Source organism: Falco punctatus, assembly GCF_963210335.1.
Source record: "Falco punctatus genome assembly, chromosome: 9".
In the NCBI taxonomy this organism is placed as follows: Eukaryota; Metazoa; Chordata; class Aves; order Falconiformes; family Falconidae; genus Falco; species Falco punctatus.
The window spans coordinates 30,965,768-31,247,828 of record NC_137589.1 but is presented as its reverse complement, the minus strand read 5'-3'; the positions used below and the strand labels follow the sequence as shown (position 1 = coordinate 31,247,828).

The 282,061-nt window shown below is 41.2% G+C and overlaps 7 protein-coding genes across 26 annotated transcripts; 4 read left to right on the top strand and 3 right to left on the bottom strand.

Moving 5' to 3' along the window:
- Positions 1–5,406: 5,406 nt before the first annotated feature.
- ITPRIP (inositol 1,4,5-trisphosphate receptor interacting protein) lies at positions 5,407–31,208 on the top strand. 7 transcript variants are annotated; one of them, XM_080401156.1, is made up of 3 exons: positions 5,407–5,856; positions 10,638–10,744; positions 25,050–31,208. In XM_080401156.1, exon 3 carries the CDS (start codon positions 25,063–25,065, stop codon positions 26,710–26,712), a length of 1,650 nt encoding a protein of 549 aa, XP_080257282.1. In that variant the 5' UTR covers positions 5,407–5,856; positions 10,638–10,744; positions 25,050–25,062; the 3' UTR covers positions 26,713–31,208. The 7 variants fall into 7 exon arrangements, with proteins under 7 accessions (XP_080257282.1, XP_080257279.1, XP_080257276.1 ...); XM_080401153.1 differs by having other exon boundaries at positions 5,407–5,906; XM_080401150.1 differs by lacking the exon at positions 5,407–5,856 and adding an exon at positions 5,925–6,123.
- Positions 31,209–41,127: 9,919 nt separating this feature from the next.
- On the bottom strand, positions 41,128–49,167 carry GSTO1 (glutathione S-transferase omega 1). Its single transcript, XM_080401157.1, has 6 exons — positions 49,017–49,167; positions 48,792–48,900; positions 46,924–47,146; positions 45,523–45,624; positions 43,306–43,412; positions 41,128–41,677 (listed from the first exon to the last, which is right to left on the bottom strand). The coding sequence occupies exons 1-6, from the start codon at positions 49,048–49,050 to the stop codon at positions 41,524–41,526; spliced, it is 729 nt and encodes a 242-aa protein (XP_080257283.1). The 5' UTR covers positions 49,051–49,167; the 3' UTR covers positions 41,128–41,523.
- A 66-nt stretch (positions 49,168–49,233) lies between these two features.
- CFAP43 (cilia and flagella associated protein 43) lies at positions 49,234–102,663 on the top strand. Of its 10 annotated transcripts, XM_080401140.1 has the most exons (39): positions 49,234–51,812; positions 54,912–55,165; positions 55,958–56,054; positions 58,829–58,996; positions 60,381–60,531; positions 65,127–65,277; positions 67,284–67,346; positions 68,461–68,540; positions 69,264–69,395; positions 70,514–70,630; positions 71,729–71,809; positions 72,610–72,758; positions 73,784–73,887; positions 74,908–75,048; positions 77,113–77,282; positions 78,033–78,185; positions 78,624–78,754; positions 79,382–79,547; positions 80,129–80,239; positions 81,868–81,945; positions 83,338–83,463; positions 83,887–83,991; positions 84,679–84,795; positions 85,591–85,800; positions 87,520–87,726; positions 89,128–89,217; positions 89,992–90,069; positions 90,896–91,021; positions 91,547–91,666; positions 91,748–91,855; positions 93,438–93,524; positions 93,829–93,917; positions 94,312–94,519; positions 95,288–95,400; positions 96,239–96,395; positions 97,214–97,378; positions 99,349–99,429; positions 100,427–100,580; positions 101,227–102,663. In XM_080401140.1, the coding sequence occupies exons 1-39, from the start codon at positions 51,667–51,669 to the stop codon at positions 101,382–101,384; spliced, it is 5,142 nt and encodes a 1,713-aa protein (XP_080257266.1). In that variant the 5' UTR covers positions 49,234–51,666; the 3' UTR covers positions 101,385–102,663. The 10 variants fall into 10 exon arrangements, with proteins under 10 accessions (XP_080257266.1, XP_080257264.1, XP_080257269.1 ...); XM_080401138.1 differs by having other exon boundaries at positions 91,547–91,855; XM_080401143.1 differs by lacking the exon at positions 78,033–78,185 and having other exon boundaries at positions 91,547–91,855.
- A 144-nt stretch (positions 102,664–102,807) lies between these two features.
- SFR1 (SWI5 dependent homologous recombination repair protein 1) lies at positions 102,808–108,232 on the bottom strand. 3 transcript variants are annotated; one of them, XM_080401160.1, is made up of 5 exons: positions 107,888–108,232; positions 107,590–107,745; positions 105,755–105,869; positions 104,151–104,537; positions 102,808–103,942 (listed from the first exon to the last, which is right to left on the bottom strand). In XM_080401160.1, the coding sequence occupies exons 3-5, from the start codon at positions 105,848–105,850 to the stop codon at positions 103,751–103,753; spliced, it is 675 nt and encodes a 224-aa protein (XP_080257286.1). In that variant the 5' UTR covers positions 105,851–105,869; positions 107,590–107,745; positions 107,888–108,232; the 3' UTR covers positions 102,808–103,750. The 3 variants fall into 3 exon arrangements, with proteins under 3 accessions (XP_080257286.1, XP_080257285.1, XP_080257284.1); XM_080401159.1 differs by having other exon boundaries at positions 107,629–107,745; positions 107,888–108,225; XM_080401158.1 differs by having other exon boundaries at positions 107,590–108,232.
- A 22,388-nt stretch (positions 108,233–130,620) lies between these two features.
- Positions 130,621–177,948, top strand: COL17A1 (collagen type XVII alpha 1 chain). Its single transcript, XM_080402567.1, has 56 exons — positions 130,621–136,272; positions 136,996–137,040; positions 137,836–137,934; positions 139,797–139,934; positions 140,291–140,338; positions 141,270–141,305; positions 142,920–142,967; positions 143,347–143,490; positions 144,468–144,611; positions 145,361–145,432; positions 146,394–146,465; positions 146,831–146,896; positions 148,197–148,361; positions 148,747–148,836; positions 148,976–149,020; positions 149,640–149,789; positions 150,230–150,445; positions 151,036–151,074; positions 152,036–152,062; positions 152,538–152,564; positions 153,045–153,107; positions 153,274–153,378; positions 153,876–153,938; positions 154,576–154,611; positions 154,754–154,807; positions 155,180–155,215; positions 155,415–155,450; positions 155,861–155,923; positions 156,296–156,331; positions 156,704–156,775; positions 157,133–157,159; positions 157,863–157,898; positions 158,426–158,461; positions 158,674–158,754; positions 159,531–159,566; positions 160,294–160,374; positions 161,567–161,620; positions 162,260–162,301; positions 163,103–163,159; positions 163,318–163,377; positions 163,894–163,920; positions 164,005–164,046; positions 164,209–164,274; positions 164,655–164,702; positions 165,710–165,823; positions 166,094–166,231; positions 166,822–166,905; positions 167,925–168,056; positions 169,203–169,292; positions 169,782–169,895; positions 170,154–170,306; positions 171,054–171,470; positions 171,652–171,792; positions 172,393–172,455; positions 172,655–172,726; positions 172,924–177,948. The coding sequence occupies exons 1-56, from the start codon at positions 136,221–136,223 to the stop codon at positions 172,971–172,973; spliced, it is 4,548 nt and encodes a 1,515-aa protein (XP_080258693.1). The 5' UTR covers positions 130,621–136,220; the 3' UTR covers positions 172,974–177,948.
- Positions 175,351–227,449, bottom strand: SLK (STE20 like kinase). Of its 3 annotated transcripts, none has more exons than XM_080402554.1 (19): positions 226,567–227,449; positions 205,848–206,012; positions 203,438–203,486; positions 202,544–202,693; positions 199,835–199,907; positions 199,423–199,617; positions 198,647–198,728; positions 197,541–197,669; positions 194,097–195,515; positions 192,093–192,223; positions 191,695–191,818; positions 191,248–191,427; positions 189,134–189,226; positions 185,771–185,900; positions 185,397–185,521; positions 184,227–184,415; positions 182,954–183,079; positions 181,235–181,348; positions 175,351–180,639 (listed from the first exon to the last, which is right to left on the bottom strand). In XM_080402554.1, exons 1-19 carry the CDS (start codon positions 226,714–226,716, stop codon positions 180,493–180,495), a joined length of 3,771 nt encoding a protein of 1,256 aa, XP_080258680.1. In that variant the 5' UTR covers positions 226,717–227,449; the 3' UTR covers positions 175,351–180,492. The 3 variants fall into 3 exon arrangements, with proteins under 3 accessions (XP_080258680.1, XP_080258679.1, XP_080258681.1); XM_080402553.1 differs by having other exon boundaries at positions 194,097–195,518; positions 226,567–227,448; XM_080402555.1 differs by lacking the exon at positions 189,134–189,226 and having other exon boundaries at positions 194,097–195,518; positions 226,567–227,443.
- A 153-nt stretch (positions 227,450–227,602) lies between these two features.
- STN1 (STN1 subunit of CST complex) lies at positions 227,603–281,668 on the top strand. Its single transcript, XM_080402566.1, has 12 exons — positions 227,603–227,700; positions 243,768–243,920; positions 248,513–248,608; positions 253,055–253,126; positions 254,915–255,076; positions 256,342–256,453; positions 256,810–256,972; positions 263,805–263,927; positions 264,492–264,564; positions 268,667–268,804; positions 280,666–280,792; positions 281,542–281,668. Exons 2-12 carry the CDS (start codon positions 243,788–243,790, stop codon positions 281,567–281,569), a joined length of 1,227 nt encoding a protein of 408 aa, XP_080258692.1. The 5' UTR covers positions 227,603–227,700; positions 243,768–243,787; the 3' UTR covers positions 281,570–281,668.
- Positions 281,669–282,061: the final 393 nt, after the last annotated feature.

The window sequence follows — 282,061 nt, the reverse complement described above, 5'->3', positions numbered from 1 at the left end:
CGTTTATTGAGGCATTCCCAGGAACTTTCTGATCCACTTCAAGATCCCCCCGTTCATTGCAGGGGGTGGGGTGAACTAGATGAGCTTTAAAGGTCCAACCCAGACAATTCTATGATTCTGTTCTACGTTTTTCAAACTTTTGGTGATTTGAGTCTTGTGAGACCCTCTAAGGATGACTGTATAGGCTGGTCTTCATAACAAGTGCCATTTGAGTGAAATTCATTCAAATTTGACAAGTTCACCATCACGGTAGCTGCACCACTAACTGCAGTGCAAGCATCGTAGGGTGACTGCATTAGGAGCCTGTGATAACTCATTCTGAGGTGTGTTCTTGATAAGCTAGCCACCATGCCTTAAAACGTCACAACTCATAGCATACACTTTTAAGTGCAACCACAACACACATCTGTGACAAGATTCAAACACTTACTTTGAAATAATTCTGCAACAAACCTACAGAATGCCTCAACAGGTTCGTGACCAAGGAGCCAGTGGCGCAACACTCAAGAGGACATCTGTGTTTCCGACCTTAGCAAGAATTTCCTGTAGCTTGGGACCACCCACTTAAAATTTCCTGTACTTTATATTCATTGGTAAAGCAGAAATAACCACATCTGCCATCCTGCAATAGTGTTGTGACTGTCATGGCTGTAAACGATGCACTCACATTACAGAGTGAACCTCTAGACAAGGTGGAGCTCTTGAAGTGGGATCACTTTATAATGCTCCCTTTTAAGCTGAGCCAATGTTTCCAGCTCTGGGAAAACCTTTCTGCTAGTAAGCGCAAAAATCTCCCACAGAAGAAGAAGAAAAAAATCACCTTAAATAAAAATAAATAAATCCAGGACAAACAGACCCAGAAAGTTTCAGTTCATTGAAGATTGTTATTTATTTCGCTGAATATCTGACTTTGTTCAGGAGACACCTGTACTATATGGTAAATAAGCAGAATCACCTGTTTCACCAGCTGCATGAAAGAGAGTTTTGCATCAGTGGGGTGTGTTTGTGTGGGTACAGAAAGGGTTACTAGGGAAGAAGTGCTTGCTCACTGATTTATTTGAGGTCACAACCCTCAGGCAGTTAATTTAATGCATGTTTTAAAGTGTAGTGGCATGAAAATGGTAAGCCATCGCTTCCTGAGTGTAAGGACTGGTGGGCTACCGCAGAGATACAAATAAATGGAATAAAATCTCATCCTGACATCAGCCAGGAGAACGTAAGCAATTTGGGGCAGGGACCATGACAGTACATGTCTATTGAAAAGTGTAAAATGAACCTGTAGACACTGGAAAGTAACGATAAAAATTGATAAAGCAGAGCCAAAGGGAGTAGGGGGGGGTGGGGGGGTGAAGTACGTTGCCAGCCCCAGCACGCTGCGCGGGGACGACCCTCGCTAGGTGGCACTGCGCCACCACAGCCGCTCGCTACACTGCCCCCCCACGCGCCAGCCACCTCCCACCCTGACAAGGTTTTCTGGCTTAGACGCGTGTTACAAATACTAATTAACACATGGAGACATAATGGCGGGGTGAACACGTGTTCATGGATGAGGTCCTGTATCTGCATACCATTTTGCTCAACTGACTGAGATATCATCATCAATGGGAGCTTACCACTAAGGAAAGCAAAACTTGTCTAACGATTTACTCATATTAAAATATTGTTTTATACATGTTACAAACACGTTACATAAATATTATTTATGTAACTGCAAGACTTGTAATTTCCCCAGCGATATGGAAATCCATCACAACCTCGTGTCCTCAAACACTAGTGACACTACAGACGCTGTCAGGGGGCTGACATCCTGGGATGTCATACCCTGGAAACCAGTTTGCCTTTCAGAGTTACATTAGGTTTGCACTATTAAAAGGAACAAGAGCTTACTAAAAAAACTTTCTTTACTCCGGTGACAAGGAAACGCTATGCGGTCCTCAATTGCTTAATTATCTAACTGATATTTTTACTATATTCCCTTTGAATGTCCTCTCCTTCTGTTATTTTCAAGCTAAATGATAGTCTTACAATGTGAACAGTTGTTCAGTTTAAATTGGATTGAGGTTTTCTACTTTGTTCATAAAGATCACGCAGCAGATCTCAAATAGCAGTAACCTTTGATCATGTTTGGCACTAGAGTTGAGCCAATGATCTCAAGAGGAGGAAACATAACCATTTTCATGAAAAGTTAAATCATGGAGATGTTTTGATTAATAGCAACACTCAAAAAAGGAGCTCATTTAGTTCTGAGACAGAAGCTAAAGCTGACAAGCAGTCTGGGTATAATGTACAATTACATGCTCTACATAAAAACTAAAATAGATTACAATTATGGAAAGCAATTAAAATTAAGTCAATAATCCCAGAACTAAGATGAACTTGCCATTCCCCAGCAAGGTTTGAAACTGCAAAACAGTCTTCTGTCTCAGTTTTTTCTCCCAGTTCTGCAACTAGGATTATGTTGGCCTGCCACGCTTTAGAAAGTTCCTCTCTTCTACCCTTCTCCGAGCCAGAAGGGGATTCTCCAAGATTGCTGGAGGAAAGCAATGCTTTGTGAATCCCCATCACTGCCCACTGCAGGCTCTGAGCACCACCAATATTACGGTTTATGCTACCAAACCAACCTACAGCTTTGGCGAGTGACATGGCAGGAACTCTTCCTCCTACGTATTTGGAGGAACAGTCTGGTAGAAGTGACCTCCTTCCATCCTGGCTGCCAAGCACCATCATCTCCAGAGAGGCTATGAAGAAAATCCTACAAGGTAACACAAACACACTTGGCCCTGCACAGCACTCAGGTTTCCATCACCTGCTTACCAGTTCTGACCCATGGCTTTTTTTAAAAAAAAAAATAAATAAAATTCAAGCATGAACCTTTGAGCGTATTTAAAAATTAGTTTCAAATACGTCCAGAGTTATCATGTGTTCATTAGCAGCAACAACTTCCCCCCATGCTTTCCAACAGCCTTTCAGTTCCAGCAGCAGAATCCAGGCCCTAATCTCTGATTCCTGCTCCCCTCATATTTTATTCTTCAGCCTTTTAATTCTCAACCACCAAATCTTTCCCTAGCTGAAAATCTGTCTGGCATTTTTCACTACTTGATGCTTGAGTCCTCTGGGAGGAAGAAGCTATTAAAAGACATCTTAAAACCCTGGGAAGGTCACAGAAATCACAGAGATTTAAGACGTTTATAATCAGGGGTAAGAGGGTAGATGAGGACACCATACGGTGAGCTGTGAGGAGGTGACCCCATCTCCCTGCGCATTTCCTTGCAGGGTAGCTAAAGGTGTGAAATATTCCTGGCTGGAACTGAGTCTGCCTTTTCCTTCTCCCGGTGGTCTGCTCCTGCTCCTGCTCTGCTGGGTCACATTGAGCTGTGCCTGTTCCAATACTGTCCTGCCGCAGTCTCCTTTAGGCTTACGCACACACTTGCAGTATGAAAGGCAGGGCACCAGCAAGGCCTGGCTGGAACAAGATTATCATTCCCGCTTTCTCTGAGTTAAGTGTTAACGTGATCCCTCTGTGTGCTCCAGCTTGGCAGCTCCCTCCTGAGTTCCTTGTGAAGGTGACAGCTGGAAGCTGTGTGCAAACCTGTTTCACTGCTGCATACCCATGGCTTCTCTATTGTATCCCTGTTCTCTCTTTGTAGATCTTGCAAGATGATGGGTTTTGGTTTGTTTTGTCTTGTTTTTCATTTACTGCTTGTAATAGTTGAAGAAAATACTGTTATTTTTGTAATGGATTAGAGATACTAGTGGAAAGAATAAAATAATTCCTCTGCCTCCTAACATGTCCAAAAGCAGCTGAGAAAGATACCTAGAATTTAACTCTCAGCACAAATCTTGCTCTTGCCCTGCTCCTGCTGCTGGGATCTCAAAAGTCCATTTTAGAAATAATATTATTATATGCAATTCCTGCTGCGGTAGCAGCCATGTCACAGAGCCACAGGTTCTGTCTCTGTGTGAGGAACTGTGGCATGGTTACTCCACTGATCACAGCTTCAGGTCCTGCCCAACATCTGAGTAAGGATAGCGGAGCGTGGCTCATTATCAAATAAATTACTACCTTTAGCAAGATAATGATCTTAAGCCATCTGCAGTGCAGTAATACTCAAACAATGAATCATGTGCCGGTGTTGTCAGGATACGTGCTTCTAATTTTCCCTCCTCCTCTTTCAAACTGCTGAAATGCATCAAAAACCCTTATACAAATCAAATAAATGTGTCTTGGTTTGACTTTTCCATTTACATGTATTGTATTGTTATCATAATTTTATACCATCTGAGTTAGCACAGAAAGTAGATCCTGAATGGGATAGTGGATATGTAATATAATCTGTTGGAATGGAAGCCTTCCTTTGGAAAATGTTCAGGCCTTTTCCCTGTATCCCAGGGAAAATTTGCAGATGAATGTAAATTATAGTCACTGTAACTTACAGTGATTTGTATTTTCCACCGTGTATATATACATATATATATATATACACACACACGGTCAGAATCAGTAATTACTACCTTGCCAGGCTTTATGCAGGTGATATTTAGTAGACATTTTCCTTTGGCTTAGGTGATGAATAGCTGTGATCTTGGAGAAGGAACTGTTTTCTCTCCTCCTGCTGCTGTGAAGTTCCCAAGGGAAATAAATAATGCAGCAAGACAGGCTGAGTCCTGCAGCGCAGAAGCGGGGAGATTCCAGTACTGCTCTTGCTAGAGATGATTTTCATAGATTATGGCATAATGAGAAAGGAATGCACTAACTACACCCAGGTTGCCAATAAACCTGAATAAACTCGATTCAGGCACCAGGGATATAATACCCATGCAGACGCATTTATGAACGCAAACCCTCTGAATAACATTAAAACTGCTAATTCAATAAGCATGACAGGAAATCCAAAGAACAGGCTGACTTAACAGTCCCAGTTACCACTGGGCCACTTCGGTGCAAAGCTGTGCCGCCACGTTTGCCTGGTCCCCTCTTGATATTGCAAAGCCTTAGCGCAGCATAACGTGCAAGTTGTCTCCCACCGCAGCACGTGTTCACCACCTGAGCTTAAAACAAAAAAAAAAAAATCAAAGCAGCAGTGGTGGAGAACATGCAACATGCCACACCAGTGGTAACGTAAGCCAGTTGTTGCAATGCTGTGGAAAGAGGAAGGGTGTAATAAAGGGATCTGTAGTTCCCCTAAATCAGAGGGTTGTTACTATCCTATTGCTCAGATCTGGTGCCCTTAAGCATCTTTGTGGAAGTGAGTTGTTGAGCAAACTTATTTCTTTGCTAGCTCTGTAAGATGCCCTTTGTAGAATGAGAGGAGCGCTGGAGAACACTTTTTTAAATCCCTTACTGTGGCCTTTATTATTGAGTTAACCCTGCAGTGCCTCGGCCTCCCTACCCCTACGAGGAAACCGGTGCCACTTCTCTGAGCTATAGCCCCCAGCACAGCAAAGCATGACTGTGGGCTGGGCACCCATGATCAATCCAGTGAATCTGACTGTTCATAAAGCATCATAGAAGTAAACAAAATCATCAAAACATCAGTCATCTCCCTGTTTTAAACTACTTTGCAGGGCAAGAAGATACCCAGTTTTCAGCCAGTGATGCTATTTCTGAGAAGATACTGTTCCTTCAGCCTCGCTGTTTGACAACCAATACTTTGCTGAAACTTTGGGCGCCAACTTACAGCAGTTTTCAATATATGTTGAATACTTCAGAGCATTCATGAAATTCACCAGTTTCTCCTTGTGCCAGCCCCGAGCAGGACAACGGATCAGCCTCCCCGGGACCTGCCCTGGTGAGAACTGCAGGGGAGGTGACGCGTTTCAGCTGCTTCCCTGACTCTCAGGCACGACCACCAGGAGGTCAGAATACATCCGAGGAGCAAAATGAGCGCATTTCCTCTGCGCCCTCGGTACAAAACCGTCGGGGAGGCTAACGGGGGAGCCGGGAGGGTGGCCCGGCTCCGAGGGCTGGCCCGGGAGCTTTGGAGGCGGAGGGAAACAAAGCGCAGGGGAGCCCGCTCCGGCCGGGCTGGGCGGACCGCCCGCACCCCGCCGAGCGCAGCCGCCGCCCCGACCCGCCGCCCCGCGCCGCCCTCCGGCGGGCAGCGGCGACCCCGGCCCGGCCCAGTAAGTCTCGTCCGGGGCGAGGGGGCCTGGGCGCACGGTGGGGGCGGCCCGCCGCCCCGGGGAGGCTCCGCCGCGGCGCTGTGGGAGCGGAGCCGCCGGGCCGGGTGCGGCGGAGCCGGTGTCTGCCCGCAACAGGTCGCGGCGGTGCGACTTCTGCCGGGCTTCCGTTACGGAGAACTCCGGCACCGCCGTGCGTAAGTGACTCGTCTCGGTGGGCCTGCGGGCGGCGGGCCGGACTGGGCCCTGAACCGAAGTTCCTGCGGGTCCCTCGGCTTTGCTCCGCCCGCAGCCGGGCCGGGGGCAGGGGGCAGCCGGCGCTCAGGGCCCGTCAGCTGCGGGGGGGCGGCCGCAGCCCCCATCGGTGGGGAACCCCGGCGGGACCGAGCCCTGCTGGGCGCAGAGCCCCTGGCCGCCCCTTCTGCGGGGGCGGTGATGGGCTGCGGCACGTACAGCTCCTGCGAAACAGCACCGAGCTTTGCTGCTTGTGCTCGGTGTGAAGGGGCTTGGGCTTAGCTTATTGCAAAAGTTCTTTGCCTTTCTTCTGAGAGACGGTATGTCTCTAATGGGTACAGAGAGGAGGAGTGATGACGTTTTTAGTAGAGCTGCTGTCCATGTCTGTGAGCATCTTTTTGAAGATGGCCGGTAGGTATTTGTATCTCAGACCGGAGTGATTCAGGATGGGGATGCTGGAAGTTCTGGGCTGTAAAACTGACACACGGAACTGGAGCCTGACCGGCCTTGGCATCTTCAACTTGGCCATTTGAAGCAGTTCTCTGGGGAACTGCCATGTAAAAAGCCTTCAGGAAAATAGGACATGTTGCTGTTGGTGGCTGTTATGTGGTCAGACAGGATGAGCGCCAGCAGCGTCTCTCAGAAAACTTTACTATTAACATGTTTTAATGAGTGCTATGGGTCTAAACCATGCCCAGCACATCTCCTTCAGGCGTGTTCGGTGTGAGCCGCCAGGCAAGCGGTGCATGGACAGGACAGCAGCAGCAGCGTAGTGTAGCTTCTTTTGTGAGGTTTTTGGGTTAGGTTTGGTGGTGGTGATAACGTTCTTCTGCAGCTCTGGCTACAGTGATTCTGTCTACCCTTAAAGGCAACTACTTTTTAAAACCAGTTTTTCCTTAACGTACATGAAAGGGGTTTCTTCAGTCTTTGAGGAAAATAGAACATGTAAGTTAGGAATGGAAACTGGAAGTCTTCTCTTCAATCTTCTTTTCAGCACAATAGATGCTTCACACTGCTCCCACATGGGAAATTCATGTACTAAATGTGATTGCCACAGATGCAGAGAGAGGTGAACTGGTTTGCCAAAAGTCGGAGCACCAGTGTCAGTACTGGGATCAGCCCTGAGGGCTTCTTGGCTCCCAGCTTGTAGATGACACTTTTTATTTATTTTTTTTTCGGGGGGGGGGGGGGGGGGGGGCGGGTGGTATGGCTTGGGTGTGGAGAACAGCGTGATCTGTATTTGCACCAGCAGCATCTGTAAGGAAGAAGTGACTTATGCAGGCCAAAGACATTGTACCTGTTTATCAAGACCTATGGTGGTGGCCCTCCCCACCTAACTGTCTTCCTGTTTTTGTTGCTTAGAGCATTACAGTACACTAAGAACAGCCTTTCTGGTTTTTCTTGTCGTCCCCCCCCCTCACTTTTTCTGCCCTTCCCTCCCCACCAGGTCAGACTAAATAGCCCTTACTGGGGGATCGGCTTTTCCTGAGTAACTGTTTTGCGCCTCTGACTGCTAGGGCCACGAAAGCTGCATGTCCTGCATGCCCCCCCGCCCCGTGTTTTGTGGGTGCTCTTCTGGCAGTAAAGGCTCCTGTGTGCCTCTGCTGCACCAAGGTCTCGGAGGGATGCCAGTGCTTGTGATCCTTCTTATGTGGCAGTGACTAACAGGGGAAGGGAATCTGAGCCACAGAAACCTAACACTGGTATTCCATGAGCTGATCTAACTAATCTCAGAGTTTGCTTTATAAGCAAAAAGTGTATGTTTTTTGAAAGCACAATTCTAGACTGGCTTTTGTGACTGTTTACCTGTTGACTGTTTCAGTATCTGGGAGCATGCCTGCAAATAAATTAACGCAGATAGTGTGGTATCAGGAGTCATGCTTAGTGGGTTGTATTCTGGTGTACTTTTTTTTTTTCTTCTTTTTTTTCCCAGTGGCTTAAATTAGTTCCCCGAGTGCAGTGGGTACACAGCTAAAAAGGCAGTTTATTTCTCTGGTTGTGGTGTTTTCTCTTAACGCATCTGCATCCCCTCTAAAACAACTGTCCTGGCAAAATTTAAGCGGAATTAGCCTCTGTCAAGGTGAACATTAAGAAGCAGTTGTGCTGTGGAGCACTGATAAAGTATGTGAACTCCATGAAGAGTCTGCACTAGTCTCCCTGCCGTCCGGTACTGTCCTGTCCTGCACGCTCCAGTCTGCGGAACTGCAGTCTATAGCAATGGTGCAATGGAATAGAGCACTCAGAAAAAGCTCCTGAGTTGTTCCCTTAGATCCCTTTTAAAATGGGCTGTTGGGTGGCCCAACTTTTTCTCTCCAAGTGTTATTACAATTCATTTATACTGGGGGGAAAAGCAGGTTTGGTGCCAGGCAGCATACTTTCCATCAGCACATGTAATTGCTGGGTGGTGGAGAGAGGTAGAGACTCTGGTTTTCAGGCTGGAGGGAGGGAGCATGGCCAGGGTGTGCACTGGGCGGCATCATCCTGTGCCTGACCGTGAATTCCAGATTTTGCAGGGATGTGGGCTCAGCTGTGTAGGCAAAACCTGCCCATTCACCCCTCAGTGTGGGCAATAGGAAGGGAGTTTGGTAGCCAAGCTTCAAGCAGCTTGAGGGACAGAGGGCTGGCTCAGGGGTGCAGCTGCCACAGGGCAGGGGGGGTTGTTGGTGTTTTTTTTTTAAGCTTCTTTCGATTTCCGTGCACACGTGGGCCATGCAAAGTTGGCTGAGACTGGCAGTTCAGCAAAATAAATGGGTTTTACTGTCGTGACCTGAAGGCCAGACTAGGTGCTGAGCTTCACTGGAGCAGGGGCGGGTTTGACTTCTGGCGCAGAGAGGAGGCTCTCACATAGGGCTGACCCCCAGCAAGCACCGTGCTGTGTTGCTCATGCTGCCTCCGAGGGAGGGAGGGGAGGTTTATGCCAGCATGTGAGGATGCAGGGCAGACATACCCACTGCTGAGAGGGACCTTCCCATAGTGACCTTAGACCGTCCCCTGAGGTTCAGTCAAGGTCTGTCCAGCCTCTATACACATGTAGCAGAGGGAGACTTTGACTTACATGCTGTCAGTCATTAAAATAATTTTTAAATCTCAGAAGAGAGAGTTTAAGTCCTGTACAGCAGTTCCTGCATGGCACATCATAGCTTCTCTCCTCCAGGCACCTGCTGTACCTGACTGGCCCTGAGCCATCATGGGTCCAGTACCGAGGGCTAACAAACATCCACTGGGATATTACAGTGTGGATCTAGCACTTTTAGGATTGGGGTGTCTTGCTCCTGTGCTCGTCAGTCTGTGCCGCTCTTGGTAGCATCATGGTGCTGGCTGAGCAGGGGCACGAGCAGCCCTGCTGGGAGGTCAGAGCAGAGCCCGTTTGGCCTCACAGTTGAAGACTGAAATGGAGAAGTGAAACGGTACACACTGTCTGGTCAGAGCAGGTACGTGGGAGGACAGAGGGCTGGCTGATCCATCTCCTCCCCAGCAGCTGCCAAAGTGAAGGGGTTCAGGAAAGCAATGATGCATCAGCCTGATGCTGAGCCTTAAAGGATCCAGCTCCAAAGCTCAGCTCAGCCCACGTTATTTGTAATTTTATCAGGCTTTGGACCAAGACAGTTGGAAGGTTTGAAGTGGTGATAGCAGCTGGTAAGGAGGGTGGTGGATTCCTGCTCCCCAGACCATTTGCATGCAGCTGGGTAACATCTCCCTTTGTGTGCCGGCAGCCAGCTTGTCGGGCCCACGCTCTCCTGGTTGGAAGACTTTGCTTTGTTTCCTGTTTCATCTTAAACTTCTTAACTTCTCTCTCCTAAAAGATGGTAGTTTATCTTTTTGCGGTTCAGTGTTTCACATCTTCCTGTGTGCTGGAGACTTACTTCCTGCCTCTTCTGTGTTTTCTGTTTCTCACATTAGCTCTCTAAACCCAGCTCCCCAAGCAAGTATTTCTACCTTGCAAGCTGCTTACAGCAGCTGGATGCCTTTTCTGAAAGAAACCAACCCCAGACAAAACTGTCACAGCCCTTGCATTTATGCAGCTGCTAATTTGACCCTAATCCATTTTAAAAGGAGAGGGCTGGTGGGTGAGGATGGAGTCAGAGCAGGGAGGTCCTCTCTTGCCGGCATGCCTACAGTGCATGATCCGCTTTCCCATGGGAGAATTTTAACTCTCCCCTGATGGCTTCAAAGCTGATTATTTCTGGTTAATCTCTCTTTTAATCAATCCCTAATTTAGATACCTGCATTATGTACCCGTCTTCTGCCTGAACTTCCTCATTTGTTCTCTTTGTGTTTTGCAGGCTTCCTGGTTGTGCTTCAGCGGTGGGTGACTGAACATCATCTTTGCTGCGTCACTGTGATAGCAGTAATGTGAAGTTTAATGAGCACTTGCAAAGTCGAATAGCAGGTAAGTGCTCCAGGGGTCATTCTTCTTTCCAGATTTGATGTGATTTAAAAAAGCTTCTTGATGGGCTTTCACTAGGAGATCTCAAGCCTTGCAGCAGAAATGCTGGAAGGAAGGTGGTGTGGCTCATATTTTAGTAAACATGCCCAGCAGCGAGAGTCAGACAGCACTTGTAAAGCGAAAGTAGCAGAAGGTTTAGTTTGGAAATGGCTTCGGTTTAGAAGATCAGCGTTAAAAGCCTCACTCCTGGTGTTCGGTATAAAATTGCTTTTACCTGACTGCTTGGTACTGTTGGGGTGTAGTCAGGGAGCGATGGCAGAAGGGAGCCAACAGGCTAAAGTTGCACTGACAGCAGCTACTGCTGCATTTGCTGCTATGCAGGAAAACTTGCCAGAGATACTTTACCCAGACTGGGAAAGCACTAGATCCTCACCCCTCTTCCAGGTGTTCGAGGAAGAGCAAAGGCCTGGAAGTGCCTGAACAGCCTCCTGATGATCAGGAGTGAACAGCAGAGGCGGCTGGATTGAAGGGAGATAGTGGCTTTTACAAGCCAGCGAAGTGTAGAGCCCTCATGTTTGTGTGAAACCCCCTGGAAAACCCGCTGAAAGCAGAACTGCCAGGTGAAACCCAGATGTCTGGCAGTGCTGCTCTGCGAGCGTGTGACAGGAGGCTCTGTGGGTAGCAATGGTGGGAAGAGAACTGGAGCTGATGGTGGCGGGAGCCACCGGGACAGCAGTCCTGGCTGCCACAACGTGATGCTACAACTCGCAGTACCTGTTACTTCATGCACTCCATGTGATTGTTTTTCTTCTTTAGTTTGGGTCTGTGTTGGCTGGTGTCTGTCCTCTTCTTCCCATCCCAGGCAGTTCAAACGGCTGCTCTGCTCTAGCAAAGCTCAGCTCACAGTTCCCCGGCGTGCTTCTCCAGCCAGCCCCATCAAAGCTGTTAGAGCTGGCCTGTTGCCATCCTCCTGTGTGTAAATGAAGCTTTCTCTTTTTCCTTTCTTCCCACCATCTTTGATTATTATCCCTCTTCCAGAGGCAGGTTTTTCTGGCTGATCTAGCATGTTATTTATATCAGTGACATTTGCCTCAAGGCAGAAACGCTTTTTCAGCATATATAGGGAAAACATCTGATGCACCCTATTGCCATGCATGTGGCTTGGAAAAACCAAGCATGGTATTGGCAAGCATGAGGACCATTGAGGCCAACTGCTGCAGAATCTAAGCCGTGTTAGGCACAGTCTCCGACTCATATGGTTATTTCAGTTGCTTGGCAAAGGGAAACATGCTGTTCTTTCACTTTCAACACCATGGGGAAGAGCACGTAGAGAAGGTTCTTGCGCCTGAGCAGAAAACTGACATTGGCTGTAAGGTGTCACCTAAGACACCTGTGTAACCAGCTCCATCTTTCTGTGGGTTGTCTCAAGGGGTGCCTTAGTTGAAAAGGTAAGAGTTTGTGGCCAAACCCAAATGAAAACAATGAAAATCTGCTTCAGAGTGCCTTGCTTTCAGTCCTTCCAAATTGTAGAGCATTTGGTGATGCCTGGGGAGCACCTGATGGCGTGGGAGCAAACAGTTCCCACCTGCCTGCCAGGAGGGAAGTAGTTCCCCAAGACAGGATGCTGCCTGCATGTGTCAGAATCCCAGGAGGGCTTACAGCTTGTTTTGGAGAAGGCCAATGCAGTGATAAGGAGACTTTCCTGCAGGTACAGGTAGTTAAGCAGCAGTCTAGACAGCCTTGGGAGGCAGAGCTGGAGATGTGCTGGAAGCTTTTCAGAACATAGTAGAGAAAGACTTGCCAGAAACTATCCAGGCGCAGTGTAGGCCATGTGTGTAGGCAGAAGGGGGAGACTGTATTGCTTTTTCAGACCTCTTTTTTGCCCTATTTTTTAAGCTGTTGTGGAATGTTAATACATATCAGAGATTGAGAACATCTCCTTGGCTCCAGCTTCAACTGTGACACTTGATGTTCACAGTATAGTGCTTCTCAGAGGGGCTTGTGTTTGTGTATCTGCACCCAAAATGGTTACATCCTAAGCTGTGCCTCCTGCATGGTCAGGTACCTGACTGCCACTGATTTCAGACGAGAGTTTGATTTCTAAAGGCTTCTGGAGACTTAGCAACTAAATACCTTGGGACTGCTGGAAGTGTGAGAGAAGACACTTGGATTTTCTGCGGCACAGCCACTTCTGCGCTACAGATTTCGATTATCATGAATGGGTTGCAGACTCTTACCGTTTTTTTTTCTAGGGTAGGAGAGGCAAGGATGAGATGGGTGTCTGTATTTTGGGTAGTTGGGATCCATTGGCTGACCCTCCCCTACTGTGATATAAATGATCTGGCATACTCGGTGCCTTAGGGACACAGAGCTGTACTGTGTTCCTACCTAGCAAGCTGGCTGTGCTCGGTCTAAGTATCATGACCATGCTCTTCTGCAGCCAAAGTCAAAATTCTGAAGGTGCTTGGCTGATTCTGAAGGTCCGTCCCGCCTCTCTGTTGAGCCTTAGCTGCTTCGTGCTCTTGGAACGACTGCAGGGTTGTGATCTCAAGCTCTGAAGGAGTTACAGGAAGAAATGTGGACTGCAAGGGACGTGCTTGCGCTGTAAGTCATCCGCAGCATGTGCTCTCAGCTCAGCCTTGCGTTTGCGGCTGGTCCTGGGCGCTTTCAGTCTCCCATGCGGAGCTGGAAGCTGTCTGTGCTCACTGCTAAGCTGGGCTCCTTACCTGCTGCAGCAGCGGGGATTTTTGTGCCTGTGAGCAGGGGCCCCACAGCTATGACTCACAGTTCCCATTACGTTGTAACTTAAGTCTTTTAAGTGTGCAGAGAGGCTGTCCCTTGGCTTTCAGACAAAGCCTGCCTTTGTTGTGCTTATGTTATAAAGGAAGCAAGTGTGTGTGTTCACCCCACACATCCCAAATGAAAACCACGTGTCTTCACAGCCTTAACATGTGTGTTTGGTGCTTTTGTTACAGCCGTGCATGTTACATTGATGTTAGCCCTTTGAGTCTTTTCAGCATTTTTCTTCCCAGCATTCAGTTTACAGACTCTTCAGGGAAAGAAAGAGCTTAAACATGTTTTCTTTTGTTGGTAAGCAGAGGGGACTGAGCAAAGAGCACATGAAGATTGTTAAATATGGGTGCATGTGGCAGTAGGCTGGTCTCTGAGTCATTCCCTTGGGTGGAAATGGCTCCGAGTTAGTTGGTGGCCACGGGTGCTGAAAGGATGAGCTTCATGGAAATATTGTACAGAAGGGGGGAAGTTTGTTTTCTTTTATGGCTTTTTTTTATTCAAACTAATTTTGAAAAGCAGGGCTAGCCAGCAGTATGCCGCAGCCAGCATACTTGTATGTGTACGTGTCTTGGCAGTTTTTAGGTTTATGACTAGTGAGCCAAGACTGGGCTTATTGCTTCCCAAGCATTTGTGGCGTTTCTCCTGCTCTTTTTCTAGAGCCACCAGGTAATGAATTAGGAAGGCCTGATTCTTCCCGCAGATGCTGGTATGCAATGCGGAGTGCCTGTACTTAGATCAAGGAGTCATCCTAGTGAGAGTCAAGGAAACGGGGCATTGCGGTTAAAGTGCTCTTTCTTGCTCTCTCCTTCCACACCCATCCCTGCAGGGGCTTTCACAATATTTTTGGGGGGTTGGTTGGGGTTTTTTGTTTGTTTTTTTTTTACTTTAGGAACTATATTGTGTGTTATAAAAAATCTGGGATTTCAGGCAATGGAATAAAGCATTGCTTTTCATTTCTGTGGTGACATTTTGCCTGTAGTAGCCAGCTTTTAAATACTGTTCCTGCCCAACTGTTTGAATACAACCAGCTGTAACTAGTTAGCCAAACAATAGTCCAATCATAAAAACCTCCAATCCCATCCAGTGTTTTTGAGTTCTGTTTAAGCAGATACATGGGTCTGCAGGTCTCCTGATACAGGTGTGTGTCTTTGTCACTGAGTCAAGACTGTGATGGAGCAGAAGATCTCAGATCAACCAAATTCCCAGCCTGCAATGACAATTTATTTTTGTTGTGTTATTGTTCTGCATCTCAGTGTGGAAGTGTCTGGCAACTACTGTGCTTTCTACTGTCTGTAATATATAAGTGCTCATTGTTACATGACTGAAACAGGACTTCATAGCTTCACATGTAAAACATAATCATGATCATACATTGTTGTTGACACTGTCAGGCTCCTGGCAAAGCAGCAGGGGGTTAGTGTCCATCTGTGCTGATGAAAGATTGTGCAAGGGAATGACCAGCTATTGCCCAAAACAATCTGCAAGCCACATCTGAGCTGTGCCAATATCCACATGTGCTCTTCTTTAGACGGGCTGGAGTAGTGTATCCTTGCTGGGAAATCAACTTTCTAATAATGTTTCCACCAGCCTTTTTAATGCCAAAGCATTCATTTCAATGAATGTACAATATACAGTGAAGTTGGATGTGTTGTGATGTAGGGCATAAGCTTACCTTAGGATGAGGAGGGTCAGAGTAACCACTGCCTGATTTAACAACACTGGTGTGATTTTCCCCACCTTGTTGAGAATTAAGTGGGGAAAAGGGGGGCAGATTTAAACAAACATTTTGGTAATTGAACCCTTGCTGTATTCTCACCACCTTCCCTGAGGTGACTGCCACATTGGATCAATGAGCCGTGGCTGCCTGCATGTGCAGAGAGGTTGTATGGCTGAGGGCGGTAGCCAGAGTGGGTCCCAGCGTGAGCACCAAGCGGAGGCCAGAGAGCGTCTGTGCACTGATGTTGCTTCATACGTTGTGGTTGACACTCTCAGGCTCCTGGCAAAGCAGCAGGGGGTTAGTGGACATCTGTGCTGATGAAATGTTGTGCAAGGGAATGACCAGCTATTGCCCAGGTTCCCATCACGTTGGATTTGTAGGGGAGGGAGCTGGTGAGGTTGGCAAGCCAACCTTTCAACTTTTCTTTTTTTTTCTTCCCTTGGTGTGTGTGTTTGTTTATTTTTTTTAAGGAGGAGAAAACACAACTCAAAAAAAAATATCCATCCCACAAAAGTTCGGTCTACCTCAATTGTTTTCTCACAATTAACAGACAAAATTTATTTGGCTTAAAAAGCAAAGCTGTTCCTGGCTGGGATCCTACCACAACAGCTCAGTACGTGGGTGGGAGCCACATGCACACTTCCTACCTTTCCCCTCACTGCCTCCCCTGCAGCCAGACACTGTATTCCAATTTGTGAAACCCCTTCTTGGCTGTAGCAGGGGGAACCCAAGGCACCACATAGGCTGCCCACGTGCTGCTGGCTGACAAGAGCAGAGCTGGCTTGCACAGTCAAAAAGCAAAAAAAACACATTCAGGCAGTGGGCAGGGTGCTGAGTAACGCACTGCTCCTACGGTTAGCATTGTCTCTTGGTCTCCATGGGTATGCTGTCTTGGGTCCATCCTTACAGTGAGTCCTTTGGGAGCGTGATGTGGTTCTGTGTTGATTTAGTAGTTATTATAGCTGCCTTTGGCGGTGGCTGCTGACTCCTAGGGCAGAAGAGGGGGCCAGAATCACCTTCTGGTTAATGGTGTGGTACCTGTATGCACTGAGAAATAGTGACTTAGAAATAACCAGGTAAATCCCCCACTTCCTGATGAAACTGACTATCAAACAGGTGCTGCGTCTCCTTTGGCTTTTGGAAAAGAGCCCTAGAAGGCAAATACCTAATTTTGAGCCAGAAAGAAGACTTTGTACTGTCTAGGCTTTGGGGGAACGGGGGCCGTGGGATTTTATGGCAACATCTTACAAATGCTTCTGTGTACCGTGAAAGGTGAGGCAGAAGGGCAGGGCCTCTGAACATCTTGAGTGCTACTGCAAGAAGAAAAAAAACAATCTGTCCTACTTTTACCCACGGTGGTCACTGGAAAGTTAGGGGTTCAAACTGCAGCAAGGGAGTTAGAAGCATGAGAAAAAGCTTCCTGATGGCAAAGACAGGGAATGACTGGAAGACGTGAGAGACACTCCCTGTCCTTCCCAGGACAAGTCAAGCAATCCTCTGCTTGGAGAGATGCGAAATCACTCCTTGCTTGGATCTGGGGCTGCACAGTAGCATCTGCCTCTGTCTGAGCGACGTCAGTGCTGCTCACATGCTTATCCACCCTGAATCTGCCTGTCTGTGGGAAGGGAGGGCTGCCTGGTCCTGTACACAGGATGAGCATCAGCATTTCCTTGGAAATACCTGATCTCGTGACCCCAGGAGGAAAATATTGCTTCCGACAGTCCGCAGCAGACCTGTTGGGCAGGATGTCCGACTCGGGCTGTGCGACTGACCCCGTTGGCACTGCAGCAGGCCTGGGACAGGATGTCCACGGATGTTACAAAAGGCTAGCATGTTCTCAGTCACACGGCAAAACAATAGTTATCAGGCGAGTGGCCTTGTCCAACTGCTGTCCTGTGGCCAAGCAGCTGATCTGGGGTGGAGCTTCCAGGCATGTTCTGAAAGGCGGTTGCCCTGCTGTACCTGTCTTTTGTAGTCCGAACAGGCCAGCTGGCTTGTTCTGGGTTTAAAGATGGTTGTGGTACCAGCCTCAACATCCAGACCTCTGCACCTGGTGTGTTGGTGCGTTTGCTCCTTTCCACTGGTGGCTTTGGTAGAGAGCCAGAGCCAAAGCCCGATCCCACCAGTCTGTGCTGAACCAACTGTGACTGTGCTGGCAACTGGAATTTGGTACTTTGTCTGTAGCCCTAATTTAATGCTCGAAAGACAAGTCAGAACATGAATTATAGCTGCTGTGGCTGGCACTGTTCTGCCCTAGTCAGTAGCTCATCACACCAGCATCCTGTAGGCAAGCTTATTTCATAGAGGGTGAAAGAACAGCACAAGTTGGTGCCGCTCAGGCTCTGTGCAGCGTTTTTGTGGCTGCTAATTTTCCTGGCTGGGCTGTGTGTGCTACAGCTGGCTCTGTGCTCAGGGGATGGGAGAGCAGGAGCCTCTCCTGGCTGCCCCATGCTGTGTGATCTCTAGGTGGGCTGTGCTGGATGCTGGCATAGCTGATGGTGGAGCAGAAAGTGGGAGTTTTTTGTGGCTCTGTACAGGTCTGGGGACATGTTCTCACTGCAGCAGTGGGGGCTTAGTCCTGGAAGGTAAAAAACAGCGGGGGATCCTCATCTGAGTGTCTGGGCTCTTGCTGCCTGTGCGAGGTGAAAGCTGGGCAGGGCCACATGCACGAACGCGTACGTAGTGGAGAGGGAAGGGTAGACTGGCACAATAAACCCTTAGTCACCCTGGGGTGTGTTTCGGTACGTGGGCCTGGAGCATTGACCTCGGCTGTACGGGCCCTCCAGCCCTGCCGAGGGTCCAGGGCCTCGCCAGCCCCACCTTGCAGACTCAGGTGAACATGGAAACTCATGCTTGGAGATGCAGTGCTTCAGCATGATGTCTCCTAGGAGCTGCCAGCATCCATCACACCAGGGTACTGGATAACCTGCAGGCTCCAACAAATGTGGTGCTGACCTGGGAGGAAAACTCACTTGTTTCTGGTCTGAAATTCTTCACCAAAACAGGACTTCTCCTCTGTGCCCACCCCAGAAATAATTCTTCAGTAAAAATGGTCTCAAGAACAAAACAGGTTTGAGTGAACCAGTTCCTCATGTCCTGTGAAAGCCCAGGTCAAACCTGAAGAGCAGAGAATTGACCTGAAAGCAGCCAAGCGATGAGGGCAGCAACCTCTGGGGCTGGGAAGGAGACCAAAGCTTACAGTACTGTTACTCCCTCCCAGATTCGGAGGAGAGCCTTCAACAGAAGTTTCTGTCATCCTAACTAAGAGATCAGACTGTAAAGGCATAGACGTGTGCTCTGTTTTTTAAATATGTGCATATAAAATTAAAACCTGAAGTTTTTATCATTCTTCTCCGTGCAAGAGGCAAAATTTAAACAACGAATCCCCAGCAACTAATGGCAGATACCAGTCTGATATCTTCACCAGGGTATTGCTCTCTGGTGAACATCCATCCAGCGTATGTCTACTCCTGAGACTTTAAATGTAGCACCTGGAAGGAAAACTGCCATCAACATCTGTCCTGAGCCAGAAAAGGTCTTTCGGCTGTTCTGTAATTGTTGCTGAGGATATGGTGGAAAAACAGCACCATGGTATGCAGTTGACTAAAGTGCATCTTTCCAAGTTTTTGGCAGGAACAATAATACTGACGGGCATCTCTGCAGTCCCCATTTCTCTTTCATTATGTCTGTTTCTTACAATTCAGGTCTTGTAGTCCCCATCAAGAGGTAACATAATTTCTTTCTGCTGCGGCCAGGCATACCTCTCAATACCTGCAGAGGTGGCAATGGTATTTGCGAATTGGAGAAGGACATAGTGCATTACAAAGGGCTTTCAGCAAACTTTTTGTCTTGCCTAGATCTTCATAAATTCAGCAGAAGCATTTTCAGACTATACACTCCAGGGCCCGTAGGCAGTTTGTTTTCTGTTACAGCAAGGGGACGCTCCCAGAAGCTCAGCCATGAGGGAGTACAGCTGGGCTGGGCCTGAAACCCCTGGGCTTGACACTCACAGCTTCCCAGTAAGAAAGTCCCAAGTGCAGGTTGGTGGCTCTTTTGGGCCATTAATCCCTCTGGTCAAAACACGCAGCAGAGTCCCTTCCAGACCTCCTTAGCAAAAAGTCTCAGAAGTCGTATATGTTCCTATGAAAATTCTAGTTTCAAAAACTTGGCAGCTTTCAATGAAAATAGCTCTCAGACAGCTGTAGTTTCTATCGTCTCTTCAGATTGCCTCTTTTCTTGCAGCCTACCAAAGCAAAACACAATGGGGCAGCCACCTATTCACTGCCTTCTGTATCAGCCAAATTGCAGGAAGCAATCGAGTGTGTTGTAAATGATGTCTTGGCGTGTTCCAGTGCATTACTGAACCACATTCAGTGACTTGACTTGGGGTTTTCTAATTTAAGAATCAAAGCTTCAGCTCACTTCTATCTGGTTTATTGCTGAACACCAGCCAGAGCATATTTTGCTTCCCACGATTCAAAATTTAAGGGAGTAAAAAGGTGGAAAAAATACAGCTGTATGAGGAACTCTTGAGGGAAGAAAGGGACCATTAATGAAAGGGAAATGTCTTCAAAGAAGATGGAGAGTTATCTGGGCTTAGAGCACATGAGCAGCCTACAGAGGCGAGTTGCAAGCTGCCATTTAAATCTCTTCCTCTTCCAGATTCAGCAGGAGACAAAAGGGTCTGAAGCTGCTGTGGAAAAGGGTGTGAGAGAGGCTTGGGGACATCAGAAGCTGAGCGCATTTTAGCTGGAAAGGATGGGACATTGTTTCGGCTCTGAGCATCATCAGCTCTATGAGGGACTTGGCTGCTTATGCACTGGTGGCTGGTAGGAAGCGGGAGGTCACACACCTGCCAAAGGGCAGCGGCTGTCGCAGGTCAGCTAGCATGAACACCACGTGGGCTCTGTGATGCTCCCAGGTGAGGCGGTCATCAAGGCAGAAGCTGAAGGTAGAGCCAAGCTCTATCCCCACGCCACATGAAGCATCACTAAGTAAATCTGCTTGCAGTAGCATGCACTGCATTCATCTTCACAGCTGACTATGTTCAGGAAACAGTACAACGGCTATTTTCATATTTTCTTGCAATTGTCTCTGCAAATTATTTACTTCAAGGCCACTTGTGCAGCAAAAAAGGTGGCACAGGTGACGTTGAGACAGTTACTGCAGAGATGCAGGCACAGCAAATGCTGGCTTGAAGAACTCAACACCAGTTTTATGGCTTAGGGGGCTGCCTTTGTGCTGGTGAGGAGCTGCAGCTCTGCCTTTGCACCAGTGCCAAGGGTCTGCGTATGGGTGATGGGTCAGGTCACACTTGATGGGCCATTTTCAGAGATCCAGCCCATTTCCTCTGCAGCCTTTGGCATGGCTGGCGCTGCCCAAATGTGGCAGAGGAGAAGAGTCTTTTCCAGCGGCAGTTCTGGGGCAAGCCTCTCTGGGCATACTCACCCCTTGATTTTTATGATGTCTATGCTGGGGGATTTCAGCCAGCTCTCAAAGTCCCCGTGCTTCCCCTTCCCTGCAACACTCTACCTGTAACCGTGCTCCAGGCAAGCAGGTGAATCCAACATTACTGAATTGTGCAGCAAAGAGATTTCACTTCAGCTAGTGTGACAGCTGGACTCCTCCTGCATGTGGCTTCGTGGCACCAACCTGAGCTGCGTGATAACAGTGTCATCTTTCCCCCTCACTTCTTGGGGCTCTCCACCTCATCCAGGACCTGCTGTGGGGCTGATCGGGACCCTTCAGGCTTGAAAGAATGACCTAACCCACCTGGGAACTGAGGGTGGAGGGCTGCAGATACTTTGAACAATACCAAGCCTTTGAACAATACCAAATGTTGCAGCATGAGCTGATTGTTGTTTCTGATCGGGCAGCAGAGCAATCGGCTGCTTTTATCTCTCGGAGCCCTTGTTCCCCAGCTGGAGAGTGGGATGGTGCCTGCCCCCTCACTTCCCAGGGTCGTTCAGAGTGGTTGTTAACCTTACAATCGGTGCAGCACACAGTCACCAAAGCAGTAAGCGCCACACAAGAGCCCAGAAGGAAACTAATTCTGGTGCCAGAGGCAGGTTTGAACAAGCAGCATCCCATGCTGGGCAGAGGCAGAGCTTTACATTGCAGTAGTGGGGCTCCATGTAGCGTCTGGCCCTGGCCCTCCTCCCTTCCCCAAGCAGCTTTCCTCAGTGTCACTGTTCCTTTCCCTCCTTTGTGCCCATGGGAGCACAAGAGGTGGGGTCTCTGCTGTCTCACCCGTGGAACAGGGAGGTGACCTGCCTGTGATGTGGTGAGGACCCCATTGGCATCCTCCCTCAGGGGGGCCTTTGGAGCCCTGGGACTGCTGCAAGAGGGTCTGCAGAAGGTGGTTAGGTGTAAGCCTGTTACCAAGTGTGGATGTTGTCTGTACTTCAAATGGCCAAAACTGGCAGGGCCATAAATTTTGAAAAGGTTGAAGACCTGCTGTTTAAAAACTCATGAATGCTTTTTTTCCCCCCATACTTGAAACGCTGCTAAATTTGATGTGTAGATGAAACAATGATGTTTCGCTTTGTCTGCAGCTTGGAAACATTTGGACTCTCTCCTTCTCCACACAAAAGCTGTCTCAGCTGGAGCAGGTGTAAATATTTTTATCAGGCTTAAGTTGCTTGGGCTGAAGTTAAAAGCAAGGGAAAAGAGCAGCCTTTGTTATGGAAAGCTGGACTGCTGTAGCAGGCAGTGCTGCTGGTTTCACCTGTATTATTTAGTCTTCCCATATTAGCCAGGGAGGTTGTGGCCGATGAGATGTGGGAACACTCAGCCTGTGTCACCCCTGCTCCTGTCAAGGCCAGGCTCCACTGACCTTGGTCACTGAGCACCATTAACCTTAATCCTTAACTGAGGTTAACGTTTGGCGTAATTTTCTGGTGTGAACAGCTACAGTAGCAAAAGGGCAGTTTTGACCAGGAGAACTTCCTCTTTTCAGGCTGAAAACAGACATGCATCTTGAGAATTGATGTGACCTGAAGATGCCACTTCCAGTTTTCATCCTGATTCTCCCAGAGGTTGATGCCTGTATGGTTTGCTGGGGGAAGAGGTTGTGTGCATGCTTCCTAACCTACTCCTGCAAAATCAGGGGCAGCCTAGACTGCCAGAGTGACCCGGAATGAATTCAGCTGAGCCACCCGGTGATGAACTTGGGGATGTCTGGCCTAACCCCTTCTGCTAGCAAAGCTTTGGGGCAGGTAACCTCTGGCCGTGGTGTGCCCATGGGCAGCTGGGCAAGAGAGTGTCTTGAAGGGTACAAGGAGATCCTAAGGAAGCTGACTTCTTTCAGCCTTATGCATCTAAGAAGTAATCTATTAACAGTAAAACATTTCGTCCACAGGGACAGAGGTCTAGCAGGGCAGAGCAGTGGTGTCGTCCTGGTCAAGACTGCAAGAGGAGGCACTTGGCCCCTGGCCATGTTATTTTTAAGCGTGGAAAGCACACGTGGTCTGCAAGAGCGTAGCACTAAGGAAAGGAACTTGCCGGTGCTTCCTGCCCTGCCCTGGCAAACTGATAAAGCCCTTTGCAATGCAGGGCGACCCCAGTTTATTTTTAAAATGTGGCCAGGCATGGACCTCACAGAATAACTGAGACACCCAGTTTTGGGCATTAATTCAGCTTTAATTCATTGCCTAATGAATTAAAGAGTTAATGTAAATGTGAAAAGGACAAGAAAGGCTCGCAAACCATCTCCAGAGCAATGTCTGTGGAAGGGCATTCATCAATGCATGTTCATGGGATCTAAAATGGGTAGCTGGTAAAAGTTACACAGGGAGGGGCATGTAGCATTATGCCGAGCCCTGTGCTGCTCGGACAGCACATCTCAATCCTGTTCCCTTCTCTTGTTATTCCAGTGCTAGCCCTCTAGTCAGCAGAATTAACTGCATGCCAAAGGATATAGTTCCCATGTACAGTAAGTGCTCACACTGAGGAAATCTAAGTTCTTGCAATTGAAAACCAGCAGTTCGTTGTGCAGTAATGATAACAAGGCCCACTGGGATGGATCTGTTTTTATTGCATGCCCTGTGGAGGCATAAATGAGATTGCCAGAGATGTCCTTCTTCTTGCCCAGATGCTGGGACAGCAGGATTGCCGTGGCACCAAAACACGCTGTGCTCAGGCCAGGAAGGAGCTGTTGCAGGGGAGGGAATTACAGCCCTCAGCTCCTGGTGCACACATGGTGCCTCACCATCTCTTGGCTTTCTGTAAAACAGTCTCATTCCCACAGCAGGATGAATTGGTTTGTTAGGAATGAGATTAGTATTCTGGTCTGACTGATTAGGTATTTTATTGATGGGCTTTATTCCTGTAACAGAAACCCTTCTTTCTGAAACACACTCTTGAGGCATTAAAGCGGCTGCATTGAAATGTCCCAGCTGGAAGAATACATACCCCTGCTTCTCCATCTTGTCCTTCTGGTCTCTCTGTCAGAGGACTGAGGGGCAAGTGGGGAAAGAGGGACTGGTGAGCTTGCTGTCACAGCAGTGGGTGACAACGTCATTGTCTTGCCCTGAGCAGGCGCTTGGGATCTTGATAGCAATGCCAGCCCCCCTGAAACAGAAATGCCACCTGGGAGGAAACATCCCAGGTTTTAGCCTGAGCTCCCTCTGGCCAAGCCCACTGGGAGGACTTGTGAAAGCCAAGCAGATGCCCCACTAATGGGACTGTGTCCTGGAAAGCTGGGAATTAAATTCTTTCATCATGAGCCCCATGGCATGGAAGGCTTCCTTATGTGCGAGGTCCGAGCAGCAGAGCAATAACCACAGGAAGCAACTCCAAAACACCATAGCAGTCTTGGTGATGCCACGGGCCTGTGCAAGGGGTGACATGTGGGACTCAAGCACCGTGACACCAAGGCCTGGGGTGTTTCTCAGCCACGTTGAGGTCACTTCAAATAGGAGTGAGCTGGCTGCAAGCACAGCTGCTGGAGGTGTTTGGGGCACGAGTTAGATCAAAGCTATAGTGTTTACTAATGTCTTCCACAGATTAATAGTGAAATAAGCACCAAAAATAAACAATCTGATGCTTTTAAAACCAGTGGGCGAAATGAAACCCTTTCCAGTTTAGCAATCTTCCTGTCTCTGCCCTTTTTCCAGGGATTGCAGTCATGAGGCATCCCAGAGGCCAGGAAGGTTTGCCACAGCCTGATCCTGATGGTGCTGAAAGGCAGGAAGAGCTTTGCCTGTAATGCCTGGTTAGAAGCAGAAAACCATGCAGGCTTGTTCCCACCTAGGTGCACATAACCAGCACTGCCAGTGAGGATCCAAGCAGGCTGTGTGGGTCCCCAGACATGCTTAACGTGGAAGGTGGCCAGGACAGCCCTGCCTATGCCATTGCCACATCTGCAACATTAGCCTTTACGTTGAGAGAAAGTAGTGCTCATTCCCAGTCCTACTTTTTTATGCCTGGGGAGGTCCTGCCTGCTTCTTTCCCTTTCTGTCCTGAGAACTTTAAAGGAGGGAGGAAGGATGTGCCCTCCCACACTGCCCCAACAGCATCACAGTGGGTTAACAGTAGCAAGTGCCTTCACGGTTCTGTTCTTCAAAGTTAATTTGCTAAGAGGACTCTTTTATCCTCACCATCTGCTGATAAAGTCTCTTTGGGAAGCTTGGTTGATAACTTGCAGAAACAGGCATGCGCTTAGAAGCTTCAAGTCTCAAGCAGTTTTTTCAGGGCTGGAAGGGATGCCAAAACTTTTATTCAAGTGGAGAGTTTCTTCATCTTCTTGAGGGAGTATGCTCTGAATCGTGGGTCATTCTACCTCTCTTTCTTTTCCAGGGAAGGAACTGCCATGCCCATGGGAATCTTCCGGGTGTGCCTAGTGGTGATTACAGCTATCGTCAACCACCCGCTCCTCTTCCCTAAAGAGAATGGCACCATCCCCGAGAATGCAGAAGAAATCATCCAGAAGATGAAGGAGCGGGAGGAGAGCCTTCGGCTGGAGAAGTTGCGCTTAGAGCGGGAAATTGCAGAGCAGGAAGCCACACATAAGGCTCTGGAAAAGGCTGAAGAGGTAGTAGAGGAAAGCAAAGAGGGAACAGTCCAATGGGATATGTGGACTGCCCTTTCCATGGTCATCTTCCTGCTGATTGAGCTCTGGAGGCAGGATTTCCAGGAAGGGAATTGGCAGGACACAGGAGGAGAAGAGGATGACATGGCTGTCCTGGGGAAAGCATTTAAAGGAGTGGCCTTCCCTGACAAGGCCATCTTGGCCAGCTTCTATGAGAAGCGCATCTTGGGTACCACTGGAGACATGGCCAGGATGCGGGAGATGGTGGAAGGCTTTGCAGATGACTTGCTGGAGGCCTTGAGGAGTGTTTGCAACCGAGATGCTGACATGGAAGTGGAGGACTGCATGGGTGTGGGGAGCATGTATGAAAATTGGAGGGTGCGTAAACCTTTTGTCTGTGATCTGATAGTGCCTTTTGCCCCGCCAGAGCCATACTGTTTTCGGTCCCAGACCTGGTGCTCTGGTGATTCTTTTCCCCCCGATGAGCAAGGTTATGGCACTATCAAGGTATGCAGGGCAGATGAGGATGTGACAGGTTGCATCTGTGACAAGACTAAACTAGGGGAAGATATGCTGTGCCTCCTCCATAGCCAAGCCAATACTACCAGGCTCAGCAGTGAGATGGAAGACCTCTTGTGTTTCAAAAATACACAATATCTGGATGCTGACCAAGTCATGAAGTGGTTCCAGATTGCAGTCACCAAGGCCTGGAACAGAATCTCCCACAAGTATGAATTTGACCTTTCTTTCAGCCTCCTGGACTCACCAGGAGCCCTGAAGATAAAATTTAGATCAGGGAAATCGATTGCCTTCAATCTCACCCCTGTGGTGCAGTATGAGAACTCTGATGTTTACTTCATCTCTCATTTCCCTCGAAGTGGCCTGGCAACAGACCTGTCCTCCAGCACTCACTGGTTTCTCACCTTCGCAGTGTATGAGAGGAGGTTCATCCAGCTGGTCTCCAAAACACTGCCTGTCAACGCCTGCCATGTCAGCTGCCTGCAGATCCTCTCCTTCCTCCATGGGAAGCAGTGCAGCCTCACAGGTCCAAGCGGGCTTACCAACTACCACCTGAAGACAGTGATGCTGCATCTCCTGCAGGCACGTCCCAGTCAGGACTGGGTCCCAGAGAAGCTGGAGGCCCGTCTACAGGACATGCTGAAATTCCTGGAGAAATGTTTGCATGAAAAGAAGCTCTATCACTTCTTCATTGGCAATGGGAAGGTACCAGCAGAGCTGGGCTTCCCCATCATATTCCAGAGGGCTGAGCCTCTCAACCTTTTCCGTCCCTTTGTGCTACACAGGGACATTTACAGGAAGACAGTGGACACGTTCCACGAGATGCTCAGGAACACGTCTGCACTGATAAATGAGTACACGATGCACATTCCCCTTGCACAAACCAATGGAATCCATAAGGAATCCCTTTAACCAAAGCCAGCAGGAAAACACTTGTTCCTCTAAGCACAAGTACAGACGGCAGCTTTCCAAAGCCTCCTGGAGAGAACTGACTTTGCCAGTACCAGCTTCTTGTCTGCAGCTGAACCAGCCGTGGGCCATGGTTTCTGCAGCAAAGGAGAGGGGATGTGGGGAAGATAGGGAAAAACTGGAAAACATGGTATAAAAGTTTCTGCCCCACTGGTGTGCTGCCTGGATTTTACACAGCTAAGAATATATTTTTCTATTGTGCATCAGTCATGCTACAGTGGTGGTAAGCAACAGATGTGAGTAATTCATTCAGCTGCCTGCAGTGTAAGTGGTGGTGGTAGCCAAATACTTCATTTCCTTTGGAAGGGGGAGATAAGAAAAGGGTGGAGGAATCGGAGACAGGATCCTGCGTGCTTGCAGACAGCAGGGGCTCTGCCACCAGTGGGAAGCGTGGCATAAGACTGGACGCTGATGTGAGGAGGAGGAGGGCCATGCGCAAGATCTGGACTAGATGGAGATCCTAAATCAACCACAGCTCTTTAATCAAAAGGGAACTGTGGTTATTTAAAAAAACCTTCTTAATAGGACTTGGAGCTTGTCCTGTCCTTCAGAACCACCCCTGCACATTTTTCCCTGGGGAGGATGTAGCAGAGCAGGCAGCAGCATCTCTGTCTTCAGACCATTTCATTTGAGTCTTCTGTTTTCTTCATGGTAACACGGCTAGCAGGTTATATTCCCGGCCATTTTCCATGGATAAATGGACAGGAAACTTTTTTTACCTTAGATAAAAGAGAGAAACACCATTATTCTGGCATTTTGGTTTATTTGTTTGTTTTCTTTACCTCAGGGCAGCAAGGCTGTGAACAGCCAAGAGAGAAAGAACTGCTGCAGGTTTTGCTTTCATAGAAGAAGCAGTTCTCCAAAATTATCCTGTAATAAATTCAATCTCAGCACTCTGGTAGCAGGAGGGAACAATCACCCTCCAAATGAGAGTGTGACTCTCCCAGCATGTTTTTAATGAGGCCAAGGCCAGCAGGATGGCTCTGAATTCAGGGGAGGGAATGAAAGTGGTGCACATGTAGCAGAGCTTGGCAGCACCGTCTCTGCAGCTGCCTTGTAGTTTGTGTCACATCCTTTCTGCCCCCAGATACCCAGGCAAAAGCTACCTGTTTGCCTCCATATAGGGTCTCCTCAATCCTTTTAAAGACTGCTGCTCTGATGAGGCTCTGATGCGCTGCTGCTAGCAGACTGTCATTTGCTGAGCCAGGAATGCCATGGGGAAATGACTGCTTCTGCAGGCTTTCAAGCCAGGGGAGAATCTCAAGGCACGTGCTAAAAAACCCGGTGCAGAAAGGGAGATGCCTGAACTCCCTCAGGAAGCAGCATGTCAGTGCTGTGCCAGTGGGCTGCCCAGCCCTGGCGAGGTGGCTTTGCTGGAGGAAAAGGCTCAGTAGCTCCTCACCCTCTTTCATGTGCTTCATGCAGGATCCAAACCAGGGCCTCAGTGCAGATCTGCTTTGTGCTGGTCCTGGAATCCTGGCTTTCAGTCCTAAGGGGCCTTAAGTCTTACCATTTTCTTACACTAGGGTTTCCTGCTGTGTTTTACACTAGGGCTTCTCTGAATTCTGTTTACAAGAGGGTAAACAGTTCTGGGTGGTAAGACCCATCAGGGATGTTACCATCACTCCACAGGTCCCTTTTTATCAGTCCTCTCTATCGCACGCATCAGAGAGAAGATTTAATTCTGTATCACTACTAGGGACACATAGAGCATGAGGCTTATTATCGAGCTTGTTTATAAGCAAACTTTCCACAGATGTGTCCTTTCCTCCCTTTTCCTGGTAAAAACCATTTCACTACCTCCTTGATGCCTGCTCTTGTCTGTCCCTTCACCAGTGAGGGACGTTCCATGCACAAAGGCAGAGAAAGCTGTAACTCCCGTTTCCACACATGTTCTGTAAGAAAGCAGAGGTGAGGACAGGGAACTCTCTGCTCAAATTGCTGTTCTCCTTGGCTTTTATTATCACTACTATGGGGTGGTTAAGTAGTATATCTGAGCAGAATGTAAGGGGTAGGAAGCAAAATGGGAGAGAAGAGGCTGGTGGGTAATGCCAGTAGCAACGACTCTCGGATCATCAGTGCTTGCTTCAGCACCCTTGGCGATGAGCCTCTGGGAGACTGCCAGGGCTGGCAGAACAACAGGGCAGGACTAATTGCTAACGCTAACAACACTAACCTGTAAGCCCTTGGCTTTCGTTAGTCCAACCAAGCCAGCCTTCCCCAGCAGGAAAGAACAGGAGCAATCTCAGGGGACACAACAAGCAGGTAGTGACAAGCAGAGGTACAGGGAGAGCGGGTGAATACTGGAGCCTGGAGGCTACATTGGAAGCTGTGGAAGCTGTTGGCAAACCCAAGCAATCTACCATTTTTACCTGCCCAGGTTCACTGTATGGTGCCTGTGGCAGATCCAGCTTTGCATGGGCTGGTGGCAGGCAGGTCATGCTGAAGCAGTTGTGGTTGGAGTTTCTTCTAAACGTGTTCCCAGCCCAGCCAGAAAGAAATAAAGATTTCTTTGCCATTTCCTGTCAGGAGTCTAAATTTAGACTGTCCAAAGAACAGAAACGAATTTGTGACCCAGGTCGCTCAGGAAATGACATTCAGGGTTGAAAAATAACTTCTATATAAGGTTGAACAGCGGGAGGATGAGAAGAAAGGGCTGTTGAGCAAAATAAGGTAACTCCCCTGTTAAAATGTCAGAACAAAGCTTTGTAACGCCAGTCCTACGGGCTTGTAAACATGCCTAAACTCGTCTTCACACAGCTCCAAGCACTGCTGCTCAGACTCAAAGGGAACCTAAACTGATAAGTGGATTAAATCTTTTTTTCTTCATTTTCTGTATCTGTGTGCCTGTTTTCTCTTAAGCCCAAACTGACCCTGAAGTGTTCCCATGGGGTTTAGTTGAACCCAAGTTGGAGCTGAACCAAGGAATTTATGGATTTGATTTCCCTGAAAGCAAATCACTTAGTTCAGTTTTCCTACATGCAATATGCTCATTTTGCCCTGAGCACCTTTTAAGAGGTCTGTTCTGTGCGTTTAGGCTGTGAGGGAACCCCCTCGTACCTGTCTCGGGGGGGAGAAGTGCTCTGTGATTGTAAGCTGTGCTCCAGTAAGCCTCAAGGCAGAGATCTTTGTAAGCCATATACCAGTATATATACCAGAGGTATATACGTGTCGCATCAGAGGAGATGTGGGTACACTGCGTTTCTCTGGATCAGACCTCCACAGTGGTACTAGGAGGCCATGATGCGAAGCACATCATTCCTTGGACTGTGTTGTCTCTCTGTATTGAATCTTTGCCCACCGAGTACTAGCCCTAGCAGTAAAAGGCCACACTCATATTTCATGAAAAAGGTTTATAATACAGTTCAGCTCCATCAGCTGTCAGCCAGTAAAAATGTCCTAAGACTTTCTAGTGCCACCCACTGTTAGTTGTGCCTTGATTGAAGTCTGGCTGGGCATTCACGGGAAGCAGCTTTAAAGCGTGGGGGTGGAAGTAGGATTTTGTGGTTCTTTTAATAGAATAATGTTCTTTTAAAACCAAACAGCATCTCTTTGGTAATGTCTGTATGTCCATGAGAGATCCTAGGGAAGAGTAAATAGCCTGTCCTGGACCTCTTTCTTGTGTCTCAGTGCTTTTTTTGCTATTTGCTAACTAACAGATGAACTCCTGTTGCCTTTTGCTGGTTTCCAACCACTCCCTCCACCTTCCATTTGTGGTTTTAATATTTTATTATAGGCTCTGTCACAGCAATAAAATTAGTGATGGCTTGATAGCAGCCACTGATCTACAGCATAGCCTCACGAGCCGTTTGCCTTTAGGAAAAGTCTTGATCTAAGCTTATTATTGCTGTTCAGGAGCTGAATGTCTTCTAAGGGGAGCTGTTGGGAGTTCACGCTTTAGTATGTGGCAGCCACAGAATATGGCTTCTTCCCCTCTGAGTTGCTCTGTATACAGGTCTTACGTGGATATAAAGATGTATTTTAGCAAAAGGATCCAAAACTTGTATCCAATATTCAAGCAGCAAGGTTTGGTGCTTGTTCACCAGATGTTTTTAATGCAAAGCCTTTGCAATTTTTTCTTTGTGGTGAAGAAATGAGACTTTACCCACCTGTAACAGCTTAGCTGCTGGTCATTGAGGGGTTAGCTCTCATAGGATCCTACATAGTAAATAGCTTTATTTATTACTTGTTATTTTTTAGGATTGGGGGTGTGTGTGTGTGTGGTGTGTTAGCTCAGTAGCAAAACTGTAGTATGAAGATCAATCTTGGCAATGAAGCTGAGATGGGCAGTAACACCAAAACCCTCCAGACGTAAGGTCTTCCTTGATTAACAATGCTGTACTAAAACCGCTGCTTTTATAGCAGGACACTGTTGAATTTATATAAATCTTCTCATGCTGTTTTATTTATAATAAAAGAAGCCTTGTACAAAATCTAAAGTAAGCGTGAAGTCTGTTTTGTTTCTAGTTCCCCCCAAGATGTTTCTGAGCAGAAGGATGTAGTGGGGGTACGCCCAGTGCAATCCTAGCGCAGCAAGCAAGAATCCCTAAGATTTCTGCCTGCCTGTAGAAATGGCTCCAGAATAAGACGCAAAGTGAACATAAAGTAGAATAGCTGTTCCAGAATAATGCCACGGATATAGGTCTTCCTGAGGATATGAATCCACAGGAATTCAAAGTAATTATTCTGGATACCTCTGCTCAATAAACGCCCTTTTGTGGCAAGCCCTAAATATTGCTGGTTGCCCTTATTGGCTGAACCAGAAATCTGAATGTCTAGTTCAGCTATTACCTGCTTGTTTTATAGGTATCCACAGTTCCAACCACCACCCACCACCACTTAACTTAACCCTTTTCCCTGGTTTGAGGGAGTGGCACCTCCTTGTTAATATTCTAATATGCCCTGGCTCTGGAAGGAAATCCAAAGCTAGTTATGAATTCATATAATAAAACCACCACTGTGGTGACATGTCTTCCAGCCCCACAGAATGCTCTGCACACCTTTAATTAATAACTCTGCCTTCCAGTGATCACTGGGGCTTGAATCAGTATTGAACAGGTCTGAGAAGCAGCTGGCTTAAGAGTTGCAGCACAAGTCTACCTAGCCAGGAGTTAGAATTTCCCCAGGATCAGCCACAGACTGTGGTAAAGCGAGTTCCATAGCCCAAGTTCATCAGCAGTTCTGGCTGCTTTAGTGCAACTTTGTTATTTAAAGCAAAACACACACACACACAAAAAAACCCCACCATGCTTTAAGGCTGTCTGGCAAGCTCAGCAACATTTTCCCCATAGAGCTGCTGATCTCCTGAAGCATTTTTTTTTTTTCTTTTCCTCATTTACTCCTTTTGTATTGCTATGTAACAGAAGGGGTATCGTCAATATAAAAGACTTTTTCAGAAGGGCAATTGGCAGGTTTTTGGTCCATGCTATGCCCATTACTACAGTATTATCTGGCACAGGGCAGACAGATGCAGAGAGAGGCCAACCCCAGCCACTAGAGATTGGGTTTGGCCTCCTCGTAGTAAAACAGTTTTCCTCTAGGCTCTGATCTAGATTCTTTCTTCAAAGATACAAATTTTTGTGTTTTCCTTGTTTTCAGGCCTTTTTAAAGCCCTGATTCCAATGTGCTAGCTTTCATCAAGCCTAGCAGCCTAGAGTTTTGGCATACAATTACGGCAACGCTGCAGTCCATAAATGTGCCTTCTGCACCTGTAGACAATATTCCTAGAGATGGACAAAAGCTCCTGAGGTAACAACCACTCTGCAGCTCAAACCTTCAATGTGCACTTTATGGCTGGAGATTTAGCTAGTGCACTTGGACACAGCTATCTGTTTATGCTTGGTTGGTGTGTAAAGTCACTGTCCTGGGAAGTCCTTCACTCCTCCAGCAAAGGGACAGATCACTCCAAGCTTGGCTAATGAGCATGTGAACTTGAACTGAAAGTAAACCTCTTGGTCTTGTCCTCTCAGTCTCATCAATATGCAATTACCTTTCACTTGCAGCTGTATTTATAAAAAGGAGCTGCCTTTTATTAACGACTGTACTCCACCAGCACAGTATAGGGTTTGCGGACTGAAAGCCCTCTGTTGTGGACCTGGAAACTGGATGCATACCAGCCATTCCCCTGCTGCTGCTGCATGATTAACTGCCCTACATCATATTCCAGGTCTCTCTCTCTTAAATACTTAATCCCTTCTAAAATCAAAACTCCCAGAAGAAACTTCACCAAAAAAAGATTTAGGAAGTAGCACTCTATTCCAGCTAGAGACATCTCTAATCTCAGTTTTTATTACCACTTTAAAATGATCCCTGAGAAGAGAGATGATTTGGTAGTGGTGTACTTTTGACATTTTTTCAGCATGTGGAGAATAAACAGCTGAATATGAGGAAGCTACACAAAGCAAATCAAGTCTATCACATGCCAGAAAAACTAGAGTAGCTCCTGGCTTCTGATGCTGTCAGGCCTATGTGGGAGGGTGAGCGCAAGATTAAAACAGCTAACACATAGCAGAGTGAGTATCTCTTCTGCCCTAGTTTAGTAGATAAACAAAAGACCTGGGCATTTTTGCTTCCAATACCCATATGTTGTTTAAATGTTTCAGATGGCAGAAGCTGACTCAACAATTATGGGGAGAGGTTTTAGGCATTTACAACTTCTCTTTTGGGGCAAGAATGCAAGTAACATTTACCTCCTACTCCCTTATTGTCCAATAAAACTCCTCGTCTGGTCATTAAAAGCTTCCTATAAAGTCTCCTTGTAACACTTTAAAATAAAGACTTTGCCGGTTTACATCTGTGTCTCTAAGCTATAAACTCGCAAGTCACAGTAACTGTCTATTATTCTGTGGCCCTGTAAAGTTGCTGTGACATTGGGCATCGGCTGCTGCTTCATCTGAAAACTTCAAACCAGCATTTCAAATGCTGGAAATTTGGAAATAGATCAAATAAAAGAACATGAGACTGGCAGGTTAACTGTGAAACTTTTTATTTTAATGAAGGTTTTCAAACACAGTTCAGAGTTTTTTCAGTTTCCAAAAATTCCTAAAACATCTGAGTTCACTGAAGGTCATCATTAACCCTCTCGAAACCCACTGAGGGGTAGAAAACTCTCTCAGATTAGTTCTTTCAGACTGGGGGTGTTTCAGCTGCTTGCTATCTACTAGGAGCTCTCTGGCAGACTGTCCGGCCAACAGGCCCAAGCTGAGTCATGTCAGCGTTTAGATGAATGTACTAGCACAGATCTCTGTAGCACATCTCTCCAGTGTGATGAGCTACTGTACTTGCTACAGCCTGGTCCTCCTCTTTCTACACAGGTTTCCCCATGGCATTTAAGATTTAAATGAAGTTACCTCTGTGTGATACCCGATTCTGGGAAAACTCAGAAAGGTCACGGAAAGCTCATGAATGCAGGTCGTCTGCATCCCTGGTCCCCCAGCATGGTAACAGACCTCAGTGGACAGGTAACGCTTGCAAATGCAATAAGCAGCCTTTTCCACAAGCATAAGAAAAAGACCTCCTTTTATGCGCTGACTGGATATGTAACTGATATATTGGGCAGGTCTTACAGATTTGATATGAAACACCTCTGTATCTCACACCCTTCATGGTAATCAGATACATAATTCTGATGTGTGGCTAATACTAAAGATCTGCAGACCTTCGAAAAAATTGTTCATTCCACACAGGAATGCATTTCTGTTTCCCAACTCAGCACAATGTTGTTTTGCTACTATGCAAATCAGGGTGATATTTGCGTTGATACAAATTAGCACTTTTCAAGCATTAAGTCATCCAGAGAGACAGGCAGGACAGTAAAGGCAGCAGAGTATCTGCAGCTAATAATTTATCTGATGACTTTATACCACTCAAGGAATATCCACCAGCAAGGGCAGAATCTCCTTTATTTCAAGTAGGCAGAAATGTCTGTTACCAACAAAGCAAGAGCAACCTCAGAGGACATGGTAACCTACAGGAATGCTAACATTAATTTGGTCAGGTACCGCTAGCAGTCAAGCTGGGAGCATGGGTCTCAATGTGATACTGCTCAGGATTTGCCCACTATCTGAGCAGGTTGCATTGTCTCTGCTCAACTGCGTTATGGTTCTTCACTTGCAGATCTAAAAGCTAACTCAAGTCTGTCACCAAGTGCCACTGGCACAGTATCAGATATGTGTCTTGTATTTATCTGGGATGTGTTTGTTTGGCAAGAGGATTCTCAAGGTATTGGTTCAGCAGCTCCAACCAAACATTTGAGCTGTTGTACCCCTTCCAGGTAAATTTTGAAGCAGTCCTGCCTTTTTCTAAAAGGCATTCACATCGCGGCAACAAACTAGGTTATTTTTAGCCAGCTTCCTATGCAGTCAGTATGTTCATGCATATGGGGGGGAGGAAGAGGACGGTCTATCTCTTCATCTCCTGCCAAGTAACTTTTGAATCCATACAACTTTAACTAAACAACTGTAACAACTCAGAGACACTCAGCTCCAACAAATTTTAGGCAAGCAGATGGATAAAGAGCAGAAACTCTAGTAACACTGAGAAAGCACACAGATCTTTTCAGATGTCCTCAGTGTAGTAAAAGGGAGTTGATACTTACGCATTCCTAGACCTGAAGAAATAAGCGGTGAGGAAACAGGATTATGTTATTTCTGCAACTCTCAAAATGATCCACACAACTTTGTAGAGGAGCCTTGAGAGAAGATGAAGGCAGCAAACAAACAGATATTCCTATCATATCTATTGGACAAGTCTTCTCCCAAACCAGAAATCTGAACAAGCCCACGCTGTGGATCAACTAATGTTACAGTGTTCTTTCAAAGAAACTTCACTTTCTAGTTACGTTATATTTAGGAGTGTCATCTTGGACTCCTCAGCTTCTAGAAGCAAAATCTCTGGCTGCAAAAGCTTGAGGGACTCTATAGAGCAAAGCTTTTCAGTCATTGTTTGCAGAGCTACTGCTTTTGAATAAAAGCATTGAGTTTTTAAGAGATTATGAATGTCTAGCTAAATCCAGAGCTTATCTGAAGTGTTAGAGAAGAAAAAAAAACAAAAACAAAGAGTCAGCAATTTCTGTCTTGAAGGTAGATCTTCAGCTTTACTGATTATTTATATAAAATCTCAGCTTTATTGATCTGCCCTGAGGTGGACATGCAGGAGGTGCTGAAGTGAAAATACAGCTTAACTGGTTAGGCATTTGAGCACTTCTAAATGTCTGACTGTGGCACCATTTTAAAAACTGTGCACAAAGAATGAAGATTAAAACCTCAATGAAGTTCTTAAGTGTCCTAGGTGCTTTGCAGGGAAACGAGCCAATTTCAGATGTGAAACCATCTTCAAACCCACCATCAGACTCACAGCCATTAATAGTCTCAACTTAGCAAAGATTTTACCATGTGTAAGGAGCCAAGATTAAATTTCTGTCTGTATTGTGCTGCTTTCCAGAAGTGCCACAACAGCATCACTGGAATCTCAGTTGGGCACCTTTCTGCAAACAATCTAACATTCAGGATCCAACACAGTATAATACAGGCCCAGCAGGCAGAGCTAGGCAGAACCAGGATCAGTAAACTACATTGTTCACAGCCTGACTCATCAGTTTCACCTCCCCAGGTGCTTCAAGGCAGAAATCCATTATATTGCTCCTAAACTTCAGTCTTGTTCTCTAGCCCTCTGCTGGGAATCAAACAGCACAGAGCGATTTCCCAAATCCACAGGGAGACAGTACATAACTTGCTAACATGTTCCAGGTCTCACGCCTGCCAGCTCACACCAGGCAGGGCAGAGCAGCCCTGGACGGTTCCCGTGACTGTAAGCACAAGTGATGCATGGTGGCTCTGCCTGGCCTCCATCACACAAGTGTTCCCATGGAACAGAGGTGTTCTGCGCTGTCAGCACGATATTCCTGCCAGTTCAGTTCACCTTCAGGGTTATGACATCATGTCAGTATTATGAATCTCCTGCACGCAAAACTAGAGAAAAGCAAGACTTGTCCACATACAGGTTTCTAACAATGGCCCCACAACAACTCTCTCCTGCCAGAGCCACACCTAGCATAGCTTTGGAGGTGAAAAGTTTGATCCAGAGCAGATACACCAGCACAACACAGCCCAGCTACATAAAGCATACGAACAGAAACTGAGGCACCAAGCCTGTGGGTTAAGAAATTGGTTATATCCAAGCTATCTTCCCACAAGGAGAAACAGCCTGTTTTCCCACAGGAGAATCACCATGCCTTAGCTATTACAAGTAAGAGGAGACAGACTCTGCTTCCAAGCCTAAACAAGCACAGAAGAGAGCTGTGTGATAAATGTAGAGGAGAAAAAAAAACCCCAAGAAACACAGCCACACTCCAACCTGTGGATTGGCCCAGAATGCATTCTTGTTTAGAGCTCCCTTCTGAGGATGGTTTTAGTGACAGGAGGAAAGGCACAACAAAACCATCCTTTGGGGAAATGGGAATGTATGCAGAGAGCTGTGGGAGGGGCAGCATCAAGCCATAACGTCTCACTGTTGGTCCTCATTTGATTCATCAGGAATGCTGAAGTTGACAGCTTTTTCCTCCCTTTCCCCCAGCCCTGCTATGCCTTTGTTGTGCAGCCACATAGGTGACTTGTGTAAACTGCAGCTTACAGGAAACACTGCCGCCCTGCTCAGCTTGTGGCTGTTCAGTGCCCTTTTTCTTAGCTCCATTTCCCCTGGAGAGATGGCTTTTTCCATCAGGTTTGCCAAGAGCAGTGGTTCCAAGATGCAAACCTGCAGCACATGCTCTAGTTCTCACAGAGTGCCTCCCATGCATCGGATGGCTGTGAAAAGCACGGAACAAGCTTGGTACATTGGTCCATTAACAGGAGCTGCATTCTACCTACCTCATGGACTCAGATACGCTGTGACTGCACACTGCTGAACAGCTGTCACCCTCCACCTTAGACACAGCTGCATCTCACAGATAAGTTTTAAAAGTCCTGTTTTAACAAATTTTAGGAGGGAAAAACCGTAACATCACATGGCATTCCTAATTTGCTCTGATACATCAGCAACTGCCATCCCTGTTGGCTTTGGACCAACAGTGGAAAAGACTGCTTCCGTTTTATAGAAATTGGGGACGATTTAGTAAAATTGCATTCAAACTCATGACCATAGAGAGACTATATTTTTTATCAACAATTCCCAAGTGAAATCAGTGTCCAAGGAACAGTGGTGAAATAATTGGGCTACTAGCAGAGAAAGGAGGGAGAACAAGAAACATCCAGTTCTTAAAACCTTGATAACGCAAGGGAACATTATAGATACCAGGACACTGAAAAAGTGGGGAGACTGGGGCCAGGAGATGTAACACTGTGCCAACAACACGTGCCTAGCACACGCAGTCACACACAGCCAGGCACCTCTGACAAGCAGGACAGACGGCTGTTAAATGAAGTATGGCAAGAAGCTGAGACTAATTGAAACACAGCAAGAAGCCAAGATTTCCTGTTCCTTTTTAATTGATTAGAAAAAGCAACAAAGCCACAGGCATCTGTATGGAGCTCACACAAGTGTTTCAGGTGTCCCTAGTATGTGACATTTGAGACTTTTTCAAACCAGTATCTCCAGTTACTACTATTTCCACCACAAGAACCACAGACCCTTCTAACACATCCCTGAACACTTCCCTCAATTTCTAAAGCAAGAACCTTCTATCATAGCCACAGTTTCACCCAAGTTCCCACTCAACTTATCCAAAACTCATTAAACCTCCCCAGATATGATAGCCTGGGATCCCCATCCCTCCTTCCATCTTGTCTCCCTTCTACCTTGCTCTTAAGTTTCAATATAAGGGGTCCTGTAATGACTATGAAGAACAAGAGGCTGGACCACATCTTGCATTATGGCACGTAACAACCATCTCAAGACATCAGTAGAAGTATAGGGCCATGCTACAAATGCAGGGCAGAAGGAGGCAGAATGCCTTCCTAATCTGAAGTATCTACCCATCATGTTCCTAAACTCACTATTTTTACAAGACATACTCTGTCCTTTTTTGCTTAACACTTTTTTTCTTTTTTAACCTATGCTGAGAGCAGTTATATTTCATGGTACAATGACAGGGCACAAAAAAAAATAATCAACATTGTTTGTAAAAGCAATTAGCACCACCAACAACTTTCAAGGGCAAAATATGGAGTAGAAGGTAAGTAAATACAGTACATGCTGTACAATCTGATCCACAGGTTTTAAGGAGAGCTCTGACCAAAGGGTTAAGCTTTTTATCTGCTTGATCTTTTTATTATTGACTTACATTTTTTCCTTTGTTGACCAAAACTGAAGATAGTCGTTTTCTTTTCTTGGCCTCCTTAATAGGATGTATCCTTCACAGGCATCCCTCCTGAAAGGAGAAAGCCACTCAATTCCACCTAACTTTTCCTTTCCTTTGAAGGCTGGGCCAAAGTGTTGCATATTCACTGCCACATTAAAAACACTTTGCCTGAGGCTTGCATTTCTTGGTGTGCTGTAATGAGTTCAGGACCCCAGCTGTCTGCCTTGCGATTTAGAACACTGATGTTTAATAGTAAATTATAAGGCAGAATATTGCATTTTACTTTTTTGCTGAAGTAGCATGTTTATAGTAGTACAGCCACTAAAGACAGGGAGAGCACATCTTTCTGTTCAGTCTCTGGGTTACCACGGCCTGGCCCTAACCAGTTCGGGTTTTGGATGCCAGCCTCTGCTCTTAACACATTATTGGATCTCCCTAATGTCACATCTTCCACTAGTGTCCAATAATACCTGATGCAAACTGCGACATATTCCCAGCATGTTTGTAGAAGCCAACTATACTAACATCTTTAACAAGCCCTACAGAAAGCAGAGCAGCTAATAAAACCAAAATGTTCTGCAGTTAATCCTTGGAAGTTTGCCACTGAGATCCCAGCAACACCATTTCAGGGACAGTAGTTTCATAAAGCTCAAACCCTGGTTTCGACTAATGAAACAGCCTAGATGCACATTCTGACAACACACCTCACAGCTTTATGCTTCCTCTGGGTTCTCTATGAAACATGTATAAGCATCACATTGGGATTGGAAAGATTTTTAAAGAACATCAGCATTCTGGAAGGAACAGCAAAGTAATTAGTATTTCTTTAAGTAGTGCCAGATGTGTTTAAAAGCCACAAAGATAAACAGGAGGGGAAAAGCTGCATAGTTTGAATTAAAACTAGTAAGAGCATAAACAATCCCTTCTAATAGCCACAAGCTGACAGACCAAGCTCCTGCTAATTCTTTTTCCTCGTCAAATCCGTCTTTCATACCTGCTTTCCTACTTGACGTTACACAAGCCTGCACCTCCTCAGAGTTAGCGTGCTGGGGTAGAACATGTTAAAAGTAGTAGTATTAGTCCAGTTTTCCTCCAGAACAGCTCCAAAACACTCGGTGCCTCAATTACCAGGAAAACCATGAACCACCACCTTCTTCTATACTACCTTACCTCACTGCAGTGGGAGACAGATAAGAACAGTCTTGTGCATCTCATGAAAACTGCCTCAGCACCACAGGAACCACAGTCCTGTCCCTGAACATGCTGCTTTGCCTTATTTCTTTCTGCATGCTTATTCCCTGGAATTATGGCTGGTTTGCGTTGTTAGTGGTCTGGGAGAGAAAGAAATATACAGCTAAGCAACATCAGAATGGGGCATAATTCTTTAGATCCTCTATGCGGAGAGAACAAAAAGAAAAAAAAAAAAAGAGAGGAAGAAGTCTCCTGTGTCTACTTTTAATTCAAATAATCTTGTCGCTACTCTGCTATATTAGCATAAGGATAGCTTCAAAAGATGTCCAACTGCAATGCTCTGATCCTGCCATTTACCTGCTGGAACAGAACATTTTCATTCCTTCACCAGCAGCAAGACACCACCAGTACATAATGCTCTGACTGAACTCCTCCTACTTCAGTTCTCCGATTTCACCTACATCTTGACATGTGTACCAATGCTTTGAGCTCTGGAGCAGAACAGAAAATAGATGTGCTTCTGCTGGGTTTACTCCCTAATCCATCTTAGGACCTAGAATAAACACAACCCTATTTCAGAAGGGCAGAGAAGGATTATAACCACACACTCCCCCTTAGCATATTTAGCTCAAACTGGACGCCATTACTAGATGGTCCCTACAAACATGACTTCAGCAGGGATAAGGGGGTAGGTTGCAAGTTCAGTGGTTTAGCAATAGCACTGTTTAAAGAGGAGGACAGTTTAGACTAGGTTACCACATCTTAATTTCAGAGACCACACTATCTGTTTTAGCCTTCACAATGCCTCACTCCTCTCTGCACAACCAGTCCAGCAACTAACAGCTGCCTGGAAAGACAAAGGAAAAACTACATTTAAAGACAACAGTGTCTGCTTTTTATTTATTTTCAGGACACCAGTATCACAATTTTTAAACCAAGTAACAGAGTTAGCTCAGGAAGTGCCCACCACAATACCTGCAAAAAGGCCAGAGATAACAGACCATCACCTCTGAGTAAAGCCAACATTTTTCCTTCATGCAATATACATGGCCAACAATGACTTTCTATCTCCTGCCTGAAGCCAGCACATCTTGCTCCTGACAGGAAGGAATGGAGTTCACAGGCAGCTTCTTAGCCTTTCCAGCACAGATTTATTCCCCGTTATGAAACGCAAACACAGAAGAACCCATACCAAATTACACTAGATCCCCACAGCTCACACTGAAAAGAAGCACTGGCACTTCAGCAAGCATGTGCCTACTGGCACCTCAGAGCCCATAATCACATGCCTCAGGGCTGTTCTTCAGATAGAGCTCGAGGTAATCCCTGAATATCTGTGGGTCAGTCATTGTAACCTTGACAGCAGGGTCCTCCTTCATGGCCTCCATCCAGCGTTGGAGCTTGGGGGTGTGACTCAAAGAGCTATGGGAAAAGGAAAGAGACTGAGTAATGCAAATGGGAAATGTGGAGGGCATCAAGGAAACAAACCCACTTGTGTGGTTCTATTTTACTGCTTGTTTTGCTTTCTCCCTCCCAGAATAATGCTCAGCTTAGAGCACGTGATGGAAATACGTATCAGATCACAGAAGACAGACTACCATTTGCAAAGTGAAAGAGTTCTTACAGAGCTTGTGCACTGCAAAGCTGAGTAAAAGCACAAACAAGCACTTACTGTGCCAGATACCAGCATGTTTTTACTTACATTACCCCAGCTGCAAGACACGGCTCTTAATTATCATCTGCTCTGAGTTGAGGCAGAGGCTTGTGCACCACTGCTTCCCTCCGGAATGCCTTGTTAATGGCGATTCTTGAAGCAAATGCTGTGTGCAGCGGTTGAGTTCTGCACAACCCACCAACTTCTCTCTCTTGCATACCAAGACAAGCTGTGCTGTTTGTCACTACCCTGCAACCCAGCAGCTGAAAATGCACACAGCCTATTGAGGAAACTGAGGATTTGACTAACAGACTAAATCCACAAACCCACACAGACACAATTGAAAAAAAAAACCACACCAAGACCACTGCGTGGCAAACAAAGTTTAAAAGTTTAAATTGTTATTTTCATTCTCTTCTAGCAGACTGACCAAAGTACTTTGCATTACAGTTTCCAACTCCCAAGTTGATGCATAGCTTGCCAGGTAACTCCTAACCCTTACCCAGAAAGCATCTTAACATACAATGGCTCAGATCCTCAGTCATTCAGATACCTTAATGACTCTGGACTTATGCTCCTATATTGCTTGGAATATTTCCCCTTCCAGGAGACAAAGTAGGTCAGCCATCCATCAGTATTGTTCTCATTTTACAGCATCCCAGAGTTTCAATGGTAAAAATTCCATGTGTCTTTCTTGTTCTTCAAGAATGGTTCAGGCACCAGGGTCATACTAACTGTTCTATACTCATCTTATGCTTTTATTACCCACTTCCTCATACAAGCTGACTCTTTAATCCAGTTCTAAGCCAGCTATAAAATAGTTCTCCTTTGATACCATTTCCCTACATATTAATGCAATACCATGGTAACTGGATCTGTTTAAGGATATAACAGACCAATAAATTTGTTTATATATTAAAAAAATGCTATTACAAGAGGGACAAATCTATTAGCTACAGCAAGATAGGGTAACAGTTCACCCATTTCAAAACAACATCACTCTCCTTTATCAACTAGGATTTCCAAAAAGAAGCAGAAGACTGCATTTCAACTCTTAAGTTTTGGACCAAGAACTTTGAATCTAGGCCTCCACAACTCCATCCCCTTCAAACAAAGATCATTTTCATTTATGATAGGAATGGGAAGTCCTGTACTTTGACCACTTCTTCCAGATCTGTCAAAACTATTTCACAGGAGAACAGGCCTGGTGAAAGAAAGTTTGTTTACAGAACAACTGAACAACTCATCTCTTTGAGAAGATGCTTCCCCCAAACTGTTACACAATACAAACTTTCTTCAGCAGCTCCCAAGAGTGGCCCACTGCTGCAAAGTGTATGCAAAGAATATTTATGTTGAGGCACTTCAGTACACACTAGAAGCTAGGCAAGGTACTCACTCCTTCAGCTGGAATGGTTCCAGACGTTCAAACCATGGCCAGATCATGTAGTCAAGCATGGAGATTGAGTCCCCACCGTAAAACACAGTGTTGCGTTTGGACAGAATCTGTGAGAGATGATAATTGCCCTCAGAAGGAAAATTACCACAACAGAACACTAACAAAAAGCTGTAATGGAATGCAGGCATACTGAAGGGATCAGACAGCAAATAATGGAGATACAGCACATTTCTCCTGTGCATGCAATATCTGGGGAGTCAGAGCTAGTCAGTAAACCAGCTGCAGTATCAACCTTAACTATTTCATACACTGTCAGTTCAGCTCTTCTCCAGAGGTTCAAAAACTGTCAAAAAATATTAATCACTAGCGAGGCTGCAGTCTTTGCACAAACAAAAAGGAATTTAGCTCTCACAATCTGTCAGTTCATGATTTCTTACCTGTCAAAAAGCATTAACAGCACAGACTAATCAAACATAACAATACACATGCATTTCTTGAGCAATAAATCTAGCTAAATTTAACATCCAGGTAAATTAGAACTCCATTTTAGCAGGGACTTTTCCCATAGCACTTGAGGCCAAGTGGTATCAGGAAAGCATTTCTAATGTTACAGCTAGAGCTGGCTTTGATTCCAGGAGCACAGGGAACAGAAAGCGAGAATAACACACACATACACCAAAATGAGTTCCCCACAGCTCAGCATAGAAAGCAGGGCCACAAAGAATGCAGCAAGTTCTCCTGTCACATTTATGTTTCTGATACATTTCAAGTGCCATGGTCATTCAAATTTAACATCCTTCAAGGATCCTCCAGAGCCTGGTCTCTTCTGTCATAAAACTAGCTCCTCTGTTTTCAGGCACTTTGGCATTTTAGAGGTAGAAGTTGAGAGACCTTACAAATCTGTCTTTTTGGACACACAACACTATACTCCTATGGCATTTACACCCTGTCCCCTAATCCCCACGATCTAGTAGAAATTTTAAAGCAGTCCTTCAGGAAGCATCAAGCTGTTTGAATTCCCAGGCCTCTGGCAGAATGTAACCCAGCAGTTGCACAGTTGCAGAGATGGGAACACAGCTCCCTCTGCCGTGTAGCAGCAAACTAAAACGGGTTTGAAAACACCTCCCTTCTTGAGTATCTCTTGCAGTAGGCTGAGTGAAGTTTGAACGGCTCTGTTCCTTCCTCCCATCCTCAGCTGACGCTGCAAAATCCTTCAGGGTATAGCAAAATAGACACTGACACTGAAGGAGCAGCAAGTACTTCACAGCATTAATAAAGCAGGAAGAAGGTTAATTCTTCCTTAATGTTTGTTAGATCTGTATTTCACTGATGTGAAACACACATAGCTTCCCCCAACAACTCATTTGTCATCTGCACTACTCTAGCATCAGCCTGATCAGACAGACAAGACTACCCTGAAAACAATTTTACTTTAGCAACTCGAGGGGTTGAGAAGGCAGAATGCACAGGGCTGTTGGGAGAACTAGGAAAAGTACTAAAAAGCTACTGGTAGCTTTGCACCAGAAAAGAAACACTCTGGAGGAATGCTTCTTGATCAAGACAGACAAGCATTAGTCATGGCTACTAAAGACACAGAAGAAATGGGTTCATGATAAAGGCAAGTCCAACAGCTGTTCAGACTAGCTGAGAACAACTGCTGACACAGATTGTTACTAGTATGGCATCAAAGCCACCCGACACTTTCTGGAGCTCTGCTAAAGTTGCATTACAGCACCAGCAGCAGAACATGGCCCAGGGCTGCATTTTTGCAAGTGACAGATTACATTCTGCTTCCCCCTACCCCAACAAAAACAAGCCCTGGAAGGAAAAAGATTTTATGTCATCACCAGGGTATCTGCACTCATTTCAGCAGAGCTACAGCACAGATGCTCTACAGCAGCTCCAACTCCTCAGCTCTTGCTCTTAGAACATGCTGCAAGGTCTCCTTACATTTAAAGCAGAATATCTAAAACAACAGTCAGCTAGAATTAAAAAGAACTTCACAAGTACACACAGCCTTCATCACAGATGAAGTTTAGTTTAGCTACTTGGAATTTATGCTAATGGTGCTGTTGTGTATCCTAGGCTGGGGGGTGTAAATTGAAAGATTGTTTATTGCTGTAATGAGAAAAGATGCAGTCCAAAGGACAAAGCACGAAAGAAAACAGGGATCATACAAAGACAGGCAACCTGCTCATTATCATGAAATACTCTTACCTCTTCAAGTTTGCCAAACTTTTCAGCAATCTCTGCTTTCAGTGCCGTGGCATCCTGACCATCTTTGACTGCCACAAAATACTTGAAAACTATGGGCGTTATCTATTCAAATGGAAGTATAAAGTTGTTAATGTTCCTATTACAGTAATACAAGCAATTCAGTCAGAGCTTAAAATGTTAAGTTAGATGTTAAGACATCAGATGCAAGTTAAATCTTAAAAAGCTTTAACTTTATAGAGTTAAAGAAAGTCTATTAATAAAAACCTTTTATACTTCAGAAAAGGTAAGAAAAGGCTTAAAGGAAGAATGAATGCAAATACTAATGGATTTTAGTCTTGTAGTAAAGAGAACAATGAAAAGAAGAACATGTTTCTCATTTGTACACGCTTACCAAAAAAGTAGCAAAAAAAGGTAGCAAGGCGCAGAGTGGTACTCTTTTCCCAGTTACACATTTCTGAAACCCAAATGCACTTTAACTATCAACACCTAAGGTACTTTTTTAAGAAAGAGACAGGCAGCCCAGGATATGCAGGCTTCTACAAACCTGTGCATTTTCTGATTTGGTAACTGCCAGAGAAATTATCATACAGCACCAGAAAGTTGTGCAATGGCCAAACTTAACACATGTTCACAGACAAACATTTTTCTAAGATGTCATTCATACAACCAACATTCAGTGCATGTTTGGGTTCTTTCAACGTGCTTCCCTGTAACCCTCTTCTCATCATGCTTATTCAGAAAGACCTATTGTAAATATATACTCCTTTCTACCCCCTTTCTTTGTCCACGTGTCTTTGCATCTTCCATTGCTTCCTTATATCTAAGCTGACCTCTTTCACTTCCTATACCCTTCAAAGCACATGCTTGTACAGAGGTTACTTCCGGTCAGCCACAGCTGCCCACCTCCAACCCCTCCGGAAGGCCAAAACCAGTCTTCTTATATACGTCCCATGTCTACAGCCACCTGACATCTCTCACCCATGGTTGTAGGCTCTCTCAGGCACTCTTCACATTCCACATTCACAATGCACTTCCTACAGAAAGACCTGGATTAAAATACAGCAGTTGTCACTACCTAGGTCTCAAGCAGTCAGCTGGTTTGGTCTACTAACCTTTGCCCTATTGTAGGATGCTCAAAATCCTGCCTCAGTCACATACTTTCACTAGTTTGGCTGTTCTCCTGCATCCATCCCCACACATAAACGCAGGGAGCAATTCAGACACACCATGGTTTGTAGGTGCTCACAGCAAGAGACCGCAAATAACCCCTCCAAGTTATCTGAATGCTTTTCCCAGACATAAGACCTGCCTTAAAGCATAAAAGCAGCGTTGGCAACAGAGCTGCAGTTCTTGATGCTATGGTAAGGTAAGAAACTGAATCCCACAATGATCATGCAGTACCTTTGAGAAATGTTCCAAGAGCATCTTCTGAAAGGCTCGCTCATACGGGTCCAAAGGCATCAGCTTCTTCCCTGGAAATGCTTCATCCAAATATTCGCAAGTGATTGGCGACTCATAAATCAGCTGGCCCTTGCTGGTCTCCAGAACAGGAACCAGCCCAAAGGGATTCTTCTCAAAGAACCAGTCAGGTTTGTTCTTCAGATTGATGTTGATTACTTCATAGCTAAAAAAGGAAAAGAAACAAGACCTAAACAGGCTCAGTCATTACACCTCAATAGCTACAATACTTGAGAGGCTGAATCCTTGCTCCCCTGCTCCCCCTTGTCTTCACTGAAGTCCTTTGCAGGACCAGCCATTTGAGAGGTAGAATTACTGCCGGGGGCACTTCTGTTTTCTGGAGAAAATCGGCACTGAGTTACAATAAGATGTTTGTTAAACTAATAAAAGACGTATGGACAGTCTGCAAGCACAAGAGAGGCAGCCTTTATAATCATGCTGAAAACAAAGGTAAAGCTCAGAATGCAGCACTTATCACATGCACATTCTTCTAAGAAAGAAGCATTTGACTGCAAATAAGCTACCCTCTAATTAAGAAATGCAGCTAAACTTTAACCTGACATTACACCACAGAGCAAATCAGGAGAGCATCCTACCTACCTATCTCCCCCACCTATGGCCTCACACAGAACAAGTGTTTAGGGAAAAGCAAATAGAGTTGATAAAAAAAATACATGGGACATATGCCTACGTTAAATTAACAAACCATAAGTTACATGCTGCGTTATATGCATGACCCCAGAAAATTCCTAGTAAGCCCAAAGGTCTCCTAAATACAGCTGAACCTTCAAAACAACTAAAAGTTACAAGAAAGTGACTGCCACATTTAGATAGCCATAAACCCCCTCCAAAATCACTATGCTAAAACAAATGTCCCAGCTCCAACAATCAGTTCAAAGACACTAAATAAAGACAGAATTAAACTGAGCTAGTCTCCATGCACCTACTCCTTTGAAAGAAGGCCCAAGAAGAAACAAAACAACACTCATCTTGCTGTCAGCAGAACTGAGTGGTAAGCATTCACTGCGCTAACATGAACTCACAGCCCTGTGCTGGTAAACAAACTGTTGGCAGGCCTGGGACTGGGTGGGAACCAGAAAAAGGTGGAAAAACCTGTTACTCTAAAGCTGTAAACTGAAGGAAGCATTAGTACCCATGGAAAAACACTGAAATGATATGGCTATCTTGAAAAAGAAACAGACACAAGTACTTAATGCCATTAACTTACTACAGCACAAGAATGAGAAAACATCACATTGTATAATATTATACATGTTATATATATACACAGTATGTTCCTCTTTTTAAGGTGCTGCTCGCTCACTGTTGTGTGCTAGTATGCAACAGTATAACAGAAACACTGCATATTCAAATCTCCCAGGATTTTCACTGCATCTTACATCAAAACTAACAACATCCATTAAAACACCAATCACATTTACCCAGGGCAAGGCCAAATGCCGTTATTGTAAACATTCCGGATGTCAGGTGAGAAAAAAAAAAACATCAGCTTGGAGTTTTTCCCTACAGATTTACATTGGGCCTTTACATAATGTTATTTCATACACAGCCTGCCCACTTCCCACTTCAGCAAGGCCCCTCTCCAAAAATAAAGTCTGAAGAAGATCGACCTTTACAGCAAACTCAACACAGACACCTCTTTTCTGCCAGCTCTTTCAGGGATGTTTCGTTAAAAACCATTTTGGAGGCCCAAGGAAGAAGGGAGGCTTGAGCCGCCCCCCCGGTCCCGTGGAGCCCCCAGGCCCTGAGGGGAGCAGGGGGCGCCGCGCCGGCCCGCCGGGAGGCCTCACCTGATGCCCTTGGCGCGGAGGACGAGACGCGCCCTCTGGGCGAAGGGGCAGAACCGCATGCTGTACAGCCGGATCACCCCCTCGGGCACCGGCCCCGGGGCCGCGCTACCTGAGGGGAGAGGAGACCGTTACAGCCCTTACTCGCCTGGCGCACAGCCCCGCGCCCCCTGCGCAGGCCGCCCGCCCCCGCTGAGGCGATGCAGCTGCCTGCCCGGCGGGGCTTACCCTTGCCCAGGCTGCGAGACTGCTCGCCCGCCATGGCGATACGCTACGGCGATACGCTACGGCGATGTGCCGCGCCGTGCCCCGCCGCACCCCCGCCGGCACCGCCCACAGGGCGGGACCCTCCGCCCCTCAGCGCAGCGCGGGCCGGGGAGCGCGGGCTGGCGGCGCTGTGCGGAGCCATGCCCGCCCCCCCGGTGGCGCTGCCGCCGGTGGGTGGCCCTCGGGGGGGGCGGGAAAGCTCGGGTTGCCCGGGAAGGAGCATGGTACACGCCGGTGGTTCCTCTCTGAGCTGCCCACCCTCCCCGGCGGACATGCTGGCCTGCTCGCTGGGGCAGGCACTGTTACGCTGCTCTGAATACTCTCCTTTATAACCTCAGCATAACCCACCCCAGCTGGCACTCCCATTTAAATAGGAAACCTATGGCAAAACACCCCATATGCCTGTTTTTTGTTTTTTTTTTCCAAGTGGTGCCTCCAGCAGCTGGTGAGGCACCAGGCCTGCCTCTGCTTCCCTTCCCACCTGGAAAGGGTCTTCTCCGGCTCCAGCAGCACTGCATCACCTGTTGCCCTTCAAAATCCAATCAGTCCTACCGTGAGGGTAACAGGGAGAGTTTCTCTTTCCTACAGCTATACTGTTTCACAATGAAAACCCAAAAGGAGGCAACAGATAACCTAACAGGCAAGGGGGCACACCAAAAGTTAGATTTAATTTAATTACTACCTTGCAGCCATGGAGGGATTCATGCTTGCTTCTGCAAACCTGACCTCTGTGAGCATCAGTATGTGCATAGAGGAAAAAAGCTGAAGCACAGACTGAAGTTCTCTCCATCCCTTTTGCTCCCTCTTCAGCAGAGATAAGAGCACCAGGGCCTTCCTTGTACCAGCTTTTCCCAGACTATAATAGCGGAAACTGAGGTGCTTTCCTTTTAATGCATTTATTTCACTATGTCCAAGTTGATCTATGGTCCCAGAATTAAAATGCTTCCCTTCATGGGCCTCCACATACTTCCACGCAGCCTCCAGGCCAAAGCTGTATGTTATTAGGAAACAGTACATTTGTAGGCATCAGAGGGCTGGGGCAGCGGAAGGGAAGGAAACTCCTGGCCTTCCTAGCAAAGGACACCTCTCTGCCAAACCCCCAAGGCTAATTAGAAGAACTGGAGCATCTCCAGTCTCATCACTGGATCTGTGCTTGTCCAGTGAGGAAATTTTGCCTGTTGCTGACTTTTGGTTTGGTTTTGTCACTGGAGCTGGGCCTCAGGCATTATGTCACAGACACCAGTGTTTTCTGTGGTGATCTCTCCTGCAGGCAAACACTGAGAAGGCTGCTAGTCAAGTGACCACGAACCTAACACCATTATCCATTTGAATGGAAGAATAACGTGATTTTTTGTTAAGTCATTGCTGTTTGATTATGTAATTAATAAGCAGCTCAAGCAGTGAAAGGGAGTGGTAATTGACTGCACAAGCCTGCCATGCCCCTGGGCAAACAGAAGCTATACATAAGATGTCCTTTGCCAACAAAATAAATTTCTCCTCCTATCAAAAAACAAATGTTAGAGGACTAGAGGACTTATTTCTCATTCCTCTGAGTGCCTGCCCTTAGGAAAGATTCAGCAACATTTTGGGTCATGAAAAAAAGAAAATTCATTTGAAGTTTCTTTCAGCAATTAAGAACAACACAGGCAACCTGCTAACTCACAGCCTAGAGACAGGCACGCAGGAGCCCAAAGCAGTATCACAAGATCTGCCTGCTGCAGTAGCTACTCAAAGGCACCATGGAAAAATAAGCCTATTTCCTCACCCCATCTTAGTTTTGCATGGCATACAGAACACCTGCAGAGACAAGAGATAAGGTACAGGGTTTGTCCTGCTGCCTCTGGACAGGAGTGCCACCCTCCATCATGCTGTATAGCACTGAGTGCACAGTAGTGTCACAACACTGCACACCATCACCACATAGATAAGTAATAATGAGCCAATGCAAGCAAAACGCTAAGTAACATTTCTCCCTTTGGGACAGGGAAAAGGAAGTGTTATTACTAATTCTGCTTTTAAAATACTTGGAGGTTCCTACTGTCCCTTCTTTCCAGTGGTCAGCTTCTCAGCTCTCCTTGAAGCTTCAGGAGCACCACCTTATGCACTGCAAGAGCAACTGCAGTACCTCATGCAAGGAAAACCACGGGAAGTGAGGGGAAAACAGGTGTAACTGCCTCACCAAACAAAAGGCTAAACACCACTGGAACCAGAGCAGCACATGCGTGGCCACAGCAAGGACCTGTGGGGTAGCTGAGGAACAGAACCCATGACTACTCCCCCAAGGCTGGCCCCTGTACCTGATAAAACCACTGCTTTCTAGACACAGCAATAATGATTACCCATGTTAAAGATTACAGATGTCTGTAACTTACAGGCAGAATTACCGCATTAAACATGGGTCGCTGCCTATGTGAGACAGTTGGGTATGCTACCGACTGCGCAACTCAACAAATGAGAGTGACCCATCCCACCCCCAAACAAACACCCTACTGCCCCTTCCTGTGGCTGCTGGCCCTTTAAATACCTTCCCGTGCTCGTTGGTTGGTTGGCGCACGGGGGCAGGCCAATCAGCTGTCTGCTTTAAGCCTGGCGGGAGGTGTTGTGTCAGCTAATGGTAGGAGCTGTTCTTGTTCCTAGGAGACGCGTGCAAACAGGCCGGCGGCGTGGGGCGATGGAGGCGGCTGATGAGGAGCCTTGCGCCGAGGCCCCGGGCGACCGATGCTGCTCCTCAGCCGAGGAGGCAGCGCTGGAAGTGAGGTGGGGGCCGGCCAGGACAGCCCGCGCCCTTTGGGCCTCTACATACACCTCTGACCTTCAGCCCGGCTGGGCTGCCCCCGGTACTCTGGGGGCCTCGCTCCGTTCTCCATGGTCAGCTGTAGGCAGCTGTCAGAGAGCAGGGCCGGCCTGACAGGGAGGGGAAGGGGGGCCGCTGTGCTGTGGCTCCGCGTCAGGGCGGCAGGTAGTTGCGGGGGTAAGAAAGAAAGAAGCTCTTGGACTGCAGCATATAGTGGGGACAGAGCCATTGGTGGATTTAGATGAAACTTAGGTTCTCTGCCCTTAGTATAAGGAGGCTCAGAAACAGGGAGTAAGCAACCCTGACTAGTTTCAAGCTGGAGCTTGGTGAGTTGTGTGGTACGAGTTGTTGCCTCTTCCTGTGTAGTGGTTCTGGCATCATGCAGTTCTGATGAACTCTTGGAGCATGCTTTTCTTCCAGTACCTGGTCTCATGAACCCAGGCAGTTCAGTTCTGTTTGTGTCCATGTTTTTCTTCTGTTTTACCCAGGCTACTTCAATCTCTAGGATTTCCGTGGCTGTTCTGTACCTCTTAAACCCCACTATCACAGTTTTCTGCTATTGCTTTTAACTTTCCTGATACTCTAAATCCTCACTCGTGTCTTTCTCTCTCAGCATCCTAATCTGCATGTCATACTTACAGATTTTCATTTTCCACAAACATGACCCACAGTACACATAGAAAAACACTTCTCTTCCAAAGCTCTTGGTAATCCAACAATTTGCTTTCTGGTTCTGAACAAATAGGAGCTGTAATGAGTTAAGCCCTTCCTGCTCCACCTTGATTGAGACTTTCACAACAATCTAGGATGTTCAGACATTTTTTTTCTGTGTAATGGGACATATGTCTTGACTTCCTTGCCCACTCTAAGTATTTCAGCAGTTTTATCAACGCTTATGGATAGTATGGGACATAGGTCCATAATTATAGGTGCAGCACTTCTTAGTGGAAAAAATTATTTGTTCCAGTAATGTGAGAAATATGGTTCAGCCTTAACCACTCTGATACTTGTGGAGTAAAAAAGGTAGTCTGAAGCATGTTGTTGCTATTCAGAGGGGGTCCCTTGTGCAAACTGGTGTTACTCGGAAGAGCTGTGATGCAGTTTTTCTTTGTGAAAACACCATTATGAAACGAAAATATTATGCAAAACAAAAAAAATGTAAGGCCTTTTGAATGTGAAACAAAACCTATTCCCATAAAATAGAAAAGTTTAAAGTTTGCCTTATAAATTAATATTAGTAGTAGTATGTATATTAGTTTTAGAAGAAAGTGACAATTATTTTGTAGTGGGCAACTGGAATGCATGTCTTCAGAAAACAGAACTTTAACAAAACTCATGGCTTCATAAAATCTGTTTTGTACAAACTAGCATTTTTCAGTGGAAAAATGCTTTGTAAGGAAATTTCTAAGCAACTCTTAATTACTTTGCTCGATCTACATTTCACCAACTGGCAAAGTTCATGACTGAAATATTTTGACACAGTGTTTATACAAAGCTGGAGACAGACACAGCATGGAAAATGTGAGCAAGCTATGGGTAATTACCTGACTGTGTATAGTACCACTCAAAGATGACATCAGATAACAGCCTGAATCCTTGTTCCCTTAAACCTTTACTGATTATATAAGGATGATAAATTTCACTGTCATCCCATTAATTTATCCCTGCATACATGCTTTCTAGATTTCATTTTATCCTTGCAAACAGAAGTTAAAATATACTTCATTCCCACTGATTCAGATCTAGTGTTGGGGAAAAGCATAGAGCTGCTCCTGTGAGCGTGTTCATAAAGGTCTGCTTATGTGCCATGGCATGCCATGCATCTAGTTCTTGCATAAAAGGTCCAGAAAACATTTGTCAGCTAAAATGTCTCCTCTTTGTTGCCATGGTATTCAGTTCATCTGCATGAGCACGTGGTCAGTGTGCTCCTGTTCTGGTCTGTAGCAAAAGAGGCCAAGAGCAGACACTACTCAAAAAAATGAGAAGTTATTGCTGGACCTAAATATCTCAAGACTAGTCATTTAAAGATGTTCCTAATTATGAGAGTGCTGAGGCTGTAATATAGTCTAGTAAGAGTAGAGGATCAGCAGCTGAGCTGATCTTACAACTGACTTAGGTTTGTGAAAGGAGCAAAAAACCACTGCTTGCAATTGCAGAGGACAAAATTTTTTTTTCAAGTCAAATGCTCTTGTTTGGAAGAAGAGAAGGAATGGAAAGTTTCTGAATAGAAATTAGAAGAGAAGGTGCTAACAGCAGTGTTGTACATGGAGGGTATCTGTTACACTGCTGAAACTTTTCTGCCATTGTACTCCCTGGCTACGCTGTGGCTCAGACAGACACCTTCACGAAGTGGTAAATGCAAATCCCTTTGATAAGAGGACCCTGGTGTTTATCCATGCACTTCCTGAAAGGTAAACACATCTGCAGGCAGTTATGTATTTGTCGATACGTTGTAAGTTCATAAGCTGACTCCCCTTCAGTAATTTATTTCAGTCCTTGTGTAACACACCTTGTTTATATACCAAAGTTTTACCATGTTAAAGTACTAGTATCTTTGAAGCAGAACAGTCCTCCTGGTTAGGTTCATATAAACGCAAGCTGTGCTTTGTAGTTTTTATTTTATGGGGATGAGATGAACTATGAAAGTGTAAAAAGGTTAAACAAACAATTGGGTCCCAAGTATGGATTGTACCTGTGTAATTCTTTCAGAATAAAGGTACACTCTATTACTATGATATGAGTACTAAACCAGAGCCTGTGGAGCGGCTAACTATTTCTAGTGAAAACTGAAAGAAATACAAGCATCTCTCCATGTTCTTATTACAGTCCTTTGTACTCTATCAGGATAAGATTGACCCTATGTTTTTGGATAACACTGAATGGATGATACATAACACTAGATCTTGAAGTAATTGTGGTTTTGCAACATTGGTATGAGGAGAAGTCTTAAATCCCAAGCATCAGTTCAGTGTAACTTAGGCTACAATATTCCCTTTATTACAGTATTTTGAGAAATGTGTGTCTTTGATTAATGTTTTAACATTCAGTTACTCTTTCTGCAGTTGGGTTCAGGGATTCTCAAACAAGAACTTTGGCTTTATCAACAATCAAACTGTCTGCTACCCTTGTGGCAATTACATCCTCTTCCTGGACATTGAAACAAAGACGACAACAGTACTGCACTGTCAGACTGGCCAGGTGGGAGCCTTTGCAGTGAATGGGAACAGGCAAGTGCTGGCCTTTTCAGACCGGAAGCTGAATCCCATCATATATATCTACACTTTTCCAGAACTGAGTAAACTGACGGAATTAAAAGGTAGTGATGTGATAACCCTCCCCTCACCATTTCATTAAAACAATAGTAGTGTCATGCATTTTCTGAAGGGTTTTTTTGATAAGACTTGAAAAACAGTGTTATAGGAAACTGTCTCATGACAAGATGCATGGAAAACAGTAGCAGGATTTTCCACTGCACTACTTTTAGTTAAGCTCAGGCTAAGGAGGAGTATGACAATACAAAATGGAGCTGTTTTAAAGGGAAAAGAAATGGAATGAAACGGAATTCCTTCTAGGAAAATATAGTCAGAATAACGAAAAATAACATACTGCAGTAGGCTTCCAGGCAGACTGCTGAAAGCCACACTGGGAAATCCGAGATGTGAGAAGAATGAGAGTTCTTGCAGTTAAACTCCGGAGTCTGGGATCTAATGGGTATTTTTGGCTGCCTCATAACATTTCTCTCCTTAGTTAAGTTGCTTACACTATCCATGTTTCAGTTGCCTTGCCATTTAAATAAGGATCATACTGCTTGCTTATTTCATGCATATGAGTAAAGTTATGACTGCAAAGGATTTCAGGGTACTTGGGGGAAAAAATACTGTACAAATTCAAGGTGTTATTGAAAAAAATTTGAAAAAATTCCAAGCAGTGAAACATAGGGAACATTTTTATGATCAAATCAAAACAATAATCTGGAGTGAGGCAAAGGAATCAGGGACTTAATGTCTCTGAAAAGTTAAAGTGGAACTGAGAAGAGTACCCTATCTGTGATAGCATACGGTAGAGTCCAGGGCAATTAAAGACCTTGTTCTTTATTTTTACATTTCAGGTAATGCTCAACTGGATTACACCTTACTTGCATTTAGTTTCACAGGCCCATATCTAGCCAGTTACTCTTCAATGCCAGAATTTGTTCTTTCAGTATGGTAAGAGTAAAAAAAATATCTTTAATACCATTTACGTGTTGTTCATACTTTGTGTGTGTACTGTTTTAGCATGAATTAAGTAAACAAATGTGGAAGACAGACTGGTTGCCTTCATCTCTTTTTTTTTTTTTTTATTGATCATTGTCTGCAAACTTTCTGTACCAAATTTGCTGTTTATTTTCTAGTATTAGTAGCCACTAGTCAGAATGACTGTTAACTTTGCTACAGCTGTCTTCTACCTTCTTCAAAATTTTGTGTTTTGGAGTACTTCTAAAGTCTTCAGCATCAGTTAATTATCTGTTCACCCTAGGAAGTTGAGAACCATGCTGTTTGTGAAAGAAAGTTGCCTGCTGAAAAGAGGAAAAGCGTTCTAAAGCCAATTTCTACTTTTCTGTTCACCTGGAATGTTCAGTGCTCCTCTTAATGTTGTGTTTGATCTTAGTTCTGTCATACAGTTTTGCTCAGTGATTACACTACCATGGGTCACTGGGTTAGATCATAATTTTCTGCTCATTGTCATGAAAAGAAATACTAGATAATACAGTGCAGATACAGAAAGTTGGAATATTTAATTTTTTTAATTTTCTGCAAAAATATAATCCTGCTCTTGCTTCCATTGCTTCCATTGACTGTGGGTTCTGAGCACTTCTTCAAAACAAATGGGGAGGGTGTAATAGGAGGAAGGCAAGAAAGGACACGTAAAGAATATTCTGTATACCCCCAATTTAATGATGACCTTTCCTTGTACAATTAGCGAAGAGGCAGAAACTCCTATAACTCCAGAATTTTAATAATGATAGTAGATACTATTACAGATGCCGCTTCTTTATCTCTTGTGAAGAAAAAGAATGTTTGCTCTGAACTCTGTACACAGTAGTTCAGGAAGGATGTCTGCGTGTGTAGCACACTAGAAACGAGCAAGACAGCCTCACTAGCCTGATGGGCTTACATGCTTGTAACTTACAGCAGAAATAGCACACCTGGGCTAATGTGTTCCTTGTGTGCACTTAAAACACCACCCTCTTGAAAGATTTCTCTAGATTATTCTTAAAAATGGAAATATCTAGAAATGTTTAAATGCTTTGAAGAAGCGGCAGTTTCCGAGGCCAAACAATTTAAATCTGTTTGAATCAGCATGAATATGACTATCAGCAGCTAATTGTCATGAAAGAACCATCGTAGATTCCAGTTAGAAAGAATTTAGTTACAAAATGGAACCAATTTACAATACTACACTCAGAATTTCTAATAACTTGAACGGAGGTGTGTGAATTTACTGTGAGATCAGGACCTTCATTTTTGCAATTGGATTATATTGTGCATTCCTTGTAGAAATGTGTGTGTATGGATGAAAGAAATCTCAATCCTTAGCATTCTTAATGTGTCATTATATGATGATTGCACAGTTTCTGTATTTTAAGCAGATAGTTTGAAATCAGAGGTATAAGAGATGTTTTGAAAGTTATGTCAGTCTCCAAATACAGAAAGCTTATGGATAACCAAAAGCTGCCTTTCATCTGAGATATTTTATCCTTAGATCTTTTATTATGTTCTGTTCAAAGGAGAGGCTTAATGCCAGATTCTTTCAGGTACATGTACTGTATAGTTTCAGATCTTAATAAATTATCTGCTCTAAAAGAGCGTTGGCACTATCTGTTAGGTATGAGGTGAGAACATGCTGACAGATATTTAGAGAGCGACATGCTGGTATCTTTTAAAGTCAGAATTGCAGCTTATAGCTTACTGTAATTTTAATGAGAGTTACTGTGTATGTGTGAATACTTCTCATTTTTTGCATATGCTATCAATATTAACCGTTGTCTTGCATTCTGATTTGTTTTTGTGAGTGAATTTATTACAGGCCAGAACAACAGGATTATACAAATCCATTTACAGCAGTGTATGCATTTCCTCTCAGCAGTAATGACAAATACTAAAGCTATAAATGTTATTTAGATTAGCAATCAGATATATTGTCCAAGAAATTAAGAAACAGTTTTAACCATTTTCTTCAAATGATGATAATCAGTTCTTGGACAGCACCTAAAAATGCAAATGCAGTCAAGAATTAATCTGGATAATGGAGAAATATGCAAAATAGATGTTGAGAATATAAAATAGGTTACAGTGGACTAAAGAAAAGTCAGTGGAAAGCAGATTCTCAGGCTTTTGTTAGCTATACATAACAGCCCCACACAAATTCTGCCCTGTTTTGTGCTCAAGTTAGTTAATGTAGCCATAGTTTGTATGTCTGCATTCACAACACAGTTACTGTATTACCTAAGTAATTCATCCATAGATAATCACGAGCTGACTGTGTTTTATTTCCTAATTATAATATCTTCCAAGTCTGCAATCCTTGAAATAATTGTTATGGACTGGAAAAGCAAGGCTGAGGTCTGGGGTGCTGAAGAGTTGTCTTGCTCCATTCAAGTAGTCACTGATGGAATGATAAAGAAAAAACCATGTGTCTTGACTCTGTTGGTCTTTTCACAAAAGGAGGTGTATGATAATGTTTCTAAAATTCCATATTTCAGAATTATTTTTTTATTCAATCTTTTTGTAACAGTAATAATTTTGTGTGGCTAATTAATCACCTCCTTTTCATTCTCAAGGGGACCTAACTATTTTGCAGCAGAAATTTTTGTGAGTGACAAAGTTTTTGTTTACTATACTTGATATTGAATGTTAGTCACAGTCACATCCAGATCTTTGGCTTGAATGTTTTTAACTTATTTAATGGATTTGATTTTCTTTCACTCTCCCTAATGAAGGAACTGGCAAGAAAGTATCCTCCTGTGCAGTGAGTCTCGCCCAGGGGTAACAGCTACATCTTTAAGTTTTAACCCTATGAATTGGCAACAACTGTGTGTTGTTGATGAGAGATCTGTTACTATCTGGTGTATTGAAAGGAATAATGATGAGCATCATCTTAAGCAAAAGTAAGTGGAACACCCTTCAGGTTAAGAGAAAAATCTAGAAGTATTTTTGCCAAGACTAGTAACCTATATCTGTTTGCAAAGAATTTAATCCAATTTAGTTCACCTAGCAACTGCAGTCAGTAATTGCTAAATCACAACCAGTGTGAATCTGTTTAGTCAATCAAGTGAATTGAATTTATGATTTCATTTCTTAGCACTCACATGTCCAAAATTATGCATCTCATGAAGGTAATACTAATCAGCTGCTTTGGCAGCCTCTATCAAAAGCTACATGACCAAACTCATGTAGCGCCTGGACTACCTTCCTGCAAGTGGCTATGTTGAGCCTTGCTTTTGTAGCTATGAAACCACTAAATTTGGGTCAGGTTGCTTCCTAGTAAGCATAGTTAAACAATATGTTGTTGTAATCACAAATTGTACCAAAAGCAGTATCAGTTTTCTCTGTAATTTCCAGCTTATGAGGCCAATTTACAGGTCCAGAGCAGGTGGCCCTGTCGATGCAGTTCACTGAGCACAGCAAACCTAGAATTTATGCTAAATTTTTTTTTGAGGCTGGTATAAAAGTAGTATGTATCATTCAGGTTGGAGTCCTTGAGGTGTAACACCTATGCTGTTTCAGTGGCAACTACTCCACAATTCCCAAGTGTGTTTAATCTTGTTAACTATGAGTATAACCAACATATTGCCACTGATGAGGTTATACTAGTGAAAGTACAGACAAGGCCTTAATCTGTGATCTGAAAACCATACCAAAGGTTTTTTTTGCTTTTTTTTTCATTATATACATATGAAAATACATATATACTCCTTTTTCCTCACTTTTCATTCCATTCAATTGAGGTTAAACCTCCACTGAGAACTGTTCATTTTACAGAATTTTTTTCAAAGTCATAAATCAACATAGTTTGTGGATATAGAATCCTCAAGCCAGTCATATGCTGATTGCCAGAGTGCAGCATGCAAATACTACTGCTAATCTTTCATGATCGTTAAACTTTCTCCAAATAAACATTAAGCATAAATCCTTGCAGCATATGAAAGTTAGGAGTGTGACTATTAATCCTGGTTAATAAGGAAACAGTAATGTAGAACAGTTGTTTATACAAGGCAACAAGAAAAGACACTGAGCTAGAACATGGCAATCCATTTTTGCCAGTTAGGAACGTTTTATTATTTTTTCTTGTAGTAGAATTACTATTACTTTTCAGTGAAATGGTATGTGGCATGTAGAATGATTGTCTACAACAATCCTCCATTACTGTTGCAGAAGTAAAGCCCATTGACTGAGTTGGTGTCTCAAAGTTTTGAAAATGTGCTCCTCAGTTTTATATCAGCATTTGCTGTTAATATTTCTTCTCAGACAGTATCTCTTGCTTTTTCACAGCCCTGTGAAACTCCCTGGTGGACAAGGGTCCATGAGTCCTCACAAGGATTGGTTTTTTCCAGTTTCTCATAGTGAAGATCCATACCATGGCCCTGATTTGCCAGTTTCAGCCATTGCTGGACTCGTAGGAGATGAAGCAGAAACATACATGGTAGTTAATGATTGTTTTCCTTTTTACTATTCAAAGTCATTATACTTTTATGCAAATAAATTAAAATTTCAATAAATTACATTAATTAATAATTTTAATGTCTGTTAAACAGATAAAACCCAGTAAATAGATCTGTTTTCTCAACAATATTTTTAAAATCTGTTTTGACAGGCATGCTGCTACTGCACAGTGCAGTACAATGTAGAGATTTCTGACACAGGCACTAGCATAGTAATGTATGTGTGCAGTGGGGGTACTAATCTGTGTCCCAGAAGCAGTATAAAGCATGTATTTAACCATATCCAAGCTATTATGACCTGCTGGAACCTTGAAAACCTATTCCCAGGTTACTTCCCTTTGCGATTTTTTTCTTTTTCACTCTGAAAATGTCTCAGGCTATGGAAACGTTGAAGGCTTTATTCCAGACAGCAACCCCTGCTTCTGAAATACCTTGCCATACCAATGTCAGTGTTGGGACCTGTCCATTTGTCTCACTTGTATTTGATCATTTACTTGTTAGACTCCCTTGAGATGCCTTTTTTGAGAGGCTTCAAAAATGTTTTCATTTTGTTTGGAATTTACTTTCATCTGACTACCAACTAGAAGCATCTGCCAATGTGAAAACATTTAACTTGCAAATCTAGGATTCTTTTCTAAGATTAAGACCATCAATTTAGATTTTGTGACTTAAGATATATATTACACACCAAAACCACCATGCATAAGAGTATACCACAGTTTTCTGCTATAAACTTTTCTTATAAAGCAGAATAAAAAATAAGAATAGGGAATGGTGCTTTGCTGACCTTATCCTCTTTTCATGGCTTCATGCATTCAGATTCACAGAGGTTTTTAACTGTGTAACTGCTGATGCCCTTGTTTTCCAGAATAATTGATAACTGCAAACAAACATCCTCTACTGATTCTGATTACACATCAACTGCTTATATTTCAGATCACTTAGAACATGGAAGATGAAGACAATAGATGCTTATTAGGGGCATTGAATTTTTCTTCTGCTTTACTGCCTCTTACATTATGTGCAGATGATGAACTGCAAAAAACATTTTGTTCTTTAGCCTGTGAAGTGAATTTAGAGAGTTATTGGAGGGGAAAAAAACAATTGTCATATTAGATCTGTGAGGCTTAATAGAATTTGTCTCTTCTTGAATGGATGCTATTCCAATCAGGAATGGTAAGTTCTTATGCTTGAACTTACAGAACCATGTTGTGAACTTTTCCACACAGAAAAGTTTGTACTTTCAACCATACTAGATACTACTATAGGGTCTTTGCATTCCCAGCTGCTTTCATAAAAACCTAGATTTCTTTTTAGGATCTTCAAGGTGCTAAATATGTTCTCCATATTTATATGTTCTCCATATACATAGAAATATTTCTGGAGTAAGAGTAGATTGTTCTACTAGTCTTTGACAAAGATTTCCTTTTCTTTCAAATCAAATTGTAAATATTTTGATAGTTTTTTGCAGTCCAAATTCCCTAGATGCATGCATTTTGGTTGTGAATATTGACAAGTTAATGAACATCAGGTAATTTAGAAATGAAAGTTTTTTTGCAGAAATACGAACTGGTTTTGAGGTGCTACACTACAGTTTAGCACCAGGAGGCACTGAATCAATTTCTGATGTATTTTCTTGCTCCAGAGTAGCTGAGTAATTTTCTTGAAGGACTTGCATTTATTGTGCCTTGCAGTGCTAATTCTCCCCTCTGTGCATGCCTGCCGCACATATGCTCCATCTCTAACCTAACAGAAAAACCGAGCCACTACTGGATCTTGTAACCTTGGGGGGGAATTGCATGCATATGCCTTTTCAGGTTAAGCACCCCCTTCCAGCACCCCAACTCGGAACATACATTTTTGGTAAAGCAATTCCTGCGTGAGTTGATCAGAATATAATTGATGGAAAAGATACTTCTTTAAAATATTGTTTCATCAAGACCCTTGTGATGAAAAGTGTCTAATGTAGCAACTGTGAGATTGAAATGACTGAACTTGCTGAGTTCCTCAGATACCCAGGTATCTTTGGATTACTTTTGCTGTAATGGACTAGAGTGTCCAAAATAGAGGTACTGTAACTACCATTCTTCAGTGGGTTTATAAATTGACAGGCTACTGCAGCAGATGTATCAATGGTTACTATCACTGATGATTTGTATGCCTTTACAAATGTTTGTGAGCAGATTGGCCTAAAATCTGTGCCTCAACATTAGTAAATACCTTGGAGTTACTTTCCTCTCTACTATCATCAATGCTTTTTCAATTAGTAAGAGACAACCTGCTTCTCTTGTGGTGGTTAATGAGGTGCATTCAGTTGAATCCGCTGGGAACAGTATCATGGCCTGATGAAGCTCTACCTGTCTCTGCAGAATTCAACAGAAGGATTTTTGTTCTTTATCACTAAATCCAAATCAGTTGAGATCAATGATTTTCACATTGATGTAAGCGTCCAAAGTGGAGAACCATTTATTTACAATTTAAAGGAATTGTCTTCCGCCTGTAGTCTTTAGGCCTTGAAGGCTGTAGCCTACTCCTAAAGAATGTGTGAGAGGCATGTAAGAAAAGCGAGACCATCCCCCAGTACACTTGTTCGCTGCTTTGAAATGTGTTAGGGTTCCATAGTCTGCAAGATACTGGGGCTGGGTATGTACGGAAGTGTAACCACAGCGGGGCAGCAGAGTGAAAGGAATGGAAATATCCTACAGCTCTCGGTACTTTTCTTTCTAGCATTAGATTGATTTAGTTTTGTTTCAATATTTCTTACAGCTGGGACCTGAGCTTTCTGAATATGCTTTACCATGACAAGCCCATTTGACTCCACTCTGTCCCCAATAACAATTTTATTCCATTGTCTTTTAATGAAAACTTTCATGACAAGGATTGATCCATCATGGATTTTTTTTCCCTAAAGAGACGCTACTCAAAAGGGAGAGAAGTTAAAAAAAAGATGTTATTATCATTATCGTTATGATGATGATTCAGCACTGTACCAATGCACAGTTCAAGAAGTGACCTGGTTTGGGATTTACATAATCTCATCCTAGGATTAACGGATTTATCTAGGTTATGTGTAAAGGCAGTCATGACAGCAGGTACAAAGGAACATTGCAGGAGCTGTCTTTACATAGGAAGCTTCTGATTCACAGCAGTTCAGTTACAACTGTCCCAAAGATTTGTGATATTCAAGTCTCATAGAATCAGTGAAAATGACTATATCAGATGTTTCTCTGAGTGCTATAAAGCCCCATTTGTTAAAAGATTTATTACTGTTAGTCCTAATTGATTTATAAAGTAAATGTTGGTATGTTTTATTTCTGTAGCAGCTTCCCCCTGAGAAATTAAAAATGCTTTGAAGGCATAAATAGAGAGTAAGTTACTTACCGAGAATCATACAGCAAGTCCTTGGCATATTTTAGTAATGAAATCTGGGTACTTATGAATCTCTGCCCTATGTTTTCATCACAAGTCCATCCGTATTTCCTCTTTTTATAGAACCATTACTGAGACAGCAAGTGTTTTATAGAATTATAGTCTTCTGTTTTTTTCCACCCATTGTATTATCAAGTGTTCCTCACCATTTCTGCTCACATGCTTGGTTCTTTGAATCTTCTCTTTTAAACATTCTCCCAAGATTTTCTTGTATTTTGTTCCCCTCTCCCCATCCCCAAATTCTCTTCAATCTAGTTCTACCATGTTATTTATGGGGTCTCTGTTACTGTTGTATCTGAACTGTTTCACTGTCTTTAATAATATTTGGTGGAGAATCTGTTCTTCCTGTTTTATGGATGATGGTTTTATGAGGTTTATTATAGCAAAATGAAATTCAAGGCACATGGGAAGTCTGTGGCAGGGATATTTCTAGAATTTACTTGCAGAAGATGCAAAGGTTGACAGAGCTCTTTTACAGAACAATTTGGATTATATGCGAAAATAAATCATTAAAAAACCATGTTTTAGTACTGCCAGGTATGCAAGACCACATGTGCAGGTTTTTTCTACAAAGTGAAAGACTGTTCTGAAAAGCATTTGTCAGAGTGAGGTTGTAGTGGGTAACCATTTCAATTTGGGCTTCCAGTACTATTCTGACTTTAAAAAAATCCCAAAAGTCTAGGGGCTCAATGTGTTGAATTTTATCTTAACTTTATCATTAAAAAAATTGGGAGATGACCTGGTTGTGGTGGGCCAATATCTTTGTAAGGGTAGGGAGGATAACAGAGGGATTTCCAAGTTAGAGGACAAAACTATAACAGATGCAAATGCTGGAGAATAAATCCAGATAAATTAAAATTTAAAAATATCTAATTTTTCAGTGAAAATATAATTAATCATTTAAACAGGTTCTATGGAGTGAAGTGAGTTCTGCACTGCTATCTCTAGACAGACTTTTCTGGAAAATCTTGTTGTTTCTTAAGTTACTAGCCTCAGTGAAGGAATGACTGAATAAAATAAAGCTGATGTTATACAAGTGGTCAGACTCAATGATGCAATGATATCTTTTTTTTTAAAATGCATGTAACTGCTTGTACAGTGTACACGTGTTTGTCAAGTGTTGACTGAAGTTATTTTTGTGCTGAAGCCTAGAAATTATATTAAGCCTTCAGTGCATCCTACTGCCCACTGCTGGACCGCAACCTCAGAAATTTACATGGGCTGTAAAGAAGGATGTATTTTGGCAATTGATGCTGAGACATGCAGTGTTTCTGTTCTTCAACAAAAACCTCTACCTGGTAAGAAATAGCTGCATTGTGTGTTTTATTCAAGTAGGGAGGAAAGTGGATAGGTGAAAGCTTTTTTTTGCTTTCTTCTGTTCTGCTATTCTGTACCTTACAGAAATTATAAAGCTATATTGTAGAACCATATTTCTTTTATTACTGTGATAAACATTTAAGAATGTCTTTTGAACTGTTGTGTGGGTTTCTTCAGCACCCAATAATGGGCTTTCATTTTTCTTTGGTAAAAAAAGGGAAAAAGCTCTAAATACATCAAAATTGATAAAATGAGCAATAGTTGCAGAAGCCCAGATCTTATTAACCAGCCCTATTAGACTGACATTAAGCTATTAATATACCTGCCATACAAAGTCTTTTTACTACTAGTTAAGCACCAATAATTTATTTTATTTTGCATGAAAGATTGAATTGTCCAGATTTGGTATGTTAGATAATGTTAGAACAGATCTTTGAAGACTTGTGATGAGTCTTCAAACAAGAAAACTGAATTTTAATGTAATGTTGCTTAATAGAATTCCTTGAGGTCAGCTCTTACATAAACAATTTTCTAATGAAAACAAGGCTGTAAAGACTATCAGGCTTTACTGCAGAAAGTGTGAAGCACACAGAGTGAACAGAAGGTGTCTTTGGCTTCAAGGAAGTCTGCTTTTAATTTATTCTAGAATGGGAGGACCTTGGATTGATTGCAACTTGCTGAGGCAATTTATCTGCCCTATATATATTCCCACCTGTCTTTTTTCATGGGGACCTTTGGCAAGCTGGTGACTGACTAAAGTTTTCTAGCAACAGCCACCCATTCCATACCTTTTGTTTTTTTCTGGGAATCACAAGGTCTCTCCTCTGCTGCCACCGCACCCTTCTGTGCCCATTCAGAGGACTCCCAAGATAAAGGACAGTGAGACACAGCCAGCATAAACTGTGCTGGCAATGACAACCTGTACTCTGTCATCCTTCGTAGGGATGGAAGTTGTCAGTCCGGCCATGCACATGAAGTTCACTGGTTCAGTCAGATCTAAAAGGAGTACTGGAATATGCTTCTCCCTAACACTAGTGCTGGGTAATATCCTGTGGTAGACCAGCATAGCACAGTTGCCGTAATAAGTACTGAATCAATGTTAATAGATGGGCTGGTGATAATCTTGCTTTCTTCTTCTGCTATGTAATACATTATTTTTTAAGCTGCAGCAAATATTTCTGACTTTCCCAAAGTACTGTATCTCTGTTCAATTTTGATAATTGACACACAGACGGGAGGTTGCTCTTAAGAAACCCCAACAAACCAGCATTATTTCTCTGCATTTGAAATTACCAGAGTTTTAAGTTTACCAAATCAAGAGTTGGAAATCATCAGTAAATAAAAAGCAGAGGTGTGACCGGAAATGTTTATGCCAGTTCAATAGAACACAACAAGAATATTTGCCATTCAGGCTTTTCCTTGGCCTGTATATTCTTCTTTGAGTCTTGTCCTAAAACTGTAACAGAATTGTGTGTATTCATATTGTACTGAAGCTTCTGCTTAATTTAAAACATATTGCAATCTGTATGTATTTAGCAGAATGCTTAAATGCATGTCCAACTTTAAGCACATACTAAATTCCTGTTATGGTGTTGCAAACAGAATCATAAGCAGCCACAACTTTTCACTTGGGCATGTTCTTTAGACTGACTAAAGTTTCCTTCATAACTACATCGAATGAAAAAAATCATAGTTAAAAATAACAATACCAGAACTTAACACTAGGAGAAAAATAAATCTGCATCTGTACCACTCTCCATGCCAGGTATTGCTGTCTCCCTTTTACAGCTGTAGGCTGAATCACAGAAAGATTGTACCTGCTGAGTTGCATAAATGACAGAAATTGTGGATATTGAGGAAGAATTCACATTTTTGATTCAGTATACTGGACCTGGCCTTTTGTTTAGTAGACTGGAATACAATGAGTTTTATTGCAATGTTGACATATAAACAAGGTTGATGTTATAAATTGTTTTCTTTTGTGCAGATTACATGCGTAAAATATCGGACGTGGTGTCATATGTTCGTAGAGAAGTACAGAAAAAGAAAGGTATTTCCATGTTCAAATCAAGCTAATAGATTTTAGGCAGCACCAGTGATGCCTGGGAGTAATAATGTATGAATAGAGCTGAAAGCCACCGGTTAGAAAAACTCAGCTCACACAGACCTCTGTAAGACACATTGATGGCAATCTTTTATATGCTTACATGACAAATGATTAATAACTTTTGTGCTAATAGACAGCCAAATTAATAGCCTCAGGAGAAACTGTGGCAGTGAAATAATTTCTGATCATTCTAATTTAAATTGGAATAAGTGATGCTGTAATATGTTCCCTACTGCTCAGTTTTAGTAACTTTTTTTAGAACTGCAATCATTTGTAATTTAGTTGAGTTAGGATTTAGGGATTGTTTTGAACACTTTGTTTTGGGCTCCACAGTACAAAAAAGATATTCACATAATGGATGAAGTTCAGCACAGGGCCACAAAGATTATTGCAGAGTCTAAGTACATGACATACAAAGATGGGCTAAGAGAACTGTGTTCAGCTTGGAGAAAAGGAAACAGGGGATTTTACTATTGCTTCAGCTACCTAATGAAAGGTTACGGAGAACATGGAACCAGACAGAAAAAGGACACAGTTTGCATCAACAGAAATTCTGTGTAGATATTAGGAAAAAAAAATACTTTCATGGTGAAGGTAGTCAGACACTGGGACAAGTTGCCCAGAGAAGTTTTGAAATGGCCATTCTTCGGTATGTTCAAACCTGGATATTACTCTGGACAACACGGCCTAACTTTGATATTGATTCTGAGTTTGAAGTTGGCTCTGTGTTGAGCTGGAGGTTGGATCAGAGGATTTCTAAGGTCCCTTCCCACCTAAATGGTTCAGATTCTATTACTGACAAACTTTAATGTGGCTATTTAGCAGCCTTTACAAAATCAAGTAACTTCTCATATTACTTTCTAGTTCATCAGACAACAGTAGTACTATCATTTCAAATTATATATCCCAACATTTTCCTTCATTATCACAGCAGAAAGTCCAAATAATATATAGCCCATGAAGCCCTTTTACTCACAAATCATCCCAGATTTAAAATTGAGACACATTGTTGCAATAAATTAAATTTTATATTTTTGTCCTGGTTTTGTTCTCTCAGGTGGCAAACCAAAGGACCTGCAAAAACCAGTTTTGTTTGCCATGACATTTTGTAATGAGGGACTGTACACAGCTGGAAGTGTAAGGCATCCTTTATGCTTTTAACTTACTCTTATTGTGTGAAATGGAGTATTCAAATGGAGTATATTTGCAGAATTCACTGCAAAGACAGGAGTTAGAAAAAAGGAGAAGGGCCACAGAAGTATAAAGGTTCTTTCTGGTGTTGTATATATTTTGTTTGTTAACACTTGAGATGAGAAATGGGAAGGGAGCAGGGTGGAAAGAGATTCCATTTTTGTAGTCAAAGAAGCAACAAAAGAGAGGAATTCTATTTTTCACAAAATACAAGGAATGTTCTAGAGGAACAGGAAAGAAGGATGGAAAAAAATAGGAAAGGAGAGAAAATGGCCAAGAGAACTGCCAAATTGTTTTGTGCAAAATGTAGCTCATTGTTTAACCCAAACTGACAATGCCATTGAACATTACTGCTTAAGAGTGGGACAAATTCTTATACTGTCTCAAAAAAAAAAAATAATTCTTAAGTATTAACTGATGAGAGAGTCTGTTGTTATCAAATATGAACTAAGACTTGTATGAAAGAACACTTTCATTTTTCAATAAATTTCTTATCCAGGGTGAGTCCTCTGGATTTAAACGTACTGGAGGCAAATGAGACCATTAGAGATGGGATACAGTTAAACACTGTTACTTTAGAGTTTTTCAGAAGTTCTTGCAGTTCATTTTGCCAGAGTGTGCTAGGATAAATGACTTAGACCTTATGTGGATTTGTACTTTTATGCACAGGAGGGCATTTTATTCTTCTATCACATCAGAGGTCTGCAGTATGAAATGAAAATCTGTGCTGATATCTTACAACCCATATCCAGCCTCATATTCTCTCCTGATTACACTGTACTTCTGCTTGTCACTGACCAGGTATAGCATTTGAGATAATAATATTACATGATTGGATGTTCCTGTGATTCTATATGTGTATGCTGATACTATTAGCATGGAATGTCTGTAATGTAATCACACAAGTCAACAGATTATATCAGAGGTGAATTTAGTCCCACTTGTGTGTGTAATGAAAGGCTGGAAAGACTTTTCATGAAGCACAGAACAATTATCTCCTACAGATGGTGGATTATAAAGTACCTAATGCTGAGATTTCCTAACAGAATACTTGTGTGTGTACAATGGAGTACATGTTCAGGGTCTCCAATGTGTCCAGGTCATGTGGGACCTACCGAGCCTGAGCTTTAGGCTTGATGTGTGCCTGCACAGTGAGAAAATTGTAGCTTGGGTACATCAGACCTGCTGTGGCTATGCAGTAGAGGTGTTCTGCATATGCACCTGAATTTTTATGGCAGCCCTGTTCAAGATCCTTCTTTGACCAGCCTGATGTCCATAAATCTTGCATAAAGGTCCCAAATCCTGAAATTCCACCTGTTTTTCCAGTCCTTTAGTCATTTAAATTGTCATTTTTAAGGCTCTTAAAATGTTTTTGGGGTATATGTGTTTGGATGTGAGTTGGGAGGTTCTGTGTTCAGGACAGAAGTGCAATGGTAACTTTGGTCACACTCTCTGATTTCTTTATCCTTTTGTAAAATGAGTAGAGAAGTTCTAAAATCTTTGTCAATATTAGTTAGGAATTGTTTCTAAGACACTTTGAGACTTTAGATAAAAACTTCTCTTAAAGCTTGATTTATGATTTCTATTTTATGTTGGTCTAGAATATTTATTGATTCCTGGAGTAAAATGAAATAGGGTGGTTTAAAATTATTTTATTAAAGCAATTTTGAGAAACAAAACTTCTTTAAAATGTGAGTAGCTGGATCACTCTAAAATGAACTAACCTGATCTTCAACTAGTGTAAATTAATATGATAGACTAAATTCAGCTGAATTCTACTGGGCACTTTTTACCTCAGTTTAGAGTCAATTACAAAACTTTAAAGAGTGGAGCTCAGAAAGATGGGTATTTTTTGAAGTCTTCAAAAGCTTTTAATGAAAAGTTTCATAGCCCAGTGATGGATTATTTGTCTTTGTCAGGGCACAGTCTATGCTTACAAACCTGCCCACAGTGGAGAAGCTGTCAAACTCTTAGATGCATGCAGCAGTTTTTTTCTGGCAGCTGATTTTCTTACTCCAGGGAACAAATACTGTGTGGTAAGAAATGGTATTCTTTATTATATGTAATAGTGGCTCTTTTCAGGTAACCAATATGTTGCTAAGGCACAAAATCAAAAGTCTTGTAGAGATTGGGACTATCCTGCTATTTGTTAGAGTTGTGTAACTTATCATTAAGGAAGTAAATAGCATTAATCCAGACACGTCCTATAAAATGGTCAGAACTTTTTCTAGAATGCAGGGTGGGTAATTCACAGTTTGCTAAAATGTCATATTGGTTCTGCTGTTGATTTGTGTGACTCACTATTGTTCAGGAACGTAGCTGAGCAAAAGGTGGATTAAAATCAGAGAACAGGTGTTGGAACAAGAAACTCATACTGATCTTTTCAGCCTTCAGCACAAATTGGAACAGCCTGAGAGATACCTCTGTCCTGGATCCAGGGACAAAGAAGGCCTTACTTATGGATCTGTCCATTCTGAGGAATTCCTTGCTTTCCTCCTATGTCTTTGACTCCTGCAAGACATATATTTTAGCCAGCAGTTCATCTCCAGACCATGAATTCTTCAAGTAGCCTGCCTAGGAACCCTGGGATCTTAATCAATTAGGTCTGCTGAATCAGTTTGTCATTAGCATGGCAATGATAAATTTTACCTGACTCTGAATGAGTAATGTGAGGGTTGATGGATCTGTAGCCATACTTTATTGTGGAATTACAAAATAGCCTGGATATAAGAACTCAAGCACTATTATGATACGCATAATTTTTCATGTGAGAAAACAAGATTTCTTAAGCCTTTCCTATGAAAAGGAAATTATAAGCAGTTTTTCTGTTGCTGGCTGAATGATGGGAGTGCTAATACTGATCAAGCTTACATGTTTTGCCCTAGATTCTGCTTAAAGACCATTCATTTAGTTGCAGCAATTCACAAAAATTATTAAACATTTTCCTTAGGCGGGCATACCTTGCAGCAACTGGACTTAAAGGAAAAGCAAGATAATTCCAAGCAAAACTAGTAAACTTTGATCTGCTATGCACAAACATTATTTCAGTTTATATTCTGTAGGAGATCACTAGCCACTTCCAGACTATGTGGTTATTCCACCCTCTTTTGACTATGTTTTTCTCTGTTCAACAGTCTGTAACAATTTCAGGTGAAGTACAAGTTTGGTTTCTGGAAGATGGAACTTGCCTCAGCAAGCTAAACCTTGATATTGAGGTACATGTAACCAGGAGCTTGTATAGTGACTGATACTTAAAATTTTCTTTAATATTTTTCTATTCATAGCATAATATTCCACAGATTTGGATCAAAGCTCAGTAGTGTCTTTGAACAACCCATGAAAGATGAAAAAAGATTATCATTCAGAATGTTTCCTTGAACTAATAATTTATTTAACTTGGTCATAAAGCAGAGGAAACATTTCAACCTAATGTCCTAGTGATGTGTCTTTAAGCACATATTTGAAAATAATGATCTAAATTTTTATGATATTACTCTGTTTTTTATATTTAATGAGTGTCAGACTAACAGAAAAATTTCAAACGTATAAAAGAAATAAATGCCTTGACTGATCAGAAAAACAGGTTTTAAGAATTGAGTTGATAAAAGTATTTCAAACTGTTAATGCTTTGTCCTGATTTAAGTGCATTCAAACCCTGAAATCTGACATAGTAAGAAAAAAAATCCCTTTCTATAACAGCTATACATGTAACAGTGCACTCACTGTTTTATTTAGGTGGACCTTCTTTCACATAAAATCTGGATAGTGGTTATAATTCTTTTTTCTAAGGTTTGCAGAATTAGCTTTTGATATGTAGATGCAGAGCATAGGTATAATTCCTAAGATGCCTCTAAAATCCTTTGTTAAAAAAAAAAAAAGCTTTTAATATAAACCACTTAGGCTTTCTTCTCCAAATTTTAGGAACTTTTAAAGAGTAAAAGAAATTGCATACTAACATATAGCATAATACATGAAAAGGTATGGAACTATTAAGTATCTTTTACTTCTCAACTAGGCAACAGCTATGGCTTGCTGTCCCTCCTCCAACAGTGTTGCTGTAGGGACCAAAAGAGGTCAAATCTATTTTCTTGATGTTACCAAAGTTGAAGCTCCACGGGTTGTTCACAGAATTTTTCTTTCCAATTTTCCAGTGCTGTCTTTGCAGTAAGTATAAAGTAACAAGGGCAGAAATATTGTCAATTTGTTGCTTGAGTAAAGCTGTTGGTTTAAGAAAAACTTTGACAATTTTATTCTAAATATAACAAAATAAAATACTTTAACAGCTTCACTATTTTCCAACATATTTTGAATTGCTTGCAACAGGAGTAATAGCAGGATTTATATGAAAGAAATGTGGTAAACCTGTATTTTAAGAAGGCTTAACCAAGCACTGAAGATAGTGATGTATAAGATCCTTTCTGACAGATCACTGTATGCAGTAATTATGCACAAAACCATCTATCTGGATTAGAGGGTTATTTCTCACTGAATGTAGACTTAAGGTTTGTAAAGTTAAGTTTAAGCTTTTTGGTGATCCATTCTTGTATGGTGGATTTTTATTACCGTTGTTAATTATTCATTTGCTTACAGTTCCAGAATTTACCAGTCCTCTTGTAATTAGCTCTAGTGATCTAAAAGGCTTTTTTTGTTTGTTTGGTGGTGGGGTTTTTTTTCAATTATTGAAAAATCTGAGAGTGTTTTACTTCTATTTTTCAATAAATAGAATGGATTTTGAACTGTTAAACTTTAATATAAATCTGCCTGTTATTTGGAGACTCAGATGTGATCTCGTTTCACAGTTACCTAAGGTAAACCATTAAAAATAGGTATAGAAAGGAACTTATTAAAAGTCAAATCAATGCAAACAAAGACATGTCTATTCAAAATAATAGCAAAATCTGTACGGTAGTTTTATTTTTTTAAAAGTGAACATCAAAGAAAGATTTAATAGAGTTGTTAACATAGACTGCTATGGAGTATCATTAGCTTTAGATTGACCACCCACTCAATTAGAAATTGCACTCATAGCACTGGACTTTATATCAGGCCCGAACCCTATAAACCTAGAAGCTGAAATTTCAGTTGTGTTTATGCTCTCTGAAGTTGCAAGAGTTATGGGAGTGGAATTATTTGACCCTTTTTATTGACTGTATTGAACTGTTTTCTGCTTGGATTTATATTTTACCTAGTTATGATCAGCGTGGTCAGTTCCTCATTACCAGCGCTACAGAAGGACATATCTTTATTCTAGATGCCCGGCCTTCAAAATTATTTCAAGTTCTTGGATATGTAGGTAATATATTAACAACATTAATGACATCATGTTTTCACTATTTGCGGTATTTTAAGTATCCTTGCTGATTAGACTAAGCCACTCTCCTTCATTCTACTTTTTTTCTTCTCACATATTCTTCCCACCTATTTCTCAACCATATTTTGTCCTGGCCAATATTTTTTTTTCCTCTGTAATTTTAGTTATCAAATGCACCAATATTACTTTTCTTCCACCACATGTATAAATCACAGGGAAGAGAATGCATTAGCTGACCAACTGATCACAACTCCAGCAGAAAAGTTGTTGCCATATGAGAATTTAGACTAAAAGCTTTAATTTAGAATTCAGACTAAAAAACTTTAGATAACGATAGCTGGGTGCAATCTCCTCTTACAAATGTCCGTCCCAGACATCTTTCACATGGGGACTGCTGAAATTGTAAGCTTTCCTGGTTGATACTGAAAAACAAAATATGATGGAATTTTAACACACAAAAAAATTCTTCTGAAATTTGTGAATTTGTTTATGTAGTCTCTCCATTCCAGTACTGTTATACTTACAGATCACACCTGTGCATGTTGATCTTTATCATAATTTTAAATATAAAGGACACTATCATTTTAATTGGTTTGACAAATATAGAATTACAGCTCCTTAGATAATTTTCAGAATTTGCCTGATCATGTTCTCATTGTCTGGCTGGCTTCTTAGAGGAGAGCTTTTCTCTGCTTTATCTGGTGGCTATCAACAGACAGCCTCAAAATTGCTACAATTCAAGCTGGATGTAAACTCAGATTTGAATGTTTAATGTAATAACACTCTGGTACTTATTCTCAGCACCCAGTGCCTCAAGCTAAAGTTGTGTGCACGCAGCACTTTCTGAAACCAGGTTTTGGCTTGTCTGACATTTTAATGCAAGTTGTAAACTGCGGTTGAGCTGAGATGTATTCTGAACAGGGATCTCATTTTGTTTCATATGATACCTTAGTAAAGACATGTTACCATGCTTCAGTAACAATTTGGATCTACCTGCATCAGTTTTGGCAGATGAAGTACTGGATCTTTCTGTGGTTTCTGACTTGAAGAATGACTTAGTTGAAGTGATGGCTCTTCTTAATGCAGCAGATGCCCAGCGAGCAAGACTGGAATTTTTTTATCTATCTCCAGCACTCAGAACAGGTAAGAATTGAAATATATACTATGTGATCTTTTTCTAAGGCAAGAACACATTATTGCCATCCATTGTCACAAAATACTAACAATCTTAATCTCTTTCTTCTTCTTATCTGTACATTCTCTGGGGACATAATTTCTCATACAGCAGTCTGTAGACTTATGGTCAGCTGAATCATTTCAGCAGACAGACCGTGATATTTTGAGTGAGAGCCAAGGAAGGAAGAAGTAATTCGCTCTCAGAATCACAAAGCCACCACTTAACTGCTACTACTACTCATTGTTGTTTTTATTATTACTACCAAGTGGCCAATGCCCAAAGCCAGCTGCAAAAAGGCCTTGGGCTTGGCATCACCCATATGCTGACTAACATATCAGATATTCAAAGTAGAATCAATCTCACCAGCTTCTTCAGCGGATTATTATAGGTATATAATAGCTCATTAGGAAAAGGTTAAAAGTTGATACATCTCAAAAAATAATGATTCCCTGTCTTTGTTATAGCTTTTCTATATAAAAGCACCAAGGGAAAAATCCACTGGATTTAAAAAATATTAACTTGTGTCCCGATAAAGAATGTTACAGTGAAACAGTCTATGAAAAAAATGGCACTATGAGGAAAAGGGGAGAATTAAGGGCACTTAAGGATGGCGTACCTCAATTCACCTTCTGGAAATCTGATCCTTTGTTTCTGCAGTGTACAATGTATGTATTGGGACATCACAGTTAGAATTTCTATTCATAATCTGGAAGTGAAATGAAGAGAACCTGTTTTTCATTAAATTGGGTAACCCACACTAAATTCTAAGATACTGTTCATGATTTTTTTTTATATATGCCGTCCTCAGCTGTGAAACAACTGAGTGTCATTCAGGACACAGCTATAATATTGCAACATTTTAGAAGTACTGTAAGCAAGAAAAAATGGACCTGTGTGTCATGAGTGATCATAGAACTTTTAATTGTGTCTGATGTTCTAGGAATATCTAAAACTGATATCCTAGGAACGCACTTCCTGGAATCAGCTGGGGAGCTAGTTCAGTTGTCATGAAAGGGCTTAAATACATTAACTTAACTAAGGCACAGTGCAGAGTAATGTTGCACTTGCTGTCCTCACCATGCAGCCAGCACAGGACAGGCTTGGTTGACAGTGGCACCATGCACTTCCAGTGTGTCTTCCACGTAAGAATTGCCAAATCAATATAGTTTGAGGTTTCAGTGATGTCTTCTATCAGATTGGAGCAAAAGACAGCCTGTGTTCGTTTATTAGCATAATTCTATTTTTATACCATTTTACTCACATTATATGCAATTTAATTACTAACAAAGTATTTTGTGGAGAAGACTTCTGTAAAACTGTTAGTAGGCCTAGTGTCAGATTTTTCTAGTTATTTACATTTAATTTTTAAAACACCTCACTATTTGCAAACTTTTAAAAAAGTAGTTTTCAATAAAGTTAGTATTTTCTTTATTCACTAAGACTGGGCTTCTTTTTTTGCCTGTTTTTAGACATAAAAACGGGGCTTGATTTTCAAAGTTGCTGAAGATCTACAGTTATTGCATCAGTCTGAATTTCAGGTGTCTCTTTAAAACTCAAATTAAAGAACCAAAAGAAATCAAATGTGCTTTTGAAGATATAAACTTAAGTGTTTTAACCATTTACCACCCAGGCTGTGTGTACTTCATGGCAGAGATGCCTCAACAAGTTCTAGATGAAATTGATGACATGAACCTCCACATAAACTAATTGGCACTGCATATGTAATACCCAAGAAGCAGAGTATTTCAGTGTATACAAATTGTCACATCACTATGGTTAAACTGTTTCTAGTACATCTTCAGAGCTAGTAGAGCTATCTCTCAGCTTCACTGCAGTGTGCTACATCAGCAGAACCCACAGAGTTAGTGTTAAAGCTAGGTATCTTAATTCTCAGTCTCCTTGAAAATTCACATCTTCACATCATGCTCACTCCTTGCTAAGATTGGTTTTCATAAATAGTTGATAGATGAAGCACCTGCATTAGTGCTAGTGATGTCTCTTCTCACCTGTTTCTTTTTTCAATATTTTAGATAATGATAAATATGTTAATGAACAAGGAATGCTTAATCCTAGTGCTATTAAAAAGGAGCAATATGATCTGGATTACCCTTTGAGCTCAGCAGTCAGATTGAAGGATAACATTGTGTATGGCTACTGTACCTGTGCACCTTTCATCTGTAAATACCGTCTCTCTGAAGAGGTAATTCTCTGAAGTTGCTTTATTTTGGGTGGTGGTTAAATACCAGTGAACAAAGGCTGTAGATGAAGTGACTACAGCAGGATATTATCTTAAAGAAATCCTCTCTACACTAAAAATACCTACTCCATCCATAAACATAAATTTTCAGTATCCTACCACCTGTTCAGAAACCTGGCAAAAGCAGTCTCCTTGTTCTGTTACACAGAAAGCCAAATACTGATTCTTAACACTAATACAGTTTGCAGACACTCCACATGTAGCTTCTGTATTGGAGATGTGCTTTTGTGCAGTCTGCTGTGTAACCTGAGCAGGCAGCGGTTGAAGGATCTGAGCCCATGACTAAGACCCAACTGCAAACCCAGCCCAGCCCTGCCTCGTAAGGAAGTAATGGGGGCTTCAGGAAACCACTGTCATTGCCCACTGATGAACTGCAGCTCTCTGCAGCTCATAGGTCTCCCTCAGTTTAACAGTCAGGTCAAGCAAGAAGGTGAATTCCAAAGGTGAGCATTCCTCCTTGACATGATCTGTACATTCTGAGCCAAGAAACTCCAGGCCCAAATGTACTGAATACAGACCCTGTTGAAGAGAGAAGCAAATCAGCAGCATAGCAATGGTACTGCTTCCTGAGCTCAGTAATCCATCATTTTAAATTACAATGCATGTGGTAATCCACAAAGCTCTCAGTCCTCTCAAAATGGCATAGTTATTTCCATCATTTGAACTGCTGCTAATGTTTTTTTTGTTTGGCAGAATATGCTGGAAAATCCATCAGTATTTTTATCAGAAAGGAGGACTCCTAGCAATCAGTTTGGTTCAGGTTTCCTCCGTTTATCACCCAACAGCCAGTGGCTGGCAGCAGCAGCAGAGGATGGTGTTTTGTTCATCTATCATACTTTTACTATGGTAGGTAGGCATCCAGGCACAGGCTTTATTTGGTTTACATGAGAAAGAGGTGGGAAAACGACTTTCTTCTACTGTAAGCTTTTGTTCACTTGAATATAAGGTGTTCCAGAAAAATTTATCTTGAACATTAACTGACATAGCATTATAAAGTACAATTGTTTTTATAATTACTTTGTATATGATCATACAATCTACTTACTTTCTTCTCCTGTATATCTTAGCATAATTTTACTACTCTTCTTTTATCTCCTGCAAAATCAATATACTACAAACTTGCCCCATCTGTAGTCAGAAATTTTAAACTCATACATCCTAGCCTTTTATGTATTTTGTATTGACATTTTTGTTTGAATTCTATGTAAAAATAAAGAAGCATGATATACAGATATATTCCATTAGAAAATGTATTTGCTGATACTGTTTCTATGACTTTTCTAGGATGTACTTGCTCAAAAGCATTGTCACTCATATCAAGGAGGGGGAATCAGATCTGTGGTATTTTCACTGGATGGCAAGTTCATCCTTGTTAATGGTGAAAATGATGGTGCCCTGGTGTGTCTGAAATGGAAGTATGTATAAAGTGGCAAACAAATATTGGTGATGTAAATTCTTGTATCCTGACAGACTAATTTTTGCATCTCCTTGTGATTCTAGACTTCCTTTTTATTAGTCTCAGGGTAAGGAGAAAAATTGGATAGAAATAAAATCATTCCTCTCCTCATTATAGGCGGTTCCCCTAGCTCATGAAAAGTCATGTACTTTGAGTATGGTTGCAGTACAAGATACAGGAGTATCTTCTGGTAATTATTACACATAGTGACCTTCTCACCACTCTCAAACCATCTGGAAGGGTCTTTCTGGGGGACGTAAGGGATGTAATCTCATGAGATACCATTTTATCTCAGCAATTAGGAGACATCATAGCCTTAATGGGAATTCAACTGTGGCTATAGAGAGCTCTTAGCATACATTAGGAATAAGAGATACTTCCAACTACAGCTTTTCTGTCATATAACAAGTGTTCAGGTAGATGCATAGATTAAAGATGACTCCATCAGAGCAATATTTCTGGTAATCCATCTTTCAGAATTTCTGATGCTGTGGAAACTTCACTAATTCATGCAATTCTAGAACTCAAACAATATTGACTCATGTAAAAATATTGAATAGGCATCTGTTTCCTTTCTGTTTACTAGGAAGATAAAGAAAATTGAAGTTAAGGAAGCTGCTTTTCATTGGCAATCTCTTCTTGCTGTACTGAATGAACCTACTTTGAATGAAAATGTTGTTTTAAAATCTATGGCAGAATGGCAGTTTGACCCAGAATCTACATCAGAATCACTTCCAGAAAAGAAATTTAAGGTGTTTTCTTTGTTTTTATGGGGTAAAACAGTTTGATCATTATCCTAAAATTACACATGATAAAAACTGTCCTCAAAACAAACTCTGATCCTTTTGTAAAAATACAGTACCCCTGAGGATAGGCCAAATGTGATTTTTTATTAATTTGTGGAATAGTGTTATTAAGGAAATGGAGTAGTTGCGGAAAGATGACATACACAGCTTCAATTTCACTTGATTACTTCGGCCACAGAAAACTCTGTGACAGTCAGTTTCTCCTCGTGTGAAGCTGTGTCATTCTCAGTGTGATCTTACTGCTATACATTGTGTGTTATGAGTTGTATATTTTTCTGTTGAAATCAAGCAAAGCTGTGATTACAGAGGTTAGTACAGTCATCCCATTTGAGTCAAAAGGCTTTGCATAGTAGCAAGGGCTTGCAGGATTAAATCTGGGGACTGCTTAGGGAATAAAAATGTTGTAACACACTCTGAAATTTGGTGGTGATGGTGTTGCTTCTAATGTGAGCCCATTTTTTCTTTCATTTATGCCTCTCTAATTTTCTCTAAGTACCTGAGATGGATATTTATATCCTTAATTTCAGGAGGCACCACTGAAATCTTCCAGTGTAGAGATGACAGAAGATGGAAACGTCACCAGTTTGTATTCAACCAGTACCAATGACATGACATGGATAGGTCAGAAAATAAAGAAGGTACTTTCATAGAACAAGTATGAATCAAAGGCTGGGTTTTCAAGAGTTGCTAGTGATTTGGGGTGCCAACTCATATGCTGTAAAGGAATCTAGTTTCTAAAGCTTTTCTGACATTTGGACCTCTCTTTAAGGCATTATGATCTAGACTTTTAGAAATTCTATGTCAAGGTTCTAAACACATAAAAGAAGGTGCCTAGCACAATAGGAGCTCTAAAGACCAAAACACCACTTCTACACAGGGAGTAAACTAAAAAAAAACATTGCCAGAGAAATTGGCTTCCTTTAGAAACTTATAAAGACATTTTTCTTCTAAATGGCAAAATGTTGCAGGGAAGATTATTACTAGAAACCAAGCAAGTGCTGTTTTCCTCGCAAGGGCCAGAATAACAAATTCTACAGCACTGATAAATCAATACTAAACAATATGACATTAATACAGAGCCCCTGAAGTTTATTTCAGGTTAAGGTTGAGGTGAGTGTGTTATGTAACCGAAATTTTTTTATAAGTAAAAGTGTGTCAAAGATCTAACTGTCTACAGAAAGGGGATTCAGCACTTTGTGAGCCTGGAAACTGCTATGTTAATGTTAATATAGTTTTTTTCCCCCCAGAAATATGAATTTATGGATGCTAGAAGGTTCTTTCTGGGATGAGTCAGAGCTGTGTATTTTGTCCAGCTTTTGAGGTTTAGTGACAGGGCAAAGCAAAATATCATTGCTTTCTGGGTGATCAGGAGTGACTTCCCAAATTATGATGCAGTTTCACAAGTGGCTCAAGTCAGTCTAAGACATACTGCCAGCATCTTCTCCATCAGTCTCCCAGACAGATATTCCTGTTTCTGCTTTGATGCTGGCACTCATGCTTTGGTGTCTACTGGGATTTTTGGACAAATCCATGTGACTATGCGTACATGAGTACCACATGACTGTTAGTATCAGTTAGGGACAGGTGATGAGAAGCAAAGGTTGAAGGGCACCAGTGTGGTCCTAGATTGCTTTAAGGTGCTCGTTAATGTCCTAAGAGACTTGCATCTGATTTGTAGAGGATGGAGCCCATCCAATGTCAGAATGATACACCTCTTCCTTTCAATCAGTAGCCATCATCCTACTTAAAGTTGTTAACTTATTTTAGAAAACAAATTCCAGAGATGCAGACTAATTGCAGAATTTTCCCAAAGAGATGAATTGGCAAGGCTGTAGGGGCAAAGAAAAATTCACAGCTTCCAGTATTAGTAACATGTTGGTTTATATTTGTCTTTAAATGTCCTACTGGAGATGCCCTAGTGACAATGAAGAATCTAAGGAATATGAAGCATTTAACAAATTCTGGCAGTAGGCTTTAGACAGTTCAATATGTCTGTAATTATTGCACTTGTAATTACTTCTTTCTTTAATATTTTCTTTCTTTTAAGCTCTATTGCTGTACAACCAGTTTACAATGTGACCTGGTTGTATAATCTTTTTTCTCTTGAGTAATTCTGAGAATCATTCTTGAATTAGGATTATGTCTATTTCAGCTATTAATCGCTTTGGAATTTTGTTTTCTGTACAGATAATGTTCCTTTAGATTATTTCAATCTTTTTTTCTCTTGTGTATTTTGTCTTTCAATAATATATTTCATGTATTTCAGATCATTAAAGAAGAGACTCAGAGGTTTGCTAACCAGAAGAAAGAGCTGCAAATAGGAATTAAAAAGCTGCGTAAAACTGTGAGTTTCTTACAAGGGTAATGGCTCAGCTTACCAGTTTTGTTTATAAATACACTTTCTTTATGGCTATCAGCTGTAGTGCTCAGTTACATTTTTGTCATAAACTCTGAGCAGACAGGTAATTAAGAGACATGATTCTTCAGGGACTGTACACTGAACCTGACAGGAACTACTGTGTGGTCTCTTTGCTCCAAATATGTTTTTTTTTGTACTACTGTCATACCTTGAGTAATCTGTCCCCTCAGCAGACTAGTTTATGCCTGTCTAACCGCATACATTATAGAAATTGCTGTCCTCCCCTCTTCCTTCTGTTTCCTTCCATAAAAGCTGCTATCTGTGAGAGGATGAGCAGAGGGTCACCTAGAGCAGTCTGCCCAGGACCACGTCCAGACTGATTTTCATTGTCTCCAAGGATGGAGACTCCATGACCTCTCTGGACAACTTGTTCCAGTACTCAGTCACCCTCACAGTAAAAAAAGTCTTGCCTGATGTTTGAGTGGAATCTCTTGTGTTCTGGTTTGTGCCCATTGCCTCTGGTCCTGTCACTGGACACCACTGAAAAGAGCCTGTCTCTGCCCTCTTAGCACCCTTCCTTCAGGTATTTATATACATTGATGAGATTCCCCTGAAGCCATTTCTTATTTAGGCTAATAGTCCCAGTTCTCTCAGCCTTGCCTTATATGAGAGATGCTTCAGTCCCATAATAACCTTCACTGGACTCTTTCCAGCATGTCCATGTCTCTCACATCCCTCAACCTGCTAGCAACACTCTCAATACAGCCCAGGATACCGTTAGCCTTTTTTGCTGCAAGGGCACATTGCTGGCTCATATTCCACTTGGTGTCCATCAGAACCCCCAGCTTCTTTTTTGCAAAGTTGCTTTCCAGTTGCTCAGCACCCAGCGTGTCCTGGTGCATGGGGCTGTTCCTACCCAGGTGCAGGATTTTGGACTTCCCTTTGTTGAATGGTATGAGGTAGATAACAATTTAATAAAATGATAACAACTTAAAAAAGTGCTCAGAACTAGGTGCAGGATTTTAGAGTTCCTTTTGTTGAACTGCATGAGATAGGTAACAACTGAATAAAATGACAATGACTTACTAAAGTGCTGAGAGCCAAAGAATAAAGAATTGTGTACTACAGGTTCTTACAAAGTATATGCAACTTTACATATAACATCCAAATCTATTTTAAGAGAAAGATGAAATATATTCATGTAGTCACTAGCTACAGGCAGCATATTCTACCAATTACCATGAAGCTGTTAAATGTGGAGGCAATTAAAATAATTTTCCCTGATATCGAGTTCTATAGTGTTAAAAATAGTGTTTTCTCTATTCACATTCAAATTACTTTCTATTCCTTATACTTATTTAAAAAAACACCCAACAGATTCAGAAAATGATGCATGAAAATGAACAGGTGCCAGACATTGAGAAACTGGAGCAGCAGGAGTTCAACTTGGATCTAGAAGAACAGGAACGAGCGCAGGCAGAGGCTGAACAAGAAGTTGCCCGGGTATGACAGAAGGCGGGGAAGAACATTTAAAAACTAGCAGTGAAAAGTAGAAAGAATGATTGAAGAACAGAGGATGATCTCAAAGTTGCTGTTCACTGCTTAGAAGCACAAAAACTTAAAAGTATTTAAAGTTACCTTTTGAAGCAGGTGAATCTGCTGATGCAGACATTGCTGATTGGAATATGATCTATGCTAGAATTTATAAATCTGACACCGTGGCCTTGGGCATGTTGCTTAAGTTCTAGAATGCTTTTCTTCATATAGAAAATGATGCCTTTCGGTAGTATGCAATATAGTTTTTGGAGAAGATCTGTGATAGCCCAAGAAGATGAAATATTGCTAATCCATTTAATCTGTTAGGTGTCTTTCAATAACTCAATACAAGTTGCCCATCTTGTTATTTTCTTTTCTGTATCTTGAAAGGTGAGGATGGAGATTGAGATGGAGAATTTAGCAAACCGCTATTTGCAGGATGTCATCAAACATGAGTGCTGGGATGCTATGTGTGTAAAAGAATGTGCAGTTAAGGTAACCTCTACTTTCTAATTCCTTTTGGAGTAGTTTAGTATAGGTATAGGCAAAAACTTAACTTCTTCCCGAGGCTTATGCAAATCTTTCATTCTGTTCATTTTGTCAGCCTGACTGATTTTACCTTCTGGTGGATAAGAGTGCTGATAAGCAAATGAGCAACTATTTAATTCCTTGATCTCAGAGACTATCTTTATGCAGTACTGCTAGAAGGGGAGAGGATATTATTTTTCTGTGTGCAGTCAGTATGACTTCTGCTACACAGAAGATAAAGGCAATATCTGACCCTGATTTTCCCAGTTTTAAACAGAGGGAGAGTAGGCAAACTGATGATACTGAATTATCTCAGGGGTGGTGAAAGACCAAGTCATTTTACAAAAAATCTAGTTCTGGTTGAATTCTGTGGATAAAGAGACCACATCCACAGATTAAAAAAAAAAAGAAAAGAAAGAAAAAAGCAAACTTGGAACCAACCATTTTCACTACGAAAAAGGCAAGTGTTTTTGTCTTACCCCTGTATTTTTACGACATTGTCTTTATTAATTGATCCTCAATTTTATTCCTGATTTTAAGAAGACTTTATAACTGTTTAGCATTCAGGTATTGAAGAAATGAATTGATAGATGCATTCTGAAGAACTTTTTACTTTGGGGCTTTGTTTGTGTGTTTATTTTTACATTTGAACAGTGCTTCCATATGGCTTGTGAAGTGAAGAATTATCCACTGAAGGGACGTAGTGAAGAAGAGCTGGAAACTTTGGAGAAAGTTCTCCAGTTAAAGAAGATTGAGACAGCTGATCTTAAGGTACAATCTCTTTGAAGTACTGCATAAAGGCATGTTCTGAGTTGGCATCTTAACCCTTCTTTACATAGTTACATTTCTAAGGTCCATTTTCTTGCTGTAGAAATTGTCAAAAAAAAAATTAAAAATATAAAGAAAGATGAAATGTTGTGGTTTTACTCAAAACGAATGTATTAGTATTAAAGAATCACAGAATAGCTGGGGTTAGAAGAACCCTTTTGAAGTCATCTAGTCTCACCCTCCTAGAGCAATTTACTCAGGGCCATGTCCAGTCAGGTTTGGAATATCTCTAAGGATGGAAGATTCCATAACCTCTATGGGCTACCTCTTCCCATGTTTTGACAGCCCTCACAGGACAAGTGTTTTATTACGTTTAAGTTGGATGTCCTGTATTTTGCTGTATACCCTTTTCCTCTCAATCTGTCACTGAGCAGCACTGAGAAGAGTCTAACTCTGTTGTCCTTACTCCCCACCATAGTGGTTTTTATATGCATTACTAAGTTCCCCTCCCAAGCCTTCTCTTTCCTGAGGCTAAACAATTCCAGTTCTCTTAGCCTGCCCTCACATGTTAGGTGCTTCAAATCCTTGATTGTATTAGTGGCCTGCCACTGGACTTGCTTCAATATGCCCAGTCTTTCTTGTACTGTGGAACCTACAAATGGACCCAATATTCCAGATACGATCATTTCAACTTGTATTATTTAGATCACTGACCTTAATTAACCTCTAGATTTTTTTCTTACATGTACCACTGCATCATGTACAAAATTAACGCAATTATCACATTTGTGATATTAGGGTCAGAAGAAAAATCTTGCGATTGAGTCTGAGACTGTATTATCCAAGGAAAAAGGAGAGAAGGCAGAAGAAGTAATGGCTGATGATAGTGCATCTTACTGCCTGATTGGAAGTCTGAGCTCTCAGTATGGTGGGGACACATCTATCCTATACCACCAATGGGACTTGCATACCAAGGAGCAGAAAGTCAATCAGATAGTATTATTGAAGGTGAAGTCTTAAATTTGTACTACTGCAGTGACACTGTCATATCTGTTTGTTCTCATAGCAATCACAGTCACTGTTAGATTTTGGGCATATTGGCACTATACGATGGAGGGTTGCAGAGGTCTCTGAGTTACTGAGATGAAAGCAGATAAATACACATAGTGCAGCAGAGCACCATATGGACTTGCCAGCTCAGGTCTGGAAGGAAAACATTTTTATGAAATTGGTTACCCAATTTGAGGGTATCTGTATTTGCCCACTGGTGCTTTAGTTTAAGAGTGTATAGTCAAAGCTAGCTTGTACACCTCAGCACACCCTGTGAAAACATGACCTCTTTCCCTGTTATTTGCTGCTGAATGAAAGGTCAGCTGGATACTCACCCCATTTCCTTTCTCTCCAGTCTTACAATACCTTCATTTAGAGTCTTCAATGTTTCTGTTGTTTATTATTCATTGCTATCAAACGCACTCACTTCTCTTACTCTGGCCAGTTTATTAAGTAGTAAACATACTACAGAATAAGCTTTTTATGAAGATGATCTACAAGGGTAGAAATGGTTAAACTACTATAAAGCATCGCCTCCTCAAAGCTCTTTAAGGCTGTAAATGGTAGCAGAGCTCAATGATTATACATTGCAATACATAAAATCTACTAGGTATACTAGTGTGTAAATAGATGGGAAGAAACACAAGGAGCACTTTTAGATGTAAGATCGGATGTAACAAGATCTTTCTGCTGTATAGCTTTAAAGCCACATATTATATATTGAAGTGTAGATACATCTTCAGTGTTCTGGGCCAAAGCACCAAGCTGGCTGAGAGCTAGATGGCTGACTAGCCATCATGCACAGCCCTTTTTCTCCCAGCAACATTGTACCTTATCTGCCATTTTGCCTTATTACATTCTAACTTACTATTAGCTTAGAAATCAGTGAAATAATATGGACACAGATATTTATTGTAATACAAATTGCAAATGGCCAAACATCTCAAAACATGAAGTTTAAAGATAGAGCTGAAATCCTTTTCATGTTTCATTTTAGTAAGTTGACACAGTAGGAAAGACACATGGTTTTCTCTCTTTATAGTCTACTTTTATTTAGGATAAAGGAAGAATTTATCCATTAAGAATATATGCTTTTAAAAATCATTAGAAGGTCTCTGGTGTTTAAAAAAAAAAATAGTTTCCAATGTTTGTTTACTTAATGGTCACATTTTACTTGCATATCTCAGACAGAAAATCCCATGAAAGCATATTGAAACTGCAGGTTGCATCACTTAAAAGTCAGGAAAGTATGTCCTTCAGTCTGCCTCCCTGCACCTGTGATTTACAGTCTCTAGGTTTACAGGTCATGTGTTTTTTTCTTTGAATCCCCTTCTTCTTTCAGCTGAAGAGTGAAAAAAACAGCAAATAGGTGGCAGCCTAATTTTTTATCTAGTTTTGGCAGCAGTATGCTTCTTTTAGAATCCTTGTCAGATGGCAAATATGTAGAAAAAAAGGAATAAAAATTTCTAGGAAAAAAAAAGAGAAACCTAATATTTGCCACTTCCATTTAACAAAGCTTGAACTCTGCCCTTACAATTTTCATGAAAGGGCTTTGTGAGCTTATCTCCCTGTCACACAAACACACACACATTTATGATTGATGGCTAGAGGAGTGGTATATAATCATGGATGGGTGTCAGCTGTGCAGTATTGCTGTTTCCTTTTTTGGTATTTCAGGACATCATTTACAAAGTGAAAACTGCTTTTAATAAGGAATTTGACATAGTTGCACAACAAAAGGAGCAGGAGATAGCACGGGTGAAAGAAAGAAACCTGAGGATTCGAGAAATCTTGGCACAGCTTGACGTCCAAGTGGAAGTGTGGGAGCCAGCTCTTACAGATGATGAGATACCAGAGCGAGCGCTAACTGTTCAGGATTCAGAGGTGTCTGAAAAATAATCTTTCACTTTCACTCACTGAAATACAGTTCTTTAATTATTCTCATTTCCAGACATTGTGTCAGTACTGAAAAGCCTTAAAACAGATGTGTCTGCGTACTTAAAATTATCTTTTTGACTCTTTTGCTTCCCTTCCCTTTTTAGGGAGAAAGCTCTTAATAAGTCGATCTGAAATTAATAAGATATATACAATCTTAATTTTATGCTGTTAAAAGTTTTTAATAGCCCATAAATTAGGTAAAAATTCCCCCTGTTCCTGAGTATAATGTTCAAACCTGGCTTGCAGGGATTACTTCCATATCTAAGGGTTTCTGTGTTCTCTCTGAGCACCATTTTGAAACTACGTAATTTCAAACTAAAGTATCTAGGTACTAAAGCATACTTAGTACTGTATTTATACATTCAATTGATAATTTATAAAGAAGCGCAATATTTCTTATGCAGTATAGTCCACTGATTTCATCTGCTCTTTTGGTCAGTCTGTCCTTACTTCTCTCTGCTTTCCCACCAGTTCATGTTATGCCACTATCAGAAAAGCTGTGCATGAAACACAACTAATATCAACAAAAATTGATGGCAGTAGCATTTTTTTAATATAGCTTTTGGAGCTGTTCAAAAGAATTTTCTTCTTGAGCAATATTATCATAGAGCAGAAATATAAAAAGTGTTAACAATTAGTATTACACCATTGTCATGGTTTAACCCCAGCTGGCAACTAAGCACCACAGCTGCTCACTCCCTCCTCACCCCAATGGGATGGGGGAGAAGACCAGAAGAGTAGAAATAAGAATACTCATGGGTTGAGATAAGAACAGTTTAATAATTGAAATAAAACACAACAATAATAATAATAACAACAATAATAATAAGTTGTAATGAAAAGGAAAATAACAAAAAGAGAGAGAAATAAAACCATAGATAAATAAGTGATGCAAATGAAAACAATTGCTCACCACCAACCAACCAATGCCCAGCCTGTTCCTGAGCAGCAGCCCCCTGGCCAGCTCTCCCACTAGTTTATATGCTGAGCATGACATCATATGGTAATGAAAATCCCTTTGGCCACTTTGGGTCAGCTGTGCTGACTGAGTCTCCTCCCAGCTTATTGTGCACCCCCAGCCACCTCGCTGGCAGGGCAGCATGAGAAGCTGAAAAGTCCTTGACGTAGTGTAAGCACTGCTCACCAACAACTAAAACATCGGTGTGTTATCGACATTCTTCTCATCCGAAATCCCAAACACGGTACTATACTAGCTACTAGAAAGCAAGTTAACTCTGTCCCAGCCAAAACCAGGACAACCATCTTTCCAAATGTTCTTAGCCCACATGTGACAATGTTTGGAGAAAAAGAACCCTGACAAGAACCTCATTTTCTTCCTTCCTTCAGATTAAAGTTGAAAAATACTTGATTCGACAAGAGAGAGAGAAAGCAGAAATGCTGGCTAAGCTTGAAATAGAAAGACGCCTTGCTGCTATGGTATTTAAAGTAGTATCCTTTTTACTGACTAGGCCTTTGTCTCTAGTTAGTCTTATTTATGCTGCACTGGAATATTCCAGTAATGTAGTATGGGAGAATAAATTTAGAATAGTGGGTAACAATGATGTGTGCCTTTTCCCTCTTTCTGTTGTTTACAATCAGAACTACACAGACCAGCTGGGAGAAGATTTAGTGTTAGGCTTAAAATTTTAAAAATATGTGCTTAGTGGCAATTGAAAATACCATACCAGGTGACTGGGGGCTAGATACATTTCTAAATGCATGCTTCTGCTCAATGAAGATGAAGATCTTTCTGCTTGATTTGTGTTTGTTGACTGAGCGACCTCTGTTCTTCAGGGCTTAGACTAGAAGATCATAATGCTTTGCTCTGCCTTTGAAATGCAACTTAAAAAGCCTAAGATGGTTCTGGCCCCAAAGGAGCTGCACAATAAGACAGTGACACTGTAACTTCCCTCATCCTTACCTGCCAACTGGCCAGTAGTCTTTGCCTATGTATTCTTTCCAAAACTGCCAGAATGGCAGTTTTACTAGTTATTTGGTATATGAACTTCTGTCCACCAGAAAAAACTCTTGACACTTTTAGCATATTTCACACACATCACTGAAGAACATTAATCTACTAGTGACAGACAGAATAATTGTATGGGTGATCTAGAGGTGAACTACCTTATTATCATTCCCCAAACTACACAGTTAATTCCAAGTACTACACTTTCTTTTGTACCCTAAAATATTTTTTGTGGTCGTTCCCAGGACAATAAAAGACTGCGTGCTCTTAATGACATGATGAGTGGAGTGCTAGAAGTCAAAAAGGAAGACATCTTGAAAATTGTGAGCTGCGTTTCTGCCATATCATTTAGGTAGCTTATGAGCTTTTAAGGAAATGTGAAATTCAGCTAGCAATTTTTTTTAGCCTAAGTGATAGAATAAAGTCATAGAACTGTAGAATTGCCTTATACCTAGATAGAATCTGTAAGAGACCATACACTGGACTCAAAAGAAACCACAAAATTCTAGTGCCTGCATATGATTTACCCATCAACACCTGTCCCTATCATAGTGAAATACCATAGGGACATAATCTAGTATTACTATTACAGCAACTGTGTTGCTGGGAGAAGGGTCTGTAATCCATGGCTGTGATCTTACACAAAAATACTGTGTTCCAGTTAACTCAGCAAATAGAGATAGTATAGTAGTAAAGGAAGGAAAGAATGTGAAGGAGTGTCCCAGAAAAAAGATAGCGCAGACCAAAGGGCTCTCCCTGGAATTGATCTGTTTTGGAAAATTAGGACTCCACTTAGAAGTATACATTAGCATGGTATTAGATTTGGGGTTCTGAAACAGAAAATGTGGCATAGAACAATAGTATGTTTGAGTACAAAATACTTGTATTTTATAAGATCCAGCAATGAATTTCTGTAAACAAGTAAGAGAGAACAAGCACAACAGATATACACCACAACTACTGCTGGAAGTAACAGACCAGCGGAACAGAACACATTATACAAGGCTTGTTTAATTATACTTAAGTCTTGTACCTTACTTACCACTAAGAAATACCCTTTCATTAGATTTGGTGCATGCTATAGTTTGTTAGCGTGCTGATAGAGACTTAATATTGCTTTTGAAGCATATTTGTCGTTAATACTTCCAGGATATTCCTCCACCTCCTTTTATATCCAAGCCTGAGGATGTTTGGAATGATGAAGAAAAGAAAATATTTAGAGAACATGAAAAAAGAGTCAAGGAACTGAATGAAGAAAAAGACAAGTATAGAAGGGTAAATTAAAATGAGAAAAGGAGTGTTTTGTTTGCAGTGCTCATGACCAGTTTCTGATATTCCTTAGGAGCTACTTCTAAAAATGAACACTAATAAATAGAATAAACAAAAAACAAACAAAGAAGAAAAATCATGTGGCATATTAAATAAGTCCTAGCTTAGACAGCAAATTAAGGCAATCTCTACTTACACCAATTAATAGATGCCAGCACTCGTGATATCTGATAAAAGGTAACTTTCCTTCACAAATGTCCAGTATTCCTAAAATGTTTTTTTCAGGTTCCATTCCCAGAGTTGCTGGTGCCATACACAAATAATACAGTTGTATTTATCCTTCAAAGTGGTATTTCAATAACATAACTTGATAGGCTGATGGCACTCTCCTTCCAAACCAGTAATTTCTGGGACCTTTTGCCTGAAGGATACAGTTCCATATTGTGCATTCTTTAGCAACGGATATACTATATCAGAGCTTATTTGTTCCTCCAGATGTAATATTGCTGCGCCTGTCCTTCCCTTCCCCAGGCACTGGAAAATGAATTGAAGAAACTTGAAGCTTCTATCCAGGAAACAACACAAAATTTTGATGAGACTGTGTGCAAACTCTCTGAAAGGAAAATGAAAGTAGAGATGGTCATCTATCAGGTATCACAAAGAACATTAATTTTTCATCTCTGTCTCTGTGCAGCAGGAATGTTAACATTTTTTATTACAATCATTTCACAGGAAGAACTCAAAATAGTCAATCTCATTTATGCTTTACTGTTGGATGAAGAGTTGGACACTAGAGAAGTTGGACTTCGTAATTTCCTTATGAAAAAAGAGAAAGAAAAAGTAAGTTATCATCTGGAATGCTGTTCTTAGGCAAAGTGTAATATTTACAGTACAGTTTCTCGTGAAGACTACTTCTTCCAAATCAGAATTTTGCCATAAATGATTTTCTGTCAATTTGCAGGGTCACTGATTTTTTTTCAACTTGTACAGTTGACGTACATTATAAATACTTATGTTTTCTAATAGATATCTGTCTTGGTTCATCTGGAGATCTTTGGTAAAACTCCGTACATTCAGAAGGGCATGCTTCTATTTCTTTGGTATACATAATATGTTTTAGTATCCAGTATCAAGCTGGAAGCACTACTTATAATGCTTTTATGGCAGGAAAATGCACAAAAGAATATGTAATACCATTACGTTTTTCACTGAGGCCAGGGCCATGCTGACTTGTGTTTGCCAGTTCAAAGCATAGACAGAGGTGGTATGTGAGTATCTGACCACAGAAGCAGAACATACCATGGCGTACGGTGCTGATAGTCTTATCAACCAATTTAATCTCCTGAAGACTTTACCCATCCCTGTCAAACCATATACAAGTCAACAAAAGACTGGAGAGCACAGGTGGTAGATCTGGATTTCAATACAAGTGCATACTGCCTACAGTAATAATTTTAGAGTGACATTTCTGATTCCTGTGTCCTGCCAATACTTGTGCGACTCAGGTGATCTAAGTGGTGGTAGTCTGCAGTTGGTTCTGGCTCTTGGGACAATAGTATCCCATTTGCCCACTTTGGCTTTGTGAAGCTGTTCCTGAGTCCACAGATAATGCACCAGTGCCTCCCCATGTCAGATATCCCACTCAGCCTGTACAGACCTCTGTGTCTGGAGCTGCAAGTAGCTATCTGTACATGAGCTACAGGGAGAGGTTCCCCAGTAGGCATCTAGCCTCTACCACTAAACAGTCTGAACCAATTTTAAAAATATCTGAGGCCAAGTGTATACCAGCTTACACTTTTCAAAATACATCTTTTATTTTTTTTTTAATCTATCTTTTTACGTTCCCATTGGTATATCTTTTGATCTGTGCAAACTGTCAAATACAACAGAACGGTCTCCCCAGCACAGTATAAGCAGTTAACAGCCTTGATAAAACAGATCAGTATCCTGATGTGTAGCAGAGCTGTCATGACAATAGGGAACCTGCGTTCTAAAATGAAGAACCCTCCACTGAACAGATTTGAGAATTTTTGACTCGTCTTGAACAGGATTTGAGAATTTTTCACTGGTCTTACCTGTGATGACGTGAAAGGAGAAGGTAAGCCCTATGCAAGTGAAAACAAGTATCAACATAGGTCCATATATTTGAAGTTTAAAAAGAAGACTTGTAAGCGTTTGTATAAGATATTTCTTATAGAAATTTATTTTCTTAAGCAGTGTACTAGTTTAATTTTATACCTGCTCACCTTTTAGCAGTATCTACAGGTAACCCCCCGAATAAGACATTATATTGTTCGTAAAAATAGCTCACAAGGTTTTCTCTAGAAATAAGAAAGTGTGAGCTGCATCAGTGTATTCATCAGATCATTCAGTGCTTCTGCTGGCTGAATTTCATTCATGAAATCTTTCGGTTTTGCTATAGGTCAAGGCTGCAAGAACAATCCAGGCTACAAAAAATAAAATTGAGGCTTACACAGACACCTATGAAAATGCAATATTTGAAGAGAAGGTGAGACTCTTGACAAACACAAGGAGATTCAGAAATTAAAAAGTTAATGCTATGTGTTGGTAATGAGAAGAATATACTTCACTGTAAGTATGGGATGAGTTGTGGTCAACTTGCTGATCCTTAAAATTAAGCAGTAAAGGACAGTATGCACATAGAAGAATTTCTGAAATAGTCCAGATCGCCATGATGCTTGGGAGCACTTGGAAGAGCACCATATTATTCTGTATTTCTAAGATATGGGCTGGTTGATACTTTTTTAAAAATAACATTGTGGTAACAAAAAAGCTTTCTGTTTCCCTCCTAGAATCTGGAAAGTGGTTTTACAAAGGAGTTTTCTGACTTACCTGCCAATCTGCTTGATGAACTTCTCCAACTTTACAAACATCGACCAAAGTAAGATCCCCCCTGATTCCATCTGTTTAAATACTAATTCTTGTGAGTCAAGATTGAGAATGCTATCTATTTCAATAGTCTAAATCATTTTGATAATAAGTAGACTGCCTGCTTTTTATTGCATAGTTAACAATGGTTGATTTCCTGTCATACTAACGGTTGCTATTTTGAGTACTTACATTTCCTTATTCACCCCACACAATCTATTTTAATTGCAAGCTAAACAATCGTCAGGTCTCAAAGACATATATTCTTATTTTGTATAAGATGCATTCTTACCTATTCACTCTTTCCAAGAGATTGACAGCATGAAATGTTCTTAGTTGTTTGTGAGCTCCTTTTATGCAAGAGAAAATAAAAAGTCAATACTGTATGTACTGTGTGTGTGCACTAGGATGAAAATGACAGAAATGCTCCTTGACACAGCTAACCCGTATGAGAATTGTTCAGGCTTAGTTGAAGATCACAAAGAAATGCTTCCCCTCTTAATGAAAGCCATGGATGAATTGGATAGTCCTGAGCACATGCCTAATGGCTTAGACATGTCTACATGGGAACATTTTTGTTTAGCTAGACGAAATAAAATGGAGAGTGAGGAGCTGGTATGTAAAATTCTTTATTTTGCCAGTATACTTATTGGTATTTTCAGGTCTTAAATTTCTGTGGAGTTCAAGGGTAGGGTCAAGCTAGTGGTGAAATAATAATAGATAAGCTGTGAGTTTGAAAGTTTCCTCTGGACACATTCAATTCAGAATAATAGAAATGTCATCAAGGGAAACCAGCTTTAGTTCTCCTTCAGAGAAAAAAATAGCATATTAATTTGGATGGATTTGATCAGAATGATTGTGTCCTTGATATGATTTCATTTTAAAAAACACAGATTTTCCTTTTCTCTATCCATACCAAAAAACTGTTAGGGTATTTGATTGCCATCACCTGTTGTTCTCTCCCATTGGCACTCTACATTTGCACCAATACATTCTCATATTTTTCTAGAACATCAAGGATAATTCTTAACGAAGTGTGTTTCTTGAAAGTTCTAGCAAGCTATTCATTCAGTTTAAAAGCATGAAGGTGTAAATCTGAGTTATCCCGAGAGAGATACATGAAATTTGACCAGGAGAGAAGGAAGCATGATTTCTCTTCATATGAATAAACTATGCATAAATGAATATATAAATTTCTGAGCAGTGAAAGGACTGTAACCTCAGTGTTTCATGTGCTCTACTGGGATTCTCAAAATACCAGGCTGCGTGTTGATACATAAAAATGTCTTCTTAAGAACTTGTCTTCTCTGTTCTTGAAAAGGCTTGCCCTGACATATTGACAAAGTTGAGAAAGTTTAGAGTGTCACCATGTTGATTGCTTAGGTGAAATGGAAGGCCCTAACACTGGCAGAGATGCAGGCATTTCTCCAGAGAAGAATGGATGACAATGAGAAGATTAAGTCAGAAACAGAAGACATTTTCCAAGAACTCACTTGGTAATTTTCTTTTCCTATATTCAGATACATTTTAATATTCCACCAAAACAGAAGTAAAAGTTGCTTCCAGAGTTACACACTATGTTCTCCAACAGTCTTTTATCTAGGATTCTTTTAAGAGACCTACAATATTTCTGAAATGAGGTATGATTGCAGCACATGTGTGCATGCCAAACCAGTCTTAATCTACCATCTTAAGTAACAGCACCAGTAAGGATAGCAGCATGGTCTTCAATGCATGCTGACTGCCCCAAAAGCTGCATCATACAGTGAATCCCTCAAAACCTTTCAAGGCCATGTATGTGCTAGCTTGCTCAGTTAAATTTTGCTTGTGTAGGCCAAAGAAACAGTGATCACTCCTAACTGCAATAGGCCACGTGACACCTGATTTCATTGAACTGCTTGGACTTGTAATATTTCATTTTTTTGTGTATATGACATAATGTTCACATGAATTGCCGTTCAGGTACAAACTCCAGGATAAATTATATACAAAAACAGGTGCTGGCTGGGAGTCTCCTCCATTTCCTTTTCAATTGTTGTTAAGATTTCTGCCCAGTAACACCACTTTCTCTCAGAACATCTGCTAGAGTATGTTAAACTGAATCCAGTGGTCGAAAACTTCATGTATGGAAATAAGTTGCAAATTCCATAGTCACTTTTGGAGCAAATAGAAGACAGGCTGTCAAAGAGTAACCCCTACATGCACATAATATTATATAATATATACAACATATAATATAAAAAGTAATAAATATAAACATTTTGATAATCATGGGAGGATTTATATAATTCTGTTGAAATCACTAAACATTGTTTTTGTTTTCTGCCATTTTAGGCTGCAGGAGGAAAAGCAGAAACTTCAATTGAATTTGACTGTCCAGTTTTTGCTAAAACAAGGACAGGTAGAATTGGAAAGTACTGAGATCCCAGACTACACTGATGCCATTCTCATTAATAAGAGTGTTATTGAAGAACTGAATTGCTCTATCATGGTAATTTGCATTATCTGAAGGAAACGTACTTTTTAAACAAATGTATTGTCCTACCGCAGCTCTGCTTTTTCTCCAGGTTTACATCTAGTTTAAATTCATTACTACATACCAGTAGGCTCAATTGTAGTCTAGGAGCTATTAAGAATTCTGTAACGTCTCTTATCAAAAATTGCAATACAGCCTACTTTCTTGATGTCTGATCAATACAATTTAGATCAATGAAATGGCAACAGCTTTTAGATACACCATCACTTACACACCCACTTGTAAATAGATGCTGGACACCACCCCAAAAATTCCCTCAAGGCAAACTTAGTCATGTTAAGAAGCGTTTGAACAGTAGCTTATATTAAGATTTTAAAAATTAATACACTTTTTATGTAAGGTGAAATCAGTGATCAGTTTTTCATACTTTCATTAAATGTTCTTTTTTTAGGCATTCTAGCTGTACAAAAAAAATTGCTTGTTACTGCTGCTGCACAAAGCCTTCAGTAACAACTGCAAAATACCTTATACAGAGCAAGCTTGTATTTGTAGAGCTAAAATGCCTTTTCATTCTTATAAAAGACAGAAAGGTGGAGAGAGAGGTTAGTTGTAATTTTCTTCATCTCCTTCTATGATCCAAGGCTGTGGCACAGAGCATAAAAGGGAACAAAATTCCACAAAAGATAACCATCTGGAATAAAGTCTGGATAGAAACTGCAGCATAGCATGTTTTCCTTACTAAAATTATACCTTTGGAAGCTTGCCCATCTTGTTGCAAATAACTATTCCATAATCTGTAATGTGTGCTAATTAAGATTAATCTTTTTTTCCAGGCTCAAGGAAAAAAAAAAATTGCTAGCATGGTGGAATGTAAAGAGTTCTCTAAAGGGATATTTCAGCTGGAATGGGAACACAAGAAAATGAGAATGCAGATAGAAGATCTGAAACAGAAGGCTCGGGATATTGTAACACTACCTATTTCAAAAGATCGCCAGCTAGTGAGCTACTTTCTTTAATTTATATTTTTACTGCAGAAAATTTTGCTGCCTATACCTGTAAGATTGTGTATACCTCCTAAGTCTCACTGCTACAGAGAAACCTGATGCCTAATAGGTCAACAATTCAGCTTGCAAAGGGGAAGTTTTACTCCTGAGACTGATCAGTGATGAAGTTCAGTGGAATGTTCAGGTGTAAATGAAGGCAAAATTAGCCCAAACTCTTAGTGTTTCAAAATTGGCACTGAGAGTGAGGAATCATGATTTTGCAGCCACAAGGAACCTATCTTTTAAATCAAGCACGGTAACTTCTTTCTGAGTGAAAGGTCTGAGGTGCCCCCGTCTGGTTATCTCACAGAAATACCGTAACTTTTGCTCAGTATACAAAGATCGAGCATTCCTGCAAGAGCCTGTGAGCCACGCTCACTGCTATTTGTTGACTCAGCAGCAGAACGACAGGGAATTGTTTGCCATACCTGGCAGGCAAGGTGCAGCAGCTGGCCGGGGAGTCAGCACCCACGTAGCTTTGAACAAAACTAGCTGGCAGGCCAGAAAACATAGGTAAAGGTTGTGGAAGAGAGCCAAGGACAGCTGTGGGAGAAGAGAGGAGGAAGAAGGGTTGTAGGGGAAGCCTGAGGGTATTGCAGTATGGGATGTAGAGGACTGCAGGGAAAGCTGACTGTTTTGTGTCGATGAAGTGAAGGGGCGTAAAGGTTTGGGGTAAGGGATGTTGGAGGATCGGTAGGTAGGTTGGAGATACTGTAGTGGAGGGAGCTATAAAGCATGGAGAAAATTAAGAATGTTGGAGAGCAGGTAAGGATATTGCAATTCAATCAAAAGATTAAAAAAAAATAATCCAAAAGATGTTTTGCTCAGGCTTCATTTGTTTTGCTGCTCTCCAAACTGCTTGTTCACTTCTGAATCACAGCCAAGGGAATTCCATAACTAACACCAACAAAACAGCTCTCCAAAGAGGTGATGTGACAACACATTGAAAAGTTCTTGCAGCAAATTGATCACCAGTGTTGCCGTTAGCTCAAACTTCATTTAAACTGATGAGCAGACTATTGCTCTTCAGGGAGTTAGATCTGCCCATATACCAGTTTAATCCGAATTTGAATGTTCTGAGGGGCTTGAGTTTACTTCGCTTTTTGAGTATAATGTGAGGGTTAGTAGAAGAGATAAGGCAACAGAGACCCCAACAAAGAAAAATGGCTTACATAAATGCATGCAGTCAGAAACCTGAGAACACCTGGAATGAGGGCTATTAATGAAGCAGTGAGTAAAAGCAGCTTGGTGCTGCAGGCAAGGAGCCCACTCGGTGGTTCCTGTTTCTCCTTTTCTAACTAGAGCAGTCCAAAGAATTTTACCTGTAACTTCGGTGGGACAGTACTCTGGAAGGATGAATCTACATCTACAGAAACCTGTCTACTGCCCATTATGGGTCATACAGCCTGTTTTACAGTTTGTCATTTGATAAAGAGGTATTTTAGTAGCAGTGTGTCCAAGAAAAAAACGTCAATAGATTCTCTGAAACCTGAATTACTAAGCAGATATAAGAACAATAAAAGAAGTAAGAATTACTAGGAAGCCACTTGACAGAAAATAATCACTTTCTTCTGGGGCCTAAAGACAGGCTATGTAACACTTTGGCCTCCAGCTGTGTTAGCTGAACTGCCTTATAAGGAAAAGTATAGTTTGGTTTTTTTGACAACCTCACAACAAATTTGCTTAGTCTTTGTTTCCATTAACACATAATAGATAACATTCTTTTTAACAGCTGTACAGTCTAGTATTCACACAGCATCCAAGAATATATTCACAATGTCCATTTATGAACACTAGTAAGCCTTTGCAATGTGCAGAATTCTAGCTTTTTGAGTTTCTGAGTATGATTATCTTTACAGAAGTGTAGAATTGTTGAGAACAAACAGGTTTAATAAGATGGTTTCTTTCTGGTTTTAATTCTTCAGTTCCTAACTGCGCTGAACTACAACAGCCACATCACCCACCATATTTCAGTGATGGAGCAGAGTCTTGGCATCATGGATAAGGTAAATCCTAAGTGAACCACGACATTTGAGAGACACATCCTTAGTTCAAATGCAACTTCTTCATTAGCAAGAGGTGTTTGTAAGAAATAACTGCAACTGATACAGGCATGCTACTCAAGGACTGTCTCTCTCTCTCTCTCCATGTATTTATTTTTCTGGCTTTCAGTAGTTTCTTCAACTTGTGCTGAGCTGTCTTACAACAGCATTTCTCTGAAGTCTTTGGAAGCAGTCATCATACATGAATTGCTGCCTAGATCAACCCTATGGAAAGAAATCTACTTGCTCTGTTACTGGAATTAAATGCTTTCCTTCCTGAACATCTAAATGCAGATCTGCTTATCACTTCTTGCACACCAATGCCTATAAAAGTCACTCTTCCATTTCTAATGAAGCATTCTTCCAGTCTTCACTGCTTAATGTTTCTCTCCAGGAGCACCAGCCTGTTCACAATATCACTACCCCCTGCTATATTCAAAATAACAGAGACACAACAATCTGATTTGCTAGCTCCCTCATCTATTTCAACATTCGAATTATGATTATCCTTGGTTTTAAGTGATCCCACTGGATTTTCTCCAGGTTGCTCTAGCTGGCATCAGCCTCCTCTTCCTTTTCAAGCTTTCGTATTTATCTTGTCCCTTACAGACCACCCGACAGCTTCAGCACAACCCTTTCTTCAGCATTCTCAGCTCACTGATTCCACCGACTTCCTTTCCTCCCTTTGCCTTTCATGTTTTTGTATCTCTTTCCCTGACGTACACCTCTTTGTTCTTTGTCTGCTACTTACATTAGAACTCCATAAAGCATGCTGGAATGGAGTGTGGGTGAAAGACACTATACGAAGTAAAGCTAGAATGTGCTATTAGTCAAATCAAAATACATGAAAGTTTATTGAGCTACAGTGCGGTGCTTAAGATTATAGGTTTCCATCATAAGTTTGTCTGAACAGCCTTTGTGTAATCTAACATATTTGCTTTATTCATTTGGAAATGGACAGCTGCACAAGAAGAATGTGAAAAACCGTCAGAAAAGAATTAAGGAGTTGGAGAAGTGCATCAGTTTAAAAGAGCAAGAAAACTACGAGCTCAGCCTGGAGCTGAAAGAAATGCTTGTCTCTGTTTCAGAAAGGAGGTCTATCTTTGAGGCAGCTGGTAAGTCACAGTAATGCACTCCAAGTCACAAGCAAAGAACATTCAGAAAGTACCTCCAAGGCTAGACAGTCCTGTTCTCTATCAGCATCAACTATGGGGCAAGGAGCACCTATTCATTACTGTATGTGCACAATTAGCAGTGCCCTTTCTACCACATTGTTTCCTTAAGAGCATGTCTAGAGGTTTTTGCTCTTGTAACCAAAATTAATTGACTAAATTGCTGAAACTAAGTCAAAATATTATAATAATTAATACCTTCATTAGGCAACATGCTTTCATTCTTTCTCAGAATTGTTCAACCCGCTTCTTTCCACCCACTCAAGGGAACAACGGAAGTAACGTGAAGCTGAGAAGGGTATTCACTCTTAGGAAAACTGTAGTGACCCTTCCACTAGTGGAAACCAGTTACAGATTTTCAAAACAGCAGGTACTTGCTAGAAACTAAAGGAAGCATGGCCAGTGCCTTTTTGAATTTTTTCTGCTTTATTCAGTACTATAAAGACTCTTAAGCCCAAGTGTAAGCCTTTTTTAAAATGCTTGCCTATTTTATACAGAACTTGGAATAACCCCAGGACAAAGCCAATATAGATCTAGACTATGCATTCCCTAAAAGTACAGACTAACCCATATATTTTGTTTTATGCAGACACACAGCATATTTCTGACAAGATTGCAAAGCAGCGTTACCAAGAGATTTTGAGGCAGAAACACCTACGGGGTCTTGTAAAGGACCAGAAAGAACAGTTTGAAATTCTTCAGGCAGAAGTTGAAAGACTGAGATCAAGAACATTCCCTATTCTTTAAAAATCAAGAGTCCAGGTAGATGTATAATACCATGGTCTTGTCTAAGAAAAAGAGCTTGAACATCTACTTTTCCTCCCTGAACTTTTCTTTCCACAAATGATTTCTGCCATCATTTCTTTTAAAAGAACTTTAGTTTGAAAGATGCATGCTTGTCTGTTTTTTTCCATTTCATAGTCTTATTCCCCTTATGTTTCAGTTCATGAAATTTATTTCTGCTGGTTTGATTATAAAAACCATATAGCTCATTACAGAAAACAAAGGGTACAAGAAATTGTAGACTGATAGAAGAGCTGTATTTGTAAGTCATTAGTCTGCACTATGCAATTGTACATTTTGAAGGTGAAGCACTGCAAGAAATCTATTAATTTGCATCTGCTAAAATTCCTGTCTGTGGCTTTGACTGAATTTTCCTTTTTAAAACATATTTACACCTGTGATGGCACAGGTGTAAGTTGCTGAGAAGATGAAGGTATACTTCAGCATGACCATGTATGCTACCTGGCCCAGTCCCAAAGGCTGGTGTGGTCTATAATAGCTTAATTACCCACAGCCAGCAGTAACAGTGGCTGCTGCAGCTGGCAGAATCATGGGAAAACCAGGTTTGGAAGAATTTGGTCCCCTGACATTGCTGCTGTCTCCTGCCCCCTTGCATTGACATGGAGTCTATTCTCCTGCCAGATCTCTCCAAGACAGCTAAGAAGGATAAAGAACCCTTAATAAAATTAACTACTGCTGGAGACTGATCTACCTGCTCAGGTATTCTCACAGATTTTTATTTCCCTCTTCCACAGTGTGTCTTGTCCTTCTTTCATAAATTCACTTAAAACCTAAACTCATTACATTGTGAGAGCATGAATAGCTCTGATACCTTAGTTTAACAATATACTTCTAAGGAAAACTACTGTTGTGATCTTGTACACCACCTCCTTACAGCTGTACATCACCCCTTTTTGCTTTACCATCTCTAACTGGGGTCTGTAAGGAGTCCAAGTGCAAGACTTTCTCCTTCCTGCTGAAACTTCCCTAGAAGCAGCAGAGTTCCAAATTTGCCAAGGATCTCAGGGAAGAGAGCCACCCCCTTCACCAGGCACCACCATCTTCCTTTTCTACCCTAAAAAGGCAGAAGAATTGAGTGCCTTAATACTCAAAATGTGGTTAGGAATAAAGGTTGTTCTTCATTAATTGTCTGTAGACAGCAACAATGAGTATTCATAACAGCAAGTTGTAGGTACAGGTTGAAGTCTAATGAGCCCTAGCACTGGCAAAAGGGTCTGTATGATATTTTTATTTTCTTTCCCTTGAGATATGCAAGAAATTACTCCCTTATTAAGGAAACGTGAAATGCCACTGTAAACAAAACAGTTAAGGTACAACCAGCAAGAAATGTGATCATATATAAAACAATATTCATGGCATGGAGAGGTGGAGTAGTTAAGATTTATGTGTTGTTACACTTGACAAGCAGCAATTTTAAGAACAAAAGCAGGCACAAGTCACCACACTGTATACATAGGCCATGATGAGAAAATAAGCAATGTCAAGGTAAGATAAAAAAACATTTTGTAAAGACAACATTTATTGGAGGATAAATTAAATATGAACTTTTATTCAGCTTTATGATGCTGTATTAGACAAGGCCCTGTTTTTAATATTTATTTGAAGAAAGAAAACACCTTGGCTCTTGTAGTACAGTAGACAGATGCTGATTGCAGTTTTCTTGCCTTCCCTTGTATTATCTCAGGCTGTGGCAGAATGCCACAGAGACAGCCTCCTAGAAGACAACGGTCTGGGCTAGTATCTGAAAATTACTGCATTATGGCACATTTCCCTCAGTAATAATTAAAGCTATTGAGAACCTCTCGTTGCAGCTTGAGAATATTAACAACATGAAAATTAGTTATCTTGCAAAATGCTGTCATTAACTGATGGCAGCAGGAAGACATTTGTAAAATGTGGATTTATCTATGAAGAAAGAACTAAACTTGTCCCCATCTGAACCACCAACAGGAATGACAATTAATTTGAGTTAGTTATTTCAATACAAGTAACCATGCAAAGACTAATCAAAGAGTAGATTGCCTTCTATCTGTTAAGGTATGACTCAATTCCATTTTATTAAATAACAATTCACTGATCAAGCTATTAAGACAGCTTTTCCAAGATAGCACGAGTTTGATCTTTTCCATTAAGTAATGCCTTTTACAGTGCCAACTGTACCTAAGTACATAGTTTTACAAGTATCTCCCAAGAAAACCTCCTAACCTCAAAGTGTGAAGTCCACTGCCTGATTACCACTTATGTGATCAAAATTTGTTCAGTCTTTCCTGCTTTTGCATGCGTGTAATTGAAAGCTTCGCACCTGTAGATTATGCATCTACAAAATCTTCCTCTGTTCTGCTGTAGTGCAGTAACTGGTCTTCTAATCCAAAAGAATCTATCAGCTGAGTGAGACTCACTTTCTTGCCGTCTGCAGAAAAGGCTGACTGTAGTTCATACAGCATCCGTTGGGTACTACTTCTCCATTTCGCTATCAAAGCCTGCAGTTCAGACAGGTTGTTCTAAAATTGGGACAAAACAAAAAAACCCCACCCTTTTGTTATTTGCTGAAATGAAGGTGTTTCTGCTAACCTGCACATCTATTTTTATAAAATACCTTGAACTGAGACAATATACAAACACCACACACACACAAAGTGAGTCAGCACTATTGCTGAAGTTAACAAATGAGGATTACACTATAAATTCCACTTCAGAGATTCACCTCACCTTAGATCGATACATCTTAACCAGTTTGAGCCTTCGAAGTAGTTCTTCCTTCTCTTGTACTTGTTTCATCAGCCTTACTTTTTCTTCCAGTAATTGTTGCTGACTAAGATCAACCTGTGGCACATGAGAATTCTCTGCTGATCCCCCAAGACCACTTTCCTGTACAGGACTTTTGAAACATGCATGTCCAGTGCTGTTTCTTTCCAGGTTTTTGGAACAGTCTTGTAATCGGGAGCAATCTGTACTCATCTTTGGCAGGCACCCTTTGTCAGCATCAGCACAGTCTTTTTCTTCAGTGTCTATTTTGAGTCGCTTTGCAACTGTAAAATTAGTATTAAATGAACGTCTTGTTTTCCTTAATCGCTCCCTCAGAGCTGCACTCATTGGCTAAAAAACAAAACAAAACCCAAACAATCAAACATACAAAACAGAAGGATCAGAATAATCTGGTTTTTGACCAAATTTCAAAGAACTGTTTACCCTGGTTATTATTTACATAGAGTATGTCATATATGTAAAGACCATTGTAAAGCCAGACTTCCTGATTCTCTCTATAGCCTTCACAAACTTGAACAAAGTTAGCTTATTCCCTTCACATGTATTTGCACACACAGCTGCAAGGTGGAAAGATGTACCTCCACATTTTCCAGGAGGAAATGCTGTATTCTGTTGAGGCAAGCCTACTCGTCTAGTCTTTGTGCAGAAGATACATGACATATTTCTACCTGGCTAATTTTATTCCATCAAGTTCAATTTCCCCTCTCTAGTTTAATGGGGATATGGGTTGGGCTTTTTTGCTGTTCTATCCCACCACACAAACACTTTCTCTATTAGCACTAGTATAAAAACATCTGTATTCTACTTGAGAGAATTAGAAATGATCTGTGTAATTTTTCACTTGCTCATGCTTTGAGATTCTTTACTGATAAGCATCTAAAAAGTGGTGTTTTTTTCTTCAAAGTAACTTAATTTTTTTTTATAATCTGTGTCTGACTTTTACCTGTGAAAATACATTAAAATATGCGAGGGAGGGATTAGTTAAGGAACACTTGCAAACTAGCCCTATCCTGCACAGGTCTGGATGCTGAGTATGACAGCATCACCATCATGTGCGCTAGGAAGAACACCAAAGTAGAGCCCAGTGGTATGGAGAGCATACAAACTGAAAACAGTGTACTTTGTTCAAGTGCAAGCAGAAGTCACAGCAAGTGACTGCATACACAACAGCCCAGCAAACTAAGATTTAAGAAAACTGACGATGACAGATTGAAAAAAAAAAAAACCAACAAAAAAACCCATCCACCAACCAACAATAAAACCCACCACAAACCCTAAATAGTATTGAAATTTATTAGTATGGCATTTGGGTTATACTGCTCCATCACTTTGTATTCACAGCAAACATCTGCATATTCAGAGCAAAGCGTACCAAGTACAATCTCTTACCTGGACAACCTTGTATCTATCTATGGGTATTTTATATCTATCTTCATCCTTCCAGCAAACAGTATCTCAGTGATTTCCAACTACTTGATGATTTCACAAGCATTTTTTCTCTACAGGGTCACATTATTGGAAAAAAAAAAAGTAGTAATTTTTCTTACCTGTTTCCCTGAACTAGTCCGCTGGGGAGCTGGTGTCCCAGAATCCTTTGGAGTATGGCACAAAGTTGGCAATTTCTCAAGCACAGTTTCTTCCATCTCGAGATGGATAGACTTGCTGTTGAAAGACAGAATGAATTATGTATGGTGCCATTTTCACCCTTATATGAGCCATGTGGCTGCAGGAGTGAGTAAAAAGCTGTAATACGAAATACTAAGGCTTATTTGCTAATTGGTACGTTCAAAAGAAGACATCTGCATAAATTACACAACTGTTTCATGCGCTAAGTTGCATCTTGCTTTGTGAATGGCTTTTCTTTAAGAGGACAAACAACTACTAACTGGTATAAAGTATCTCTACTATGAATTGTGTATATTATTTTTGCCCTCACTCAAAGCTCTATGGAATTTTTTCTTTAAAAGATGAAAAATGTTATAACAAGTCTTTCAGGTGTTCTCCATTGTTTGTTTTGGGGTTTTTTTTCTATCTGATATCCTCTTTCAAGTGTTAAAAAGCAGCAAGACAACTTCTGAAGCAATCAAACACATTACAGCATGCCTGTAAATCCAAGGTCAGATCCTGCAACATGAAACTCATCAAAAAAAGATCACTCCAAACAAACTGTATTTTCTTAACCTGAATGACCCTTACTTCTTGTCTAACTCAAAGGAATAATCCTTGCTAAGCCAGGTTCTGAAGAACCAGTCCTTTCATTTAACTATATCCCAAGTAGTGATAAAAGGATTGTTGGGAACCACAAGATTTTTATTGTCCACATGTATGAACAATTAATCTTTTCTATAAAACAAAATAATTGGATACCTAGGTCTGTGAAAATAAGCCACTGTCTCATTTGATCCTGGGGATGCTGCTTAAAAAGTAGTTACTCACATAAGTAGAATTTTAGATTAAAAGTAAGCATCCTCAGTTCACTCAGAAAAGCGCTTTACTTAAAACATGAAGTCATACCTCCCAGCATGTACCAACTTCAAATCAATTTGGCAACGTTTAGCTTAGGTTAGCACTTGTGAACCATCTGCTAATAACCAAAATGCAGCTGGAAAATCATCAGCTACACCTTCGAAGCCTCTGAAAAATAAAATCCTGCAAACAAGTCACTAGGCAACGCCAGACTGGCGTAAGGGGCTTCCTCTTCAGAGATGAAACATACCAAAGCTTCAGTATGCCAAAGCCTTACTAGCTCAGCAACCCTGGTCTTGCTGACTCTCTGCCAAAGGACACAAGTCCTCGTTTATCTTACAAGTCAACATTCCCCCCCCCCCGCCCCGTTGTTCAAAATTCAACATATGGTATTCTATATAAAAACCCAACAACCAACCAGACTTTAGTAAAGCAAGTCTGGTTAATTGGGTATTTTAGCAGTCTATTAATTAAACAGGTAGCCCACAGCACCCATTAAATATAATGCAAGTTATCAGTATTATTTCTTAAAAAAAGGAAGAGCTAGAAAAAGCTACATCATGCCTATGCATAAGCAAAATCATTTCAAGCCTGAGACTTCAACAGACTTGTTCAACTTTTTAAAAAGAATGCCCTGACTCTCCACCTTTACGTTCTAATGCGGATTGATCTTCAAATGACCAGGACTAGAGTGAATACTTTTTCCAATGGTTCGCTAATGCTGTTGCTTTAATTCTAGCAGCATATTCACATGGATCTCCTGCACTCTTAAAATCCTTACCCAGATCTCAGGCTAAGAATCCTTTAAGTTTTCAAGCAGCAATGCTATTTATCACACAGAAAAATAATTTTCTCCAGCAAGTAAGAAAAACTTGGGCTAAGACGGGAAAAGACAACTTTGCACTTCAGTACTTACTCAATTTTTTACTTTGGTTGAGTCCCGGATGCTACGTACCGTTTTCCCGTTTATAGTGACATTATCTAACAGCATTCACTCCTTGTAGTTCTCCTCTCACCACCCGAAGGCTCTACTGACACTCTAGAACAACTTTTCCCTGGCTAGCTTTCCACCCTACAGAAAACCAGAAAGATGGCTGGGCAGCCCATAAGCAGAACCACAGATCCAGGGCGCTCTTTCTGAGGAGACGCACCCCAGAAACGGAGCGCAGCAGAGAGCCGCAGCACAAGAGCGGACCAAGGCAGGGGCTGCTCACACGCCGTGGGCTGAGGGGAGGCTCCCCAGGGAGCACAAGGCCCGCAGCCCTAGCAAGGCCTAGCCCGCCCCTGGGAGCCAACTGGGCCGGCACCCGCGGTGGGGTTCAAGGAAGGAGGCAGCCCCAAAGGACCCTCTCCTCTCTCTCCTCTACCCCAACACGGCCACGTAGAGAGGCACAGAACCGCTCCCCTCAGACAGGGGGGAAAGCAGCTGAGCGGGAACAACTCCCCCCCAAAGCCGCCCACCCCGCGCCGGCCCCAGCGCTTCAACCTCCCGCTTCCGGCGGGAAGGGGCGGGCCGCGTAGGGCGGCCGCAGCGCGCCTGGGCGGTGCAGGGGGCTTCGCGCCTGCGCGCGGCGGGAGGCGGGGCGGGGCTGCTGTGCGGGCGGGCGGGCGGGCGGTAAATGCAGTGCTGGGGTCGCTGCCGCAGGGCTGCGGGGCAGAGCAGTGCTGCTGCCGCCCCTGCCGGCCCTGGGACCCTCGTACACACTCCTCTTGTGGCTGTGCGGGGCCGTGCTGTGTCACTTAGGCGAGTGTGGGCCTGTCACCCCATGGCTGGGGCCTGCCCGAGGCCAGGTGTCCTCTCACAGCACGTGCCCCTGTGGCAGGGAGGGTGGCCCACAGAGTGCTCCCCACCATGGCTGCCAGGCCCAGCCACGGCAGCCACGGCGCTCCACCTCAAGCTACCCATCGCCTCTACCTCAGGTACTGTCCCCTCACAGAAGGGGAAGAACCGTACCTGAGGCATGCACTGGGAGAAGTGCGATCAGCGCAGCACAGCCTTGGTTGTGAGGGGAGGAGGAAGTGAAAATGAAGAAACTTGGCTGGAAAAAACAGGCAGATTGTGCTGGTGACAAGGAACAGCCCCAGCTGCAGCCGCAGTGGTGTGGTTGGGAGCAGGACTGGAGGGCCGCGGCACTCACAGGCACTGCCGAAGTGAGTGTGCTTTTCATACTTGTATCAGCAAACTTCCCTTCCGTGCTGCAGACCTGGGTTCCCCACGTGGATTTACGTTTCTCAAAACTGATTTGTATAAAATGTTTTTTCCGAAATAACTGGCAGGACTGAGAAAACAAGCTGTGGAAGCCCTAACAGCGACAGCTCAACAGCCCGCAGTGATGATGTATGGGTGGTTCCTCCAGCGGTGCCCACAGCCCAACGGCTCCATGCTGTGCATTGAGGCCTTGCAGCTGTGCTGAGCCACATATGGAATACGTGCACCAACACACTCTTGCTAGATCATGCCTTTAATTTGTGTAGCAGAAATGCATTAATTTCCTGCCTGTTTCTTCCTCACAACCACGGATGAGGATGCTCAGTTTTCTCTTCACCCAGTGTAACTCCTGTCGGTGTTGTGACAAGATACACTCTTGTACTGAGAGGTGAGTAAGCGCTGGGTGTAGGTGTGATAATGTGTTAGCAGTTTGACCATAAGTATACACAGATGCACTCACTTCAAATAGAATTTCACAAGGATGATAGCAAACTTTCTCTCCTACCGTGAAAAGTATCTAAGCATTCAAAGCCCATCTAGAACAAGTCACTTTGGGAAATCTAATAACTTGGGGGCCTTTAAATTACTCCTTGTATAGGAGTTGATCATCTGCGGGTGAAATTTATTTAGAAATAATATTCTCAGTAGCAAATGTGGGAAATCGGATTATGTGACTAGGTTGTATGATCTTTTATAACCATCTAGTGAAAAAACTTCCACGATATCCCAACTGTTGAGGCAGTTTGGAGGCATTTTTTTAAACTAGCCCCTTTTCTGTTGTTTTTTTTTTTTGTGTGTGTGTGTGTTTTTTTAATACCTGCAGCAAATTTAATGTCATGAATATTTTATTTTTTAATATGTTAAAAATGGACTCTTGAGTGCAACTGAAAGTGCTAATAGAACTTCCGCTGCAAACATATCAAGTGGGTTGGATCTCAAATACACTGGGGCTTTGAGATGGCATGTCTCCAAGTTCACAACATATTTCCTTTAGTCTCAAGAATGGTCCCTGCTTTAAATTACTCAAGCTCTGTTGTACAGACATGTTAACAGACATGTTGCACAAGAACAACAGAAAGTTTGAGATTTTAGATCGTTTGCCAGTTGAGATTCCAGTAAGATTTTACAGGCACATAACACATGAAAAAGTCATCCTGTGCATTATCATTGCTGTTTTATTAGAGCAACGCCTACGTGCCCCACCCTGAGTGAGGATTACAGTATTTTTGAGACTGTGAATATAGGAAGATGGTTCCACACGTTGGGTTTATTGGTTTAATGTACGACACATAGGGTAGAGAAAAGGAAATATCATCAGTATTCACTGATGGGTAATCACTCTAGGAAAAGCTCCTGTTTCAGGTTGGTATTAAGTGTTCAGCTCTGTTTAGCACATCTGCCCATTTACAGGTTTACTTGGTGTTTACACGTAGTACTGCAAAAACATGACTTGTCCAAGACCTGGCAGGAGGCCCCTGACGGAGCTGGGAACCGCAGTGTCATCAGTCACTACCCAGTGACTATCCAGTACTTCTATTGCAGAAACACAATAGTGATGGATATTATGTTATCCACAACTTAATGATCGCAAACAGGAGTCAGACTAAAACCTTTCTCTCAAAAAGTGCACATCTGTTTCCCTTGAGGAAAAGAGGTTATCCGTGTGTTATTGATGCTGGCACGTTTATGGCACACTGTGGTGTGTTTCTCATACTGTTCAGTTAAGCTCACTGGTACATGCACATAGCTAGCAAGTTCATTGCAATACAATTTTTATTAAACACTATAATGCTATTTTTTAAAAAATTCCTTTTGTGATCAGCATAGTTTGGGGAAACAAAATAAAAGAAAAATGCATAGGAAATTATGCACTGGGTAATAAAATTATTGAGCTCTATTTGCCGAACATACTGCTTCCCTTCAGAGAAACTTGTTTCCCCAGGGAACCTGAAGAAAAACGTGCTTCCTGGTTTTATTTTCTGCAATGTTTCTGTGATGACATGTTAGTGATTGGATTTCCCCCCTCCCCCAGTTTACACCATTTTGCCTGCACAATTGAAAGATATTCTTTATGTATTGTCTCATTCATTAATCCTATATTACCAGGAGAGCACTAAGGCTCACGCATCAGCACTGACAGGACAAGAACATGTTACATTCTTCTATGGTCATCATCTGCAGTAGCAAAGCCAAAGTGGAGAGTAAAACTTTGGCTTTAGAGACTCCAGTTTGACCTTCATGGGTTGTCCTCTTCCAGAGTGACAGGAGCATCACAAAACTTCCATGTAACAGCTTGCTGGGCACAGCAGCTAGGCCTCTTCTCCCTAAACATTGCAATGAGTAACTGAGATGTTAGTCAACAGAGTCTTAATGCACATACATGTTACCTCCTTCTCTCATTTTTCTGAAATCTGTTGATCTTCTTTAAAGCCCAATCTTGACGCATGAAGTACACTCTGCACTGTCTGCATATTCTTTCTTGCCTAAGGCAGGAGGGTGGAGTGTTTTTATGTGCCTAACCACTAACTGCTGCAGAAATTTTTTAAATCCTACCCACATCAGCATGGGCCTAGGGCTGTGTTTTTGCTGGCTGCATTTCAGTCCTCACAAAATGCTCTGACTTGCTTATAGCCATGTAAATATATCAAGGGAAGGGCTTTATAGACAAGATTCCTGGAGTAAAGCCAGTTTACTACAACAAAACCTGTCCTTGGGAGATAGGTTCTGCTCGCATAATGGTGCAAATGTCCAGTAATTACAGTGAAGTCACTAGAATGACATCAGCATGAAGCTAAAGCTAAAGTAAAATGGTTTTGCCTTTTCTGCTTTACAGCTGGGGCTTGCTTAGACTATTCCTTATTTTTTACTTCAATTTTTAAGGTACCTGTCTTGAAAAGAAAAACTGACATAATTTATTGTAGCTCAGGGGCACTGCAATTTGCCATTACAAAAGATAATGTAAGAGGCAGCAGAGATTGGCTTCCTAGTTCTGGCTGCTGCATGTGTGAATAACCAAGTGGGTGAGGCACAGGGCTAATAAAAGGGAACAGCATAAAACTGTCTCTTACTTTTGTGTCTGCTCATGGGACTTTCTCTGACATAGTCATGCCAAAAATTACAGTTTGAGGTCTTTACGAGACTGTGACAGACAAAGGAAACAATAAACAGACCTTCAGTGTTCTTGTCTTTGCTGGAGAACTGATTGATCATTATTTTAAGAAAATTCAAGCCTTTTAAATCCAAGCCCTTGCCCACACTAGTCCCTGGTACAGCTTTTGTCATCTGTGATGGTCTGAGCATACTTTGGTGTGTTTGGATTGTACTGGAGCTTGGAGAGTTGTTTCATTTTCTCACATACTTAATACAGAAGTTCATTTCATGCTGTGCACGTCTAACTCTTAGGTTGCTACTGAAATTGGTGAAGCTGCAAAAGCAGACATGGTTTATTTGCAAGGGCAGAGGAGCTCATTTAAGGGCAGTTGCCCATAGTCTAGACACCTTGGGTGGACCCAGTGGATTAAACTGGGGTACCAAACAAGTCACCCAGAGAGCAGGTAAGCACAGGTGGAGATGCACACCTTACCTTCTTCCTAGACTCCTGGGGGTTTCACTGTTGCTCTGAGTGTCCATCATCACTTCAGCAACATCACTGGTTATCGTTTCGTTTTAGAACAAATAACCATTCTACTGAGCACACCTCCTTCCCTACCAAACTCAAGCATCAGCGGGCAGGATTTAAAAATACACTTCCTCCCTGTTATTAAGAAACAAATGAGGTCATTTACCTGAGGCTAGAGAAAGCCTTATAAAGTAAAAATCTAGAGGGATGAAATACAAATGTGGCACTCATGGGAGTTTTCCATCTCTCGATAACTGCTCACAATAGTCACATCTAGAGGGCTAACATTTCAGTGTAGCTATGTTATCAGGCACCGACCACGCTTCTGTTGCAAACCAGGCTCACAGGTTAATACACTCATGTGAGAGCTGGCTTAAAGCTCTCTCATGTTTTTCTGTCGGTTAGTAACACAATGTTTTAAGTGTGCATAGCTGTTGTGATACAGGAGATATGTCTGTGTATTATTCATGCAAACAAAATCACGTCTAAGGACAGTTGCCTCAGGACTGTGGGCAGGCAATTCACCAAGAATTGTGAGCGGGTATGAAACTCTCACTTTTTAATATAAAAGTTGAAACAAGTTCTTTAAAAGTCAAAAGACTTAAGGTACTCACAGACAATGGAAACTCAATAAATACTTGCTTATCACCCCTCCTGTCAAAATACTCTGCTATAGGGAAGGCAACAAGAATATCTTTCCTTTAGCAAGTAAAATGTGCAGTGAAGCTTTTTGACTTCTCATTTCTTGAGTCAAATATGCTGTTTATGCCAGTTACAGCTCATTTCAAAATGGATACTTCAGTGTTTGTGAGCTGTATTGCTTTTGTTCCAATTATTAACAAGGTGATTTCAGTGCAAATTTTCTGTTCATGTTCATATCTGAAACAACTGTATTTTGAGTTCCTTTCTCCACATAGGCATACAGAAGGAGCTTTACTGATGAGTGTGGTAATATTTTCTTACAACCTAAATGAATTGAAGTTAATATTCTTACATTATTTTTACTGTTGTCATGTTGCATTACTGCAGAAGGGCAGCTTAGCCCTCGTGATGTTTGAAGTTACTGAGAAAGTTCTACTGAACTGGAGGGAAGCAGAACTATGCTATCCTGATGGAAGCTAGTGGAAGTGTGGCATATGGAGTGAGCTAATGGTATGATTTCCTGTGGTGCTGAGATACTGGAATTGCAGCCGACTGCATTAGCGTGAGTATTCCACACTGTTTTTAATGTGTGAGAAGGCAACCAGTCTTCCTCTCAACACATTAAGGAAACTGTATTTCAGGTGAAGAACATTTCTCTTAAATGGAGTCCAGGAGTGCTGAACTGATGCTAAGTGAAGACAGAAAATTCTTTGGTCAACCACATTAGCAAGTGCTACCCACTTTAACTGGTGACATTTTCCCATTGGTAGCCCACATGGGTTTGAGGTTGTGTCCTGGCATCAGTGATCTCCATCATAGATATCAACAGTCAATGAACAAGCTCTCTTCATCATCAGCCTCTTTAATGGCAGCCATGCCATACCATTTCAAGTAACACTCCTGTAACTGGAAGTCTCCCAGTACATTCACAGCTGAAAGAGTTATTCTGGTTTTGATATTTTAAAGTTTATTGCATTTTTTCTTTGAGTTAATTACAAGTATTTTATGGGTAGTGTATGCCAGAATAAGCTATTTCATCACTGTTAAATGTTTGGTGATAACTCAGCGCATGGGTATGTATTGACAAGTTTTCTCTTGAAAGACTTCACAGGAGTTAGATCAGCAGAGAGGTCACCCTGGAGTTTTAGCTGTCATGTACCCTGCCTCTTCTTGAGTCTGTGAAACCAGGCATCACTAACCTTAAAACTGTCCATGTTGATGTCTGGATAGGAAGTCCTATGTAGGATTCATTTTTCTAGGATCAACAGTGCACATATGGGTGCACCCTACTTGATCATGTGTGATACATGGGTACAAAGAGTAATCAAGAATATCGTCATCTACTCCATGAAGTTTATTTTGTTGGGTGGCATCTTTCTTTTCCATTACTGTAAGGACTTCTGGGTCAGAATTTTTTCCCTTAAAGCAGAATTCTCACTTTCTAAAATCAAGCCCAGAAGCTGTGAAACTGCCTCTGGTCTAACACTTTATTGTCTTAAGCTTTTCTCTCAAACCTAGAGAGATGTGCATTCTCACAAATATTGCTATAATGCAGGAGCTAGTACTCCTCTGCATTACCAGTTAGTGTGCCTGTCTGTAACTGATGATTTTCTAAAGATGTGTTAATAAAAAAAAAAAAAAAAAAGACAATAGGCAGAGGTAGGAAATGGCAGAGGAGGATCTCTTCTCCAGACAAAATGTTTGTGCCAGTACCTGTTACTGGAAGGTCCTGGTGTTTTGTTGTTGCTTTCTCAAGGAGTTTCAGGTTCCACTTAGAATAAATGAATAGCTCTCCTCACCGATCTTCAGCTTCTCAGGTACACCATAGGTACGTCTTGCAGGTGAGAAGTACGAATATGTCTCAAAATCCAACACTGGTGAGATGCAGAAAGTTGATGCAACAACAGAGTCACCACATAGCACTGCTGGGAAACCTGCAAGTGAAAATGCTGCCCTTTCTGCTCAGTGCTACAGGCAGTGAGCGTCCTTCAGTTCTGCCAGTCTTGCTATTTCAGATGTAGTATGGGTTTTTAACGGTCAACCCTGCAGTCTAATTTTGACATCAGGCAACAACCTGAGGTATGGGTCTCTGGACAGTCCAACAGGCAGTGGAGAAGTTCAGAGGACCTCAAGAAGCTAAAGAATTCATAGATTTTCCTTTTTATGAACCTGAGTCCAGCAAAGATACATTGCCATGCATATTGCCAAGTCTCAGAAGCAGGCCAGAATGGTGAAGTCATTCAGTGATGCACTCTTAAGGCCTGGGCGTGTCACCAGAAGCATAGGAGCAATACCATTGAGGAAGAACAAAATAGTATGGACGTCACTCATGTATCTGTCTTACACAGAAATACTTATTCACCTTTTCTAAGTAAACCTATGTGCAAGAGCCATCCTCACAGATACAACAGAGAAGTTGCAATGACTTATCCAAAATGTGGAGGATCAAACCCCACGCCCTGAATCTCCATCATAAACTCTATTGCTGCTATTAATTTTTGCTGCACATATTTTTGATACAGCAAAACCACATGGGCCAATTTCATCTTTAGCTTAGCTGATTTCATGGGAACTGATGATTTTGTATCAACAACTAATTTAATTTAATTAATTTGTAAGAGTTTTTTTCATCTGCGTAACTTGGGTAAAAGGAAGGGAATAGTGGTAGGAAAAGTGGAATAAGATCAAATACTCCCCAAATGCTTTCTTTGTGGGAAGCAGCTAAGTGGGGGATGCAGCCTTCTTCAGTGTTTTGGCTTATTGAAACCATCACTAGCTCACAACTGCAATCTAAGATTCTTGTTACATTTATGCCCCACAGATGCAGCCATGTTCAAACTGATGCTGTAAGGATTAAACTGTGACTTAATGTCACTCTTAACCAAGAGGCGGTCACCAAATCAGGAGGCACTTTCATGAAGAGATGGGTATGTGTTCAAAACCACTGTTCACAGTATTTCCTGAATATTTGATGCAGAAATAGTCTGTGAATATTTCACATGCACACAGGTAGGTAACAAACAGTTCTCTTGTATTTGATCATATGCTTGTTTATTGCTAAGTTGTTTATGTTGGGAGCAGTGCCTCATGATTTTTTATTGTACACTTACTTCTATTGCTTCTAGATGCTGGTCTTTTTTACTGGTTTGTTACTGTTCAGTTTGTGCAGACACTGTGCATTTGTTTTAGGGAAAGCTGAAGGATTCTACTGACACTGCAAATAGCTACAGTAAACAGAACAGAATTCTAATAGTTCCTTTAACACCATTACAACCATAGTTCACTGTCCTCCCTCCTGTGAGCTGATTGCTCTTGACTCTGGCAGTTGCTTAGCCTGTTTCCATTCCATCTTCTTCCCACTTGGTCTCCGTCTGCCTAAGTTTTCATTATAATATTTTATTTGCATGTATTGGCTTGTTGGTTTCTTTATGCTTGGCTTGATTGCATACATTTGGCATGAATTAGCTACCACAGATGCTATTCTATCTGCCACGTTTTGTGTACTCAAATGGCGGGGATCGAACCTCTTTATTCTGGAGGATGGGGGTATACGTATATATCAATGTCTCAGTAAGCATTAAGTTTTGGACATGGTTGTTTATTGGCAAGGAATTTGCTTCTAGACATATTGGGAACAGCACTTTCCAATACACACTGTTAAAGAAATAATGTATGAAACTCTAAGTTAAGCACTGCCCGCTGGTAAGATAGATGAGGTTCACAACAATTTGACACTGGTTGTCCTTCACCAGCAAAATACGGTAGTTTGTACCTGCAGTTACAGGTTTAAAGACATTTGCAAAACTTCCAGATTGTTATTATCCAAACAGTAATTAACCAAAGTGTCATGTAATTAAACTAGACCAGCATGTGTTTGGCCGCTTTGGGCGGCGCTAAGAATGAAGTCCCCGGTTCAGCACAGTACTTAAACATCCATGGAGCTTTAAGCATATGGATAGTCCTCATGAACACTAGTGGTAGTTCTCAGTGATCAGAGGTCTAGGAAACAGTATCTGAGGAAAGGAACACGAAGAGCTTACTCTGCTGTTGAAAACCCTGATGGCATACATGACAACAACATTCAAATACATGAAAGGTGATGGCAAGAAAGGAGGTAAATTACACTGAGAATGGAAGAGAGGAAGTGATCCTCAGCTGAAGTAGGAGATACTTGTTTTGGAACTTCAAGACATTTGCTAACTGCAGGTATGGTGAGATATGGACCAATCACCTCAGGAGGCTCTGAAACCTCATGGAAATTTTAAAAAGTCTTTTAAAGAAAAATCTATTGAGAATAGTTAAGGTGGAGCTGGTTCTTGGGACAGAGATTGGACAAGATACCTAATTGAAGGCATTTTCAGCCTTATTTGCTACAGTTGTATAATTTTATGTGCTTAAATTTGCACATATACATCAAAATAAATGCAGACTCTCACAGAGTTCTTTATAGTCTTAGGCAAATGTTATTCTGTCAGAAGGGGGAGCAATGGATCAGTGTTCTTACTGGGCTCCTTGTTGGTGCTTCATCTTTCCAAAAAACGGGATTTAGTGAATTCAATGTACCAAGCTCCAGAAAATACAAACCCTTGCTGGTGAGGGTTCTTCACATCAGATCACCACCTATATTTTTATCTTGCCATCATACCTAACAGAACAATTTTCTTAATACAGATTTGTTGTAGTGTGTGTATATGTGCGTGTGTGTGTGTAAATATTTTATTCTGAACTCTTTGATTTATGCTGGAAAGTAAAACATCTTCAGGTGGTGTCGTTAAAAAGCCTTCAGCTCACAACTTTAATCATGGATGTTATTAAAGCAGAATCCAAAGAGCAGTTTCTTTGCAGGCACTGGCTAAGGAAGGCAGCCACCATAACATGCATCTGACAACCCTGTGATAACAATAAATTTACCCAGAAATATCCATGCCAGCAGGAATATCTGAAATACGTAACATATGGAGTGAGGATGAGCCCAGCGTGCCTTGATTTTAATAAGAGAAGGCTGTGTGTTATCACAGATCTCACAAACTGAACTTCTGATGGAAGCAAATTAATGAGAATCTGAATCTCCGTGAAATGAAAATTTTGAGTAGCAACTAAGTTTCCAGCCAATGGTCTTGCTGAGAAGAAGTGACACACGGCAGACCTGGCTTTTGGGAAAGGCAATACTTCTGTGCTTTGGATAAGAAACAGGATTTTTCAAGCAGTGACATGAAAACAGAGCTGGGCACAGTCAGAAGCTTCAGAGCCAAGTCAGAAAAACTGCCAGAAACTGGAAGCGGAGGAAACTTAAATAGCTTGGATACAAGTTTTGAGTGTTCACTTGCACATGTCTTACTCAGAACTATTTAAAAAATAATCTGCTAGTCTGAAGTCAGTGTTCAAGCCCTGGTATAAGCAAAGCACCAAAAAAGGCTTCCTTTTTCCCCAGGGTTCTGCCCTACCAGCTGTACAGCTGGAGCACAGTGTACTTGCCATCATGCCACCATTTCTCCATTTACTTTTGATTTGAAAAACCTTCTTGGCACTGGAAAAAAAGATGGTTTGTAAAATGAGAATCTTTTGCAGGCAACATTATGTGAAGGAGTGATGGAATCACTGATGATCATTACCAGGGAGAGCAAGTAGTAAAACAGTAACTCTGAGCCTAGGGGCCAGATTATGTAGAGGCTTTTCCAGTAAAGCCAGCTACTGCTCATTATCTTTCTCTGAATATTCCTTGCTTATATCTTTGTTGTTTTACTCATTGCAACTGAAATTGTAATATTCACCTTTTGCAAAAATGGTGAGCTATTCCAGGAGAAACCCCACTGTGCCAGGTAGTGTGACTCCAGCCAGTTTAAGATCATCTTTTCCTTGTAACCATTGGGAGAAATGTGTGAAAGAAGTCAGCAGTTAAAATGAAGAAGCATTCATGCCTAGCTCTATAGAAATATAAGCCTGGCTGAAAAGAAAAGCTTCCCAGTCAGCTCTGGCATATTGGAGAGCTACAGTTGTCACCTTAACATTGTCGTTTTGATTGTAACAATGAGTTACAGATTAGTTAGATGAATTGTGATAGATGCAGAGACTTGAGACATCTGAGTTCTAACTGTGAATGAACTAACTGTAAGACCGTCATGCATGAGAGCTGCATGATTTCTATAGAAATTACTATTATTCTTACTATTATTACTACTAATACACCAATACACATGGATAGATACTCCACAGACTGCATTGTACCTCTTGTTCTTACAGAGCAGAAATAAATAATATCAAAGGACCACAGACCTGCACTGATCTGTTCTTGCTTTTCTGGGCCACAGATCTTCTCTTTGTTTATCAGTCAACAAACCGTTTTTGGTTGGAATTAGCATATCACTTGTGGTGTTGTATGACAAAGGTGTGTCAGGCTAGAGATCTACTTACAGAAGCATAACCTCTAATGAATAAAGCAAGAAGCTTGGGGAGGTATGGGGGAATGGAAGCATAATGAAAATAACCATGAATGACGCTGAATACTGCTTTTAACCCACATAAGAAGAAAGCTGCAAACTAAAAGATGTTCTAGATTAAAGAACAGTGAGGGATCATAAAACAGATTGAAAAACACTTGTTAATGAGCTGCCAGCTATGACTTTTAACTTCTATAATATCGCTGAAATATTTACTCTCATTCTAACTATTGATGAATGGTGTCTCTCTAACAACTCTGTAATTCCAGGCACAGTTTCCAGCTTTTATGTATTCCTGTTCATAATTAACTCAGAGTCAAGGCAATAAACAATGTGCAGTGTCTGGTTTATTTTAACCCTTGTATCTGTTTTTTCCAAATGGTTTCTGAAGGGAAGTGTTGAGTCTATGTTGTGACTGTTCCCTGTGGGTCTGTGTAGTGGGTTTGCATGGCAAGGTTTTGGTAGCAGGGTGGCTTCTGTGAGAAGATGCCAGAAGTTTCCCCCACATACAACAGAGCCAAGGCCAGCCAGCGCTAAGACAGACCCACTGCTGGCCAAGCCTGAGCTAATCAGTGATGGTGGTAGTGCCTCTGGCATAACATATTTAAGAAGGGAGGAAAAACAATCTGTGCAAAAAATCTGCAGCGGAAGAGGGGAGTGAGAATATGTGAGAGGAAAAACTCTGCAGCCCCCCAGATCGGTGCAGGAGGCCGGAGGGGCTCCAGGCACTGGAGCAGGGATTCCCCGGCAGCCCGTGGTGGAGGCCATGGCAGGGCAGGCTGTGTCCTCTGCCCTTAACAGATCTTAACAGACTGACTCAGCTTCAGATCTTCTCAACAGTATGACTCCTTTACTGCCTGTTTTTAGGGTGCCTGTACAAACACCCTGCTATGGTGTTTGTAGCTGTTATTACTCATGACAGTTTAAAACTTCATGACTTTGGTTGTTCTATACTTTGTATCTATCATTATCTTTGTTGAAGGATTGAAAGTCTGACATGTAATCATTCAGTCCATCCACCTCATTCCATTTCCTAAGAAATGGGTTGATGAATTTGAAATGGCTTAAGATTTTTGTCATATGGATTAAAGACACATAATTAGGAGGAGAAAGCTACTGTAATGGTATACAAGTGATTTAGAACCTGTGACCAAATCCAGCACAGCCTAATTTGATGTCTTCCACCATAAGCCTCGCATACCTCTGTTGGGAAGGAAAGCACTTGCCCTGCTTTCAGATCTGTGTATCAAAGCTGTGGATGCAGTATTGAAATCAGAATATGAGTTCCTGGGCTGTATCGCTTTAAAGAACTTTGATCAAAGTTCTCTTTTTATTCAAGGTGCAATAAAAATGAAGTATTTTTCATACCCTCTCACATATTCTCCCTGCATCCTTGCCATAAGCCCTGTGTGTAGTATAGAATATAGCAGCTTTGGACTTTATAGCCTCTTTGCTTACTGAAAACAGCATTTTAAAAAAATCTTTGGAACTGTTATATCAGTCTTTTATTCTGGACTCAGCTTTTTATTGGTGCTATAAACTACTTATTTGCTATAATCCAGTTCTTCATTTCGTTAGTATTTACTGAGCTGAAGAGATTTTGGATGGGGGGGTGAGTTAGAAAAGGCATACATAGCAACCTTTGAAACACATATTGAAATTGATAATGTAACTGGTGTAATAGCTGGCATTACTAGATAAATGAATATAACTTATATAATGAATAAATACTTATCAAAACAGGTGTTATGCACAACATACCCCCTCACTATAGATCTGATGGTGCGTTTGCTTGCCCAAAGGAGTGAATGTCCTTCCAGCAGAACTCAGTAAAGACGGTGATCTTTTTTTTGGAAAAGCTAGTCAGGAAAGCTAAAAATCTTAGCACTTGTAAATGAAAGCTTCATGTATTGAATCAAAGGGTACAAACAATGCACTGTAATTTAAATGAACAGTTTTAATTTTCTAAATAAAGAGTAGCTCAAGACACAGTTGAAGTGAATAGACCAGGGAAAGGTACTAAATTTGAAAAACTTCAGTACAACAGCACACACAACTCCACTGCCAGTCATGTGAATTGAAATAACACCTTCCCTCCTGTGACCACAAAACTTGGGAATTAATAAATTTCAATAGCTCCTTGGTAAAAAGAGAAGATGAGGAAAATTTGTGAAAGGAATAGAAAGAACACAGTTAATATCTCTGTCTTGAAGAGGATAGTTAGCAGTTCTTGAAGAAGGGAAGAGAGAAAAAAGTGATGGAGGCATAATTTCAGGAATGTAAGAGAATGTTTCCAAGGAAGAGACAACTCTGAAGAAGTATTACTAGCTCTCAATGAGATTAATGCATTCTTTACTTCAGTAATTTTTACAGTGTGAGAGAAAAGGGTCTCCAAGGCACTCCTCAACCTCAGTACTGAGAACATGTAGAAAGCTTCCAGCTGCCACGTGAGATGCATTCTGGAGAGTGGTTGTACCAAGAGTCTCATGTCCCGTCTTGTGCTTGCAGTCCTGCAGGAGATCAGCAGTCTTCTAGCCATGTATAGTGGATAATACTATTTTATGCCTCTGGAATGTATCCTCTAATAAAGGAGTGCCATTTAAATTGGGGCTTTGCAAGCCTGCACATGGCAGGTGAGGCTGTGTGCCCCAGGAAAAGCAGGTGCAGCATGACAGCAGCCAGGGAGAAGCATTCAAGCCTTTCCGAAGACCAGTTCAGCAAATAAATAGCATGGAGATAGGAATAAAAACAGTTTCACATGCCTTCATGCCACAAGCAGTTGTAGCAAGTGGTATAATGTTGCCTTCAGAACCAAAATAAAATCCAAATTGCTCCTTTACAGTCTGTGGTGTTAATCCAGATCTAGACAAATGGCAGCAGAAGCAAGCATAATCCAGTTTTACGCTAATGGAAAGCAGTCTCTTGATTTAAATCTCTTTTGCAATACTAAGATAAGCGTATGTTTGGAAATTGATTTATAGTTTTGAAGCACCCAGAACAAAAAGCTGATGGAAGTTGAAATGCCCATCCCTGATAGGGACATGGATCTTCACTGTGATAAGTGCCAGTCCATGCTAAATCCCTAACAATCAGTGGCAATAAACAGGGCTCACTACAGAGCATGTTCCCTTAGAGGGAACGCCTCAGTAACCCATCAGGGACTTGTCATGCTGTTGTTTACTTTGGCAGTGAAAAGTGAGCGCCACCCTGAAATGCTTGAGAGCCTAATCACAGGAAGTACCTTCCTAGCAAAGAAGGAGAAGGATTATGTTGACAGGGTCCATCTGAGGAAAAAAAATCTTACAGAAGTCTGTAGTCTTCCATTCAAAGTCTGACTCAGGAAATTTGCTGAATGGCCTCAGTCTTCATCATGTCATGGGCCTGGGGGATAGTCAGAACTTCCCAGGATTTACAGAGCACAGCTGTCCTAACATGTTTGTACCAACCCGCTTCTTTTTCCCCTCAGAAAAGTTACTACCTAAGGTTGACAATCTCGTTATTTTAAAGGAAAAAAATTCTGAAAGCCCCTTAGGTCTAGGACAGACTGTCTGATCAGAGATTTACAGAGAACAATGTGTAAATCACAAGTTTAAATCACTATACAGATGTTTGCATATTCCAAGTGAATATGTTCACCACTGGGCTGGCCTTCTTTTGCTTCTCCACAGAAAATCAAAATGGCTTGATTTCAGTTTGACCCAGCTTTCAAACTAAGGGGAGACTACAGTATTAATGTAGTGCCAGCCAGTATCTGCTACGTCATTTGGTCTCAGGAGAGTTGAAATACGAAGACAGAAACTCAGAGAGACAAGTTACTACTCTTGAGTCTAAGCTGTGAAAATCTGGCAGAACTGAGTGAAAAAACAAGCTTCATGATTGCACAGGAAATACGTGTTTTTAAAATGTTTTTATTTGCCTGTTAAAGGAGTGGAAATATGGTTTTGTGCTTTCACTTCACACACACACACACATAAAGAGTGATCCCAGAAAAATGTTATATGGAAACAATGTCCAAACATTTCCACTGTTCAGATTTGGAAAATCAGCTGGTTTATGCTTATCTTATAATTTCTGAGTTTACATTGTACCAGCCTCATTTAGCAGTGACTTTCTTCATGTTCTTCCTAGAACCAGACTACTGCTTGAAAATGTTAGCAAAGAGGGTTCGTAAATGGGCTCTACGTAAGAAAATGTTTTTAGATTAAATGCACGGTTTTCTTGGTTTGATTCTTAGTTGGAGGGATTTTCATTTTAAATTATAAAAATCAAAAAGAAATGTTGAAAGATGTTCTAAAAAGCTTTGAATTATTATTTTTAAAACCATTTTCTTTGGGAAAATGTGTATTCCCAATAATTCCTCTTACTGCCCTGGAAAAACAAGAGGAAAGGAACAAAAAGGCATTTTCCAGTTTTTGTCATTTTCAAATTCTATTGTAATCCAAAAAATCTTTTTCCTGTAAATTTTTGTTTAAATAGTGGTGTGAAAAACAAAATTGATGGAGAATTTTCAGCAGCTAATAATTTTGCTCCATCATTTATCTCCTGTACTGTAAACAATGGGAAGATAATCCCGATTCTGGATCTGTCTTTTCCCCTTCTCCTAAATGCCATATACTCTTGAGGAAAAACCTGTCCCTTTTTAAGCCACAGAAAATCTGCAGTAATGTTGCTGGAGTACAAAACCAGATTTGGCCCATTGCATTCAATGCTCTTTTTGTTTTCTAACTGAAACTTTCAACAAAGGCAGTTTCATGATCAACATACACATGTGCACAGGCACATCAACAAATGCAGGTATGCCATCCAGGGATTGCAAAAAGCCTATTGTGTGCAAACATAAAAAATGAAAAGCTCAAAAACTTTATATGGCTTTCTTTTTTTTAATGCCTTTATGTTTCCTAAACTGGCAGACTGGCATGCCATATAGACAAGTAAAGTAACAGACAGTAAAGATCTGTGTTAATAGAATAGGCTGAGCTTGAATCATCATTTACTTTCTACCCTGAATCCAAGATCGCTGGGTGCTTTCCATGTGTTAGGAAAAAGCCCTGCAGAAGTGATCAAACCAGACATACTGCACTTCATGTGCTGCATGTTCTATGCTTTTAACGTGTTTTCTGTGATCTGATACAGTAGTTCCCAGCCTTTTCCAACTTGCAGGCTTCTAAAAATTTTTAAAGGAGGGGAAAATCCCTCCATGGTGGAGTAGCATTGTTTGGCAATACACTTCTTTTACTTACCTCAGGTTCCTCAGAAAAACTGTAGCTGAAAATGGTGGATGAAATGTATTTCATCCACAATGAGCCCCAAAATGTCAGGTTACAAAACAGGATAATAAGCATATTGAATCCATCAAAATCTCCCTATACCTCAATTCCTTTTTTCCCTGGGTGATCATTTGCTTCTGTGCTAAATCAGAATCCTTGATAATTGAAGCATGTTCTCTTGGTGACCTGCAAAGCAGTATCATGGATAAATTTGCTAGAAGATGTGCTCATTGTTCTTGCTTCTGGTGCTGGGGTTCCCCCGCTCAGAATCAGCAGCCCTGCTGTCCGAGAAGCTGAGCATGGCACTCTACACTTTATTGACACGAGTCTCTCGGGAAGCTCCCTTTTTCTCTTTCACCTGTCAAGGCTATAGTCTACATAGACTGCAAGCACCATCTCAAGTCTAAACCCGTCACATCCATTAAGTCAATGACTTTCGCTCCACATACTTGGTTTTGTCTTGGTCTAGGACAGGGGTCCTCAAACTTTTTAACCGGGGGGCCGGTGCACGGATGAAGGGGCAGGCAGTCATCTGCAGCTGCTTGGTTTCCCCCCTCAACCCCTGGCGGGGGGGGTCTGTAAATACTGGGGGCTGGATTGAGGACCCTGGGGGGCCGTATCCGGCCTGCAGGCTGTAGTTTGAGGACCCCTGGTCTAGGAAGACAGTAGTTGGAGTTTGTTATGGCAATGCAGCGTTTAGGATGAGCCAAGTTCTGGAGAAGACACAGTGCAAAATCCCTAGCATATTGGTTAGAAAATTAGGAGTCAGAAAACGTAGGGATGGCTGCTAGGCCTTTTGGGATATGTGAAAGCTAGTGACACCTACTTATATTTAACTGTGCATGCTAAACCAATCTGGACTGTGTGAGCAAAGGTTTGCTGGCCACTGCTTATGCTCTGGGCCTGCCCCCAAGCTGCACTGGAGCTCAGGCTGATGCTGTCTTCTAGCACAAGGTTGTGTGTAAACAATGTGGATAATGAGGAAGTCTATTAGGAAAGCAAAGTTAGATCCTGACAATATAGCTATGGCTGGAGAGCTTGGGGATGGGATACAGAAGATGTACCGCAAGCAGTATAGACTCTTGCAGTTCAGCTGTCCCTGCAGCAACAGCTCTGGTGGTGCTTTATTCGCATATTGCTCCTGCAGTGATCCCCACTGCTTGACCAGCTTCCGTGGAGTGGGTATGAGCTATGGGTTTTATGCACAATCTTGTGTTTAATTTCATTCTCTGTGCCCAGGTGCTGTCAGATGTTCTTGCACTACGTACAAACTCACCTGACTGACAGAGCATCAGTGGCACTTCTGTTCCTAAAGTCTCCTGAAAATCCTCTCTGGCTTGTGAAATAATCCTTGATCCAAAAATGATCCTTTGAAACTTAGTAGGGAAAAGGCCTTGCAGGGCAGGAATGCAGCTGGGGAAGGGGAGAGCAAAACAAAACTGCACTTGGAGACTCTTCAGGCACCCTCCCATGCATTTCCCATCCTGCTAATGAGAATCCCTCGCTCTGTACAGGAAGCAAGTTGCTCCAAGCTGTAGTTGAGCCCAGCAGAGATTTTCCATCAGGACTTTTTGTTGATGCGTGTATTGAATTTTCTGTCAAGACAGCAGACAGAAATCAGACTTATTTGCCAACACTTACTGTTTTCTGAGGCAGATCTCCAAGATCAGTGTTGTCTTCAGCTTTTGTGCTGTATGCACTGTTGTACTGCAGTTCTCCCCGAGTTGCTTTTTGTAATTGTGCTTAAACTTGCAGGCTTTGGACTGGCAGCAGGTAGAACTGGTTGAATTGTTTGTTTGAAATACTAATTGCTTGGAATTTTGACCATGGGTATGGCTGGTGAGGAATTCACAAATCAAATCCTGTTTTCTTTGGAGCTGCCAGAAAGGGGTTTTTTTGCATGCTGGCAGTTCTCTGTAAACAATTTGCTTTGACTTTTCTCCATTATTTATGTTGGCAACACCACAACGAGGTCATCTGGCATTGGTTGTGTCCCTTTGCTGCCTGGCTAACTGAAACATTTGATGTGCAATGTTAGAAATAATGCATTTTCTGGTGCATATGTTTTGTCTAAGACACTGGTGCTAAGACTATTTTAAGGGTTCACAGGTGGGCTTGCAAACAGTCAGTAGTTTTCTAAAAGCTAGGAGATAGGAAATTATTTGATCCTGTGAATCAGACTTTGCATTCTCTTAAATAAAATATTCAAGGACTCAAGACCAAGCAGATCAGGCAGTAGGCTGATTGTAACTAGTGGCGTAAAACAAGAGACTTAGTCGAGCTCATAGCTCTGCTGCTGTATGCAGCATATGTTATAGGCAACTCTTACCTAGAGAACAAAGTGAAAGGTATTATTCATCATGCCAGCGCTGGGAAGGAGAGGAGTCTTAGAGACGAAAGTTACTTAGTTTAAACTTGCAGCAGTACCCCTCAGAGCAGCAGTGATCAGGACCATCTGCTTCACAGCTGTGTTCCCTGGCAGATGCTGTGGGTTGCTCAACAGCTGGAGTAGCTCCCTAATTGCCATGGAGGGGGAAGGGATGTGTGTGTGTGTGTAGCCAGAGAGAGAGAGGGAGAGATGACAGCAAGTCACCTTTGCAAGCAGGTCTGTTAGCATCCCAGCTTTGATGCCATTAAAGGTGAGTCTGACATGTGTGATAACTCCTGGCTTTGCCAGCCATCTCCTGCTGTATAGCCTGACCTGTACCAAGATAAAATGTGCCAAAGCATCGATGTGCCTAAAAAGATGCATGGAGGACAGGGGGACTTTAAGAGGTCACAGGTGTTTTGTTTGGATCTGTCTGTTACCAAAGCTTACATTATCACGAGCAGTCTCAGACACACAAGACAGTGCACATGTCCATCCCCAGCCCTTGGGCTGGGCTGTTTGCTGATAGATATTAGGAAGTTGTATTGCAGAGCAGTAAGACAGTATCAGGGCCCTAGTGTCTGTACAGGCTTGTCTCTGAGCAGAGGTAGACAGCTGTCTACAGCTGCTGAAGAGTCCCACTCCTCCTGTCTACATGCATGTAAGACATACTCCTCATGTCTACATACATGGTAAGAGCAGCAAGCCCAAGTCTTCAGCCACCTCCTCCCAGTCTCTGCCCCCCACCAGAGCAGCCCAGGTTCACTGTACTCTCTGGACCAGTACAATTCAGTTTGTCCTACACTGTTAAGTGTTGTATAATGCTCCATATGCATATATAGCTGTATTATAATTACTATTTGCACTCTGATAAACCTTAGAAGTTGTAGCAAGCCTCCCATTGTGTGAAATGCTATATAAAGCCAGAAGGGGAGAGGAAAGGCAGATCTTAGCTGTACAGTTTTTATATTAATCAGAGCAAACAGCCAAGACATCTTCTCTTAATCACTGAAGTTACTTGAAACCTGGGAGATTGAGTTAGCAATGTTTTTTTGTGTCTTGTCATTACTCACCTCCCAGTACCCCAAAAGCAATGATCAGTACCCCACAAGGCTTTTATTCATGCCCGAGGTTACTCACAGTGAGTTTTTCAAGTGATGTGCAAACCGTGGACTCAGGGCATTGAGTCAAGGTTGTGACTCAGGAGGCTCTGGTTGGTTCAGTAGGTGCCTGGCTCCATTGTGTAAAACCAAGGCACAGGGGGAACTGCAGTTGCTACACAGAAATAGGCGTGGCGGCTTCTTCCCTGTGTGAACCATCCTTGTGTGGGCCTGCACTATTCCTATCAGCTTCTTGGCTGATTCACTGCCTGTGTGATTTATGCGTCAATTGAGACAGAATTAATAGACCAATGTACACCTTACTCTGTGCTCCACAGCTCCCTTTGAAGTTGAAGATAACAAGTTATCATCACTTGGCTGTTTCCAAACCATGAACGCACCTTAATCTGCTAGAGGATGGCCATGATAAAACCAGCTGGTTTAGCTTTGAGTCTTTATCTTTAGGCTCCCCTTGCAGAGTGAGGAGTGATTCAGATGTGCTGTAGCACAGCCCCCTTCCAGGTGCAGTAAATGTGCAGTGTAGAGTTCTGCCTCATCATCTCAACTTCTTCGGTGCCAGCATCAGCTGCTGTAAACTTTTGGAACATCTTTCACCAGAGAAAATAGTACTGTCTTCAACTATGATTTGATCTCTATAGCTGCCAGATGGAGGCATCAATTGAAAGCTCAGAGTATGCAGCTTCTTCTTGTGCTGGGAATGGGGAAAGCAGCAAACTCTTCATCTGGTAAAATATTTCCAGGTACGCTCAGCAGCAACGTGACTCCATCTCTACGGAGACTCACCTTCTACACACAAAATTGAGCAGGACAGATGTGGGATAGTAGGTGTTATCTCCAGGAGGAGCTCAGGACACCTCCCTTGCTCTAACCACCAGTCCACACACCACCACTGTTACTGCAGAAGTGGCAGCTGATGACCTAAAGCTAGGTCTGCTGCAGTTCATTGCACTGTGCCAGCTAGACATGTAACTTCCAGTGGCTTTGAATACCTGAGCCTGACCTACACTGACTTCAGTAAAATCTGAAGCAGCTCAGGACTTCTCTAAATTACGTCCTTGATGTTGACACTTGCACATTAGGAACTTGAGTGAACTGATCAGTGTGTTTCATCAGGCAGCATCCTCAACTTCATCTTCTAGATTAACCTAGATTTACCTAGATTTACCTAGATTACATTTTAAATGCAGTCACTGGTTCTCAAGATGTGATTTATTTTCAGTTTCCTTTTAAGGCATGTCATAGCCCACCACCACCTTCTTTTTCATTCCAGTAGGAAGTTGGCAAAATGTCATGAAGAGATGTTCCATGAATACTTTGTTCTCAAGAGACATTAAAGTGTTTTTGTCACTGATGACATTACAGGGATTAAAATACTGTAATTTTCTTGTGATGGCTACTTTTTGTTGATACATATATAAAGAAAACTGGTAGACAAAGGTAAAGGAGAGCAAAAATTGATCCAGTTATGAGAACGCTGCCTTAAAGTGAGAGGTCCCATCTCTTGCTCCAGTGAAATCTGTGTGCCATTCGAGCAAGTGTCTCTTCTACTGGTGCGTCTTACAGAGCTAGAGTAGTCCAGTGCATTCAGTGTTGTCTTCTCTTGAACAACTTCTGTCTGAGCAGCCAGGCTGTGTCTGAGGCACGCAGCTGTGCATTGGTGCTGCAAGCAGACATAAAAAGAGATGACCAAAGTGCACGTTTAAAGTGCAATTCATATTAAGAGGAACATAACGTGCCATGTTCAAAGAGTGTGAAGTTCAAAAGGCTAAAGCCACTTTCATCCGTTTGGTCAAGGCTTAACCCAAGTACAGTTTGGCCAGGTCCCAGGCTGAGCTCTACATTGCTTAATGCCTTAATTACCACATGCAGCTTGTTTAGACAATTAGACATCCTTTCATTAGTGTTCAGAAGGCAAACTCATGGATATTTCCTGCATGCTGAAAGGAAATTATGCTTCATAAATATCTGTTTGACTAAAGATAAATATAGGTAGGAGATGCATTGATGAATTCTGAGGAAGTCTTGATGCCCATCAACGAACACAGAGCATAACCTTTGGAGTGGCAATGTAGTGCTGTAAACCTTTGGAAATGTCCAGTACAGAACTTGAAAGAACAGAGTGCAACCTTGACAGTAGGCAGCTACAATCCCTCGAAAGGTCTGCAAAAATATGCATGAAGCATCAAGTTCTTTCCCATTCACTGGTACAGATCTGTCAAAATCTGTGTAGGGTGAGAGAAGCCAAGGTGAATACTGATTCTTATAAAGAAGCAGAGGGCACATTCAGTAGGAGGAAAAATCTTTACACAGGGTATAGTTAAGCTGTACAAATATTTGCTGTAGGACACTACATACTGAAATGTTGTACAGATTCAAAAGCTGTTTGGACAAATTAATGGAAGATATCCATCAAGGAATGATTGAAATGCTGCTGCTTTTGACTTAGGAAGTCTCCAGTGTACACCAGGAAAATATCTGCATATGCTTGTCCTGTTCACATAGTCTTTCCAGGGCTGTTAAAATGGGCCATGGTGTAAGACAGGGTCTCGAGCTAGATGGAGTTTTGCTTTGACTCATCGTGGCTGCTCTTCTGCTCCTGTTCCTATCCAGTGAGAATTCTGTAGGTGGTACACATTTATTAATAGTGCTGCCTTCTGAATAGAGCATAAATGTCTATGAGGTTGGCAAGGCAGTTCAGACCACTGACTTGAGTGATTTTCAGCCAGTTTGTACTAGCTGGGAGTTTAGCCCCTTGTACTGCAAGCAGTAAAATACGCTTAGCTTGCAGCCAGCTTTGCAGAGACACCAGCAGGTGCTGTGTAACTTCCTGCAAGAAAATGCCAAAACAGATCTCACATCATGTGTCAGAAAGTACTACCCTAACCGTTCATTTTCCCTGACATAAGCCTTCACACTTTTGTCTGGGATCTAAATAGTTAATCTACCTAAGCAAATAGGTAGGAGCATTTTTTTCTTTCAATAAAGTTTGATTCCTGGAGGCAGATCTTTTTTTCCAGTGATTGTCAGATAATTGGAAGGGTAGGGTGAGGCAGGAAACCATGACACGCCTTTGTTGGGACTTGTTTAAGATCACGGGAATAGAAAAGCAGAAGACGGGCGAGAATAAAACAGGTTAAATAAAGAAGAGGTGAACATTTTTGGATGATCACTCAGATTCCACACACCTTTGGAAGGACATGATATAAAGTGTAGGTGGCAAATTTTGGTAGAAAGGAAACGGTTGAGGAGAAAAACAGATTTTCAGTTCAGTAACCAAAGTACTTCAGGTAAGTTACATTGCTAAAAAAAAAGAAAAGAAAAAAGTATCCTTTATTTTCTGTCTTCCGGATTCCTTGAGGAACAAGGCTGTACGGTCAGGCAAAATAGAGGAGATGTTGCATTTTTCTGTGGGGAATACAATGTAAAAATAAGACTGTGTAAGAGCTGTGCTATTTTAGTTTTGTGTTTGTCACTGAATACTGCCCTTTTAAAGTGAGTATCCAGTGAAAGGAGTATACCTGATGGGAGATAAGAAATGTGAAGGCAAGCTCTGGGTACATTTTTAATGCCTTTTGTGAAACTACCCTGCAAATAGATGAAGTTTAGCTGAATGTTCTCTGTTCTGTAAGGGCACCAGCATGGTGAAATGCAGATCATCTGCTGGTTGTTTTTAAAACCGAGCAGATCTGAAATGTGCTGGAGGAGTAATGATCGTAAATTGGAGCTTCAGATGGTAGGTGCAGGGTGTAATACTAAGGACTTGATCTCTAGTCCTGAGAATGCCTGGAACAGCTTCTGAGTGAAAGCTTGTGTTGCCATAGTCAAGCTTTGCTTTGTCTCAGGCAGGTGGGTTTATTTATCACCAGTGACTCATTGATTATGAACTTTGAGCCACATTTTTGTCGTGGAAGATTAGGACGCACTGTAAGGTGTTTCTGAAGCTTTGCCACGGGAAGTCAGAAAAGTCTGATTTGAGAATTGGTTTGAATCCTTTCTGTAGCGGGTCTAGCAATTTGGACATAGTGGCATTAGTTAAAAGTCCTGTCTTCTTTACCTATCTTTGGACTGACATGTAGAGGTGACTCTGGGGAAGTTACTTGTCTTTCTGTAACTAATTTCTTCATCTGTGAAATGGTGACAGCAGCACTTTCCTGTTTTGCAAACATTTTTTGTATAATACCAGATTGTTTGTCTCCCTTTCTGTGTCAGAGACAAAAAGCTTGTGCAGGTCAGAATGGCCTTGCTTTGGCCTGTTTCTCTTTGGGTAGCACAATTAAGTAGGGATGGTGAGGACACGTTTTTGAAAGGAAGGCACCTGGCAGTGCAGAGTAAACCTGGGCAGCACTCCTGATTGTGCTTTGGGAAATGGGTACATATTGGTGTCAAAGAAGCCAGAACAGCTTGTGGGCAGAGCGGAATTTGGTTCCTACAGCGCATCCAAGCTTTGGCTGGGCTTCTAACCTGCTTCCCTGGTATTAGCATCATTTTAGTGAGTCTACAAAATGAGCAGATTTGGAAGCGTGATTTGGTTGCTTTGACTCTGACTGTGTTGGGTTTGGTAGAGTAACTGGAAAGGAACAGCTTTTAAAGCAGAATGAGAAGGTCAGACTCCTAGACTGTAGGGTAAAAGAGAGATAAGGGGCCATTTTTCAACCAGTTCTATTAGTCCTGGAACAGTGGCACCTGAAAGGCTTGATTAAGAGGAAGGGGCACCCTAAGAGACATTTGATATGATGGGAGACATGGCATTTGCTTTTAATATTGTCAGTGACATGGTTTGGAGGTATCTACTGAGTCTCAGAGTATTTGTCATCAAAGAGTTCCACTGACATTAAATATTATTAATTTCAGCACCTGCTGGTGCCTCTTTCTCCTAATAGAGTGTCTTACAGCAGGAGTCTTATTAATGGAGGGAGGAGAGAGCTGAAAGGATGTGCTCAGAGTGTAACAGCATTCTGACATGAAAACTGGAAGGACATTGTGGAGAAATAAAAGAATCTGAAACATGCCTGCTTTCATTTTCCCATTACAATATGTCTTGGTGGCTATTCCACTTGCTTTTAAAAAATGCCTGTAATAAGCTTTATTACTGTTGCACACAATGCCTAAGTTCTAAAATAATAAGAAGAGTTTGAATGTCCCGTCTTCAGATTGGCTTAGTGTCCTTGCCAGTGTGCTGCACTGCAGGCAGGTGGAACAGGGGGTGCAGAAGGTGGAACAGGGGGTACAGGAGGCACCCTGCAGCATCAGGCTTATGTGGAAAGCACAGATCTAAGCCTGTCTTGCAAAACTGAGCAGCTATTACTATCCTGGTTTTCAGTGCTGTACAGAGAGGAAGCAGTGTGCACAAATGTGGCAGGGCTAGACATCTCCTGGTTCCTGGCGTCATTAAAGTCTGCAAGTTCCCTGTTTTTGTGGGTGCCACAAATGCAGTACAACCCCTGAGCTTATGTTAAAATGGCCATAGGGTTGCCCTGTCTTATGCTGCCTGCACTGTTTGAGAGTCATCCCACTCCACAAGTTCCCACTTGTTGCTCAGAGATGATTGCAGGTGGCTCCTCTGATTCAACAGCGCTGCTGCTTTGCCACAGACATAGCCCACAGCTATGTCTTTGTGAATCCAGATAGGAGCTAGTGAAATGAGTCAGTCCTGACAGATAATGGAAATCCAGCTCAGTCAGCCTGCTGGAGCCTGGGCTGGCTTTTTCATTCATGTGGCAAACATACATACAACACAGATCAAAATGTACCATGTGGTGGGGCTGGGCTGTGGCATGTGGTTTAACCTCTTGCTGTTTTTTTTCAGTTTGGTATCAGAGCAATATACTCCCCTTTCTCAAGGAAAGGGAAAGATGTAGAAGGTGCATTCACTCCATGGTGGTGCTGGCCTCTTCCAGCATCCACAATCAGCACCACTTCCCCAATAGTGAAAGGAAGTGGAGCTCTGGGGCTACAAAGCAGTAGGAGAGCAGTTTCGAAATACAAAGCTGTGCTCCCTGCCAAAAACACTGGCAAAGCCAACAGCGCTGACATTTAGACAAGAGCTTCCAGCATCTGTTTTTAGGGAAGGAGCTTGAAAGATGCTTTCACTGTTGACACAATAAGGAAGAGCAGCAGAGATATTGCCTTTCCTTGGAGTGAGTGACCAGGAACCCTTCCATTGCAGGGGACAGTCACGCTGCTGGAGGAAGAACTCTCCTAATGTGTATAGCTCTGGTCATGTGTATACCTTGGATAATCCCTTGGAAATCCCCAGTGTTAGCAAGCACTGTAAGGGTTGGGTAGTATCCTGCTGCCAGGTTGTGTAAGGACTTGGATGTGGTCTCAGGAGCCCCATTTACAGGGCTGTTTAGCTAGGCTCAGGGTCTGAGGTGCAGCCAGGGAGGGCACTGTGAGCGTTCTCTTCAAAGTTCAGCTGAGTGTGTGACAGGAGGCTAAAGTGGCTTCACTGACACTGTGCCTTCTACACTCAAATTGCTCCTGTCCAGCCCTGGGAATAGCGGGAGCTGCTCAAAGACAGAACTGAATCTGCACTTCAGATATTCCTGCAGATTCTCTGCTGCATCCTGCCTTGTGTCATTATTTATGCATGGGCAGTACAAAAGTAGTATCGAGGGGGCTACTTGGTAGACACTTTGCAGAAGGATAAGTGGAATTATGAGGATCAAACTCAAATGGTAGCTGAATTGGAGGGCATGGTCTTGGGTTCTGCCTCAAGCTGGGCTCTAAAACTTGGATGAAATTTTGTGCAAAGCTTTTTTTTTAGACTTAGCCTGTTAAGTGTGTTTGGTTTGGTACAGCCATGCCTTCAATTTTAAGGAAGAGTCTTCAAATACAGTGAAGAGTTTTGGCCTATTATCACCTTGTGTGTAAATTAAAATCTCTTCCTTCTTATTCCTGAAATATTATCTTAGAGAGACTAGGAGTGAGCAACTGTGTATTTCCTTCTGACAGAAGTGTCTTTTCTAGCTGATGTTTCTTTTCTGCAATCACAATGTTTCTTTGTGGTATTCCTGCCTTGGAACATAGTCATAGGTCTGGTAGAGACTGTAATTTTGACTAGAGAGGGATCCAAGTCATGAAGAAGAGTATACACAGCATTCACAGCAGTGATTACAGTACTGTGTAGACTGACCTGAGCTGGCATTAAATTAGATCAGATTCCAAAGCTGCAGACAGAGCCTCCAAACCATCCCTGCTTTGCCTGTAAAGCAAGATAAAGCATTTCCTACCTTAAGTTCCTTGTTGCCGAAAATAACTAGTTTAAAGGTACCTCCAGTGTTTCTCTGCTTCACTGAAGTCAGTCCTGTGGCTTTAGCGTCAATGTACTCTGAGAATGCACACTATTGCTGTTAACAGTATCTTTCCTCAGGTTTTTCTGGCAGTAGGGGAATGGTGCAGGTCACTCACTCCTACAGCTGCCTGCATTTCTAATCCTGTACTGTTGAGTCCTGCCCAGAGCAGATATGCAGAGTGGTGTTTGGATCCTGTGGTTCTGATCAAGCCTTTGCAGGGGCACAACTGGAGACCATAGTGTAGTGCCACAAAGTCTGGATATGAATCCAAGTATGAAATTCTCCAGCACTGCGTGGATTTGCTTCAATTGCCCCAGTCTCACCTGTTAGCTTTACAACCCCACCTGCTGTTTCAGCTCTGCTGTGTTGTGCAGCATCCAGTTTTGTAGGCAGGTGGTGCTGGTCTGTTAGCAGTACCCATATGGCTCCGGAAAGGCACAGCAAACTCCCTGACATAGATGTCTTCCAGGCAGTCTAGTCCCCAGCTGAAGGCAGAAAAGCGGTGGGATTTGTGGTAACTGTTGTCATCTCATACTATTCACAGAGCTCTGAGTGCAGTCTCTCTGCTTTCCCTGCAGGTGGCAATGTCATGGATTCCGTGAAGAAAACGAGGCAAGATGGATCAGAAGTTACTGAAAGACGTAAGGAGAATATTTTTTATTTTGATGTCACACACCAAAAATCCCAGAAATTGATTTTTGTAAGTTTTGTAAGGGACTGGACCAGGGGTCCAGAACTAAATACTGCACCTGTCCCTGGTCTCTGTTGAAGTCAGAACAAGGAATAGAATGGGGCAATATCAGACATTTGGACACATGTAGCATGAGCTGGTTGTTTAACCACAGATGATTGCCATGTAGTAACATTTCCAGCCAGTAGTGCAGACATTTGGATTCTCCTCCTACCTCTGATATGGCCTGTGTGGCCCAGAAAATATTCTTTAGATATCTTGTTTGGCTGTGAATAAAACAGAGGATAAATTTCCTGATGGCATTATGGGAATTAGCTAGTAGGAGGTTAGTAAGGGGTCTGACCATGGACTTTGCTGTTACAGCAATGGCTGTGGTTCAGAAGCGTCAGAAATAATACTTCCATGTTTTACAGGGATCTTGTAAAGAAAAAAAAGTCTTTCATGACACTGATGTTCTTAGTTACTGTAGAGTTAGACAGGCCTGCAAACAAACACACAGCATTGTGTGCTAATGAGAGTGCAGCCCCTAGGCAATGTGATCTTAAGGGACTTTTCTTTAAATGAGTCAATCTTCTTTGAATGAGTCATGCTCTTCAATGGAAATTAAGTAGAGCATTGGTCTTGTTTGGCTGTATTAATATGCCATTACCTCTGCACCCTTTTCTTTCCTCAGTTATTACAGAGACGGTAACCACAAGACTGACATCCTTGCCACCCAGTAAGTAGTTGTCAGACATCACGTTACTTCTGCTCAGTGTTCTGTGCCCCTCCACATGATTTAACTGCATTATTTCTGTAAATTCCTGGGTACAGCAAGTCTGAGTGCAGAAAGACTTGCACCCAAAGAGAAGCTATTTTCAGAAATGTCTCTCCCAGAATACTTGTTAGTGGAGAGAAGTAGTATGTGGGGAGCCATCAGGGTATTGTCAGAAACAGAGCTGCACAAAAAAGTCCACTAAGACTGGTAGACCAGACTCTCCAAGGGCTTAAGCCCAGATATAGGGTCTCCAGTGGTGACTGTCTTTTGGGGACAAGGGTCAAAAGTGATGGGTCTGCAGCCTCCACTGCTGGGGCTGCAGTGTATTTCCTTGTCATCTTATCCAGCTGACAACAGTGAGTGAATCTTTTCAGGTAATATCACATATCATGGGCGATTTCTACCTCTGCAGGGAAGTACAAGTACCAAGTAGGGAAGAATCCTACATGCTCTTTATACTACTGTATTCTTGATTAGCTTGCTGCAGCTGGGTTGGAAAGGAATTGCACTATCTCATTTATGATGAGAGTTAACAGGAACATCCTTCAGTCCATGTATGGAGCAAAACTTGAATACAGACTTGCTGGGTCTACAGTGTGAATCGTTATGTGCTCTGCCAAGACATTTCTCTGCAGTTCTGATGTCTCACCAGACATGAAGCTATGCTTGTAGTGAGTGTGAGGACAGCTTTGGTTACCTCCTGCCTTGCTCTTCTGACCCTGAGAGAATGTCTCATTTTGTGCTCATCTCTTCCAGAAGGAGGGAGCAGCAGTGGGCTCAAAACATCATCCCACACTGGAGGGAGCGGAGTGGAAAAGAGGTCTTATGCCCATAGCAGCAGCTATGTGACTTCAAGTAAGGAATGAAGACATTGCACAGTGATGAAACAGAGAGCGAAGGCAGCAGAAATGGTCTGAGGAGAGATTCAGGGCAGGGAAGTAGGATGAGCCAGAGGTAAGGAAAACAGGGTATATGAAAGTAGAAGTGGCAAATACGCAGAACAAAGGTATTCCTTCCCTAGATCTGGGTGTGAAGATAGGTGAGTAAATGGCAAAATTCCCATTTTCCACAGGGAAAGCTTGGTTTCAGGAGAACAACAGCAAAAAATGCCATTCCCACCATTGTTAAGAAGTCATTCAGAAACCAAATTTCCCTTCTTTCAGGATTTCCAAATCACAATCTTTCTGACCATTCTTGTTCAAATTACAGTTTTGATTAATCTTTTTGTTGATCTTGCTGAGGTTAGAATATCATTAAAGAATTTCCTAGAAAATATTTTCTTGTGCATGTGTGTCCATGATGTTAGCACTTTCAACAGTATGCCAGATTTTCAGGACATGCTAAATCAGTAAGTGCTGTGTACTCCATAAACCCAGGGTTTTTCTCTAACAGCTTTCTTTGCCCAGCTGTTAGATTGTCATAGTAAAGGTTTCTGAAATATAAGCTTTCTAGCCAGGTTTCTGGCACACCCCTCTCTCTGTCCCCAGTGAGATAGACGGTATAACTATCTTTGTAGAAAACATCCTCCATGCTTCAAAAGAGCTGACAAACCAAAGGGAATGAAGTTTGGAAGCTCAAGAGCAAAATTAGCCATACGCAATAGATCTGACAGACACCTCCATACCAATTACAGGCCAGAGTGTGGAATTGTTCTGCCTCAGGGTAGATGTGAAGTAACTCCAGTGAAGATGTCAGTCTAATTGTCTGGACTAGCACCAGTCTGAGAACTGAACGCAACCTTGCAAACAACTCAGATGACTGTGCGGGATTGCCATCTTCCTTGTTATCTCTTTTCAGTGTGTGGAGGAAAAGAAAGGAATCTGCACTTTAGAGATAATGAGTTCTTGAAGTTTCACAGACCGTTTTCTAATGTCTGCTTTCCCACTCTGCTTGCAGAATGCCTCTAACAGAGGCCTACTTGTCACAGTAGTTCTGCTGAATTACGTGGGAAAGTTACAGAACAAAACAGGGGAAAGTTTGCAAGAAAACACTTTGTTGAGGTTATAAGGGCACAGTCTTTTTGCAGGAGCAGTAAACAATACCCAGTCTGATCCTGCTGTCAGCATGGATATGTTGTACTTTATTACAGGGCTACCTTTTTGCTGTACTCTGATCATACTCCAGCATTAGGTTTCGTAGAAGAGTATGAACGCATTAGTTATGGCGGCTCAGTTCTTTCTCCCACAGCACTGATGTGAATTAGGAGGTAAATTCTTTCCTCTGTCTAAATAGAACAGCCACTAATAACCTCCACGCTGCCTTGGGCCTGACGCAGACCTCCATATCTTCTCCAGAAAATGAACTGACTAAGGCATGACTAAGTGAGAGTGTGGATAGCTGCTTTGGGAGGGAAGTGGACTCATCTCTGCTCTCCTTTATTTCATGAACTGTATCCTTCAGCACTATGAGTTTGGTTTAACAGTCTCCCAATTTCTGTGGCTTGTGTCATTTAACAACGGAGTTTACAGGTGAATCTGTATCCAAACTAAAACCCAGAACCATCCAGAGCCAGATTTATTCCTGCTTAGGGGAGGTGGCTCATTCATACCCCTAGGCCAAAACCTGCTGTCATATATATCATTGACAATATCTTTTTCTTGAAGCCACAAAGATAACCAATACTCCTCTCTGCACTGAATATTGAGAACTCAGGACATCCAGAGTGTGCATCCAGAGCATACCTTCAGTTTGCTGAGGGCATTTTGTTTTGCCTATAGGTGGAAGTGGTAGATTGAATTCAACATCGTCATCCTCTGGCTACAGACAAACCCAGTCTCCCAGCTCTACTCTCACCAAATCACCTGGCTCAACATTTGAAAGAAAAACCTATGTCAACCGCCATGCAACATATGAAGGTATCACAGAACATGCCATGGAAAGGAGGCAATGTGTAGTGCACATTGTGAGGTCGCATTAATGCAGGATTGTCCCAAACAGCACAAGAATCCCATTGTGGTTTTGCTAGGAAATAAGCCATCAGGGACACATTTTAATGATTAAGTCCTATTTATAGTAATGCTCATTCCTAAAAGGAGTTCTGGCACATTTTTGTTGAAAGACATTAGCAGCTTTCATGTAATCCTGCATAGCTCTTTTTTAAAATGGAAATGTTTGTTGCCCACTGGGATTAGACAGTTACCAGAAAGACATGTTTTTAAAGCTTTTAATGATTTGGGCAAAGTATTAATGAGCATCTTTCTGTTCTTTGCAGGGAGCTCCAGTGCAAACTCTTCTCCTGAGTTTCCCAGAAAAGAGATTGGTATGTTCTTTTTAGAGCTGTTCCTTTGAACATTATGGCAAGGCCATGTGAGTTGGTGACTACAGTGGCTTTTTGCACATCGCTGTGTCTTGCTCTACCTGTGCTGCCTCTGTATTGAGCAGCCAGTACAGCTCCATGATTTCGGAAGAGTTACTTGGGATTTACATTAACAACTGACAGCAGAGTCTCTAGCTGATACATATTCAAACAGAGGGTGCATACCATATATCTGCTGCCCTCAAGTGCTTTTGTGACACTCTCCATGTGGCATTAGACACAGACAGGAGAACATAGATATGGGATGCTTCGTAACATTTCTTCCCCTCTGCACCCATAGCTGAGAGAACAACTCCAAGCGAGAAAGCCCAGACAGGATTTTGAGCCATTGCTGGATATACTTACCCAGTAGCTCTTTTCTAGGTTTCAACATGTTTATATGGAAAGATGAACTGTCTCTCAAGTGATATATTCTACACTGAACTTTGTCAGCAGGTATGAGTTTGCCCTGTCCAAACTCTAAGGTACTGATTTTACTCAGTGCAAATAGTGAAAAATATGGTCAGGCCATCTTTCTGGCTCAAAGAGGAGGCAGGGTTTTGAAGTGTCCAACCTTGGCTGGTGCGGTAAACAGGCCTATTGGCTTCCTTTTGGCCAGTTGGAATGGGAGATTACCGTTTATGAACAACATTTATGTGTACAAAAAGAAAGAGCAGTTGGTCCAGAAATGCTAAAGGTGCTAGTGATTCTTTAAGACACTTTAAAGCATAAAAGTGGCCTGGTAGAAACTTGAAGCATTCAGTTCCCCCAGCTGTGCCACAAGCAGAGGTTACTGTCTGAGTCTGAGCACTCTGAGAAAGATCTATGTGTTCATTTTCAGTGAGGTCACAGACAGTAAAGCCTAATACTGGTTTTCTTTCATTGCTGTTCACAGCATCTGCCTCCACAAGAGGGAGAAGCCAAAGTCGAGGTGAGTGATACTGTTCTTTTAGAAGCCTCCATTGCTTTCTTCAGTATGATTCAGGCTATGTTAAATGGACCTATTCTGTAGCTGGAATCAACCAGTTTAAGTGTAGAGCAGTCAGATGAGGTATGTGGATTTACACCACTGCAGATGTGAACCATTTATCTGTAAGCAGTTGCTTAAACAAGTTTGGTGTAAAAATTGACCTTAGTGAAGATCATGGTGGTTTGGACTGTGTCAGAAAGGAGGATCTACTTGGGGACCTGGACATCTGGGGGCATAGGACACAGGCTTCTGTCTTGTCTGTTCACTACCATAAACTCTGTCCATCCATGCTCTGTGACCCACCTCTTGACATATTTACAGTAATTGTATTCATGTTACTCCTACTGCAATCTATCTTGCAAACCATAAGGCCATACCCCAAAATGATCTTATGCTGGTAGTAGAGAGGTGGTGAGGAAATTATGGACTTGCTGTGGTCTGTTTAGCCAGCTCACTGTACAGCTCTGCATTAAGGCATTCAGCTTCTCTAATAATTTATTAACAGTGTTGGGGAAAGAAGGATTATATTGGTCTGTAAGAGTGTAATATCTGTTCCCAGTTGCTTGAAGAGGAAACTATAATGTCACTTTATCCAAGTTTATTTTAGCGGTGGATATAAATCAAAGTGCGCTCTTGCGCACTTCTCCTGGAGAGTATCACAGTTTCCAATTATTCTACCTCAGATCTTCACAGGCTCCTCTAGCACACTACATACCTGAGCTCCCAGCAGAACTAGGCCATACATAATAAAACAGACACCAGAGAATCAGCTCCAGCTTCTCATATTACTTCAGAAAATAATTCCAATCCATCAGCTTCTCCACATGAATGCCAAAGCTAGTGTTTCTTTTATAGTGCATGCACTGTCAGATTTCATCTTGAGGAGCATATATTGCATGTCCTGGCTGGCCAGTTTGCTTGTGGGTAGCAAGCTTAAAGGCTTGCCCCAGCCAAATCACATTAACTCTATAGTCTCTTGCGCTGGACAGTAAAAGTCAGTAATAAAATCAAGTACCTAGCGAGAATGTTGGCTTAAAACTGGCCGGTTACATTCAGTGAGTCAAAAGACAAGCCAGCAGGTTGTAAGAGACTAAATCATACAGCCCATTGTAGAGAAGACAGTGTGAATTTTACCCAAGTAAAATCCCAAGTAGGGATTTTGTGTATTTAGTAAGCTTCTTTTGGCTCTCTCAGTTTTTGTCCAGAAGGACAATAATAATAATAATAATATTTTTAGTGAGTGAGAATATCGATATGATTAAGGACTGCATAATTAGGCCTTGCGTATGTCTGGCAGTAACAATGTTATTGACTTCAACAGAGGCTTTCAGTGAGTAAAATATGGGTGTCTGGAATTAAAAGTATCAAAATGTGACCCCAAAACAAAAGGCACCCAAACAAATTTACAACCAATTCACATGGGCCACGAATGCTGCTCAAATCAAGCAGCAAGACAACAAGATGGAACACAGACATAAAGAAGGAAGGAAATAACTTCAACCTAAATATTAATTCCCAGCCCAAGACACAAATGCATCTCACTCTATATTCATGATCTGCTTTTTCTTTTCCCAGAGAGTGAAATACGGGTCCGACTGCAGAGCGCATCTCCCTCTGGCAGATGTAAGTGCCATGGATTTTATTCCAGGGGGATCAGATATAATATAGAGGGTGTTGTTGCTCTGGGTGTGTCTGCAGCGTCTTTGGGACCCAATCTTTATGATGACAGCAGCATATCATTCTTTTTTTCTTGTTAAGAATATTCATTTGTCTCCCCTTTTTGAACAAGGAAGGATGCTGTGGGTTAGATGGTGGTCTTGCAAGGGTGTAGTTGTACTTAGTCCCAGAAATGAGGCCTTGAAGCTTTGTTATTAAGTGGCATCCCCAGAAAGTACAGCTTCTTGGACAGGTAGATTCTACTGAGTGGTTTAGTGTGGGTAAGATTACAGATCAATGAAACAATGGCTTTTGGGTGAGCCTGGACACTTGCTTTTCTTTCCAGGGACAGAGTTGGATGATGTGAAACGTTTGCTGAAAGGAAGTCGGTCAGCCAGCTGCAGCCCTACTCGATCGCCATCAAGTACTCTCCCGATACCGAAAAAGGCTGTGGTGGAGACAAAGATGGTTACTGAAAGCTCTCAGTCAGGTGCTTGGCAGAGGATGGTTAGCAATGCTGGAGCCATTCCAAATATTATTTGCCATAAAAATACCCAGTTGCTAAGAACAACTGAGTAAGAATATATGATCTCTGTCCCAGACAGTGGTGGCAATACAGAAAAAGGGTCAGAATGCTGGAGGGCTGTCCAGATGTTGACCTAACAAGAGCCATCTTGGTAGCTTTCTAGTGTCTTGTCTGATTTCCTTAAAAGTAAGCCAGTTCCTGCTGTCACCAGCTTTAATTCAGAGGCACTTCTGGCAGAGACAAAGAGCTCTAAACAGATATGTCTTAAAGTGATTTGATCTCTTATCTCCAGGCAAGATGGAGATAGCACTGAAGACAACATTTGGGTTATTGTTTGATTTATTTGCCACACCACATGGTTCAGAGATCACTAGAACTCGATAGTAATAGTAGTAGTACTTAAAACACTATAACCAGCTTTTATTATTTATAAGCTTTACCACAGGGCTTGAGGCAGTGGTATTCACATTCACTCCACTGCCTTCCACCAGTATCTAGGAACAAGCAATACCTTTTTTTCTTGCACATGGCTCAAATCCTGTCCAAAACTTGGAATTCTACTCCAATACACCAGTGAACAAATCAGAGCCTTATGTGGGAAGTAAGTCATATGTTGCATGGGCCAGGATGATTTATTAATAGAATGGCGGACCGAAGTGTTTTATTCTGGTATCATAGCATCTACAAGCAATGAAATCTCTTCAAGGTGTTTTATGAATGATTATGCTATCATGTCTATCTTTACGCCACTGGTTAAAAATCAGCTGGGCTGTAATCAGCTGGCATTTGAGATCAGTTATACCATGTTAACCTGGAATCATTGTGTTGACTCCACTAGGGTAAAATTTAAGGCAGGTGAAGTTTTGTGCCATGTAAACCCACAATGCATGCTAAGCCTGGTCTCATTGAAAACGACTTCTGTTTGTTTGGTTTTTTCACAGTGTCAGGGACATACGATACAACCATACTGAATACTGCCCTCCCTTCATACATGTGGTCCTCCACCCTGCCTGCTGGGTCTTCCCTTGGTGGTTATCATAACAGCTCTTCCTTGATCAATGCTATGTCTCACTCTACAGGATCAGGTATGTTCCCTAGACTACCCAGGCTTGAAGGATGTAATTTCACTGAAACTGGGTCAACAGCAGTGCTTTTTTTTGCACAGCAAGAAGAACTAAAATGATGGAAGAATCGAGATGTCAGGGGATATGCTTGAATTTTCTCTGGTTTTCTATAACTTGCTGCTCTCTGCTTCTACACTGACTGTATTTGAAAGTCCTTCTTTGTGAGAATCTATTGTCCTGAGTGCCTGATCTGTTGCTAAACTTTGGTGATAATTTTATCAATACGGTCATGCTCACGTTCCCTATCAAAACTAGTTTTAGACTCTAGACATTGGGTCATCCTGGCCCATTGTAAGAACAACTGGGCCTGACCCTTCAGTCCTCATATACTAAAGATGTGATCAGTAAGTGCTGAGCGTGCTTCTATCTTGCAAGGCACACTTCTAAATGCCAAGGGTGCTGCATTTCTCAGCCGCAGAGAAAAAACGCAGGAAACTTTATGGTAACATACTATTAAAAGCTTTGCTTTCTGATACAGTCTCACGATTGCAACTTGTCTGATGTAGGATTTTCTCCCGTTTGTCAGTTCAGTAAAAGAGTGGTGTGGTGTGAAAATGTTTAAGATTTTTCCTCTGTGCAATTATTGTGCATTTTTACTAATTGCATTTCCAAGTGACTCTGACTTAATTTCTGTGACTGTGCCACTGACCTTTGGGTGCTGGATTTCTGATTCCAGAGAAGTAGTAACATTTTACCTCCTCGTTTTGTAGTTTTTGGTGTTCCAAATAACCTGGCTCCCAGCAATCATACTCTGAACGCAGGCCTGAGCACTTCCTCTACAGGTCAGATTTTTCTCTTCTTCCCTTCACAATTCCACAGTCAAGGCAGACAAGTACACTCTGTTTCTCTTCTGTGCCTCATCTCAGTGTCAGCAGCTTGTATGCACGTCCCAGTTATTCGTTGGTTGTGGTGGATTTATTCTGAGTTGGCCCTGTATAGTTGGTGTTACCTCCTGACTATTTTTGTCTGGGAGGCAGGGAAAACTAGAGGATTTCTAAGGAGAATAATTTATCTTTTGAAAGACAGCTGTTAGGACAGCCTGTTTCTTCCCTAGAACAACTCAGGGTAATGTCTTAAAAAATAAACTCATGTGTCAAACTCCATAAAGGCCCACTGGTCCTCTGTCAGTTTTCTCTGTAAATTCCCTTTGATTTATCTGGCTCATGGCTTCTGGCAGGCTCTCTTCAATGTCACTGAACCACTTCTCTTCCTTTCGGTCACACACACTATGTCTGCACAGCACAGTGCCATCATGCAAGGTCTCTGACTGGGCCTGCAAAGAGAGCAGGGGGTATGAGAGCGGTCTGTACACTGCACTAATATTGCCACACTGATTCTGTTATCAAAGGTGCCACCTTCCAAGCCATTTGCTTTTCTCTGGACAGTACTTTGACACATACTGTGTGCAGTTATCTCCTTAAATTTCCCAAGCGCCCCACCTGCAGAAATGTCCATGCAGCCATGAGAGTGGCTTCACATTCTATCTTGTGATAATTTTAAAATGGTCACTGCTATTGTACTGGGCCAACAATAACTTATACAGCAAAATGATCTAAGCAAAAATACAATTTGTAAGGAAAATCTTTGAACAGAAGTGCTTAGGCCAGTGATGACTCCAGCTAGCTGGTGAATTTTCTTGGGAGAGGTTGTCATTATTCTCATAGGTCTGGTTTTGTTTTTAGCCAGAATACCACCTGCACTACAGGACTCCTATAACCCCCCTTGCGATCTTTTTCTTTGCAGTGTTCGGAGTTCAAAACAACCTGTCTCCAAGCTCTTCAGCCCTGAACCAGAACGCTACTGCAGCCTCTGCAGGTCAGCAACAGTTTAAGCCTGGAGAAAGTGTGAGGGTCACCAATGTGTGCTGCCTCCTCCCACCTCTACTATAGTGACTAAAAAGTCATATTGACAGAGACTCCTGCATTACCATCTTCTTGTGGGGAGCAAGGTGGTAGGAGGGGATATTGAGGAACATTTCCTCTGCTTTGCATGTGCAGGAATAGCTCCCTGTGCTATGTAAGCACTAGATATTCGCTTGCTGGGGGAGCCCTTGCTTGTTTGAGTTGTCCTAGGTACCCTGAATAAGAAAAGATTTTTGAAATGGTGTTCAGCCCAAGGCTGGTCTGTGTAGATACCTTGTTATCCTTCATCTCTTCCATCCTCTAATTTCTTCATTGCAGCATATGGGATGAAGAACACTTCTCAGAGTAACACTGTGGCAAGTACTGGTGTGTCTGCCTCAGCGGGTGAGTGTGTCATTCACAGTTGTTTAGGCATGGCCTTGTAAGGCATATCATGATAAAAACAAGTTAGAGATTCAACCAGCTGTGTGACACTAATGCCTGGCTCCTCAGGAGCATGACTTGTCACTAACCAAGTCTCATACCAGTACCTTTCTGAAAAGAAAGCAAATGAGCCAGAAGCTAAAATGAGCAAACGAGATGGTCTGATTCAGATCTCTCCCACTCTGTGGTAACTTGGATGATTTCATTGCAGCTGTTTCTGCTCAACAGGCAGGTAACTGGATAGAAGATCGCATGTGTGAAATTGTGCTTCATTTGAAGCCAAAACACATGCAAGGTTGATTTTAGTCATCATTTTGCAGTAGTACCAGCCTCAACCAGTCAAAAATCAAGGAACTGATTTACACATAATCAGATTATTTTTTTTAATGAAAGAACCTGAGGTCTTTCTACTGACTTTTTGTCCTTGAACGATTTGGATTCATCTTTTCCATCTGGCTTTTGCAACTGAGAACAATAAATTAGTCTTTTTTTTGTGTGTGTGTAAGGGAAGCCAAGTTTCTTTTGCAATCCAGGGACTCCCAAAGATGAGGCTTAAAAGTAGATGTGAATACCACAGAAGTTATGATAACTTTTCTAACACAGGTTTACTCCAGGTTGATGCTAGAACAATGGAATAATACCATTGTGGTTGTTTTGATTTTCAGTGTGTCAATTTGTGTGCAAATTCAAGTATACTGTTCCAGGCATATTTGATACTGCCTGATAGCAGAAGGATGACCACACTGATGTTCTGAGCCTTGTTTGGCCTGGGCCAAACCTCAGTAAGCTACGGTTCAATGCCTCATAGCCATGCCTGGCTCTCAAGGATATGGAGTGCTTTGTGCTTGACAGAGTAGGTCTGCTAAAGGTGCTCCTCAGCTTGAGCTGTGCTGGCTCTGATAACCCTTGGATGTCTCTCTCAGACTTGAGTTTCTATGATTCTATAGTAAGTGTGTTTGAGAAGCAAAGAGGTCATTGAGCAAATAATTTCTATATGTAATTGATTCCAGATGCTCTCCATTTTTGGTAGCGGTCACTCCTCTGCTAGTGAATACACACCTCTAAAGACATTTAATGACACACACTGCTCTCCTCCTAGCTTCAGTAACCAGTGTGTCTCTTATTGGGTGTTTATAGTAGTGGCAACCCCAATCACAATGCAAGTACCTGTTTTAATGAACAAAACTGCTGTGGCTTGTAGTTATGACTCAGTGGCCCACGCTCATCTCCTCACGTTTCCCATCTTTTACCAATATTCCAGGGGGAACTGTTTTGAGCTCCCAGGGAGATGATATTCTGCGCAAAGACTGCAAGTTCCTGCTGCTGGAGAAGGAGAATGCCCCAGCAAAGAAGGAGATGGAGCTTTTGATCATGACAAAGGACAGTGGCAAAGTCTTTAGTGCCTCTACCACTGGGCTTAATGGAGGTAACTTCTCTTCTTTGGGACACGTGGATAGGCTGAGGGCAGAGAAATAGAGACCGAGTTCTAGAAATAGAAAAGGGGAGTTCCGAGTTCAGGACACTACATCTGACTCCAAGCCTTGCAAGCCAATCAAGAAACTCTGGCAGGCAGTTAGCCTTTAACTATGCCAGCTGCAATCTAGGTCTAGCTTTTGCATCTGAAGCTCTAGAGTTTGCCTTGGAATATTTCACAAAGCTCAGAAACTTTGAAAGCAAAAAGCTAGATCTGGTTTAAACAGGCAGAGCTATTGTGTCTTCCCAATAAAAAATGTGCCTTTTGCCAATGAATGAAAGTAGGCCTGATTGAACTTCTGGTATAATGTTTTTAATTACATTTGGTTCTTGTTCAGGCTCCTTTGTAGAAGACACCTTGAAGAAAGAGAAGCAGGGATTTTCCTCCTCTTATGCTACAGATACTGGCCTAAAATCAGATGCAAATGGTAAGAGTTTGTCCCTGTGGAAATGCAACAGACCTTTCTCCTTCTGCCTCCATTACTATCTTTCCCTTTCAAGCCCATGCTCTAAGTTTAATCATGCATATAAAGACTATTAAACCCTCTTTTTCTGCTATTAAAACAGGAGGACTGAAATCGGTGCCAACAAGGGACAAAGCAACCTATGCAGGTAAGTGATGCAATTCAGACATTCATTGAAAGAAGCACCAAAGCACAATATACAACAAAGCAATTGTCCTTGAGTGACATGAATCATCTCTGTCCAATGACATCAGAGGGAGGGAATGTCCAGGAGGCTGCTCTGTCTGTAATGAACAGAGCACTTGCCAGAGACATTGGTATCAGTGATTTGATTATGGATAAGTGGGCAGTTGGGGTATTTTTTAATTGCTGGGGAAAACTGGATAGCTGATAGGTGGTACAGCTGCATCCTGCTACCAGGATAGATGTATGGGAAGGAGAGGGCTCAGACAGACCATGCTGGCTATTGCTGTCATTTATGGCTCAAAACTGTACAAAAAACTGACCCCAAGGGGATCACATTTTTCATCTGTTATTGTAAAACACACTGAGTGTTGTCCCCTGTTGGAATTCCTATTAGGAATGCTGTTCCCAGCTTCCACCAGGACTAGAATTACACCCACTGTGTGTAGAGTGGGATGTAAAGATTTTTCTCCATATTCCCTTGTATAATGGATCAGACCTTGGTGTCCTTATTCTAAGACGTTCTTGACTCTGAAGTCAAGGAACTCTTCATTAACAAGGAGACTGTCCCTTCCCTCTTCCAGAAATACGAAATGGTGATGTGGGGGGTGCAATCGGATCAACGCCATCCTGGTGTCCTTGTGGTTCCTGCTGCAGCTGGTGGAAATGGCTCCTGGGTTTGCTGCTGGCCTGGTTGCTTCTCCTTGGATTGCTTTTTGGACTCATTGCTCTGGGTAAGAAATAACTGAGGAACAAAACATTGAATTGGATAGAAAGAGAAACAGAGGGTGTAAGCTGGCAAAACAGCCAAGTACCAGAGATATCAAGCCAGAGAACTGAGGAGTACCTTCAGCTTGATGGTGACTGCTGCTAAGATACTACAAATGAACAGAAAGGATAGATAAGGAATGTAAACCTTTTATGAGAGGTTATATAGCCTTGGGGTGAGTACGATAGGAAAACTCCTGAGATTTGAGGTCTTACTTTTCCAATTCCAAAGCTGCCATATAAACTACAGATATCCCTGCTAGAAAAAAGATGCAAAGAAGAATCTTGCAAAACTCAGTGGCCATAGCTATTTGAAAATGTTGCCTTCTCCCTGCTGTTAGATTTAGGTATTTCAGACATGCATCTGTGGCAGCATGTTCCCTAACATTTTACTTTAACCTTCCAGCGGAAGAAGTGAGAAAGCTGAGATCTCGTGTGGAAAACCTGGAAAAAATCAATGGCGGACTCCTGACGATTAACCCAGGGAATTCAAATATAGAAAAGGATGTTTCAAGAGTAGACTTTCTTCAGGGTATTTCACCCTCCTCAACCTTCCCTTATGAAAATGAAGAGTCAGTCTGGTTGATGGTGAAGAACAGACTGAATAAGGAAGTGGAACGAGGTGAGCAGAGTCAGTCTGTGGTACTGCATGAGACCAGATTATTTAAAGGGGAGTGGGAGGATTTGCTGGCCCAAGGACCTAAAGGCCAGGGCTTTTAGAGTGCAATGAAGTCTGTCAAAAATAGTGCCCTCACCTGTCCTCACAGACAGGCTGTGCTGGAGCTCAGAGTGCTGCCACTAACACTGGTGGTGCATCTCTTAAAGCCAGCAGAAAAGGGAGAAGAAAGGAGTGGTGGGTATGCCATTCTGTGCCAGGGTGTATCGTGTTTGCTGTAGCAAGTGAGTTTTCCATTTTGAAAGAACTACACAGTAAAATGAACCCATGCTTTATTTCTCATGCTACTTTTTTTTTTTAGCAAGGGAAGGATGATTTACTTCTGTTTAGCAGATGCCTACATTCTCCCAGCTTCAGAAGTTTCATGGATTACAGAAAGCAAATTTCTGAGGAAACTACTTACAAAGCCATGCTGTGCTTGATAGCCTGTGCTGCCTGCAGCCTTCAAAATCTGAATAGAAGGACCCTTGTATGTGAAGAAAGTAGACATTCTGTTGTGTGATGCACTCTAACAGCCCCTTCACTTCCTGTTACAGGCTACTTCCGAGGGGAGAGAGGAGAACCTGGTGAGAAAGGTACAGCCATATAACCCTTGCCTTCCCTTAGCCTATTGCTTGGCTCTGGCAATGCATAAGTTTGGGGTGGATGTTGCTACAAGGGGCAATTGGTAGTGTGAAAGATGAAGCTGATTTACACAAAGAATCATAGAATCAGACTCATTTAGGTTGGAAAAGATCATCGAGTCCAACCCTTAACCTAACACTGCCAAGTCCACCACTAAACCATATTCCTACATCTACACTTCTTTAAATACCTCCAGGGATGGTGACTTAACCACTTCCCTGGGCAGCCTGTTCCAATGCTTGATAACCCTTTCATGAAGAAATTTCCCTAACATTCAATCTAAACCTCCTCTGGCACAAGTTGAGGCTGTTTCCTCTTGCCCTGTTGCTTGTTACTTGGGAGAAGAGACGGACCCCCACCCGCCTGCAACCCCCTGTCAGGGAGCTGTAGAGAGCAGTAAGGTCCCCCTGAGCCTCCTCCTGGCCAGGCTGAACAGCCCCAGTTCCCTCAGCCGCTCCCCATCAGCCTTGTGCTCCAGCCCCTTCCCCAGCTCCGTTGCCCGTCTCTGGACACGCTCCAGCCCCTCTGTGTCCCTCTGGCAGTGAGGGGCCCAAAGCTGAACACGGTGTTCCAGGTGCGGCCTCACCAGTGCCCAGTACAGGGGGACGGGCACTGCCCTGGTCCTGCTACAGTGTAAAGCTAGTTTGCTGCATAAACCATAGAGGGCCCGATCTCATGCAGAACTAATACAGGAGACCCAGTCTTGCGTTGTGCCAGTGTGAAAGGCCAGATCCTGTTTGCCATTAGTGGGATGGGTCTGATTCTGCACCATTCAAGTGTGAAGTGTCCCTGCTCACCCAAAACTCCTTCATGTTTCATTGAAGGTGGGAAAGCAACTCTAAACAAAATGAATCAGTAATCATTGGAAATGTCTCCAGGATCTCCCCTGATTATTTTTTCCTCTTTTCTCAGGTGACATGGGAATGCAAGGTCCCAGAGGTGAGTCTGGAGCTACCTACTTTCTCAGGTAGATTGGCAGCCTGCCATAGGGCCTGGGTAGCAATCGAATTCTTGTTACTCCAGAAGTTAGAGAAGCTGATGCATTCTGTAGTTCAGATATTGTTGTGATGGTTGGATTTTTTGCTTTTTTTCTGGGCAAAGACAACTGTAGAGTTCCCAGTAGAAGAGATAACAGACCTCACTTTGAATCTAGAAACTTCTTTCACCTGGATGAAAGTCATTCCTGAACCTGAGCTCTACCTGATTTAATCACAGAGTGTTTGAGAGGATTTTGTGTGATGTGAATGATTCAATCCATTGCATAAATACAAGGGGACCAATGTGGCTGGAGATAGTAGAACTTGTAAACACACCAGGAACATAAATTCATTTTTATGCGAGGGTGAGAGCTGGCCAGAGTGATAAACAGGGAAGACCTGTTCCCCACTGACTGTCTATTTCTTTCTCTCTACAGGAGAGCGAGGACTCCCTGGTGTCCCAGGTGGGCAGTAATACAATTCTCCTTTGAGGGGGAGTGTTTAGTAACATTTAGACAAGAACAAATTTTGCACTGCAAACCTAGGTGAAGGTGATTCTCTAAAGAGTCAGTATTTAGCATACACTAAGTCACTTGTTCAGTACCTTGGTGCTGGGCTACAGACATAGCTTAGAGACTTTGTTACAAGCAAGGCCTCAGCCTGACTTCCACTTAGTCGAACATGCCTAATTGGGGGTTGTGAAGATTCCAACCTACCTCTGACAGAGTCCCACAGCTGCATGAGCACTTGGCCCAATTTCCTTTTGCTCTTATACGTATTGTGTTCCTCTAAAGAGATCCCTGTTCAAGTACCCACTTTTCCAAGTAATATATTCTTTACCCCAGCTGATGAGTCTCAAGACTTCAGGTTCCCCTAATTTGCATGTTATTCTTTCATGGAACACAGACAAGGACTCTGAACACTTTGTGTGTTTTTCTTTCCAGGCATTCCTGGTCCAATTGGGCACCAAGGACCAGAAGGACCAAAAGGACAGAAAGGCAGCATGGGTAAGCATCTCTATCAATGCTGTGAGTCTCTTACAACTGATTGACATGGCATGGGAATAATGACACCAGGTTGGTGTGATCATTGCCTTCCCCCATGGAGGTGGCCACTCTTGCCCAAGGCCTCCCATAAAGACATCTTTATTTACAAGGCATTTGTTTCTTGTAGGTGATCCTGGCACAGAAGGTCCCATGGGCCAGAGAGGTCGAGAAGGGCTACCAGGGCCTCGAGGGGAGCCTGGGCTGCCTGGATTTGGAGAAAAAGGAGACAGAGGTAGGGTCTAGGTGTCCCATTCTTGAATACGCAGAGATGGACAAAAGCTAGAGTTTTGTCCCAATTCATAAAACGCTTCAGTGGTAGAATTTTATTTGATTATTCAAATCCAGATTTCATTTCAACATTTCCCAGCACAGAAAAATCTGGCCTAAGGGATTTTTTTTCCCAAACTTAAAATCAGTAAACAAGGGTTGTTTTGGTTTTCCAGGTCTCTCAGTCATGTTTGAGTTTGGCAGAACCAAAACCACTTAGTATCAAGGTCATCTTCTTCCCTGTTACCCAAGTCACCAAAGCTGGGGGATTTATCTTGCTCATCCTAAATCCCAGTGAGATGAGGTTTTTTTCTTGGACAATGCATGCTTGTTTGGGTGTTTTGCACTGACAAGCAGATTATTCATGACACTTGCCAGAGAAAGAATAACACAAGATGGGATAATGGAAAAATGGGATCATAATTGTATTCTACAGCATCTATTCATGCTCTTATTCTGCAGGTGCTGTTGGTGAGCCAGGTCCTCCAGGGCCACCTGGTCCCCCAGGTTCTGCTGGCCTTAAAGGTAAATATGAAAATGGACAGAGAGAGCCTAGCAGACTAGTTAGGAGTAAAGGAGCACTCTAGTCTTTCTGTTTCACTTGTGTTGCGCTACAGTAATCAGAAAAGTGAAGTAGTAGTCCTCATTTTAGGTAAAATTTAGTTTAGTAGGTATACATAACCTTTAGGCCAATAAATTCTTGGAGATTCTTAGTGAGAATGGGGACTGGCAGGGAGGTTTCTCAAAACACAAAAAGACGTGTGATATTTCCAGCTGTTCTTTCTCTGCTTTTAGAAATAATAAGGTAAATTCCATAGCCCTAACAGGCTTCTAACAGAGTTACAGCTCTACAGTCCATGTAACTGTGATAAAAATTGAACTATAAAAAAAATAGTCCCAACATCTCAGTCAAGATGGAAGGTTTGAATCACTTTACCTTACTTTAGGGAAAACCTCTTCCTCTATGTCACAAGAACTAAGCTGTGCAGATTTGTTGTCCCGGTTTTAAGGATGCCAGTGATGCAAATTCTCACAGTAGCTGTGGGAATTCCAATCTGCTAAACACCTATTAGACTGTGGATGATGCTGGGCAAACCAAAAGAGATTTGTTCATTTTCTAATAGTGGTGTTACTGAAAGAAAATCCTGTTCCTTATTCACAGGTCTGATGGGTTCTCCAGGTCCACAGGGTCCTCCAGGTGAGTGCTGCATTCATTTGCTTTGGCACAGAGATTGGAGAAAACAAAACCAAGAGTGATAATTTCTCATAGTTTTTCTTCTTCAGTGATGTATAGCGATCAGTGGGATGAATTAAACTCCCCCATCTCATTTTTTCTGCAGGTCCTCCTGGCCTGCAAGGATTTAGAGGAGAAGGTGGCCTCCCAGGTGCTAAGGGTAAGCTTCTCTTCCTCTCAGCAATTACCGCAGCAGCTGATGTGCTTTTCTAGTACTTCTCTGAGTAGCAGACTTGGTTTGAGCATGTAGCATTTTGATGCTAGGGGCAAAGAAAAGCTTAAGGCTGAAGAAAGGGGAGGGAAGCTAAACTTAATGACTGCAAGCAAATATTGAGAAATACAAAAGACACAGAGGTAATAGCACAGTATAGGTGAGGAAACATGGTTGGATGGATGGAGCTGTATTGAAGAAAAGGAATTTCCAGTTTGAGTTTGTCTGATATCAAAGAATCTGTATGATTGTTCTTGATGCATGAAGTTTCTTTCACTTCCGACATCATTATTATTCTTCAATTATCCATGTATCTTTCAGGTGAGAAAGGAGCCACTGGAGCCCCTGGACCCAAAGGTGTGTTGATGAATTACATATCTTTTGTGCATATTTTCTTTAGTTTCCTTTTGATATGGATACTGTCCATGGGTATTAACCCTATCCTTCTTTTGCTTTTTCTTCTGTGCTTTTGTCAGAAGGCAGATTTTATCTTCATGGATGTAAACATTTTACAATTACACAATCTCACAGAATACTTCCGTTTTTTGTACCGCAGGTGATCAGGGTGAGAAGGGTTCTCGTGGAATGACAGGTTAGTGGATTGTTTTCCCGGAGTAACAGCCTATCTGTTTCCAAATATGTTTCCTCTGTTTCCTATGAGTTTCCAAATAACAGCATAGCCCAGCCATTCCCAGTTAACTTGAAAAAGGGTAATGATGTTATTTGTTAAAGGAGGGGGTTTTTTGCACCCAAGTTTTAAATAGATCCACTAATCTTGGTAGTAATCTTTGTATTTATCTTTAGGGAAATTCTCCTTCAGAGGCTACGTATTCACATCACTTGAGCTCTTCTAATGCTCAGAGACAGTCAGTCATGAATCATAAGGCCTGAACATCCTGTCAATGCTGTTTTTCAATTGCAAAGCACCAAATATTGTTGACAGTCATAAGCTTTATCTTCACCAAGATTTGTTTGATTCATTTTCATACCATTTCACTACAGGTGAACAAGGCTCAAGAGGAATGCCTGGTCCTCCAGGAGAGCCAGGGGCTAAAGGACCTGTAGGTGGGTAACAGAAAACAGCTGTGTTTATAGGTGTGGCAATGTCATTTCCACCTAGAGTGTGTTTCTATGAGCATAGACAAAGAAACAACATCGGAGTGGAATCAAACTGGTTGTGATCCTAGATCTTTTTTCTAGATAGCTAAGATTAGTTTGTATACTTGGAAAAGATGTCCTACAATTAATTCATTCACTTGAAAAAGTGAATGTTTTCTGGATCTTGAGTAACTGCAGCCAAGGTTTTTTCAGATGCAGTATGGTGAAAAGCCACTCTCTTGTGTTTAGGTATGTGCTCTGCTTAGGAGGAGGATGGATGGCAACTGTGATGCTACTTCAGCTGTCCCTAACAGTCTCTTTTTTTTTTTTTTTTGACAGGACAAGCTGGCCGTGATGGACAGCCAGGTGAAAAAGGTAAGGGATTCTTTTGAGGTAGAAATGCATGTACTTTCTGATTTGGCTGGAGGCTGATTTGTAAAAAGGGTGGGAGAAGATGGCAGCAGATTCATGTTCTGGGATCTTGCTGTTTCAGAAGCACTGTAGAGTCAGCCATGGAGCTGAGACATACAATGGAGCCGGCTTTAAACTTGTGACAGAGTTCTTCTCACTACAGAACTCTTCTGTCGTTGATGTTCACCTCCCAGACACTGAAACTGAACATGGCTAGTTGGCTATGAGGATACAATAGGTAGAAAATGCTGCAGGATGGCTGGTGGCCAAGCTTGAACGGATTGGTAGATTGTAAGTCAGTGACTTCTGGCTTGTTAATGGTGATTATATCCCTAGGTGAACCAGGTCTTGCAGGAATGCCAGGAGCCCGAGGCCCTCCAGGACCCTCTGGAGATGCAGGACAGCCAGGTAAAAGCACAGAGAACAAAAGTACTTTTTGCTCAGTTAGGAATACAGATGCCTTTGTCAACAATTTCCAGTCTTAATTTGAAGTTAAGGCTGGCAGAAGATCTTTGCATTGTAAAATGGTCATGAAAGGAAAACACACGGGGAATCTAGAGCCTTTGTGATCTCAGGATTGCATACGCTGCAAACAAGAACATCAGCTGCTATGAGCCAGTTTACATACCAGGTGCTAGGCCAATATACACCACTTGTGGACTGTGTACTATAATTTCAAGTAAATGTAATCTTTTTCTCCCTGTCTATACTTTCCCTACCTGAAATTTGTTTAGACATCTTAGAATGTTTCCTTTTTTCTGCCAGGTCTCACAGGACCCCAAGGACCACCAGGTAGGCTTTTCCACTGTGTTCCAATTTATCAATGACACACTTTGATACGGGCTCAAAAAAACCTTGTAATTTTCCCTCTGCGCTGCTTGGGGCTTCCAGAGAGATATCCCAAGGTTTCTGCATCTCCTTTGGGTATTGAGTGTTGAGACAGGTTTTGTGGTTGTTGTGTAACCTTTGAGCAATTCAGGGCCTTGGACTGTTGAAAATATGCCTCTTCCTAAAACATAGTTTGCAACAAATAAGATGTTTCAGTTCCCTGTGCATCACTGGAAAGTCCTAATCATCAGCAGAAACAGAGGGGAAAGGATGTAGCAATAGAGGTGGAAACAGAGGATGTGATGTCTCCAAGCAGAGGCGGTTTGGGGAGCATGTCACCAGGGAATTTATCCAGGAGCCTCAGGACAGGGAGCAGTACCTGTAAGGAGCTACAGATAAATCCAGGGAGCAGTGCTGTCATCCAGGGAGCAGTGAGAGAAGGGAAGTCCTTATCTGTTCCCAGAGATGCTACCAGCTCAGTCTACAGTCCACTGTGAATTCTTCCACTTGCTGTCAGGGACCTGCTCGTAAATGCTGATAGCCAGGGTCTTGAGTAGGGAACTCTTTCCATAAATCCACAAGTGAAACTCAACTGGGCTACCTAGAAAATATAAAGCAGACAATATTTGTACTAACCATTTAAAAATGTTTGTCTACCTCATTTCAGGACTTCCAGGGAACCCAGGCCGACCAGGGTCTAAAGGTGAGTTTTGTTTCTTTCCTAATACTCATTTTCTCTCTAAGCACGTCATTTTAGGGAGGGTTAGCCGCTCTGCTGACCAGTCCCTGAATCAACAGTGGCATCTAGTGGCTTTGGGAAGGGAAGGTCTGAGAAACAGCTGCTAGCCAAAGCCCCCCTGAGCACACACAAAGGCAGGGCATCTGCTGAGGCACTCAGCATGACAGTTCTCCTCTGAGAAAACCTTAGCAAACGTGGTTCTGCCCTGAGCAGCCCTGGTGGCTGCAATGTGAGACGTGTGTCTGCCTCGGATAAATTAAGGCCGTTTGCCTGTGCTCGCAGATGTAGTGCTTGGGAAGTTGATCAGAGGATCTCTCTGGATTAACTGAACTCTGTTGTTTCCCCCATGACCTTCTAGAGCTATGACTTCTCAGACAGGAGATCAAGGGTAAAGAGAACAGAAATCCCGTGCTTAATAAGACGATGTCATTGAGCTAGTGACAAATCTTCCCCAAAAAAGAAGTTCATCTTTTGTTGCTTTGTTTCCTTAGGAGAACCTGGAGCTCCAGGAACAGTCATAAGTGCTGGTATGTAGTGCTGTGAGAGTTCAAACACTTCTGCTTTTGGAGGATTTTCTCTTTTTTTTTGTTATGCCCCCTAAATACATTTTGACTGTGTGTCAGACTAGTACTGGGGCTCCCTGTGTTGGGAGCATACATATGCTATAGATGTGAGATTCCTGAAGGATAGATTCGTTACACGTTTGCTGGATGCATGCATATATGTGTTTGTGTTTCAGAGGGTTCGTCAACTATTGCTCTGCCAGGCCCACCAGGTCCCCCAGGCCCAGCTGGCCCTGCTGGACCCCCAGGTGTTCCAGGTGAGGCAGCTGCTCCTCTGCTGTGCTTTTTGCAGGCAGCTTACACTACTGTGCCACTAATTCTCAATTTAATGTGTAATGTTTATTGTCTCTGCCAGGCTGGCTTGTCTGAGAGGCAAGATTGCTCAGGCAGGACTCATGGTCCTCACCCTCCCCTGCAGAAAGACCAAGATCTCAGGCTGAGTTAGAAAGGCAGCAGCCTCAAGGAAGAAATGGGATATGATCGTGGGAGGGGGGAGGACAGAAGAGAGGGCTGAGAAGATGAAGAAAATGGGAACGCTGTTCTGGTCCACACACAGAGACTCTGGCTATGCCTGAGCTTGGTCCTGAGACTCCTCTGTCCCAGGTCAGACGCTGCCCTCCAGCACGCTGGTGTCAGGCAGCAGGGTTCCTGAGCCCTGGGTCTCCTCCCAGCTGTATAGTTGGAGCTAATCCTGGGGCTGGTTTGGTAGAGCTAGCCTCGATTTGCAGCGGGGAATGCGAGAGGAGGGTTAGGCCTATTCCATTTCTATTGTGGTCAGTGACATTTCCCCAGTCTAAGAGGCACCAAGCACTGTAATTGCCACGTGATGGAAAATAAGTCTCTTCTCTGGAGCTTCAAGTAATACATGGGACATTGATTAATTCATACCCCATAGCAATTCCATTTACTTGTGCAGACAAATACTTTATTCGGTAGTCTCCGCTCTTATAAAAGACCTATTGATTCTTTCCCCCTACTGTCAAATACAACCAGGAAAATCTAATGCACTCTATTTTTTCCCCTTTGAAACCAGGTCCTGTTGGACCAGCTGGTCTCCCTGGACAGCAAGGTACCGTTCTTCATCAGCTTTGATTCTGCTTCTTAAGAGAATGGAATTCATTAGTTTTCCTTTGTTTCTAATTCTCTCAGCCCTTGGTACAATCCCTCTCCTTTTTATTTGCAGATTTCTTCCTTTCAGTTCATTTTGCTGCATTATTTTGGTTTAATTAATCTTGTGAAGAATTTCTATTCTTTTTTTCTTTCCCGGGGGAAGAAGAGGGATGGTAAGAGCCAGTGTGATGTGGATGCTGCAAATATATTTTTTTTTCCTTATGTTATTCTTTCCGGAGGCTGGTATTTCTCAGGCACTTCACAAATGCAGTTGCCTTTTTGTGGTAGGAAATCTAGTCCAGCTGGATACCTCCTGCCATCTTGAAAGGTGGGAAAACAAGCTATGGGTATCATGTCACTGTGAAGCCACTGCCAACTGGACAGACATCTCTTTGGAAGGCCATGAACAGAGCTGGCTCCTAAGAACCTTTCTTCGCCATTTTTCTATGATCCTGTTAAGAGCAAATTGTGCAGTAATTTCCACATTTGAATACAGTGTCCCTCAGAGCCAGGGACTGAGTTCATGCTCCCAGGGCACATAAGCAAAATCTGAACCTGTTGTCAAGGAGGTGAGGAGTGGGTGCAAAACGTCACCTTCTCTCAGGTATATAATTCGCTTTCTCTCTCTCTCTTTTTTTTTTTTTTTTTTTTTTTTTTTTTTTTTTTTTTTTTAATCCCTGAAAAAGGTCTACGGGGTGAGAAGGGATCCCCAGGTGAAGCTGTGATAGAAACTATCAAAACAGAAGTCTCATCATTAGCATCTCAAAGTAAGTGGGCCTGCCTTTCCAGTCCTTTGCCTGGAGAGGTGCCAGAGACCTGAAGGCCTGTTCACAGCTAGTAGGAGATGCCTCTGTCTCTTTCCCCTCAACCCGACTAGGAGAAGTGTGTGTGTGCATGTTTGATGGTAGGACAGCAGTTCCAGCCACCCCTTCTGCCCTCCTCATCTGTGCATCCCAAAGTGCTTTCAAAAGGTGGCTTCAGGCCCATGCCACAGAGAGGAAAGCTAAGGAATGGTGACAGGGGAACAGTCCCTACCAGCAGAGGTGGTCACAGAGCTGTGAGGTTAGCCTGGCCTTTTAGCCACTGTGTTTAGCACAGGGCAATTCCCTATGTAATACAACCACAGAGCCATCTGTAAGAGGAGAACCATTTTGGAAAGGCGTGTTAATCTGAGCAACGGAAATCAAAACCTATCTGTGAATTAGAGGATGAATTCACAGGGGAGCAAATGCTATTTTAAGATTAAAATAAGTGGAGCAGAACAGAATGGTTTAGTAGCATCCCAAGGAAAGTGTTTGCTTGCTCTATGCAATTCTAGATGTGTGTGTGGTGCACTTACAGTCAGTATTCCTAGGGTCTGGGACCTCTGCAAGTGTGCAGGAGAGGCAAGGTAGAGGAGGGCATAAAATCATAAAATGGTCCTTGCCTGATCACCATCTGAATGGGGTCATGTAGATCCAAACCATGCTTCAGTACTGTCCCGTCCCCCATTCAGAAGTCTTGGATCTCAGCATCACTGAACTTTGAGTTTGTGCCTCAGCCTGGAGGTGAGGATACATCTCCAATCAAGATAGCACAGTGCAACTACACGTTAAATAATGGCTGCATAACACTCTCCTTCCAAAACTTGCCCCTCTTTCAAAGAATCTTTCCTCTCCTTGAAAGTTCTTTCCCTCCTTCTCTAGCCTTTGAGTCCTTTGCTGTTTCCTTCAGCAGCCATTACTCTCCAGAGAGATCTCCCTGTTTCCAATATGCTGCCACCCTGCTCAGCACTGTATTTTGCTTCATATCCTAACCTGCATGCTGGCAACTGAACACCTCTCTCCCCTCTCTGCCTCAGCTTTGGCTTAGGTCACCAAGGTACTGCCTTAGTCCACTTTTGTAATAGATTTGTTTCCACAGCAGCAGTAGCTCCACAGCAACAATTTTGCTTTTTTTGTGTGTGTTTCATTTGCACAGTGCTTGCAGATTTACAAGGGCGAGCAGGACCACCAGGTCCCCCTGGGCCACCAGGTATGTAACATAGCAGAGCTCTGTACATAAGCAGGGGGATGCTAACACACACGGCACCTTTCTGAGCCATGCAGTTTGCTGATTGTTGGAAGAAGGGTTCGCCGGAGTCAAGAAGACGCTCAATATGAGTTATGCATCTTGCTCAACTTTATTAGTTTCTAACACTACTTATATAGAACCGATACACATGCATCTTCGTAAAGCAGAAATATAATTGGTTAGTAGTCTCTAAACACGTGCGGTTCTCACACCCCTAATTATCATGACTAAAATAAGCATTCTGTCCATGTAGCTAATTGTGTTGCTGTGCTTCAGCCTTGTAGTTTGTTACTCCCTATTTTCCCATACCGGTCCCTATCTCTCTTGGCCCTGCACCTGCTTTCCCAGCAGCTGTATCTTGTTACAGCCACGGCCTGTTGGCACAACATAATGACTTGGTCTCAGGATTCAAGAATAGCTCGAGGCTACCTTTCTTGTTAGCTTCAGCACAGCAACTTCAGTACAATTCTGATTACAGGCCTGTTCTAATACCAGGCCTGGATTGTGCAGATCCTCAGAGATTCTAAGGCCATGCTTCTGCAGCCATTCTTCTGCAGCTGATTAAATATTCTATAATACCCCTGTTTCTTTTGTCATCAGGTGAATCTGTGCAGGGACCCCCAGGACCTCGTGGCCCCCCAGGTAAGAGCTTGTTTCTCTGAAACAAACTTGGAAAGTGTGAGTTTTTTCCAGTGCCTCTATCCTGTGACTTGTGGTGTCCCAGATGCAATCTTGGCTGACTTTACTGGAAGCAGAATTTCATGCAGTGGGTTCCTACTAACACAATTTCACTGCAGTATGGTTTCACAGCAGCAAGATGCTGCCCAAGAGAGGAGACTTGCTTTAGCAGAGGTTTGCTAGTCAGAGTAGTAATTCATTAAAGCCATACTTTTTGGGAAGACACCCTATATGTCTTACTTCCCAAAGGAGGTAACTGCATTCAGTTCTGTCTTTACTACTTACTTGTCCAGCTTTGGCTTCCAGCTGGGGACAGATGGAATGGTTCTTATCATGAGGAACATATCCCCGCTCCACTTCCTGTAGCACAGATTTCCTTTTCACAGCCAAGAGAGGGGAGGTGCAGGAGGACATGAGACAGGAGCGTAATCCCATTCCTTGCTCAGTAGTGAAGGGAAGAAGGTCGGGTGTGTGATGAAATGAACCTTCCCTTTCGATGTAATGAAGGCTGGCTGGGGTAGGCACTCTGTCCCACAAAGAAAGGAGTTCCTTTGTCGTGTGCATGCAGTGGTGGCAAAAGATAATGAAAAATAAGTAACAAACAGGGATAGATGTGTGTAAAGAAAACAATGATACTAGCCTACACTTGGAAATATTTGAGCTGCAGCCATGGCTGGAGATGTAGCAGCTCTGACATGCATGTACTTACATTGCTGAGGGTCATCCTTCCTGAAGTCTTTTTGTCTCCCTTTTACCTAGGAGAAGGATTGCCAGGGCCTCCAGGCCCACCAGGGAGACCAGGATCTTCCACGTCCACCTCAGGTTGGTTCTTTTCCTCAGTACCTTGCCTGTGCCCTGGGAATGTCCTGACTGTTGGGGTTCCAGGGAGCACATCCTTGGCTAGGACCAGGTGGAGCCAGAGGAAACTTGTGTCATGTCCTGTCACATGTCATCAAAAAACCTTTTTGTTCTTATTACAGAAACATTCCTCACAGGCCCACCAGGTCCACCAGGCCCACCAGGCCCAAAGGGAGACCAAGGTGGGTATAGTCTGTATCCTTACCAAGATACTAGATGGATCTCAGCACCTCAGACTGAAAAGAAGGAAGGAAGGGCTTGGAAGCAGAAAGCATTCTGCCTTGTTGTGGCTGTAAGAAAGCTAGCACAGTGGTCACTAAATAGGACTCCTGCCTGCTGCCATAAAACAAGTCAGTCTGTCGCAGAAGTTTATTAGCCTCCAGTACTTGTCTCAAGGTAATTGCTGTATTCATATCCCAACTTTGCAAGTCCATTAGATCCTGTAACATTCAGAGCTTCAGATTTGCCATTAAAGGGGACGAATCTTTTTGCAGCCAGGCAGGACTTGGCTAAGCCAGTGCAAGGAGATGGTCCTGTGAAACGTAGCTCAGCTCTCAGCCGGCAGGAAAACCTACTCCCTTTACCCATTTTTGCCCTGCCAATTGAAGGCCATGATAATATTCTGTAGTGTGGGCTGGGACGTTGCAGATCAGAACAAAGCAAATGCTAACACCAGTCCTCTGCTCCCCTGTTCACAGGCGAACGAGGTCCACGAGGATTCACAGGTAAGACTTCCAGGATATATCGGTGGGGTGCAGGGTAGCTTGTCTCTGTATATGACTGCTCCTCCATTTCTGTGTCCCACGCAGGAGAACCGGGTGAACCTGGCCTTCCAGCATTCTCCTCTCATGGTCAGTCTGTGTCCTCTTTCCTCCTTTGAATTCGTTGTCCTTAGGCTGAAACCAGGGGGCAAAATCCTGCTCTACCGATACTAGCTTAGTTTTAGTGGAGCCAGGATTTTGTCTACACGTTTTATTCCTGTGAATCTCTGATTCTCTTTCTGTAATCGGCAGGTGACAGAGTCACTATTCAAGGACGTCCAGGACTTCCTGGCCCACCAGGCCCACCTGGACCCAAAGGTGAAGTTAAAAATCTTCTTTCTTTCTTTCTTTACTGGTGGCCTCACACAGCCAAGAGTGTTTGAGACTAAAGGATGGAGCAACCGGGTCCTTTGGGAACTACAGTTGTGTCCACCTCTGCCTTTTCAGGCAGAGCAGGACCATGGCAATAGAATTGCTCTGAGTATAAAGCACACGGGCAGGTCACAGAAGGCTCAGGAAAGCTGCTGTGGCCTCTTCCTTCTGCTATTCCACAACAAGCTGCTAACTCATGATAGTAATAACAAGGGCTAGCTAGTGGCTTCTCTGACAACATGTAGCTCAACTGTTTTACCCGACCAAGTATGCAACATGCAGTGACACCCGGTACAATTGTCTGTCTCGCTCCCTCTGGTTTCCAGGTGATGCAGGTGTCCCAGGCGCTCCTGGCATCCCAGGAGCATCTCGAGGTAAGAGGCCAGACCCCCGTTGTTCTGATACTATCAAGAAATGCTGACATCCTGGTAGAGATTTTGAAAAAGCTCCTTTTGGGTGCTGATCTAATGCTGTTGGGATTTCAAAACCTCTTTTTGCATAGCCTGACTTCAAATAGACAATTTAAGAATTGCAGGTTTTCTGTTTCCAGCTTACTGGGAATCTTTTGAGCCATTTTTATCTCATGGGACATAAAAGAAAGGGATTCCAGGTTGGCTAACCATGTTGCACAAGGGATTAGGAAAGCTGCGTTGAACCTTCTAGTGGAAAAACTTCTGATAAGAACAAAAGTGCTGTTTGCTCTGTTTTACTTACCCTCATGTAGATCCATGTGAATTAAGCTGCTTTCATTCTGAGTAAGAGCATCTCTGTATGCAGGGTATTAATGCAGTTTCAGAAAAAGTGCGTATGGGTTAACTTAAGTGTCTGTGTAAACAAGCCCTCAGCTTCTCCACATCATGTCCTAGGAACACTACTTCAGGGTTCTGGGAAGACAGACACAAAGAGCATGAGGTGTCACTAGACACCATGGTGCCAGGAGTCACACTGGGCCCACCTGTATCTTGATGGAGATGAATGAGGAGGTCCTTGAGCTGGTGCTGCCCGGGCTAGCTGGGATTGGGAGCAGCAGGACAGTGAGTTCAGCCTAATGAGCTGGAGTGCTTTATGGATCTCCATCTGTATTTCTGCACAGCATTGCACTCTGGTGCACAAACTGACCAGGTCTGTCAGTACGAAGCCAGGGAGGTCTTGGCAGAGCTGCTCAGGCTGAATTACAAGATGCCAGATTAGTTGAAGACATTATACTGCCTAATAGCTCACCCTTAGACTGTGTTTAGAGATAGAGGGAAGCCCCTCCATAGTCCATTCCTAAGGCTTTTTCTAGATCTGTGGGAAGGGCTCACTGCAGGCACACTTTAGATTGCTTGTTCTAATGCAACCATGCCAAACCCACTCCTTCTCCCTACAATACTTTCTGTAGGCGGATCCAGACAAATTCAGGGACCCCCCGGACCTCCTGGGCCACCTGGTCCTCCTGGCCCAGGCGGAAGCTCATCTCAAGAGATTCAGCAGTATGTCACTGACTACCTGAAGAGTAAGTATGAGATTTTGCTATGGATCAGCAGATGCATGCCTCAAACTCTTTTGCTCCCTGAACCCCTTTGTCACTCTCCCTTCAGCAACAGCAGCCCTGCTGCTCTGGGATTATTTCTGTTGAATGCTGTGAAGTGCTGTTGCCCACTGTGGCCTCTGCAGAACTGTCCTCTCGGGCTGCTTTTTGCCAGGGAAAGAGGGTTCAGTAATTGTGCACGTGGCTGTTGCCTTCCCTCTAGTGATGTGGATGTATCTTGGGCTTCCTACCTAGGTGACAATGTAAGGCATTATTTGACTGGTGCCCAAGGCCCACCAGGCCCTCCAGGCCCACCTGGAATCATCACTACTGCAGATGGGACGAGCTTGGATTATGGGGAGCTGGCTACCCGCGTTATGAGCTATATGACAAGTAAGCACCCTGTCGGTAAGCGCTGTACTGAGTCGCTGTCTTGGCTGAGCTTGTGCAACACTTAGGAGGTGAGAACCAGAGGAGGAACAACAGGCTTTAAATAGCAGCACCCCAACCCTGTTATTCATCTTCTGCAGTCTTGGCCCAGGACTCCACACAGCTGAGGTGGTCTCTGGGCCTTGTCCCATTTTAATGGTTCGAATAAATAACAGTTGCTTCTGTTTAAGAAGTCTCACATTAAACGTTAGCTGTTAGACCCTGTAATGTTCCCAAGACCCAAACAGAGGTGACTCTTTGGTGTATGTGGTCTCAGGTGTTCTGGGACTGTCTTGTATGCTTGGGGTTGTCCTAAAGTAGATGAAATTCCCAGAGCTTTTGGAAGTGGCCTGAAATCTTAGTCAGAAGAGCACAGACCACGCAGCTTTTGAGACAACCAGGATGTGTGAGACAGCAACTGCTTCATGGTTGGGTGCATGGGAAGCCCATTCCACCAGTTCAACTGCATTAGTTCAGCTTTCCTTTGTCCCTGCCTGACCCATCTTCACCTTGTGTCTCACCCTGCCTGATGTAAAACCTTTTCACTCCCACAGGCTCTTCAGATCACTATCAGTCATTTGCCAGTTCAGTATCAACTACATCCGTTTTGTACCGAGAACTTCTGGACATGCTGCAGAGTAAGTGACCCTCCAAGGAAACATGGGGGATGGAGGGAAAGCATCCCAGTAGCCTGGAGATCTGCCCTTCCCTTCCAGTCTCCTGCCTCCAGCTGGAGTTACCAGCAGCTGCTTTGGAGAGCAAAGGCCTGCCATAGCTGCTGCTGAGCATCCTGCAATGTCTCCTTCCAAGTCCTCTGAGACAGATTTGTGTCTTGTACTGGACAGATTGCATGCTTTCCAGAAGCTGTCTGTTTGCTTTTCAAACCTGCGGTTGCAACTCTTCAGTTTCTCACTTTGTCCCCTCCCTTCCCCTCCTTGGCTCTCTAGGTGGCACCTGCCTATGTCCCTCCTTTTCCGTAATTCCCCACGATGTTCCCCAACCTCCCACTAAACCTTGGACTTCTACCTTCCAGCTCTCCCACTCTCTTGGGGTTCCCCCCATTCCTTCTTACCCACCCCAAAGCTTTGCTGTGTCTTTGTTCATAAAGTGAGTAGGATAGCCAGCCCTGTATTCTTTCCTATGGACACTCTTACTGTGGGTAACAGATAAATCACCAGGATGTCATTTTGCTGTGCCTTAAGGTGTAGCTGCTGCTGGCCAACACTGCGTTCTTCCTGTGTGCTGTAGTGGAGACTCAATCAGATTCCATATTCCCAACAGACAAATGGCTGCTGAAATGCCACGGACCTCAGCACGGTCCTTCCCAGCTAAGCCACTTCTTATTCCCTTTATCAAAGATATTGTCCAGAGTATCCTGAAGAAACAGAGCAAAATGATGTCCCTATAGCAATCCAAGTTCTCATCCCCCTCATACCCTCGGTTGTAGGAGGTTCCCAGCCCTGTCACAAATGTTTCTGGCAGCATACAGGGGGCAGTTCACATTCAGAAAAGGAGGAGGAGGGGAAAGGAGCTTTGCATCCATAGGTTTTGATGGTCTCCTTAGTGGTGGGGGCTGAGCTCAAAGGCTGGGAACTCCTCACACCCAGTGTATTTGCAGCAGCTGCACAGCCTTAAAAGATGCATTTTTCATTTCCAGGAGAAGAAATTCGTCAGTATCTAATTGGACCTCAGGGCCCACCAGGACCCCCTGGACCAGGGGGAGATGGCACTCTGTCTCTATCGCTGGATTATGATGAGCTGACCAGACGGTTTATCAGCTACTTGACAAGTAATGGCATTTATTAGTGTGCGTTTCCCTATGTTCTTTCGGGAGCTGGGCAGAAAGCTCATGCTGTCAGTGAAAACTCTTCCAGTGTCGGCTTTGTGAATCCCTATGTATAGAGACCTTGCCACAGGGATTGTGAGAGACTTGGAAGAGCACAGATACCCTGTAGCTAAGATACTATCCACAGACACTAGTAATGAGTTCTTGCTTTGCTAAAAACTGAGCTTAGGAACATAATTTAATATCAGCCATCTCCGAAGTCCCATCAACACCTTTAAGCGCCTTTATAACCCTTTTCTCACTGGCTCTGTGGCCAGGATATCTGTGGAAGTGTTGATCTATGCCCACTTTCTGTTAAGGCAGGTCCAAAACCAAGCTCTTAGAAGTTTAAAATTAGTTGAAACAAATTCCACCTCTCTGCTTTATTTTCCCATCTGTAAAGGGGTAATATGGCAGGTAAGAACTGTTGGACAGAGAGGACTCCGGAGCATCCCTAACAGCAGTTGCTAAAATGTCTAATCCTGGTAGCAGCAACTATCTGCTTCTGCTTAAAAGCACAGGTAGTTCGTCTCTCTGAACTGCCCTTGGAGACCAGATCTCACTAATGGGCTGCTCCAGACATGGTGGTAATTTCCTCTTTGGCTCTGGAAGCAGGAAACTGCTGTTTAACAGCAGCACCTCAAGAGCTCAAGCTGCATTTTATCAGCAAGGACAGTTCATTAAAGCAAATCACAAAGGTGCAGTTTTTCTCCAGAGCTGCTTGCAGATAGGCAGACACAGGGAGAGCAGCACATGCATCGGCCAGGGGGTCACAGCTGAGCTGTGTGTTCTGGAGCCATGTCCCCATGTTCCCTACCCTGTCCCCACCCCGTGTCAGGGGTTCAGAGGGTGCGCAGAGCTTTTGCAAAGTATAGAGGCCTGTTGCTGCCTGTCTGCAGGTGCCCTTGTGTAGTATTAACAGGGCAAGCTTTAACGCCAAGTCCAGAACAAGGCTTGAGCCCTGGTTCCCAGGACAGCCTGCTGATGGGAACACTCCACCCTGCACAAGTCCCTCCTGCATTGCTTGTGAACAAGCCCTGAGCCTGTCTGCTCACATTGTAACAACCTGTTCTGATATGGCACTCCCCTTGGATCTGTTTGATTTTGCAGGTTCTGGGATGAGCATTGGGATCCCTGGACCACCTGGGCCTCCAGGGACACCCGGTATATCTTACAGTGACTTGACAGCATACTTGCGAAGTAAGCCGACTTCTTTACTCCCCTGCCACAGGTTCCTATATGCCCCCAGGATTTTATTTTTTTTTTACAGCCTTAGTCACAGAATTCTGCCTTTTGCATATCACGACAAATAACCCTCCATGAGACTCTGGTGGTCCCTCTGCCATAGCTAGAGGCACTGCTACCTCTCCTGCAGAGAGCAGCAGCAGGGTGCTGTCCCAGAGCCCTTTGTCTTCTCGAAACTCTGCAGCATAAACAAATTTCTTATGCCGCTTCTAAAAAGTAGATTTCAAAAATAGGGACTTCTACGTTCTTTGGGATCTCCTGACTTCCCAATGTAATGTCTACATGCAAGGAAGTGAGGTGCACCAGGAAGGCTGCACCAAAAGGTGCTGGGGAGAAGAAAGTGCCTTATACTTGGCTGTAGCTGGCATTACCTGTGTTCTCAGGGAAGATTCATCGGGGTTGCGGTGGTTTGGGTGACTCCTTTTCTTCCCTTGTGTCTTACAGACTCCGAATTCAGTGGCCTTGTGGGGCCCCCTGGTCCTGCAGGGCCCCGAGGACCTCCAGGGATCCCTGGATCACCAGGCACCTCTCTGGAGGACATCTCTGCTTATCTACAAAGTAAAGCACTTGTGTTTCTCACAGCTGGCAGGGAGATTCTGTTTGTAGATGCTGGGGGGGACTGAGACTGAGATTTAGCTTATAAGGGGTGTGACTCCCACTGAGAACAAGGTCACTTAAAAAAACCCAAAATACATCAGTATCAGTTGCAAAGGGATGGGAGCTGGGGTTGGAGCCTTTAAAACTTCAGGATCCCCAGACATGTATGATTTCCTTGTCCTCGCTCATGTTGGGAAATAATTCTTGTTTTCTCTCAAGATGTGGGATACTCCTCGCTCTCTGGACTCCAGGGCCCACCTGGCCCTCCTGGCCCTCCAGGACCACCAGGCTTCTCAGGAACTGGCCTCTTGTCCTATGCTGACATCACCCACAGCGATGAGTTCAGGAGCGAGCTGATCCAGTACCTGAAGAGTAAGGGAACACCGTCCACCCTCCCTGCGCACACCCCGAGCAGTGCTTCATCTGGTGCGGGCTGCTGGCTCTGCCGCAGCTGAGGCCATCGGGAGGCTTCCCCGGCCTGGGGCTGCAGCCACACCTTCCCTCTGCAGCCAGGGCTGTGCAGGACTGCGCTGCACTCCGTAGGCTTGTCTCCTCGCAGTCTGACTGCAAGGCAGAAGTCCCTGTTGTGAGCCAAAAGGGACAGGTGCTGGGCAGTTACAATTGGCCTGTAATGGACAATGAGTCCCTAGTAAGGTCGCCTGCAGAGTTTTGCCATGGGAAAAGCATTTCCTTTGATGCTGAGCCAGCTGTGCTAGCTCTTACACTAGCAAGTCATCCAGGGCAGCCTTTCAAAAACATGGGGATCCCCTTTGGGGATTTGGGGAGGCTGGTCACAGAATGATTGTTTTGGCAGAGGTGCTGGAATTGGCCTGAGAGGAGTGCACCCTCCTGCAAAATCACTGGGCGTGTTTCCAAGGTTGGGCACCCAAAACTGTGGGAGAGACGGGAAGGAGGAGGGAGTCATACCATCTGTGGAGATCAGGGGTGACCTATGTGCCTGCGGCCTGAGAAATGGCCCTGGAGGAGGGTTACTGTGACGATTGACAGGACAGAACATCACACCCAGGGCTCCCTTCGGGCGGTAGCACAGGGCCTCTGCCAAGCCTGGGGGACCGGGTACCCCAGTGTCCCTGAACTCCCCCTCCTTGTATTTTGCAGGTGATGAAGTCCGAAGCTACATCTCAGGGCCGCCTGGGCCCCCTGGCCCACGGGGACCACCAGGACCCAAAGGAGATAGTGGCTTGGTGGCTGGATCTGTGTCTTCATCGTACCAAGGGTTACGGACTTCCGAGCGGTTGCATGAAGGATCCCTTGGTGCTGAGGGTTCCCATGGGGGATCACTGGGCACAGGCAGCTCGTATGGCAGCTCCATGAGCAGCATGTCATCGTACAGTGCCTCGATGGGCAGTGATGGCACTTATGATGCCTCCATGGGCAGTGATAGGTCTTTTGATGGATTGCTGACGGAGGAGGAATCGCACAGATCGGCAGGTTCAAGCAGATCCTACAGCAACTCCTTCACTGGTTCCCTGGATTACAATGAGCTGGCGCTCCGTGTGTCAGAGAACCTGCAGAGTGAGTGGCATGCCTGCTTGTCCCGACCCTCCCTGTCCCAGCCCACACCTCCTAACCCCTTATGCCTGGTGTCACTTCCCCCCCACCTCCTGCTGCCTACTGCTCTCCCTTACACCTTCCTGCCTCAGCATCCAGCCAGTTTTCCCAGAGCTCCTTTCAAATGACATCTTTAATTCCTCAGGCCGAGGTATTCTCCAGGACCTGATGTCTTACACTGCACAGGGACCTGCAGGTCCCCCAGGCCCTCCTGGTCCCCCTGGCATCAGCAGGGTTTTTGCAGCCTATGGCAATGTCACTGAGGACCTCATGGACTTCTTTAGAAGTAAGTGACATATTGGCTCAGTGTTTGTGGCTCATGCATGTGAGATGTCTCCAACCTCTTACAGACCTAGTGATCTTTTCACCTTTGCATGCTGCAAAAATACGGTCAAGATACAAAGCTGGAGGCAGATAGTGTTTCCCTCCTCTTCCTCTCTTTCTGGGGAGGTGCAATCTCACTATTAGGAAGGACATCAGGTTTTCCCACTACTTGTAGGACATACATCCCAAACCCCGAAGGCCACTGTGCTTGCAGCTCCTGTGGCTCATTTGAATATAGGTGGGCTGGCACACGTAGAGCAATGTAAGAGCTCCTTGCTCTGTTCTCAGATTCCCCTCCCTGAGCGTGGGCCGCCCCGGCCCTGGTGACAGACAGGACACCCAGCGAGGGTGGCGGAGCAGCGCTGGTGAAAGGAGATCGCAGCCTGCCCCTGGGATGTTGTTGGCTACAAAACGTTTTTTAAAAAACTTGCTCTCAGTCTAATCCCATCTAACCTAGAGAAACGTCCTTCCAGTGTGACTCACTGCTTCTCTTCCTAAGCACAAAGCCCTTTGTAACTGGTTTGTTCTGCTCATTCGTCCTCTGCTTCATTTCCCTCTCCAGCATACGGGACCATCCAGGGGCCACCTGGGGAAAAGGGCGAGAGGGGTTATCCCGGACCCAAAGGTAAGGCTTGCCCTCCTCTCCCTCTCGAGCCCTGTAACACCCAGGAAGCAGCGCTGTGACTGCAGAGGTCACCACCTCCCCACGGTGGAGGTGGAGGTGGCACCGTGCAGCAGCCTAGCTTGGTCTTCCTTACCCTGGCCTGTCCCTGTTCACGGACCAGTGATGCTCAAGGAAAAACTTGGTTTTCTCATTCCTTCAGGTGACCCCGGACTGATGGGCCCACCAGGACGCCATGGGCACAGGGGACCAAAAGGAGAGAAAGGGGAGAAAGGTATGAACATCTGCCATCCCCAGGAGAGCAGGGTTTGCCTGTCAGGGAGCGGAGGGTTCCCCAGGCACCAGCCCGTCTCTGGGAACTGCTGGAAAACCCACATGGCTCCATTTTTTGTTTGTTTGTTTTGGGTCTTTTGTCTTTTTTACCCGACATGAACTTTTAAAATAATCCTCCTTTTACTTTGTTGTCCCCAGGTGAACAAGTGTATGTTGGCAGAAGAAAGAGAAGAAGCGTTGGGGTTTAAGGAAAGAGGCAGCTCAGTTCTGCACTGGGCAGTGTTCCCAGCAGCCTATAAAGAATTAGCCTGAGTCTTCACTGCCTTAATGCTAAAATGTCCTTGCTGATCAGCTCTAACCACGTAGACTTGATAGTTCGGTGTCACTGCAGAGATTTGAATGGCTCTTTTACGCGCCCAGCATGGCCATAATGTGGGTATTTTGTCCTGTTGCTGATGTTTGGCTTTGCGCCCCCAGTTCCCAGGCTTGTGTGTCTTGGGGCTGACAAGGGCTTCCTGCCTCACCCGGTCCAGGCTTGTATTACTCCCAGCTATGTAAGAAACCTGGTTTTTTACAGCTAGCCACCTATCCAGCAAAAAGAAAAAGAGAAGGCAATCCCTCCCCACTAAACGCGATTTTTCAGAGATCAGGTTCAGCCCGCAGGACAAAAGGCCCTGTAAGAAACCCTGGGTCTAAGCTCACAGCGCTGGGATCTCCCCGCCGCAAGCTCCGATGTGCCAGCCCTGAGCGGAGGACACGTTGAGGCAGGTGCTGGTGGTGCTGAGTGGGGCTGTGGCTTGAGGGTCTGCACCGACGTACCCCAACCAGTGACGCGCTGAGCCCAGCCCTGCCCACGTGCAGCTGCTGCAGCGGGGCGAGTGACACAGGCAGCAAGAGCCGGGCTCTGGCTTCTCCCCGTGGCTGCTGGTGGCCCCCGCTGCAGAGCTGTCACACCCCTGGGCTCAGCACCCGCCGCCACCCCAGCCCGTGACTTGCTGTGGGAAGCGATGCCCTCCCAGCTCAGCAGTTCTGCCGTGCTGTAGCGCTCCGTGTGCATTAACGCCAGCTCCTGAGCCCCGCTCCCTGGCCAAACTGTCCCGGGGGGCTGGGGCAGCAGTGGGGTGCAGCACATGCAAGTGCTTTGCGGGGAGCCTGGGTCACCACGCGCTTTGCGATGTCTGTTTATAGCAGCACAGTGACACGTGACATGCACAGGGACCGAACCGAAGCACTTTTACATGTAATTCGTTGATCTTCTAAAAAATATTTTTTTATTTTTCTTCTTTTTTTTTTTTTTAAATGGGGGGGGGAAATAATTTTTAATGTAAACAGCCCCATTAAACTGTGTTTTTCACCCCAGGCTTGCCTGATCAGCATTCTGTTGGTGGGTCGGTACCAGCTGCACTGTGACGTGGCTTTGGTGGCTGTTTTGTGTCTCATCGCTGGGACGTGGCCCAAGCAGATGCCAAGCTGGAAGCAGGTGTCAGCGGTTTCCAGTCACCTTAGCAGGAGCCTCTGCACATCGTCCCAGGGTGCCACCACCGTCACCTTCTCCCTGGCAGTGGGGCAGTGAGTGCTGACAGTTTAAGTCCTGTGGCAGTGGCTGGGCGATGGCTGAGCTGCAAGTGCTGCCTGGCAGAGGCCGGTGCTTCGGTGCAGGAGTGCAGCCCCTCACACAGCGCCTGGTCACTGCGCCTGTGACACCACATCAGCTTTATGGTGTTCCTGGGGCCATGCACGCACGTGTACATGCACACGCACACGCACGCTGGAGTGCTACTTTAGTTCCAGGTATTGGCCAAAGCAGGTCCGTGGTTCATTTTTAAAGGAAAAAAGCTTGCTTGTTTTCAGTCCAGGTTTAAAATCCCCTCGTCTATTTTTATTTCCAATGTTATCCATGCAAAATGTTGGTGTTCTTCCCACATCGTGGCTGAGGACAGTTTAGAGCAAAGGCTGGCATGAGCCAGGTCAACTTCCCGAGCACAGCACCTTGCAGTGTTTGCCAATAAAGCCTGCATCCTTCCGAGTGGTTTATACTCCCCCTCTGGCTCTGCTGAGATGAGACATTTCCTTCTAATTCTCTCTTAAAAACAACAAAAATACTGCACGTTGTTGTATTTAGGTGCAGCAGCTGTATTACCCGATGTCTGAAGTCACCCCCGAACTACTCAGGACTCCGCCCCATGCTCGCAGGTTGTGTGGTGGGGCAGGACCAGCGGCGGGGAGCAGAGGTCCAAGGCACCGCAGCCCTATAGCAGCTCGGTTTGTTTGTCACCACTGCTCGGGGGGCTGCCCTGCCCAACAGCCACACCTCGTCCCTTCCCCCGTGCCTGAGTGGGAAGGGTGGCTGCCACGAGGGGTCCCAGGGACTGGGTGACAAACTGGAGCTCCTACAACCCCAAGTTATATTCCCGCTGACAGGGCAGGGCAGCCACTGAAAACTGTATTTTCAGGTTTGTGCTAAATCTGCACCCCTGCCCTGGGCTGTTCTAGTCAGGGAGCCACATGTTACACAACGTTAAGTACTTTTTACACTCGGTTATTTTAAAAATGCTGATTTGTCCCATTCACTCAAACATCCCTTGTATTTCATTCAGGTTTTCCATCAACAAAACAGAGGCCATCTCAGCAAACTGTGATTTTATTGTATTTACAGCAGAATTATTACAATATTCTACAGAAAGCCATGAAATCAAATTACTTCTAAAAATAAGACAAAACACCCCCCCACCCCTCCCGTCGTATGGCTGCTACTGCAAGTTCACTTCCGTGAGCTGTACATAGAGACCCTTTGCCAATTGTTCATCCGTCTCATGAGTTTTGGTCGCTTTCTGTAAGGCAAAAATAACCTGGTTTGCGGTTAACACACAACATTCAAGAAACTGCTGGGACAACACAAGGCTGGGGGTGCCTCAAACGTGTGTGCTTCATCACAGAAGAGCACCCTGCCTGGCTTTCTCACAGAACAGGGGGATGGCAGCTCGACATCGCAGATATTTCACTCAACGTGCCTTCCTAGTTTCTGTTCGTTCTGTTATTTTAGGATCGATAAGCAGTAAGAAAGAGGCTTTACCGTCTAGCTTGGTAATTGGGGAAGAGATCTTGGGAGATTGGAGCGTCACTGGGCTCAGCCTCTCCCTTCTGCTTTCAGCACAGTGGAAGCACATGGGCCCTTACTCACAAGCTGGTCTGGAGCATGTTCTTATTTAGGAGGTTGTCCTCTTTCCCTGGCACAGACTGCCCTAATGCCCAGATGTGCAGAAGCAGCTACAGAAATGAAAAAGTGTGAGGGCTGAGGTGAGAGAAAGGGGATGGAGAACAACTAAAAGCTCTGCAAGCAATATAGAGAAACACTGTAAAAGTTCCTTTGTCTTCTCCTTCCCTTTATTTGTTCTCATCTTTTGTAAGACTGAGAAATGACAGGACACACTGGCCTCGGCTCTGCCTGGGAATGAGGAAGGTTAATTCTCTCTGACCTTGCTTTGCATTTGCTGTGAAGATGGCAGAAGTCTGGGAATGGGAAACGTGTGTGGACACATCAACACAAAGAAGCTTCTGAGATCCCGAAGTACAGATTTTGAAGTAAAACCACCAGATTGTAAATGCTAACATAAAAACCAGTTACCTACATAGTGACCATCCTCCCTGCCCTTTCCTCAATACCCATATAGTCACTGTCCTCAAAAACTCGCCCCACTTCCCCATGGCAGATTAACCAAAAAGCAGTAGTTCAGCGGCAACAACTCGCACTGAATTTAATTGCACATTTAAGTCTGTTCCCTGGTTTTCAGCAAAAGATGAGCATTTCTCAGGTCCTAGGAGATGCAGCTACACAGCAGCTCTGACACTCAGGCTACCTAAAAGTGATTTAAGTGCCTGAATTCAAAAGACCTTATTCAAATCTTTCCTACACCAAAGGCATCCTTGAAATACTTGCAAGACAGATACTGTTCCAGGTAGAGAAACACCTTAAACTTCCTATGTGATATTGCTGTCATAAAAGACATCACAGTGTGATGAAAGTAATGGCATTACTGCTTTGCTCTGCTGTCTTAGTTAAGGTACTAAGTTTCCTATTTATTAAGAAAAAAAAATTCAGCAGCATGGAGTTATAATAAAGTCAGTCCTCTGGGACAGAAGAATAATTTTTTTAACCATGAAATTGATTAGATATTGAACACCCATGGATGCAATTTTAGTTTAAAAAGGACGCAGCTCAGAATGAGCGTCAGCATTTTAGAAGTGATGTGAAAAGATCATTTTGCGTGAATGACACGGGTCAGGACAGCGCGGTACTGCCACCTCTGAATTTGAATTCAGGTGTCAATTCAATTAAAGGTTTTCTTTCAGAAGGTGTTAACAAATCAGGATCTATCTAATCAATCATAGCAACCTCAAGCATGCTGTACGTGCTGCTTGTATCCAGCAGAGACAGCACAGTGCTTGGGAAAAGAAACAAATCTGGTTTATGGGAATCAGTATTTCTGCTTCACCAAAGTAAACAGCAAAGCTCCCCTGGGACTCTCCGCTGGGACTCCAGGGGGCCAAGCGCTGAGGCACAGCCTGTTTCTTCCACGGCCGGTAGCCCGTCCCCACAGCCCCGCGCAGGTGAGATGCACAATTTATTCAAGATGCAGAATCTCCTAAGATCGGGGGCAGCAAGGCCACCTGAGGTTGTTGCATCAGCAGAGGACTACAAGATCCTGCAAACAGCCGAGCTCTCCCGACTGTTGGGGTGCTGGCAGAGCCCCTGGCTCCTGTACTTACAAAGCCCTATCCCGAGAAAGCTGACTTAGCACGTGCTGAAATTTGCTTTCAGAGCTCAGGAAGAACAAGGCGTGAGGTCTGAATCTGTCAGAGGCCGTGGGCCTGCAGGCAGGGTTTTTTGTGAAAATCAGTTGTAAATACAGGAGGACAACCAATATATTGCACTGCGATTCATGCATTTTATTGCCTTTGTTCATTTTCCTGTGGACAGTATTTATGATGTAGTAGAACGCAAAGGTGAGCAAATACTGATTTGCCGTCAGGATCTTTTGAAGGGCACGTGGGGAAAAATGAGGTCTGCCAAACACTGAGTGAGAAAGTACATTATTTTGGTTAAGGAAAATACACCTAACTACCCTGGAGACAGAGCTTCTAACATTTGTTAAAGGGAGGTGACAGTGATAGCAAAGAGATTGGATTTTGTATCTCTGGAGATCCTTCCAGGCCTAGGTGAGACTAATACCATTTTAATTGAATTTTCTGATATTGATAGAATATTGTACACCTTGCGTGTTCTGCAGTAGTTAAAACCAATTTTATCAGTCTAAATGTGTGAGTACCCATGCTGGCTCCTGTCATCCCCAGAAAAACACATTTTCACACTCGCTATCAAGTCTCAGCACAGTTCACAAGCTGCAACTGCGTAACAGTGCTCCACACCCGGAGACCTGACCAAGCACCCGCTAAGGCTTCAGTCACTACACTTGATCCCTCCATCACAGAACTCCCTTACTTATTTGTACGATTTACAATGAGATCAGGTGGCAGGGGCTGGTGTGGAAAGGATCCTCAAATAAAAGATTTAAAAGACTCAGAGGTAAACGGTACGCCAATGAATATTAGCAAGTTATCACTGCAACTGCCAAAAACGTAAGGCGAAGATTAATGTTTCCCTCTGAGGATGAAGGTAGAGATAATGGAGAAGGGGACACCTGCCTGTCCTGTCTACTCCCCGAGTAAAGCACTGAGCCTACTTCATGTGAAATTGCAACCAAATTCTGTTAAATACAAAGATGAAGATTATTTAATATTATTTTAGTAACAGTCAATTTATGATGGTGGAGCTTAAAAAGTGAATGGCCTTCAAAGCCATTTTTCACCCTCCTGAACAAACGATTTAAAGAACTTTGCCTTCAGCAATAACATTCTACAGATATGGTATGTGAATTTACAACAGTACACAATAAACATTTATAGAATAAAATGCCAGAAATTAAGGCTAGCTATTAAAGTAATTATGCTATCAAAACGTTACAAAGTTTAAATTAAAACATGCATTTTTCCAATTATTTTTTTTACTGTGCTGTAAATTAAGTGTCTTCATTGAGAAGGTATCTGTTCAGCATTCAAGGATTTCAGCATCCAAGATTTCAACCATACCTGATTAAAGTCCTGTGTTAATTTGAGAGTCCATTCACATGCAGCAATACTGTTCCCATGAAATGAACGTCATGTAATGGTCAACAGTTGCACATTTAATGCAAGCTAGCAGAACAAAACGTTTACGGTTGATACCCAAAGAGACTAGAAAGTCAGGCCTCAAATGACAGAAAGCAAATACTAATACTATTTTACAAATTGAACTCCGACATACCAAAGTACAGTTTATAATACTGCCTTGATATGACTCAAACTCTTAACCACCAAAAAGAGTGCAGTAAAAGTGACCTAATACAGCTGTATTTCCCTACCAGCTACGTAAGAAACGTCAGATTTTTTCCACTGCAGATCAGTCAGGTAAATAACTTACTGTACTTCTATGAACTTGAAAAATAAAAACTGCCTATGTTAGTACGTGGCAACACAAAAGCAAAAAACCCAGCTTCATAAAGTAGTTTGTCTATATATTTAACTTAAATCTTTCTATAAAATAAAATGACTAAAATAAAAAAATCAAATCTAACACTTCTAATCAAAACAGACTTTAGCCATGGTTATTTATAAATATGACCATCCACCTCCACTTTCCTGATGGAGTTTAAATGAACAGGCTTTGGTAAGAACAGAAAAATGGCTCTACCCATTCCAGGTACAGTTAGAGAAACCACGTGCATTTTGCACACTGCTTGCTAAAAAATACATTCTACAGTTTTTCAATTTGTAGAACTAACCACCTGTAATAGCTAAGGAAAATAATAAACTGTGCATTTTAAAGTTAGCATTTCTTTCACCTTTACATATTTTAGTGCAAAATATTTTAGGGTGAGGATTTACAACAAAAATGGCAGTAGCAGCAAGAAATCTTGTTTTGTACAGTAACAACAATGCTAAGGAGTTTTGTTTTTTTAAATGACAAAACACAAGCCTGTTGTCAGGATTAGCATATCTATGTGTTTCAGGCACTGTATTAATTAAACTAGCACCCCATTTCATTATGGAACTAATGGACAAAATGTGTCATGGAGATCAGCTCAGTTTAATTTATGCCAGAGGCTTCTTTTTAAAGAAGTTGCGAAGGCTTTTGCTTTTACCAATCTTGTTTAAAGATAAGGGCTTGTTTTTTCTGATTATTGGCATGTTCTGAGTGATTAGTTTCAGTCCTTGCTCTGAAGACACTGCTCAGCATTACAAAATTTTAAACCTCTCACGGCAGCTTCAGTTGTGGAATTCTTCTGTGGAGAAATCAGACACCTAAAACCACAGTAGCAGAACTAATATGATACTGTTTAAATGTTCACGTGAGAAACCATTTTTTTGTGATCAGAAGGAGTATAATTAATATTTTAGGCTTAAAGTCAAAACCATAGATAACGTCCTTTTTGAGACGGAGATAAAACCCCCACTTATTCTTGAAACAGCCGAAGGACATAACATTACCATTATACACCAACAGCTCTTTTCTTCCATTCAGAGAAGTAAAGAAACTGATCATGACACTGATTGTCTCCACTGAAAACAAAAAGCGCTAGGTCCTTTGATGTACACGGCAGATTAAGTCAGGTTAGACAATGAGGATGGAGAATTCCAAATAAGAAAAAAAGCCTACAACAGTTCCCAGAGTTACGACCCAGTGGAGTGAAGGCTGGGGATTGGATAGAATTTGGAAATCCGGCTTTGTGTTGAAGGGTTAAGGCATTCAGATTCTCCAGTCATTTTAAAGAAAACTTCCTGTTCCTGCAGTTTTCTGGCAAATTCTTCTTCCAGCATCTAAACCCAAGATCAGAATGTCATAGGATTACAAGGCAAAGTACAAGAAACCCATCACGCTGGTGACATACTGTAGCCGCAACATTGTAACTTCACACACCATCACAAAAAAAAAATAATCACCCAGCAATTATGAAATTGCAAGACAACTACCACACGCATGCTCAGAATATAATATGCCTGTAGGATACTCTCTGAACTGCGTGAAAATCTAGTACTCTCCATTTTAAAATAAAATATAAAACAACTTCCACCACTGTCTATCTGTTATTTAGCACTCAATTTCTGTAGTAACTAACTGGCTTCAAAATACAATCTTAAAAGCAGATTCACCTCCAGTTATGAAGTTTTATATGCAAAGATGCACATGTGCTGCAAAAGGCAACACGGTTAAGAGGCTCATAACATGCAAGCCTTTTTTGTTGCACATGCCCTTTGCTCAGCTTTCAGTTTTTTTAACATCTTTTATTACTCAGTGAACTACAGCAGCTCTGTACAGCAGCTCGATTCTCCTACTCTGCGATGCTTTTTGTATTGTCTGTATTTGCCAGGTTCAACTCTTGATTATTTGCTGATTCATAAATGGGTGATTTACCTTTTTCCTTGGTCTCAATTTCTCCCTCCATTCCTTCAGTTCTTGGCTGTGCTCTTCATCTAGCTCTTTTAGCTTCTGAGTCTCATGCTCAACCAGTAGATGGCATTTTTCATTCTTAAAACAAGATAAAGATAATCCCTATGTAAAACTAATTCAGATTAGGCAACACAACATTTGTACAGTGACATATGTTGTCCTAATTCTTTTTAATTAGCTTATTCTGTGTAAATAGTGATGTGAATAATTACAAGATAAAAGTACGTTACGAGGCTGCATTATCAAAAGCTGATCTTTCCATCAGAACCAATTAAGAGCAGAAATACTTGTAAATCCAAATATACTGTTGAGTATCATTAAGGCAGCAGCTGACACTGTTACTCAAAACTGTTTCACTGCCTAATAATACTTTTTGAGGTCACACAGTATTTCTGCTTTGCTTTCTGAAGACAGTTTGTATAATTTATTAAACTCGATTACATTACGAAGGAGGTTGTTTTTTGGAAATATTTCAATGCTTCGTGCCAAGGAGCTGAGACTAACAAATGGGGCTTAGAGACAGAGAAATGCGCTTGCAGGAGCAGCCTCAGAATCGCCCTATAAAAAGGAAAAGGATAATCAAACCTCACATCGGCTTCACATTCCTCTCAGAAAGGTTCACAGGCACCTGCCTAACTTTGAGGACTTTTGAAGCACGGTAAGAAAACAAAAATAAGTATTTGGCTACGTCAAATGTTTGATTTTTTGAGCAGTTGGTGACGGCAGTCTCTGAACTCCACATTCTTGTTTCCAGGGTTCCAGTCCCAGCTGGGTCTGACGCAGAGTACAAAACCACAGGAACAAAAAATAAAAAAATAATAATAAAAAAAAAAATTACAAGCCCTTGGCTAGACCTGGGTGCAGCTAGGGACCAATTTTTCTTGATGAAGCTCAGAGTAGCCCTAATCTGCTCAATTTTACTTGAGCTGAAACTCTCACAAGGCTCCCACGGTACTTGGGGATTTACTCAGGCGTATTAGCAGCACAGTCAGGGACTGTTTGCGCAGGACGTACGAAAGTGAGTAGAGTAGAACTAGCTTCATTGGCCACTGGAAGATTTCTTTACACAGAGGTTATCAGCAGGTGATCATTTAATGCTTTAAAACTGCCTTGTGTCCCTGGAACAGGGAAAAGCCGATTGAACAGAAAAGGAGATCTGGCCGCTGATATATGGCAGCAACTTTTACAAAATGCGTACCAAAAGAGACAAAACAAGTTCCTTACTGCAAGAAGAGAATTCCTTCCAAGTACCTTCCAGAAGCTGATGTACAAATGGCAGCCTGCACTTTGTAAAGGCCACCTCGTTCCGTGCACTGCTACAAACATCTTGTGGGTAATGCCCGGTGCTGCCTACCTCTACCTCTGTTCTGGTTAATGACATTTCAGCAAAACCAGGTTATGAGGAAATGCTGCCTACAGAAAATAGCACTGGGAACTTGACAGATATTCTAGAAGTGATTATTTGCTTCTGGTTCATGCTCTTCTTGCATTTAAAATGTTTTCTCATTACTTTATGTAAGTGTATGAATCTGGTTAAGCAGTATGCTGCAAGCCTTTGGAAGCCAAGTTAAAAACCCCTACATTAATCTGTAAAAATGAAGGAAAAGATGTTTCTGCTTTGCCTGCATCTGTTATTGACCTGTCTTCCCACTGAATGCTGATTTAGTATCACCTATTTTTAACCTGTAACTGATGCAGTTCTCTGATGTTTGCTTCACACTGCAACTGAAGGTCCCGCATTTGGTTTTCGTGTTTCTGATGCTGAGCCAGTCTCTCGTTCTTCTGTCTCTTTTCTTCTTGAACAGCAAACTAAAATTAAAAATAAGAAGATGGTTTATATTGTGCCTCTAGATACAACATTTTGAGTCAAAACCCTGTATGTAACTGAACACATACAGCATAACTGAAAAGAATGGGTCTTAAAGATTTAAACAATAACTGTGTTCTTTATTCTTTCTTGTTGAGAATTCTTGCAAAGGGAATGCCCTCAGAGTTTTGTCTATCGTTCCACTTCTCTGTCTGCACTCTAATTTTTCCTTAAAACACAACAGATTTCACTTCCAGACTCCTGAAATTATCTCCCTCTGAAGCTAAGTGACACAGCAGCGCTGCTGCAAGTGTCAGTTAAGGCTGGTGTTACACAGCTACGGGAGGCTATTTTCCAGATTTGTCATCCTTCCAGTGCTCACCATACAAAACCATGATTTGGGACTTCCGTGCATCAGTAGAAAGCAGACCTCTAAACCTCTTCACAACATTCCCTTTTAGAGAATGAGTGAGTACCTACAGTTTTAGTTCTAAAGCTCACAACAATCAAGTATTCTTAAAAATATTTCACAGAATCACAGAACAGTTGAGGCTGGAAGGAACAATGAGATCAGCCCCTCTGCTCAGAGCAAGGTCATTTACAGCAGGTTGCACTGTGTCCAGTTGAGTTCTAAGTACCTCCACAACCTCTCTGGGGAACCTGTTCCAGTGTCTCACTATCTTCACACTACAAAAGTGTTTCCTTATGTTTAAGTTGGATTTTCTGTATTTTACTTGTGCCCACTGGCTCTCATCCTGTCACCTGGCTCCACCTTCTCTACTCCCTCCCGCTGGGTACTTATACGCATGACTAAGATCCTCCTGAGCCTTCTCTCCTCCAGGCTGAGGCACTCCAGGTATCCCAAACACCTATAGCAAGCCCCACCGGTCCCTCAGTCATCAAGGCCCTTCGTGGGACTCACTCCAGTAAACCCATGTCTGTTCCCAGTATTGGGAAGCCCAGCACTGAACCCGGTGCTCCAGATGAGTCTCACCAGTGCAGGGGGGAAGGATGGCCTCCTCTGACCTCACCCAGTGCATCAACCCAGTTTTGTACCATCTGTGAACTTACTGAGAGTGCACTCTATCCCAGCCTCACATTTATATGACATTGAGTATTTACACTATTAAAACTGTTTTAATTAATTACCTGCTTAATTTTTTCACGATCTTGATCAGGAGAGGCTAACGAATTGATTCTTAAACTTTTCTTAAACATAGCCATTCGAGTCTTTGCTTCACTTCGCTGGATTTTAGGCAGTCTCGCTCTTTCCTGCGTTTGCTTGTTCTTTAACTCCTCGATAAGGCGTTGATTATATCTCTGCATTTGTTCTGTTTCCTAAAATGTTAACCAAATGGAAATGTTAGAGTAACTATTCTGTTAGATTATTTGCATCTCATTTCATCAGTACACATCCTGTTTGATTCAGCCTCTTTCAACAGCAACCAGTCCCAGCCCTAGCGGTATCAATGGAGAGGAGGCGGGGTCTTCCACTTATTCCAGAGAGCTCTGGATCATGCCCAACCCACATGAAATTCTCTAATGCCCTACAGAATACAAATACAACCAGTGGTTGTTCAATTCTTGATTTGCATTTTTAAAAGTCTATGTTATTCAAAGGGAGAAACTTTTGCGGAACTCAGCTTCCACTACTGCAGTTGTGAAGGGTCAGTTTGTTGCAAAAGCTGGTGAAAGCAACAGCCATTATGGGGATAAACCAAACCACACAAAACCAAACCAAAACCAAGGCTGCTCATGCTCTGATCACCAAAGAGATCCTATAATATCTCTCTATTTGGTTCAAAAATCAAGCTACTCTGTTTACTGTATTCTATAAAAACCAAAATGCCTTGTGGAAAATAAGCATTGTCATCCGGGCTTTTATAGGATTTAGCTATGAAGAGACACTTGTTAGCTACTTGCCCAAAAGCTAATCCAGTTCATTCTGTTCATTTAATTCCAGGATGATTTACTAATGAGTAAATTTGTTTAAACACAAGCCAAAACTAGTTTTGGTGTATAAGCAGAATTTGGTATTTTTAATAGGTTGTTTTAAAAATTTTAAAAGGTTGATGTTGTGGTTGGATGGGGTTTTTTTAAGAATCAGAAGGGAAAAATATGTCCAACATACTACTAAGTTGTTAAAGACTATTAATTCTTTTTTTTATTATTATTTCAACAGAACATACACAGCTTCAAAATACCTGTGTGGGTCTTGGCTGTGCAAGCAAACAGCTGCCAGCAGAGATCATAAGACTACTCGATTAAAAAAAACAGATATTATAATACACAACAGAAAGTGTCAAAGTCAACACTAACTTTTTCATGCCTCTTAAGCAGCTGGTGCCTCTGCATGAAGTACTGATCTTTGAGTTGCTGTTTAAGGAGCTGGTGTTTCTCTTGTAGATGCCGCTCTTCCAGCTCCCAGATTGCAGCTTCACGAGCTGGAAAAAAGAGGAAGGCTGGTTCAGAAAGTACAATACAATACTTCCCAGTCTACCTGCTCGGGTAAGTTTACAAGTGGCCTACAAGTGCCTTTTAAGAACAATGCCTGCCACTCCATAGCAAATGTTTTTATTACAGTTCTACATTAGTCATGAAGGTCTTTGATTTCATAACTTTAAGACAGACTATTGTTTTATTAAAATACAACAAAATGTCTGTTTTTAAAGAAAGAATCTGATGCTGGGTACCTCTCATGAGCTGCTGTTTGTTGTTGAGGCAATCTCGTTCAATAGTGGCTAGTTCTGTCTTCTGCTGCTGAATAATTTTCTTCAGAGATGCATCCAGTTCTTGTTGCTGCTTCTGCACGAATTCCTGCTCCTGTTAAAAACCAAAAGAGGTAAATTAATTGTGTTTTTCCAACCATGTTACATTTTAATGAAACTCCAAGTTCTCTCAGCATTAGCTATATACGAAAATAAATACATCTATGAAAATCTGAGCTAACACGCCTCAGCTATAAAATTACGCATCTCTTGTATTTTCTATGTAGAGAGTAGGTAAGAGAATATTTAATGTTTAAATAATACCTTCAGAAATAAGCCCAAAGGCAACAAACTAGCTAGCAATCTGCAATTCATTCCATCTCTTGTCTCTCATCAAAACCAGCTGCAGGTTTAAAGCTAGCAAAGACAAGTACTCAATATAAAGTTGATCTCATCATGTCAAGGGTTAATTATTCATGAATGTAAGAAAACAAAGGTATATATGGTTATTTTGCTTTGGATGATTAGTTAACACCTATTTATTTACACAGTTGGGTTTCAGATTTCTGTCTCCAGTGGTTTTGTCTTCTCATGAATGCAAAGATATTGAGGTTGGGAGTTCTGCATGACTGCTATAAAGACACACATTGCTTCTGCAGGAGCTGCTTTCTGCAGGACTGGTAAGCTTGTCACACCATAGCTGAGCTGGCTCCTCACAAAGCGATTTGCCATCTGCCTGATGCAGTCCCCGTATGCCCCCTCCCATGCCCCAGGGCCACACTGTTGCCTTTCTTCTTTGCAACTATAAAAAAACCCACAAACAAAACCAAAAACTGACCATCTACAAGCATGCAAGCATGCACACACACACACTTGAAGATCAAGAAATTAAAGCAGGTATTTCTACCATGGCACAAAATTCAGAAGAAAGGATGATGGCAGTGTCCTATCAGAGCCAAGGTGGGCAGCTGAAGCATTTGCTGTTACAGATAACAAAGCGGTGTTGAAGGTGATCTGTCAGCAGGGAGACAGGATGAGGCAGGAAACCAGCACTGGCTACAGATGATCAGTGGAAAGCTGTCCTGAGCTACGTATTTTTATTTTTTTACTGAACCTCTGCTACTTGCTAAAAGTAACACAGGGAATTAAATGTTCATTAAAAGTACTTTTTATTATGACCAGAAGAATCCTGGTTTTCAACTTCACACAAAGTTATTAATAGATGAGGCTTCCATCTCTCCCCATGGACAGCACTTACGCTTAGACAGGTAACAGAAAACCAGAGGAGTAAGTTGACAGCGACAGACATGAGGCTACAAAAGGAACTGGAAGGCCACATCTGTACATTAAGTCAGATGTACCTAATCAAATATACGGACTGATGAAAAATGCTGGTTTGTTTCCCTTTCTAGATGAAAAGGATAAGAAATCTACAAGTTTATTACTATGAGGGTGCAGACACACAGTTAACATGGTGTTTAATTCGCCAGGATTTTTTTGATTTGGAAGGAATGGAGGGAAGGAAAACTGTTCTGGTGCAGTCATGGCCAAAGAGCAGTTACGCTTGAGCTTTACTCAATCATTTAAAGATCACTGCTGCTCTCTCTACATGGCAAATCTTAGGAAGTTTTATAACTGCTAACACTGTAAGATAAACCAGGCAATCTCAGAAAACACTCCAGCCTTTCCACTTCCCACATCTACTCAAGCATCACATATAACAAAGGTCGTGGACTTTACTAAAGAACATGCTGGATGGTTAAAAGGCAGACAGTGCAAGGCAGTCCACCTTTTTTAAATTACCACTTGGTTTTGCCCAGTAAGTATCTTAAAATCAACCTGGACGTCTTTAAAATACATGGTTTCACTGCACACACAGCATAGAAGTCACACACTGTTTCTCACATGTGCTGAACAAACAATAAACACCAGAGAGACGTATTATATTGCATTTGTGTGAAACTTTAGTGTCTTGCCCAGAGTTAATAACTACTGTAATTTTGATCTTTTTACTATTAATAGTGCATAAATACCTAAATTTGTACTAACTAGTTTGGAGACAGCAGTGACATTGGTCAGCACATATGAGCAGAAGGAGAAAACACACATCTAGAAAATGAGGGAAATAAAACTTCTGTTGCTTTGCATTTTAAGACTTACATCCTGCATTTGTGCGTTGAAAAGCGTACATGAAGACAACTGAAAAGACTGAATCATAACCTGAGCAACACCCTGTGGGACACAATGTACTTCCTATGTCATAATATAATGAAATAGCTTTCTGTTCTTAAAAAAAAAAAAAAGGCATCAGATCTGCTGTTTGTTAGCAATATACATTTAAAATGTCATGGCTAATCACGCAAAAGTAGTCACTGACAGAACTTCCAGATATTCTAAAACTGAACGTTTTTACCTTGCCTAGTATTTTTCATTCCAAGTAAGGATACTTCACCTTTAAAATTGTCTCTTTCACCTCTCTTACTTCAACAAACTGAAACCAACAAAGGAAACAAACTAAGTCACTAAAATCACTAAGAATATTCAGGTTTTAAATTGTTTGCTTAATAAGTTCAGAGATGGATATCCTTGGTATGGGGAGACTGCTGCAATTCAATCGTATTCTATCCTGGGAAATCCCCTCTTGAATTAAACACATAATCAAATAAAGTTGCTATTATTTTCTACTAGGTCACTCACATAAACATTTAATCTTTAAGTTACTCAATCCAAACGTGCTCTGCTGTGGTGCAAACTCACTCTGTACAAGCTGTGGCCATCATAAAGCCAGTCTTTTTTTCTAAAATACCAGCCACCTTTCTAGCTGTGGGTCATGTAAAAGCAGCAAGTCTGAAGGCACGCGATTATAGACGATGTCTTGTGAAGTTTCCATACACCTGCACTTTGGCATTTACATAACTTCATTTTACCTAATCTGTTCTGTTTCTATGAACAAGACACCTCATGCTTACACACTATACACATTTTCCTCCCCTGCACTCGTATTGCTCAAAACTTATTTGTCATTGTAATCTTTGTAATTTCACAGACCTATGGGGTACTTACCACTCAAAAAAGCACTGTAAATAAACCTGTTGTAGAAAAATAGCATTCTTTTTTGCTACAGCATACAAAATACTATGCGTAACAGCACAAACCTGGAAATTGCTGCTCCTACATTTTTACACTCTATGGGATGTGATATAGGAGTACTTGAAGAAAGAGAGCAGTACGTAGGGTTAGTTTGAGTTAAGTTCCATATTCACTCAACAACAACAAGAAGTGAAATCATCAAGCTGTGTGAATACTGCTGCCTTTTATATTTTAGTAGCTTGAAGCTGCCGTTGTTACCTGAGCATGCTGGCTTTGTGCAAGCTCCTCTTTCTTGCGTTTCATGAGCTCTTTTCTCAGCTCTTTTGGTGCTTTCTCCACTTCACATAAAACCTACAGTGTATATAAGCATGCAGAAGGTGGCGAAAAGAACACTTTTTCTCCACAGCAAGCATTACCGTGAACATAGGACATGCAGGTCAAGCACTAGAGGTACTGGGAAACGTGCATTACTTCAGTGGCAGGGATGTTAGTTTAGTGAAAAGAGCTTAATGAAAAGAAAAGGAACAATACGTGCTTTATGTATGCCAGCGCAGTGCAGGAAAGAGGTATATGCCAGCCTCTTTTTGCATGCAAATGCTGCCCAGCGCTCTCAGAAATGGCAGCCTCTTGCTTACGTTTTCATGCAGCAGCTAGAATAGTCAAGAGTTAAGAAAACCACCACCGGCAAAAGTGGTATTTTCTTGAAGCACTATGGCAAAAGGACTACCGAGTATATTTACCTCATGGTAAAGCTGTGAACCATGGTTCAAAGTTTAAAATAACTTCCACTGAAAACCAGCTATTTCTGACACTGTCTCAAACTAAGATGCCATTATTAGTGTCTCCAACCATAAATGACATCTACACAGGTTATGTCCTTAAAATAATCATACAAACAAATAAAATATTCATTGGTTGTAAGTCTTTGGTTCTGAAGAATTTAAAAGCAAAACCCACCAATAATTAAGTGTGTTTTCAAGAAAACGTCATGACACATATGCTGCAATGGAACATCTTTCAGTCCAAGGTGAATTAGACCAGATTAGTAGAACGGTTCTAAATATAACCTGGCTAATTCAACTATTGATTGGTTAATTCACTGATGCATTTTATTTATGTTTAAGAATTATAAAAATGCAACATTGCACACTCCAATATAGCACGGGTAGTTTTAGAGCACCAGCTGCATTTTCCTTCAAGCTGTAAATCGCCTTTTTAAGCTTTAAATACGAAACTATGCACCCAAAAACAAATGCCTATTTGTTTAATAGTGGAAGCATCATCAGCAAACAGAGTCCAAATCACCACATGCTATTCCTGTTTCCATGAAAGATCTGCTTTTAGCTCAGAGCAATACATAAAATTATTCCCGCTTTCCCATGTAGGACCCAATCACCAGTAAATAGAGAGAGACTCAAAAATGCAAGAGGTACCGCAAAAGAAGAAAAATTATTATTTACATATGAGCATATGGTTCAAACTGAATACAGCTTATATTTTTTTATGCACTTTCAGACTACAGGATCATTCTATGCAAAAGCACGGACAGTACAGATTTCTAAAGAAATCTCTGTGAGTCTAGTAACTATTAGAGCAAACACTGGAGCCATTTATAAACAAACGAGCACTACACAATTGATCTGAAAATGAAATAAAACAGCTTTTAAGATGCAAAATCCACATGGAAACACATCACCTTCTCTTACTCTAACGCAAACAAATTCACAGCATAAGGTGTCAGTGACAAATGTTATCCATCTTGCCCTAACTGTATGACATGTATGAAATTAACTGTAAAAGATTTAAGGTTATCCAGTCTTTTCCCTCCTGGCTTTCCTTTTAGAGTTAAAAAACTAAATCTGTATAACTGCTGTCACTTCATATAAAGAAATCCTAAACAACAATAGCACACATTCAATAAAGATCTTACAAATTACTAACAAAAAAATAAATATCTGGAATTTAAGTGGTTCTTAGTAGTAATCACGACCATATTATTTTCTTCAAATTTCTAATTTGGTAACTATTTACTAAGTAGGTATAGTTGACTTCGTTTAAAGTAGAAATCTCAAATATTTTTCATAATTGATAAGAAAATACTTTTTATTTACTATTTGAAAGAAAGTATTTTATTAAAGATTCTACTAAAAATAGTGTCTTCTTACTTGATGTTTTCTAGATTAAGTCAATACCTAAATATTACTCTTAGCTGCTTGTAGTTCACTTTAGGCTGTAAAACAAAATAATATTGCTAGTAACCTTTCCACAACTCAGTAAAACACGTGAGGTTGACAAAGCTTCTGGGAGACCTAAACTCAACATTCATTATGCCCATACTCTTTATTTTCTATATAATCATTGTTGTCTCTTACCTCCTTTTTTTTGTTCTTCAGCATGTTCTGAAATTTGGACAATTCTTTCTCCTGTTCTGCTTTGATGCGTTTTGCTTCATCTCGTAAACGATTTGTGTGTTCCTGTTCCAAGCGCTCTATTGTCTGTTTCTGCTGTTTTTCTAAATTTTCTATTTCTTGATCGTACTGCCGCTTCTTACTCTGTAAAAATAATTCAGTGTATTTTATTAGAAAACTAAATTCTGTTCAGTGACGTGCTGTACCACCGCAGAGGATGGCCATGACAAACAGGTGAGTTCTAGCACACAAGCTGGGTACCCCACAATGGAAAATACTGCCATTTATTTATAAGAATGAACATAAGCCATAGCTGTCATAAAAGGAAACACCTGATTGCTGCTAGTAGTAGTATTCTGCCTACTCCGTCAAGATGTCATATTTTAAGAGCACAAAAACCCAGAAACTCACTGTCATTTCCTGTTCAAAACGTCTGTACATCTGTTCTCGCTGTTGCAAAAGCTTATTACTGAGTTGCTGTTGGGCTCTCTGCTCCTCTTTCTGAAGAAGCCTTAACTCTCTTAGCTCTTGACGTCTAATAATGAAAAAGAACACTTAATATTGATGGGAAAACAAAGGAAGTGGAAAATTACAAAAGATGAAAAAAGCATCTACAATTTAGGTCCAATAGAATTATTTTGCATTGATTTTCTTACTAAGAAACATTTACATTCCCTCCTACTAACAAAGTAAGTGAAATTAATCCCCAAATTTTACAGAAATAAGATCATTAGCCCCCCTCTACTACTCAAAGTGGAAAAAAATAAGCTGCTAACTTCTTGTAAATTTTACTTTTAAAAAACACTTACCGTAGAAATCGCATTTCTTCACTTTTTGAATCATTTTCAGTAACTATTTTTGATGTGGTTACACTCACTTCTACTCCATCAACAACAAACTTCCGAGTTTTCTTTAAAGTTTTCTTCTGTCTTCTAGTTTCCTGAAAAAAAGCATTGGTAAGTTATTGCAGAAGAATGGCTGCAGAAGCATGGCCTTAGAATCTCTGAGGATCTGCACAATCCAGGCCTGGTATTAGAACAGGCCTGTAATCAGAATTGTACTGAAGTTGCTGTGCTGAAGCTAACAAGAAAGGTAGCCTCGAGCTATTCTTGAATCCTGAGACCAAGTCATTATGTTGTGCCAACAGGCCGTGGCTGTAACAAGATACAGCTGCTGGGAAAGCAGGTGCAGGGCCAAGAAAGATAGGGACCGGTATGGGAAAATAGGGAGTAACAAACTACAAGGCTGAAGCACAGCAACACAATTAGCTACATGGACAGAATGCTTATTTTAGTCATGATAATTAGGGATGTGAGAACCGCGTGTGTTTAGAGACTACTAACCAATTATATTTCTGCTTTATGAAGATGCATGTGTATCGGTTCTATATAAGTAGTGTTAGAAACTAATAAAGTTGAGCAAGATGCATAACTCATATTGAGCGTCTTCTTGACTCTGGCGAACCCTTCTTCCAACAAGTTATTCTGTAATTATTTAAGTTATAGCCTTTTTTCTCCTTTTCCTTAATATTAAATTACTTCAAATATTTCTGCGAAGGCCTGCCATCCAGTAATCAGTTCTTCTCACTTACCAAGTACCTCACTAATTCAGCAAGAACTTGGAAAATTCTAATACACTTTCCCTAGTCAGCAAAGGAAAACTGTAATTATTGATCATCTAAATTGCTAGAAGGAAAAAAAACAACCCACCTAGATAAACCCAACAGAACTGATGCAGTTTATTTTCAAGAGCTGAAGACAGTAGCAACTACTCTTTGCTTTTTGACCATAATTGTCCCAATCAACAAAAAAGATATTTAATTCTGAAAAAAAGTACTGAAACTGAATAGCAATTTACTCATCTACTTACTTCTGCTTTGGAAATAGATTAAATTAAGAAGTTTATTTTTTTATTCGTATATATTAGTCAAAATCATGTGATGATCTTGCCGACAGAAATTTCACTTCTCAGAGCTGCTATTGTTTCAGTACAAGAGAAGAAAGACCCCAGCTGAAACTGTGTCTCTATTGTGTTAGGGCTACTGCACACATCTTGAAGTCACACTTAGCACAGCTGTACCAGGGTATGATTTTTGGTTTGGGTTTTTTTGTGGGTTTGGTTGTTTTTTGGCGTTTGTTTTTCTTCAAACCCATAGTTACACAGTTACTATCCTAGTAAGGCTATAATCGTGTTAGTATAAAGATTATAAATAAGGTTCATAATCTGGAATGTTCTTCCTCTGAATAAGGTCGTTCATACTGGCATAATTGCATGGATACAGTACAACCATACGAATACAGTGTTACAGGAATAAACAAACCTGAGAGTCTGTATGCCTTAGCTCATCTATATCTAAACAAAGAGGCAGAAGACAGAAGTGATAGGAATTCAATATAAGATTGGATATCATAAAAGATTTGTCCCGTTAAAGAGGGGTTCTGTGCAGAGAAAGGCATTGAACTAGTCTTCTGGAATATCGGCTCTGAACTATAACTGTTCACAAATCTTCACCTGTAATATTGTTAGACTTTCTGTTATATGCTAGTCTACATTTTCAAGATACAATTATGCAATAATGTAAGAAAATAATTAGCAGCTGTGTGGCTTCTAGTTTTGCTGCATAGCTGCACAAAATCTAGGCATTGTTAGAATGCACAATCTAGGATACTTCTGTTACTACAGTTTTATATTCCACACTGTCATACTAGTTTCTCACTCAATTTTCTTTGTTAAAAAGGTCAAACTTGGGAGATAATTTTAAGGTTACACTCACACAGGATTTTATATAAAAATACATGATTGCTTATACTTACTTGTAAAGATATTGAACCTGTCTCTTTGTTTTTACTAAGGAAACTAGAAATTGACAAATTCAAATCAATGCTGCTGTTATCAGCTGTAGAACCGGTGCCTGAATCTGCATCATTTTCCTTTATATTTTCCAATTCTAGCTGCTGTAAAGTTTCAGTGTTGTCTTGATTATCTGTTTTGACTTTCTCTTCATTTTCTTCGGTGCTAATACTAATACTGGGGACTGGAGTGACTTCAGAATCATCAGCTTGGTCACTGACAATGTCTTGAAGCTTATTCTTCATTATTTCTTCGGAAGTAACTTCTGAATGTTCTTTGTCTAGCTGAATATTGTTGTCCTGAATATTCTCAGGTTTGCGCTCTTCTGAATTTTGGTCCGTATCAGTCAGTTTATCCACCACTTTATTAGAAATATCCTCAGGCTTGCTCTGTATTGCCTTGTGGTCTACGTCATCTTTTCCAGAGTCTTTGATCTCCTTTTCTTCTATGCTTCTTATATTACTAATATCCTCATTTTCACTTTCTGCCAGTTTCTTGTCTACTTTGATCGCTTTATCTTGGCTTTCTGATGGAGTTTCTTCAGAGCTGATTATCTTATGGACCTGCTTAGCCTGACTTTCCACTGGCTTATCCTCTGTCTCAGGTATTTTATCCCCACCACTGATCTGTGTTTCAGCAATAGCATCCATCTCCTTAACGTTGTCAGTTCCATGCTTTAGCAGTTCCTTTTCTTCATCAGCCACTTTATCTGCAACATTAGGTAAAGTTTCTGTAGTGGTGTCTATTATCGCTTCTTTCTGAGCTTCATCTTTATCGTCCTTTTGCTTTGTAGTATTTTCTGCAGGGACCTTTTCTTCCTTGCTTTCTGAGAGATCTGTTCTGTTCTCCTCTTCTTTTTCACCAGTTTCTTTAGAAATGTCTTCTTCAGTTTCTACACTCATTTCAGTTGCAGATACAATTTTCAGTTCATTATCTTCTGTTTGTTCATTTTCCATGTAATTTTCTTTCTCGATTTTTAGGTTGGGTTCATCCTTTATTTCTGATTTTGTTTCCACATCAAGCTCTTTCCCTCCTTTCTGGGGTTCCATACCTTCATGTGTTTTTTCCAGGCTTTCTGTAGTCTTTCCAGCTGGCACTATTTTGCCTTGCTCATCTTCACCAGTTGGCACTGAACCATTCTGCACTTTCATATCACCAACAGTAGTACTGCATACGTTATCAGCCATCTTTCTAATTTTAATGTCCTCAGATTCATCTCCAGTTGTTTTGTCATCTGGAAATATAGCGCTGGGTTTGTCCTCAATTGCATTAATCTCTGTTTTCTCAGAAAGAGATTCCAGAACAGAGGCATTCTGAGAAAGCTTATCCTCTTCAGAGCTTGCAATACTAAGATCAGAAGATGCACGCTTCTCTGCAGGTAACTGCTAAAAAATTAAAAGCAAAAAAAATATTTTAAAATCTTCTAACTTAAAGCACATATTATTCTACTAAATAAAATTTTAAAGCACACAAATATATTATATTGAAGAATATCTGAATAGAGATTAATATTCTATTTACAGAGTGATATGGATTTAATAATCTCAAAGTACTTCACTTGGTATTACCACAGAACAAGTACAGGAACAGCAGACAGGCTCTGAACAGAACAGTTTCGTGAGAACCCTCTTCCATCTCCCATAATTTAATAAAATATACTGTGAATGCAGGAGAAAGATTATGGCCAGCCCTCAGCCTCACACTTAACAGAATCTTTAAGAGTCTTTTTCTCCAATCATGTTGCTTTTTTTTCCTTGGATTAGTTCAGTTCCCTAGTAGTCCCAGCTACAGGTGGATTTGAAAGACTCATGCCTTTGTGCCAGTTTGGCTCGGAAGAAGCTGTGTAGATGTAGTACAGCATCAATAAAATGCAGTATTCAGACTTTCTTCTCCTTCATCAAAAAGAGTATCTTTCCTTGTGTTCTTTGTTAAAAATGCCTGCATATTTTTTTGGTCTGCTTTTTAATCACTGTGAAACTCCATTACAATGGTGAAAACCTCTTGCAGATCTGACTAAGTGACAATACAGAATTGAAATAGACACAGTTACATAACTGTAGGAATTGCTGCTGTGGGAATATGAACAAATGCTATCAGATTACATACAGACATACAAAAGACCGTACTAATAAAGTATCATTTTAACCATAATTGCCCTTCCACTCTTCAAAGCGATTGCGATAACTCTCTGTCTATACCTACTGTTGGAACCTTGTAATTTGCAGATCAGGCTTCCTATTTGCCACTGGGGCCATACTAGGTGAGCTACTGTAACAAGCAGAGGTTTCATCATGCCTTTCCGACCTTAAGGTTTTCCTTAAGCACACAGAAAAAAATTCCTTTTAAGTCAAAAGCACACTTAAGAGATTTCTTCACATACTACCACACGTAAATAATGTAAATGCATCTACCTCATGGTTTCCTAAACTGCTGCTTGTGTCGAGACACTTGAGTCACATGGTGGATTTTACTCCAGCCCTCCTAGGGACTGATAGCTGAGCAGCTATCAGTGGAGAGAGGGAGGGGGTGATGCCTTAGGAGATGGAGAATAAGTCTTGGAGGAAGCTGGTGGGAACGCATGCTTGGAGACCTCCTGGGGCAGGCAGGGAAAATGGTATGAAGGCCAGGGGACGTGATTAGCCTGGTGAGGGGCGAGGAGACATAATTCTTGTGCACATGCAGTTGGCTTCTTTACTATTGCTGGTAAGGGCAGCTACTGGTGGTACTGGTCGCTGTCCGTGTTTATAGTGCTTGAGCCAGGTAAGTCACAAAGCAGGCTACCTGTACACTCTGCGCCCTACTACTGTATCATTGAACTTCATGGCTTTACCCTTTGAGGAACTGAATTTGCATTGTTAAGATTCTTAAGCACTTTTAGAAATACATACATAAATGCAATCCTGTCTTGGTAAAAGATGGCTTTTTTTGCTTTTGTTTTTTTGACAGACATGCTGTCAAATCAGTTTATAGGATAATGGCCAGGTATCTTCCTTAATGTTTTAAGCATCTTATGGAATACAATTATAAGTACTCATTTGTCTAGTCATTTTGACGTAAAACCACTTATATAAATATCAGTATCTGATTTTTTAAATTCCATACTACACATACATGTGTAATGTGTGTATATATATATATACACACACATGTATAAAAATAAATGAAGACAACATTCTTTCTTAGATAATATTCTTTACCATTAGTTCTTAAAGAGTTTAAGAAAACGTTAATTTTGAAAATGCTGGCTACTTATTTTATAGTAAGGTTAGAGTAGTAGTAGAGTTTATGTTTTTATTCTTAGAAGACTTGATGTAAAAGTTCGGTAGTACATCAAGAACTGAGTTCTCCATAGGAAACTGGTGATTGAAACTAGCTGCATATTTGAAAAAAGTAAAATTTAAACTGACCAGAGAATTTTCTGTTTCTTCTTCTTCGTCCTCATCTTTACCATCTTCAACTTCTTCTGTAACTTCAGCCTTAGCTTCTGCAATCAATTCTCGTATTGGTTTATTGGAAGTAACAGTAACAAATGGATGCTTGTGAAAATAAAAAAAATAAGCACAATATTAAGTGCTGACTTCATTGTACACAGTGGTAAAGTCATAACTTGAAATAAACGTAACTACAGAGAAATGTTACTTTGATTCTTTAAAACCTGAAAATTCACAGTTAAATTAATCATAACTGCCCAATGTATTTTTTCTGCAGTTTTAAAATAAAAGCATTTGTATTCAAATATGCTGTATAAGTAGTCTAACAAACTTGCTAAAAATAAAAATAATTCATTTATACTGACCTGTTTCACAATCCAAAGAATAGAAGTAGAAAGATTTTTAAAAAGGTTATTTTTCCTGGAAACGAGTTTCATTTCTTTTCTGTTCCACAGTTACATTATTTCCTGAATAAGCTTTATCTAGAAATATTCTTTCTAGAAAAAGTCTGTTTTGTCTTTAGAACAATTTTTCCTAACATAGAATTCTACAGTTTTCTTTAAGAGGAAACAGCTACCTGTTCTCCTACTGTCTGAATCTTCTTTCTCTGCTTGGCCCTGCTGCTTAAATCTATTCAACATATGCCGGATGTATTCTGGATAAAGTAAGTGTGTGCTGACGTTAAACAGAATCAAACGTACCTAGTCACATCTACTACTGTTTAGCTATTCTGAAGTGACAGCATTATAGAGGAAGGCTGAGCACTAAAGCTTTTAAAACACCTGTCAGCAATTGGCTACTTATGTAAATATCTCCTTCATCCATTGTAAGTAGCAAAGTACAAATACTTATGTAATTAGTTATATTATATCAAAATACATAAACAAAAAATTTGATCTGCACTTGGTATCACTTCATCAGATTTTACCAAATAATGATCAATGCAAAGATGTTAAAACCAGATTGTATATGAACACTTAATTATAAATTATTTAAATGGTTACTATAATACTGCTTTGCTTTTTTTAAAAAAAAATATGCTTGCCTTTAAACAATAGTTCTAAACAATTAACTCTTCCTACCTGTAGAAGTTGATATGCACTCCACCTTGCATCTACATTCTTTTCCAAACATTTCTTCAGAAAATCTTTAAAATCAGATGACCTACAAAAAAAGTAAATAGGTAGTGGTTCCTCTTTTGTCTTGACATCAGACCGGTGTATAGTGAAATATTCTTTTGCTTTCACATGCATCTACACTGTAATTCCATGTCTTTCTATTATTTAGGAAAACACAGAGACAGTACAGGAATGCAAAGACCAATGTAGCACAAATAGTCTTTAAAATGTTTTTTCATTAATAGCAGAGTTTACTTTTGGGACTGGATTTATAATACACCACATCTGCTATATCACTAATTGAATCACACAAAGATATTAAAATAGATAACAGCTTTTTAAAATGTTTTCTTAGAATAATTCTTAGAATAAAAATAGCTTAAGTTTCTTTTCACCCAATTTTCAGATGGTCTTCAGACCTTTTAAATTTGTAAAAAGCTATTTAAGATATATTTTAATGCAGAATCTGCAAAATATTTCAGTATAGAAGCTTCTACAAAGAACTACAACAAAAAGACCATAGCCCCAACTGGATAAGGAGATAAATACATATATATGTATGTATTCATGTACAAGCATACATATATAGAACAAGCACCTGACTTCATGCATAAAGCTAGTCCCATAAAGTTCAACAGGTCTACACCCACAAACGTTCAGTTCAGCAAATATACGACTTAGCTTACATCACACTCAAAGCCTACAAATTAGGGTGGAAAAGTTGTAAATTAACTACTAACCATTTTGAAGGCTGTGCTAATGTAGGCGGATCAGATTTTGCTATTTTCAGAAGCACTCGCATTGGATTTAATTCATGATGAGGTGGCTCTATTTGAGCCATTTCTATTAAAGTAATGCCAAGAGACCAAATATCAGCCTTGTAATCGTAAGGTCTGTCTTTAGAGGTCTCGCACATTACTACTTCTGGAGCCATCCTGCAAAGAGAATAATGAAGTACCAGATCAGAAAATGCATTCTCATCTGTTCTGAAAAAAGTTCTAAATCAATAAATTCACTGAAGCATTTTAAGAAGCCCATCCTACTCTCACTAAATATATTTACATGATATTGTATTAAGCTTGTAATATTAACAACAAAGGTAATATTAAAATACTAGTTCATATGAAAAAGTCAGCAAAACAGTGCACTTACCAATATGGTGTACCAATAAAAGAATCTCTTCTTTGTATTGTTCTTGTGTTTTTAGCTGATACTCCAAAATCCGCTTAAAGCAAACAGTAAAATGCTATTAACTGGGTGGTGGAAAACATTAGATTTTTATATTTTACAACTGTCTTTTAAAGTGTTGTATGTTCCAGAGCAAACATTCTGCAGTATGAAAACTTCAAAGCGAGATTAAAATATTTGTGTGTTGATAACTGAGTGCCAAGGTTCTATAGTATTTCTAATAAAAGATATTGAATAAATGTTATTCTCCATTGAAAAAAAAACCAAACAAAGAAAGTAATGCTACTGTTTTGCTATGTGGGACAGCAATGCATGTATTTACTGTAGCAATAAGTGGGTTAAATTATTTTAATTAGAAAATAATTTCTTTAGACTATGAAGGCTGTATTCCTTAGACATGGCATTAGCTCTTACTAATTCAAGAACTCAATTTAATTTTTAATTTCAGGATTCCGATTCTCATAAAACTAGATTTTTCCCTTTATCTTACAGGTTTCTTCCTACATTATTTTTCACTTTATATTAAATATCTGAAAGCTTGCATATGCATTTTTGATGCATTTTGACCCAACCAAAGCCCAACTTTCTTTGCAATTAGTATTACCTGCCTATAAAGCACTACACATTTCTCACTTAGTGAAAAAAGACTACATTTAAATAAGTGTCATATGCTCATTATAGATTTAACTTTCTTCATGAAGATCTAGAGATTACAGCAAAGGGACAGAATAGCCATATGTTGCCATCTTTAATCTGTACAAAATTATTTGATGGACTCAACACTTAAAAAGCCTAATTTTGCTCTGTGGGAAAGAAATAAGGACTAAGAGAGCTATTTGCTCAAATGCAAAATCTGAAATCTTGGGGAACTACTGATACTGAAATATTAAACCTCAAATCGTTAGACAAATAAAATGCAATGAAGGAAATTGATTTGCCATTCATGTATTTGTAAAACAAGGAATTATCTATTTCTGCGTGTACCAGAACATAAACAGTTTAAAAGGAGTAAAAAGCTCTTTTCAAGGGATGCTGTACATTTTTCAAAACTAAATTATTTTTTTTAGAAATCTTAATTAGCAAACCTGTATAGATCACTAAATGTAGGTGTGGAAGAAATGTCCCTGTGGTTTGAACTGTAAAGTAATATCCTGACAGCCTGCACAGTGCTCTATATCAGCTAAGGCTGACAAAATCTTAAAATAGTTCCAGTCTGTATGAGGAGAAGCCAGGACATGTGAGGCAAATAAAATGAACAGAAACAAATTATTCTCTCTCTGACCATGAGACTCTTGCTATGACCTATGATTTCTTTTACAGTAGTACTAAGAAACTAATATAGTGGTTCTATTATATTTATAAATAAGGCCTGTAAGACCGAGTCCATCACTAAATCTTCAGGCTCCGGGAAAAAAACCAAACAGTAAAGTTAACTCATACTTTGTGGATGAACAGAAAGGCACATGCAAATATTAGATGTACAAGTAATAATCTTGTGCAAGGGAATCCATGCAAAACACAGATACACTTAACTGATTAAGGTAGCAAAGCAGGTTCTTAGGTATTCTCAACTTCTTAACAGAAATGATGCACTATACCTTGCAGAGACACTGTGATCAACACAAGTTAGGTAGTAGGTATATTTGTGAATTTGGGTAAGTCTTGCTTACAATTAAAAGGAATGTCTGTAGCAAGGCTGGGAATTTTGAGCCCCTGTTCAGCGTGGTGATCTGATTCTCTCCTTACCTTTACCTTCTGTGTAACTTGCATCCAAAGAAATACAACTAATCACACACGTCATCTAGAGAGAAGGTTTTCAAACCTGAACGCAAGCTGCTGTGTCATGGAACTATGACATTGGTAGAGCCACTGTAGAGGCTGACAGCTTATACACGTTTGCTCCTGACAAAGCCCTGAACAAAGTGGATCCAGACAATTCCTATCTTTTCCTGGCTGAATGCAGGGATGCTATTCACCACCAGTAGTCTTTTGTCAGTTCTTCATGAAGGAATCCTCATGGATTCCCTATCACATCAGACAGAAAATGTGGATGACTGCTTAAATTCAGATAAAAAACCAGAAATCAACAATAGTAAGCTTGTATAATTTTCTTCCAGATTGTTCTACCTTAATTTCAGTGCAACTATCTATTAAAAAAGGGATGGAAAAACTAAACTGAGTAATGAAGATTACTCTTCTCTCTCAGCAATGGAAGAGAGAACAGTACTAAGTACTGTTTTTTGGTGATAGTGAAGGATGTTAGTTTTCTAAGCTAATAACTTCAAAGGGAAGTTCTGATCTTACCGTAGTAAAGATGACTATAATTAAGAACATTATACTACTAAACAGCAGGACCTGTGTCTGACTTTAGGGAACTCAGTATGGATAACGATATGACTCCTATTCCTGCTGATTTTGAAGTCAGAAAGACGTACAAAGTATGGTTAGAACAAGTTTTTTTGGGGTTTTTTTTGGGGTTTTTTTTTGGGGGGGTGGTGGTGGTGTTTTGGTTTGGTTTTTTTTTTGTACTGGCAAACCACTTGCATCTGAAAAAACTGTCATTGTTAGACTGGTATTTAAATAGATAAATACTGAAATCTGGCAAATTACCGCCTAAGGAAAATACAGTTACAAGAGCACACAAAGTACTGGGAAAGACTTTTATATGCTTACCGAGTTTAATGTCTCCATCTAATGTGAAAAGAATATTGCCAGCTTTTAGGTCCCTGTGGATGATCTTATTTTCATGCAAGTAGTTCAATGCTTCCAGTGTCTGCCTGCATACCACTTTGATCTGTGGCTCCGTTAATGGCCTTTCAAGCTCTACACAAGAAATAGACAGAAATAAACACAACGTGTTTGCATTTTATGTTATGTGTTCGTAGCAATCAATATAGAAGAAAATTAATGAATCTGACAGATTCTGAACATCATAAGTCATAAAAACTTGTATCTTAGAATATTTGCTCATTTCACTAAGAATTTAATCTCTTGTGCCCAAACCCCTCCTCACTATGAACTATGTATACCTGCCTATCTGAACTGTGAAAAAGCTATATAGTTTAGAGATTGGTTCTTTACTGTGGTACACAGAGATGTTAAAGACTAGATCCTCTATTTACTGGTAGTAGCGTTCACCTATTCTGGGGAATAAGCACAGAAAAATCTAAGTTTAAGGCTGATGCAATAAAAAAAATATCACAATGTAATTTGGAAGATGAAGGGGGAAGAATGAGACCCTGAAAAGAGCTCACATAGATTATAAGAACAGAGAGCTCCATAAGCATATGGGAACAACTCATCACATTCACTTAAAGGATCAAGACAAAACTGTGTTTTGAAAAGTAGACAAACACTTGAAAAATGAGAGAAAATTAATCTAATTTAAGAAATTATAATGTCCATATAGATGTAAATGCTAATTTTAAACCCCCAACATTCAACACATAGCACACCAATCACACAAATATTTGCATTTCAGAACAGTATACACGTGAAACAAGTCTTACAATATATATAGCAATTTTAAGATGTTACTAGGTTTATTATTTGAAACAACTTATTTACCCAACATTACTGCATCTACTGCTCCACCTGCACAAAATTCGATCAGGATCTGTACATAAACAAAAGAATACACAAATTACAAATTAAATAGTTCTGCTGAACTGAACCATTGATAAAGGGAGCATTATTGAGACACCAGTTTCAGCCTATTTGGCATTCACAAATTATTTCACTAACCTCTGTAAAATAGTACTGTTAATCAGAGAAAAGTAAGGCTGTGCTGCTCAAGCAAATTACTTGAAAAATACTTGGAGATCCTCAGACAAAAATTTTAATTCAAATATAAAACTGCATAATAAAACTTATAAAACTTAGTAAAATAGTCAGCTTGAACCAGACCCATTGTAATGTGATTTACATAATCCCTGCAAACTCATTTCTCGATTATTTAACTGTACTTCTACACTATAATCTCTCTGATTGGAAAGTCCAAGTACAAAAGATGTAAGATTTTCCTCTTCTGAATTGTTTCAGATGAAAAAATGGAAAAATACTCTTAAAATTTAGAGAAAATTACTAAATTCAGATGTTTACATTAATTTTCCTCCATTTTCACTGACACCTACAATACATCAAGGTTTTTATCTCAGAATCTAATAATACTAGAACAACTCCATGTCCAGTTCTCAGTTTCTAATTTGAAACAAAAATAAATTGCAACTATTTTGGGGCACAAACTATGCTGGCATGTAGGACAGAAAGATCATACGCAAAGGAAAGAGGGCAGACACAGAGAATGAGGAGAGCAAGGAAAAGGAAAGGTCATTCAAGATTGACAACCCACTCTTCCTTAGGTGTTTTCTGTTCTTTAAGTTGAACATTAAACATTAAACAAAATTTCTCAGTCTGACAGCTGACAAGTATGTCTTGTCAGAAATCTATCAGTCAATATTCTGGTATTAAATAATGTCTTAATTTTTTCCTTTAGAGTACTTGTAAAATCAGAATATTATTGCCCATGGAAAAGGAAACCTCAAATTATACCTTATACCATAACACTTACATATACACAACTTACGTTACATATTACTTCAAATTACTATTATAATTAACCCTCACAACAATGGTTCTAAAAAATGCATTCTATAATGCAACTCTTGTAAATCCTTTAAATCATTATTCCATTTACATGCCTCTACATACCTACTGTCAAGTACGTTAAGCGCGAGAAATTGTAAATAGATAATTTATTTCTCTAAAATTTGCTGTTTGATCTGACAAATCTGACAAAGGTCTCTTTGGTAGAGAAATTGTGTTTCTAAAACTGGAAAGCAAAAGCGTATTTTATGTCCAACTATCATTCTTTTCTTTTTTGCCTCCACTGAATTTTGTTTACTTACCACATCATTATAGCCTTCCCTTTGTTGCTTTCATGCCTCTGCATTTCACTGTAACTATACATCTACAATTTTATTTTCAAACTATTTACACTTCCTCCTTCTATCGTTATTCTGCCAGTGAAGCATATCCACACAGTTTCATATTCTCCCTTTATGCATACTTGCTTTCATGCTGACCTTTACGCATGGAAATATTTTTGCTATTCCATTTTTTATACAAGGTAATTTTACTCCGCATTCAGATCACACAAAGTTTACACAAAGCTTATCAAAATAAATCTACATCAGGAAACATGGTATTAAACTTCCATTGTTTTCATGCATAAAGTATAAAACATATTTGTAAGACTCCAAGGAAATTTTCTTTTACTTGTTTTAGGTATCATTTTTAATTATAAACTCTTTAAAAAAACCAAATATGTATTCTTCGTACAATTCAAAAAGCACTTACAAATATTGCACTGGATCACCTAAAAGAAAAAATTGTATTTTCATAGCTAAAGCAATTCAGTGCACAGGATATAGCAGAAAGGTGATGTACAGTCATATGTATGCCTGCTATACTTCTACATACAAATATCTAGGTTTTAAGTAAATTAATTATGGTTCAAGTCTTGGTACCAACTGTCCTTTCTGGAAGTACCAATGAATTCACGCGTATCTAACATACATACTTCACAGGCTGACCTTTTAAGCATATTATTTATTTTTCAGCTGCAGATTCTGAATCTCACTCTAAACTGTGCTAATGTAATTAAAATCTGAGTCTTGCTGTTATAAATAAGCACTAAGAACTCTCTCCATACAACAAAATGAGCTGCTAATTTCCAGATTTTAGGTTCAAATTCATGACAAAATGACTCAGTGTAGCTCAACTTTACAGTGACAATTTCCTAAAAGTCATACTCACAATTTAGGAATTAGTTTTGAGATTGAACAGCTATCCCAATAGCGACAACCCACAAGAAAGGTGATTCACCAATGATCTTTTAATGAAGTAAAGCAGAAAAATGTAATTTCAATAACCTTCCGAGAGAAGTAAAAGTATTTAGAGAAATAAAAATACCTACCCACAGATTGTTTTCATAGTAGAAAGCATCCAGGAGCTTAACAATATTAGGATGATCACAGGATGCTAAAATATCAATCTCAACCATGTAATCTTCAAGTTCTTCTTCTGATTTAGTATCAATCACCTTTGCAGCAGCCAGTACTTTCGTTTCTTTGTTCTGAGCCTATAAAAGACACAGCAAGCATAGAGATGTGAATTTCAGCAGACAAATGTCACTAGCCAAAAAAAAAAAAAACAAACCAAAAAAAACCCACCCTAAAAAACCCTCTCCTGACAGTTCTGTACCATTTTCCTGCCTTTAGTTTGCTTCTCTACAAAAAGAGAATACTTGCATATTTAAGACTAGATAAAATTGAGCAGAAAGAGGTTTTATCAACTTTTTTCAAAGTCAAGAAACAACAAAAGGCAGGAATACAGAAATATTTCGTTCTTGTCGCATTCTTTAAAACATCACGCAGCTTAGCATCATTACTTCGTACTCCTAAAAATGAAGTTTTGTGCTGCTCTTCAAAAAACTATCAACACTCGGCAAGGTGTGTGAAGTAGCCTCCACTCTCTCATTTCTGACCGCACATCCTTGCCCTTCTGATGCTCCCCACGCTGTGGCAGCACAGCTGTGCCCGAAGCCACCCAGATCATCTACCAGTCACAGTAGGTTACTCTCTTCTTCACCCAGGGGCTGCATTCAAGCTCCCATGTCAAAAAGGTGCCAAGCTTTTTAATTAATTTCTCTGGGCATTTTACTCTCTTTGCTTCAGAAGTCTAGGAGGACTTCATTGATGGCTACTCATTGAAGTTGGCCACACTCAAAATGCTGCCGGCCTCTACTTTGTAACTCCACACCTTGAGAGAAGGGAGCTAGAACTGTTGTAGTGGTAAGGTCAGCTGGAGAATAAGTAAGATTTTGACTTGAAAAGCAGAAGGAAAACAAGACATTGGGTACCCAAGGGGAAAAAAAAAGAGAAAAAAAAAAAAAAAGGCATTTCTGCTATGCATTTAAATATTCTTCAGCTTTTTTAAAACGTAAGGAATTACAAACAGTGCAACTGTTACATAGCAAAAAATTTCAGAAACCAATTGCTGTAAATACTTATTCACAGAATACTACTGAGAAACTAATCCAGCAAAACTGGGCAAGGTGAGATGAAAAAATAAAAATAAATTAAGATTTGGGGAATAAAGCAAGGATTAAACACAGACTATATACGTGTGTACCTATACACACACACAAAATTATGCACACTTTCTTATAATTGTCTTGCAAGATATGTTTGAAGGAATACTGTAACACGGAACGTAGTGAACTTTAAACAAGATGGTGAATTTTCCCAAGCCATCATAAAAACTCTAGCTTGCCAAGGCATTTCCAGTGATTACCCTTTGCCTCTGAATAAATTAAGTTATAGGACTAAAGTTTACTTCAACAATTATAGGTAAAGACCATGAAGAAAAGGCTGAGATTTACTCCACCTAGCTTTTGACATTCAAAAGAAACTAAATGAAAAGTAGAGACATAGGCTCTCTCCAAAGCTGCAAAAGACAAGAACCTGCATGGGCAATTCTGACTCCTGATGTGAAGCATCACAAGGTGGCTCATCCCATCTCTCTGCTGGTGCATGGGATATCTTGGCCTCAAACCTAGTTGAGATGAACCCAGAACAGGACACGACAAGAATCCCAAAACCTGACTTTTGTCATCTAATTTCGTTAACTAGCATCATACAAAAGCTGGTATCAGACAGCAAGTAAGAATTCTTAAGAATTATTTCCAAGGTCTGAATATTATTACTTTCCTAGTCATAAATAACTCTCTCAATGTGGCGAGAGAAAAAAAGATTTAAAGACAAATGTTTATGATAACATTCAGTTAAACAGCAGTAACAGCAAAACACAATTATAAGCATAGTCCTAGCTGATTCATCTCATGTTGAGGGTAAAGGTTTTCTGTAGCATTTATTTTTATCTCAATATTCTTTCCAAAATAATAAAACAACCAATCTTCCCAACCTCAATATTTGCCCACCCGTTTTTAAAAACAAAGATAAGGTCTCCCTATAACATTATTTGAAAACAAACTACTATGAAGTTTTCCAGCATACATTCTAATAATGAAAAGGTCTGCTTAATAACGCAAACATCGTTTGTTTTGCCTTCATGCTTTAGAGCAAGAATGAAAGACCAACCTTCCATTCTAGAGCTGCGCTGTAAATTAAACATGAAACTGAAACAGATGTCTGACTCCACAACAGAATTAGACTTGGTAGCTTTACATGTGCTGAAAAATGGTTGTTAAGGCACCTTTCTAAAGAACTCAAATAAATTTACTCTTTTGAAACATGCATGCCCACACGCTCCACTGTACCTTACAAGAAGGATACTTCAAAAAAACAATAATGAAAAAATTCTGAAATTCATTTTTACACAAATTTGCACGTAAACTATGTAATAGTAGTAATATTTTCTTTAAATAAAACCATTTTAAACTCCTACATCAAGTAACAATAAGAGATGTTACTGTTTCCAGATTCAGCTTGACCTGGGCAGGGGGGGACTGGTAAATTAGCATGCATGATTACATGCTAGGGACTTTGCTGCATTTGTAGCATATATTGCTTTTTTCTACTGACAGAGAACTTTGTCTTTTGATTTTTTTCCCAGATCATTTTGCTTCAAGTAACTAGAAATCTGCTTTCAATAAGTTTCTTTTATTTCCTCCTTGTGTTAGCTCTATTAAAACACCTCATTGAAAGTCAAAAGCTATTATAGAGACAGTATGATAAACTTTATAAGCATCTTAACAATAATAAACAAAACAAACGTTCGTCTTTGTTCTGACTTGAGATAGTAAAATTTTGAAGGTGTAGATCCAGATTTTTTTTTCCACTTCTTAAAATAAAAAAGCTTTAGAATTAGTATATTTCCACCAGGTATTTCTGAGAACTGATGAAACATTTTAAGTATACATCAAGTTACAACTGAAAATAAATAAATAAAGTATATATATTAAACATGATTTTTAAAAGTTCTTTTTGATTAAGACATTATTCATCTCCACCCCAGAATGCACTCTGTAATAAATACCCATCTATGTGACATGCTGTAAGAAGTACATTAAAAATATGCTCTTTTAAATTCTGTAGGAAAGAATTCTACTGTTCATGCGTAAGATTTATGTAGTGCTGTATTGTATGTGAAAAAAAAACCAACCCTCTGGATTAGAGAGGAACAAAAAGCATTTATAAGCTTTGCGTGGGCTTGTTTGTTTTTTCTAGACTTTGGCTTAAGTCTTTCTTCTGCCACATAACATTCTCCAAAGGTCAGAGCAGGAGCAAAAATGTTTCTGTAGATGCCATCTTCATTTGCATATACTCATTTTGCATTTGCATACACGAACATTTAAAGTTAAATAACCATTCATGTTACTCAGAGGTTCTGCGCTTTCAAAGTATGTCCTTTATCAGTAGCCCAGCAGTTTCTTCCTATATTTCAGCTCTCAACTACCAATTCAAGTTATTTCAAATGCTCGGCTTAAATACATTTGCTTCCATGACAGGTGATTTAAGCTTCAGTCCTATGCTAAGAAATCCAAACTGGCATCTTCAATGGTTATGGTTCAATCCTGCCTTATGTGGAGACAAGGAAGAAAAGGGGAGAAAGATTTTCTTTTATTGCATCAACAAAATTTGATCTTTTCAAAAGATTCATACACAATGGTTGAAAACTGATTTGGAATAAATCACTCCTCCAAGATCTGACTAATGCAATATGATATACATGAAACTAACTATTATATGCAACAATACATAAATATTGCAATCCTTCCACCAAAACTTCTATTTGGATTATATGTTTAAGGTCACTACAGCAAACATTGAGTTAGAGAGAGATAATACGCACGAGAGAATAGCAAACTATATGTTGCAGTGTGGTTCTTGCAATAGATGGTACAGTCTTGTTAGCAGAACACACACAGAAAAATACTCTTATTCTCCTAATTCTAATATAGTTTTAAAAAGACGGACCGCAGGTTTGCATAGAATAATCTTGTAAATCAGATATATACTTTCTCTCTGAACCTAAATCACACTAAAATGGCAATGACTTCTAATGCACAAAAATGTTGTAAACATTTGAAAATGTATCAGTACAAGAAAGAAGAATAACCGTTCTACACAAAACCAGGATCTGCAAGTATGTGAAATTAGTGATGCCTCTCTATCAACCCTGGATTTTTATATTGTATCCTATAACCAAATATAAGCTCCAGAGCCAGCAGCTTTGTGAAGAGACTGATAGCAGACTATTAAAAGGCAGGTTTAGCGTCTGGGCACTCAGCCAAGAAGTTGCCTATTCCCAGGCATGGACAGCAGGGATAGCAGAGCCACCGTTCCAGAGTAATAGGATTACAGCTCTGAGATAACTCATAGTCTTTCATCTTTAGATGACCAACATGAAGTTTCAGCCTTGGTTGTGAGGAGCTGTTGCAGTTTCCTATCACCAGTAAGTGTTTCCTTCCCAATTGTGCAGCTCCCCTCCTGTGATGCAGCATGTAGACATCTAAAAATTAAACACTATTTACAACTGAAAAAAGTTAAGTATGTCCTTCGTCTATTGTTCAGCCAATTGGAAAAAAAGCTGAAATATAGGAAATTGTTCATCACTTTCTTCCTGATGCCTGATCTCTTCTAAGATGTTATATAACCACACTGCATGTTTTGCAGGCAGCAAAACAAATCAATTAGGAAGCTTTTCCTTTCTGACTCCTTCTCAACAAAACTGTAGTCATTATCACAGATCATCAACTTGCCAAGAAGTGAAATATACATGCATCCTTATTCAGCAAAAGATGTTTTTGCACATAAAAAGCTACACTTCTGTGTAACCCTGGGATTGTCAGATCTAGCTTTGTATATGCGTTGTGATGATGCCTGAGTAATCAGGACTGAAAAACTGTCCATGTGTAACAAAAGCAAAGCTGTTTTCAGAGCTATCGGAAAGCAGTGGACCTCAAGCTTTCTTAAACATACAAACCAAGGAATAAAAACCTGCTATAACTTCAGATTTTAACAGCTTGGCCAAATAAATCTGAAAGTGCTGTGGCCTACTGGAAAAACTACACTGGACTTTGTTTTGTATAAATTTACTATACCTTATTTAATATTGCCTTGTGCATTTTGCAACTAAAAAACCCCTGCGTGAATGACCAGTATCAAGTGTTCAAATTTCTTTTCAAAACATAGAAAGGCATTCTTTATTAGTGAATTTTAGGAAAAAAAAAATCTACTTTAATTAATCAGATAAAAGGAAGCATTAATTCTAACGTCCAATGTTGAGAAATGTAATTACAAGTACTAGCTTGAATTCAAAAGCAAACAGCTAACTCTGAAATATTTTTACAATAAATCACAAGTTAGGCCAATGAAGGAGATAGATTTCTGGAAATTAAGATGAGCCAGTCATTCCAAAGAAGCTATGTTATTTTGCACCAATCTTCACTGTACAATATTTGAAAATGTAGTAGTAATAAAAATCTATAGAGAATTTCAATTGTTTAATTACAGATATGGTTGGTCCAAGGAATTAAGAAGCAGCTAAATTCATTTCTATCTGCTAAAAGTTGTTAAAATTACTGTTACAAAAGAACTATTCAAAAGATAAGTATAGTATCTACCAAAGTTGACGACACAGCCTTAAACTATGGCTGATCAACCTAAAATTTCCCCTGCCTGCACAATGTATCATAACTACCTACTATACAGTTTCTTCTGCTTAAGAAGTGTTTAATGCCAGGGAAAAAAAGATACTGAAATAGAGGTGCTTTTATCTACACTTCTATTTCCTATAAGCAAATACTATTATTAACAAAGTAGAGCCCAGGCTTCAACCCAGACTGCTGAAGCACATCTTTATGATACTGTGGTCTGGTGCTGCCTTTGTGGCTATACTAGTTTTGGAGCAGTTTCCATGACAACTTCACTCTTTTAACATTATCCTTGTACTTTGTACTTATTGTGGTTCTACTGCTTCCTCCACAGTTGGTTTCGGAGGATTCCACAAGTTATTTTTGTGAGTGGTATGGCATGCAATTTTCATGTTTAACCTCAGGACTCCCTTCATGTATTTTCATTAATTCTGTGGTATTTTGTATACTAGCTATGCAGAGTTCCCATCCCGATTCATGCATTTTGTCACTGAAATCAGAAGGAATATTTATACACGTATTTGAAAAGTACCAGGGCTGAACTGTCAAATACGTGCAAAATAACTGCAACAGTCCTTGAGAGGAAACTTAATGGGGGAGATTATGCTGAAATCTGATCTAATTCTTATTTGAGCAAGTCCATTTAAAAAACAAAATAAAAATAAGGGGGGAAAAAAAAAAATCACTAAACATTGGCAAGAAATTCTCCAAAATAAGCTATGCTGTCTTACAATGACACTTTATTTTGCTTCTCCTGTTGCATGATAGCTCACATAAAAGTAACAGGGAAAACCAGCGGACAATATCAGGAAAACATAATTAAGGCATTAAGCAGTTTCAGAGGTGTAAGCGCAAAGGACTGGGGTTTTGTTTTTTTCCCCGAATTCTTTTATAATAACTGTACATAATGCAAAAGCAGCATTAAAATACACAATTGTGCATTACAATCAACTCCTATACTTGGGAAGGAGGTGTGACAAATTAAGATTTATCCCTGCAGTGCTAAGCTGCTTTGCCAGTATCTTTCATCTACAGAGGACAGTAACAGTTGCTGGCAGAGGTTTTTTCCATTTTATACAGCACCAGACAATGTCAGCTCCAACTGACTTACAAATTCCCAGTAAAGATAGTAGCCCAGCATATCTTCATCTTGGATTACATATATCCTAGCAGTTGTTTATTCAGTCTGCGTCATGAGGAAAAAAACCACCCATATTGCTTACTGCTTATTAAACTGTAAGATTATTTTAGTCACTACAGCTCAAAATTAAGTCTTTATTACAGCAGTAAACACACCTTTATTCCAGATGACAAATTAATAATTACTAGAAACAATGATATCAAGAAATAATCTTTAATCAAACAATTGCCAATTCTAGCTGTTCTTTAGAATTACTTTTAAAGACAACCAACAATCCAGAGTTGAAGCTGTCTCCAGACTGTTGTTTTTTCAGAAAATTATCATGCTGTGAGGTTGAGAGTTGAAAATTTTATTATTTGCTCTTGATAATCATATTATTTGTTTGCACACAGGACTTAAGAAACCTCCGAATCCCTTACCTGGGAGGGTTCTATGTTATAAACTTGCTTCTGGTCATTTAACATCTGTAACAATGCTTTAGCTCACTTGAGCTCAGGGTGCCAGGTTACTCCTGCTAACATCTTTTCCCAGGGAGACATTTGGAGCTGTAAAAGCTAACTCTGTGGCTCACTGCAAACAGCTAGACCACAGAGTGTTTTGGCTTCATACAGCACTAAGTCATTTTGTTTACCAGCACTTTACAGACTACATGGTGTACATTCATAGACGTGCACATATCATCCTAGAATACTTCTTATTGTTTTAATGAAGTGGCTGGGTCAACCCACAGTTCCTCCTTACTCCATTCCTTGGAGTTACGTTACAAAACAAAATTGGGATCTCCTCTGCCCAGAGCCTTTAGCCAGATCAGATGTATGATGGCTACAGCTTTGCTGACCCAGCACAGCTATTCATGTATAACAAAACAACAAAAAAAGTGCATCTGACTTGAGCATAGAAAATTCTGTCTTTCCCAACTGGAAATGAACAAGAAAACAACAAAAATCACCCCCTTCAAAAAAAAAAAACAAATAAAGAAAAAAGAAAATTTCTTTGGACTTTAAGAACCCTTAAACAAAGGCCTTCTGACACGTTACTAGGGAAACTACAGTCATAGAAATGAAATGTGGCACAGTCATTAAGTTAAAAAAACCTTGCTGTCAAAAAAGTAAATATTATTAAACATTCTACATTTCATATAGCCGAAGGAAGGCATTTAAAGCCCTGTACTATGACAATTTATTTCATGTATCTATTATAGAAGATGATGCACTATAACAGATGTGACCTAACTGTCATTTAAAGTGTATACATCTTACTAGCTCAGAAATACAGGCAGTTTGGGCAAAGGCTCTGTATAATTTCATACTGCAGTGTGAACCATATTCAAGACTTGCCACGAGCACAGCTGAATAGCCAGAGGGGAAAGACTGAATCAAACAAGATGAAGCATTATCACCCCATTTCATTCTTTGTCCTCCTGAAATGAACAATAAATATAGTTCATATATTTTAAGGAAAAACACAAAGGCAGCTTAAAATTCAGTATTTTTAAAAAAAGACACAGTTGCAACAGGGGAAAATGAAACGTGACTACATCAATACCACATTAGAACTGGCAACAGCTCTTGCAAAACTATCAAAGCCTATATTGTGTTGCTTCATGCATGCTCTACTCTGTTAAGATGAAACTTCCCCTATTTCTGAAGTAACAAAAAAGGAAGTAGAGTAGCTTTTGATGGCTTTCATAAAAAAAGCTGTACATTATCCCTGTTTTTAAAGTAAAATTGCTAAAGGAGCCAATTCATATTCTCTTTATGGTATTAATATGTTTAAAAAAGAATGGGAAATTTAAAACTCTAGAGGGAAGTTATTGCTTCCTTATGTACACATCTTTAAGACAATCTAATAGAAACCAACTGCAAAGACAGAAGCAACAATAACAACAAAAAATATTTAAGCCGGTCTTTCAACTCTTTAATGTCAAAAAGTTATTTTCAAGTCAGTTCTACAATGAACTTTATTAATTACAAATCCACTATGTTGACGTGTGCTATTTAATGCTTGTGCAGTCTGTGACTTTCTTGTGAGTCTTAATTAATGACCCTAAAGCTACATACCATCTCACTGAAGTGAAATCTTCTGACAGGCAAGTTAGAAAGGTTGCCTCATATGCTTTATAATGACCTAGCTATCTTTGTGCTGCAAGTACGACATCTCAGGAGATGAGAAAGAGCCATCTGAATAAACATTTGGTATTCCTTGAAAATTGGCTATTCAAGTGCTATAAAAAATAGCATCTTGGGTTCTGTAAGTAAACTTCTCCATATTCAGCACAGTTAGACCATGCTTCTGATGTTCCTTTCAGATTAACCGTTTGGTTTGTTGGGTTTTTTTTAACTAATTTAAACAACATAGCAATTAAGAAAACTGACTACTTTGAGAAACTATATGAATGCAAATCCTATTATTTATCAGCTGATTTCAAAAGAAATTACAATTTAGGAGCATGCTGCTGATGATAATCTTTTTCAAATTCTGATGCTTGTACTTGCTGTTTGCCATTTGACTGATTAGTTTAATTCCTTCAGAATTTACATGATGTGCTAATGATAAATAAAAATGGCTATAGGAATAATTGCATTACTTGATAAAATTATTAAAAACAAATCAAGACAAAATACTCCAACTCTCTTTGCAGAGCTTGAGGCACAAAATATGCAAAGGGAAAACTTGCTTTACTCAGACTTCTACAGCTAATGAATTGGTGAGCCTTCTGTTGGCAAAGGATTTTCATGCAATGTAGGAACAATGTTCTTCCTCAGAAGATAGAACTGCCAACTATCATGATACTGTAAAACGCTGCAAACAGTTAAACACACAAGATGTTCAAGAGGAAGTACTGCTCTCTTTTTGAAGCAGAGAGCTGTCTTTTGTTGGATATTTGTACAGTGAGGGAATGCAGAATTCCATTCATTTTGGACAATTATCTAAGCCATCTCTTGCTTCAAAACACTCTGCTCACCCTGAAATTCAATTCAGTTTCCGTACTTTCCTCATACAGGTAAATTTAGTGCCAAATAAGAAGTCTTACAAAATTTTCATTCCTTCTAGCAGCTCTGTAGCATACCTAAAGTAGAGAAAAGAATCACCACCGGAAACCAAACCAGGAACATAGGCTTTTCATAAATTTCCCGTTAACAATAGGTCTACACAAGAACATTCTTCTAGCATGGATGTCAGTAATCCAAAGGGACAGAACTACTGATTGATAAGAATACCAACTGCCTTTTTATCAGTATTGTTGCTATCCGCAGATGATTTATACAACAGAAGTATGTCTATTTTTTCTTTTGTTCTGACAAAAAGCATTCATCTGACATACCTTAACAACTTCAGAACATCAATATGCCACCTTCATGCTTCCTTTTTATAGCTATTTAAGCCAATGCTAACACTGTCCTGTAATTTTTCCCTTACATCAGCACTGTCACTTGTCTGGTCCTCCCGTGAGCTGGTCTGGCGAGCCAAGAAGATTACATGTACAATCAGCTTTTGAGTGGCTTAGTTTCTTGAACCAGATCATCATGGGGTTGGCAAGCACCAGACCTGTCACAAGAAACGAGGTGGGAACAGGAATACACTGCCAGAACCCTGGCTGCATTGACTTGCATCATCAGAAACTTGTGGAAACCAGTCACGGTAATGGTAAAGGCCCAGCCACTCCTCATTCAAAAGTCACTTCTGCACTTACTGAAGCTATTGAAATGGACCACTTTGAGAAGATGTATTATTGACTGTTGCACTTAATATCACATTTTCCATACTGTTTTAGTACTTTCCAGACATTCAAAAGAACTTTCTTCATATTGCGCTGGCTCAAAGGTGAGGTCCCATGCTGGACTACTAAAGACTAGGAAGTTACAACAGCATCAATAAACATTGAAATGGACAACACAAACAGAAGAGTTAACAAGCCTGTACACTAGCTAATTTTTATATTTCACTTTTAAATGCTATGGGAGGTGTGTAGTTTTTTGTTTTTATTTAAGCGTAACACATTAACAAACAACTTCTAGGGCTGACCAGAACACCTAAGTTTGCTACTCAAAGGCAGCTTAAGGTTCTTGCTACAGCCAAAAACAAAGGAGGCCTTTTCAGGTACCCCAGCTACTCCTGTCAATCAATAAGAAACACTTGACAGTATTCTTGTTTATATGGTGATCCTTAAGCTTTCAGACTTCCCACCCCAGAGATGAAAAGTAGCAGACAGGGCTTCCTTTTTTCAGGTTACTTATAAATTTGGTTAGTGCGTCTTCACTATTAGTAAAATCTAGTTGGAAAGGGTGAAAGAGTAAAAAAAAAGCTTGGCTTAACTCTAAAGAGTATCCATTTCTCCACGTTACTGGAATGATCGGAGTTTGTTTTGGGGATAATTCCTATTCAAACTCTTCTGACCACATTTCCCAACAGCAATCACAGTTCACAGTTTTCATGGTGTAATGTAGTTGCACAGACCTATGGTTCTGATCCATGAATATCCAGCACTGAAAAACAGAGCTGCTTGCCTGAACAGTGAACTGAAACATTTGTAGCATCTGCAGAAGTTGAGCAAGTAAAAGAATGAGAGAAAAATTAAAATCATTAAAGGGTCAAGCAGTTGTCTTATAAAAAGCAGACTAAAAAGGTTGGGCCTCTTCAAACAGGGAAAGCTGAAGGTGGGGCAGGAACATGACTGAACTGTACAAAATAAAAAATGGCATAATATGAATTGAATAAAGCCTGATAGAGACAAAGGCTGTGAAGGAGATGAGGTTTACTGCAACATGCTAATTCTTGCTGAAACACTTCAACTGACATTTCTCCATTAAGGTTTTAACGTATTCTGATTACAAAGTATTAGCTCCCTTCCTGGTTAAAGTACTGCTTAGAAATACAAGTGAAAAGTCATCTTCTATAATGTGAAATCTAGACATGCTAGAGAAAAGTTTTGGTTTGACAGCATAAGTCTATGCCAAGGGAACCATTACCTACAAGCTAAAGAAAGAATAAATTTCAGCGCAAGTCTTGCCAAGTAATTACTGTATCATCAACAAAATTACAATAGCTTCCCTCAGAACAGTTTTCTGAATCATGGTTATGACTAAACATTTCTAGAGAAAAAAACCCAGTTCCTTAAAGTCCTCCTTAAACAAGAAAGTCTCGGACAGATCTAAAATGGTGTTCAAAGCGATACAAAGAAAGTAAAGGGTCAGTCTTCTCCAATTCATTATCAAGTTACATGGTTTCCAAAACTATTCTGCCTTAGCATGGGGATTCATCATTGCTTTCATGCTGCATAAAAAAACTTTGACATAGACAAAACTTAAGTTCTAGGGCAATGGTTCCCCAAAAAACTTTGGCAGACTGTACAGTTGCCCTTCCACTCTCTGCTCGCTCACTCATTTTGAGTAACTGCATTAATGCAACTTCAAAAAAAATATTTCTGAAAATAATAAAAGTTCCTTTGCTTGTCATGGCCTCCTTCAGTTCCAGATTTTCTGAAACAACAACCAACAGATTAATTTTTAAGACCAACACTTTCAAGTTATACTCACTTAGCCCTCTGTAGTAAAGGGGAGATTTAGCAAATTGTTAATGCTAATCAATAAATTGATTTGACTACTGTAGTACAATCCTACTTTTTCACTTCTTGATATTCTTCTTCATAGAAAAATCAGTAAAAATTAAGAATCACATCACAGAATAGCATGCTTCTGGTAATCAGAACCTTCTTCAAAGCCAGGTTTTGGGTAGAACTTGATTGAAGCATGAACCTATGCTTGAACAAGTTCTTGCTCTAGGCTACAGGTAATTAACTAAATAGAAAAGGGCTCAAAATATAAACATGGCTACATGAAGGGGGAAAAACATCTTCCTTAGCTTCCATATCACCATTCATGCTTAGCTGTTTTACATTAACCTCTCTATATAAACACACACAATCCCACAGAATACTGCAAACCAGTCTTCATCCAGAAGACTAAAAATAAACAAGAAAAATCTGTAACTTTAATATTGTAACTTGCTTTTACATACATTTATAACTGCTTTAAGAAATAGTTTTTCCTCCTAAACCCAAATATGATAGTTTAAGTAGGTACATTAAATATATGAAGAATCTTCCATTACTATTTTATTGTGAATTTTTTGCTTTAGGTAAGTCTGCTGCTGAGTGTACTTTAGTTGGTTTATATCATGAATGTAGAGCATGCTCAACGGAAAATTTGAAATGCAACGGAAAATTAACATTTACAGTAAAGCCTTAATTTTTTTGTTGGAAGTATGAATACCATTGCAGAATGATCTGAGGTAGTCTAGTAGCTTTTTGTGATTATTACTCAGCCAATTTTATTGCCTGATATAATTCAAACATATTCTGCAAGTACTAGGTCTGCGTTCTCTCTAAAAGATTCTTTCCCACTTTGGGGGTGGGAGGAAGTGTTTCCACATGACATACTTGACAGTTAAGGTGTCTTTCAAGCATTCCATACTGTAATCACATTATAAAACAATTAAAAAATTAATTAGAGGGAGTGACAATATGTATTTTACATGGGTTTAGAGAAAAACTGTAAAACAGCATTCTTTTTTTGTTTTTGTGGTTTTTTACTCTGGGCTATTAATTCAGTCTGCTTTGTTTTTTAACTGCAAATTTCATGGCTTTTCCATCGCTGGAACAATCCAAACAGTATCGAATGAAAAGAGAGCACAAGCATTGTGTTTGAATAAAGACAGACAATAGGCAAAAGAGGTGAGACAATATGAATTTATCAATTCTATGTATAATCTGAATATAATTAAGAGTTATTGGGGGAGCACAAAGAAGCAAAGACCAAAAAAGTATTCACAAATAACACTTCAGGCACCAGGGTCTCAAGGAATTAATTTAAGATCTCAAACCAGAGAGTTTAAATACATGCTGCCTATTTTACACAGATAACTGTCATCGAAGGAGAATGATGTTTATGATCTTACGAGATTCTCAAAACATGGGTCATGGCCCATGAAATATGTAAGGCCCATTCATAACTGCATTCAATTAAAAAAAAAAATCCCAAACTGGGGATTGTGGCATTTGCAATACAAACTGAACAAATAATTTCTTCTACACTGTTTATGAGGTAGTCAAAACTAGAATATGAATCGCCACTAAAAGAAACTTGTGAACTACTGCTCTGCAACAACAGCATGTTTTACTGCTTGGAAGGTTGCGTTAATGAAGGACTACTTTCCTGCCAAAGATTAAGCTCAAAAGGTTTAATAAATTTGCCTACAAAACTTGTTCAAAAAACAGAAATAATGCCACAACATTTTTTTAGCTCCTATATCAGAATTATTTGATTATATAGACTGCATTTGACTTAGATATGAAGAATTATTTCACCAAGTTAGAACAGCTTTAAAGAAGCTTCATTCTGCAGTCTACTTGACAACATTAACAGGTACATTGAGCTTACACCTAAAATCTAAAGTTTTACTCTCCAGAGAAGAAACCAGCAGTCCAAGGACTTACACTAATAGTTAGCTAAGAAATATGAAATATCACTTGACGTGAAAAACAGGAACTTTTATAAACGTAGATAAATAAAATTAAATAATTATTTCCTATTTACTTCAGAGTTTTAAACAGTTTATGTAACTGTGCTCACATCTTGGAAAAGATGACTGCCTTACCAAGGTGATCACGAGCACCCTATATTTATTCTCCACAAACTTGTCAGCAGTTTTAATTCTGAATGCAACAGACAGACAACACATTACTCATAAGTTAAGTATTGTGATGCTGATTTTAAGCCAAGTGACTTGAAGATGTCCAAAAACTGAGATATGAAACATGTGCTACACTACTTCAGAGTACTTCCTTGCTACAGACAAAATGGGAAGGAGATACGACCTTCTGCAAATAGCCATTTTAAACAAGAAAGTTATCTCAGTTTACAATCTACAGATTACTTTCTTGCACTACTTGTTTCCTCAGAAAACTTAGCTAGAGTGACAATAGGTGTAAAGAGCTCTGGAAAGCTTTCCCCTTGATACATTTCCCAGGGTTTAAAACACTGATACTGCCTTTTCTCTATGTGGTGTCTTCAACATGCTAAAACTGCAATAGCATGAAAATAAGATAACTTTATAGAGCAACTCACCAAGCTGATCAGCAAGACTAAAATAGTTTGTCTTCTGTGAACAGTCATGCATCTTTTTTCATCTAGACCATACCATACACAGCAGCCCTAAAATACTGAGGCTACTCAAAGAAATTACTGTTCTTGGCAAGCTTTAGATAAAGTTTTAGTTCTATTTCACTTAGACTAAATATTTAAAATTGAGCATTGCCATCTTATACATTATCTCTTGAGAGTAAATCAACTTTCTTCTCCATCTACTAATGCCTCTATTGCTAAACAAAGCAACATGGCGTTTAAGTGAATATTATTAATTCAGATCTCCTGAGGACAATTGCACTATTTTACTGTTCCAGTTTAATCTGAGGTCAATTCATACAGTCAATTATGAATGAAAATAGATTAGAACAAAATATATTTAGTATAGCAAACAATTTTAATCAAAACTGCCAGAAGTTTTGCACTGATCCATTCTTATGTGTTAAAATTCCATGTAGGACAGTCTCATCTGCTCTTTCATTCCAGGTGTAGGTTTATGGCAGAGTCACGCATGAAACTTCAGATTCACAAAATGCAGTTATTTGGCTGGAAATTTTCAAACGTGAATTTCTCTTCCAACTAGTACTGAACACACAAGATTACCAACCAATTCAAGCAGTAACCTTCCACAGGGAACTGTATCTTTTATACAGGAATATTCACAAGTTCCAACAGCTTCAACAAATTCTTTTAAAGAATTAATGGAGCTAATGACACCAGGTCAGCCAAAGAACAGACAAAACCCAGTCTATCAGTGCTTCAGCTTAACTATGAAGTGGTCAAAATCTATTCTTGTGAGTGTTAAGTTACAGATGTAACCCACCCTAGCAAGTGGCATGATACATTAGTATCATTAATATAAATTCAAGTTGCAACATCCAATTACAGGAGTTATTTAGAAAAACGTGTGTAAGGCCATAGAAACTAGGAAACAAATTCTCCTTGCTCTGCCCTTGTTTTGTTTTCAGGTCAGACTAATTAAGGTATTTTCTATGATTAGAAAATAAGTTATGATGTTAGTGGTATGCAAAAAGTACTTCTAAGAAGCCAACTACCAGTTCATATTTTAGCATTAAAAGTAGTTAAGGCTACACTATCATCAAATGAAATAACTGGTCCTGTCTTATTAAATCACTATTTAAAAATTCTATTTGTTTCCACCTGCTGTAGAACATATTAAGGCAAAAACAAGCTGTCCTGTAAGTCGTATAGGTACATTACAGATAAGATTGTTTTAAATACAGAATCAAAAGCTTAAGTTAAATGCATCAACATCATCAGTTTACTGGACTTGAAGAAACACTATCATCAAAAGTCCATTATCATTAGCCAGACATGAGTTTGTATTGGCCATTATTGCAAATATAAGTATAAATGAATACTTAATGTAGTTGTAATTTTCAGAAGATAATATATTTGGTTAATACTGTTCACCATGATTATGGCTATCAGTTTTCACAACATTTCTTCTCTGAACCTAAAAAGAAAGCAGAATAGGCTTCTAACCAAGCACCAGTTTATTGCTAAGAGTTGGAAAACTTGTCTTAGTAACTGTAAATCAAACACAAATATTTGATTTTCCAAATTCCTATAAGAATCTTGTATACACAACGCTTACAACATCTTAGATTCAGGGTAATAAATGGGATACCATAAATGGGCAGAATACTCTAACTCACACTAAGAAACATGAATGCAATTCAAAATCAGACAAGTGCAAAGGACACACTAATAGTCATTCATCAATTTCTATTAAAATACATTTAGACTCTATATTCTCTCTATATACACATACCATATATAGGTACCCTGTATCTTATATAGTATAACGCCACATATATTCTACCACTACAGAATCTGTTCCAATAGAAGACATAAAACTAGTTTGTTTGTACAGATGGTACCCATAATTATCATAATGATGGCAAAACCACCATTAATTTCTTGGATGTGCATCCTTTAGTGAAGAGCTCAGAGATGACGCCAACTAAACAACTAGGAAAATGCCCTTCTGCAACACAAGTGTTCTTATATTAGTGTCCAATGTTCTTACTGATTCTTACAGCCAAAAGAGGCTGGCAAATTTTACTGAAATATAGTCCCAGCACTTTATTTCATTCAAAAGTTTAACTCCAGAAGATATCCGCATTTTAATTAGTTATGAGCATCTGTACGATAACTATTGTCAACCAGAAGCTTTAGCAAGAAAGAGCCACAAAACACATTAGCCATTTTAAAGGTCTGTTTTCACACCATCCGAACATTACCTTCTGGGAATTTAGAAAGTAGCTTGAAGCTGATGAAAGTCTTTTAACACACTGATTTACCTTAAAGCAATGTTTACTATGTGCACTGAACTGATATTAAATACAACAGGGCAATATAACCCACAATAAAGTAACATGATATAATAATGTAACTATTTCCTAAAGCAAACTGGTTACAATTAACTTTAACACTAAGAGCCTAAGATTTTTCAGGAGACTTAACCTGTTCAAATCAAGAGCAGTTTCAAACCATCTCTTTTTTAAAAAAAAAAAAAACAACACAACAAACCAAAGAGTAGTTTGTGATCTAACTGTCAGATTTCAAAGCTGAAATCAGCCTCCAATGATAGTATTACACTTTTTCAGTGGCTGTCAGAATCTTGGCAGTCCATTCAGTAGTTCCATGAAAGGCAGTTAAACTGGATTGGAAAAAAAAAAATCTATCATCAGCAACCTCAACATTCTTTTTACAAGGACCATCACCTGAAGTACTGGCAAGGGTCTATAAACTGAAAAAGGATGGAAAACTACACCATTATTCATTAGCCAACAGGAAAAAGAAAAAAAAGTGGCTAAAAGTGGCCTGTTTGAAGAGGCTGAAAGGGGCTAGAAAGAAAAGTTCTGTGCAACCATAAACCTTTACCATTAGTAACTGCAGTTACATAGCTCCTCTGATCACCAGAGACTTAAAACAGCAGTCAAAACACTTAAGAGTATTTCTAAACATTACTTAGAAGTTAGTGAATACAAAATGTATGAATTGTCAGAGCTAAGAAAGCTTTAGAAAACTAGAACCAAGAGCTTCAAAGGAAATAAGCTCTTCTAGTAATTTGGCTAAGTTATTAAAAAAATAAGCAAGACCCTTGTACTTGACTGGGAAGAAGGGGAAATGAATCGTAAGTTTCAATACCCTTAAGACTTCTGTATTACAAAACTAGTTATCACTAGGCATAGCATTTTTTATGTAAATAATTTAATCAGCTAGGCTTCACAGTACTGGCAGAATAATTTAAAAGTTGATTTTGAGTTTTTATTTATTCGATAGGTTGTCAGAAGATGAGTTACACAACAAAACCAAATACTTCTCTATGTGAAATCATAGCATGTAACCCATCTAACCTATTTCTAATTAGAAGTCCAAAGTACACAAAGCCTTATTTATCTGGCAATTCTCTTTTATTATATCTTTGCCAAAACCCTGTCACACACTGACTCCTAGGATCTTAAAAGACAAATGTAATTTTGACAAATGTAACTGACACTAGGGTATTGGGAAACCCCAACAAACAAAAAAACCAACACAAAAAAGCCCATGACATAAAATTAAAATCCCAAAAGCTCCCACACTTACATTACTTAAAGAAAAAGTCTTCAAACATGGACAGTTTTGTTCTAGTTTATAGTTTTGGTTTCAAAATTTGAGAGCAACTTGAATGGCTACTCTTGCAGTTTCTCATTTGAGGAGTACATCCAAGTAAGAACAACGTAACACACCTTTGCTTTCAGAACAGTTTCTTGCCAAGCACACTTCTACGCAGGAATAGAAGTACAGTTAGTGTGCATGTGTAATCCTGTGTCTCAGACTAGATGGAAACAAAATGACTGCTGCTGAATACATGCAGTAGGAGACTTCTAAAGTGGGAATTTTTTTCCAGTGATACTAGTACCTGCTCATTACATGTGCTATGTTCAACACATTTACCAGTGTAACTGCAAGTGTAATTCTAACTACAATTTTTAAAATAGGATTTAGTTTTGAAAAATTAAATTTCAACAGTTAACACTATAATTTCACATTCAGAAATAAATCTCAAAGTGAAAAATCACAAAGTACACTGAAACGCTAAATTTACCAGTTGTCTAGCTCACACCTTCCTCTACAGACCACTGCTAATACAGACGTGCCTAGAGATAAACATGAAGTGAGAAGAGGTTTGTGGATGGGAGGGGAAAGGCATGTGGGGGAGGAGGAGATGGTTTATATTTAGTATTGTACCTTTGAGGCTTCCCCAGTCATCTCTATAGGACAGAACATTACATTCACAAAAAGGGAATCAAAACTCCACTATGAAGTTTAAATAAACATCAGTACTCTGCAAATGCTGTTAGAGACAACATTATGTTTTTATAGTTGCCAAGCTTTATGATCTAGCAACTCTAGACATATTTCTCAGTCATTATGATAAGAAAAAAAAAAATCTCTGGTCTTCCACACTGACATCAGAACCAACAACAAAATAATCTAGATGCTTTTAAAATAGAACACTGACACAAATTCCAAGGGTGACACCACCCCCCCCCCCCCCCCCCCCATCTAGCATTCTGAACTAACTCTGGCATTTTTGTTGAAATTTACAAACAGGTAACACCACAGTACAGTAACATCTAAAATAACTTTATCAAAAATAGTACAGGTTTCATGAATACCCAGACTTTATAAACTCTCAAATGCAGTACTCTAAATATAAATGTTTCTTGACTAAATTAGTTCTCAGAAACACTGTAAACCCTATTCTTTCTCATACCATTTTTCCAGTCTCGAAAACCTGCTCCAGACACTCAATTCATGTCAGTTGCCCAACTCCCTCATGCTTATCCTTCATGATGCTTTTCCCACACTATCCCTAAACCAAATGTAGAGCATTAACGCTCATTCAGAATGGGAAAAGTAGCTAGAGATTCGCCTGAAAGCTACAGTCTTGTCAAACACTTAGCAGTGCTGTATCTACATCATTGTACTCTACTCTGCTTGATGACTTCCAGATAAGCATCCTTAAAAACAGTACTTATACCAGTATACTTCGAGATTTAAAGATCAAACAATTGGGACGAGTTAGGAGATCCAACACAGGAACTCCGCCACGTAAAGAAAGCCAAGATAACACAACTATTTGATTCAACTCCACATGGAAGGAGACAGAACGCCCATTAGAAGTGACACGAACTCGGCCCTAAAAACTAAGCACGGGGCACACAAGCCAATTTTACTGTTCGTTGGCTTCCCTCCGTACCGAAACTTAAAAAAAAAAATAATATGGGAACTTCACACCTAAGAAAATACAGCCTTTGTATGGTTAGAAGCCGTACTGTCCACGAGTCCAAAAAACTCCAAACAGAGAAGCCAGCGACTCTGCAGCGGGCAGGGTGGAGCAGAAGGCGGGACAATGACCTAATAGGTCTTTTCTATCTTTAGTTTCATGAGCCGCCGCGGAGCAGAGGCGGCCGGGCCACGCCGAGCACCGGGCCAGCCGCGGCACCGGGCGCTAGGGGGGCGGCAGGTGGGCGCCGCGCTGACCGGCCTGGCGCCGTCCTGCGGCAGCCGGGTGCTCGCAGCCCGTACCCCAGGCGACGGAGCTTACAGCGAGGCACGGTTCACACGGCGCCGAGCTCAGAAGCGATCGCACCAGTCGGGTTTTAGCTACGAGCAACACTGCGCGCGATTCGAGCTGCCCGCTCGCCCTTACCTTGAACACTTTACCGAAAGCACCATCTCCCAGCTCTCCTATAATTTCCCAGAACTCCTCAGGGTTCAAGTCCCTCTTGACGTGCTCGTACTGTTTCTTCTTCTTCTCACCACCCAGCTTGAAGATCTTCCGAAAGTTGAAGAAGGACATTTTTCCTCCTGCCGAGGGCGGCCGACCTCCAGGCGGCCGGGCGGCTGGAGGGGGCGGGCGGCGGCTGGCGGTGCCCCCTCAGCCCGCCGTGACCATCCGGAGCGGGCGGTCCTGCCGGGCGCGATCCCCACGGGGCCCGAGGAAAGTCCTCACGCCGCTGGGAAGCCGTCACCGCCGGGCGCTGAGGGGAACCAGCACCCCGAGATCCCCCCGGAGCCCCCCGCAGGGGCCGGGCCCTCGATGCCGGCCGCGTCGGTCCTCTCCCGCGACGGTCCCGGCGGTCCCTGCCTACTCGGCCGGGCCGGTGGCCATCGCGTCAGCAACAAGTGCCGGGCTCCCTCCCCGGGGCGGGCGGGGCGCAGGACGGAGCCCGAGGAGCGGGGGGGCGGTGGGACGGCGGCTGCGCGCCGGGCGGGGGGAGCGGCCACCCGGCTGCCCGCCGAGGGCGCTCCCGCCGCGGAGAAGGGGGCGGATGTGGGGAGGGGGCTGCCCCACTCCCGGCTCCCGGCCGGTGCCCTCCCGCAGCGGGGCCCCGCGGCGTTCCGGGATGGCAGAGCGGAGACAGGCGGCGTTCACCCCCGGTCTCTCCCTCCCTCTCCCTCTCTTTCTCCCGCTCGCTCCCCCACCCTCTCACGGAGCGGGACCCGGGCGGCACCGTTTCCTGCGGGGCGGGGCTGCGCCTCCCCCCACACTCCTCCTCCTCCGCCCGCAGCCGGCGCGTGCGCGCGACCCGTGCCCTCGCCCCTCTTCCCGCGCTCCCGGAACCGCCTCGCGCCCCCGCCGCCGCCGCCGCCCCGCGCCAGCGCACGCGCGCCCCTGCCCCCGCCATGCGCATGCGCCACACCGACACCCGACACCCCCCTCCGCGCGCCACTCCCCCCCCACCGGTTCGTCGCCGCCAAAGGCGGGGAAGAGGCGGGGCCTTCCATTGCGTCACGCGCGGTGGCGGCGCGAACCAATAGCAGCGCGCCGAGCCTCCGGCGGGTAAGTTGGTGCCTGGCCCGCAGGTGGGGGGGCTCCCTCCCGCCTCTCCCCGGGGCCTGGCCAGCAGCGGGCCCTCCTCCGTTTATTCCCTTTTTCCTTGGGAGTAGGCTGCGTACTCGCAGCTGGGGGGAGAAGGAAGTGACTTTTCCCTTTTGTCCTCTGGTAGCCGTTATGGGAGGGCTGTGTGGAAAAGGGAGCCTTCAGCTCCTGCTGAGTTGCTTATCCTGAAGAACGCCTTGCTCCTTTATCTACGGTCAGCTGTCCCGCGTAGGGAAGGTCTCCTCAGTCCTGTGGTAAATTGAGGGGAGAGCTCCCTTTCAGGGCTGGCTGGGGATCTTGAGCTCCTCTTTCCAGTAGACTCCCTCCTCCGCCCACGGTGTTCCCAGGTGCGGTGTGGGAGCTGCAGGGCTGAGAGGCTCTCTTGGTCTGCCAGGAGCCTTGTGGTGCCTCTTGGAGGGTTTGGGCTTGGGAGTGGCTCTCTGAGGAAGCTGTTGGCAGAAGGTGGCAATGCTGGAAGACCTTTTTTTGTGGGCCAGTGCTGTTCCTAGACCTGCCGCTGGTTTGTCACAGCATTCAGTCGTGGCAGGGTGTGAGGTTAACATGCCACATGTGTTTGCTCGCATCTTGTGAGATACCATCAGTGGGACGGGCTGGAGTTTCCCTACCTCACAACATCTTCCCACAAGGGATTCTTTCATCAGCCTGGCATATGATAGTGTTTTAATAGTTGTGTTGTTTATATGCCACCAAATGTGTGGTATGTTTTCACGTGAAAGCGGTAAGGGGCAATTAGCAGGCATCTTGGAGGTAAGGTTTAGGCTGACAGGAGGCAGGTATGCCATCCGCCTTGCAGTTAAGGCAACGATGTGAGACCTAAGAGGGATCTGACAATGAGTCCAATGCTTAGTGAAAATCATGTGGTGCCTTATCCTTACATGCACCTGAGTGCCTGCAGTTAACATTAGCATTATAAGCTTCTAAAGATAAAGCCTCTGGTGTGTATCATTTTTCAGACCATTTTATTAGCATGACAGTAGTTTGCTGTCTAAGGAGGGTAGTCTATGTGTAAACTTAGTAATGATGAGGCATTGAGATGCACCAGTTGTGGGGATTATATGGCAGCCTCACAGTCTCCTTGAAATGAGCATGACTGAAAGGGATTTCAGCAAAGGACTTGTCTAATAGTACAGGTGTTTGTAGTAATGAAGACTAGAAGAGTGGTTCAGAAGGAAGTAGGGGCACAGAAGGAGCCTGGAAGTGAACTTTGCATCATGTGTTAACGGTGGGTTTTTTTAGCTGAAGGATGCTGGGGTAGAAGCATTTAAAGAATATGTTGGCGTATGTTGAGTAATTAGTGGTGCTAATAGTATTAGTGTACAGGAACACACTACACTGTGCTGGGTGCTGTCCTGCCGCAGAACAAGGACATGGTCCCTGCCACAACAAGTTACTGAATCAAACAAAAATTTTGTGTTGTGAGTTGTTTTCTTTGATTTGTATAAAATCACTTTCAAGAGTAGTACTACTCTATGCATAGAGAACTTTTCAGATACTCTTGCTAACCTGATAGCAGTCCTGACCTGTAATAATCAGCATTGGTTAATTTAGAAATGAACCTGGCCTTTGTGGTTCCTTTGTTCCAACACCTTGGCCACAGAATGTAAAACTTTTGGGGAGTGTGTTAAAGCTGAGAGTGTTCATGTGTTTAACAGTAATACCAAAAAACAACTGCAATCCAAATGAGATGTTTTCCTTTATCCTCTATGATCTGCCTGGCTGGCTGTACCGATTAACTTAATTTGCAGGTTTCATGCAGATAGTTTAGATTAAATACAATAACAAAGAATGTGATTGATAAGGTTTCTCCAGTGTTACCAGCAGCAATTTAGCTTGTGGAATCTTAATTTTTTTTCTTTTCCCTCTCCCTAACACCTTTTTTTTTTGTGTGTGTGTGCACCCCTTCAGGTGGGATGATAGCTTTAATTTGAACATTAAAATAAAACGATAACTTTAATGATAATTTTCATTTCTCTTTTAAATTGATTATTTTTATTTTTATCTTTCTTTCTCTTGGATAAAAAGTGCTTTGGGACTAATTTCCATCTGTTTATTTGAACTGATTAATTGATAAAGGATGGAGGGAAAAAAAGGAATCCAAAGCCGTAGCATGAAATCCTTGCATCTAGGCAGGATTAGCTTTTCTTTAGCCTCAGCGTTAATGTCATAGGGCAGCAGGGAGAGTGATGGGTGGGGATGTATGTCAGAGTTTGTAATAATAACTGGAAATAAATACAAAACTAAAAGAAAATTTCTTGAGCTATATGTGAACAAATGTAGCTGAGCTGAGCTTGCTGCCTTAATAAGGCTGGCTGGCAGTAAGTACAGAGGGATACTAGGGGCTGTTTTTTTCTCAGCTGTATTGATAAATGAACTATTGACTGTAAACAGTTCACATACAGCATCTATATAATGTATTGGTTTGCTTTGAACGTGTGTGTGTGATAAAACAGGTTCACTCAGAGCAGAACAGGGACAGTAGTGTCATTCTACCAATGACTAAATGTTAGTAGGTACTACAGATGCATTGCTTTAGATTTTTGCAAAGATAATCTTCCTGTTCCATAGAGCTTTTAATTCATGTATGTTGAAGATATGAAATGAAAAGCTGGCACAAGAAAAGAGCAATTAATATAGGGATAAAAGTTTTGCTTTTAACTCTTTTGCACTCTTTAACAACTAGTTCAACATAAAAAACATTGTATCTGAAAGGAAAACTGTACCTCGGTCTCAATTTTCCCCTTTTTCTTACACTTTAGATTTACAGCTTGCTACTCAATCCTAATAATAAACTCTGTAAGGTAAAGGTTAAGTGCTGGTAGCAAATCCTTCCCAATTTGCATTGACTTTCTGGTATAGAGGAGATTGTAAGAAGTGTGATTTTTTTTGTTTGTTTGTTTGTGTTTTTTTGTTTGGAGAGGGTTTGTACTTTGTTTGTTTTTGGTTTTGTTTTTTTTTTTTCTCTTAGTAGCAGGAGTTTTTAGCAACTGTAAATGTTTCCAAATGGTGAGGATAAAAAGGTAAAAGTGAGTTATAAGTACATTAAAATTTCTCTTTCAGGAATTTAATGCAATGCATTTTGAAAATTCAGTACTTCCTTAAAATGTCAGAGTAAAGATGTTAAAGAACTATTTTGGTCATGCATCAAATATACTGACTTAAAAATAGGTGTAACTCTTTACTGCAATCTTTTTTATCTGTCTGAGATTTAGAAGTCTCCTTTATGCTTTCTGCTGCTTAATATTGCCATCCTTTCCCATTGACATCGTTGCTTACACTTGCTGCTGTTCCTAATTCCCTCTGTCTTCTACTCCTGTTTCATTTACGCTGTTTTGCATCAGTTTGTCTTCATTGAAAATAAACACTTGCTTCAGAAATTTAATTTGAAACATGTTCTTCACAGCATATATTGCCCTTTCACTACAGTCCTACATCCTGTCTTCAGTTCTTCCAAAATATTTAATGGTATACTTTTATATTGTCTTGAATTTCTGTCCACCCACGCTTTCACTGATCTCCTCCAATCTTCTTTCTGACGTTTGAGTTCAGTGAACTGCTCTAAGGTCACAGGTGGCTTGTTTATGGTTGAATCTGAGGTATTATTCTCATTTCATCCATCTTAGTCTGTCTGTCACCTTTGGCACTCAGCACTGTCCCTTCTGTTTTCTTATGTATGTGGTGTTTTCATTGATATTTTCCAATTATATGGTGGTGTTTTCCACAAACCATCACTCCCACTCTGTTCTGTTTTCGAAGTTACGTTTTCTGCTGTATTGGACTCATTTCAGTTCTAAGCACCACTGTAAATTCTAGATCCTTCTAGTTAACACCCTACTTTCCTTTTAAACTTTGTCCTCTTTGCATTCTTGGATTTTGCTAAGAACTTGTGTGTTCAGCTTCAGTGTCTGAAGTTATTTCCAAAAGCTGTCTTGCTTTCCTCTGAATCTGACTCCTTTTTCCTTGGAGTTCAGGATTTTATGGAATTAAATTCTAATACTTCACCTTGTACCATCATAGCTTGACTAACTTTCCTCAGTCCTTCAGGCTTTATGAAAAAATTTTGGTGACTCTCCTGTACCTGACCTTTTTCTCCCTTCTCCCCTTCATCATCAGTTATCTTTCCTCCTACTGTTGTAAATGTGTTGCCTCCTCATAGGAGCACCTCAATTCAGTGGATTTTTAAAAACCATTGTGTTTTCAGTCTCTTCCATTCTTGTATATTGACCTTAAAGATATTCCTTTTCTTCCCTCTGATATTTCAGTCTTCTTTGTGTACATGCCAAGTTTTTAACTTTTTGTTCTTTTTCTGTGACCCCTCTACACTTGTTGTTCTGTACCTGACTCTTGTGACCTAATGCTCTAATTAGTGGTGGGAAGTACAGAGGAGCTAGTAGTACTTAATAACCTGTGTTTATGACAAGGCAAAGAAGGAAATAAAAAAGGGGGCTAAAAAAGATACTTTTATTTCTTTAGGGTGTAGGAGGATAGCCTAAAAGGCTTTATGTTTTCCTCCAAGGAGAATCAAGTCATGTTACCCGTTTGCTGGAAGCCTTGAGAGGGGAGACCATATTGTATATAGCACTCTTGAAAGTCCTTCTATTAAATGTACAGTTGATAGATCTGTAGCTTAAAGACTTGTATTTCTGTTCTGCATTTCAAATTTAAAGCTATATTAACAAAGGAGGAAAAAAGAGACTCGGTTTTGTGCTCTGTATTTTATGAGCCTTTCTGATATGAGTAACAGGAATAGTTCAGTCATATATAATACAAACAGGAAAAAATTATAGTACCAGAGGTTAGATGTTCAAGAGCTTGCCCACGTTTCATTAGCCAGAATCAATGCTCAGGATGCTATAAATAACCTGGAAAATATACATTGCATGAGGTGGGTTTTTTGGGGGTGGGGTTTGTTTTGTTTTGTTTTTTTTTAAATGCATACTGTAGGACCAGTTAATCAAAGAATTGCCATAGAAACATGTGGCATTTGGAAGCTTCAGCATATAAGGGTATTACTTAATGTTTGCAGTAAGAAAATAGAGTGTAAAAATGTTTAGGAGTAAGATTGATCTAATTTTGACTTGAGAAAAATCTGTGTTTAGTCAAAATTGGTCTAGATTTTTCAGTAGTCAGTGGGAAAAGGTATCTTCAGAGGGCAGTTTACTCTTTCCTATTGTAGATACTTATATTTATCACACAGTATTTAACTGTGTGAGTTGTCCTGGAAACATGTGATGGGGTTTGTTCTTCCTACCTATGGAAATACCATTGCCAGTGGAACTCTTGGAGTGCAGTTCTCTTGATATCAGGCAACACCTCTGGGAATGATGACAGAGCAAATATGAAAGTTGTCAAATTACCTGAATGCTTCCAAAGAAACTGACGATGCTTTATTGAATAGGCTTTATCTGAAATCCAATGCTAGAAGAAAAAGCAATCATGAAATCATCAGAAATACAGGAATCATGAATAAGGATCGGATATTTCAACAAATAGTACAAGAGTATTTCTTGGAGACATATCAGGTCAAAGGCATTCAAGCTTTAATTTGTTAACTTCAATGAAGTTATTGTAAAAAAGAAATATGTTTTTCTATCACTTCCAGTTAGCCTCCAAGAAAACCATCTTCAAGACATATTTAGAAACTTAGTCATATATGATTGGAGGGGAAAGTTGTGATTTTATACTTGAGTGAGAAGCAAACCTCAGATTTAGTGGAGTGTCAACAACAACTAAACTTACATAGCTGATTCTCTCTATTGATCAGCTGACTAATGCAATTAAAAACTTCAGGTCCTCATTCATGATAAAATTTTTCCAGAAGACTGGACATTTTGGTCTGTATTTAACTGAAAAACTTCTTTTATAGGAATGTTCAGGTAATACTAAAATATTGAGCTGCATTAGTGTGTAGCTGCATTTTTTTAATACGGTAGTTCGTCTAAAAAACTCTTTCTCTCCATGTCTTGATGACTATAATAATCTTTCACAGAACCACACATGAATAAGTCTATGTAGAGTATTTATTTCTTTTAAAATAATATATGAATGAATTACTACTACTCTTTGTTATAATGCTGTATTCTTTCTAACAATTTTAATAATCTGAAATTATGTTTCATTTAAAGTTAAATGTTTTTGATCAAAGCTGTAAATGAACACAAGGCAAAGTATTTAAAACTTGCAGAGCCCTCTCCATCTGATGGCTATTAGAAGTTTTAGTTAAGTCACATGAAAGCATGTATTACAAATGCTTCACCATGTTTGTCTTTCCTCCAGATGGTAATTAGACCTTTTCCTCTTGCATAGCAGTCATGAGCTGATTTGCTCTTTTTGTTTGTGGCTTTCAAATTTGCATTAGTTCACATAGCAGCTAGGATTAGAAATTTATTAAGGGATAAAGATAGCTTTGCATCTCAGTATTGCATTCAGTCAATACTGGCACAAAAAATGTCTGAACAAAACCCCCCAAGTATTGCTGCTTTTCTTGCTGCAAATCCTGAATTTCTTCCTCTGTTTGCCAGGAACCTTTTTTGCCAGAATGGCCATTGTGTCTCTTATGATTCTGATCAGCTCTGGAATCTTGGGACTGAATAACTTGTTCTGTAATATGAAAATGAGTTATTTTTAAATCTGTTTTTTATTATGGCTGGCCAACCAGCCAGCAAACCCAGTCCTGGTTATGGGGTAAGCATAAGCAGAAAGTTTATTATATCTTCTACAACTATTATTAAAAATATACCATACTGAAAAGTAGGGAACATCTTGCGGACAGACACACACGCACACACATAAAAAAGGACAATCTGACAAAAAGATAGCGCTGAAAACTACTGACTCTTTAGTAATATCCCAAAGAGAGACTTTGCAGTGGGATAACATTGGAGACGTGTCTACTAGCAAAAAGGGGAAATAACATTTAGAATGTTAGATACCAACTGTTTATTAATGCAAAGCTAAACTTTAAAATATAAACTGATTTTATGGAGAAAACAGCAGTTTTTCATTGAAAGATCTTATTTTTATATTACAACCATGTTTCAAACAGTTTCTGTATGTATAATGTTCTTCTCTTTTTACCTAGATTTTTATAAGCAATTGTGTACTTCTCATTTTTGAGGCAAAAGAATAGTTTACTGTGTGTTGTAAGGTAGAATTTGGTTTTATGTAGGATCTCTTCTTGGTACAGCAGCAATGTGTGGAGCTGTAATAATGTGTTAATTGTTAAGGCAAACAGCAGCTATTGTGTGTTAAACAATAGTATATGTAAACTTCGGGCACTAGGACCTGCTTATAAGAAAACAGAGTACTGTGATGTGATGCGCTTTTTGTCTTGAGTACTCTAGAATTTATTTTTTTTTATAGAAAAGACATTTAATCTAACATCTCATCTGCAAAATTATGTATTAGATTATACTGCACAATATTTATGGATTACGACGGAAAAGCCCATTACATTAAGTGGACTGAATTTTCTGTAGCAGAAAATAAAATTACCTATAGGAAAAATAATTCTCGTGGCTTCTGGCTGAGCTACAATATATTTTCCTGGATGCAGTATACAGGAGTGCCTTGCTTTCAGAAGCATGAGATAGGGAGTGGCATCTATTCAGATGCAGCTAAGGAGACACTTAAATCTGTTTACAAAAGGCTGTTGGTTTGTTTTTGTTTTTTTTTTTTTTACATATGAAGAAGTTGGAAATAGTAGTGACTTCATTATATTAGCTGTGACAGTGATTCATGTAGGGAATGTAAGAAGTTGCAGCCACAGTCATTGGTGAAGTATTTTCTTTCAAGAATCTTAATAGTATTACGTTCATTTGTTGCCTTCCTGTCTTAAAGGTGAGCAAAAATCATCATTAGCAAAGTCTAGCCTTCTTCGCTCCATAGAAAGGAAGCCATTAAGAAGATTCTCATGTCTCAGGACAGGTATTCCTGAACAGTTTTGGTCTGTTCTGTATCAGTCCTGTAGCAGCTCTCAGTGATGAGATTTTGGACAGACCTCAGAGGGAGCATCTGTAAGATCCTCATTATTTCAGAACGTCCTCAGAGAATTACAAAAATTGCTAACCCAAAAGTTAATAGAGGACAAAGTCTCTGGATTTTTAACAACTCCTAATAGAATTTAGCAGCTGAAGATAAGGGATGATGAGCCAGCTTTTGAAGAAACTACTCTTCAGATTATTCAAAGTTCATAGAATGCAGTATAAGAGATTGTGCAGAACAATTTGTCTTAAGAAATCAACAAATTATGCACCTTCTTGGTTTTGTAGGTCAGAGCAGCCTGGGTGTGACCAAAATCCTGTGATTGATTTCAAGTATAAAAGTTCTAGTCCTCAGAAAGGAGACACAGTTATTAAAGAAATTTAGAGAATGTCAGGCTGTGATTTGTGCCATTTTTGATACAAAAACCCTCATCCTTTTGATACTTTTCCTAGATGTTGGCTGAGAGGACCTTTGTGAGGAGCATTAGAAAAGCATAAGAAAAGCTTTGTTCTTATGTGGGATGATAGTCCAAACTTCCTTCAGGAAAAAAAGGATACTGTAATAATGTATATAGTCTCAATTCTTTTTTTTCTGCTGCCTTTAATTTTGCACAGGTTTGTCTTTTGGAATGTCTAAAGTTTTTTCTACAAAAGTGCCTTCAGACAGGAAGCATGATGAGTCTTTATTTGGAGGAGAAATTAATAATTTTGTGTAAAGCATAAAAAATCCCAACCAAACAAGGAACAAACGCAGCCAGTCTAGAAATGGAGATAGAAAAGTGTCAAGCCAACTATATGTGTTTTTCTAAGAACAGTAAGTTGGGGCTCAACCTTCCAAAAGAGCTCAAAATGAGTTATGCTCACAAAATGTATGATTGTCCTAGTTGGATCTGAGGCTTCAAAAAAAGTCTGATTTGAGTTATTTTGTATATACCAACAACAGTGCTATTTGGACACCGTGTTTCAAGCACAGCCTCACAGTGTTCTGATGTAGTTAAAAGGTTCACTTGTATAGCAAGGAAAAATTTAAATTGATTTCAGAACGTTAAGCAGGTCTGTCATAATCTAATGTTTTGGTGTGTACTGGGAATATTTTGAAAACTTTATTACAACTGTGTACCTAGACCAAATGGTAGGTTAATTATTTTGAAGTCTCTGGTTGTAATGGAGTGTTGTGTTGTGCTGTGAATATTCGTATAAATTCTGATCTCATTCCAGAGGCTGTTTTAATTTACACCAGATGCATAAACTAATTTGAAGGGGAGGGAGAGAAATGGACAGGAAAACTTGTCTCTAGAAATTGAGTCAGCATTGTTGTGGAGTTCACAGGCCAAACAGCTTCAGAAAACTTTTAACCAATGCTTGCCACTTCTACCCAAATTTCTGAAAATTTAAAATGCTCATTCAAGAAGTGGCACTAAATTTATTTTATACTGCTATACCAAAGTAGGAAAGCTAGCTGTGTTGCCTTAAGCTGGGGTGAATTGCGTTTTATTTTCTCTGCTCTGTTAGTTGACTTGAATGAGTTAATACTCCATTATGTTGGATCAGTAAATTACATGTATCTATAACAACAACAAAAAAAAGTCCTTTGCCAAGAACCTGTTTGCTACTAAAGAATCCATACTGCTGTTTTTCCAAGCAGCAAACTTACTTATAAGAAATAATTTAGGTTTAGTTTTGTTTGTTTTTTATTTCACACTAATAACTGGGAACCTTCTTTACCAGTGAAAGAATGTCCTTTCAGCAGCTCAGCTCATTCTGGTGACACTGTGGGTGATTAAGAGCTTTCAGAGAGAATTAATCATCTTCATAGACTTCCTCCTGCCCTCACTCAAGACAGATTAGAGAATTAGTTGAAGAATGTGCTTCAGCATGATTATCCAATAGCTTTAAAATATATATAGCAAGTGAAGCTTTCTGAATATCAGTAGTGACTACTGCTACCTTACTTACGGTGAGCTTACATCTGTCTGTGACAAACATATAGAGCTAGTTTACTGGTCTGTTGAGTGGTTTGCTGATTTCTTGATACATAGGAAAATATCTTGTGACTAATACATGGGACAAGGATCAGAAGGAGCTACTTCTACTGTTTATTTCATTGCACACTTCCTTGTCAGTTTTCCAGAATCATGCTTTTGGAAAATTGGGTGCCAAAACATAGTTACAAATTTAACTTGCATATAAACCAAATTGTGATGCCAAAGAAGGCACCCTAGAGCTGCCAGCTTTGTCCCCCTTCCTTCCAAGACTGTTTATGTTGGAGAAGCCAGTCTGTCTGGTCTCCTGCAGCCACATGCACCTGTCCAGAAGGATTTCTAGGCAGTGCTCTGGAAAGGAAAAAACAGAGAGGGAAATACATTACAAGTTATGACATGGAGACATCAACTTCACAGGAAGACTATTACACAGTAGTGGTGTCAGTTTCTTGAAAAAACAAGGCACTTTTTTTTCCTCCTATCTATATCCTGATTATTATAGGCATTGTGGGCAATACCATTTGATGTTGATGATAGATTCCCTACTGGCTAAAGTTTGTGACGATGGGTCTTTTGTCTTGCACCATCTTCCCTTGCCGGGGGAAGTGTACTGTAATATAATCTAATATCTATGTCTAAAAGACATATGTTGTTTAAAATTTCAAGCAGTATCTTTAAGAAAAATTCTGTAATTCTTTTTGGTAAATGTGTTATCTCAGGAGGTTAGAAAAATGTTAACACTTGTACAAGTCACATCTCAGGAACCGCTAAACTTCTGGAAGTACAGAGGAGTTCTAGTTCTCTTTATTTCAAAACAATTATTTTAAATTGGAATTGTAGTTGCCTTGTATGTAAGACCTACAAGACATGCAGTGCCCTTACTGATGCTTGTTGCAGCATGTAGCATCTGAACTTACAGGACTTTGCATGAGCAGCAGCAGAAGGTAGTTTATTAGGAAAGACTAAAAGTGCATACCCTACCTTGATTTTTAATAGAATCATCAGGTAGGAAGTGTATCCAAATGGACATTATCTTTAGGGTTGGATAGTTTTCAAACAGCTGTAAAGTTGATTTCGTCTTTTCAGGAGCCTTTTTTCTCCTTCAGTGATGTATTTTGGTCTCAGTGATGTATTTTGGTATTGTCACTGTTGTTGAAAACTTTCTTTTAATTATGTATTTGTAAAAAGTCTATGGGTGAGTTTTGTTTTTAGAATCTATTCCATGTTGTTTGTAACCAAAGGCTTTACTTTCAAGCTCACTAAGTTCTAATTGTATAATAAGATACTGGGTTTGTTTGTTCTTAATTTAAAATGTTTTATGTGGCCTTGGGTAATTAAAACCACCATATTTAATTAAAGAAATGTTTTTAGCTTTATCAGGCTGGAATTGCTTCTGCTGATCGTGAAGAATTGAATAACAGTCATTTTTCACGTAAGGGTGTTGACTGAAACACATATGAGTTCAATTCAGATGAGAGAGTTTGTTACAAAATCCAGCTGTTGACTCTGCTCCTCTTTCCACAAGTTGCTTTCTCTGTGGCAGGGATGGCTGACCCATGAAGCAGTTCTTTAACAGCCACAGTTTGTAGCCTGATTTATTCAAGTAAACCAATGGTGACTTTACATTGTTTTAATGCACTGGGTTGGCAGGTCTTACACAGGAAGCAGCTCCTCAGCTGTTAAATCATCAGCACTACTATAGAAGAGTGAATGCCTGGTAGGATGTTTAAGCTGCCTATATTGGTGGGTAAATATTCTCTGCTTCTGCTTCACAGCTGACTTGAGAATCTTTACAGTGGTCTGCTAGTAGTTGCAGACAACTGCTGGCAAGATACATTTTCAATGGCTCCAAACGATTCATCTTGAACTAAGAATTTTCTCCAAGAGCTGTGGTTGTTAATCACACTTGGAGAAAAGACTACAGGAAATGTTAAAACAGATACTCTTCTTCAGAGTTTTCCTTTCACTGGGATTGGAAGACCACCAATTCTTAATCATTTACCATTTTTTAAAAAGATACAAGGTGAACACAGGAAGAGGAGTCAAGAAGTTTATTGGCCAGATTGGATGTTAAATGGGGAACTATTCTAACAAGGCTACCAGGTAGATTGCTTGGGAGGGAAGAAAGAAAATGGGCTTGGTTTTGGGTGGTGGCAGTGTTGGGAAGGCTGCCAATTTTCCTTGGTTTCCCTTATTTCCCTTTTAGGATAATACCTTGCTGAGCTCACAAGATAACTCTGAGGCTTATGGACTTGGTTTAATTGTCAGTACAGTCAGGAAAACTGTCATTGATAGCTGTAGGTGAAAGAGACAACCTTATTTTAACAGGTTAATAAATTGATGCTTTTTGTTTATTTGTACTTAGATAACTACTCTGTAAACTTTAGATTTTTGCCTTTGAAACAGAGTTGTTTTCCCAAGAAGTGGTCCACATAGCAGAACTTAATTTTATTTTTGCCTTTATAACCATTCTTTGGAGTTATTTTATACAGAGGTCAAAATAGAATACAGATATCTTATAAACTTATGGACCAGATGCTTCTCTTGCCTTTTTTCTCTCCTGCGGCAGGATTGAATTCCTTGCACTACAGCAAATGTAAGGTCATTACGCTGCATTTAAAGTAAGTTGCAGAAAGGGATGACCTTTTGCTAGGACTCTGTATTGTTTGTATTGCTAAGCCTTATCACTGTCTTTTAGCAAAAGCTAGTTTAATCCTTAAACATTTGTACGTATAATATCTGTTAAGAATTGTCTCGTTAGCTGTGTTCTCACTGATGATAATGCTGTGCATCTCCACAATGCCTGCTATTTGCCCCTTGGATCTTCATTGTACAGGGTAGCTGTTATCTTCCTTGCAGATAGCATATCACCAACGGTTCCAGTTAAGAGCTGGAAACACTTCTGGCATAATGGCAAGTTCCACTTTTGCCAGGATGACTCACTAATTAATTAACCCCTGGGATATTCTGCCTGGGATGTAGAGGCTTCCTGTGCCAACTTAAGAAAATGTTATGGGAAAATACTATTATATAGCAAAAGAAAAATTGATTGGAAGAATTTTATCTGCCTTGTAAGAATTGTGTTTTCTAATACTATCAATCTGCCTGAAACAAGCTTGGAAACTAACTGAAAAATAGATACTTTGGAAAGGGTTGCTTCTCTGACTTAACATCTTCCTTTGCTATAGGAGCACAAAGACCACTGCTATTAACACCATGAGAAAACTAAACTGGTAATAGCAGTGTGTGGAGGCAAGCAGTCCAGGAAGCAGTAAATATCTTTTCCTCCCAGTGGGCCACAAGCTTTTGGCTTTAAACAGGTCATTATTCAAATATGGCTACCGACCGGCTACTTAGGAGGGAAGAAGAGAAGATGGGCTTGGTTTTGGGTAGTGGCAGGGGTTGGGAGGGCTCTTGGGACCATGAAGCGGGAAGGGGAGGCTGCGCTGCAGAATGCTCTTCATATGCCTGTCAGACAGTGTTGAAATCAGTGGGTGGCTGCAGTATGGTTTCACTGTTCCAGCCTGGTGTGGATGGAGTGTCTGTAAGTCATGACTTCAGATTTGTCCTGTGGACTTGGGGAAATCTTGTGACGCCTTCATAGCACTGGGAGTGTGATTTACTTTTTGTCAAGACCTGGGAGCTAGAAGAAGCTCCAGAATTTGATATTTGACTTCCAGTAGTTACTTAGAGAGAAAAAGAGTTTTTGCTGCAGAAATCCTTCTCCCTTCAGGACAGGGAAGCATTAAAAGACTTGGGGAGATGTTTCATTGAGGCTAGAGGTGTTGTTTGGACTTCTGGCTATCGATCTGTTAACAGTTGGGCATTTCAGGCTTGATAGCTGTTTACACACCAAAATGCAGGTATTTTTAATCTCCAGTGACACTGCTTCATTGATTTCCCCTCAGATGTACACAGGTGCAGGGGTGACTTCTGCTTTTTACTCCAATGAGTGGCTTTTTACACACAGTACAAGAAGTTACATGCTTGTTACCCAGTTCTCTCTTTTTGGCTTGTTATCTCAGTCTGCCATCTGTCTAAGAGAAAAGAAGGTGCCGAGCTGTGACAGAATCTGTAACCATGAGTTCAGTTGGGAGGCGTGGTGCAGAATGGAATATTACTTTGTATAAAAGATGATCTTCGCAAACAAGGCTCTGCTTGTATCCATGTTTCTTGTCAGGGGAAAAGTGCCGCTAAAAGTGAATAGTTGGGGACTGCAGCACTATTAAGGACAAAACTATATCTTGAAAGTTCCTGTTTGTGGATGGGAGGCAGGATGACACTGACCAGCAGTGGTTTTCTTTTTTCCAACCAATTATCTGTTAACCTTGATTGAGTATAGTGTGTATATTTATCAATTGATGTGTAGATTCTCATTCGACATGACCTTTTGTTGGGCTAAATGTATTTTTCAACTTTGTACTAGACACTGCAAACAAAAAGAGGGATGAGGAAGACTAATACTGTTATGAAAATCATCATGCTAAGTAAAATACAGGTTCAAGCTATGTGTGTGCTTGGGAAAGTTTATGGTCTAAATTTGACATAGACTATAGCAAGCAACTGGAGAACTGCCATATGGAGGAATAGCAGCTTTATATTATTAAGATCATACAGTTAACAGCTTAGTTTATAAATTTCTGCTGAGCGATGCCTGCAGTTCAGCAGCAGAAAAAGCATGCTTCATGGGGAGGCTTGAGTGAGAAACGGATGGTGAGACATTTGAGTAGACATTGCCTGTGCAAAAGGGATATATTGGGAAAAGCTGCCTGTAGTGGGGAGACAGACATAAGTTGGGGTGTAAAGAAAACTAAATAGTTTGTTACTTGAAGGTGAAGTGATGGGTGGAACTGACTAAATCAAGTATTTTCAACATCTCACAAAACAAATGACCAGTCTAAGGAAGGTTGAAATATCACTAACCATGTGTTGTTTTTTAAAAAAATAATTTTAAAAAATTGGAAATTAATATAGTTGTCATCTGCAGCTCTTTTCCCAGTTTAGATGTCAGCAATGCTGTAGCATGTAGCGCTACACTCTTTTCCTGCCTCAAATTAAACATTAAGTGTGAAAACAGAAATCATGCAAAATGCGAGCTCTGTTGTTTCTTGAAGAAGCAAGATGCTCTCGTGATATTCAAGGTGTGCTGCCTCCACATCAGTAGCTGAAAGTGTCTCCTGAGGACTACAGAGATCACTGGCAACCTGTAGCAGGGAGCTGCTCCCTCTCAGGAGACTGTAGCTGCCAAATCTCAGCCCTATTACACACTATTCAATATCAGTCTGCTTTGCCCTGCAGCTCTAAGTGGCTGACACCCCTTCAAGGGTGACCTGCAGAGCTTTAAACAATTTAGCTATCCATACAGGAGAAGCTAATAAGTATATTCAGCTTCCAAATCTCTACAAAGTTCCTTCCTGAATTGAGTGTTGGGGTTTTTGACATTAGCTCTGTGATAAGCAAAGAATTGGCCGTGGTAATGGCAGAAGATAGCAGACATTAAACAGGGAAATCTGAAGCAGTAAAAGGGGAAAGTAATAATTACAAAGTTACTGGAGAAGGTATGCCCAAAACAAGAAGGGCTGACTGGCTTTGCCTTGTATAAAATAAGCCTCCCACACCACTGCAATAAAGCACAGGATGAACAGTGAGGAGAATTATTTTATGGAAGGGAAAGAGAACGAGAGGGGAGAAAAGTAACTGAATGAACAGAAAGTAACCAATTAGTATCCCGCAATCCTGCTCTTCTAAAGAAGTGTTTATTTGGTTCTCTATTTATGGCTCCACAGAGGAGAAATCCCTGAAATTCTATTACATTTGAAGGAGCTGGGCAAAATGCTGTTGCTGTCCTGTCTCAGTACTTAAGAGTAAATCATCAGTATTGATACTTTGAATATTTCATGTAGTGACACAAGGATAACATTGTATTATTAGATAAGTTCCTTTGTGTCTTCATCAGCTCTGCTGGTTATTGTGTATGAAATCACAAGCTATTTTTTTCATTCAGTTGGAACATGTGAACAACTCTTACAGGTTCTTCTGTGTTCAGGTTTTGAGTGTGGGTTTTGAATGCAGTCTGAAATCAGGAAGTATGAAGAAGAGACACCTTCTCTGCACTGGGGGATGGATCCTGTATTTTCTGCATTTGCAAGACTCTATATTAAAGATATAAAAGAAATGAGAGAATCTAAACAAGTGCCAGGTATGTACTTATATGTGCTGATTACGATGCACACAGAATTATAATTGATTTATGTTGTGCTTTTTATCAAGGGATTACAGAATGCTTCACAAAACCCAGTAATTTTCCATGCCCCTAAGCTAAGTGACATTAGTATCTTTAACAGTTCTAAGAACATCAGGTCGCACTTGGAGTATATGTGAAAAATAAAATTGTGTGTCTCCTGATGCCTTTTTTCCTCTCATATATATGATACAGAACCTCTTTTACATTACTGTAATGTGTTCCCTCTGCATGGTAGTACTTGTTATATTCTGATAAAGTTAATTCTAAAAATGCTGGTCCTTTCTGGACATGTGTGTTATATCTTTCTACAGTCTCTACAACATCTGAGAAGGATTTTATGCCTTTTTGCAAAATTTTGACAGTTGATGATGTTTGGTGTATGTGTTTTGCTTTTTCCTCTGGATATTAATATATTGTAAAACAGATACAGGTTTTGTCTGCTTGATTTCTAGATATGATAGATGTATGACATTCTTTATACATTTGAACAACCATATTGTAAATTCTGGCATCTGTGCTGAATCTTATACTACACCTTTTATTTCCTAACCATTGTTGGAAACTGTATACTTTGCAGTCTGTTTCCTGCTGGTCTTCAGCCAATATCAACCATGTGTCTGTCTAAAGGAACACGGGTCTGACCTTGAATTTCTGTTTTCACTAAAAAGACTTCAAATAGACTGCAGTATGTTTTCTGCTGTAGAAGCATTCACTTCTCCAAATTGAAGCTTGATAAGGTGCAACATTATCAGGGAGGAACCCAAAAAATTTAGAATTAATGAGGAAAAGAAGTAAACCCTATGCGGAGTATGTGGTTTCGGTTTGGTTTTGGTGTTTTATTTGGGTGTTTTCTTCTTTTTCCTCCACAGAGATGAAGTACATCTGTTTGGCTCTTTGAATATGTTCTGCCTTGTAGGTTTTGTTACTCGCTTATTTTTCTTTAACAGCAAGGCTAACCAAAGTGCTATTCTTGCAGAAATGAAGGACTGGTGGTTTTTTGCTCTTCTCATAATCATTTTTATGTACATAGAGACTTCACAAACTGCAAAGCCCAGTATATATACTTGTTTGTTATTTAACATGATGGGAGATTTTTGTCTTAAATCCATTGCAAGAATTAGGCTACAGTCTGTTGTTGATGCTTGCACTAGAGTGAGTAGTACTTAGAGTAGTACTTAGAGGTCTTTTTAAAGTGTGAAGTCTTATAGAAGTACTGGTATAGCAAATGCATCTGGTAAAAAATGTTCCTGCTTAAATTGGAGACATTTTAATTGTTTTCAAACAAAATACAAAGCACTTCTATGTCAGCAGAATAGGGTTGTAGTTTGGATGCAAAAATATATTAAAAAGAATTAAACTTATAAACATCAACAAGCATCTCACAAGAGCAGGAAGAGTCCTAGAAAGCACCATCCCGCTCTCTTTTTTTCTTGCCTCTAAATTACCTGAATTTCCCTTTTCACTTCCCTTTCTATTCATTTCCTTCAGTGTGTTGTCTTCTGTGTCAGGAACTTCCAGTTTTGTTGTTGCTTTTTTTTTTTTTTTTTCTTTGCCTAAGTTGATTGTAAGGAAGTGTCAAGATCTGTCATGTCAAGATACCAGCCTTTAAAGTTGGTGCATGTGAGTTTTCTCCACTTCCTGTGCATCTGGTGTTCTGCACAGCTAGGCTTGCTTACAATCCCGTATAATTTTCTAAACCAGACTTTAAAGAATAAAATGAAACTTCATAGAACAAACATCCTGAATTTTGTTCATTCTCCTGGTGCTATATATATACCAAACAAGACATTTTTCAGCATATCTTATTTATTGGCAACAAATGATAGCACAACAGAAACACTTAAAAAGTATCTTTTGGGGAAGGAAGAAGGTAGGTGTTTGCTGTCAGTATTTCCTGCCTTTAATGGATTTGTTGAAAACCAGCTGAAGCTAAGTATATGATTGGCTATAAATCAGTCATTAAGTAACGGTAATTAAGAATGAATGAGTGCAAAACAAAAGGGTTGTAACTAGGAGGAATGGAAAGAAACACAGACTGAATGTCAGGAAAAACATCCTTAGAGTGAGATTTGCTAAACTGTAGTGCAGCCTTCCCAGGAAAAAGGTGGGATGCCCTTTACTGGGATTGTTTGTATCCTGACTGTACAGATTGCCAGGAATTTACTGTACACAACGGTCTTGCATTGGCCCTAAGGAAATGGACTGAATGACCTAGTAAGTTTTTTCTTTCCATTTTTATGCATTAGAATTTGATGCCACAATGACTAATCCCTTAAAACATCACAGAGGAAAGCAATAAACCTGGCCAATTACTCCACTGCTATAAATGTTGACAAGAAGACTGGAAAACCTCCCAGATAAAAACAGCAATTGTGTTGTCTTAGAGACCTTGAAATGAGAGTGGGTGTCAAACTCGCAAACTTGGTTGTAACACATAATCATATCATGGAAATGAGCTTTTCTCAGAGTTAATCATGCACCACTGCATTGTAACAGCTTATCACCAAATGAAGGAAGCTACAAATAGCCTAAAAGAAGGTAATAATAATTAAAGCCGTGGCAAACAGCTCAGTGCTCTGTAATGCTGGTAAAGATATGACCAGAACTTGCCCTAGAGAGCTTTATATCTATAGCCCCCTATACTGCTGCTGTGGCTTCCTGTTGTGGTAACAAGCATATTAATGTAAGTGTCATTTGCTGGGTTACTGGGAGTAACCATTGACTGAATGTGCTTGCACATAGCTTCAAATATTTAGTGTATTTGTATTGCTACCAATATGAACGTAATTTGAATAAGCAAGCTAGCAGGAGAAACAATTTACACCTTGAAATCGTCAAGTTCAACAACTACTAATGTAAATATGATTTCATCTTTCAAATTAGTTCAGGTAGTTTCTCAGAGAGTAAGGGTGGAGTCCCATGTGAATTTATGGGGATGGAGAGAACTGGATTTATCTGGTCTCTGTCACTTGCCAAAACTCTGTTTACTAACTGAGAGATGAACATAATAACATGTTGCTTGTTTGCACAGTCAGGAGCTTGGAGTCTCTGCTCCACTGACTTACCCTGAAACTGACCCAGACCTTCTTTTATAGAGGTTTTGTAAGGCTTAGTGAATAATTATATACACTGGGAACATCTCCATTGAGGGTTTCTATAGCAGTGTTTACTGGTGTCCTGGTAAATGGAATGAGAGAAAGGTGGACAGACCTGCTAACCATTCTCTACACCAGACCTAAGCAGTGACTGCACGATTAGTATAGCCAGCTCTAAGATGACAGTGATAGATGCATCCTCAAAACATTGCAGTGGATTTTTTTATGAACAAAATTACTGTTTATCAGCTGCTTGGTTGATCACTTGAGTTTTGGGTTTTTGTCTGTCTTACATGATGAAAGTTAATTCCAAGCTCATTGAAGGCTAGCAGCTATGTAGGACAAGTTATTCTTGGATTTAGGTTTTGATTTTTTTTTTTCTTTTAATACAGAACATTTTTCTGACTCCCTTGCTGCAGTGTTTCTCTTTCCTTTTGTAAGAATAAAACTTGTCACAGTCTATGGAGGCAAATGTTCCTTTCCGAGTCTCTTGAGTTATCTAGTTTTTAGAAGACAATTATTGAACATCCCAGATGGCATGTTTCAGTAAAGTAGCAGTATTTGAAAACTGAAGAAAACACATTGACTGAGAATTAGCTAGCCCAGGATATGTCTGGAGCTTGTTGCCTTATTACCCTGCTAGTGGACTGTGAAGCTTCAGTTTATCATTCTTACATTGGTGTTTGTTAACATTTGTTACTCTCCTAAAAGGAATTGCAGCATGTGGCAACCTCAGTGCTGTCAAAGTCCACTGGGCTCTGATTTTTCCCTGTTTCCTGGACATGTTTTTATGTGTTATTCTTATTAAAGTCATATTTATAGATGCACAGAAATAGTTTTGAGGGGATGGTTTTCGAACACGTTATTTCAGAAACTGAAGTTAAAGATGCTGTCCATAATGACTGCATAGTGTACTCTGCTATCTGAGGGATGTTTCTCTCCCCTGCTTCCCGTGGCTCCTGTTCTTTTAGAAATGAAAGACAGAATTATGTTAGTTTTCCTTTTGACTGCTTTGCCTTAATCAGGATAGCTGCATTGTGAGAAGCTCAAACTACTTCTGTTGTGTTCTATTATTTATTCTGAAGCCTGATGAAGATGGGGAAAAAACAAATAAACAAAAAAAACCCCACCAAAACCAAATAAAAATGAAACAACAAAACAAAACAACCCTAGAAAACCCCTAATGACTGCAGCAAACTGTTTTTCAGATGCGAATGTGCGAGAAAACAAGAGGTTAATAAAGTTCTGACACTCTACAAAAGCAAGCTTCTGGTATCCTAAGTAGAGCTGGTAGTTCTTCCTTCTGGTGTTACCAGTTCTCACTGATCCAGGCATTGTCAAGTTTAAGATATCAGTAAAAACTATACTTTCTTACATATTTACTGTATGTGACTATGTAAAGTAAGATGTTGAAAAAAATAGTTACACTTACCAAGAATGTTCTTTGTCTAGGTATATTCTTTTATAATGGACATCCAATAAGACAGGTGGATGTTGTCGGGATAGTGGTTCAAATGAGAGAGCGAGATGCCTTTTATAGTTGTGGAGGTAAGAAAAGTTTCTTTCTTTCTTCTTGCACTTACCAGTCTTCTAACTTTAGTTACCGTTAGAGCTTAAAGGTTGCCTTATTTGATCATTGTCTGTTCTTGAAACTACTGTGCTCTTATCTCTGCAGCTAAGGTTATTTAGCAAACTTACAGAAGCTACGGGTTTATGTCCACTTCAAAAGCAGAGAAACAAACAGTTAAAACAGAGTAACTGATTCACTTGGGGTTATCTAGCAACTCTTGATTTTGGGTATTGCTTTGCCACTGGACTCCATCTTCCTCTGAGATATATATATATATATGCATGCAATTCCTTTGTTCAGATATAAACAGATTTAACGGTGCCTGCAAATAGAAGTTACTTCTTCATTTTTTTGAACATTAGAAATCCGTTTTGACTTGTATGTTTTGTCGTATCTTGGAGCCAGCTTTTAATAGCAGTTAGGAGCTTGTTTATATTTAGATGCATAAGAGTCTTAGCAAATCTAACTCAAGCATTGTAGTACCAGTCCTTGCCAGCACCAGCTGGGAGTTATCTCTTCCCTGTTACTTTTTCCAATATTCACACTATTTTATTAACATGGCAACATCTGATTGTCATTCTGTTCAGCTGATTTTTTTTCTTCTGGTGAAAAAGCAGAGTGAAGTAGTGGTGATGTGGCAAGTTTCAAAAGGTGAGGGAGGTCATCTCACAGTAGGAAGGGTGAGCCAAATGCATAGATCCTGTCAAAGCACTTGATGGACTCATGTCCAGTATCTTTCTCTGACATGGGTTTCTGTCTGATGGAGGTAAGTCACAGAGCACCTCTTATTACCCAATTCCCTCACTTAGAAAATCGAGTCAGCAACACCCCCCTGACTCATAGGAGTATTGTGAAGGTACAGCTGATAGCTTAACCAGGTCCCAGCTTCCACAACACCTGCAGTTGCATCATACTGCTGCAGAGTCCCCTTAACTGCTACTGCATGTAGCATACCCGGCACTTGGTGCAGCTGCTTGGAGTTGACTCTGTGCTCTATAGAAATGTCCCTGTAAGTTTCTTAGAGTGGATATTTTCTAGATTTTTTTTTTTTAAGTCTAACTTTTGGATGTTTGTTATTACCCTGCCATTATGCTAAATAATGCACAGTAAATATTTCAAAACACAAGTTTCTCTGGCACTTGAAGTAGCACAGGCTAAACAAGTACCTGAGTTAAGAGGCGGAGATGTGATTGATGATGTAATGAAGTGTTGAAATGCAAATTGAACGTCAGCTATTATTCTTTTATTGCACTAGTATGCAAATGTAGTTATGACTTCAGGAGAACAGAGGAAGACAGAATCAAAATGACAAAGGCAAAACCAATTCTATGGGCAAGGGTTTCCCACACTGCTCTCAGCATTAGTTCAAATGTAAACTTGCTAGAAATGTTTGATTGGGGCAGAAAATGGAGGAACAGAAATAAAAAGAAACTGCAGAGTAGTGGAATTAAGGCCTTAGTGTGAGATCAGCCGACCTTTCGGTGAGCCTGGCTTCCTGCTGTCCTTTCACATCCAACTCCACTCTTTGTTCCAGCAGTTCCTGGTTTGAGCTTTCAGGCTACCTGCCAGGGTGCCCCTCCCCAGCCTGCCCTCTCTTTCAGGCAGGCTGACTCCACCTGCGTAAAACCGAACTTCTTAGACTGTTTCCTGCTTGTAACTTCTTGCATCTCTCAGTTCAACAGACTCTGCTTGGTGAGTCACAGAGCAGGCATTTTGTCAGAGCGTTGCACGGTGCTCAGTGCTTGCTCACTTACCATCTGTTTAAAAGCGACTTAAAAAGCAGTTCCCCCTTTGTACTTTTTCTCTGGTGGAGAACTGAAATGCCTGTGTTGCTGCTGCTGTGTCCCTCCCTCGTTTCTTACCTGTCTACAGAATACACACTGCTCATTTTAAGAGAATCTTAGGTCCTCTCTGTACCGAAATCTGTACAACCAGAACTGGTGACAAAATAATAATTGCAAAAGAGAGTAATTGGACTCTTTCCTGGCTTAAAAAATAAATAGATAAATTACATGCTGTGTAAAACCTGGTTTTGACATTTTTTGATTGTTTATTGCTATTATTATTTATTATTATGATCAATTAGGATAAGGATATCTAATTCAAGTGTGGCTTTGAACAAGCTCATATTTTAGCTAATGCACCTTTCTGACCTTTTTTTTTCCTATTTTTTTATTTTTAACAAAACCAAACATCACATGTGGTTTTCCTTATACTCCAGGACTCTTGAAAGGCTGAAAAGCACTTGCCTTAAAAACAAATGAAAAAATTCTTACCAGGATCTCAGTAGGCTCACACAGGCCCTACAAGAACCATACCCTTTTTTATCATAAAGAAATAAAAATTAATACAAATATCTCATTTATCAGGTAGCTTTGAGAGTGCTTCCCCTTAAATAGTTAATATAAGAGCAAAAAAACCCCAAACCCAAACAAACAAAACACAAAAACCCAAAAACCAAACTCACAAAAAACTAAACAAAAGTTTAAACCCAAAGAGATGAGGAAGGGTGGCACAGGAAGTTTTCAAAAGCTTGAAGACCCCTTGTGTGCATTTAAAATAGATTAACATTCTTCTGTCTAATTAGAATACAATTGCAAGGGTTCTCATTCATCTGTGCTTCAGGAGTTCGTTGTCTGCTTTTATTTATCAATTGGGAAAACTGTTTCAGAGCTGTGTGCTAGTAGATTCCCTGTGTAGTCAAGATCAGGTTACATTGATGAGGAGGAGTCTGGCCTCCTAATCCTTCAGTCTTGCTTGTTTTGTTGCTAAGCCCTTCTTAGGAAGCATATCTGTCCCAGTTGGTGCAACAACCAGTTGCAAGCTGGAACATCTAGAAGTTGCAATAATGTAACAAATGAAATGTCATCTGCCTTTTTTCTTACTGCCATTGCTGGCTTGCATGAATGGCTTTGCATGATGTATGGAGGCTCCTGATTCCTGCTGAAATAGTGGCTTTTTGTCTATACCAAGGAGAGGAAATCCTACCAGCTAGATCATTATTCATGCTCTGGTACAAAAATAAAGCTGCTGAAATAGTTGCAGACACAGCAGCTCAAAAGGGTTATAGCAGTGAGATGAGCACGCTTTTGTGATGGCATTTGGAATTGCCTGCATCTTCTAAATGCTGTATGTTTGTTATTAGGGATGTGCAGCTAAGCTACTAGGAAACAAGAAGGCAAGACAATTATTTGAAATTGGACACCCCCCCACCCAAACAGGGAGATTGTTTCAAAACACATGAGACAATAAAAAAGTATTTTGCTTTGATGCTATGGTTCCCAGAGGAAACGACTGCAGGTACCAATCAGTACCTTCCTGGTAAACATTGCTGTTAGTTTTGTAGTCATGGATCTGGTTTAAGGAGGCAAAGAAAATTGCAGATTCCAATTTATGAAGAGTGGAAGCTTAGTCTTGGAGGCTGTTACGTTCAAGGAGCGAGGTGTTTGCATTAGCTGGACATGAAGTGCAATCCTTGCTGTTGTTGACATTTAGTACCTCTTTATTTAGAGAGTGTTTGTTGGACGTGCCATATGTATACAGTGTCCTGATCTGTAGAACAATTGATTCTTTTGATAGTCTTTTAATTTTCTTTAGGTTTTGCCTTTTTGTGCTGTCCTTGACCATGCAGCGCCGGGGGCAGAAATCACAAAACTTATTTTGATTGGGTACTAGCAAAACAGGAAAAGCTGGGTAGCTTCCTGCTCAGGAGAAGGTGTTAAGATTTTTCAGCAACGGAAGTGGCTTGCATGCCACCTGTAGGTATACTTTAAGCTGGTAATTCTTGGCCTAGAGCAGAACCAACCACAAGCATGTACTGTCCCTCTGCTCTTCCTGGCTAGAGGAGGAGCTGCCTTTCTGCTCTCTGGAACATCTTGTATGGGAAAGGCCAGCAGACTTTGTGCACAATATTAGCATGGCAACCAGTGCAGCTGGAGGTAACAGCACTCCTAGTCTATTCACATAACTGTACCCCTCAATGTTGAAGTGCTGTTTTCTCACTGTTATGGTAATGTTTCTGTTTCTTGTGCCTGGTTTCCAGTTTTAACTTGTCTGGCTTAAGCTTTCAGCACTGATTCTTCTTCAGACCTTATCAATGAGATTAAAACCCTTTAGGATCCAATATATGTACTGAAGCCTCATAATTTAAATTTGTGCTTGACATTTTTTTGAGAATATACCTGTTACTTTGCTGACCATGCACATAGGCTTGGTATCTGCTGCTAAGCTACTTCCATGACTGAAATGACTGTGGGGATTACTTTAGCAGTGTAAGTAGTGGTTGAGCACCCACCTTCCCTTTCAGACTGTTTGGAATGGGATATCCTTGGCAGTTATCTCCCTATGTATCTATGTATCCTCAGTTCTTGGAACATCACTACCTGCTTTCTTACTCTGTAATTCTTGCAATTTTTCTCTTACAGTGGATGATAGTACTGGCGTTATAAATTGTGTCTGCTGGAAAAATCCCATGGCAGCAGAAACATCTTTACCAGGTAATTTATCAAATAATTCCTCCTTTGGCTGTACAGTTTTGCTTATGTCTGTCTTATGTAATTTAGCAAATGATCAAACTTGCAGAGGAGCAAATTCAGCTGCCTCCTTTTTTTTTAAAAAAAAAAAAATAATTGTAGATATCACATCCTACAGCCTGGGCTATTTTGGGAGTTTCATATTAGTTTGTGTAGTGTCCAGTGGTGATGCCAATAAAACCACTACATTATGACCTGTTGTGCCTTTTCCTTATCTGAGTAATATGGTATTTCAGTTCTGTGCTGTGACATTGTGCAGACGGTCCTCTTCTGATGGTTCTTGTGACTTCATCTAGTGAGGAGCTAGGCTGGAAATCTGCCACATGCCACAACTTCTGTTTCCAAAGCCAATCCATTGATCAGCAACATGATAGAATTCCCCACACTTGTGATACAGTGGTTTCAGGATTCATCGTCTCTTCTTCATTTGCATTCATATTTTCCTCCTGCTCATGCATATACTTCAGTGATGAACTTGAAAGTAACTTAAAATGCAGTGGGAGGGTGCCAGCAATCTTACAATTTGGGAAAGTTCTACATGTGCAAAATTGTTAATTTGAAATTAAACTATTACTGCACTCAATAATAGAAGAACTCGCTTAATGTTTGGCTTTCTCTTTGCTATTTCTCCCACCATTTTTCATAGATCAAAGTATGGAATACTTTCTACTTTGGACATTCTTGAAAGTTCATGTAGTGGATTGACAATTCTGATATGGAGCTGATCCCATACTACTGAAACAGAAGTTGTTAGTATCATCTGCCAGTGTTAAGGTTACATATGCATAGAGTGGGGAAAGGAAAGCTTGATGTAAAAGTTAAAAGCTCTTATGTCTGTGGAACAAACCCATTTATGCAGACAGATAATTCTTACTTACATTTAACAATGATATGACAAGTGGTACAAACAACCCCAACTGGAATCTAGGAGACAGCTCTCACTGTGAGGGGTGATGCTGTGGAACAGCTTGCCAAAAAAGTAATGCGGACCCACGATCAAATGAGGTTGTTCTGTGTGGAACTTAAATTCATTAAAGGAATTGCATGAAACAGGGGCTGAGGATGCTTGCTTGTTTCAGCCTTATGTTCTTATTTTGCATGTGTGTCATCAGTGCTTGTATGGACACTATGTTACTAATGGAAATTAATTAATTTGTACTTGCTAAAGGAAACAGCTTCTAGGGGGCACAGGAAACTTTCTTCCAGCCTTACGTAATTGTGAGCAGGGACACTTGGATCATTAATCAGATTTTAAGTTATGAAGAATTTACTCCCCTGCAAAGGTGTGTTAGGTAAATGTGAAGTTCTGTCAAAGTGCATTCACTTCAGTGTAGACATCAAATTGTATCACATGAATACTTTGGCCCCACCTCAGGTGACTCAATTGTCCTTTATGTATAAAGTTCAGTTGACCTTTCCTTTCCCCTCTCATCTGTCTTAGCATGACGAAATCAAAAAGTGACAGAACCCATTTCAAACTAATGTTTCAATTTTGCAACCAGTCTATGACAGTTTCAGTGGTAAATTGGTATCTCCTCCCTTTTATGCTTTCCCCAGCTGAACTATTTAAATAAATATAATACTGTAAACTACCTTTGTCACTCAAAATTTTTGCTACCCGGGACACGATGCCTAGGACCTTACGCCTTTTTTAGTAACATGTGATTCTGTGATGTTTAAGTGTTTGGATGAATGCAAAAGGACAGTCCGCTTGGCCTTAATGCCTGATCACCTTTCCCTCACTCCTTACAGATCATCCAAGCACACACAGCAGTCTTACTGTGCTTGAACAGATGAAGAAACTCCGAGAAATAGTGAGCCAGAAAACCAAGCTGAAGATTGGGGATGTTGTGAGGGTTAGAGGTCACATCCGAACCTATAGGCAACAAAGAGAAATTCAGGCTTCGTGTTTTTGTGAGTGTTATGGATCTGTGATGTGCACAACATCATTGTCTGAATTTGTGAGAAGGGCTAAGCTGTACGTAATTCATTGAATAATTTCCACTGTATTGTCAGACATCTTATTTTCTGAAGAGATTTTCATCTGTATGTCTTTATTTCAATTTTAGCAGAGTTAGAAGGCACACTACTTAATGTGTGGGATTAAATTGCTTGTAAATGAGGCATTCCTGGGAAATCTATAAAAGATTACTGGCAAACATACAAGAATACTATGCAGATACTGTGGTTGGGTATCTGTGTGAGAGTGACTTGCTCTTCAGTTTTCTTTGTGTTGAAGTAGAACAGCATGGAAAGGGAGTTGACCTTTTATGTCATGCTTCATCAAGAGTGTTAGCTGCTTTGGAGAAGAAGTTGCTGTTTGTCAACAGCCTGTATAATCCATTCTGTGGGCAGGCAGCAGTGTATGGGCACACTGAAGTGTATGGGTACTACTGAAGGCCAGGTTCTCCTGAACTATCTGGCTCTGCAGAATGCTTGAGAAGCGTTCCTCATCTTCAGTCTGCCAGGCACAGATCTGTATGCCAGTGCTGCCCCTGTATCTAACAGTTCTTTGGGCAGCAGGATTCTGCAGTCTGGTGTTTATACCCTAGGAGTGTCCAGTTATGTAACTTCTTCTCTTCTCTGTGTCTGTGCTATTATGTAAGAGTTGGTTTTCCCCAGCGAAATCTTCCAGAGACAATACTGAGATGATTCCTTTGGTGGAAGGAAGCGTGTCTTTTAAAAACCCTGTATAGCTCAGATTAAAAGTCTATTTTTCAACTCTAGCTAACATATGAGAGGGAATTCAACCCTCCTTTCCAGACAGAAGACTTAAGAATATATAACCCATTCAAGGACTGGTATTAATAAAATTGTTTTGTTGGAGAGCCATGCAATTCAAATAACCTCTAAATTGCTTTCATTTTGTCCTAACTATGTGTTAACTTCATCTAATGGATAAAGACTGCTGAAAGGTAGACAGACATCATAAATTCCAGTTAAGTAAGTTGTCAGACAAAAGCAAATCTGAAATGCACCACAGCAGGCCATTTACCTCCTTGTAAACTGTAAAAGCAAGAGTGGCTTTTGTGGTTCTGTTTTTATAAAAACAACAGTGAACAAAATTTGCCAATTTAATACTGGCATGTGAAGCTCTGTTGTGCTGCCTCTGGTATGCTGGCTTAAAAGATTGGTATGGCAGTCCTGCCCAAGTGTTTGTGTTCTTTTTGCTGCTCCAGATAAAGTGGATGATCCTGCGTGTGATATTCAGATTTCAAGAATGCTGGAGCTTCCCTGTCTCTATAGAGAAGTTTATGATAAACCTTTCCAAGGCCCCAAGGAGGGACAGAGGTAAATGCAGTATCCAGACTGGTTTTGGGGCAAAGTGTGGGATTTTATTACTGTTTATTTGTTATTGTAATAACTATGGAGAGAGAGAGAGAGAGAATTGGCCCCAACTGTGATATAGCATACAGTAGCAGGCCTGCTTTTCTCCCAGATAATTGATGATCCATACAGATGAGATACCTATCCATAATATGAGAAAAGTAATATAATGCTGAACCAAAGTGAGAACTAGTGTGCACCAGACCTCTTGCATCTAGTAAAAAATGCTGGAGTTTTGACCAAGATTCGTGGGTGAGGTCAACAGATCAGATGGAGGAGTATATTTCTTGTCTTTTGACATGTTTTATGTATCCTTGTAGTGGCCTGGAGGGTCAGAATTTCTCAATCAATATGCTGCATGAGAAAGTGAAAGGCTTTCTATTAGAAAACAGAATTCAGACCTTTTACCAACAGGAATTGGAAACAATTGATACTCTGGTGTCACTGGCTGATGTGCATCTGCCCAGCTGCAGCTGTCAGGAGGTGAGTGAATGGAACTATTTCAGGTTTTTAGTAGGGGGAACTAATATGAGGGGTTTTGAGCGTAAACAACCACATAAGAGACTGATGCCTTCAGAGGATTCAAATACTACAAGTGCTTTAGCTTTATGCATTAATTATTTACAGAGCTTGAGGAAACCTTGTCACTTGAGAGATATCAAACTGGACTGAAGAAAACTATATGAGAAAATTCTCTTGTTAAGGGTAATCTTGTATTAAGGCCAAGTGACCTTACAGTCTGAAACAGGCACTAACTTTCCTAGTTCCATAAATAGTGGCAGTATCAGAAAAGATCCCTTTAAGGTGCTTGAGCTGTTTGGGACAGATGTTTGAGATCCTGAATTTGATCAGGAGAAGGGACCACAATGTCTTTGTTTTGATTTTCATTTGAAGCTTAATATATTAATAGAGATGTAGCTTTCAAAAGGAGGTTTTCTTGAGTGGATGAGCAGTGCTCCTTGATATGTGTTTCTTTTGTTGAAAATCCCTAGTTGTGAAAGGCCATGATTGGAAGGATCAAAAGGTGGGATTTCATTGAAATCAGTTCACATGCAGTTCCGTGTAACTAAACTGTTTAAGAAAATTTCCAGTGAGATAGTATGCTCCTGATCAACTGCAGAATGGGAAATAGAACAAAAACCATTTTGTAAAATGGCTTTATATTACTCTGTGTTATTTGGATAAATTACAAACCAGATTCTTGACTGGTGTGAAGTGGTAAATTTCTGCAAAAGTAAGATGGGTAAGGCTTTTACCATGTGACCAATGGCAACTGAAATATACACTAATCTTGTGACTCATTTGTTTACTTTTTGGTTTTCTGTTGAGAAATAAATCCATGGCAGTCATATTCACTGCCTGATTCAGATATGCACTGTAAAGTTAAATGCTATGTTGTTTTAATATCTGATGTCTAAATCTAAAAAAAAATCACCAACAAAAAACAAAACCCAAAACAAAAAAAACCACAAAAACCAGTCCCCTTGTAGATGAGGTCATATAATAATGTAGCTCTGTTCTTGTCGGCTCCATTGAACTGCTGCTGATAGCTGCTTCTTGATAGCTGTTTCTTTTAGTTTTGTTAAAAGCATTTTTGTTGTTTGCCTTAAAGCAAGCATAGATATAAGCAATAACAGGAGCTACTCTCATTTTTGACAGAGAAGTTTGATACTAGAATATCCAACATAGGACAGGGTATTTTTTCTAAACTAGCTGGAACAGTATTAAAAGTTCCCAAACACTTTACATTAAAGGAAGTAGTGGCCATTGTGACTAATATGGGAAACTTCCATCTTTGAAGTTTTGACATTTATAGAAAGATCATGATAAATAACTTGCAAAGACATTTAAAGTAGGGACTGGTACAGAACAAACTTAGAAAGGCATGAAAGAAAACCCAACCAAAAAAACCAAACCAACAAAAACAACGTAGCATCAGTGTTGTTAGCAGTCATGAGGAGCTATCGTAATAATTAATAGTTACTCCTGACCCTGATGCAAGGATGTGAGTATATGGCCCAGGAATTTGGGCACACAGATACTTATTTAGAAGTTGCAGTTCTCCCTGCTGCCCTTTGGTATTAATTCCTTGCAAAGAGGCTTATATATTTTTGCATAAGAAAGAACCTGCGGATGTCAAGTGACCGGAATGCCTTAAGAGGAGTGCCAAGTAATGCTCTGGAAATGCATTTTGTTGTTCCTTTGCTCTGTTTCTTGAAGGTGTCGCTTCTCATAATTGGCAAAGGGTCAAGTACCCAGTTTGATCCACAAAAATCAGTGTAACAGATCTGGTCTCTGTCCCTCTTCCTTTCTTTTCCCCTCTGTAGTCTTCCGTGTCGCATTGCTCTCAAACCAAAAGGATAAAGGGTGCTGCTAAAGTGGAATGGTGTTATTTCATGCCTATTTGGCAAGACAGGAGCTAGATGAGTAGACCAAGCGAATTAGGCCACAGCACAATATACACATTTGATCACTTCTTGCACTTTTCCTGGATGTGGAAGGATGAATTATTTGGATGTGTAACTATTTCTTTTTTTACCCTGATTCCAATGTTCTAGAGCACAGTTGCTGTTAAACTCTTTGCTTGCCTCTCTTCCTTTCCCTGTGATCCTAGGAGATGTGGTGCACCCCCTTCATCTCTTTCCCAAGTTTTAAAATACTTGCACAGTATTCATCATAGTGGGAGGGTATCTCCCCATGGGATATTTTCTCCAGGGAGGTGGTGAGCTGCTATGGACTCACTGGCAGTGGAGCAGAGCAGGGGGTGAAGACGGAAGTAGCTGGGAAAGCTTGAGGTAGGCAGCATCTGTCTGTTCCTTTGCAGCATTACTGTACCTGAGCCTGTCCACATCCCATACGTGTCCTACCCATACCTAGTTCCAGTCCTAATGACTCCCCAGCAGTGCAGTCTTCTGGTTCTGCAGAATAAATTTCCCTCTAGCAGATGCACCTGGTAGAACTCAAATCGTGTCTTCTGCTCAGACATGTGGTAGGGAACGTTTAAATTTAATAGTCTACAGAAGATGGATAAGAGAATTGGAGAGCTTGGGTGAGAGAATTGGAAGGGTTGGTGTTTTTAAAATTAATTCAAAAATAACAAAACTGTTATGATTTGTAAAACCACTGGAACTTTATTTCACATAACTGTTGCCCTCTCTATCCTTAAGCTGTAGCCTTTTCCTTACCCCTTAAACAAATTACTTTTGAGACTGGAGGGATGGGTACAAGGAAGACTGCAAGCAGAAAACCTAAAAAGTCATCTTGTGCTCATAGAACCTAAAGAGTGTACTTGCTGGACTTAGGCAATTATATTTGGCAAACAGACAAGCCTTTGGTTCCTTTTTTTTTTTTTTTTTTTAAAGAAAACTACATGTGAACTTGATCCGTCCAGTTTCTCAGCTGGATTAAATACGACTTGCAATCAGCCAATTTTGATTAACCATTTTTATGTACTTCCTCCATGCATAAGGTATAGTGTGTGCTATTTTACTAATACCATTCCAGTTTGTTTATGTCACTAGCTTGGACACATAATTTGGGTTGTGCTTTCCAGACTCTGCTGTTAGTACTTCTCTTGATTTGAATATTATCTCAAGGTCAGCAATGACAAATAGTTAAAGCAGGGAGTTTTACAGCATTGTTCATACTTACTGTATATACCCTGCACATTGTTCTGTAGGTATAACGTAATGCATTATACTTTCTTGATGCTGTGTGCTTGACTTCCTGCCTCTTGAGGAAGCTTCACTGCTACTTTAAATATGTATATTGCAAGGCTTATTATAGGACTGACATGTCCAGAGTCACTATTACTAAAATTGTCACCTGTCTAAGCCAAGGATTAAACATTGCATGAGAAATTGCAAAGGGCAATTTTATAAGTAGAATCACGTGTGTGGTTATACCAGGAAACTTTAACACCATCAGGGTGTGTTGTGATTTATAATGAGCCAGAGGTTACATACTTTCAGTGTTTTGAACAGACTAATTCCTGTACCACTTCATTCTTTGACCTATTATTGATTGTACAGAGAGTTTGTCTTGCTTTAAAGATCTGAGAATAACTGCTTGCATAGCACCAGCCCACTAAGCTGTGTGAGACCCATCAGGTGGAATATATTGATCAGAACACCGACTTCATTCTGGAGACATGGATTCTTCTGTTGGCTTTGCTGCAGAGTCCTTGGCTGGTCTTGGGAGTGAGGGCAGTGATGATCAAATTGTCATTTAATAGCTGCTTCTCTCTGGGCGGGGCAGGGGGGAATGTGTTTTGCAAAAGCAACAAATAGTTTTTGGATGCTCCTGTGTTTGGATGTACAGCTTCATTTATTTGAAAAGGACCTGATTTGGGGGGGAGTGCTGCTGTCAGCACTCCAGGGAACCTGGAATTGTACGCCCTGAAACTAACACATGCCGAAGGGGGCACTTTGCAAAATGAGGTGTGAACATTGTGAGAGATAAATTCAAAATCCAAATTCAAATCTTGCTGGTGCTTTAAATCAGCAGTTAAACTACTTAATATCCACATTGCTCAGATGAAAAAGCTTTGTAAAACTAAAGTGGTGGCTAATAAGCCTGTGACTCAGGCGGGACTATGTTAACAGCTACAATACATCTTTATAACTGTTGAAATGCAAGCATTTTTTCATCTGCTTCTGAAATAAATGCAGGGATGTGAAATCATGTAGGATTTCCTGGTCCTAGATTTCTTCTCTCTCTGTGTAACACCATGTAATCTCCTGTAGATTTCTGCTCAGTAGACTAAATCAGTCTTAGGTGTACATCAGCTCTGAACGGGGATCCCAGTCCAGAGGAAATGAGGGCCTGGTTTGGCATAAAAGAAAATTATAAGGTATTGGGAAAAAGTACTCGGAGGGGTGGAGAGGAGGAAGCACATTCTAGAGCACACTAGGAAAGAAACCCAAATTTTCCTGTCACTTCAGGATAACATTAAAGCCCTTGAAGAGGGCAGGAGCCCTCATTTGTTCTTCAGGAACAGTCCTTCCGCCGTGGAGCCCTTTCCCTTGGACTCTGCGGCACGTGTGAGAGGGTGCTGATATGTAGCAGCTGCTTGCTTATTTTCTCGCTCCCAAGCCTGCCTCTCTGCCTTTGCTCTGTCGGTGCCTTGACTTGCATTCATAGTGATGCTGTTTCAGTATCCATCCAGGCTGAGCTCTGTGTCAGTTCACACAGAGTCTGTTTTTAATTATCTCTCTTTTCTGACAGGATCTCAGTGTTAAGCCAAACTGAATAATTATCATGCTTCTTTGGAGATATTTTTAACTTTTTTTTTTCTCCTCAAATGTTTGCTTTCACATTAAAAATTGATCAGAGTCTTGAGGTGGTTGCTTTCCTAGCAGTTTCTTAGAGTCTTGAGGATTTGTTACTGCATTTGAGTGAGAGGCAGAGTCTCTTCATTCTACAGCTATGAGAATGTACTTTTCCATGAGAAAATATTCACTCTTCACCTAACCCTGCCTGCTACGTTGTATGTTTGTTTTTACAGTTCATCAGAAGAGGCACTATGAAGAGAAATACGATAGTGGTATTAACGCTGTGGCTGGACTGGTGTCTAGATGTATGGTCAAGTGTGTAATTAGAAGCAGTGTCTGTTGTTACCCAGACTGGTATAGCTGTGGTGGACAGGGAGAAAGGCAAAGGTTTGGGCACTGAGATCCTTCAGTCTGGAACAAAAGGAGAAAACCGAACTGAGAATAATAGTCATTGTTCTATGTTAAGTATCTTGAACTATTAGGCACTTTCTTTTGAGATACTTCGCTGTTGTGGGACAGAGAAAGAGATGTGATTATGGCCTATTGAAATATTGAGGATTAGCTAGAGGAATGGGATGGAGAAACTTGTCATGGAGAAACTAACGTGCCTATTGGATCTCCAGATCATTTCCAGTTAGGCATATTAGCTTCTAGGCTCAGAAGCAGTTGGAGTTTCACTTGAGACTTGCAAATGGATTGAATGTCTGTTTTGTGAAAAGCTATTCTTCCATTGCTAATGTGGTGTCTGTTTCACACATTCATGTGAATTCATTCTAGTGCGTGGTGGTTGCCTGTTTCACTTCCAAGGCTTCTGAGCACATCTGGTGAGTGAAGTAGGATATGTGAAGTCTGATACTTCTGTTTAGAATGGGGTGGGAGTATTTATGGTGATAGCTGAAGAAATGGCTTGGCAAATCTTGCTTTGGTTGCTCTGGTGTGGTTCCAGTTATCACATGTTGGTTTGTGGGAAGCAGTTTAGCTCTGCTCTCAAAGAAAACCACAGGGAGCACAGTGTGCTCCCAACAGATGAGATAAAAACAGCTAGGGAATTGAAGCAGTCTGTGTAGATAAACATGAGGTTGATGAACATAGTAGGACAGATGGAGATGGAGAAGAGTAAGTCATGCTCTTACTCTTATCTACTGATACTTTATCCTCTCCACAACCGATTCCTTATTTCCTTCCACTTCCCTAGCTGTCATTCCACTGTCTTAGCTCTGCTTTACTTCCAAACAAACCCTGCTTTTCCCTGATTTTTTTTTTTCCCCTCCCCTTCCTTCCTTCCTTCCTTCCTACTCTGTTAGACGTGTCCCAAACACAGAACTCTGTTCTAAATAGCCTCCTCAGTTATGGACTTCCACACGCTTTGTTCTCCTTCCACAAGAGACTAGTTTCCCACCTGCCCTCAAAACTGAAACCTTTATTTCCCTGTCTTGTATACCTGTCTTAATTTCTTGCATGCTCTTTATCCTTTCATTTCATTAGGCTGTGGAGAAACTCATGGAGAGCATGACCAGAATGTGTGTAAAAATTTGGAAATGAAGAGGACAAGGAACAAATACTGGTTTTGCCAGTTTCTCCCTTTCCCTTGGACACTTCCTCAATTTAAAATCAGGAGATGGGAACCCAGTCCCCAGCACTTGGATTCCTCCTGAATATCACCTTAAAAAGCACTGATCTCCCCATCTTCCTACTCTTATTACCAGGAAAACTCTAAATATGAGCAAAGCTTGATTAGCTGAATGGTCAAATTCTCTGTGAGCATCACAAGCCTTTTGCGAAAGAGATTCCTCAGTATGTGCCCTTAAGAGATTCCAATTCCTTTAGAATAGCACAAGTTTCTGGTGTGTGTTTTTTAAAGCTCAGGGACGTTGGTTAGTTCATACATAAGAGATATGATTTGAGAATTACTAAATGAAGAAAAATGTGTAACAAAATCACCTAAAGTCCTCTTGCTGTTGAAAGCATCTGAAACTTTCGCTGGTAACTTTAGTTGAGCTGAGATTTCTCACTGTCTGCTTCATTCCTTTCTTTCCATCCAGGTGAAGTCAGAAAGTAACTCCAGTTCCAAAAGGATTCACAGTGCTTTTGAGGAAGCAATAAGGATGCTACAAGAAAAAGGGGTGGTCTTCCAGAAACCTAGTAGCTCCAAGGACTTATACTATGTAAGGAATTGAGCTGTGGTTGCAAATGAGTTCAGGGGTATGACTTTCATAGTTAGTAGCAATGTTTCAGAAATATTTCAGAAAGAAAAGGTGGGCATCCAAGTGCTGTCTATTTATTCAAAGATCTTACCTGCAGCTTACTTTACTGTGCTTCTACTTCTGTATCACACACTGAGTTTTGTAACTCAGCACCAGTCTGAAGCATTGCTGCTGTTCCAGGTGCAGTCTGTGTTCACTGGGTTGCCAAACTGTACCCTGACACAGCTGAGCAGACTGAAGCCTGGGATAGTTCTCTTTATCAAAATGGGTTGAAACTTGGTGTTCTATCAACTTGGTCACCTTCCTTTAGGTTAAATTCTGTTATATTGTGTTCTTCACCTAACTTATGGGTGCTGCTTAGGAAGATTCAATGTTCATTATTAGTCTCAGAGGCAGTATATAATGCAGCCTGTAGTTATGACAGTCTTGGTTTAGAATACTTCATGACCTTGGATTGTTTTTCGGCCATGCCATCTACTGTGAAATAGACTGCTATAAATTGCCTGTTTCTTCTGTTTTCTCCAGGTGACTGACTATGATAAGGAGCTGCTTAAAGTGACCCTTGATGTGATTAAAGAAGACTGTCGAAAACCCAGGCGTAAGTAGCAGTGTGATCAGGGCTCTGATGAGCTAGTGCTGATATACTGATGACAATATCTCCTCCTGCTGCTGGATTAGATCTGCTTCTTGTACTTACCCTTGAACTTGGAGCTAGATTGCTGGTGTAGCTAATCAGTATAGCTAAAAGCAGGAGTGCGAGAGCAGCTTCCTGTGAGCACGGAGAAAGAGCAGGCATGCCCAGCAGGAAGCAAAGCGCTCATATCTGAAATAAGCAGCTATTATCTTAGATCTGTATCTTTTAAGAATACTTAGATTTTGGGAGGAACCAAACGTAATGAAGTTAGGTCAGCACCTAGCAGTTGTTGCTTTGCACTCTGAATAAGTAGTCAATCTTGCTAGTTCAGTGTCTAGAGGGCAGGTGAAACAAAAGTGACCATACAGAAAGGTGAAATCCATGCCTTCACTAAGTTAACAATAAAACTTAAGCCAGTAGGATAGTCTCTGTAGATCTTAAGCTCAGGTAGAGCTCAGATGGTTATTCTTTGCAGGTAGGGATTTCAGTCTAACAAAACCCACTTATTTTCAGATAATGTACCTCGTGTAGCTTCTGAGTTATCCCTGTCCCTCAAGCCTATTGTATCTTACTGTCATAGTGATAGCTTGTGCTTGATTTGAATGTCTGCTAATTACACAGGTATATTGCTACAGAGTTCCTTTGAATTCATTGGGCAGAATATGACAGCAGGGATCATCACTTGCTGCTGGAGTGCAGCTGTTTGTGGGGTAGAATGCACTTTAATACAGAATAAATGACTGACTAGGACATAAAGCATATAAACTTAAATTGCTGATATCCTTATACTATTGTAACTATAATAGTGCTTTGTAGGACCTGGTACATGATGGTTATCCTGCAGTGAAAAAGGCTAAGTGAAGTACTATTATTTTTGAGTTTTCAACTTGCTACCTTGAGCAGTGGTACAATTATAGACAGGGTTTGTAGGTGGTAGTAAAAGTCCTGTATCTTTGGAGGATGGAGGGATTAGGCTTTACTGGGTATGCAGGTGAAGATGTGCTCATTTGCCTGAGGCTGTTTCAGTGCAACAGTTACCATATCACATTGTTTTGTTGTCTTTTATCCAATTAACAAATACAAACATCTTTTCTACCAGAGTGAGATCATCCCCCTGCCCATTTAATACATCGACTAATTCTCCTGGGAACCTGTTCTTTAGTGGTTGGGGTTTTTTTACAATTGTGCCACTATAAAGGCCAGAACCTGTATACAGTTGACACAGAGCAGTGAGCAACTGGCTGTGTTTAACTGGTGTTTATCTCCCCTTTTGTGCATTATCACAGTGGTGAAGTACTCTCAGTGCTCCATGAGACATTGGGAGATTCTTTCTCCCAGTCAGGAGGAGTCAACAGCAGAGAGAAACTTGTAGATCAGTCACAGAGAAGACTTTGAAGAGTTCCGAGTCCTCAAAGCCATGTTTTCCATACTGGGCAAGTTAGAAGTAGCAACTGTTTTTACATAGCCTCTTGTTCTCCTTGAAGCTTTCCACTTACTTACTTTCCTGTTGTAAAGAGGACAATTTCCAGGTCAGTGTCTCTTTGCTAGTTTTCAGAAGGACCGTTTCAATGTCCTGGTCACTGGTAATAGAAGATTTTGGGGAAGGAAAGCCAAGAAGCTTCAATCAAACCCAGCAGGTTACTGCAGATATTTAATTGTCGCGGACTGATGCCAGGGTGCAGAGCTCAATGTAACTGTCGGCCCCCCTCTGCTGGCGGGACGGCAGTCCTAGCCACCCGCTGCGCTGTTGACTATTGAGCAGGCTGGTAGAAAATGGGAACGTGGTAACACCTCAAGGGCTTCTTGCTTGTTTGTTGCAAGAAATTCCTACCCATTTTCCTTCAAGAGTATTATTAATCTTCTGTGACAGGAAGACTGATTTATGATAAATCAAACTCTTCTCTCCAATGACTGACTTCTCTGCCAGTTTTCAAGGCAATGCCTCACCCCATTGCTTTAGTTGTGACACGTTCTCAGGCCCAACCCAGCTGCATTGTACAAATAAAAAAATTCTCAGCAGGTCTAGTCAGAGCTCCACAAACCCTGATACATAATATGCCTACATGACAATTCTAGTCCTTGGCTCTAATTGTAATTCCAAACAGCCTGATCTTAAATGCCCTCATGTGAGGCCACTGTGGGTCTATCCAGAGGCTTAAGGCAGCCAGAAAGGGATGACAGCACATTTTGACTCCAGACTGAACTGCAAAATCCTAAACTTAGTCCAGATTTGTTTGTTGGGTTTTTTTTGTTTGACAAATTTGCTGTGGTTTTAGGCTTAGATAAGGCTAATAGAACAGAACCACTCAAAGCCAAATTTAATGTCATAATGGACCCTGTGTGAGATGTCCACAGTGGGAAAATGATAGTTGTTCTACAGCTCTATCCTCTCTGATAGTGGTAGTCAGGCAAGACAGTTAAGCACAGCTTGGCTTACCTCAGCTGGTAGACAAAAGCTGGAACCCACTACGTCAATGAAAGAGGGACAGCATCACTTCACTGCAAGGAATATATTCCTTTCAAAGTTGGGCCATAGACTAGGACTATTTCTGGGTTGCTTAATGATTGTACACATCTGCGGCTACCCCAAAATGCCATTTTCTACTAGCATCTAGGAGGAAAGTACTGTTGCATAACACTTGAGTCACTAATCTAATTCATCAAGACTTAAGCTAAGTTACTGTAGAACAGGGATAGGCACTTTGACCTTTTAATGCCAAACTTATGACAAATACAAAATGCAGCTACCACTTCATAACAATCACTATGACCAGGTAGAGGCGTTGTTCTGTTCTCTGCACGTATCTGTCCTAGGGTAGCAAAGGCATTTTTGGCTACCAGCCACAAAGGCTTTTTGTCATGCTGGATCATTGACTTGTGAAATATCTTTGCCTCATTCGCAGCCTAATAGGAATTAGGCTGAACTGTTTATTTACCAGTATTCAGCATTGCCTCCTGTCTACCAGTGACTTTTGCAGCAGCCTCTAAGGCAGTTCTAGGGCTCAGCTGATTGTAGAGACTGGCAAAAATAAAAACAAAGGTGGCAACAACAACAACAAAATACAGGGACCTCTCTGGCCCATGGCAATTTCTCAGTACCCTTGTCAAACTTACCTTACATCACATGAGCTGAGGGCTGAGGAGGTAGAAAGTCCTTGGTGCTGTTGTCTTATTTATGCTAATTTTCCATTGTTAGCCATGGAGAAGAAATAAGTCTTTCGTGGAGTTCAGCACCTGGGGAGACTGGGAGCCAGCAGCACTGATGATTAGTGGGTTTACAGGGTCTGTTGGAGGAAATGTTGACTGGGACAGCTGAACTTCACATGATGGTTCCACCAGGCACACAGTAGCTATGAGCAGTACTGCAGCCATTAAGGAGCCTTGTCTCTGGCTTGCCCTCCAGGAAACGCGATTATTTTTACATTTCTGTTGTACATTTTTGGGGTTCATTCCTCTTAAAAGGAGATAAAATTTGATACTGAAGTTCTGTGACTTTCTACTCCCGTGATTGTCTGAGTAGCCTGAAGGGTGGGGGTGGGATTGCTGGGTGAATGGAAGTTGTACTGTAGCAGATTTTCCACAAGATGACAGCATTGGGCAAGCGGTTACAGGCCCTGGTCGCGGACCTTCTGCTAGACGTTTTGCCAGTTGGGTATAAGCGAAAGGATTTTCCTTTGTTTTGGTTTCTTCTGCAGCTGCAGAAAGTGGTTGTCTTGCATAGGTGGACAGTGGAGGTACCCTTAAGTTATTAACCTCCTCATCAGGTTGTACTGAATAAGCCCTGTATATTTTGAGTTTCAAAAACTCAACCTCGGTAGTAGTGTTAAAGCTCTGACACTTTCCCAAAAAGTCAGTGGGAAGAATTGATAATTGAAGAACTGTAGGCACAAACTGGATCTCTTCCCTCCCAATACATGCATCTTTGCTTTAGTGCCTAGGGCATTCTTTCTCTTTGACAGCTGTGGGGTTTTTTCATGTCTAATCTGGATTATAATATTTAAAAAGAGGCAGTTAGACTGAAGTCTTTCCTCCACGCCTGGCTGCATTTTCCTTTTTTTTTCTGCAGATGCTGAAAAAGGTTGCCATTTCCTTCATGTCCTGAGTTGTGTTCGGCAGAGCTACAACCCCTTTCTGGCTGAAGTGGTGATACACCGTGTCTTGGAACTACTGGAGAGTAACAGTGATGTTGTCAGCACTATGGAAGGTTATTATACGGCATTTTAAAGAGAGAAGATAAAATGCATTCATTATTATCCATTCAGGTTAAAGGAGGGAAAAAGGAGCAGTTGAGTGACCCTGAAAAGCTACTACCTGGTACGGTCTACGTGTGGGAGGGAAAAAGAGCATTCTAATTCTCCAAATACTGCTTTTTGTCCAGCTCCAGAGAAGGTGTTCAAATACTTGTTTTAATATTCTTGCTGACTTCCTCACTATTTCTAGTGAAAATTTATCAAACTGATTCTGGACATCCTAATACAGCAAGGGAGCTAGGAAAGAAAGTGGGCTCTTTCCCTTCAGTAAGATGGGACATGGCCATCCTCACATTTACATCCAGTGAGCCCTAAAGAAAAGTCACTGCTAAAGAGTGCTTTTTACAGTAGTGGTCATGTCAAGACTCATTCTTCTGGATTAAAAGACTGATCTTGTGATCTTTTCATATGGTAATAGCTGTGGATCTTTCTTTTTGTGTATACTTTATAATAGCTAGAAAAAGGACATGCAAGCAAACAATCAAAAGGTTTGCCTGTCTTTCCTAGCAGTGTTGGTGTACCCATGTCTGTAAATATGTATTCCTGGATGTGCATAGATTTTCCACTACTAATGCAGTCCTCAACTTTCTCTGGAAAGTAATGTTCAGGAACGGGGTGCTGCATCCCTTCCCCATCCTGCAACCTTGCCCACTGCTTGTCAAGCATGTCTGGATTCCCTTGGCTACCATGTGCACTACTGATGCATGTTGTTGTGGATTCTGTTTAGACCAGAATTCTCAAAATCAGCCACCATTTTGCTGTTTATTTTTAAATTGCTTCCTATATCACAAATGGTAAACCATAGATCAGATGCTTTGGAAAAGAAAATACAAAAGACAGCAAAACCCATTGTAATCTCCATGGTCCCTGTTGCCTTTTGTGTTACTTCTTGTTCCTTGTTACTTCTGCAGAAAAATACTATTCATATCTGTGCTTGCAGGGGAACACAAGACACTGATGAAATAACATTGGCCTAAAAGTTACCATGCAAGGCGTTTGATCTGAAATAATCACAACTCTGCTACGCGCCACAGTTCAAAGCCCAGAGCTGTTCAGTATTTATCCTTAGAGAGGGCTTGCTGCTGTAGGGGCTTGTCTGCTTAATTAATGGTGTGGAGGAGAGACCTTTAACTTGAAAAGAGTAGAAAGGATTGAATGTGTCCTTCTTTCTTTCTGTCTACCTTCCCTGTTACAGTTGAAATAGCAGACTACCAAGGAGATGTAGTGGTAAAGCCCTATAAGGATTGACATAGCAGGGAAAAATAAACCATATGCATGAGGAAAGCCAGTGAGTAGCCCCATGTGTGCCAGGTCTCTGGTTTGTTGATATATTATATGCCTCATTCCAAGCCCTGGCTGCAGTGAGATATAGGCTAAGAGAAAGGCATGACAAAATATTTGGCATTTGAATTCAGAGGCCTGTGGAAAACTCTGGCCTTAAAGAGATCATTTTCCATTATGGACGAATGTACTATATATGAATCATTCTTTTGCTGTAAGTTACCTCTTGCTGCAGGGCTCAGTAGTTGATTTCTCTGCAGGCTGTCCTACTCCTAGTGTTGCTGCTCTGTTTTCAGTGGGTGTCTTCTAGTCAGATCTTAATATGGACCTGAACAGGTGCTGAAAGGATGTACCTGTGCAGAAGGAAATAAAAAAGGATTAAGAAAGAATTGTAGGGTTGTTTGGTTGTTTTTGTTTTTTTGAGGGGTGGGGGTGTCCTCTTTCCTCCATGAATGCCTTTGGAAATCAGGGAAAGTCCAGATTCTGACTGAAGTGGTATTGAGGAGAATTGCAACTTTAATTTATACCTACAAAAAGGTCTGGTTTGCCACAGGGGAAATTTGCTTTTCAGATTTTTCAGAGCGCTGGCACAGGCTGCCCAGAGAGATTGTGGAGTCTCCTTCTCTGGAGATACTCAAAACCCGCCTGGACACGACTCAGTGCAGCCTGCTGTAGCTGAACCTGCTTTAGCAGGGGGTTGGACTAGATGATCTCCAGAGGTCTCTTCCAACCCTGACCATGTTGTGCTGTGATTCCTGCTCTGATTACTAACCAGTTTGAAGTGATGCTTAAAAACAAGGCTATCTATGGAAGAAGTAGTTTGGAATATTGATTGCTGAATTCATACTCGCTTCAGGTGTTAACCTTACGTTTTGATTATGGACAAGTCACCTACTTGGCATGAGTTTGAGGATATTTTAAAGGAAAGTATGTGGTGTCTTGGACCATACGGAAGAGCACGACATCTAATTTAAGAGACTGGTTCAGCCCTTTTCTTGAAATGTTCTGTATTAGCAGAAGCTGACTTTGCTGAGAAAGGGTTAAAAGAACACTACTAGCCCAGTAGAAAAGGTGATCTCTTGTAGAAGACAGACCCTGTTCTTCTGAGGGTGTCAGCCAAATGTGTGGGCTGGATGACTTTTGGGAGGAGCTCTGCTCAGCTAAATGTTGGAGAAAAAGATAGTCTGGGGATAATGTTGCTCTTCAGGGTCTCTTTAAAATAAATTCATACAGGATTACAATATCTTTAAAATAAATCCAAAACAGGATTACCTCTTTCTCCTTTGAAGCTTGTGTAGTCATAAATTCTAATGGGTTCTGTTGCCTCCAACTTTGATGCTGCACTTTCCGTGTTTTAGATATGTTCCTGTGTGTAAAGCCTGCTTAAAACCCCTGCCCACCTATTTTCTGTGGTCGGAGGTTGATGCAGACACAAAATGTCTACCCTCTCTGTCCTGCCCCTGTTGCAGTTTAAAAGCACTGATAGCTGTGAAACCTCAGAGGGGATACTTTCTCACTCTGTAACTACATGAAAGGAGGTTGTAGCGAGATGGGTGTTGGTCTCTTCGCCCAAGTTATAAGTGATCGGATAAAAGGAAATGGATTCAAGTTGTGCCAAGGGAGGTTTAAATTGGGTATTAGGAAAAATTTATTCACTGAAAGGGTTGTCAAGTATTGGAACAGGCTGCCCAGGGAAGTGGTTGAGTCGCTATCCTAGAGGTATTAAAAGACATGTAGATTCGGTGCTTAGGGATGTGGTTTAGTGGTGGAGTTGGCAGTGTTAGGTTAATGGTGGGACTTGATGATCTTAAGGGTCTTTTCCAACCTAAATGTTGGAAAAATTCCATGAGGTGAAACTTGTCTTAGGAGAGACAGATAACTCTGGAAAGAACCTCAAGTTGGTCATTAATGGCAATGCTGAACTCTTGTGATGGAGGGTGTGTTCTGTTGGAGATTGCTCCCCAAGAACAAGCAAACATTTTTTTTCTCACTTGAGTTAACTCAGGGAAGTAATATGAATGAACACAAGAGTGCCTACAGTTTTTACAAGAGTGGAAGGTTAAGGTAATATTAATTGAGGAGCCTAGATTTAAGTTACACAGATTCTAATTAACTGTACAGAATAGTTGTGTCTTAAGCTTACATGCTTTATTTTTTCTGCGGTAGCCCATCCAACACAGACTAACACTTACTCTGGTTGAGTGCATTCCCTCTCTTGTACCTACAGGGAATACCATATGCATATTCCCTGCACAGAAGTACCCCAGCTAGCTGTGGGAGCACAGAGCTCACTGTAGGTTGATTTACTCATTTACTCAGTATCTCTACAGTATGCTTCTGTGACAGCAGTCTAGACATACCCATATTGGTATAAGTCACCTTTATTTAAGTCTTAACTACACACACTAGGGCTTTTACTGCTAATAAACTGTCTCTCTGTTTAAAGATCATATCCTTAACCAAGAGAGTCATATCATGCACACTGTTAAAATTCTTAGACCACACCTATGAAATATTGTGCGGAGCATTCAGTGAAAGTGCGCTTTCTTGTTTTGTTTAATTTGAAAACTCGTTAGGCAACACAATTATTACTGCTTTATTAAAGGACTTTGAAGGTGGCACTTTAATGTAAAGCTGACGAGTGAGAATTCATGTTGTAGGCCTGCCTCATGGCCAGTTCTGGTTTCCATAGAAACAGTTATGGCAGTGAAAGGCAGGTAAGTAAAATGGAGTTTTTAAAAGCAGTCAGTGTTTTTATGTTACCTTAAAAAGGTATGTTTCCATAGAAATGCAGCACCTGAGAACAAAAATTGCCAAAGAATCTTAATATTGTATTCTAGCAAAATTTAAGGTGATTGCTTTTCTGGTGAGGAAACAAAGGAACTCTACCATTTGCTTAGGTGAGGGAGGAGATGAGGTTGATTTATGCTTCAGTTTCCCTCTTCTGTAAATTGGGGGTAATACAGCTCCCTGTGCGGGGCATAAGCCTGAATTTTTCTTAATGTTGGTCATTAAAAGCTCTTTAGATCTGCTGATTTGAGCTGTTGGAAAAGAACTCCGTGGCTGTGTGGGAGAGGGTGAATGGGCAGATGCTGGAGTGGGACTTTGTTCTAATCCAAACCCCGCTTCTGCCAATAGCTTTAGCTTTCTGTGCCTCTCTTTCCATGCATATTGCTTTGCCTGTCTTGTCTTTTTGCTCTCCAGGTCCTATAAAGCAGTGACGGTCTCCCTGTTTTTATTTGTATTGAATATTTTTCCTGGAATCTTGTTCCCTCTTATGACTTCTTAGATGGCTTCTTAAAAATAGAAATCCAGATAAATGAATTCTGAGTGTTCTTGTTCTCAGATCTTTGGCTTGTAAATTTGTACCCAAGAGAGTATGTATTTTACATAAGCTACCTTGGAAATTAAGCTTTTGTTTCCAAGTAATAAATGAAAAATGTAAAGATTGGCTACATGACTGAAAGCTGTTAATTTTGTGGATCTGTGCATACTTGTGTATTCCAGTGATGAATGTCATAAATAGGAGTTGCTAATTTATTATTCAGAATGAAAATTCATCAGTGAGTAGCCAGTGAGGCATGGAGCCACATGGAGAATTATGAGGAAAAAGTACTGAAAATCTGCTTGTCAAAGAAATGCAGTTTGGCTTACTTTGGGAGTAAACCGATCCTGTGGGGAAAAGCTGTGCCTAGCAAAGATTTGTATCTTTTTACTTACCTCTGAATGGGAAGGGAGCAAGTTTAGATCCCATGGGCAACCTGAATTTTGAAACTTCCTGTCAGTGTGACACTACTTTCTTTATTGTAACCTTTCAGCGTAGCCCCCAGCCCTCCTGCCCCAATGCTACAGGCTAGCAAACAAACAAAAGTTCAGCCTCAAAGATAAAAAAATAGTTATAATAATTGGTTACCATCCTCCAGGTGCCCCAGCATTACAGAAACATTTTTGTGGATGTTTTGCTGGCAGCAGGGAAATGCTGAGCCGGGCAGCTTGGGTTTCATTCCCAGCAATATGCCCTGTCAAGCACAGAGGCTTTCATCTATTTCTGTTCTCCATTCTCTCTTTTGTCATTTCTCAAGCCCTTCGTTTCATTCACAGTCTCATGATTCATCTCTGCACCATGGATCCTGGTCAAACCTCCTTCCTCTCTACTTTGTTCCCGTTTTCTTTCCTAACTCAAATACCCTGTCAGCATCTGGCAGTTGGAAGTTCCAGTATAATCCCCTTGCCTAACTGACCTGGCACTGTTCGCAGCTCGTTCTGATTCTGACAGGCTGTGCTTTGCTCCTTGTCTAGGCACCAGAAGAGGCAGGTATCATCCACCTCACTCGACCTTTCTTCCCCATGTAATTTGCAGCAGGAAAGAGCTGCAGTTTCAGGAAAACAACACTTTTTTCCCCCACCCTCCCAAAGACCCGATAGCACCCTGGAAGACTCTGGTAGTGGCTTTCTTGCAGATTTCAAAGTACAGAAGAAATATAATAAAAAAATAAAACACTTCTGTCTTGCCCAAACCTGAGGAAGCACAAGTCAATGCCACTGCCAGAAGCCATCCTGTCTCTTCTTGCCACTTTCATATCCTTGGAGATTTCATTGCCGACATGATCTGTGAAACTGATATGGACTTTAAGTTTGTGTGTCTTCCAGTTAGTGTGTCTCTTTTAGCCTATTTTTTCCAAGAAACTGTGATTATACTCTGTGTCTGGGTGTTTTTCAACTTCTGTCCCACCACCCCAAGTGACTTTGTAATCTGTTGGCTAGCTAAGAGGGCTGAAGGGCCCTGAACTGTTATGGTCTTGCACATTTTTAGAAAATGGATGCACTGATAGAAGAGGGAAGCCCAAATTAGTGCTTCTATTAAGGGGCAGGAAGAAACTCAGTCATACAACACTGGAGGAACCACACATGAGACAGTCCCAAGGAACCTGCTTTTGTAACTTCAGTAACTTCAGCTGCCACGAGAAGTACTTGTTCTGCAGCACTCACCAGAAATGGACTGTTTTTCCTGAAGCTGATCATAGAGATCACCCCAAGGCAGACATTGGTGATGGGAAACTGCAAATCAAACCGTTAAAATCTAGTGAAGTTACAGCATCTACGTCAGGGTACAAAGTTGAGCAACTGATTTTTAGGGATGCCACCAGCCCATTCCCACTAATAGCTTTTAAATGTGCGATGGAGGCTATACTAATCTAGCCACAGTAGTTTACAAGTTGAAACCAGCCCAGATTAACAAGATTGCCTGAGCATAACATAACCAGGAATTTTCTAGTGAAAGAAATAACCTAAAGGAATGATTTTCAGCCAGTGTTGAACCACTGAACAGTGCGGTGCCAATTAACCTGGCACAACATGTTGTACAGCTCTTGTTTCAGCTTGCTTTTTCTTATTGATTGGAAGAATGAATGCTCCTTCCCTACCAGCTAGAACTGGAGCCCTCTGCCACCTTAGCTGTCAATGAACAAGCTGTGAATCTACAAGAACGTAAAGGCCGAAATATCTGCTCATCTTGCCTGAGAACTGGACGAGTGGCTGCAGCTAAGCCACTGCTTCCTTAGAAGATTTAGGCTGAGATACCTAGTTCTTTGTTCTTTTTAATTTCCCCAGGTTAGAAGTAAAGCAGACAGACAGGAAAGATGTCCTGCCTCTGCTGTGATCAAGGTAAGATAAATCGCAAGCATGTGTCACTGTGTAACAGCCAATGTGATTAAATGAAGCTTGTGCCAAGTCTGTTGTTGACCGCAAAAGTTTATGGCTCCTCCTAGGAGTGAAGACCTTATCCAAATATTACAGTGATATTTGGAAACAGGAGGGATGAATCGGTTCCCTCAAATGTTTTCCCCAACAATAGTCATGCAAGCCCTGCAGGCCTACCTGATTCTAACATCTGCTTTTCTTGGCCGGGTGCACAGGTGGTAGGGAAACGAAAAAGGTGCTTGAAGCTGGGTTTTTCTCCTGTTGCCAAAATTTAAGTCATTGACATTGAAAGTGTAGGAATTGTCCTTGTGTTCTTGTAAAAGTAGTCTTTACTGTAATGTCCACAAAAAAACCCCAGAGCTGTAACAAGCCAGCTGGTGTTTTGAAACGACTGCCTACACTGCTGACTAATACTCTCTCATTGTTTTCTTCCCTCACCTTGTCTTCCCCCCCCATCCCCCCCAGTAAAATCTCTTGAACTTAATTCCTGGTCCAAAGTAGTTAGTCTCTCTCTTTGTCCTTCTGTGAGTACAGTGATCCAGGACAAACTTAACAGGAGCAGACTGATACAGAGAGGAGGTTTTTTTGGAACTCTGAACGCAGGAGAATACAGAGGAAGCTGAGGGAGGAGGATTTAGCACAAAGATGTTTGAAATTAGTCCCATTGAAAAAGGCTAAAGAAATAATTGCCTAATGATGCTTTAGACATCTGTTTCAGAACATGCAGCAGGTGTTGCATGTAATAAAAGCAAGGACTTGTACTATTTTATTTTCTGCAATTAGAAAGCAGGGGAGGAAATGAGGGCAGGAAAAAATGGAGTAAGAGAACATTTACTATAAACAGTTGGACAAATTTATATGGAGCACAGTAATATTTATATGCTCTTCCTCTGCCTTTGTTATATTGTCCTTTAACAGTGCCTCTGTTCTGCAGAGTATTTTGTCCTCTCTGAAAGACCAATGCCTTGGATGCTCAAAAGTAGATGCTAAAGTAAGAGCTGGCCATCAGAATGCCTTTGAGGATCAAAATGTTTAGGACAATGTAACTGTCACTGATTCAGATGCTGTTACTAACCGATGGAAATGGTCCTGAATGAGAAGCTGCCCTTGTCTCACAGGTGGTCTCTGTGTGTCTCTGTCATTAGACCAGTGGCTGAGAAAGACTCCCATTAGTGAAACAGTCTTTACGGTTGCATCCGTGGTGCTGCACAGCCATAGCTTAACACATACTTGGATCCAAATGAATGCCTGGAATTATGTGGAAGGTGTATATACTGCTCCAAACTGAAAAAAAACCCCAACCAACCAAGCACACCTATACCAAGCCTTGCTAGAGAAATGATAGTTCCATTTTCCACAAGACATTTTCTGGTTTGGGATGATCTCATTCCTTTTTTTAAGCGATAATCATTCTACAGGGCGATTGGTCTTCCAAGTGTCTCCACTGCTGCCCTACAAAGTCTAACCTGGGAATGACTGGTGGAAAAAAAATACTGTTTGTGTCTACCCATGGGATGATGTTGCTGCTGAAGAGGTCCAAAAAGCATCTCTGCTGGGAAAACCAATTTTCTTTTACAGGAACGTAACTTAAAAAAAAAAAAAAATTAGAAGAAATCAATGCTTTCCACTGCTGAGTGGTAGAGGCTGCCTGTTACGTATTTCTCCTTACAGTGTCAAGGTCATGCTTTTATCATCTGTGGTCTAACTGCAGTTCCATGACTAAGTTTTCATAAGATTTTATTGGTATATGTTTATAATTCACAATCATCAGTCAGAGGTTTTCTGGTTTGGATATTGATAGATAAACTCTTCTACTTTTTCTAGGGAATGTGCAGCCAAATACAATTACTGCTTGGTTTCAGAAGGGGTTGAATAAGTAAAAATAGTGAAGAAGGAAATTCAAGTTTTTAAAGGTCTTGGTGGAAATTTTAAACCTGTTAATAAGGAGGACTTGGAGTCCATGTATGTACTTAGACTTAACATGGGAAGAAAATGCGAAGAAAGACTACTTCTTCCTAGAGTGACTTTATTTGCAACACGCCTGCATTTTCACTAATGGATTGCCAAGTTTTTTGCAGAAGATGAGGCAGAAGCTAGTCTCAAAATGTGCTATTTTGAGAACAGTGACTAAATTCATGGATAGCACCTAGGAAGACACCTGGGGAATCCCAGTACAAACCTGCGATCAGTTGGATAAACTTCAGCTGCCGCAAACATAAGCCTGACATATATTACGTAAAGAAAAGTGTGCTTTGGGTTTGCTTTATTTCTTTTAACCACATCAACAGATATCTACAAAGCCTTCGTAACAATGAAAAAGTACAAGGTATATGTGGATGAAAACCAGTCTGCAATTTGCTGCTACTACCCTAAGCAGAGCATGCAGTGCGTATACTGCAGTTCAAAATCCTTCATCCACAACTGGTAAGAGAGGACTGAAAAATAACTGTAGTTGTGAAAGGGTTAAGTGGTAAGATAGCTGCTTCAAGAAAAGGATAATCTATAATTTAAGTCAAGAGGGTGAAGCAGCTCTTTCATAATGTAAGTAAAAGCTGTTATGCTGTTGGGGAAGCATGTACGCTGCTAGCAGGGGGAATTATTATTTTGGTATTTCCATTAGACTAGATTGCACACAGGGGCTGATAAAGCAACGCTGTCTGGTGAGGAGGCTGGGAGGGGAAGGCGCATGCTACTGTGCTGGGGGGCCGCTCTGCTAGGACTGCAGCTGGTTTCTTCAGCTCCCTTCTACCACATTAGCTGGGCCTATTTATCTCCAGAGCGAATTTCATTTGAAGAGCAGTAATCTCTCCAGAAGATGAAATGCAATTGGCTTTTAAAAAATAGGAAAAAAAGGTTGTATTGTGCTTTGTGTTTCAGAGTTTGAGATTTCAATGCCAGACAGGCTCTGCCATTCTTGTTGCTCCTGTCAAAAGACATGTATGTTGAAACCCTGAAGTGGAAGGACTGCATGGAAAGCAGCCTTTTTAAGAAGCGGAGGTTTTTGCAAGTACAGAAGCTGAGATGGGAGTGTAACAAAGGCTCTGTGTTGTGCTGTTGTACATCAGAGCCAAAAAACCCCTAAGGGGCTCATCTCTAGTACCATGTCTAGCAGATTATGCATGCAACTCTAGTTGCCAGTAATGAGTTGTGTGGCTAATCTGTCATGCACAGCACTGCAACGGCTCCCCTTCCCCCAGGGGGCTGAGCTCATGGGGTACTTTGCTTCCCCGAGGTCGCTGAGCACCCTTATAGCCTCTTCTATCTAGTGGGACAGGAAAACATTGTGTTCGACCTGGCTGCCCAACCAGAACATAGAGAAGCAAAAGCAAGAAAGAAAAGTCATCCTTAACAACAACTCCAGCCACAATAGACAGGGCTGTTAGACCATAGTGTGGTTAATATTCAGGAGCGTTTACTTCTCAACACGTGATACGCTGTGAATTAATTAAGAGGCATTAGAATCAGCCCTAATGGAGCACAGAAAAGCCCTGTCCCTTGTTTTATTTTCTCACTGATTTCACGATCCAAGTGTTTTCAATTTACAATTCAAATGCTTATTTACAAAAAATTTGCCAGTGTGACAAAGTCCTCCTGATATATGAAAACTTAAGTCATGTTCCAGCTCTGAGACAGTCACACGTTCTGTCATGCATCAGCTTTTGTTTAATTGGAGCAGAGCTGAGGTTGCTGGGCTGTAGCTGTATTAGATCTGTGAGACTGATGTGTTGGCTTCTTTGGTCAAAAAAAGAAAAAAAATATCTTTGCCCAAATACCCCCCTAGCTAATGAGTAGAAAAAAGCTTTTAAAATAGCTGGTTTACCTCAGCCTTTAAAAGTCTGAATTCCCCCAGGTGTTCCTCAGAATTTTATTGGAAGCATGAGTTCGTAAAGGTGAATTACTAAATCAGCTGTAATATCAATATATGTATTTAAATTGTCATTAATAGCAGTGATTCTCATGTAATGATAGGACTTCAGTAACTGAGACTTTAAGAAAAAAATGTAAATACTAGGAGATTTAGGGTTAAAATCCACAGAGTTATATATTTTCCTAAAAATTTGCAGTGCCTCTGCCTGTGTGTTCCTGGCCGTAGTCAGGGCCGGGGTCTTCTGCACGTGGGGTTCGGTCGTGCAACAAGCCTGCCACGCTCTTCGCTGCGTACTCATTCTTCCTTTCATTCAGTCTCAGCAGCTGGAGCCTGGCTCTCCAGCACAAGGCTGGGAAGTGCTGTCAGCTTCATTTTCCCAGCTGCTGCTTTAGAGAGAAGCAGATTTTCCCAATCCTGCAGCATAGCAAGGGGTTTCAGTTGTTTTTCTGCCAGTCTTGCAATAGTCTGGTGTTGGACTCCCACTAGACTGGGTGTTGTCCATATTTTAAAAGAACAATCCATGCCCCTAGCAACATACATTTTTTCTTATGTAGATGGACAGAAGCAGCAAACAAACCAGGAGAGGAGGAGGAGGTGGTGGTGAGCACAAAGCTATCAAATGATGCAGAAAGAGGAGAGCCAGAGCTATACTGGGGCTGGACAGGCTTTGAAGTTGGTGTAGTGTCACAGTGCTCTCCAAATTAGCCAGCTGTAACAAGGTCTTCTACCATCTCATCCAGCATACTCTTGGTACAGTCCCTCTGCTGCCTTCTCCTCAACTCATACAGGGCACACTCTCTTCTTCTCTTGCTTCTTCCTTGGCTGCTCTCTCTTCACTGGCTCTCAACCACTTAACAGAACCAGCCACAGCTGCACCTTGTCTACATCGGCCAACCCACCACCCCTGAAGCCAGCCCACAGCTGTATATTATCAATGCTAATTAACCCAGCTGCATCTCTCTACAGGGCATGTTGTCTGGGGCAGTGGAGGATCAAGCTGTGTTGAAGAGAGGAAAGGTGACCAGTGGACGGGATGCTGTGGAAGTACGGGGTTGATGCCAAGGGAACACAAACCACAAAGCACTGGTCTCAGGTTTGACTGAAAACAGCAGCTCCATCCTTACAAAAGCAGATGAGAAGATGCCAATTAGTAAAAATGTCAGGAAGGAGGGAGCAGAGTGTTTGGAGAATGATGCGTTTTGTCTCTTTCCCTCAGAATGACATGTTTTGAAAGCTGTTCTAAAACAAACCCTGAGTGTTTTTCAGTGATGGAGGGGGCCCTTTATTCTTTTTTGGTCAGGGTGATAGGAGAAGGGGGTGGAGTGTGTGGTGTATATTGGTAATGGCTCACAGGGAGAGGCATCCAAAACCCAAAAGACTGGCCACGCCGGGCATAATTTTATCAATGGGTTATTTGAATATTTACATTTTCAAGGAAGAATCTTCTTTGTTTGCTCTGCACACCAGGGACTTGGCCAGTCTGTAAACATTAAAGGTTTCTAACGTAATTGCTCTGTTGCCTTGTGCCATGCATGAGCATCAGAGGGGGGAAGAGAATGCTTTGAAGGAGAAAAAACAAGCCTGAAAAGTGACAACAGAGGTGGGCACATCAGCTTTTCCCTGCTGTCACCGTCCCCATCACCAAAAATTGGTTTCATGTATACCTGTGCACATCCTAGGGGGGGGATGCTGGGATTTTAGCATTTTATGTTGACTCGTTAGTTTTGGTAAACAGTGTGTAGTAGTTGAGGAGGGAGAAGGCTGACTCACAGCATCTTTTCCTGACATTATGCAGCAGGTAGTGCTGATGGTGCTGCTCTTGGTTTTCCTTCTGTTTTTAAGCTGCTTGTGGAAACCAGCTGTGGTTTGATGCCAACCGCTTTCAAATGTCAGCCTTCAAGCTCAAGCGTCTGAGGCTCTGAGACTCTGGTGTCTATCTCACGATCGTTGGTTGCAGGCCTAATAACGCTTGTAAGAGTTGCGATTCAGAAACTGTGCCTATAGCAGATACGATGAAATGACATGGAGATTGACCGCTCTCACTGTCAATATGGGGCTTTTTTTGCAAGGAACAGGGACCTTTCTGTGCCCCTGGGCTTGCAGCACTCGGGAAGCTTGCTGGAAAATCCGTATGGACTGTGGCTGGAGAGGCTTCAGAAGAATGAGAGATCTTAGTGACTTCAGTTAATTTGGTGAATAGCTAATGTCATGAAACGAGCCGAGGGCTGGAAGATCACACATAAGTTTCCATTTCTTATGTGACTTTCAAATAATCATATGCAAAGTCATGATGCGTTATTGAGAAAGAAACCCAAACCCAACAAAGAAAAACCTTGGAATTTCTAGGGCAGGCGCTTCTTGG

Coding starts and splice junctions, on each gene's coding strand:
- STN1 (XM_080402566.1), top strand. CDS start 243,788: ATGCAGTCTGAAATCAGGAAGTATGAAGAAGAGACACCTTCTCTGCAC. Junction 243,921..248,512: donor AGAATCTAAACAAGTGCCAG/GTATGTACTTAT, acceptor TTCTTTGTCTAG/GTATATTCTTTTATAATGGA. Junction 264,565..268,666: donor AGACTGTCGAAAACCCAGGC/GTAAGTAGCAGT, acceptor TTTTTTCTGCAG/ATGCTGAAAAAGGTTGCCAT.
- COL17A1 (XM_080402567.1), top strand. CDS start 136,221: ATGGATTCCGTGAAGAAAACGAGGCAAGATGGATCAGAAGTTACTGAA. Junction 157,160..157,862: donor AGGACCCCAAGGACCACCAG/GTAGGCTTTTCC, acceptor ACCTCATTTCAG/GACTTCCAGGGAACCCAGGC. Junction 158,755..159,530: donor TGGACCCCCAGGTGTTCCAG/GTGAGGCAGCTG, acceptor CTTTGAAACCAG/GTCCTGTTGGACCAGCTGGT.
- CFAP43 (XM_080401138.1), top strand. CDS start 51,667: ATGGTAGGAGCTGTTCTTGTTCCTAGGAGACGCGTGCAAACAGGCCGG. Junction 80,240..81,867: donor TAGGTCAGAAAATAAAGAAG/GTACTTTCATAG, acceptor CATGTATTTCAG/ATCATTAAAGAAGAGACTCA. Junction 89,218..89,991: donor AAAGACGCCTTGCTGCTATG/GTATTTAAAGTA, acceptor GGTCGTTCCCAG/GACAATAAAAGACTGCGTGC.
- ITPRIP (XM_080401156.1), top strand. CDS start 25,063: ATGCCCATGGGAATCTTCCGGGTGTGCCTAGTGGTGATTACAGCTATC.
- SLK (XM_080402553.1), bottom strand. CDS start 226,716: ATGTCCTTCTTCAACTTTCGGAAGATCTTCAAGCTGGGTGGTGAGAAG. Junction 191,428..191,694: donor GTTTTGAACAGGAAATGACA/GTGAGTTTCTGG, acceptor TTATTTTTACAG/AGTAAGAAGCGGCAGTACGA. Junction 189,227..191,247: donor TGAAGAACAAAAAAAAGGAG/GTAAGAGACAAC, acceptor TATACACTGTAG/GTTTTATGTGAAGTGGAGAA.
- SFR1 (XM_080401158.1), bottom strand. CDS start 105,850: ATGGAAGAAACTGTGCTTGAGAAATTGCCAACTTTGTGCCATACTCCA. Junction 104,538..105,754: donor GGACTAGTTCAGGGAAACAG/GTAAGAAAAATT, acceptor TTTGTTTTTTAG/CCAATGAGTGCAGCTCTGAG. Junction 103,943..104,150: donor TTAAGATGTATCGATCTAAG/GTGAGGTGAATC, acceptor TCCCAATTTTAG/AACAACCTGTCTGAACTGCA.
- GSTO1 (XM_080401157.1), bottom strand. CDS start 49,050: ATGGCGGGCGAGCAGTCTCGCAGCCTGGGCAAGG. Junction 48,901..49,016: donor GTCTCGCAGCCTGGGCAAGG/GTAAGCCCCGCC, acceptor CTCTCCCCTCAG/GTAGCGCGGCCCCGGGGCCG. Junction 43,413..45,522: donor AGTTTGGCAAACTTGAAGAG/GTAAGAGTATTT, acceptor CATCTCTCACAG/ATTCTGTCCAAACGCAACAC.